Raw genomic sequence first — 288,358 nt, forward strand, 5'->3', positions numbered from 1 at the left:
ATGTTTAGTTTTGCCCAACCTAGATTGAGGCACATACTGTCTCAATGGGGATAGCTGAGCTGACTACACTGACTGTGCTAGTGGCAGGCTGGCTAACTGCCTGCTGCCTGGCCTGCACCCTATCTCATTGTGGAGCTAGGGGAGTTAGAGCCCTGTCTCTGTCCGTAGATAAGATGGGAGCACCCCTCCAGCTAGGATGGAGTCCGTCACTCCTCAGCATGCCAGGCTTGGTCCTGTTTGTGGGTGAGTCCCAGAAAGAGGGCCAATTATCTACAAATTCTATCTTTTGGGAGGGGCAGAAAACAGTTTTCAACCAGCGATTGAGTTGTGAGACTCCGCTGTAGAGCTCATCACTCCCCCTAACTGGGAGGGGGCCAGAGACAATTACTCGATTTCGACACATCTTTCTAGCTGATTTACACACTGAAGCTTTGTTGCGCTTGGTGATCTATGACTGTTTCATCCTAACATCGTTGGTGCCGACGTGGATAACAATATCCCTGTACTCTCTACACTCGGCAGTTTTAGCCTTAGCCAGCACCATCTTCCGATTAGCCTTAACGTCAGTAGCCCTGCCCCCTGGTTTACCGTGTATGATCGCTGGATGATTTGTTTTAAGTCTAATACTGCGGGTAATGGAGTCGCCAATGACTAGGATTGAATCATGAGGTCCTCCTATTCAAACTATCCTCCCTTAATGTGTCCACTTGTCACGTCCTGACCAGCAGAGGGAGCAATTGTATTAGTTTTGGTCAGGACGTGGCAGAGATTTTGTGTTACGTGTGAGTTGGTTGTTGGACTCCCAATTGAAGGCAGGTGTGTTGAGTTGCCTTTGATTGGGAGTCCTATATAGTAGTGTATTTTTTTCCTTGTGGTTGTGGGTAGTTGTTTTTGCACTGCGTTTTGTGTGCCTGCAAAACTGTTCCTGTCGTGTTTATAGTTTTTTTTCCTGTGGATGCTTTACTCGTGTTTATTAAAAATATGAGTATCCACATTCCCGCTGCGCCTTGGTCCATTCCTGACGACAGACCTTACACCACTGAAGCCATTAGTTGCATGTATTCCTATCTGACAAACAAGGAGTCAAAGGGTTCATCTGTGGGACACTCAGTCGGACTCACTTTACTATAATATTGGGATCCCACAGGGTCAATATTAGGCCCCTTCTGTTTACCATCTATATAAATGATCTCCCACTTGCTTGCCCACAAGTTAACATGATGTATGCAGATGATACAGTCCTGTATGTACACTCAACATATAGACAACAAGTTGTAAACAGCTTCAGTTAACTTATGGTAGACGTTTCTAAATGGATGACTGATTCTTGCCTGCGTTTAAATATCGCCAAGACTGTTTGTGTGTACTTCTCTAAGAAATCCATTGATTATTCCCAACGAGCTGTTCTTGTTAATGGAGAGAATCTGAAAGTTGTGTCAAACCTCAGGTATCTCGGTGTCATTTTGGACTCCAACTTGACATCTAAGAAACAAGTGAAGAAGGTGGCTAACACAGTCAAGTTTGGATTGTCCAACTTTAGGTTTATAAGACCTTCCTCTGGAGGCCGCCAAACTATATAGGCTATGATCTGCTCACATCTGAGATATTGCCTCACATGCTGGTCACAAGCAGGAGCTACTATTCTGAAACCAATTGAATCACTCTACAAACAAACACTTAAGATTTTTGATAACAAACCAAACTGTTACCACCATTGACACTTCCTTCACAAACATACTTTATTCAGTCTGGATTGTTTTAAGCACTATGTAGATGAAAGCCTTGTCTTTAAGATCCTGCATGGTCTTGCCCCTCCACCCCATATCATGCTCAAGGAAAGCACCTCCAGGAAAACAAGGGCAGTAACTAGAGAGGATTGCGCTGTCCCTTTTTAACACAGTAAATTCGGTCAATCAGCCTTCTCTGTTAGAGCTACAATATACTGGAGTGCAATACAAAAGTATGTGGACACCCCTTCAAATTAGTGGATTCGGCTATTTCAGCCACACTCGTTGCTGACAGGTGTATAAAATTGAACACACATAAATGCAATCTCCATAGACAAACATTGGCAGTATAATGGCCTTACTGAAGAGCTCAGTGACTTTCAACGTGGCACCGTCATAGGATTCCACCTTTCCAACAAGTCCGTTTGTCAAATTTCTGCCCTGCTAGAGCTGCCCCGGTCAACTGTAAGTGCTGTTATTGTGTGAAGTGGAAACATCTAGCAGCAACAACGGCTCAGCCACACAAGCTCACAGAATGTGACCGACCATAGAAGTGCATAGTGCGTAAAAATCGTCTGTCCTCGGTGGCAACACTCACTACTGAGTTCCAAACTGTCTTCGGAAGCAACGTCAATACAATAAGTGTTCGTCGGGAGCTTCATGAAATGGGTTTCTATGGCCAAGCAGCCGCACACAAGCCTAAGATCATGCGCAATGCCAAGCGTCGGCTGGAGTAGTGTAAAGCTCGCCACAATTGGACTCTGGAGCAGTGGAAATGCGTTTTCTGGAGTAATGAATCACGCTTCACCATCTGGCAGTCTGATGGACTAATCTGGGTTTGGCGGATGCAAGGAGAACGCTACCTGCCCCAATGCATAATGTCAACTGTAAAGTTTGGTAGAGGAGGAATAAGGATCTGGGGGTGTTTTTCATGGTTCGGGCTAGGCACCTTAGTTGCAGTGAAGGGAAATCTTAACGCTACAGCATACAATGACATTCTAGATGGTTCTGTGCTTCCAACTTTGTGGCATCAGTTTGGGGAAGGCCCTTTCCTGTTTCAGCATGACAATGCCTCCGTGCACAAAGTGAGGTCCATAAAGAAATGGTTTGTCAAGATTACGTGGAAGAACTTGACTTACCTTTGGGATGAATTGGAATGCCGATTGCGAGCCAGGCCTAATTGCTAAAAATCTCTGCCCGACCTCACTAATACTCTTGTCCCTGCAGCAATGTTCCAAGATCTAGTCCCTCTTCACGACTGTGCGGGTGTATGTGGACTGTTAAGTCCTTAGTGATGTGGACGCTACTGGTGCATGGGTCAGCTGTTTGTTCACCTGCCCGCCATTGCTAATAACCAATACACAACTGCCAGACTATATGTGATAAAGTGAAAATCTGATGCCCACACCTGACCCTAATCCTCTAATATAGAAAATGTGCTGTACAGTCAGAGATGGCGGAACAATTTCCTGACAGGCCATTTTAGATAGGCTAATCATTTCTGACATTTTGGTAGGCTATTTGTTAGTAAACTTGTCTATAATTAGATGCAGCTTCACTTCTGTCATTACTTGTTGTCCTAGAAGACAAAAAAAACCTTGCTTACCAGAATAATCAATAGTATGAATGCTTCAACCTAGTTGACATTGGCAAAGTTTGTAGCATGTCTCAACAGATGATAGCATGTCTCACTAGAGGATAACATGTCTCACTAGAGTATAACATGTCTCACTAGAGGATAACATGTCTCACTAGAGGATAACATGTCTCACTAGAGGATAACATGTCTCACTAGAGGATAACATGTCTCACTAGAGGATAACATGTCTCACTAGAGGATAACATGTCTCACTAGAGGATAACATGTCTCACTAGAGGATAACATGTCTCACTAGAGGATAACATGTCACAACAGAGGATAACATGTCTCACTAGAGGATAACATGTCTCAACAGAGGATAACATGTCTCAACAGAGGAAAACATGTCTCACCAGTGGACTTTGATTTATAATGTTATATAGGGAGCCTGTGTATGTGCAGATATGAAAGGAGAGAGTACTATTAATGAATGTGCTGTATGAATAGAACACTAGTGTAAATATTTAATTTTGTTGGAACCTCTCCAGCTTATTAATATAATATTGACTTCAGGCGTCCCTGGTGGTCATTTCCACGACATGACTGTCGAATTTGTATAGCACCTCACAATCATCACACAACATAGCCCTGCTATAATCCTTCTTTTACCACTCTTTCCAAAACATTAGAATACTGTTCTGGCCCTCCCTTCTATTTATTTTCAACTCTCCATTTCGCAAATGTTCTCCTATTGAATTAAACTCCGACATTGTCCTTTTTGCCTTAGTGGACCAACGTTAACTTTTTCTGCCGAAGTTCTCAAAAGCGTTTGTCAATTTTAGGTCTGCTTGGCACACTACATTTAGGCCCTAAAGCTTAGGCTACGCACTACCAGCACATAAAGTGCATTCCCGAAGTATTCATAACCCCTGACTATTTCCACATTTTGTTACTTTACAGCCTTATTCTAAAATGTATTAAATAATTTTTTCCCCTCATCAATCTACACACAATACCCCCAAAACGGAGCTGTAGTCCAAACCGTTCAGACACTACAGATGTTTTCCTGAGAAGACCGATTTTCAGGATGTCCCATGGTCTGACAAACACCGCTCTAGCTCTGCCACCTTTCACCACAGATGCGGAAGGGCGATATCGGCGGGTGCGGTGGATTGAGACACAACCCATGCAAAAAAAAAAAAAAACAACAGATGGATTTTGTTGGGGATTTTTAAAATTACGTTAATTACATTTCCACGGGGGCGCGACCATTGTAAGCCAAGGTTAAAAATCCTTCTTTAATCTGTCTCCACCCCTTCATCTAAACTGATTGAAGTGGATATAACAGGTGACATCAATAAGGGATCATAGCTTTCACCTGGTTAGTCTGTCATGAAAAGAGAAGGTGTTCCTAATGTTTTGTACACAGTGTAGATATGATACATTAATGGATTTTTAATGCATTGTTTTGTCTTTATTCCCCTCCTCTCTCTCTAAGGTTCAAGAGCACTGTTGATTTTCAAGGGCTGGTTCTACGCCTGGGCTGGTTCTACGCCAGGATACAATATCTTCCTGAATGTATTTACCTCTGCAGCTGTGGAGCTGTCCACTGGTCTCATCTTCAACTGCTGGTGGACAGGGTGGGACGGAGACCCGTCATGGCTGTCTCTAACTTCATATGAGGAGTCGCCTCCCTCATAGTCCGCTTTGTTTCAGTAGGTGAGTAGGTGTAAGTCTTTTACTTGTTTAATTGGAGAATCCTTTTTCCGTATATTTATATTTTATTTAGAACAGCTCATAATGTAAATGTATGGGTACAGTAGCAGAAAGGAGAAAGTGGCTGGGGTTCCACTTTGCTCTTGGTGGCGGCAATTCAAACTGAATAGTGAGGTTAACCAATTTAACTCAGTTACCCATTTCCAATGATAACTGACACGGGAAAGCTGATAAGAAGGGATTCATTTTGAAATGAGAGCTGCTTTTTCCCCTTTTATGGATGATCATTTTTCACTCTTTCTTTTTGATCTTTTACTTTAATTTTGAGATTGCCTGTTGTAGTCCCATCATAAAAATGCTGGGATGACCATTCTGCTTCATTTGGCCGTTAAAAATATATTACGTAGTTTATTAATCAATTCAACCATTTCTTTTCGTTTTGCTACAGACTATGTGTGGCTGAAGAAAACCATAGCGATCATTGGGAGGCTATCTGTTGCCATTGGAATCGAGACTGAACTTTGCCAACTCTAAGCTGTATCCAACACCTCTCAGGTAATAATAAAATGAAACTCATTAATGCTGCTTAATTCTGTTTTCACAACCTGGATTACATACCGGTAGTAATACACGCAGTAACATACAATAATAAGGTATTATACTGCATACATTGTGTAAACAAATGTTCAAAAAAGGATATTGGATATGATGTAGTGTACTCTATATCGAGACTCATATTCAGTAACGTTTTCTAATTATTGATATTTCATGGCAATTTTACTGTGATATCTCATGGCAGTTTACACTGAGTATACCAGACATTAGGAACACCTTCCTAATTTTGAGTTGCATGAACACTAAAAGGTGTTGAAAGCGCATTCACCTGGTCAGTCTATGTCATGGAAAGAGCAGGTGTTCTTAATGTTTTGTATACTCAGTGTATATACAGCTCATATTTCTGCATCTCAGAACTGTCGGCTACACTGCTTGATAATACTGTACCATGTATATCTGTAGGTGTCATGTCTGTGCTGTACAATGGACTGGTCATGATATTACCAGAGATAAGAGGCATCAATATGCCTGAGACCATAGAAGACGTGGAAAACTTAAATGCTTGTGTTTGTTTAGGTTTATGCCATAGTCGCTTAATATGCCCATTTTGCGTTACCAGGAGGAGATGCAAACAAAACACAAAAGGAAAAGACTTGAAAGGAAAAGACTCCAACAGAAAGGACTACATCATGTAAACTATTTAATATATTTGTGTAAATTTCACACAGTTTTACACTAATTTATAGACTTACATATTGCTATCTGTTACTCAGTGAGGCTTGGGAGGAAGAAAAGTGACATGTAGAGTAGGAGGAAGAGAAGAGCAAAGAAGAAACACTTGTCTTTCAAATACTGTTTATAACATCATGAAATATTTGTTTCAAACCATAAGAATTGTTTGTTTAATGCACATTATTTTATGATGACAATAAACATATTGAAAGTAATTTTGTACTGTAAAACCTTCGGAAAAATACTACTGATGGAATCATGGAATACAATAGTATTTTCAACATCCAGACGACAATAGCATTTTTCTTTTTAAAGAACATTTAATTGGTTGTTCATGTATATTAGGGTCTTTGTTCCATTGTGAGTTGTCCTGTAAGCGTCAAGAGCTGTAACAAAAGCTGCCCTACATTAATGATCTGGTTGAATGGGCTGGATTGATGACCTGTAAACATAGATTCTAGTGGAAATCACAGATATGCATGAGAAGTGGAATCCACTCAAGCGTGATCACTTCCTGGACCTCAATAAAGGAGGGTGGAATGCACTCATACGTACTGTAGCAAGCATGCAACTATCTTCATGATCAATCTCAATGATTTAACTCTGCACACTCCACCAGATGTCAGCCGTTTGAGTACAGTATCTGCACCACACACTGCACTGGCTGAAGATTGTGGCCAAAAACAAGGATCATTTTGAAGATATAAGACTGTTACTTTAGTATTTACTCGGTTGACTGGACATGGCGGGGAAGGAAGAGTGGCAGAGATTAGCTGACATCATCCAACATTGGAACAACACCCGACTGGACCTGTTTGAGATCAGTCTGCCATGCAAGGTGAGTGGACTTCAGAAATGTAATCAATCAAATCTACAGTGGGGTAGGAAATTATTGACTACCTTGATAAAGATGAGAAAAAAATTACTAAATAATTAAAATACTGAGCTGTATTATACCCTTCAAAAAAATTGGAAATTATATTATTTTATACTAATACAATTGATCAGATAAAGAGATTTAGTTTATGAAGTAATATTTTTTCCTCTCAAAAAGGTAGCGGTCAAAATTATTGACACCCATGTTTTCAATACGTTTCAAAACCTCACCTTGAGAGGTTAACAGCACCGAGCCTTGTTCTAAAATGTTTTATGAGTTGGAGAACACATTGGGAGGGATCTTAGACATTCCTCCATACAGAATCTTTCCAGATCCCTTGATATCCTTCATCTGCCCTTATGGACTGCCCTCTTCAATTCAAACCACAGGTTTTTAATGGCGTCCGGAGACTGAGATGGCCATTGCAACATGTGGATTTTGTGTTCAATTAACAATTTCTGTGTGGTGTGCTTGGTGTCAGTGTGTTTCTGGAAGATCCACAAGATGCCAAATTTCAGCCTCCTGGCAGAGGCAACCAGATTTTTAGCTAAAATGTTCATGATGCTGCTGATCTTAACAAGGGCACCAGGACCAGTGGAAGCAAAACAACCCCAAAACATCATATATTCAAGCACCATATTTTTCAGTAGGTATGAGGTTCTTTCCTCACATGCATCCTTATTTCGACGCAAAACCCAACTCTGGTGTGCGTGGCCAAAGACCTCTATTTCCGTCTCATACGATCATAGTACCTGGTTTCAATCCAAGTGCCAATGTCGTTTAGCAAACTCCAGGTTTTTACATTGGTTGCTCTCAATAAAGTTTTTTTCCTGGCAACCCTTCCAAAGAGCCTATTGGCATTCGTCTAAAGAGCCTAACTGCCAATATGTCCAGCCTGAGACTTACACCTAACCATTGTTACAGCCCCCCTCTGTTTATTGTAAGTCTCAACTTTTCAAAACAGTACTGCATTTAAAACTGTATGGATTAGTTCACATGTATAAACTAACCTGTCTCTGGCATGCCACCGTAGCTTTTTCCAATATTAACGGGAAACTTCACCCCTAGACACTATTACGGGTGTTTTTCTAGTCTCCCTACATAATGATGAGTGATAGGTATTTCAGACATTATTATGGACTATAGTGGCCTTTTTTATTTATTTTCGCATCGCGGGAGAGTTCAACAAATAATGTCATCGGTTGATTGAGTCATGTTTTGTTAAAACATTGTGCTTTGTGTTTCACCGAGTAGATATGGTTTACCTTGTTCAATAGAGCCAATGGACTTATTTCAACAATGTTTTTATCTGCCAGGACATTGCAGGATATCTAGGCTGACTCATTTTCCCTTGCTTTGTAAAGACTACAGCCTGATGGGAGCCCTACTTCCTTGTCCATTTATGTTCCCACCCTTGAAAGCGAGCTTTTCAAAATGGGGGCGGTACACAGGAGCTATTTTACCGGGCACTGTCTATCTATGGCTGCTTCTGATAATTCCTCTTTCCAAGAAGAGTTGCACAACAAAACATTGTTTTGATGTTATTTTACCTAGGGACATACAGCCTTATTAATTTGAGCCGGAATACACTAAAGAGACATTGAGCCAGCAAGAACAAGAATTGTGAGACTAAACAAGAATTGACATTTGCCCTCCTGGTCTATCTGGTCTAGTCAGCTGCCTCCGTTGCTCCTGATCCTGGGGTAACACAGTCAGATTTCAACTGGTGGTGCCTATGTAGGTGCTGTCCAGCCATGTCGACAGAAGAGGAATGTCTGTGCTGCAAAAATTTGATCCTGGACAGTTCTTAGTGGAGAGGGTCATTGCAGACACCATGGGTCCTGTGTGTGTGTGTGTGTGTGTGTGTGTGTGTGTGTGTGTGTGGTGTGTGTGTGTGTGTGTGTGTGTGTGTGTGTGTGTGTGTGTGTGTGTGTGTGTGTGTGTGTGTGTGTGTGTGTGTGTGTGTGTGTGTGTGACAGACCAAAGTTTCAACGCACATATAGATAGAGGGGTGCTGGAAATGTTCTTCGGAACCTCCAACATTAACTGGCGGCAGCAGCCTAGTCCAGATGGACCAGGAGGGCAAATTACAAACGAGTAAGGGGTTTTGCGGTCGGTAGCTAGCTAGCAATATAAGCTCTCTTTTTACATGAGGTAGTGTTGTTCAGTACAGTACAATTTCGTGATCGACTCGGGGACTTGCTAGTACCACTACAAGCCAAGCTAGTCAGGTTTATCTAGTTAGCTTTGTTTACTATCCCCAAAATGTACTGTAGCCTAACAAATCAAATTTGATTTGTCACATGCACCGAATACAACTGGTGAAGACTTTACCATGAAATTCTTGCTTACAAGCCTTTCCCAACAATGCAGTTAAAATTTAAAACATATATTTTTTTAAATGGTAACAAGGAATAGTGCATCTCATTAGCAGCAAAACTGGATAAATGTTTTAATGATGACGACAAAGAGTAAAGAAATGAATTTGGCTTTATGACTCATATTACTAATAGTCTTCCTCTCAAGCTCTGTCAAGTTGGATGGGCAACGACACTGCACGGCTATTTTCAGGTCTCTCTAGAGGTTCAATCGGGTTCAAGTCCTGGCTCTGGCTGGGCCACTCAAAACATTCAGAGACTTGTCCCAAAGCCAGTCCTGCATTGTCTTGGCTGTGTGCTTTGGGTCGTCCTGTTGGAAGGTGAACCTTCCACCTGAGCGCTCTGGAGCAGATTTTCATCAAGGATCGATCTGTACCTTGCTCCGTTGATCTTTCCCTTGATCCTGTCTCCCAGTCCCTGCCGCTGAAGAACATCCCCACAGCATGATGCTGCCACCACCATGCTTCACCATAGGGAATGATGCCAGGTTTCCTCCAGATTTGACGCTTGGCATTCAGGCCAAAGAGTTCAATCTTGGTTTCATAAGACCAGAGAATCTTGTTTCTCATGGTCTGAGAGTCTTTAGGTACCTTTTGGCAAACTCCAAGCGGGCTGGCCACTCTACCATAAAGGCCTGATTGGTGGAGTGCTGCAGAAATGGCTGTCCTTCTGGAAGGTTCTTCCATGTCCACAGAGGAACTCTGGATCTCTGTGAGAGTGACAATCGGTTCTTGGTCACCTCCCTGACCAAGGCCCTTCTTGCCTAATTGCTCACTTTGGGCGTGTAACGATTGTCGTGTGTGGAGGACCAAGACGCAACAGGGAAGTGTATACTCATCTTCTCTTTTTAATATAAGATAATATAAGAAGAAGAAACAAAATAAACACGTATACAATTAACAGAAACGACACTAACAGTTCTGTCAGGTGACAAGCACAAAACAGAATACAACTACCCACAATCCACAATACAAACAAACCCCTAATTATAGGACCTTCAATCAGAAGCAACGAGGAGCCGCTGCTTCCAATTGAAGGTCTAGAACAAAACTGCACATAGAAACAGAGTGACTAGAATAAACATAGAAAATGCCCTAACATAGAACATATACCAAAACTCTAGACCACTCTAATCAAACACCCCTTGTCTATACACAGACTAACAATCCCCGAAACATATCAACAAAATACCCCCTGCCACGTCCTGACCATACTAAACACTAACAAATAACACCTTTACAGGTCAGAATGTGACAGTACCCCCCCCCCCCCCCCCAAAGGTGCAAACCCCGGATGCACCTAACAAAAAGAAAATACAAAAATCCAGCTTATATGGGAGGGAAGGGAGGGCGGCCACCATCACCGACGATGCCTCTCCAACGCTCCCCCCTTCCCGCATACTCGTCCCTACGGAGGTGGCTCTGGAGCGGGACGTATCCCTCGCTCCGCCACTTGCTCACCCCTCTTCTTGGCAGACTCTGGGGCGAGGTCCCTCTTTGTCGACCTCGGACTTGGGATCCTCGCTACGGGCGACTCTGGTTGCACTGGACTGTCATGTGACTCTGGTCGTGGACTGTGGGCCACTTCTCTCTCGGGCATAGGTGCTGGACACTCGGGCTGAGGCACTGTCATCGGGCACTCTGACTGAGACGCTGTTGTCTGCCACTCTGGGTTAGGCGCTGTCGCTGGGCACTCTGGGCGAGACGCTGTCGCTGTGCCATCTGGGCGAGGCGCGTGCACTGAAGGCCTGGTACGTGGGGCTGGCGTAGGGGACGCCGGACTAGGCCCACGTACCTCAGGGCTAGTGCTAGGGGCAAGAGTAGGACGAGTTGGGCTGGGCTGCCGCACTGGGAGCCTGGTGCGTGGTGCTAGCTTCGGGGGAGTCAGACTAGAGACACGCACCTGTAGGATGGTGCGTGGTGCAGGAATAGGTCGAGCTGGACTGAGCTGCCGTTCGGGAAGCCTGGTGCGCGGTGCTGGCTTCGGAGGAGCCAGACTGGAGACACGCACCTGTAGGCTTGTGCGGGGAGCCGGAATAGGTCGAGCTGGACTGGGCTGCTGTCCTGGAAGCCTGGTGCGCGGTGCTGGCTTCGGAGGAGCCAGACTGGATACACGCACCTGAGGGCTTCTACGAGGAGCAGGAGTGGGATACACCGGGCCTTGGGTGAGTACTGGAAGTCTCGAGCTCACCTCCTGCACAACCCGTCCTGGCTGGATGGCAGTAGTAGCCCTGTACGTTCGGGGTGCTGGTACAGGGCGGACTGGGCTATGCAGGGGCCTGATGGTCGCCGTGCGTAGAGGAGGTGTCCTGTAGCCTGGACATCGGAGGCGTACCGATATATATATATATAGACATATTGGGCTGGCATCCTCCTTCCAGGCTGGATGCCCACTCTAGCACGGCCTTTGCTTGGGGCTGAGATCACACGCACCGGATGTGCGTGCGCATGGGCGAGATCTTGCGTACTTCTTCGTACTTCGGCGCTCTCCACTCCATGTGCTCCCCATAATAAGCACGAGGTGTTGGCTTAAGGGGCATCCTTTGACTAGCCACCAACCCCGTGTGCCCCCCCCCAAAAAATTATTGGGGCTGCCTCTCAGGCTTCCTTGCTAGCTGTGTCCCAACGTACTTCTCCCGGTCCTCACCGTTCCTTCGCCACGGACCTTCTCCCGCCAGGATTTCCTCCCATGACCACAATTCCCTGTAATCCTCCTGCTTCCTTGGCTGCTCCCTCTTCTGTTGCTTGGTCCAGGTCTGGTGGGTAGTTCTGTAACGCGTGTCGTGTGTGGAGGACCAAGACGCAACAGGGAAGTGTATACTCATCTTTTTAATATTGAAGAAGGAGAAACAAATGAAACACGTATACAATTAACGGAAATGACACTAACAGTTCTGTCAGGTGACAAGCACAAAACAGAATACAACTACCCACAATCCACAATACAAACAAACCCCTAATTATAGGACCTTCAATCAGAAGCAACGAGGAGCCGCTGCTTCCAATTGAAGGTCAAGAACAAAACTGCACATAGAAACAGAGTAACTAGAATAAACATAGAAAATGCCCTAACATAGAACATATACCAAAACTCTAGACCACTCTAATCAAACACCCCTTGTCTATACACAGACTAACAATCCCCGAAACATATAAACAAAATACCCCCTGCCACGTCCTGACCATACTAAACACTAACAAATAGCACCTTTACAGGTCAGAACGTGACAGGGCGGGACACCAGCTCTAGGAAGAGTCTTGGTGGTTCCAAACTTCTTCCATTTAAAAATAGAGGCCACTATGTTCTTGGACCTTCAATGCTGCAAAAATGTTTTGGTGTCCTTCTCCAGATCTGTGCCTTGACATAATATTTTTGTAAAGGTATTTCTGTTATTATTTTTAATACATTTGCAGAAATTTATAAAAAACTGTTTTCGCTTTGTCATTATGGGGTATTGTGTGTAGATTGAGGAGGAACACAACTTATTGCATCCGTTTTAGAATAAGGCTGTAACGTAACAAAATGTGGGAAAAGTCTGAATATCAAATCAAATCAAATGTATTTATATAGCCCTTCTTACATCAGCTGATGCCACAAAGTGCTGTACAGAAACCCAGCCTAAAACCCCAAACAGCAAGCAATGCAGGTGTAGAAGCACGGTGGCTAGGAAAAACTCCATAGAAAGGCCAAAAACCTAGGAAGAAACCTAGAGAGGAACCAGGCTATGAGGGGTGGCCAGTCCTCTTCTGGCTGTGCAGGGTGGATATTATAACAGAACATGGTCAAGATGTTAAAATGTTAAAATGTTCATAAATGACCAGCATGGTCAAATAATAATAATCATAGTAGTTGTCGAGGGTGCAACAAGCACGTCCGGTGAACAGGTCAGGGTTTCAACCCACTCAGTGATTCAACCCACTCAAGTGACACACCTCTCCCAGGGACGGCATGGAAGAGCACCAGTAAGCCAGTGACTCAGCCCCTGTAATAGGGTTTGAGGCAGAGAATCCCAGTGGAGAGAGGGGAACCGGCCAGGCAGAGACAGCAAGGGCGGTTCGTTGCTCCAGTGCCTTTCCGTTCACCTTCACACTCCTGGGCCAGACTACACTCAATCATAGGACCTACTGAAGAGATGAGTCTTCAATAAAGACTTAAAGGTTGAGACCGAGTCTGCGTCTCTCACATGGGTAGGCAGACCATTCCATAAAAATTGATCTCTATTAGAATGGCCGGTATTTTTTTTAAATAATTTTCCTTTTTCTTTTTCTTATACCTTTATTTAACTTGGCAAGTCAGTTAAGAACACATTCTTATTTTCAATGACGGCCTAGGAATGGTGTGTTAACTGCCTTGTTCAATGGCAGATGACAAATGTTTACCTTGTCAGCTCGGGGATTCAATCTTGCAACCTTACGGTTAACTAGTCCAACGCTCTAACCACCTGCTTTACATTGCACTCCACAAGGAGCCTGCCTGTTACGCGAATGCAGTAAGAAGCCAAGGTAAGTTGCTAGCTAGCATTAAACTTATCTTATAAAAAACAATCAATCAATCATAATCACTAGTTAACTACACATGGTTGATGATATTACTAGTTTATCTAGCCTGTCCTGCGTTGCATATAATCGCTTAGGTACTGTCACGTTCTGACCCTAGTAAGATGTCATTTTCTATAGTAGAGTAGGTCAGGGCATGACAGGGGGTGTTTTGGGTTTTCTATGTTTTCTATTTCTATAATTAATTTCTAGTTTTTCTATTTCTATGTTGGGATTGTTTGGATTAATCTCCAATTGGAGGCAGCTGATCCTCGTTGCCTCTGATTGGAGATCGTATTTAAGTACTACCTGTGTGCCCGGGTAGTTTGGCTGGGCCAGGACTGGGACCTGAGCCAACTCCCCATGCTTTTTGTGGTGAGCATGTGCCTGCCTCTCGCACTCTCTCTCCAGTGCGCCTCCATAGCACAGTACGTCCTGTGCCTGCTCCTCACGCTTTCCCTCCAGTGCGCCTCCATCATCCAGTACGTCCTGTGCCTGCTCCTCGCACTCTCCCTCCAGTGCGCATCCATAACCCAGTAAGGCCGGTGCCTGCTTTGAGCATTCGGTCCTCAGTGCGTCTCCTCAGTCCGGTGAGACCGGTTCCTGCTCCACGTACAAAGCCTCCAGTGATAATCGATGGTCCGACGCCTGTAGAGATGATCCATGGCACTAAGCCTCTAGTGGTGATCCATGGCCCGGAGCCTGTAGGGATATTCCATGGCACGAAGCCTGAAGAGGTAATCCATGGCCCGGAACCTGAAGAAATAATCCTTGGCAAAAAACCTGGAGGGATTATAAATGGTCCGGAGCCTGTAGGGATAAACCATGGCACGAAGCCTGTAAGAATAATCCATGGCCCGGCACCTGTAGAGATAATCCATGGTATAAGAAGCCTCCAGTGATAATCCTTGGCGCGGAACCTGTAGAGATGATCCATGGCATGGAGACAGCAGCAACGGTCACTCGTCCGGAACCTATTATGACGCCTCCCAGTCCGGAGCTTCCAGCGACGCTCCCTAGTCCGGAGCCTCCAGCGACGTTCCCCAGTCCGGAGCCTCCAGCGACGCTCCCCAGTATGGAGCCTCCAGCTACGCTCCCCAGTCCGGAGCCTCCAGCGACAGTCTGCAGCCCAGAGTCTTCAACGGCGGTCTGCAGCCCAGAACCTCCAGCGACGGCCCGTAGCCCAGAACCTCCAGCAATAATCTACAGTCCGGTTCCTTTGACGACGATCCACGGTCAGGTGGTAATAAAGCAGAAGGATCAGCGGGTGGAGCGGGGAGTACACCCGGAACCGGAGCCGCCTCCTATGCTGGAGGTTAAGGTTATGTGGACTGCATTTGAGCCGTCATAGTCAAGTATCACCCTCCCTACCCTCCCTTTTGTTTTGTGGTTTCTTTTGTTTTTGTTGCATTCGGGGTCTGCACCTTTGGGGGGGGTACTGTCACGTCCTGACCCTAGTAAGATGTCATTTTCTATAGTAGAGTAGGTCAGGGCGTGACAGGGGGTGTTTTGGGTTTTCTATGTTTTCTATGTTTAAGTTCTAGTTTTTCTATTTCTATGTTGGGGTTGTTTGGGTTAATCTCCAATTGGAGGCAGCTGATCCTCGTTGCCTCTGATTGGAGATCGTATTTAAGTAGGGGTTTTTCTTCCTGGGTTTTTTGTGGGTAGTTGTTTTCTGTTTAGTGTATGTCACCTGACGGAACTGTTATCGGTCGTTTTGTTGTTTTTTGTTAAAGTGTATTCATTAAAAGTAAATATGAGCACTATACACGCTGCGCCTTGGTCCCCTTTATACAACCCGCGTTACAGGTACACGTTGCTCCAATGTGTAAATAACCATAAACATCAATGCCTTTCTTAAAATCAATACACAAGTATATATTTTTAAACCTGCATATTTAGTTAACCTTTATGGGCTACTCAACAGCCAGTGTAATCCCGTGGCGCGTTATTCAAATTCCTCAAAAATGCAAAAACTTCAATTTTTCAAACCATTGACTATTTTACACCATTTTAAAGATAAGACTCTCGTTAATCTAACCACACTGTCCGATTTCAAAAAGGCTTTACAACATTTACATTACATTTACATTTACATTTAAGTCATTTAGCAGACGCTCTTATCCAGAGCGACTTACAAATTGGTGCATTCACCTTATAATATCCAGTGGAACAACCACTTTACAAAAGGGCATCTAAATCTTTTAAGGGGGGGGGGTTAGAAGGATTACTTTATCCTATCCCAGGTATTCCTTGAAGAGGTGGGGTTTCAGGTGTCTCCGGAAGGTGGTGATTGACTCCGCTGTCCTGGCGTAGTGAGGGAGCTTGTTCCACCATTGGGGTGCCAGAGCAGCGAACAGTTTTGACTGGGCTGAGCGGGAACTGTGCTTCCTCAGAGGTAGGGAGGCGAGCAGGCCAGAGGTGGATGAACGGAGTGCCCTTGTTTGGGTGTAGGGCCTGATCAGAGCCTGAAGGTACGGGGGTGCCGTTCCCCTCACAGCTCCGTAGGCAAGCACCATGGTCTTGTAGCGGATGCGAGCTTCGACTGGAAGCCAGTGGAGAGAGCGGAGGAGCGGGGTGACGTGAGAGAACTTGGGAAGGTTGAACACCAGACGGGCTGCGGCGTTCTGGATGAGTTGTAGGGGTTTAATGGCACAGGCAGGGAGCCCAGCCAACAGCGAGTTGCAATAATCCAGACGGGAGATGACAAGTGCCTGGATTAGGACCTGCGCCGCTTCCTGTGTGAGGCAGGGTCGTACTCTGCGAATGTTGTAGAGCATGAACCTACAGGATCGGGTCACCGCCTTGATGTTGGTGGAGAACGACAGGGTGTTGTCCAGGGTCACGCCAAGGCTCTTAGCACTCTGGGAGGAGGACACAAGGGAGTTGTCAACCGTGATGGCGAGATCATGGAACGGGCAGTCCTTCCCCGGGAGGAAGAGCAGCTCCGTCTTGCCGAGGTTCAGCTTGAGGTGGTGATCCGTCATCCACACTGATATGTCTGCCAGACATGCAGAGATGCGATTCGCCACCTGGTTGTCAGAAGGGGAAAAGGAGAAGATTAATTGTGTGTCATCTGCATAGCAATGATATGAGAGACCATGTGAGGATATGACAGAGCCAAGTGACTTGGTGTATAGCGAGAATAGGAGTGGGCCAAGAACAGAGCCCTGGGGGACACCAGTGGTGAGAGCACGTGGTGCGGAGACAGATTCTCGCCACGCCACCTGGTAGGAGCGACCTGTCAGGTAGGACGCAATCCAAGCGTGGGCGGCGCCGGAGATGCCCAGCTCGGAGAGGGTGGAGAGGAGGATCTGATGGTTCACGGTATCAAAGGCAGCAGATAGGTCTAGAAGGATGAGAGCAGAGGAGAGAGAGTTAGCTTTAGCAGTGCGGAGAGCCTCCGTGACACAGAGAAGAGCAGTCTCAGTTGAATGCCCAGTCTTGAAACCTGACTGATTAGGATCAAGAAGGTCATTCTGAGAGAGATAGCAAGACATTAGATTATGTCAACAGAGTACCCAGCCAGAAATAATCAGACACCCATTTTTCAAGCTAGCATATAATGTCACATAAACCCAAACCACAGCTAAATGTAGCACTAACCTTTGATGATCTTCATCAGATGACAACCCTAGGACATTATGTTATACAATACATGCATGTTCTGTTCAATCAAGTTCATATTTATATCAAAAACCAGCTTTTTACATTAGCATGTGACGTTCAGAACTAGCATACCCCCCGCAAACCTCCGGTGAATTTACTAAATTACTCACGATAAACGTTCACAAAAAACATAACAATTATTTTAAGAATTATAGATACAGAACTCCTTTGTGCAATCGAGGTGTCCGATTTTAAAATAGCTTTTCGGTGAAAGCACATTTTGCAATATTCTGAGTAGATAGCCCAGCCATCACGGCTAGCTATTTAGACACCCACCAAGTTTAGCCCTGACCAAACTCCGATTTACTATTAGAAAAGTTTGATTACCTTTGGTGTTCTTCGTCAGAATGCACTCCCAGGACTGCTACTTCAATAACAAATGTTGGTTTGGTTCAAAATAATCCATTGTTATATCCAAATAGCGGCGTTTTGTTCGTGCGTTCAAGACACTATCCGAAGTGTAAATAAGGGTCACGAGCATGACGCATTTCGTGACAAAAAAAATCTAAATATTCCATTACCGTACTTCGAAGCATGTCAACCGCTGTTTAAAATCAATTTTTATGCCATTTTTCTCATAAAAAAGCGATAATATTCCGACCGGGAATCTGCGTTTAGGTAAACAGATGAAAGAAAATAAAGCATTCGGTCGACTCGGGCACGCGCCTAAGCCCATAGTACTCTGATCGGCCACTTGCCAAAAGCGATAAAGTGTTTCAGCCAGAGCCTGCCTCGATATCGTTCAGCTTTTTCCCGGGCTCTGAGAGCCTATGGGAGCCGTAGGAAGTGTCATGTTATTGCAAAGATCCTCAGTCTTCAATAAAAAGAGCCAAGATGAAACACAATTTGTCAGACAGGCCACTTCCTGCATGGAATCTTCTCAGGTTTTTGGCCTGCCATATGAGTTCTGTTATACTCACAGACACCATTCAAACAGTTTTAGAAACTTTAGGGTGTTTTCTATCCAAAGCCAATAATTATATGCATATTCTAGTTACTGGGCAGGAGTAGTAACCAGATTAAATCGGGTACGTTTTTTATCCGGCTGTGTCAATACTGCCCCCTAGCCCTAACAGGTTAATATTGCCTGCTAACATTCATTTCTTTTAACTAGGGAAAATGTGTCAATTCTCTTGCAACAGAGTCAGGGTATATGCAGCAGTTTAGGCCGCCTGGCTCGTTGCGAACTGTGATGACTATTTCTTCCTAACAAAGACAGCCGACTTCGCCAAATGGGGGATGATTTAACTTCTATGGGCTAGGTGGGACATTTGCGTCCCACCCTAGTCAACAGCCAGTGGAATCGCGTGGCGCGAAATACAAATACCTCAAAAATGCTATAACTTCAATTTCTCAAACATATGACTATTTTACACCATTTTAAAGACAAGACTCTCGTTAATCTAACCACATTGTCCGATTTCAAAAAGGCTTTACAGCGAAAGCAAAACATTAGATTATGTCAGGAGAGTACCCTGCCAAAAATAATCACACAGCCATTTTCAAAGCAAGCATATATGTCACAAAAACCAAAACCACAGCTAAATGCAGTACTAACCTTTGATGATCTTCATCAGATGACATCTCAGTCTCACTGTCCCCAGGCTGACCACTTACAAATTCTGCTGCTGTACTTTGCCCAGAGACAGCAGACACCCCATTCCACTTTCTGGCGGCTTTAGAGAGCCAATGGAAGCCTTAGAAAGTGTCACGTTACAGCACAGATGCTGTATTTTCGATAGAGATGCAACAGAAGGACAAGAATTTGTCAGACAGTGCACTTCCTGTATGGAATCTTCTCAGGTTTTGGCCTGCCATATGAGTTCTGTTATACTCACAGACACCAATCATACAGTTTTAGAAACTTTAGAGTCTTTTCTATCCAAATCTACTTATTATATGCATATTCTCGTTTCTGGGCAAGAGTAGTAACCAGTTTAAATCGGGTACGTATTTTATCTGGCCGTGAAAATACTGCCCCCTAGCCCCAACTGGTTTTAACAAAAGCGCATTTGCGAAAAAAGTACAATCTTTGCACGACTGTACCTAACTATAAACATCAATGCCTTTCTTAAAATCAATACACAGAAGTATATATTTTTAAACCTGCATATTTAGCTAAAAGAAATCCAGGTTAGCAGGCAATATTAACCAGGTGAAATTGTGTCACTTCTCTTGCGTTCATTGCACGCAGAGTCAGGGTATATGCAACAGTTGCGAACTAATTTGCCTGAATTTTACGTAATTATGACATAACATTGAAGGTTGTGCAATGTAACAGGAACATTTAGACTTAGGGATGCCACCCATTAGATAAAATACAGAACGGTTCTGTATTTCACTGAAAGGAAAAACGTTTTGTTTTCGAGATGATAGTTTCCGGATTCGACCATATTAATGACCTAAGGCTCATATTTCTGTGTGTTTATTACATTATAATTAAGTCTAAGATTTGATAGAGCAGTCTGACTGAGCGGTGGTAGGCAGCAGCAGGCTCGTAAGCATTCATTCAAACAGCACTTTCGTGCGTTTTGCCAGCAGCTCTTTGCTGTGCTTCAAGAACTGCACTGTTTATGACTTCAAGCCTATCAACTCCCAAGATTAGGCTGGTGTAACCCATGTGAAATGGCTAGCTAGTTAGGGTGCGCGCTAATAGCGTTTCAAACGTCACTCGTTCTGAGACTGGGAGTAGTTGTTCCCCTTGCTCTGCATGGGTAACGCTGCTTCGAGGGTGGCTGTTGTCGATGTGTTCCTGGTTCGAGCCCAGGTAGGAGCGAGGAGAGGGACGGAAGCTATGCTGTTACACTGGCAATACTAAAGTGCCTATAAGAACATCCAATAGTCAAAGGTGTATGAAATACAAATCGTATAGAGAGAAATAGTCCTATAATTCCTATAATAACTACAACCTAAAATGTCTTACCTGGGAATATTGAGGACTCGTGTTAAAAGGAACCACCAGCTTTCATATGTTCTCATGTTCTGAGCAAGGAACTTAAACGTTAGCTTTCTTACATGGCACATATTGCACTTTTACTTTCTTCTCCAAAACTATGTTTTTGCATTATTTAAACCAAATTGAACATGTTTCATTATTTATTTCAGGCTAAATTGATTTTATTGATGTATTATATTAAGTTAAAATAAGTGTTCATTCAGTATTGTTGTAATTGTCATTATTACAAATAAATAAATAAAAATCGGCCGAGTAATCGGTATCGGCCTTTTTTGGTCCTCCAATAATCGGTATCGGCGTTGAAAAATCATAATCAGTCAACCTCTAATCCCTATAGGAGAAAGCCCTGCCTCCAGCTGTTTGCTTAGAAATTCTAGGGACAGTTAGGATGCCTGCGTCTTGTGACCGTAGCGAACGTGTAGGTATGTACGGCAGGACCAAATTGGAAAGATAGGTAGGAGCAAGCCCATGTAATGCTTTGTAGGTTAGCAGTAAAACCTTGAAATCAGCCCTTGCCTTAACAGGAAGCCAGTGTAGGGAGGCTAGCACTGGAGTAATATGATACATTTTTGGGGGTTCTAGTCAGGATTCTAGCAGCCGTATTTAGCAATAACAGAAGTGTATTTAGTGCTTTATCCGGGTAGCCGGAAAGTAGAGCATTGCAGTAGTCTAACCTAGAAGTGACAAAAGCATGGATTATTTTTCTGCATAATTTCCCCAAGAGGTAAAATATATAGTGAAAACAATAGTGGTCCTAAAACGGAACCTTGAGGAACACCAAAATGTACAGTTGATTTGTCAAAGGACAAGCCATCCACAGAGACAAACTGATATCTTTCCGAAAGATAAGATCTAAACCAGGCCAGAACTTATCCGTGTAGACCAATTTGGGTTTCGATATAGGCCGATAGTTTATATATTTTCTGGGTCAAGGTTTGGCTTTTTCAAGAGAGGCTTTATTAATGCCACTTTTAATGAGTTTGGTACACATCCCGTGGATAGAGAGCCGTTTATTATGTTCAACATAGGAGGGCCAAGCACAGGAAGCAGCTCTTTCAGTAGTTAAGTTGGAATAGGGTCCAGTATGCAGCTTGAAGGTTTAGAGGCCATGATTAATTTCATCATTGTGTCAAGAGATATAATATTAAAACACTTGAGTGTCTCCCTTGATCCTAGTCCTGGCAGAGTTGTGCAGACTCAGGACAACTGATTTGAAGAGGAGTCCGTAATTTGCTTTCTAATGATCATGATCTTTTCCTCAATGAAGTTCATGAATTTATTACTGCTGAAGTGAAAGCCATCCTCTCTTGGGGAATGCTGCTTTTTAGTTAGCTTTGCGACAGTATCAAAAACACATTTTGGATTGTTCTTATTTTCCTCTAAGTTGTAAAAATAGGATGATCGAGCAGCAGTGAGGGCTCTTTGATACTGCACGGTACTGTCTTTCCAAGCTAGTCAGAAGACTTCCAGTTTGGTGTGGCGCCATTTCTGTTCCAATTTTCTGGAAGCTTGCTTCAGAGCTCGGGTATTTTCTGTATACCAGGGAGCTAGTTTCTTATGACAAATCTTTTGCGTTTTTAGGGGTGCGACTGCATCTAGGGTATTGCGCAAGGTTAAATTGAGTTCCTCAGTTAGGTGGCTAACTGATTTTTGTCCTCTGACGTCCTTGGGTTGGCAGAGGGAGTCTGGAAGGGCATCAAGGAGTCTTTGGGTTGTCTGAGAATTTATAGCATGACTTTTGATGATCCTTGGCTGGGGTCTGAGCAGATTATTTGTTGCGATTGCAAACGTAATAAAATGGTGGTCCGATAGTCCAGGATTATGAGGAAAAACTTTAAGATCCATAACATTTATTCCATGGGACAAAACTAGGTCCAGAATATGACTGTGGCAGTGAGTAGGTTCGGAGACATGTTGGACAAAACCCACTGAGTCGATGATGGCTCTGAAAGCTTTTTTGGAGTGGGTCTGTGGACTTTTCCATGTGAATATTAAAGTCACCAAAATGTTTAATATTATCTGCTATGACTACAACGTCCGATAGGAATTCAGGGAACTCAGTGAGGAATGCTGTATATGCCAAGGAGGCCTGTAAAGAGTAGCTATAAAAAGTGATTGAGTAGGCTACATAGATTTCATGACTAGAAGCTCAAAAGACGAAAACGGCGTTTTTTTTTGTAAATTGAAATTTGCTATCGTAAATGTTAGCAACACCTCCGCCTTTGCGGGATGCACGGGGGATATGGTCACTAGTGTAACCAGGAGGTGAGGCCTCATTTAACACAGTAAATTCATCAGGCTTAAGCCATGTTTCAGTCAGGCCAATCACATCAAGATTATGATCAGTGATTAGTTAATTGACTATAACTGCTTTTGAAGTGAGGGATCTAACATTAAGTAGCTCTATTTTGAGTTGTGAGATATCACAATCTCTTTCAATAATGGCAGGAATGGAGGAGGTCTTTATTCTAGTGAGATTGCTAAGGCGAACACCGCCATGTTTAGTTTTTCCCAACCTAGGTCGAGGCACAGACACGGTCTCAATGGGGATAGCTGAGCTGACTACACTGACTGTGCTAGTGGCAGACTCCACTAAGCTGGCAGGCTGGCTAACATCCTGCTGCCTGGCCTGCACCCTATCTTATTGTGGAGCTAGGGGAGTTAGAGCCCTGTCTATGTTCGTAGATAAGATGAGAGCACCCCTCCAGCTAGGATGTAGTCCATCACTCCTCAACAGGCCAGGCTTGGTCCTGTTTGTGGGTGAGTCCCAGAAAGAGGGCCAATTATCTACAAATTCTATATTTTGGGAGGGGCAGAAAACAGTTTTCAACCAGTGATTGAGTTGTGAGACTCTGCTGTAGAGCTCATCACTCCCCCTAACTGGGAGGGGGCCAGAGATGCCGACACATTTTTCTAGCTGATTTACACGCTGAAGCTATGTTGCGCTTGGTGACCCCTGACTGTTTCATCCTAAAATCGTTGGTGCCGACGTGGATAACAATATTCCTATACTCTCTACACTCGCCAGTTTTAGCTTTAGCCAGCACCATCTTCAGATTAGCCTTAATGTCGGTAGCCCTGCCACTGGTAAACAGTGTATGATCACTGGATGATTCGTTTTATGGCTAATACTGCGGGTAATGGAGTCGCTAGTGACTAGGCTTTTCAATTTGTCAGATCTAATGGTGGGAGGCTTCGGCGTCACAGACTCCGTAACGGGAGGAGTAGAGTCCAGAGAAGGCTCGGCTTCTGACTCCGACTCGCTGCTTAATGGGGAGAACCGGTTGAAAGTTTCTGTCGGCTGAATGAGCGACAACGGTTGAGCATTCCTCCAGCATTTCCCTCCAGAAGCCATGAGAAAGTTGTCCGGCTGCGGGGACCGTGCAAGGGGATTTATACTACTATCTGTACTCACTGGTGGCACAGACGCTGTTTCATCGTTTCCTACACTGAAATTACCCCTTCCTAACGATTGTGTCTGAAGCTGAGCTTGCAGCACAGCTATCCTCGCCGCAAGGCGATCGTTCTCCTGTATATTATGAGTACAGCGACTGCAATTAGAAGGCATCATGTTAATGTTACTACTTAGCTTCGGCTGGTGGAGGTCCTGACGAACCACGTCCAGGTTAAGCGTCCGGAGTGAAAAAGTTGAATGAAAAAAAGTTGAGTGAGGGAAAAACTAAAAATATAAACGTAATTAAAAGTAAAAACCGTAAAGTTGTCAGGTAGCAAAGTAAGGTTAGCAACAAAACGCACAGCCGCAAGTAAACAAGTCTGCAAGTTGTAACCGGAAATCCGGTAAGTCCGGTAACTCTCCGAATGCACTGTATGTTGCATACAAAGAAGTTGTTGACTCCCAAGAGATGTGAAAGTTACAATAAAAACAATCTCCCCTTGTATCAAAGTGATTCCGAACACCTGTCACCATACTGTCACGCCTGCCCTGTGTTGCGCACTCCTGCCACCATCATTTACACACACCTGCCTTCCGTAGTCACGCGCTTCAGTGATACCTGGACACACACACAATCACCTGTTTATTACCTCCTCTATATTTGTCAATTCCCCAGCTCTGTTCCACGTTGCTGCACTGATTGTAATATGTCCGTGTTACCTGTGTGCAGATGCTGTTTCTGCCTTGTTCTATATCTGTTCCCTATTAAATGTTTGACTCCCGTACCTGCTTCTCAACTCCTGTCCGGCGTCGGTCCTTACAGAATGCAGCAGCCATCACACAATGCATTGGGGAGTACTGGCGTTCCGGTTGGTGGTGACGTCGGTCCTGGGTCGCTGCCGATGGAACCGGGGATGCCTAGCCAACTCTTTGGGCTTCCACGCCCTAGCTGGCTCGAGAGGTTTCCTTTCCTCGGTTGGCTCGGAAGGCGCCCATCCCACGTCGGGCCTCAGCCGGATCGTCAGGTCTTGTTCGCCCAGCCGGCCCATGAGTTTTCTTGTTTTGTTGGTGACGTCGGGCTTGGATTCCGCCGACGATGGAACCGGGGGTGCCTAAGCCAGCTCGTCGGGTTTCCACGTCCTAGCTGGCTCGAAAGGTTTCCTTGCCTCGGTTGGCTCGGCAGGTTCCCATCCCACGTCATGCTCCGCCGGATCATCGCGCTTCCATGCCGCAGCGCGATCGACAGGCGTTCATGGCTCAGCCGGATCGTCAGGCTCCTATGCTTCAGCCGGCTCGCCAGGCTCCCACGCCCCTGCTTGTTCGTGGGGAGTTTACCTCCAGCCGGCTTGCCCAGTGCCCATGTCTCGGCCGGCTAGCCCAGGTGGGAATGTTAGAGGGGGGGGAATGTTACGCCTAGAGGGGGGGGAATGTTACGCCTGCTCCCGCTCTTCCCCCCTGGTGCTCGAGGGCCCCAGGCTGCCCTGCATTGGGCAGTCCTGCCACCATCACTTACGCACACCTGCCTTCCCTAGTCACGCGCTTCAGCGATATTGGACTCACCTGGACTCACTCAATCACCTGTTTATTACCTCCCCTATATTTGTCAGTTCTACAGCTCTGTTCCCCGCTGCTGCATTGATTTTAATATGTCCGTATTACCTACATTTACATTTACATTTACGTCATTTAGCAGACGCTCTTATCCAGAGCGACTTACAAATTGGTGCATTCACCTTATGATATCCAGTGGAACAACCACTTTACAATAGTACATCTATATCTTTTTTTGGGGGGGAGGGTGGGGGGGGGGTAGAAGGATTACTTAATCCTATCCCAGGTATTCCTTAAAGAGGTGGGGTTTCAGGTGTCTCCGGAAGGTGGTGATTGACTCCGCTGTCCTGGCATCGTGAGGGAGCTTGTTCCACCATTGGGGTGCCAGAGCAGCGAACAGTTTTGACTGGGCTGAGCGGGAACTGTGCTTCCGCAGAGGTAGGGAGGCGAGCAGGCCAGAGGTGGATGAACGCAGTGCCCTTCTTTGGGTGTAGGGACTGATCAGAGCCTGAAGGTACAGAGGTGCCGTTCCCTCCGTACCTTCATTACTTAATCCTATCCCAGGTATTCCTTAAAGAGGTGGGGTTTCAGGTGTCTCCGGGAAGGTGGTGATTGACTCCGCTGTCCTGGCATCGTGAGGGAGCTTGTTCCACCATTGGGGTGCCAGAGCAGCGAACAGTTTTTACTTAATCCTATCCCAGGTATTCCTTAAAGAGGTGGGGTTTCAGGTGTCTCCGGAAGGTGGTGATTGACTCCGCTGTCCTGGCATCGTGAGGGAGCTTGTTCCACCATTGGGGTGCCAGAACAGCGAACAGTTTTGACTGGGCTGAGCGGGAACTGTGCTTCCGCAGAGGTAGGGAGGCGAGCAGGCCAGAGGTGGATGAACGCAGTGCCCTTCTTTGGGTGTAGGGACTGATCAGAGCCTGAAGGTACGGAGGTGCCGTTCCCCTCACAGCTCCATAGGCAAGCACCATGGTCTTGTAGCAGATGCGAGCTTCAACTGGAAGCCAGTGGAGTGTGCGGAGGAGCGGGGTGATGTGAGAAAACTTGGGAAGGTTGAACACCAGACGGGCTGCGGCGTTCTGGATGAGTTGTTGGGGTTTGATGGCACAGGCAGGGAGCCCCACCAACAGCGATTTGCAGTAATCCAGGCGGGAGATGACAAGTGCCTCGATTAGGAACTGCGCCGCTTCCTGTGTGAGGCAGGGTCGTACTCTGCGAATGTTGTAGAGCATGAACCTACAGGATCGGGTCACCGCCTTGATGTTAGCGGAGAACGACAGGGTGTTGTTCAGGGTCACGCCAAGGCTCTTAGCACTCTGGGAGGAGGGCACAATGGAGTTGTCAACCGTAATGGCGAGGTCATGGAACGGGCAGTCCTTCCCCGGGAGGAAGAGCAGCTCCGTCTTGCCGAGGTTCAGCTTGAGGTGGTGATCCGTCATCCACACTGATATGTCTGCCAGACATGCAGAGATGCGATTCGCCACCTGGTTATCAGAAGGGGGAAAGGAGAAGATTAATTGTGTGTCGTCTGCGTAGCAATGATAGGAGAGACCATGTGAGGATATGACAGAGGTGTGCTGATGCTGTTTCTGTCTTGTTCTATGTCTGTTCCCTATTAAATGTTTGACTCCCCGTACCTGCTTCTCCTGCGTCGGTTCTTACATATACATAATGTAGAGATTTAAGGGGGTATTCCCAACTGGGACTCAAACCCAGGCCCAGCAACTGTCAAGCCAACACCTTAACCCTTACCCCAAGATGTCCAAGCCTCTTGATGAGGTTGCTAGGTATTGGGTTTAGGTCACTACATTACCCCCTTCCTTAAGAGTGAGTCCCCACGCCTTTCTATACCAAGTACTTAATGGACACACGCCTCCCCGATGGCCACCCTTGCTCCATCCAGCAACTGTCAAGCCAACACTTTAACCGGTGTAGGACATCATTGTAAATAAGAATTTGTTCTTAACTGACTTGCCTAAAAAAACTTTTACCGTTACGCCAAGAGATCTCAACCTTTTGACAAGGTCGCTAGGTGTTGGGTTAAAGTACTGTTTGTACTGCAAGTCTCCTGGAAATACATGAAGACTGATCATGAGGATGTGTAAGACTTCACTGTATGCCTGAGATTGCCAGCTGTCATAAGGAGCCATGTAAGGAAGAGATTCAGTTTTTACCACAATCAAGGAGTTTAACCTGTTATGGCTAGGGGGCAGTATTTTCACGGCCGGATAAAAAACGTACCCGATTTAATCTGATTATTACTCCTGCCCAGAAACTAGAATATGCATATAATTATTAGCTTTGGATTGAAAACACTCCAAAGTTTCTAAAACTGTTTGAATGGTGTCTGTGAGTATAACAGAACTCATTTGGCAGGCCAAAACCTGAGAAGATTCCTTACAGGAAGTGCCCTGTCTGACCATTTCTTGCCCTTCTTGATTATCTCTATCCAATACAGGGGATCTCTGCTGTTACGTGACACTTCCTACGGCTCCCATGGGCTCTCAGAAGGTGGCAAACAGCTGAATCGTGGCTTTGCAGGCTCTGGCTGAAAAAAAGTAGCGCGTTTGGATAGTGGCCGGTCACAGTACTATGAAACTCAGGCTCGTGCACGAGGGGATCCCATGCTTTTATTTTCTCTCTCTTTGTACGTATACACGCTTTCCCGGTCGGAATATTATCACTTTTTTATGAGAAAAATGGCATAAAAATTGATTTTAAACAGCGGTTGACATGCTTCGAAGTACGGTAATGGAATATTTAGATTTTTTTTGTCACGAAATGCGTCATGCTCGTGACCCTTATTTACACTTCGGATAGTGTCTTGAACGCACGAACAAAACGCCGCTATTTGGATATAACAATGGATTATTTTGAACCAAACCAACATTTGTTATTGAAGTAGCAGTCCTGGGAGTGCATTCTGACGAAGAACACCAAAGGTAATCAAACTTTTCTAATAGTAAATCGGAGTTTGGTCAGGGCTAAACTTGGTGGGTGTCTAAATAGCTAGCCGTGATGGCTGGGCTATCTACTCAGAATATTGCAAAATGTGCTTTCACCGAAAAGCTATTTTAAAATCGGACACCTCGATTGCACAAAGGAGTTCTGTATCTATAATTCTTAAAATAATTGTTATGTTTTTTGTGAACGTTTATCGTGAGTAATTTAGTAAATTCACCGGAGGTTTGCGGGGGGTATGCTAGTTCTGAACGTCACATGCTAATGTAAAAAGCTGTTTTTTGATATAAATAAGAACTTGATTGAACAAAACATGCATGTATTGTATAACATAATGTCCTAGGTGTGTCATCTGACGAAGATCATCAAAGGTTAGTGCTGCATTTAGCTGTGGTTTTGTTTTTTGTGACATTATATGCTAGCTTGAAAAATGGGTGTCTGATTATTTCTGGCTGGGTACTCTGCTGACATAATCTAATGTTTTGCTTTCGCTGTAAAGCCTTTTTGAAATCGGACAGTGTGGTTAGATAAAGGAGAGTCTTGTCTTTAAAATGCTGTAAAATAGTCATATGTTTGAAAAATTGAAGTTTTTGTATTTTTGAGGAATTTGTAATTCGCGCCACGCCTATCATTGGATATTGGAGCAGGTGTTCCGCTAGCGGAACATGTAGATGTAAGAGTTAACCATACAAGAACCACGTTCATCTGTAAATAGAAAAGGGTACAGTAGACTGGTATGCGTTTTGTTATGCTCAGAGTAAATCATGGGGCATTGAGTTCGACTGTCATAAAAGGTGTGAAAAGTTTGTAAATAGTCTAGTCGTGTATTGTTGTGTATAAGCACCTACAGTTGTGCTGTTGAGAAGACAAGCACTGCCAACTACACACTGAATAGGCTCAAAGAGTGTACTAACAGCCCCTGTCCCCCATGACAAAGAACTGACTGCAATGGTGTGAAAAGTATGAGGAGCACTTGGCTTGTGGATTGGTGATGTTGTTTTCTCAAGAGGGGGTTTTGCTTTCATAAATACCTTTGGCTGTCCTGGCTTTTTTGCATCCCACATTCTCATTATGCTCCAGGATAGCATGATGTGTCTGCAGCAGGATTAGTCTTTAGGACACACACTAGACAGTGATTAGCTAACATTTTACTACTTTGTCCCAAACAAGGTACTATATCCACCCATCCCCCTCATGTCAATAGATCATGCATACTAACAACCTTCACACACAATACCCACCACCAACAGACACCAATTAGTCACCCACATTACTAATACCTCTGCTTTTCTCCAATTTACACTTCAAGTTACAAATCTCATCGCCAGATAGCAGCTGGCTAATTACATTGATTTGCTTTGGAATTTCTAGCCAGCGAATTATGAAAGCTAGCTATGTAGATTTTGGTTTAGATAAACAAATGAAGATTGCTAGCTAGTTAGCTAAGTTAGCTACGTTACCTCTGCTCGACTTTGTTCATCCACTCTTTCCCCTCTAGAACTTAGAGTTCCATGGAGTGATGCGGTTCCTCTTTGAGGACCATGTTGCAGGAAATGTTGCCACCAAGTGCCTGCGTATCAACAGCACCACCACCACTGGAGAGGTTATTGAAACACTGTCAGAGAAGTTCAGACCGGACATGAAGATGTTGAATACTCCCTATTTCCTGTTTGAGGTCCATGCTAACAAGGGTAAGATGGATGAATGGATGGACAGACAGACACAGACAGACAGACGGATGGATGGATGGATGGATGGATACATGAATTAAAGAGTTCACTTGGGGGCAGGGCATTTGTGAACAATTCTATATTTTGAATAGATTGAGTGTATTTTCTGGTAAATTTGTTCATGTTACTCTCCCACTCTCCGCCCTGTTAACCATGGCAGAAGAACGGCAGCTGGACCTGAGTGAAAAGCCTCTGGTTGTGCAGCTGAACTGGAACACAGACAACAGGGAGGGCCGCTTCGTACTCAAGAAGGATAAGGACATTATTGTACATGGGACTGACTGCTTACTGCATTTATAATTGAGCAGAATTTGCTCAGTTAGAAATTACTTTTCATGCCCGACCTAGCTTGAATGTCAAGGCAAGGAAAGCAATTTAGCTGGCAAGAGTTTATGCTTTGATTTCCACTGTAGTGTTGTGTCTCTCTGTGTGATTATGTGGCCTTTATCCATACAGGACAACAGCCCAGAGAAAAAGAAGGGAGGCATGATCCAGAACTTCAAGAGGACACTGTCGAGGAAAGAGAAGAAGAAGGAGAAGAAGAAGACAGGAGAGGATGCTGTTAACCACTCGGCAAAGCCTAATGGGTCCACTATGAGGAAAGAGAATGGGTAGGTCTTCCCTTAACACCAATTAATTCATTAGCAAACAGAGAAGCATGACAATAAAAACTGCTTTTTCTTACTCCAAGCACCCCCACTCTGGTTCACAAAAGTTCATGTTCAGTGTTAAGTCTGTCTCCTGTAAAAGTTCCCTGCCTGTAGCTGATTCTCAAGTTATAGGTATAGTCTTCTCTCCACTGCAGGCAGATATCAGCTTCTGTACCCGTGGAGAAGTCCTCGACCAACAAGGATATTGTTTCTAACGCTGACACAATGGAATGCAAGAGAAGTTCCACGTGGGGAGGCGTTATAAAGCCTATGGTCCGGAAGCATAACCAGCAACAAGACTATGGAACAAGGAATGAAAGGTAAACATGACCCCAAGTAATGTAAACATTTACATTTATTGACATGAACTTGTCTTCTGTGTGTGACAAAAATTCTCACGTTTCTGGCATCTCTTGAAGCTTAATAAAATGGCTACTGTGGCTGTTGTTTTTTCATGATTCCGGTTTTGAGATATTGTTGAAGTGACTATAGGCTGGACAACTGACATTTTTACATCTTGTCTTAACAGAGATCAGGACAACATGGACCAACTTGCACTTCCTGTTGGTATTCAATTCAGGGAAAATTGTAAGTAATTCAATTTGACCAATGTAGTAGCACATTGTAATAGCACATAGTAATAACATAGCAATAACACAATCAGTTTGTTGTCAGTCTCATTATTATCCTCTATTAATCTGCTGTCCTCTACTGGTGTCCCTCTGTCATAACAGCTGAGGACCCCTTCCTCTCTGCAGTCATCAACTACACCAACAGTTCCACTGTTCACTTCAAGCTCTCCCCTGCCTACGTCCTGTACATGGCCGGACGCTTCGCCCTTCACCGCCGGTCCAGTCACAGTCAGGAGACACCACAGAGTCATCGCCCCTCAGAGCACGCACACAGAGTCACCACTACTGTCAACAAGATGGTAGCCATGACTGAGGTGGTCATCCAGGCAAGTGAGACCATGCATGCACCATCACACGTTTGATTCTGTGAATTATACAGCACAACTGGAAAGAGCATGCCTCTACTGCTTCATGGGTTAATTATGGTTTTGGTAACAATTTAGCCTGAAGGTATACTTAAGCAATAAGGTCTGAGTGGGTGTGGTATATGCCAATATACTGTACCATGGCTATGGGCTGTTTTTATGCACAACGAAACGTGGAGTGCCTGGACACAGCCCTTAGCCTTGGTATATTTGCCATGTATCACAAACCCCATACACAGTCAAATAGTATCTCACAAGCTACAATAATGAACTAAATGGGTTCACAAGCATAAGTCATCACCTCCCAGTCTTAACAACAACATGACAAATAAAACGCTTCTAGAATTGTTGTTTCTACCAGTGATCCTAGCAAGCATTTGTTCATAAGATGCTACTTCTAAAATTGATTCTATCCATTGTTTCAGAGTAGGAGTGGCATGACCCTTCCAAATTCTAAGGATTACTCTAGCTGCTGTAACCATACCAACAGTGATCAGTGCAAATTCCTCATTTGTTACATTAGGTAACTCTGTTCTATTGCCCAAGAGACATATTTTCGGTGAAACTGGAATTGTTAACCCCAACCATTCCTCCAGATATTTCCAGTGGTATAAAGTACATACATTTTGCCTGACACCCAAAAGTACTCATTACATTTTGAATTCTTAGCAGTACAGGAAAACGGTCAAATTCACACACTTATCAAGGGAACATCCCTGGTCATCCCTACTGCCTCTGATCTGGTGGACTCACTAAACACAATGCTTCGTTTGTAAATTATGTCTGGGTGTTGGAGTGTACCCCTGGCTATCCATAGGTTTTAAAACAAGAAAATTATGCCATCTGGCTTGCTTGATATACGGAAGTTGAAATGATTTTTGATATTGATATTTTAGCAATTACATTTACTTTTGATACTTAAATATATTTCAAACAAAATACTAATAGACTTTTATTCAAGTAGTATTTTACTAGGTGACTTTCACTTTTACTTGAGTCATTTTCTACTAAGGTATCTTTACTTTTACTTAAGTATGACAATTGGGTACTTTTTCCACCACTGGATATTTCAAAACATCCTTCCAGAAAGGTAGCACTAATGTACACTCCCTTATGGACTACCGAAGTGGCGCAGCGGTCTAATGCACTACATTTCAGTGCAAGAGGTGTCCCTGGTTTGAATCCAGGCTGCATCACATCCTGCCGTGATTGGGAGTCCCATAGGGCGGTGCACAGTTGTCCGGGTTTGGCTGTGGTAGGCTGTCATTGTGAATAAGAATTTGTTCTTAACTGACTTGCCTAGTTAAATAAAGGTAAAATAAAAATTGTGTGTAAGAATTTCACAGTGTCTTTTTGGTATTTCCAACACAGAGAATTGTTGGTCAGCCCCATCTTATGAAGCCTAGTTGGGGTCTGATAAAATCTATGTAGTATCTTAAACTGACTAAGTATCCCCCTGGCTTCCCTTATGTTCCTCCTTGGCTGGACAAGATCTTCAACCAGGTATCATCCTCAATTTCACACTTAAGGTCAATTTGACATATTGTTCTGAGGTTTTTACAGTCTTTACCCTGCAGATGACTAAATATTGAGTAAAAAATGGCTGCTTTATGTTTGGGTAATTCCAGTTACTCAGCTATTGGGTTCTTTCCTGGATTTAGTTGATAGCTGGTTGTGGACCACAACCATTTTAATCACGTTGATCTTTCCACATAAAGAAAGTTTGATCTTTTCCCATTTTTCTAAATTTGTCTTCATCTTGACTACTAGTGGCTCAAAATGTAGTCTTAATACCCAAATCTTTCATCCCAGTAGGAACCCATTTGATATTACATGTGGTAACGGTTCCAGAGTAACATATGGCATTAATTGACATTGCTTCCAATTTATTCCAATTTATTTTGTAGCCTGACAACTAGAATATTATTCAATACAAGTAAGTAATCGTGGTACAGACTGAAGAGGATCAGAGACCAGCAGTATAATATTGTTTGCATACATAAGCAGCTTGTGTTCTTTTCCCCCTCCATGTACGCCCCTAATTTCTGATTCTGTTCTCATCATTGTTGCAAGAGGCTCTAAAACTATGGTAAATGGGAGAGGGGAGAGCGAGCAACCCTGCCTTCTTCCTCTAGAAAGACAAAAAAAAGCAGACATTCTATTCGTAAGTACTGTTGCTTTATAATTCGAATCGAGGACCCCTATCCATTTACAAAATTCAGCCTACTCTACCCTATCAAATGCCTTCTCAGAATCTAAGGAGACAGCAGTAGTAGGAACTATATTTGAGTGGTTTAACCACATGAGATACTGTGGAAATCTTTTCAGTTGAGCCTATGTTGATCTCAAAAAAGGATCTAAGATCATCTGCTAGTGATTGGCTAAATAGCTCATATTGTAATAGCATTGTGTTTAGTCTAAATCTACCCTTTATATAAACATGTTTAAAAAAAATGTTATTTCACCTTTATTTAACCTGTTAGGGACAGACGTTCGGCTAGCGGAACGCCTCACCATATCCAATGGTAGAGCGTGGCGCGAAATGCAAATACCTCAAGAATGCTATAACTTCAATTTCTCAAACATAGGACTATTTTACACCATTTTAAAGACAAGACTCTCGTTAATCTAACCACATTGTCCGATTTCAAAAAGGCTTTACAGCGAAAGCAAAACATTAGATTATGTCAGGAGAGTACCCTGCCAAAAATAATCACACAGCCATTTTCAAAGCAAGCATATATGTCACAAAAACCAAAACCACAGCTAAATGCAGCACTAACCTTTGATGATCTTCATCAGATGACACTCCTAGGACATTATGTTATACAATACATGCATGTTTTGTTCAATCAAGTTCATATTTATATCAAAAACCAGCTTTTTACATTAGCATGTGACGTTCAGAACTAGTATACCCACCGCAAACTTCCGGTGAATTTACTAAATTACTCATGATAAACGTTGACAAAAAACATAACAATTATTTAAAGAATTATAGATACAGAACTCCTTTATGCAATCGCGGTGTCAGATTTTAAAATAGCTTTTCGGCGAAAGCACATTTTGCAATATTCTGAGTACATAGCCCGGCCATCATGGCTAGCTAATTTGACACCCACCAAGTTTGGCCCTCACCAAACTCAGATTTACTATAAGAAAGATTGGATTACCTTTGCTGTTCTTCGTCAGAATGCACTCCCAGGACTTCTACTTCAACAACAAATGTTGTTTTGGTTCCAAATAATCCATAGTTATATTCAAATAGCTCCGTTTTGTTCATGCGTTCAGGTCACAATCCGAAGGGTGACGCGCGAGCGCATTTCGTGACAAAAAAAAATCAAAATATTCCATTACTGTACTTAGAAGCATGTCAAACGCTGTTTAAAATCAATGTTTATGCTATTTTTCTTGTAAAATAGCCATAATATTCCAACCGGGCGACGTTGTATTCATTCAAAGGCTGAAAGAAAAAAATGGAGTAGTCTCGTGACGAGCATCTCCAGTGTCACTGTTCCCAGCCTGACCACACACAAATACTCCTGCTGTTTTTCGCCCAGAGACTGCAGACACCCCATTCCACTTTCTGGCGCCTTCTGAGAGCCAATGGAAGCCTTAGAAAATGTCACGTTACAGCACAGATGCTGTATTTTCGATAGATATGCTACAGAAGGACGACAAATTGTCAGACAGGGCACTTCCTGTATGGAATCTTCTCAGGTTTTGGCCTGCCATATGAGTTCTGTTATACTCACAGACACCATTCAAACAGTTTTAGAAACTTTAGAGTGTTTTCTATCCAAATCTACTAATTATATGCATATTCTAGTTTCTGGGCAGGAGTAGTAACCAGATTAAATTGGGTATGTTTTTTATCCGGCCGTGAAAATACTGCCCCCTATCCCAAACAGGGTTAACCAGGTAGGCAAGTTGAGAACAAGTTGGCCAAGATAAAGCAAAGCAGTTTGACACATACAACAACACAGAGTTACAGATGGAGTAAAACAAACACACAGTCAATAATACAGTCGAAAAATAAGTCTATGTAACTTTAGTATAGCATGATCTGTGAGGGCAATGGGCCCAATCTTGCAATTAATCCCATTATTAACCATGAAATTAGATATCAACAAGAAATCTATTCTGGAGTGTGCCTTATGACAGTGGGAGAAAAAAGTATATTCTCTATCATTAGGATGGACTAATCTCCATACGTCTGTAAGGTCCATATCTTCTATGATGAAACTGGCTCTCATGAGGACCACCATTGGAAACAAAGACCCAGAGTTACCTCTGCTGCAGAGGATAAGTTTATTAGAGTTACCAGCCTCAGATATTGCAGCCAAAATAAATGCTTCACAGAGTTCAAGTAACAGACACATCTCAACATGAACTGTTTTCAGAAGAGACTGCATGAATCAGGCCTTCATGGTTGAATTGGTGCAAAGAAACCACTACTAAAGGACACCAATAATAAGAAGAGACTTGCTTGGGCCAAGAAACACGAGCATTATACGTTAGACCAGTGGAAATCTGTCCTTTGGTCTGATGAATCCAAATTTGAGTTTTATGGCTCCAACCGCCGTGTCTTTGTGAGACGCAGAATAGGATGATCTCTGCATGTGTGGTTCCCACCGTGAACCACACATGCGTGAACCACACATGCGTGAACCACACATGCGTGAACCACACATGAACCACACTGGTGACACTGTCTGCTATTTATTTAGAATTCATGGCACACTTAACCAGCATGGCTACCACAGCAATATGCAGCGATACTATGCATGCCAGTCTCTCTTATCTAAGAGTTGTGTCACTTCTTGTTTTTCTAAGAAACATTATTGTATTGGAAATTCCAAATTGTTTGCTAGTCAACTTACACACAGCACTGACACACACACCTACCCCACCAGATATGCCACCAGGAGTCTTTTCACAGTCCCCAGGTCCAGAACAAATTAAAGAAAACATACAGTATTATACAGAGCCATGATTGCATGGAACTCCCTTCCATCTTTTATAGGGCAAGTGAACAACAAACCTGCTTTTCAAAAAACAAATAAATCAACACCTCTCAGGACAACACCTCTCCCCATGTGACCTACTTGTTGTGTGTATGTACTGACATGTATGTGTAACTGATAGATTCACACACACACACACACTACATGTTCATTTTTTTAAATGTATGTAAATTGTAAAGTCTTTTGTCTGTAATTTTTTTTCATTATGTGTCAGACCCCAGTAAGACTAGCTGTCGCTATTGTCATCGGCTAATGGGGATCCTAATAAATAAAATAAATATACCACGGCTGTTAGCTAATCAGCATTCAGGGCTCGAACCACCCAGTTTATAATGCTTCATAACTTGTTACAAGCGTGCATGAGACTTTATAATGTCTCATAATAAGGCTTATAAAATGTCCATATTTATTCCATCTTGGTCTTTCTCTCCCTTCCAGAAGCAGAAGTCCATAGCTGGTGCTGTAGCCTTCTGGATGGCCAATGCCTCAGAGCTCCTGAACTTCCTAAAGCAGGACAGAGATCTAAGCCCCATCACACTGCAGGCTCAGGAGGACTTAGCACACCTGGTGCACAAAGCTTTCAAGTAAGACATTACATATAGCACTTCTTATCTCTTCTAATCTGGGTAATTTACTCTGACTTCAGTAAATAAGGATTGTAGCTGCTGTTCTACTGTGAAGACATTGAAATGAGCACATAAGTGATCTTCCCTCATCTGTCCTGATGTTGTACAGTATTGATAAAGTCCCCTGCCCTCTGTCTGTCTGTCTTTCTGTCTTTTGTTCCTCAAGGTGTTTGACTCGGTGTCTGCTGGATGATCTGAGCAGACACTTGCCAGGATTCCTGATTTATCCTGAGGGGAGTCAATCACCTGCAGGAATAGGTACACCATGAATGTTAACCACAACACAATCTAGTTATAACCTCTTCTTTATTTTAACCCGCAGCTTCCATATGTTAGTTTTGATCCAGTAGATATAGAACCATCATATTAGCATGAAAATCAACACCAGTATGCTTATTTTCAATGTTTATTAAAAGTTTGTTTTAAAACTTTTTGTCACTCTATCCTCCCTCCACCAGAGGGTGTACTGCAAACCTTGATGGGTGCCATGTCTCTGCTGCGTCGCTGTCGAATCAACGCTGCCCTCACCATCCAGATTTTCTCCCAACTCTTCCACTCCATCAGCGCCTGGCTCTTCAATAGGTGAGAGAGGCAGACATACAGTAGTTGAGGCTTTTAAATCAAGTTTTGAAAACCCACCCTTTTAGCCTGGCCTTTATTCACCATTATTTTACACATCTTTTGTGTTTCATGTTCTTTTATTAACCTCTTGTATTGCCTTCTCTTGTTTTAATCTCATTGTTTTTATGATTTTACTGTAAAGTGTGTCATTTTAAATGCACTTCAAATAACGTTTGATTTGATTCAACAGGCTGCTAAGCCCCAGCCCCCAGGGAGAGGCCTGCTCCCTGGGCCTTAGGTCCCACTACTGGGGGGCCACCCTCCGCCAGAGGCTTAGCCTGGTGGAGGACTGGGCAGAGAGGCAAGGTCTGGAGCTGGCCGCAGACTGCCACCTCAGCCGCATCATACAGGTGGGTGACTTTATTTTAGTTTATTTTACCAGGTTAGTCAAATGTGTCTAAATTCCTCAAGGTGGGCATTTTAAAGCTAGTTCCTACGTCACAGTAGGGCTGTTTAAAAGTCCAATGCAGCTGTTTTTATCTCAATATCAAATCATTTCTGGGTAACAATTAAGTACTGTTTGTTTTAAATTAAAATGGTGAGGAGCTTTCACCAAGCGCACTGGACTGTAGCTGCGCACTGGCGATACCGTGCGTATCTCCGCATAACATGGTGCTTGCTTGATCCGTCGCTCCCCATGATAAGCACGGGGAGTTGGCTCAGGGTTAACCCTTGGCCCAGCCAAATCACCCGTGTGCCCCCCCAATTTTTTTTTGAGGGCTGCCTTTCAGGCTTCCTTGCCAGCCTTGTTCCCTCATACCTTCGTCGTTGGTCCTTTTCTCCTGCTGCCTCCGCTCTTCTGAGCGCCTCCACCTGTTCCCATGGGAGGCGATCCCTTCCGGCCAGGATCTCTTCCCACGTGTAGGATCCCTTGCCGTCCAGGATGTCCTCCCATGTCCAGTCCTCTTTACCATGCTGCTCCTTCCTCCGCTGCTTGGTCCTTCGTTGGTGGGTGGTTCTGTAACGGTTGTCGTATGGAGTGGACCAAACTGCAGCGGGTACATTGTCTTCTTATATTATCTTCTTTTATTCGAAGAAAAAAACAAAACACTTGAACAAAACAAACGACGAAGCAGTCCCATCAGGTACACAGACTAAACAGGAAACAACCACCCATAATCACAAGAGAAAATTAACCCACTTAAACATGGCCTCCAATTACATTTACATTACATTTACGTCATTTAGCAGACGCTCTTATCCAGAGCGACTTACAAATTGGTGCATTCACCTTATGATATCCAGTGGAACAACCACTTTACAATAGTACATCTATATCTTTTTTGGGGGGGGGGGGGGAGAGAGGGTGGGGGGGTTAGAAGGATTACTTTATCCTATCCCAGGTATTCCTTAAAGAGGTGGGGTTTCAGGTGTCTTCGGAAGGTGGTGATTGACTCCGCTGTCCTGGCGTCGTGAGGGAGCTGTTCCACCATTGGGGTGCCAGAGCAGCGAACAGTTTTGACTTGCCTGAGCGGGAACTGTGCTTCCGCAGAGGTAGGGAGGCGAGCAGGCCAGAGGTGGATGAACGCAGTGCCCTTCTTTGGGTGTAGGGACTGATCAGAGCCTGAAGGTACGGAGGTGCCGTTCCCCTCACAGCTCCGTAGGCAAGCACCATGGTCTTGTAGCAGATGCGAGCTTCAACTGGAAGCCAGTGGAGTGTGCGGAGGAGCGGGGTGACGTGAGAGAACTTGGGAAGGTTGAACACCAGACGGGCTGCGGCGTTCTGGATGAGTTGTAGGGGTTTAATGGCACAGGCAGGGAGCCCCGCCAACAGCGAGTTGCAGTTATCCAGATGGGAGATGACAAGTGCCTGGATTAGGACCTGCGCCGCTTCCTGTGTGAGGCAGGGTCGTACTCTGCGAATGTTGTAGAGCATGAACCTACAGGATCGGGTCACTGCCTTGATGTTAGCGGAGAATGACAGGGTGTTGTCCAGGGTCACGCCAAGGCTCTTAGCACTCTGGGAGGAGGACACAATGGAGTTGTCAACCGTAATGGCGAGGTCATGGAACGGGCAGTCCTTCCCCGGGAGGAAGAGCAGCTCCGTCTTGCCGAGGTTCAGCTTGAGGTGGTGATCCATCATCCACACTGATGTGTCTGCCAGACATGCAGAGATGCGATTCGCCACCTGGTTATCAGAAGGGGAAAAGGAGAAGATTAATTGTGTGTCGTTTGCGTAGCAATGATAGGAGAGACCATGTGAGGATATGACAGAGCCAAGTGACTTGGTGTATAGCGAGAATAGGAGAGGGCCTAGAACTGAGCCCTGGGGGACACCAGTGGTGAGAGCACGTGGTGCAGAGACGGATTCTCGCCACGCCACCTGTTAGGAGCGACCTGTCAGGTAGGACGCAATCCAAGAGTGAGCCGCGCCGGAGATGCCCAACTCGGAGAGGGTGGAGAGGAGGATCTGATGGTTCACAGTATCAAAGGCAGCAGATAGGTCTAGAAGGATGAGAGCAGAGGAGAGCGAGTTAGCTTTAGCAGTGCGGAGAGCCTCCGTGACACAGAGAAGAGCAGTCTCAGTTGAATGATCTGTCTTGAAACCTGACTGATTTGGATCAAGAAGGTAATTCTGAGAGAGATAGCAAGAGAGCTGGCCAAGGACGGCACGCTCAAGAGTTTTGGAGAGGAAAGAAAGAAGGGATACTGGTCTGTAGTTGTTGACATCGGAGGGATTGAGTGTAGGTTTTTTGAGAAGGGGTGCAACTCTCGAAGATGGAAGGGACGTAGCCAGCGGTCAAGGATGAGTTGATGAGCGAGGTGAGGTAAGGGAGAAGGTCTCCGGAAATGGTCTGGAGAAGAGAGGAGGGGATAGGGTCAAGCGGGCAGGTTGTTGGGCAGCCGGCCGTCACAAGTCGCAAGATTTCATCTGGAGAGAGAGGGGAGAAAGAGGTCAAAGCATAGGGTAGGGCAATGTGAGCAGGACCAGCGGTGTCGTTTGACTTAACAAACGAGGATCGGATGTCGTCAACCTTCTTTTCAAAATGGTTGACAAAGTCATCCGCAGAGAGGGAGGAGGGGGGGAGGGGGAGGAGGATTCAGGAGGGAGGAGAAGGTGGCAAAGAGCTTCCTAGGGTTAGATGCAGATGCTTGGAATTTAGAGTGGTAGAAAGTGGCTTTAGCAGCAGAAACAGAGGAAGAAAATGTGGAGAGGAGGGAGTGAAAAGATGCCAGGTCCACAGGGAGGCTAGTTTTCCTCCATTTCCGCTCGGCTGCCCGGAGCCCTGTTCTGTGAGCTCGCAATGAGTCGTCAAGAGAGAGTCAAAGGATGCAGAAAGGGAGGAGAGGAGGGATGAGGAGGCAGAATCAGGAGATTGGTTGGAGAAGGATTGAGCAGAGGGAAGAGATGATAGGATGGTTTAGGAGAGAGTAGCAGGAGAGAAGGTTGCGACGGCGCAATACCATCTGAGTAGGGGCAGAGTGAGTAGTGTTGCAGGAGAGCGAGAGGGAAAAGGATACAAGGTAGTGGTCGGAGACTTGGAGGGAAGTTGCAGTGAGATTAGTAGAAGAACAGCATCTAGTAAAGATGAGGTCAAGCGTATTGCCTGCCTTGTGAGTAGGTGGGGACGGTGAGAGGGTGAGGCCAAAAGAGGAGAGGAGTGGAAAGAAGGAGGCAGAGAGAAATGAGTCAAAGGTAGACGTAGGGAGGTTAAAGTCACCCAGAATTGTGAGGGGTGAGCCATCTTCAGGAAAGGAACTTATCAAGGCGTCAAGCTCATTGATGAACTCTCCAAGGGAACCTGGAGGGCGATAAATGATAAGGATGTTAACCTGTTGGGGGTAGGGGGCAGTATTGACACGGCCGGATAAAAAACGTACCCGATTTAATCTGGTTACTACTCCTGCCCAGTAACTAGAATATGCATATAATTATTGGCTTTGGATGGAAAACACCCTAAAGTTTCTAAAACTGTTTGAATGGTGTCTGTGAGTATAACAGAACTCATATGGCAGGCAAAAACCTGAGAAGATTCCTTACAGGAAGTGCCCTCTCTGACAAGATCTTGTTCTTCTTGTCTCTGTTTATTAAAGACTGAGGATCTTTGCTGTAACGTGACACTTCCTACGGCTCCCATAGGCTCTCAGAGCCCGGGAAAAAGCTGAATGATATCGAGGCAGCCCCAGGCTGAAACACATTTGCGCTTTTGGCAAGTGGCTGTTCAGAGGACAATGGGCTTAGGCGCATGCACGAGTCGACCCCATGGTTTATTTTCTTTCGTCTTTTTACCTAAACGCAGATTCCCTGTCGGAATATTATCGCTTTTTTACGAGAAAAATGGCATAAAAATGGATTTTAAACAGCGGTTGACATGCTTCGAAGTACGGTAATGGAATATTTAGAATTTTTTTGTCACGAAATGCGTCGTGCTCGTCACCCTTCTTTACCCTTTCGGATAGTGTCTTGAACGCACGAACAAAACGCCGCTGTTTGGATATAACTATGGATTATTTGGGACCAAACCAACATTTGTTATTGAAGTAGAAGTCCTGGGAGTGCATTCTGACGATGAACACCAAAGGTAATAACATTTTTCTTATAGTAAATCTGACTTTGGTGAGTGCTAAACTTGCTGGGTGTCTAAATAGCTAGCCCTGTGATGCCGGGCTATCTACTTAGAATATTGCTAAATGTGCTTTCACCGAAAAGCTATTTTAAAATCGGACATATCGAGTGGATAGAGGAGTTCTGTATCTATAATTCTTAAAATAATTGTTATGCTTTTTGTGAACGTTTATCGTGAGTAATTTAGTAAATGTTTTGTAAATTCACCGGAAGTTCTGAACGTCACATGCTAATGTAAAAAGCTGGTTTTTGATATAAATATGAACTTGATTGAACAAAACATGCATGTATTATATAACATAATGTCCTAGGTGTGTCATCTGATGAAGATCATCAAAGGTTAGTGCTGCATTTAGCTGTCTTCTGGGTTTTTGTGACATTATATGCTAGCTTGAAAAATGGGTGTCTGATTATTTCTGGCAGGGTACTCTGCTGACATAATCTAATGTTTTGCTTTCGTTGTAAAGCCTTTTTGAAATCGGACAGTGTGGTTAGATTAACGAGTCTTTAAAATGGTGTAAAATAGTCATATGTTTGAGAAATTGAAGTAATAGCATTTCTAAGGTATCTGAATAACGCGCCACAGGATTCCACTGGCTGTTACGTAGGTGGGACGATTTCGTCCCGCCGACCCTAGAGAGGTTAAGCTTGAATGGGCTAGAGACTGTGACAGCATGGAATTCAAAGGAGGAGATAGACAGATGGGTCAGGGGAGAAAGAGAGAATGTCCACTTGGGAGAGATGAGGATTCCAGTCCCACCACCCCGCTGACCAGATGCTCTCGGGGTATCCGAGAACACGTGGTCAGACAAGGAGAGAGCAGTAGGAGTAGCAGTGTTTTCTGTGGTTATCCATGTTTCCGTCAGCGCCAAGAAGTCGAGGGACTAGAGGGTAGCATAGGCAATTAGAAGCAACGACAACCAGCTGCCTCTAATTGGAGGTCGTTCTAAAACCCCAACATAGAAATAGAAAAACCAGAACACATATAAATAAAAATATAGAACATACACCAAAAACCCCGAAACACACAAAACAAACACCCCCTGCCACGCCCTGACCAAACTACAATAACAAACAACCCCTTTTACTGGTCAGGACGTGACAACCCAGAGGTCTCTTTACAGTCCCCAGGTCCTGAACAGAGAATGGGAAACGCACAGTATTAAATAAAGCCATGACTACATGGAACTCTCTGCTACCCCAGGTAACTCAAGCAAGCAATAAAACCAGTTTAAAAAAACATTTATTTAACATTTATATACAGTTGAAGACGGAAGTTTACATACACTTAGGTTGGAGTCATTAAAACTCATTTTTCAACCACTCCACAAATTTCTTGTTAACAAACTATAGTTTTGGCAATTCGGTTAGGACATCTACTTTGTGCATGACACAAGTCATTTTTGCAACAATTGTTTACAGACAGATTATTTCACTTATAATTCACTGTATCACAATTCCAGTGGGTCAGAAGTTTACATACACTAAGTTGACTGTGCCTTTTAAACAAATTAGACAATTCCAGAAAATCATGTCATGGCTTTAGAAGCTTCTGATAGGCTAATTGACATAATTTGAGTGTGGATGTATTTCAAGGCCTACCTTCAAACTCAGTGCCTCTTTGCTTGACATCAAGGGAAAATCAAAAGAAATCAGCCAAGACATCAGAAAAAAATTGTAGACCTCCACAAGTCTGGTTCATCCTTGGGAGCAATTTCCAAACGCCTGAAGGTACCACGTTCATCTGTAAAAACAATAGTACGCAAGTATAAACACCATGGGACCACGCAGCCGTCATACCGCTCAGGAAGGAGAAGCATTCTGTCACCTAGAGATGAACGTACTTTGGTGTGAAAAGTGCAAATCAATCCCAGAACAACAGCAAAAGACCCTGTGAAGATGCTGGAGGAAACAGGTACAAAAGTATCTATATCCACAGTAAAACGAGTCCTATATTGACATAAGCTGAAAGGCCGTTCAGCAAGGAAGAAGCCACTGATCCAAAACCGCCATAAAAAGGCCAGACTACAGTTTGCAACTGAAAGATCATACTTTTTGGAGAAATGTCCTCTGGTCTGATGAAACAAAAATAAACTGTTTTGCCATAATGACCATCGTTATGTTTGGAGGAAAAAGGGGGGATGCTTACAAGCCAAAGAACACCATCACAACCGTGAAGCACGGGGGTAGCAGCATCATGTTGTGGGGGTGCTTTGCTGCAGGAGGGACTGGTGCACTTCACAAAATAGATGGCATCATGAGGATGGAAAATTATGTGGATATATTGAAGCAACATCTCAAGCCATCAGTCAGGAAGTTAAAGCTTGGTCGCAAATGGGTCTTCCAAATGGACAATGACCCCAAGCATACTTCCAAAGTTGTGGCAAAATGGCTTAAGGACAACAAAGTTGAGGTATTGGATTGGCCATCACAAAGCCTTGACTTCAAACCTATAGAAAATTTGTGGGCAGAACTGAAAAAGTGTGTGCGAGCAAGGAGGCCTGCAAACCTGACTCAGTTGCACCAGCTCTGTCAGGAGGAATGGGCCAAAATTCACCCAACTTATTGTGGGAAATTTGTGGAAGGCTATCCGAAATGTTTGACCCAAGTTAAACAATGTAAAGGCAATGCTACCAAATACTAATTGAGTGTATGTTAACTTCTGACCCACTGGGAATGTGATGAAAGAAATAAAAGCTAAAATAAATCCTTCTCTCTACTCTCATTCTGACATTTCACATTCTTAAAATAAAGTGGTGATCCTAACTGACCTAAGACAGGGGAATCTTTACTAGAATTAAATGTCAGGAATTGTGAAAAACTGAGTTTAAATGTATTTGCCAAAGTGTATGTAAACTTAAATCTTCAACTGTATCTTGTCTTGCAATTTGCACTGTATTGTGTGTATGTACATATTATTATTATTTTTTAATTTAACCTTTATTTAACTAGGCAAGTCAGTTAAGAACAAATTCTTATTTATAATGACAACAAGAGAACAGTGGGTTAACTGCCTTGTTCAGGGGCAGAACGACAGATTTTTACCTTGTCAGCTCAGGGATTTAATCCAGCAACATTTCGGTTACTGGCCCAACGCTCTAACCACTAGGCTACCTGCTGCCCCTGTATGCTATGTGTGACTTTTTAAATGTACTGTATGTATTTCAGTCCTTGACTAATAATGTTCTGTACTAGGTGTTATGTCATGTTTCATGTGGACCCCAGGAAGAGTAGTTGATGCTTTTGCAGCGGCTAAAGGGGATCCTAATAAATACCAAATATCAAGATGAGTCCTAATTGGTCTGTCATATCACAGGCTTCTGTCTATAACAGAATGGGGTCCTCCCTGGTCAGTACATTGTACATCATTTTTGCTACCGCAGATTTTTGGAAAGATATATCTATGGAAAATTGCTACGGTGTTGCTACAACTCTCAACAACATTGCTGTCCAGAATTCAGCTGGTACTATCAACAAAGCTCAGTGGGAGAAGAAAGACTAATTTCTGGAGGACAATACCAAGCTGACTCACATGTGCTTACTTGTGAATTCTTAAAGAGATGTGAACAATGCTGAATGGGTGTAAACAAAGAAGAGCTCTCTAGCAAGTGTGAAAATCTCTTTCTAATCTTTCAAGGGCATTTTCTCCTACTTGTGTGTTTACAAGTTTATCAACTTTCAAAGCAGCATAACTTTCCCATGTTTCCCTGGTCAACTAGAGTGTATGATTTACCATAAAGCCAACATTAGAGATGTGCCATCACAAATGAAACTGCTGAAGCAAGCACACACATTTTCCTCAGGAAATGTACCTTTTCTAGTTGAGACAGCAGGGTAGGCAGGGTAGCCTAGTGGTTAGAGCGTTGGACTAGTAACCGAAAGGTTGCAAGTTTAAATCCACGAGCTGACAAGGTACAAATCTGTCGTTTGGCAACTGAACAAGGCAGTTAACCCTAGGCTGTCATTGAAAATAAGAATTTGTTCTTAACTGACTTGCCTAGTTAAAAAAAAAAAAAATATGGAATCTACTTTTCAAGACCTGTGTTTACCCAACCACTTAACCCATGCCATTTATAAAAATGTGTATCTTATCAGGTTCAAGGTAGTAAAGCAGTGATTTAATTGATGGATATTTTCTAGATAACAATGCTGTTGACCATGAACAAGTATTCCATGCAAGATTCGGAGAACATCCAGAATACCTGCTTCAAGTTAAACTCCTTGCAGCTTCGAACACTGATGACAAGCTACCTCTACGATACCAATGAGCCCCGCATTCCCCCTGTGAGTACTAGCCTTAAAGTCCTTCAATTTGTAATTAATTGTTTGTAAACATTTCTAAACATTTATGGGCATTTATAAACATTATATGCATTGTAATTCATACTGTGGGTATATGTATTGTTATATGTAGATGTATTTTATATGTATTTTTCTAAAATAAATTCAATCAACATCAAATAAATGATAAAGCATTTATAATGCTTATAAAGTCTAACCAAAAACACAGGTTTTTCAAATATCCTTCATGTCTTCTTCCTCTGCCTTTTCAGGGTTTGATTGACAGGGTGGTGGCGGCTGCAGAGGCCAGTGCTGATGAGTTGTTGCGTAGTGAAGGGCAGGACCTCCAGCTGGAGGAGGGGCCAGACCTCCACCTGCCCTTCCTGCTCCCTGAGGAAGGCTACTCCTGTGACACGGTCAATGGAATCCCACAGGGCTTCAGAGAGTTCCTGGAACCTATCTGCCGCAAAGGTACTGTAGCTACATGCTTTTTAAAAAGAGGTTTGCTGAACTGACTAATTAGTTTCAGTATAAAACAGAGAATGACTTTTTTCTAAACTGGTATACAACATCTGCCTTGTAGCGGCATTATCCGGGATGGTAAAAGGCTATATTGGAAGTAAAATGCATGATACACATGACACAAAACAATGCACTCACTGTACAACATGCGTTGTGTGTTGTCTGTGAATAGTTATCTAAATAGGCTGTGCTCTCTCTTCCTATAGGCCTCTGCACTCTGATCTCTCACCCCCACTCTGGTGGCACCTGGACCATCTTCTTCAACAGAGCAAACAGTTTCTCTGCACAGGACGCAAACCCGGTACACTTTTTTAAAAACATATCCATATTTTTAACCATACTCTTTTCATATACCTCTCTAATACCTCTTTCTTATTGAGATCTCTTCTCTGTTTCTTTCATTTAGCCACTGCATAGAGAACCTGAGGTTGTGACTATTACACTGACGAAACCCTTGAACAGTGGAATGGGGGTCAGCATCGTGGCGGCCAAGGTACAAATTCATCCATCCATCCATTTATTCATACATTTTCCATCCATCCATCCATCCATCCATCCATCCATCCATTCATTCATTCATTCATTCATTCATTCATTCATTCATTCATTCATTCACCCAACAATCAATGACAATAATCCATCTTTTGCCCCATCTACAGGGAGCAGGACAAGACAACCTTGGGATTTACGTCAAGTCTATCGTCAAAGGAGGACCAGCAGAAATGGTTAGAAAACTATAGTACAATTCAAATAATGCCTGTTGACAGGATGCAGTACTCAATAACATTTCGAATCATTTGAATGAACAGCACTGGTATCTCATTAAAAATCTTATGTTCCACATGTGTTTCTATGCTGTTGTGTTGGACAGGATTGCAGGTTAACTGCAGGGGACCAGTTGCTGTGTGTGGATGGACACAGTCTCGTGGGCCTCTCACAAGAAAGGTAGATAACATTCTAACTTTTTACGTTCAGATCAGAGTTGAGCAGTTGGAAATCCCGCTCATGATTTCCTTTCCGCTAAAACTGCTCGTTGCTCATAGGAAAAAAAACTGCTGCTCCAAATTCGCTCCATTCATTAAAATCACAATTTAACCAAACCATATGGATTTGAATGAAAAGTATTTTAATAAACATGAAAAGGTGAATGTAATCATTATAGTCTATAAATTGCACATGTAGGCTGCTACTTATAATTAAATACAAATTAAATTTAAAAAAATGATTTATTAGTGCATTTTAATATATTTTTTGAATACATTTTTAGAAACATGAGTTTGGTCAGTCTGTGGTTTCAGGCTCTTGCGATGGTGGCTGGACAGCAGGCCAGCAGTGAGAATATCCTCTCTACACTTGCAGAGCCACTGGGATTGCTAAACACCCTTTTGGTCACTCTTGCAAGACTGGAAAGAGATGCAGAGTTGTTTTTTTAGGTAGGCCTAAAGGTTTATAGGCAAAATAACCCAATGAAAATGGAAAGGTCCTTGAATGAGGGGAATAGGCCAGGCCTATTGGGCCAAAATGGCCCATTGTATAGATAATAGAACAAAAATGAACGAAAAGTTTAAGAGATCAGATTTTTAGCTTAGAAATACTTTGCTACAATGACAAATCATGTGCACATAGTAAGTACACCATCATGCTTTCGGGATAGGTGTCTTTTCAGAATGATTCTTTAGTTGTGGACACTACATTACCGCACTCCCTCTCTTGCTCTTGGTCCTCCTTTTTATAATTCACCTTAATTTAGCACCTGTGTTTTATCAGTTTCTTTATGAAAATATTTAGTGAACTCCATGACAGTAGCTAAAGCAAGGGGTTATAGCAGCACACAAGTAGACTACAAATGCATGCTGGGCCAGGCTGGCCCTGAGCTCGTAAAGTAAGCGCTACTGGAGTGAAATTGGAGGGTGAGAAGGCCGACACTCCAGCTTTTGGGAATCTCACTCCACGCTCCAGTCAAATTGGAGCGCTCCGTGCTGCGCTCCATGACGCGCTCCGCTCCAGCAACGCTCCACTCACATACTCTACTGAGTTCAGATAGTCTTGCTAACACCAGCCTTCCTACATCCTTGACTTGAGAGTCTGAAACGGGTGCTTTGATGTGTCAGCACAAAGCGACAATACTGAAGGGGCTGTGCCCTCAGACTTCAAGGTGGCACCCTACGCTGGTTGGATATCCCCGTTTCAAATTGAACAAATCATGATTTTTGCTTTACATAGGACCGCTCCAGCCCTTCCGTTTCCAGCCAGCCCTTCCGGGATAAACAAACACACACAGTAGCTAGCTAGTAGTGATGGGCATTCCGGCTCTTTTCAGTGAGCCGACTTTTTGGGCTCAGCTCACCAAAAAGAACCGTCTCTTTTGGCTCCCAAACGGCTCTTTGAAAAAAACATGTTTTGTATTTTTTCAAGTCCAACAGTTTGTGATAGTTTGACTATGATTGGTGTTAAAACAATTCTAATTAAATTATTAAATTAAATCATACTCTACCTTAACCACAATGTATTTAAAAATGTATTGGTTTGTTATGAAAAAGAATGCTATTAAACATTTACATTTAAAGTATAACTTTTTAATGTATATTAACAAAGTGCATATAAATCTAACCATTCCAAATGAATGCAATCTGAACAGCATAATAGAATATTGCACCATATCAATGAAAAATAAATAACAATTTGCAAAACTGCAGCATCCCACTTAAAACATTAAACTGGTCCCTCTTTTCTCTCTCTTCTTTATTGCCATGTTATAACCAGCAGCACACAGCAATACTGACCATATTTAGCTTGTATGAGTAATTTGCATTCAGAAATGGAAGCTGCCTTACTTTCGAGGGGCTGATGTGGTTTCTTCTCTCAGTAATTATTTGTCCCGTTTTTGAGAAGACCCTCTTAGAGGGAACGGATGTGGCCACTATGCAAAGTCTCCCTGTCATGACTTTAGTAAGCCATGGGTAGACAGAGGCCTTATTCTTCCGCCAGCTCAGAGAATCTGCAGATCTTTGGAGGAGGGGCTCCTCTAAATAGGATTGGACCTCCATTATGGCATCTGCTGATGAGGGATTCCTTCGTGCTGCATCCCCAGTTGCTCTCTCGTCAAACAGCATCCAAACAGCAGACGTTTGTGGTACTGCTGGTGCTTCTGCTCCATCTGATCCCTCTTCTTCCTGTTGCCCTGGTGCCTGAGCCAGCTGACTGCTGGGGCTGTCCCTCCCTGCTGCTGAGGTTATTCTTTGAAGAGCCTCATCAATCGTTCTGGCATCACTGAAGGCTAACTTCTTAAACCTGGGGTCAAGTGCAGCGGTTTCTGATAGCATGTGATTATATTCCATTCTGTGGAACTTTCTGTCCATTGATGAACATAGGGTGTCACATGTCCTGTGGTTACCTCCCATTCCTCATGGGTGAGAGCATTAACAGGTGCATTGACAATGGCCAGGGTAGAGATGATGGCATCCTTTAACTCAAGAAACAGCTTCAACATATAAAATGTTGAATTCCACCATGTAGTGTAGTCTTGTTTAGGCCTCAGCCATCTGGCATTGTGTGGACTTTAGTTTTTCAGCACATACTGTGCTCCTGTGGAAGTATTCCACAGCTGCTTTCACTTTGTCCACAGTGGGCTTCATCACCTTCAGAGCATCTCTTATGATCAGGTTGATAGTGTGGGCAAGACATGGATAATGGGTCCATTTAAAAATTTTCATGACTTTGGTTATGTTAGCTGCATTGTTGCTAACACAACAGACCACTTTTCCATCTACTTGCCATTCTCTGGCCACTCTCAACAGTTCCTCTGCCAAGTTCTCTGGGGTGTGTTTGTCGCTGAACTCAAAGCAGTCCAGAAGACAGCTAGACATCAACAAATCTTCAATGAAGTGACATGTAACCGACATGTAAGAAGTGGTTACCCTTGATGTCCAGCAGTCAGTGGTAAGGCAAACTGCAGTAGCATTTTGGACTCTTTCCCACACTGAAGCCTGTGTGCTCTCGTACAGTTGTGGAATAAGTGATTTTGAAAGGGTTTTCCTGCTTATAATTGTGTACATTGGATTTAGACTATTGCTATAATTTCTAAAACCTCTGTCCTCCACGGTGGAAAATGGCTGGAAATCGGTGGCAATCATTTTAGCCAATGCAATATCAATTTGGCCATGTTTTGCTACAGACATAGACTTTGGCATAAACTTGTCCATAGAAGACTGCGTTGCTGTGGGTCACGGAGTAGGCCTACTTGACTGAGAGGATACATCTCCACGTGTGGAGGTGCTGGCTCCACCACTATCACTAGCAGGCCCGCTAGTTTCTCCAAGCTCCGCTACAGCTAGCTTCACAGTTGGGTGCACAGTTCCCATATGCCAGGTGTAGGTTGTGTGTAGAACCGGCTTAATATGAGATTTTGTTTTGGCAAATTCTACACTGTGCTCTACATTATTCAAATGCATCCAAATGCTACTGTGCTTCCGACTCATTTTCTAGCTGTTATTTTCACAGCTGTCCTTCCTCTCTCTCCTCGGCTGCTAAGTGTGTGACTGAGTGAGTTGGCCTCGGCCCTCCCTCACGCAGCTTTGGTTCATTGGTTGACACTGCGTGTCTGATTGACAGGAACAACAGGTGAGGCTGTTAGTCTGAGCAGACAGTCAGAACGAACGTGTGTGCACTTGAGCATTTAGGCATATATTATTTTATTTATTTTTTCATTCTTTGAATTAGTTAGTTCTATGCATTTAAATCTTTTGATTATTCATATCTTGATTTTTTTAATTTTTCATAAATAGAATTGGTATCATCTGATATGCGAGCCGGCTCCCAACGTTCACCTACCTACAAGAGTGAACACCTCGTTCGTGAACAACCCATCACTACTAGCTAGCACAAACCTCATCACACACATTTTCAAAACGTTATAACAACCCTTCTACACTAAAACAAGTGACATATTAGACAACTGAAACCTGTTAAATGTTATGATCTTGTGGCTAGCAAGTAGCAACTAACATTAGCTAGCATAGCTAATGTTAGCTATCATCGTTCAGCCCAAGCCAGCCAGCGTATAACTTTAGCTTTCTTGCTATCAACTCGAAATCAGCTAGCTAATCAAATGCATGTTTTAGTTATAAATGAACTAGTTAGCTAATTATAGGCTGAACATTAATTATTTATTTTCCTTATTGGATGTCTTCTGTTTACATAGTAGGGCGGAAGGTAGCCTAGTGGTTAGAGCGTTGGGCCAGTAACCGAAAGGTTGCTAGTTTGAGTCCCCGAGCTGACATGGTAAACATCTGTTGTTCTGCCCCTGAACAAGGCAGTTAACCCACTGTTCCTAGGCTTTCATTGTAAATAAGAATTTATTCTTAACTGAGCTGCCTGCTACATTTAGTTTTTTACAAATATTATGTGAGTCCTCCATGCATTCTAGCTAGCTACTACTGTATTACCCATGTTCACTTCTGGCAAGCTTCCTCCCTGGCCCCGGATTTTGGCAATGCATGAACATGAAGTACCCTTAAAATGAATAGATCCTGGTCACGCCCAAAAATATCCGACTACAGCAAGTATGACCAACAAAACCAAAAGAGATTCATCATCTTTTATCAAGTCAACTTAAAATGTCTCTAATGCAATATTAACTAATGTAATGATAAAGAAAACAGAAAGAATGTACAAAGTTAACTTTATTTTACAGGATGATATAATGCATGAAGCAAACATGGAATGACTATGTGAAGGTGTGGACTCAGTGAAGATGTCAATTGAAGGTGTATTTCATCCCTCTGTATCCTGGTGCAGTGGAACAATTCTTGTTCAGACTTATAGTAGCATGATTCTGGTTCTGATTCTGGGCTATGAGTTTTTCCAACTTGAGACCCTAAGGAGGATGAATGACCTACAGCAGGTGTGCACCTGTAACTAAAACGTTTTCACACAGTATATGTCATCACTATGTTGATAGATTAATTTCAGTCAATCATTTGGAATGCAAAGGTCTACTGTAGGTAGCCTAGCTAGCCAGTGCATTTGTGGCAAACCTTGTATGCCAGTGGTGGACGGCTTGCTTGGGTCTCTGAGCTTTTCTGTTGTCTTTTGTCATCACAACACCCTCTTCTCTGCGTCCTACAGCAGGAAAGGGGGGAGAAGAGAGCGAGCGGGGAAAAAAGAGGGAGGGCTGTTCAAATTTACAGGCCGTGCAGGGGGTTGTGATGCCTGTGCTGAAGGGCAAGTGGGCAGGCATCGCCACAGACACCTACATGGGCTTCTGTTGTTAAGTTAAACCACCTCAGCTACTTGCAGTACTTGAGGAATACCTACTTGAGGAACGCCTGGTTTCCATTCCGTAGACATTCCCACTGCTCCCTCTCTGTGTCACTAGGTCATGCAGTATCATTAGTTTGCATTGGGAAATTACGCAAAATGAACACATTAAAATACCTAGAGCTTTTGTTTTACGTTATGGCCCCTAGTAAAGTAAACAGTCGACATGGGCCATAATCTAGTAAGTGATACCTTCTCAACATGGCTCCTCATGTTTAATTCTCTCTCTGTCACTTAAATAATGTAGCCTAATACCACTTTTGAACATTATGTGCTCATATAGTGATCTCATCTTCTTTCACAAAAGAATGCAATTCTCCAAGTTTGCTGAAACTCTCCCGAAAGGCAGGTTTTCATTTTGAGTCCTGACCCCTACAGACAGATAGTTGTTACACTGCTGACTGTGATAAAAAAAAGTATCCTATAGATTCTTAATTCCCATCCTTATTCAGAGTAAATGTATATAGTCGGTAACAATATAAAGATATGGAAGCACATTTGATTACTATGCTAGTAGTTTTTGCATAAGAAAATGTTGTGTGGGATCCCCTAGTTGAATCCAGTAAAATACTTTCTATAGTGCCTGTCACCCAGTCACTTTATTAAGGCTACTCAATGTCTTATAGGCCTATCATGCAAACAAACACTTCTTACTCATTACGTTTGTACAAATACAAAGCTTTCAATCAATCATTCGCTAGTGTATCCATCACTATAATTTCCATTCCCGACGTTACATGTATCCATCACAGTCATTCTATACCATCGAAGTACAGTTTTAGGCATAGCTGTGGAAGTAGGGGTGCTGAGGGTGCTGCAGCACCCCCTGAGAAATCAGATTTTGAAAAATGATATATGTAAAAATAAATAATAATAATCACAAAAGTAGTGCACTGGGCCTTTACTAGTCCTGTGTTAGCGGACTGATATAGTGGTCTGTAGCACATGATTTTTTTTGGTCTTCTGTCCACCAAAACCTTTAGCGGGGACACAACTGTCAGAATTGGAGGCTGTTTTCCTTGCTTCCTGAAGACTAGAACTACCTAACTAGCTGGTAAATTAGGTTTTCCCCAAAGCATGTTGGCAAGACCGCTAATACATCCTCACCTCACATAAAGACTCAAAATGCTTCAAGTTGCTCCTATTTTAATTCAATACCTAAATTGTCTGTTACTATGTGGCAGTGTCGTCTCTCTATCTTCTTTTCAGAAGGCTCCATCACTGAGTTTTTCTCCCCCCACTTTTAGTTAGCTGGGCTAGCTAGCCAGCTAGTCTAACTTTAGAGGATTATGCCTTGAAAACATGATGAATTGACAGTGATTGATGTGGTCTTGTCTTGACTGTAGGGCAGCAGGCATAATGATGCACACTGGGCCAGTTGTGACTTTACAGGTTGCCAAGCAGGGGGCAACATGCCATGGTCTGGCTGCCCTGCTAGATGAACCACCTTCAGTATCAACTACAGGTACGAGCAGAACAAAGGCAATATTCTCTCTGCATTGTTATCATTTCCCCCTGAACAGTCCCTCAACAGAGGTCTAATGATCTAAGACCAAAACCAAATTCAGATAATTTCATTTCATGGCTTCCTGTTAGTAGTTGTTTTCCAAAATGAATGGTAAGAATAGTCTTTCTCAATTAATAGTAGACCTACACCTAGATGTTCTAGATCTAACCAACCTTTTTATGATTCTCCCAGCTTTGGATGGTAGTGGCCCCACCAGCAGCAGCCATGCTAAGCCGAACGGCAAGGCCCTGATCCTGTATGATGGCATGGAGCAGAGCCCTGGGCCCTCAGGACTATGGGGTAATAACCCCCATGGAGGGAACAGGAGACAGAGAGAACAGACCCTGCTGAAGAACAGACAGCTATACCGCTCCAACCCCAACATGATCAGTGAGTCTAACAATAGTGTTCTTTTTGAAAAGTTGACTAACACCCTTTTCACACTATTGCGTCGATCCAAGCCAGTCAAACTGTGCTGGCTCTGATATTTTCGTTTCACATGGTATTTCTCAGCAGAATCCCAGCAACCATGGTAGGTATAATCAAGCCAGCTCAGTACAGCTTGATTTGGCTTGGCTCAGTTCGGCTAGTATTTTGCAACCCTAGATGCAAGTCACATTATGCTGACTTGCAAAGTGATGTGTAATTTATATTGGAATCCAACTCAACATACTGCTGCCATTATATAAGCCGTTGTCCTGCAGTGGCATTTACCCCTGCTATAGCACACACAAATGTTGAGAACCTGCAGTGGTCAATTGAGTTCCAGACAGCCCTCTGGTGGCTGAAATGTGTTAGGACACTTTGAGCCTGGCTCTATAAGCACAGGGCCTCCTTTGAGTAATTAAAAGCAGGGTTGTCAAACTCATTCCACGAAGGGCCGAGTGTCTGTGGGTTTTTGGATTTTCCTTTCAATTAAGACCTAGACAACCAGGGGAGTGGAGTTCCTTACTAAATAGTGACTTTAATTCATCCATCAAGTACAAGGTGGAGTGAAAACCCACATTTTATTTTACCTTTATTTAACTAGGCAAGTCAGTTAACTCTTACATCTAGACGTCCCGCTAGCGGAACACCTGCTCCAATATCCAATGATAGGCGTGGCGCGAATTACAAATGACAAATTCCTAAAAAATACAAAAACTTAAATTTTTCAAACATATGACTATTTTACAGCATTTTAAAGACAAGACTCTCCTTTATCTAACCACACTGTCCGATTTCAAAAAGGCTTTACAGCGAAAGCAAAACATTAGATTATGTCAGCAGAGTACCCAGCCAGAAATAATCAGACACCCATTTTTCAAGCTAGCATTAAAATGTCACAAAAAACAAAACCACAGCACTAACCTTTGATGATCTTCATCAGATGACACGCCTAGGACATTATGTTATACAATACATGCATGGTTCATATTTATATCAAAAACCAGCTTTTTACATTAGCATGTGACGTTCAGAACTAGCATTCCCACCGAACACTTCCGGTGAATTTACTAAATTACTCACGATAAACGTTCACAAAAAACATAACAATTATTTTAAGAATTATAGATACAGAACTCCTTTGTGCAATCGAGGTGTCCGATTTTAAAATAGCTTTTCGGTGAAAGCACATTTTGCAATATTCTGAGTAGATAGCCCTATTTTGACACCCACCAAGTTTAGCCCTGACCAAACTCCGATTTACTATTAGAAAAGTTGGATTACCTTTGGTGTTCTTCGTCAGAATGCACTCCCAGGACTTCTACTTCAATAACAAATGTTGGTTTGGTTCAAAATAATCCATAGTTATATCCAAATAGCGGCGTTTTGTTCGTGCGTTCAAGACACTATCCAAGGGTGACGAAGGGTTACGCGCCCGACGCGTTTCGTGACAAAAAATGTCTAAATATTCCATTACCGTACTTCGAAGCATGTCAACCGCTGTTTAAAATCAATTTTTATGCCATTTTTCTCGTAAAAAAGCGATAATATTCCAACCGGGAGTGGTGGTTTTCGTTCAAAGACGAAAGAATAAAAACATGGAGTCGACTCGTGCACGAGCCTCAGTCTCATAGTACTCTGACCGGCCACTATCCAAACGCGCTAATGTTTTTCAGCCAGGGCCTGCAAAGCCACGATTCAGCTTTTTGCCGCCTTCTGAGAGCCCATGGGAGCCGTAGGAAGTGTCACGTAACAGCAGAGATCCCCTGTTTTGGATAGAGATAATCAAGAAGGCCAAGAAATGGTCAGACTGGGTACTTCCTGTACAGAATCTTCTCAGGTTTTGGCCAGCCAAATGAGTTCTGTTATACTCACAGACACCATTCAAACAGTTTTAGAAACTTTGGAGTGTTTTCTATCCAAAGCTAATAATTATATGCATATTCTAGTTTCTGGGCAGGAGTAATAATCAGATTAAATCGGGTATATTTTTTATCCGGCCCTAGACATAACAGGTTAAAAACAAATTCTTATTTTCAATGACGGCCTAGGAACAGTGGTTTAATTGCCTTGTTCAGGGGCAGAAAGACAGATTATTTCCTTGTCAGCTCGAGGATTTGATCTTGCAACATTTAGGTTCCTATTCCAACGCTCTGACCGCTAGGCTACCTGCCATGCTTTAGAAAAATGCATCCTTCCTTCCTTGTTTCCTGGAGGTAAGCACAGATCTATAGGTGGATAGGTTTAAGCAAAGTTCACCAATCCAACCAATTCAGATCTGTGATTACTTTGAGGAAAGTAAGAAGGGAGGAAGCATTTCTGAAGAATTCAAACAGGGCCAGAGTCTTGTTTGAATATTTTTCGTCTCAAGGTTAAAATACTTCTAAAATGCACTCTTCCTCCATCCCTTCCGCTCAGTCAAATAATCACTGATCTGGCTAGATTGGATAGGTGAAAATAAGGGTTCCACCACATCGCTTCCACCAATCCACTTCATTACTTCAAGGAATAGAGAAGGAAAGGATGCATTTTGAAAGTATTCAAACAGGGCACTTATTTGCATCCTTTCTAACTTCCATCCATCCTTGAGGTAATCACTGATCTTTAAAGACTAGATAGGTGCAGGCAAGGGTTCCATCCCACAGCTTTCACCTTTCCTGTCATGTCTGATCAGTGATCCCAAAGCCACTCCTGTGTTGTCTTGGCTGTGTGCTTAGGGTCGTTGTCCTGTTGGAAGGTGAACCTTCACCCCAGTTTGAGGTCCTGAGCGCTCTGGAGCAGCTTTTCATCAAGGATCTCTCTGTACTTTGCTCCGTTCATCTTTCCCTCAATCCTAGTTTCCCAGTCCCTGCCACTGAAAAACATCCCCACAGCATAATGCTGCCACCACCATGCTTCACCATAGGTGTGGTACGAGGTTTCCTCCAGACGTGACACTTGGCCTTCAGGTCAAAGAGGTCAATCTTGGTTTCATCAGACCAAACAATCTTGTTTAGGTACCTTTTGGCAAACTCCAAGCGGGCTGTCATGCCTTTTACTGAGGAGTGGCCTCTGTCTGGCCACTCTACCATAAAGGCCTGATTGGTGGAGTGCTGCAGAGATGGTTGTCCTTCTGGAAGGTTCTCCCATCTCCACAGAGGAACTCTAGAGCTCTGTCAGATTGACCATCGGGTTCTTGGTCACCTCCCTGACCAAGCCCTTTGCCCCCGATTGCTCTAGGAAGACTCTTGGCGGTTCCAAACTTTTAAGAACGATGGAGGCCACTGTGTTCTTGGGGACCTTCAATGCTGCAGACATTTTTTGGTACCCTTCCACAAATCTGTGCCTCAGGGGCTCTACAGACAATTCCATCGACCACGTGGCTTGGTTTTTGTCTCTGACATGCTGTGGACCTTTATATAGACAGGTGTGTGCCTTTCCAAATCATGTCCAATGAATTGAATTTACCACAGGTGGACTCTAATCAAGTTGTAGAAACATCTCAAGGATGATCAATGGAAACAGGATGCACCTGAGCTCAATTTCGAGTCTCATAGCGAAGGGTCTGAATGCTTATGTAAATAAGGTATTTCTGTTTATTTTTAATAATTTAGCTAACATTTCTAAAAGCCTGTTTTTGCTTTGTCATTATGGGGTATTGATGAGGATTTTTTATTTTTTTTAATCAATTTTTCATTGTAATGTAACAAAATATGGAAAAAGTCAAGGGGTCTGAATTCTTTCCGAATGCACTGTAGCTCCTAATTTTGTGTTTGTGCTTGGCTTACTTTTCAATCGATTGTTTTTTTTTGTATGATATGCCTTTCTGATTTATATATTTTCCTGTAATATAAAACAGCACGGCCACAAACAACGCAATGATTATAAAATAAAAAACAGGTACCAATAAAATATGAAATGTATTCTAATAATTTTCTAAAACGTTTTCTCTCTTGCTTCAGTGAATGTGCTTTGATTATGTTGCCCTTGTGCTTTTAATGTGGCATTCTATTTTGAATATTCACAAATACAGTAAGTTAACTTTTTTCCCACAATGCAATGTATTTACGATAATCTACTGTATTCAGTTTATACAGTATGTTACTGTTGAGTAAAAAAGTAATTTACTGTGACAATTACAGGATATTTTTTTACAGTGTACTGTAGAATACTATAGTAAATACTACAGTATTATCAGCAAAAAAAAAACACTGTAGTAAATACTGCAGTAATGTCTACAAAAACACTATAGTCCGCAAAACACAACAGTTTTTTAACTATAGTAAATGCTGAAGTATTTCATTTTACATTTACCCTGCCCATTTCCCTCCCTCATATTCCAATTTGTGCCATCCATAAGTGAGAAACCTACATGCCAAGTATAGATCATATAATTTGTTTGCTAAAGGGTATAGAAAATAGTAGAAGCTCTGGACTTTCTGTTCAGAACCCAGTCCTACCTACAGGTTATGGAAAATGCTATTTTAGTATTTCTCCAGTAGGTTTCCTTAAGGAAAAAGACTCCATTTCTATGTCAAAGATAATAAAACAAAAACAGTATAGTAAATATTACAGTAATGTCTGCAAAAACAATACAGTAAATACTACAATATACTACAGTCTGAAAAAACACTACATTAATTACTATAGTATATAGTTTATACTATAGTTAACTGTAAATACTACAGTATACTACAGTACATACTACGGTGTTCACTGCAGTGCTTGTGCAGACTTTATGAGTGTATAGTATGTATACCATAATACGCTATAGTATTTTTTCGTGTGGGAGTAGTGTGAAAAGCCCTTCTTAGAGATGTTTCATGGCAGTTCTGTCATTATCTTTCTTTCCTCGCTTGTTCTAGTCCCAGAAGGAGAACCAGTTGATCCAGTCATCCCAACAGACGGTAAAATCACTGCAGTCTCCACCAGCAACCTTCTGTGCTCTGATGTAAGTAACTTAATAATAATACATGGGTTTTATATAGCGCTTTCAAGGACCCAAAGATGCTTAAACAGTGGGTCAATACTTGTAATCCATGGCTTAGTGGGTTTGTCTACATTGAATCTGTAATGGTATAAAAACACACAGTCACCTTAATGTTCCCCCATCAGATGTACCACAGGGAATACTTGACTCTACCAGCCCCTAGGTCTCAGGACAAGAAGACAGTAGCCTTTGAACTCCCACCTCAGGGGCCCAGAGTCTCGTTTAATCTAGACGGACAGATCTCCAACAAGAGGACCTTGATGGTATGAGTAGCTACGTCTTATCCTTTATAAAGCAGTACAACCCCCAATATCTTCAACCAACTATTTCAAGTATGGACCATTTCATATATGCAATTTTTACACTTACACTTAATCAACTTAAATGCCAAATGAAAAATAATTGGATATTTCCTTCCATAACGGCAGGCCCTTTCACAGGAGAACCTGTGCATGGAGAATGATTGCCCCCTAGTGGACAATATACATAATGCATGGAACCAGAACCAGCAGGAGAGCTACTACTCCTCTTTTCCTATGAAGCCGAGCATCTCTACCCACGACATACATTACAATCATACTGTCAGCCTCTCCACTAAGACCCAACCAAGCCGCCACAACACAGGGTATGGCTACTGGAGAACTCCTACGTCACACAACCCTTCGTCTGCCGTCCAGCCAATACACATAGACATCCCTGCTACACGGCTTTCCAACACCCAGCCACGCACTCCAATGACTACCTTCCAACAAACTCCAACTTTACTGCCCGTGAAGTTGAACCAGAACCCTGAGGGTAAAGGCCAGGGGCAAGCCCTCCTCAGCAATCAAAAACAAGGGTCTCATTATCAATTGCCAGCCCAGCATCGCCAAGCTGCATGTCCTCCTCCATCCTCTGTGTCCCTGAGGCAACCTCTGCCCTCACTCTCATCCTCACAGAAGATCCAACAACAACAAGCCTTGAGGAGGGTGCAACCAGCGATGTCCAAACTGTTCCCAACCCAGTCAAAAGACACATCCCTCCAGAGATCTCCAGCTAAACCACAACCAGGGACCACCCCAGGACATCAGGTACTGTACATTATTTTGTTGTAGTCAAAATTCAACTGTCTAATACACATGACAGTGAAAACTCAAATGCATGTATGAATAAGGAATATACAAATAAATAGTATACACTTCCAGTATAAAATACACAATTAATGCCGAATGTCGAAATCAGGACCAATACTTCAGCATGAATAAAGAGCCACCATCAGAAGGCAACAAAGGTCTGTCTCCAGACCCATGGAAGAGGGATGCACGGGAGAAGCAGCAGAAGCAGCAGAGACTACAGGTAACATAATAATAATTAACATCTTTATTTGAAGTGTGTCTACTATATTATACTGTACAGTGTTGTATTGTATTGATTGAGTGTATTTTGTGTTTTTGATGTGGTGCTGACCTCACAAAATGAACTTCCATGCAAATAGAGAATAACGTAACGTATTTTCCATCAAAATCGAAATTTGCTTGTTGCTGGCTGTTCTTACATGGAAATGTGTATTTTTTGCCGTCTGTTCCTTGATCTAGGTGGTCGACCTGTTGGAACAGGAGGTCCAGGATCTGCAGGCTAAAGCCCAGCTCACACCAGAGGAGACCGACAGGCTCCGTAGGCTCAACCTGGAGTGGCAATTTCAACAGAGACTGCAGGAGTTCCAACAGAATGGAAACGATGATGATGATGATGATGAAGATGAAGAAGAAGAAGATAGGGACACGTCAACAGGAGAACATGTTCAAGAGTCGAATGAACTCAACGAGAACTTTGATGAGAAGTGCTCGAAAGAGTAAGTTTCAACTTCATTTGAATGTACATTTGTATCCCACAAAAACATTTTTTCCCCCAACAATGTCCCTGGATAAACCAAAAGTTAAATTACATAATTTGTTCTGAAAGTAATGGATCATGATGTATAACAGACCATGATATACAGTATAGTTAACCTGTAGGTATTGATCTTCTCAATTACATCCATATGTGCTGGTTATTGATTGGTTATTGATTGGTTGCAGAGGCCAGGAAGAGAACAACTTCAAAGGTGATGCAACACCTGAGAATCTCACATTTAAGGAGCGCCAACGTCTCTTCTCCCTCGGATCAAACGCCTCCATCAAGGTCAAAGCCTTGTAAGATGAGGATCCTGAGAAGATGGCCTCAACATTCGGTCAAGGCTCATCGATCAAGGCTCAACCTTTTATAAGCTACAGTAGAAACCAATCAGAAGATATCAGAATTGATATTATAATCTATATTCTGGAGAAAAATGTGGACTATCTTTGTGATTTCTCAGCATATTTACTTCTCTTTTCTCCTAATTGATCTTTACATTTAGACTGTCGAATGCACATTTTCATGTTTTCTCTTATGTTTACTTGCAATGAAAACGTAGGTAGGTAGATGCTTTTTTACATACATGGATATTTTCTTTTATAAATTAAGATTTTATTCATCTTTTAGGAAAATGAATAACAGCAGTCATGGTATACATTACGGAAGTACTGTACATCACATGAGGCTGCTGAGGGGAGGACAGCTCATAATAATGATTGTAATTGAGAGAATGGAATGCCATCAAACACATGGAAACAACGTGTTTTATGTGTTTGATACCGTTCCACTTATTCAGCTTCAGCCTTTACCACGAGTATGTCCTCCCCAATTGAGGTGCCACCAACCTCCTGTGCCGTACCCCTCCTTTACAACTCAGGACACCCTACTTGTATTAATAGTTCACTATTTTTAGGGGTGACTCCTCAAGAGTGCACGTGTACAGTAATCTGAGCCCTTCTGATCTCATTGATGACATCGATGCCTGAGATTTTCCTGGTCTTTGCCAGCATGGTTCTTGTCCTGCCATGGCCATGCATACAGTAGACAGCTACCCCCTACAGCAGAGAGAAATACATATGGTTGAGTACATAAGTAAACATACAGAAGGCTATGCGTTTATATCATTGTTTGAGAATAATTAGCCTGTGTTCACTGTCCAGACCTGTCACATTCAAATCAGTGGTTAATGTTAATTTAGCGGCATGTGTCAGAAATAAGGGGTTACTGAATACTTTAACTGAATCCTTATCGCCTTTTGCATTTATTCCTCCACAATGGACAGAAAACTCAGAATTTTCTCTGGAGTTGGTGGAGTGAGGTTTAGGAGCTTTTCTCACACAAGCACACCAGGTGTCGTATGCAATTGTCCAGTAGGTACAGGTAATGGGAAGTAATTAGAGGGAGTGCCAATCTGGCCAATTTGTTAGGTTCGACCCAGGAAAAATTGTGGGGTGGACTACAGTCAATCTGAAAATAGTGTGAAATGTAGATATTGTTTTACCAATAGTGTATTATATTCACAGCTATAGTGCCTTCAGAAAGTATTCATACCCCTTGACTTTTTCCAAATGTTGTTGTGTTACAGCCTGATTTTAAAATGGATTAAATTGAAATTTTGTGTCACTGGCCTACCAGAATACCCTATAATGTCAAAGGAATTCCGTTTTTCGAAATGTTTACAAAATCATTAAAAGTGAAAAGCTGAAATGTCTTAAGTCAATAAGTATTCAACCCCTTTGTTATGGCAATCATAAATCAGGTCAGGAGTAAACATATGCTTAACAAGTCACATAATAAGTCACTCTGTGTGCAATAATAGTGTTTAACATGATTTTTGAATGACTTCCTAATCTCAGTACCGCACAAATACAATTATCTGTAATGTCCCTCTGTTGAGCAGTGAATTTCAAACACAGATTCAACAACAAAGACGAGGGAGGTTTTCCAATGCCTTGCAACGAAGGGCACCTATTGGTAGACACTGAATATCCCTTTGATCATGGTGAAGTTATTAATTACACTTTGGATGGTGTATCAATACACCCAGTCACTACAAAGATACAAGCATCCTTCAAAACTCAGTTGCCAAAGAAGAAGGAAACTCTCAGGGATTTCACTATGAGGCCGATGACTTTAAAACAGTTACAGAGTTTAATGGCTGTAATAGGAGAAAACTGAGGATGGATCAACAACATTGTAGTTACTGCATCATGTTTGAAATAAAGCACTAAAGTAAAACTACAAAAAATATGGCAAAGAAATTAACTTTATATCCTGAATACAACGCGTTATGTTTTGGGAAAATCCAACACAACACATCACTGAGTACTACTCTTACACTTTTTAAGCATTGTGGTGGCTGCATCATGTTATGGGTATGCTTGTCATGATCAAGGACTGGGGAGTCTGTCTTTCATTTTCAAATAAATGTGCAACATTTTCTAAAACGTGTTTTCACTTTGTCATTTGAGTACGGTTACATGATTATTGAGTCAGATGAATTGAATAATGTGATTAAAATGTTTTAATGCTTTGCAAGTTGAACGACACATCTGAAATCATGCTACTTGATGGCACTCTGATAAATGCAGAAATCGCTAATCAACATAAATGCTCCACCATATAATTTTTGGAAAGCATAATCTGCCATAATCTGTTAATTATAGAAATATTAGTGTGCATGTTAACATACTAGGAGTGCACTCCTTGAAGGCTGAGTATGGCATTAGTAATGTAAACACCTTACTCTGCTTATTTTAATTGGCATAAGGTCATAATCTAATCATACGGCGATTATAAAATCTTGTTTTCTGAACAATCTTTCGAATTATTAGGACATGTAAACAGCTTAATCGGCGTTCCAGTGGTGTATTTCATCTGCGCATGTGCCAGCACCGGGTAGCACAATTGAGTTCTGAATGTCTGCATCTTATCCGAAATCTGAATCAAATAGTCTTCGCAAAAATAACATGGTCACTGTGGTAGAACGTTTATTTGGATTGGCAATCCGATCGTCGTCGTAGATCAGTCAGTCAGTCAATCACAATATACCCATGATACAGTACATTGTGTTTTTGACCCTTTTGAACACCACCCATTTATTAAATTTAAATGTATTAAATGTATCTTCTTAAAATCTGATTTTAAAGCTAACCCTAGTTAATCATAACCTTACCCACACTGCTGACTTTATGCATAACCCGGACCTTAAATAAAGACCAAAAGGCAATTTTTTTTACACAATTTTGACTATGTGTCTGTGGAATCTAGTGTAAACCCTGGGCACGTTCAAGCGGATCACGTTTGTCAAGTCGTCGCCGCCTTTTCAAAGTTTATTGCATTATGGGGATAAAAATGGTCAGACTTGCCCTTACATGTCAACTGCATGAACTTTACAGAAATCATGTGATCAGAGGTCATGAAGTTTTGACTGCAGTTGACTGCAAGTTTTTGCAGTTGTGCTTCACTTCATCCTGCAGCTATCATCTGCATTGTGGGAGGCTCTATTGTCAACCAATCATTACACTGTTTTTGTTTGACCCATGCGAACGTGACCAAAGACATGACTGAAATAGGAACCAATTTTCTGCCATTCATGTGCACAGTAAACATATACACATAAATGTGATATCTGAGGCTCTCTCTCACTAATTGATTGTATAATGTACACATATGATATGGGAAAGGGGGATACCTAGTCAGTTGTCCAACTGAATGTATTCAACTGAAAAATGTGTCTTCCGCATTTAACCCAACCCCTTTGAATCAGAGAAGTGCAGGGGGCTGCCTTAATCGACATCCACGTCTTCGGCACCCGGGGAACAGTGAGTTTACTGCCTTGCTCAGGGGCAGAACGACAGATTTGTACCTTGTCAGCTCGGGGATTCGATCCAGCAACCTTTCGGTTACTTACCCCACGCTCTTGTATATTAGACTTGTATATTTCAACACTATAAACAATGGCAACATGATCACATGATTTTTTATAAAGTTCATGCAGTCAACATGTAGGCGCATGTCTGACAATGTTTTGCCCCAGAATGCAACACACTTTGAAAGGCGGTGACCAACGATGGTCCACGACTTTACAAAAGTGAACCGCTCAAACGCGCCCAATCATTAGAGTGTTTTTGTTTGACCCATGCATGACCAAAGACAGGTGTGTCTGAATATGGTCGCCATCATCGAGCACAGGGAAGGAAGATGGCGGAAGAAGATGTTCTGTTTGAAACTTATGGTGCATCGAGTAGATATGAGTGAGAAGGAATGGATTACTGTGGAAAACAAAAAAGGAAATAGGAGAACTAAAGTGGTCATAGTAAATCCAAAACTTAGCTCTGACTGTTTTTTGGTTGGAGTGAGGGTTTTGGACCGATGGCGTTATCTGGGAGATCTGTTTGACGTCTTGAAAATCATATATGCGTTGGATGAGTTTGTGTTTGTGAGGATAACAAGAAATGGGCTTATTTTGTTTTTTGGTGTGTCCGAGGAGCAGAAGGAGCGTGCTTTGCACCTGGAAAATATATTGGATTGGAATGTGTTGTGTGTGGATCTACGAAGCCATGTGCCTATCAAGGGGGTTCTCTCTGAAGTGACGCTAGAAGTGAGTGCAAGGGATGTAACTGAAGAAGTAAAGGCAGTGGTTGGTGCACGCTGACTGACCCAATTGATTGATTATTTGTTCTCTGAAGAGTCTCTCCATTCGCACGTATATTTGGGTTATGTGAGATACCCTGTAAGAGCCTTTGTGCCAAAACCAGTGTGATAAATGTTAACTATTTCGACATGTGTCAAGTGTGTGTAGATGGGAGGAGTATCGTATGCCAGTTGAGGCGAAATGATGCAAATCAAATCAAATGTTATTTGTCACATGCGCTGAATACAACAGGTGTAGACGTTACCGTGAAATGCTTGCTTACAAGCCCTTAACCAACAATGCAGTTTTAAGAAAATAAGAGTTAAGAAAATGCTTACTAAATAAACTAAAGTTTAATAAACAAAATAACAATAACGAGGCTATATACAGGGGGTACCGGTACCGAGTCAATGTGCAGGGCTACAGGTTAGTCGAGGTAATTGAGGTAATACACTGCTCAAAAAAATAAAGGGAACACTTAAACAACACAATGTAACTCCAAGTCAATCACACTTCTGTGAAATCAAACTGTCCACTTAGGAAGCAACACTGATTGACAATACATTTCACATGCTGTTGTGCAAATGGAATAGACAACAGGTGGAAATTATAGGCAATAAGCAAGGCACCCCCAATAAAGGAGTGGTTCTGCAGGTGGAGACCACAGACCACTTCTCAGTTCTTATGCTTCCTGGCTGATGTTTTGGTCACTTTTGAATGTTGGCGGTGCTTTCACTCTAGTGGTAGCATGAGACGGAGTCTACAACACACACAAGTGGCTCAGGTAGTGCAGCTCATCCAGGATGGCACATCAATGCGAGCTGTGGCAAGAAGGTTTGCTGTGTCTGTCAGCGTAGTGTCCAGAGCATGAAGGCGCTACCAGGAGACAGGCCAGTACATCAGGAGACATGGAGGAGGCCGTAGGAGGGCAACAACCCATCAGCAGGACCGCTACCTCCACCTTTGTGCAAGAAGGAGCAGGAGGAGCACTGCCAGAGCCCTGCAAAATGACCCCCAGCAGGCCACAAATGTGCATGTGTCTGCTCAAACGGTCAGAAACAGACTCCATGAGGGTGGTATGAGGGCCCGACGTCCACAGGTGGGGGTTGTGCTTACAGCCCAACACTGTGTAGGACGTTTGGCATTTGCCAGAGAACACCAAGATTGGCAAATTCGCCACTGGCGCCATGTGCTCTTCACAGATGAAAGCAGGTTCACACTGAGCACGTGACAGAGTCTGGAGACGCCGTGGAGAACGTTCTGCTGCCTGCAACATCCTCCAGCATGACCGGTTTGGCGGTGGGTCAGTCATGGTGTGGGGTGGCATTTCTTTGGGGGGCCGCACAGCCCTCCATGTGCTCTCCAGAGGTAGCCTGACTGCCATTAGGTACCGAGATGAGAGATCCTCAGACCCCTTGTGAGACCATATGCTGGTGCGGTTGGCCCTGGGTTCCTCCTAATGCAAGACAATGCTAGACCTCATGTGGCTGGAGTGTGTCAGCAGTTCCTGCAAGAGGAAGGCATTGATGCTATGGACTGGCCCGCCCGTTCCCCAGACCTGAATCCAATTGAGCACATCTGGGACATCATGTCTTGCTCCATCCACCAACGCCACGTTGCACCACAGCCTGTCCAGGAGTTGGCGGATGCTTTAGTCCAGGTCTGGGAGGAGATCCCTCAGGAGACAATCCACCACCTCATCAGGAGCATGCCCAGGCGTTGTAGGGAGGTCATACAGGCACGTGGAGGCCACACACACTACTGAGCCTCATTTTGACTTGTTCTAAGGACATTACATCAAAGTTGGATCAGCCTGTAGTGTGGTTTTCCACTTTAATTTTGAGTGTGACTCCAAATCCAGACCTCCATGGGTTGATAAATTGGATTTCCATTGATTATTTTTGTGTGATTTTGTTGTCAGCACATAACCCTAACTATGTAAAGAAAAAAGTATTTAATAAGATTATTTCTTTCATTCAGTTCTAGGATGTGTTGTTTAAGTGTTCCCTTTATTTTTTTGGAGCAGTGTATGTACATGTAGGTAGGGGTAAAGTGACTATACATACTGTAGATAATAAACAGCGAGTAGCAGCAGTATAAAAATGGGGAGGGGTCAATGCAAATAGTCCGGGTAGCCATTTTATAAATTTTTCAGCAGTCGTATGGCTTGGGGGGTAGAAGCTGTTAAGGAGCCTTTGGGACCTAGAATTAGCACTCTGGTACCGCCTGCCATGCAATTGTTTGGGCCTTCCTCTGACACACCTAGTATAGAGGTCCTGGGTGGCAGGAAGCTTGGCCCCAGTGATGTACTGAGTCGTACGCACTACCCTCGTAGTGCCTTACAGTCGGATGCCGAGCAGTTGCCATACCAGGCGGTGATGAAACTGGTCAGGATGCTCTCGATGGTGCAGCTGTATAACTTTTTGGGGTAATTATCTTTTTATTAGAACGTTATTTTCTTTTGACAGAGGTTACATAGACAACCAAACAAAGTGCACCACTTAGACTAGGTACAATAAAAGGAATAAGGATACAGCAAAACATTATTCAATAAGACAGACATCACAATTATAACATGGGGCAGTTATGTGAGGTTTTCTACATAGGACCACAATGGAGACCAGATTTTCCTAAATGTATCAGACTGGTGTAAGTCAAAGGTAGGTTTCTCTAAGGGTAGAATAGCAGAAGCTTGAGAAAGCCACATTCTCGCAGTAGGTACTTCAGTTGTGGACCATTATAACAATAAGCATTTTTTGGCTAAGTAAACAAGGGTATTGAACAGATGTTCAGAGTCAGGGTCAAACACAACGTTACAATCAAAGTAGAGCAAATATAATCTGTATTAAGGGAAATTGGTGACCAAAGTGATATATGGTCTGGAATTGTGTTTTATGTACTGTCAAATTGTCAGATAAGGCCTGGATCTTTTCAAAGCTATTAATAAATGGTAAGGAAGCTAATGCTCTTGGATGACATGCTATTGATTCCATCCCAACCCAAAGTGAGTGGCATCTGTCGAGGAACCAACTAATCATGTGCTTGATCTGAGCAGACCAGTAATATTAGTTGCAGATTTGGCAAAGAGACCCCTCCTAAATCCTTAGACTTAATTAGTTTGGAATAGATAATTGAGTCAAGGAAGGATATTCATCCTGACGACATTAATCCTGCCAAAAAGAGAGTTTGGTAGGGTAGACCAGTTAATCAGGTCCTGTTTAATCTTTGTGAGCAAAGGCATATCATTTGAAGTGAACAGGTCTTTAAGATTTGGAGTATCATATATGCCGAAGTATTTTATTCCTGTTTCAGTCAATTGGAATAGAGATATCGTTTCTAAGTTGATTGTAGAGGGGATATTCAAAGGTTAAGCAATGGATTTATCCATGTTAATTTTGTACCCTGACAGGTTACCATATTCAGATATGATGTCCATTCCTGCAGTGACAGAGGTCTCTGGTTTAGATGTATAAAAGCAAATAATGACATTCTATGCTCTTCTTCACCCACAGAGATGCTCTTGATGTTATTACTAGACCTTATTGCCTTGGCCAGTGGTTATATGACTAACGAGAACAGAGCGGGAGATAAAAGACAGCCTTGACGACAGCCCCTACCGACAGGAAATCTTTCTGATAATTTACCATTTGTGTTAACTGCTGCTGATGGGTCAGAATAAAGTGATTTTAAATTAATAAAATGATCACCCAGATTAACTTTTTCAAATACAGCAAACAAGAATGTGATGCCTTTTTGGCATCGAGAGAGACAATGAGTGTAGGGTCTTTCATTCTGCCAAGGTGGTTTGTGATATTCAAAGCACGTCTCACAGTGTCTGTTCCAAATCTGGATTTGACAAAGCCAGTCTTATCAGGTTTAATGAGGTCTGGAAGTAGGCCTTTGGGCCTTTGCCGTTTTTTAGGATCAGGCTAATGGATGCAGTTTTCCAGGACTCTGGTATGATGTCTCTTTCGAACGTATCGTTTAAAGCAGGCATGAAGATAGGGCATATCTCAGGCAAGAACTTCTTGTAGAACTCCCTGTAGAACTTTTTGAGGATCTGGGGACCCATGCCAAATCTTTTCAGTCTCCTGAGGGGGAATAGGTGGTGTCGTGCCCTCTTCACAACTGTCTTGGTGTGTTTGGACCATGATAGTATTTTGGTGATGTGGACACCAAGGAACTTGAAGCTCTTGACCCACTCCACTACAGGCCCTCCTTTTCCTGTAGTCCACGATCAGCTCCTTTGTCTTGCTCACGTTGAGGGAGAGGTTGTTGTCCTGGCGCTACACTGCCAGGTCTCTGATCTCCTCCCTGTAGGCTGTCTCATCGTTGTCGTTGATCAGGCCTACCACCGTTGTGTCGTCAGTAAACTTAATGATGCAGTTGGAGTCATGCTTGGCCATGCAGTCATGGGTGAACAAGGAATACAGGAGGGTACTAAGCACGCACCCCTGAAGGGCCCCCATGTTGAGGATCAGCATGGCAGATGTGTTGTTGCCTACCCTTACCACCTGGGGGCGGCCCGTCAAGAGGTCCAGGATCCAGTTGCAGACGGAGGTCTTTAGTTCCAGGGTGCTTAGTGATGAGCTTTGTGGGCACTATGGTGTTGAACGCTGAGCTGTACTCAATAAACAGCATTCTCACATAGGTGTTCCTTTTGTCCAGGTGGATATGTTGATCACTGAAAACTGTGTTGTATTTCTTTCGCAAGTGTTCCAGTGTTTGGTCTGTGCCTTTCTCTTTGGACTTGAACGTGTGGAGCATTTTCAAGTCACACCAGTTCAGCTTTATTTTTGAAAGCCATTCCCTGCCAAATAATGGGGGGCCAGTTCCAGGCACCACATACAGATGTAACTGCTGTGTTTGCTCCCCATAACTCACTCTGACCTGCAATGCCCCCATTGGGCTCAATCTCTCTCCTGAGTAGGTCTTCAGCAACACATTTGTGTTCTTCAGCTTGATAGCCTTGAAGTGCTCATTGTACAGCCATGACCAGCCTTTTTAAGCACTTCATGGCTACAGACGTGAGTGCTACAGGGCGATAGTTATTTAGGCAGGTTACCTTGGCATTCTTGGGCACAGGGACTATGGTGGTCTGCTTGAAACATGTAGATATTACAGACTTGGTCATGGAGAGGTTGAAAATGTCAGTGAAGACACTTGCCAGTTCGTCCGCACATGTGGCCTTGTGAATGTTGACCTGTTTCAAGATCTTACTCACATCGGCTATGGAGAGCATGATCACTCAGTCTGGTGCTCTCATACATGCTTCAGTGTTGCTTGCCTCGAAGCGAGCATAAAAGGCATTTAGCCCATCTGGTACGCTCGCGTCACTGGGCAGTTCACAGCTGGGTTTACCTTTGTAGTCCGTAATAGTTCGCAAGCTCTGCAACATCCAACGAGCGTCAGAGCCGGTGTAGTAGGATTTAATCTTAGTCCTGTTGACGCTTTGCCTGTTTGATGGTTTATCTGAAGGCATAGCAGGATTTCTTTTAAGCGTCCAGATTAGTGTCCCACTCCTTGAAAGCGGCAGCTCTAGCCTTTAGCTCGGTGCAGATGTTGCCTGTAATCCATGGCTTCAGGTTGGGATATGTATGTACGGTCACTGTTATGACGACATCCTCAATGTACTTATTGATGAAGCCAGTGACTGAGGTGGTATACTCCTCAATGCCATCGGATGAATCCCGGAACATATTCCAGTCTGTGCTAGGAAAACAATCCTGTAGCTTGGCATCCCCGTCATCTGACCACTTCCGTATTGAGCGAGTCACTGGTACTTCCTGTTTTAGTTGTGGTGGCAAGCATGAAGTTCCCTGTTAGGGTGAAGGAGACCGAGGTGGCAAGAGTGAGGGCTGTCCAGCATGTCTCCTATCCGGGGGCGATGAGAAGAGTGGAAGTAGGGAGTAACGTTGAAGATAACATTGTAGGTGGATTAGAGAGACTAGTAAATGTTACTCGCCAACAGGATTCTGACACGTTGCATGTTAAAAAGGTGGACTTTGTATCGTTTATTGCATTGTCTATAACCTGCACACCGCAAACAAAGAGGAAATCTGAGAAAAAAGGCATTGTTTTGAGTGTGTCTGGACGTTTTTTGGGACTCAGGGATTTTACAGCAGAGGCATTACAAGGAATCCTGTCGACAAATGTCTTCACAGGCGCCTGAGCCAGTGTCGGGATGTGATTTGGACTATGACTGAAGGAGTGGGAGTTTTTTTTTTAGATGTATTTTATTTTTGTATTGCTTATGATGGGTTTTTTTCTCCCTTTTTATCGCAACCCGTACAGTAGGTGGCAGCATGCACCTTTAACTTTTGTTTGCTGATCGCCATAATACCAGAGAAGAAGTGACCAACAACATGACTGATAAACAGGAACCAACTTTGCCGCGATTATATATACAGTGGATATGTACAAATTAATGTGATATTAGGGTCTCTTTCAGTGTTTCACTCTCTCAATTGATTGTAGGTTACAATGTACACACGTGATTTCAGTTCGTGTGTGTCTGGTATGGGAGTTGGAGACATGTTTATTTCGACATTATAAAGAAACACTTTTACAAACAATGCCAACTCAGCCATATTGGTCTGAGTGTGGCTGTTGAAAAACCCATTTTAGTGTCCGACTTTCGGCTGTTGCAGATGCGCCTCCCCAGACTTTCGTCTAACGTTACAGTAGGTTGCTTTGGCCTTACCACTCAAACGAGCCCCTTAGCTACGCCACAGCCACATATAGAACAATGAGCTAGGTAGCTATAAACAAACAATGGGTTAATTATAAAATCTCTGCCACAGCTGCTGGAGCTTTCTCCCGTTTTCTTTTGCTCGTTGCCAAAAGTCATCGGTTTTGAATTGGTCTGTTGCGGCAGAGAGATTGGAGTAAAGTGAAAAAGCGTTAGCACCTGGTGTGATAAAAATCTAGCAGTTTCGAAATCATGTCAGTTTAATGAAACAAAACCACATAAGGTTTACATTATATGAATTTAAAATCACACGGTTGTTTTTGATCTTTAAATATGCATATATACGGTTAAATACAGTATGTCAGGATGGCCGAGCGGTCTAAGGCGCTGCGTTCAGGTCGCAGTCTCCCCTGGAGGCGTGGGTTCGAATCCCACTTCTGACAGTAGCTTTTTTGTGACTGAATCAGTTTTAGATAAGAAACGCGACTATGTTAATGACCTTGGCTACAAGTAAGTTATTTTAAATTTGCATTTAATGCAATACTAAATAATTAGGTATACAATTATGTTGGAACTGTATTCCACGTGAGGGCACTAAAGTGCAACAAATGGTAACTTTTCACATTTTAGGGGTGAAATTGCCCTAGGTACGGATCTAGGATCAGCTTTCCCTTCCCCCAATCCTCATTTTAACCATCAATGGGGGACATGCAAAACTGATCTAGAGGCAACTTCATCCTACTACTGCTTTAAGATGCATCTATCCCGTTCAATGTATTGAACTTGCTCTGTACTTATGCCTAGTCTTCATAGACTAGGCCTACTGAGTAGTTTTTTATGGTTGAATAACTCAAGATAGAAAATGTACCTGACATTTGTCGAGACACTCTTTTCACTGCACTTCGATAAAAAGCGATTTTCGTTGCAGGTTAGGAGAGCATTTTCGCTAACCCTAACCCTTTCCCTAACCTGAACTTCAGTCTCCTGACCTGCTACGTTACTTCATCCGAACCTGCTACGTTACTTCTCAGAACCTGCTGCGTAAGTTCTCCGAACCTGCTGCGTAAGTTCTCCGAACCTGTTACGAAAATGTAACTTCGCTATCGAAGTGCTGTGAAAAGAGTTTCCCTACATTTGTCTTGTCTCCTGCCATTTAGGCTGCACAATTAGTGAGACAAAATATAATTGTTCTGCCTGTCTGAATGCAGCCTAAACAGAGCCTTCGAGGGACTACTAGTGTAACAGGGTAGAGGTGCATTTTCCAGTCACACCTTATTAGAGTAACTACAGTAGTAAATGTGTATGATTTGCTATTGGTCAGTTTGAATTAATTGTTTGTGTGCTCTGATTTGTTGCTGGTGTGACTCTGGAGAATGCACATCCGTTCTTTCACACAATAGTTATAACATCCGCAATAACATCTGCTAAATATGTGTATGTGACCAAAACATTTTGATTGGATTTGATTAGTTCCACTGGTTGAACTAGACAAATGTGAACGATTGTGTTAGAATTCATGGACCGCCATCTCCACTCCAAGACGATCATCATTCTCCTTTTCTACCGTTCTGTTTGAGTATTTAGTAACACACAACACGTTTCTGCAATACTGCAGTGAATTTAAAAAAAAGAATCACTTCTTATGTGCAACTTCCTTCATTTATTTAGGCATGTGGACAATTGCCAAGATTATAAATATGAATGGACCTCATAATATGTGTAGGCCTACCTCTTGTTTTGTGATGAAGGGAACAGGTACTCAACCAAAACGATGGTACAGCAATTATCAGTCACCTATTATAGATTCTGCACAGTCTGGGATATCTACTGGATTCCTCCTTTCAACTCGAATGGGTGATCGATACATTTGATATAGTTTTATGAATAACCCTCATGATCTGGGGCATGTGAATGTAAATGGTCATCGCTGTCTAATACTTCAACTAGTAGCTTAATGTTCAAAGTGCTGTACATATCCACCCCCTAAAACACTAACCCTGACCCAAACCCCAAAATACTAAACTTAAGGGACTTTTCTGACCAGCATCCCATTAACAGCCCAGCTAGTCAAAACCTAAAACTGACCCTATTCTAAACTCAAAAATGTAATCTAACCCTAACTTTACCCCTAAGCCTAACATTAACCGTAACCTTAATCTAATGTTAACCAATTGTGAAATTCCTCATCGGCTTGCAGCTCAGTTACGTCACTTCAGTTTTTCCCATGACAGAGATGTCTTTATGGAGTCTATGTTGAATCATTACTATAATTTTAATACAGTTGGCACTACCAGACGGAGGCTGCCTTGTTCATACAATCTCCACATTAAAACAAAAGAAAAAATTGTTGTTTGATAATTTCATGCAATTATTAGTGATATCAACACAAACATTCAGAACGCACAGCACAACACAGTTTACTTGCTAGCATTTTTATACAAAGAGTAAAAAGAGAGCTTGTATCTGAAAGGAAACAAATACCGTATCACATTGCCAGATATATGTTTAGATACTGAAGAAAAAACTATTCTCAGAAGTTTAAAGAAACATGTCTGTAAAGAATATCACTGAATTGAATGTTCAAACTTCCCATTAAAAAGCTTTCACCAACTCCGATGTAAAAAAATAAAAGTTTAAACAGCCGTTTCAGTAATCACATACAGTACCAGTCAAAAGGTTGGACACACATACTCACTCCAGTTTTTCTTTACTTTTACTATTTTCTACATTGTAAAATAATAGTGAAGACATCTAAACTATGAAATAACACATATGGAATCATGTGGTAACATAAAAGGGTTAAACAAATCAAAATATATTTTATATTTGAGATTCTTCAAAGTAGCCACACTTTGCCTTGATGACAGCTTTGCACACTCTTGGCATTCTCTCAACCAACTTCATGAGGTAGTCACCTGGAATGCATTTCAATTGACAGGTGTGCCTTGTTAAAAGTTAATTTGTGGAATTTCTTTCCTTTTTAAAGCGATTGAGCCAATCAGTTGTGATATGACAAGGTAGGGGGGTAGCCCTATTTGGTAAATGACCAAGTCCATATTATGGCAAGAACAGCTCGAATAAGCAATAAGAAACGACAGTCCATCATTACTTTAAGACATGAAGGTCAATCAATCCGGAACATTTTAAGAACTTTGAAAGTTTCTTCAAGTGCAGTCGCAAAAACCATCAAGCGCTATGATGAAACTGGCTCTCATGAGGACCGCCACAGGAAAGGAAGACCCAGAGTTACCTCTGCTGCAGAGGATAAGTTCATTTGAGTTACCAGCCTCAGAAATTGGAGCCCTAATACATGCTTCACAGAGTTCAAGTAACAGATACATCTCAACATCAACTGTTCAGAGGAGACTACGTGAATCAGGCCTTCATGGTCGAATTGCTGCAAAGAAACCACTACTAAAGAACACCAATAATAAGAAGAGACTTGCTTTGGGGAAGGAAAAGCAGCCAACAAGTGCTCAGCATATTTGGGAACTCCTTCAAGACTGTTTGAAAAGCATTCCAGGTGAAGCTGGTTGAGAGAATGCCAAGAGTGTGCAAAGCTGTCATCAAGGCAAAGGGTGGCTACTTTGAAGAATCTCAAATATAAAATATATTTTGATTTGTTTAACACTTTTTGGTTACTACATGATTCCATTTGTGTTATTTCATAGTTTTGATGTCTTCACTATTATTCTACAATGTAGAAAATATTTAAAATAAATAAAAACCCTTGAATGAGTAGGTGTGTCCAAACTTTTGACTAGTACTGTACAATAATACAAAGATATCTAAGTGATATAGCCAAACCAATGAACCTAAACCAATGAATCAAAATCAACATGAGATAAACAACAAAAATCAAAACATTCAGATAAACAGGTGGTAATATCTCGTGGTAAGCAGCTCAGTTAGCCAGCACACCTACCCTACCCAACCCACCACAAACCATTGAACATAACACTTGGATTTCAAGTTCCAAAAGAACCACACAATATTTTGTTGTTGTTTTATCCTTCATTTTAAAAAACCCAACACAACCTGAAGACTTGGTTGATTGGTTGTCCATCATGTTTTTTGGGTGGATAACCATACTTATCTTCTGTTGTAATCTGACTACACAGATGGATCCATCAAACATGCTGCACACCCCTTAACCGCTGTAAATGGTTACGTGTTACTCTGTGGTTTTTAATTGCACTCTTTAGGTGCCATTGTAGAGAAAGGGGCACTAGTACTTCACCAAGCCCTCCTGTTAGAAGATGTCTACCTATTGAACGTCCTCGTTCATGTCCCAAGATGAGCAGACCAAATAAACCACATCCTGTTTACAGGATGACACAGAAGAACTTCTTCTCCCTAAAAGGGTTTTCGGATGCGGGCACTGGCGACAGGAGGGGGTCCTCTTTGGCATGGGCTTCGCAGTATGACATTAAGTCTGCTGCTGCTTTGGACACCTGTAATGAAAGAGAGCAGGAAGCACGCCCACACACACACACACACACACACACACACACACACACACACACACACACACACACACACACACACACACAGTTTGAGTTAGATTCCACACAATAGATTGGTCGGTACTTTTACATTAACTCACAGACTAAAGTGCTAATAAAATAGTAACTATAACCTATTGTTACCATACTATCACAATGTTACACTGTCTTCCATGCTGTAATGTAAAGGGAAACTGATGCCTCCTATATCGGTAAGGTTGCTATATCTTTTTGGGCAGGGATGCTACAGATTTCTCCTATATCTGTTACGTCGTTTATCCTCTTAGCCAGTGATGTAGGCCTAATTTCTCACCTTTATCCTGTCGATGTTGGCCTCCATCTTCAGCTGCTCTACCAGTTTCCTGGCCTGGGCGATGCATGCTGTGTTGTTGGACGCCATGATAGGGCTTCTGAGCTAGGCCTTGTGTAGTCTGTCTGTCTGTCTGTGGTGGGGAGAGAGAAGAGAGTTTTGGTTCTTAATGAATCCAAATACATACAAGCACTAGAGATAAAATCCTATTCAAGGGAGAAGATCTTAGTTGGCATGCTGACAATACAAAAGAGTATACTGAAGGAGAGATTCATCCACACACACACACACCACAGACACACACAGACATATTATTTATGGTGGCAGTTGCTAGGCAGCACATGACAGTGAGGGGGTGGGAGAAAAATATAGTGTGAAGAGAGAGAGAGACCGAAGGGACATTGCTTTGTCCATTGTTAGGTTTGCAGCCAGTACTAATGTTATTTGGTATGTACTTCAAAGAACTGCAATTATGTGCTGACCATAGGGATGGCGTGTGTGTCATAGGGTCATAAAACAGGTTTACCCTCCAGTCTGCTTGGTGGTGCATGTGAGAGAATTCAGTAACAGCCATCCCTGCTCATTGTGTTGGTCATATCATAAATCAATGTACTGTCTCTGGTGTATGGTGTGTGTAGGATACACAAGTTGTCCTCTCAGTCAGCATTGCTACACAATAAATTAGTACTACTCCCCTGCTGTAGTAGTTTCAGGAAGCAGTCTGATTCCCTCTATCAGGCTGTGTCCCAAATGGCACGCTATTACCTACATAGCGCACTACTTTTGACCAGAGCCCATAGGGCTTTGGTAAAGAGTAATGCGCTATATAGGGAATAGGGTGCCATTTGGGACGCAGCGTCAGTGTTTAGGCGTCCATGCAGGTTTTGGAGCTGAACTTATGAAACATGAACAGGCTGCATTATTGCCACCATTGAACATCAATAGGAATCTGATGACAAAGACACAGTTTGATCATCTCTATTTACAATATTCACAGTGATGATCATCCGACTCATCAGTTGACACAGTGCTGATCCCCTGACAGTGACCTTATTACACCAAAGGTTACATCCAGGATACTTTGAAGGTCATATTCAAAAAGTGCCCCAATTACATGTTGCTGTGTGTGTATGGTGTGTGTGTGTGTCACTAACTGGCCTTCCCTAGTGCTTAATCCCATCAGGGTCTCCTACCACTCTGCCCCATGACGCAGCAGGGTAGGGCTCACCGTGGGATCAGATGAGTCAGTGTGTTGTTAAAGACTTATCTCAGATCTCTGCGTGGTGTTGGAACATCAATATTGATGTCCCACAGTGGCACACCACAGCGCCACACCTGTCCATCTCACTGTGGCACACCTGTCCATGTGGATGCCTTAGGGACAGCCCTGTAGGGGGGCCAGTTTCCACTGCTGACGCAGCATGGCCGCACCCTGTCCCTGATCTGCCTCAACCACAGGGTCCAGCCCAAACCAATTACCACAGACTGTAGTGTTTTTGCTGACATTGCTGTAGTATTTCCTTGTGTTTTTTTTCAGATAATACTGTAGTATTTACAAAAGAATGATCAAGTATAATAGAACATTCTATAGTAAGCACTACACATGATCGAGGGATACTAAAGTGTGTAGTATTGAATTCTACAGTATACTACAGTTTACTACAGAATTACATAGTAATACTGTAGCATTCTACAGTAAACTGTAGTATTTTTTTCATGTGGGTTGAAGGATATCGCCGCTGAGTGTAATTCTTCAGACCCTGTCGAGAAGTTGAGTACTAACCGGATAGTTTTTGCTTTTGAGTAGAAATTCCCATTTCTTCTTCTGTCTCTGTTAGTAGCCAGTGTCACTGCTAGCTATTGAGACTCGGTTAGCCGATGCTGCAAGGCTACGGCTAACTTGGCTAGCTTGCTGAGATGCCTCACTAGAATACCTTACCTACAACATAGAAGCATTGCTAGCTCCCTAGTCTCGTTCACCTGTTGTGTTAGCTAGACAAACCCTCTCTGCCTTCACGGTACCGCCGGTCACGGGAGCACTCTTTCGGAAGGCTAACTCGGTCACTCGGTTTCCTTCAGCCAGCACTGAGCTAGCCACGGCACACCTTCACCATGGCCCTTAAAAAAAGATTGCCGTTTGGAAACTGTAGTAAAAGTGCAGTAACTGCAATCGACTGGTATTTTGGATGTATTATTTTGGACGTATTTTGGATGCAGTAATTGCAGAATAACTGTAGTTAGACTGCACTTTAACTGCATTTATACTGCATTGTACTACAGTTAAACTGCACTCTGACTGCAATCTTTTTTCGTAAGGGGAAGCAGCTGCTAGAATACGCCCCACAAACCTCGCGGCTATTGCGTTATACGGTGCTCGATATTGCTAGCTGTTAGCCACAAGGCTCTTAACTTGCTAGCTTGGTACGCGGTTTACATTAATCAAATCAAATAAACAATCTAATAACATTTTATTTGTCACATGTGCGGAATACAACAGGTATTCCCCTTAACCAAAAATGCAGTTTTAAGAAACATAAGAGTAAATATTTATTAAATAAACTAAGGTAAAAAAAGTTACATCATAAAATAACAATAACGAGGCTATATACAGGGGGTACCGGTACCGAGTCAATGTGCGGGGGTACAGGTTAATTGTGGTGACTATGCATAGATAATAAACAGCAAGTAGCAGCAGCGTAAAAAAAAGGTGGGGTCAATGCAAGTAGTCCGGCTAGCCATTTGACTAGATGTTCAGCAGTCTTATGGCTTGGGGATAGAAAATGATAAGGAGCCTTTTGGACCAGAGTTGGCACTCCGGTACCACTTGCCATGCGGTAGCAGGGAGAACAGTCTATGACTAGGGTGTCTGGAGTCTTTGGACATTTTTAGGGCCTTCCTCTGACACTGCCTGGTATAGAGGTCCTGGATGACAATTTTCTGTTCTGCTAAGCATTCAAAATGTAACAAGTGCTTTTGGGTGTCAGGGAAAATGCATGGAGTAAAAAGTACATTATTTTCTTTAGGAATATAAATATAAATAGGAAAGTAATGTACAGATACTGTCACGTCCTGACCATGGTAAGCGTTATTTTCTATGGTAGAGTGGTCAGGGTGTGACATTTTTTTTTTTTAATGTTGTGTATTTCTATGTTTAGGTTCTAGTTTTCTATTTCAATGTTTTTTTTTGGGGGGGGGGGGGGGGGTGATCTCCAATTAGAGGCAGCTGGTCCTCGTTGTCTCTAATTGGAGATCATACTTAAGTAGTTTTTTTTTTTTTTCCCACCTGGGTTTGTGGGAGCTTGTTTTTGCATAGCTTAGTAGCCTGCAGAACGTGACGTTAGTTTTGCCGTTGTTTGTTTGGTTTGTATAGTGTTCTGAGTTAAAATAAAGTATTCATCATGAGCACTCGACACGCTGCACCTTGGTCTACTCCTTATGACGAACGGCACAGATACCCCCAAAAACTACTTAATTAGTAGTTTAAAGTATTTTTACTTAAGTACTTTACACCACGGGATTATTTATTCACTTATGTGGTTATAAGTATTGAGGCATGTCATGTGAAAGGGCTCCTGTGAAATCATTTTCAAAAGGATGTGGGTCTAGATTATTTATGGATTGATCATATATAAATATCAAAACATTATTTCTACAACTCCAAAGCAATTGCATGTGGCGCAGGAACCACTGACCACTTTTTCTATTATCAGGACACCTGCTGGTAACTCTTAACTGGTTAGGATACCTCATGAGGAGTTCTAAATATCTGTTGACTAGGTGGGACTCTTGTGACTAAAGAGGCTTCATGCATAGCTTTCATTTTTACCCATTTTTACCCATTTTGTGGATACTGCTCCAGGTCAGAAGAGGAAACTGAAACGTGCATCTATCTCGATAGCCCTTCTTGCCTCCAAGCCAACAGCGACAGCTGAGGCTCAGCTCTCAGTAAACGAGCCCAGTTAGGGCAAGGTCATGGATAGACTTGACTAGTGTCAGTGGAAGGCGAGCTAGGGGATGAAGAGGATGACAATGGAATTAATCTCATGGAGTTCCTCGAGATAGTCCACAACTCCTGCGCTGACGACCCCATTCTCCCGCCCTCTCAGGCCCACACACCTGATGGCCAGAGAGCAGTGGAGCTGCCCCTCCTCCAGTGGAGTTTGGGCTCCTTCATGTCTGCAAGTGGATTGCTGCGTGACTCAACATCAAGTGGCCGTCTTCTGTAGGGGATCAGGTCTTTAAGTGACCTGAACGATGGGAAGCGACTCCAGTCCCATACAGCCCGATAAAGAAACTGCTTCCCATAGTACCAGCTTGCATCAGGGAAAATAAGAGCTTGTGGAATAAACCGCTCACTCGCAGGATTCTTGCTAAGCGTACCCCGGAGCTGGACATGCACAATATAAAGGAATCTGGGTTTGGCAACACTCCCATGGTGGAGCTGTCACTGGCTTGACACCTCAGCCCCTTTCGTTGTGTTACTAACAACACCAGCGCTTCACTCCCTAGCGGAGCACTTTACTGCCTCCGTTTTTCAGAAAACGTACATAACCCTCAACATGACCTCTTTATTGTTGGCTTATTACTGAGTTACTGGAGGAGGTGGGGAAGCAACTGATCTAGGAGACCCTAGACCCAGATGCTTTGGAAGAGATCTGTACGATTACAGACCTGAGCCTCCGTTCCTCCTGTAGTGCCATCCAAGGCTGTGGTTGTACCATGAGCCGAGCGGTGGTGGGAGAAAGGGCACTTTAACTGAGGTTATCCAACTTAACAGACAAAGAGAAAATTGACCTCCTGGATGCCCCAGTTGTTTGGACCCACTGTCGCTTCTATGTGGCAGAAGTGTGATGTGCAAAAAGGATGTTGAAGCCTTCGATTTCTGCTTGCCCCGCAGACTCGGGCACCGTGGCAGCCCATTGGCTTCTGCAGCTCGCCCCAGCCTCACAGCTGGGAGGGGGCAACAAGCTGGCCTTGGGGGACTGAGGTCCCTGGCGACGCAGCAGTCTGCCAAGACTCAGGCCACTGAACCAGGCCAAACCTATAGGGAAGCAGTCTTACGCTGCAGCCACAGCAAGGATCTGCCCCTCTATCCCTCCTACGGGATGTATGAAGTGCAGCTCTCTGCTCTCTCTCTCTCTTCGGGATTCTGAGGGGCGTTTTCTTTTCTCCACTTGGCGAAGACGACTTAGCTCTGTTATGGAGAACATTCTCCATTGAGCTAGAAATCAGTCAGTATAGTTATTCCTTACTTTAGTTTCTGGGTCTCAGGGAAAAGACGGGGGGACCGCATCCTCACAGGCGTCAGAGCCCCAGACAGCTATCTGGTACTCCCGAGCCCACAAAAGCTTTGGCTTTTCCTCGTCATGTTTTTACAGTGATTGGTTCAAGCAACTGGGCCGCTGCCTGCTCTACCTCCCCATCGCGCAGGTGGCTGAGTAACTATCTTTGCTCATGACAACCCTCCTCCATGGAACAGGGCCAAGATATACCAGTTATATAACTGTCCTTCAGATATATTGCCTGACGTCTTACATCATGGCGCTGGTTGCTCTGTCCCGAGAAAGCCTGCTTCCCGTATCTTTCCAGATTGACTTACTGCAGCCTGGTAGAAGCGACGATCCAATAGCGGAGACCCCATCCCATAAGGTGACCACATGCTTTCCTTGCTCCTCTTCGAGCCCTCGATGACCAGTGATTTCCCCGTCAGCAGTTACAACCCTGCTTACGATCAGTCCTGGCAGCTATTGTCATGCAGGGTTTATATCCTAGAGAGAAAAAGCAATTCTCCATCCTCACCCAGATTCTTTAGCCTTCGGGGCATTGGCGGTAAAAAAAAAATTAAAGACAGGCCTGCGACTCTTGGAAAAGAGTGCCAGCTACTTATGCACACTCTGGTTTTACAGTTGGTGCATTTTTGTCGTGGAGATGTTGTGTGACTATACAGATTGTTCCTCCCTACACTCAGTTTTCCACGGTCCTGTGCCCTTTTGGACGGAGAGAAGGTTAATCTTGTTAAGGTCCTTTTGCCACTTTCTCGGCCTGCCAAGGCCCCGACAGTGATACAGATTATCCATAACTGTGGTGCAGTCTCTAAGTGGGGCATGTCGCTTACGCCCAGTCTCTAAGCTTTAGCTCATCCTGGGGTGTGACTATTGTGCTTACAATCTTTTCACAGCAGCTATTAGCCACTGAAAAGCTTGGAAATGTCATATTCCTCCTTCTTTTGCTTTACTACTGCCATAAGCATATGGGTGGACTGTGTTCTACCAGCCACTGTTCGCACAGTCTGCCCAGGGGTTTTTCAGGTTAATGTACCTAACCCCATCTTTGGCTCGGGACGACTTTTATCCATTGTCACACCTTGGAGCCTATGGCTTTTCGCCTGTCGCCTAATCGTTGTCCAGTACGTGCGGTTCACATCTACTTAAATTGTAAGAGAGCTAGGGCAGCGTGTCATGCTCTTTGCTCATTGGGCAACCACCCTCAGAAGAGCCTTTTCGACTGTATCCTACCTGATCCTGGGGACCATTATATTGATTAATAATAGCAAGGAAAGAGCCGTCTCCTACAGAGGAGTTGACCTCTTGGGCAGTGTTTTTGGGACATGTCTCATTATACTGAGATTTATTAGGCTTTCCCTCACTTTGTTATATGGTTTTTCCCAATGGGCTTTCTGCACCTTCTTGGTGTATACTCCCTTAGTTTCAGGACCTCTGAGGGTTGCTGATGTTGGGACTTCCCGGGCTTCAGAGAGCATGTTTCTTGTGATATGGGAGTTGGCCATATCCCCACATGGGATACATCAAAACGATTATTTGAAAGAGAACTCTCTGATATTATGAGTGAGATGTATCACTGAATTCACCTGTTCGCAAGAGTGTGAGGAAGAGAAGCATGCTTGAGAATAACCAGATGGCAGAAGAGTGACTCATTTTATTAAGCTAACATAGCAGGCGTAAAAAGACTCCTAAGCGGAGCACAAACATCTGCTTTTCAGGGGTAACGGTAGGTTGAAAATACTGTATCCATCCACTTTCTTTTATGGAAGTGAGGGTCTCACCTCATTCACCACTCTACCTGTCTGTCTCCAACAGACACATTTGATTAGTACTTGACACATCTCACTCATGTGAGGGAAGTAACCTTAGGTTTATCTGTGCCTTTTAAAGGGTGGCTGAACTTCCTGATTTGGCTTCGTTTTGGAATGTGGAGCTATTGGAATTAGAAAATATGATCCCATGTACATTGTGTAATTTACTGATGGTCCCTAACTAGCCCCATAGGGATATCTAAAGACAACCCAAATGTACCATAGGCCTTATGATCGGGTCCTGTACAGCTGCACTCTGAATTGATGATTACTTGTGTGCTGCCAGCAGTGGGTAGGTGGGCATGATTGAAACAACCCCAATCTTCAGTCACGACCACACGTCTCACAAAACTCCGTTTTGAATAGGACTGACTTTATGACCAAAGTTATGAATTGTACACTTTGTAGTCAATTTTGACAGTAGAGAAAATGTTTCTGACTCATACCGATGCCGCATAGGCTGTTTGAAAAGTCTTTTTTTTAGGGGAAGTTGATCATTAAAGATCATTGTCCTAAATCTGAGACAAACTGCAGAGCAGGGATTCACTTTTAATAATTCAGATATCCCTCAATTATTTTAGCTACATATACAGTTGAAGTCGGAGTTTTACATACACCTTAGCCAAATACATTTAAGCTCAGTTTTTCATAATTCCTGGCATTTAATCCTAGTAAAAGTTTCCTGTCTTAGGTCAGTTAGGATCACCACTTATTTTAAGAATGTGAAATGTCAGAATAATAGTAGAGAGAATGATTAATTTCAGCTTTTATTTCTTTCATCACATTCCCAGTGGGTCAGAAGTTTACATACACTCAATTAGTATTTGGTAGCATTGCCTTTAAATTGTTTAACTTGGGTCCAACGTTTCGGATAGCCTTCCACAAGCTTCCCACAATAAGTTGGGTGAATTTGGCCCATTCCTCCTCACAGAGCTGGTGTAACTGAGTCAGGTTTGTAGGCCTCCTTGCTTGCACACGCGTTTTCAGTTCTGCTCACAAATGTTCTATAGGATTGAGGTCAGGGCTTTGTGATGGCCACTCCAATACCTTGACTTTGTTGTCCTTAAGCCATTTTGCCACAACTTTGGAAGTATGCTTGAGGTCATTGTCCATTTGGAAGACCCATTTGCGACCAAGCTTTAACTTCCTGACTGATGTCTTGAGATGTTCCTTCAATATATCCACATAATTTTCCATCCTCATGATGCCATCTATTTTGTGAAGTGCACCAGTCCCTCCTGCAGCAAAGCACCCCCACAACATGATGCTGCCACCCCCGTGCTTCACGTTTGGGATGGTGTTCTTCGGCTTGCAAGCCTCCCCCTTTTTCCTCCAAACATAACGGTGGTCATTATGGCCAAACAGTTCTATTTTTGTTTCATCAGACCAGAGGACATTTCTCCAAAAAGTGGCTTCTTCCTTGCTGAGCGGCCTTTCAGGTTATGTCGATATAGGACTCGTTTCACTGTGGATATAGATACTTTTGTACCTGTTTCCTCCAGCATCTTCACAAGGTCCTTTGCTGTTCTTCTGGGATTGATTTGCACTTTTCACACCAAAGTGCGTTCATCTCTAGGAGACAGAATGCGTCTCCTTCCTGAGCGGTATGATAGCTGCGTGGTGTTTATACTTGCGTACTATTGTTTGTACAGATGAATGATGTACCTTCAGGCGTGTGGAAATTGCTCCCAAGGATGACCCAGACTTGTGGAAGTCTACAAATGTTTTTCTGAGGTCTTGGCTGATTTATTTAGATTTTCCCATGATGTCAAGCAAAGAGGCACTGAGTTTGAAGGTAGGCCTTGAAAGACATCCACAGGTACACCTCCAATTGACTCAAATTATGTCAATTAGCCTATCAGAAGCTTCTAAAGCCATGACATCATTTTCTGGAATTTCCCAAGCTGTTTAAAGGCACAGTCAACTTAGTGTATGTACACTTCTGACTCACTGGAATTGTGATCCAGTGAATTATCAGTGAAATAATCTGTCTGTAAACAATTTTTGGAAAAATGATTTGTGTCATGCACAAAGTAGATGTCCTAACCGACTTGCCAACACAATAGTTTGTTAACAAGAAATTTGTGGAGTGGTTGAAAAACAAGTTTAAATGACTCCAACCTAAGTGTATGTAAACTTCCGACTTCAACTGTACCTACACAAGTAAGAATAGAGGTTATCAATATTTTTTTGAGTACTTGAAAGTATTCACAATTACTGCCACATCAAGGGAAATACTGGATGTACTGGATGTAAAGTAGTCTATAGTTTAAGCAGGGGCTGTAACATTCTTTTTTTTATTGTATTTGTAACAGAGTCTATGTACCCCAAATGGCACCACACAAGGTTCTGGTCAAAAATAGTGCACTATAAAGGGAATAAGGTGCCATTTGGGAGGCAACCCATGCACTGAAGTATGTCTGTGACAGGGACAGGGACCGGACTTCAGTATGTCTGCTGAGTAAGCTTCTGCCACAGCATGCGGAGGTGGTGCTGTGCGGGTCAGCTGGTCAGCTACCTCCCTATCATGCTTTATTCAGTCTGGTTCTACAACCGAGCACAGTGTACCTGAGGTAACATATACAAATATATGTAATTTAGCAGATGCTTTTATCCAAGGTGAATTACAGTTATGCATGCTGCATGCATTTAATGTATGGGTGGTCCCAGGTGACCATTTTCTAAGCCCCACCCCCCTTGGTTATTGTTGCAATCTTGAACATTTTCTAGAGAAGCCCAATTCCCCATTCAACCACTGCCGAAATTCCCTCCCAATGATCTCAAACTGTTTTTCCAATACACAATGAAATTAAACACAGACTACCCCTTGCTAAATATGAAACTCATGGGTATGTTGCAAGAGCATAGGCATTGGAGGAGCCAGGCCCACCCAATCAGATTGAGCAAAAACATTTTTTTTTTTACTATTAAATGTTTTTTTATGCTCTTTACTTGTCAGTGTTCCAAACGGGACATTATTTATATTTTTATCTAAACATGGAAATATCATCAGAAATATCACAGGACAGATGAACTGGAATGACATCCATTCTCACGGGATGGGTTGCCAAAAATAACTAACTGGAAGCCACAACCCCAATAATCCATGAATATGACTGTATTGAGGCATATGTCACTGTGCTTCTATGGCTAAATGCGCCATGGCACTGCCTATTTCATTTGTTCATTTAGCTTACAAGACAGCTCATAATCCAATGCCTTTATCACAGTCAACAAACCTATATTTTAGCTTTCATTTGCATTAAAAATGCTACCTTTTCTCTCAGCCTCATGGCAAAACGTGTAGAATAGCAAGAGATTAGCTATGAAAATGTACATTTTCCTCTCTGCCCCATGACAAAATGTGTAGAATTGCAGGAAATTAGCTTTAAAACAGCACATTTTCTCTCAGCCTCATGGCAAAACGTGTAGAATAGCAAGAGATTAGCTATGAAAATGTACATTTTCCTATCTGCCCCATGACAAAATGTGTAGAATTGCAGGAAATTAGCTTTAAAACAGCAACATTTTCTCTTAGCCTCATGGCAAAATGTGTAGAATAGCATGAGATAAGCTATAAAGCTGCAAATGTTTCTATTTGCCCCATAGCAAAATGTGTAAAATTGCAGGAAGTTAGATGCCCTCACTGGCTTTCATGTGTTTGAAACAGAGCTTGTCCGAGGTGTCGGACTCGACAACAGTTGCTATCCATTGGAGCGCTGCGATTGGTTTCTCAAAATTATGGGTGGGGCTGAGCGAAGGGTCAATGGCGAAGGTGCATAAAGATGTCAGAATTGACCCTTCACTAAGCCCCGCCCAATAATTTTGGGCAACCAATTGCAGCACTCCAATGCATATCAACTATTGTTGAGTCCGGCACCTCTGACAAGCTAACTTTTAAATCGCATGAATGTATGTGTTTCAATTTCATTGTGTATTAAAAAACATCGTTTGAGATCATTGTGAGGGGATTTCGCCAGTGGTTGAATGGAGAATTGGGCTTCCGGGGAAAATGTTGTCTGAGGTTGCAACAGTAACCACAGGGGGCGGGGTTTAGCGAAGGGTAAATTGGAAATCAAATATGACATCATGATTTTGCCTCTATCCATGGAGTTTTTAAAGTACATTTACATTTAAGTCATTTAGCAGACGCTCTTATCCAGAGCGACTTACAAATTGGTGCATTTACCTTATGATATCCAGTGGAACAACCACTTTACAATAGTGCATCTAAATCTTTTAAGGGGGGGGGGGGGGGGGGGTTAGAAGGATTACTTTATCCTATCCTAGGTATTCCTTAAAGAGGTGGGGTTTCAGGTGTCTCCGGAAGGTGGTGATTGACTCCGCTGTCCTGGCGTCGTGAGGGAGCTTGTTCCACCATTGGGGTGCCAGAGCAGCGAACAGTTTTGACTGGGCTGAGCGGGAAACTGTGCTTCCTCAGAGGTAGGGGGGCCAGCAGGCCAGAGGTGGATGAACGCAGTGCCCTTGTTTGGGTGTAAGTACGACATGTTCAATGCGCCAATAAACAGCACTATCTACTTTTTTGTTTTTTCAAATTGCCTGCGTCTTGTAGCTAGAATTGGGATTAGGATTGGGATTATGTATAATGTGCGAATGATGATACAAAAAAGAGTAACAGAGAACAATGTACAATACGGCGAACTTTGTAAACAAGGCATTTGTGGTAAGTACATGGAGGCCACCATCTTTATGCACTTCCGCTACTGAACCCACTATCCTGACATTGCAAGAGCATTGCTCTACCAACTGAGCTACCCGAGTTCTCTTCACATTTTAGGAGACTCAATCCTTATCTTTCGACACACCGCCTCACATTAAAACCTGGGTGGGCAGGTGGTTATTGCCGCTGCCTACAGCAAACTATACCAGGCAACAACGACATGTGTTCAAATCTGGCCCTACTGTCTATGTGACGCATAGACAGTAGAGCAATAAAAAAAAAACTGCATTGGAGAAAGTGAGGCAAAGGAACAGATATTATAAAGAGGATTTATAGTAAACAGGCTAAGTTGTATCAATAGCATAATGTATACTATAGTGTTTCACTGCCTGTAAGGCTCTCAGGACATGGAGTGACGTCCGAAATGGCAGCCTGTTCCCTATTGTGTGTGTGTGAGGAGTGTGAGAACAACCAGAGCAACCATGGCTGCGTCTGACCAGAGCCCGGTCAAAAGTAATGCATTACATAGAAAATAAGGTGACATTTCAGATGCAGCCGTGGTTGCTCTGGTTGTTCTCATACTCCTGACACACACACACACACACACACACACACACACACACACACACACACACACACACACACACACACACACACACACACACACACACACACACAGCAGGACAGTGTGAGAGGAAGGAGACTCAGAATGGCGATGGGAACCCACTCATAGAGTAGACTAGAGCGTGCCAAGCTATGATACAGTACACCTCAGTGGTGCCAACAGAAGGAGGGCGGGGCAACAACCACTGCAGCAGGGGTCACATTGATTGATTGGATGGGCCGTTCTACCGTGAAACTGTGTCCCTTGAATAGTGTGATGGAAATTTTAATGTTTGTGTTTTTCTTATAACTCATTTCTGTGTTCTATTCATGTGCTGTTCTATAAACCAATTTCTGTGTTCATGCAAGTGGCTGACTGAATGAATCTTCACTATCAGTAGCTGCAATTTGGCAGTACGCCCAGACCTTGTTTTGAGAAACGAAAAAGATATCTCAGTTTCAAGGTCTCAGCTTAGAGAGAAGAAGCCTCGTGAGGTATTGGTCTGTCACATGTTATGAACCAGTATTGGTCGGTTACATGAATGAAACAAAATGGTAATGATGAATTAATTATGCAAATATAACTTGTCTGTGTATAGCCGTATATAAGATAACTGCTGGGACTGCCCAGGGAAAGCTTCTGATTAACACGTGTACTATGGTGCATTGAGTTGGATGGAACCTCATTTAAGATTGACTTTGTGTGTCCCTGTGTGAGAATTTCCATGACAATAGTAAATGCTACAATACTAGAACAAGCGAATATATGAATTGAATACTACAATGGGATATTGAATACGGAATACTAGAATACTTAAAGCGGCAATCAGCAGTTGAAACCATGACAAAGCGTTCACCCCGCAACTGTCTCTGTAGAAAGCTGAGGGATGGGGCTGTAGAGATGTAACCACTGTCAAATTCATAGACAGATCTATGGATTTAAGGAGTGACCATCCATGACATCATGTTTTGAGGCTATACAGTATTTGTTTGCGTTTACTTTGTTTACAAACATTGGAGTAAAACAAACTTATGGGTGCTGATGGGGTACGACAGTTGATCTAAGATCATGAGGCATTTCTAAGTTATATTCTTCAAGAATCAATGGGTCCATATCATTCATTTTTAAGTCCAAAATGGATGTACTATAGAGCAACTGCTGATTGCCTCCTTTAAACTGCTCCTATTTCATGATTTTAAGAACGGTAACCGATCTCACTATTTATCTTACGTGTATATTTTTTGGATGGTTGTCACTGTTTTTAATTAATGTTGTTTTATTACATGGGCTTGCTCCTACCTATCTTTCCGATTTGGTCCTGCCGTACATACCTACACGTACGCTACGGTCACAAGACGCAGGCCTCCTAATTGTCCCTAGAATTTCTAAGCAAACGGCTGGAGGTAGGGCTTTCTCCTATAGAGCTCCATTTTTATGGAATGGTCTGCCTACCAATGTGAGAGACGCAGACTCAGTCTCAACCTTTAAGTCTTTACTGAAGACTTATCTCTTCAGTAGGTCCTATGATTAAGTTTAGTCTGGCCCAGGAGTGTGAAGGTGAACGGAAAGGCTGGAGCAACGAACCGCCCTTGCTGTCTCTGCCTTGCCGGTTCCCCTCTTTCCACTGGGATTCTCTGCCTCTAACCCTTTTACAGGGGCTGAGTCACTGGCCTACTGGTGTTCTTCCATGCCGTCCATGGGAGGGGTGCGTCACTTGAGTGGGTTGAGTCACTGACGTGGTCTTCCTGTCTGGGTTGGCGCCCCCCCCTTGGGTTGTGCCATGGCGGAGATCGTTGTGGGCTATACTCGGCCTTGTCTTAGGACGGTAAGTTGGTGGTTGGAGACATCCCTCTAGTGGTGTGGGGGCTGTGCTTTGGCAAAGTGGGTGGGGTTATATCCTGCCTGTTTGGCCCTGTCCAGGGGTATCATCGGATGGGGCCACAGTGTCTTCTGATCCCTCCTGTCTCAGCCTCCAGTATTTATGCTGCAGTAGTTTATGTGTCGGGGGGCTAGGGTCAGTCTGTTACATCTGGAGTATTTCTCTTGTCTTATCCGGTGTCCTGTGTGTATTTAAATATGCTCTCTCTAATTCTCTCTTTCTCTCTTTCTGTCTTTCTCTCGGAGGACCTGAGCCCTAGGACCATGCCTCAGGACTACCTGGTATGATGACTCCTTGCTGTCCCCAGTCCACCTGGCCGTGCTGCTGCTCCAGTTTCAACTGTTCTGCCTGCGGCTATGGAACCCTGACCTGTTCACCGGACGTGCTTGTTGCACCCTCGACAACTACTATGATTTTTATTATTTGACCATGCTGGTCATTTATGAACATTTTAACATTTTAACATCTTGACCATGTTCTGTTATAATATCCACCCTGCACAGCCAGAAGAGGACTGGCCACCCCTCATAGCCTGGTTCCTCTCTAGGTTTCTTCCTAGGTTTTTGGCCTTTCTAGGGAGTTTTTCCTAGGGAGTTTTTCCTAGCCACCGTGCTTCTTTCACATGCTTTGCTTGCTGTTTGGGGTTTTAGGCTGGGTTTCTGTACAGCACTTTGAGAATATCAGCTGATGTACGAAGGGCTATATAAAAATAAGATTTGATTTGATTTGATTGTTGTAACCCTGACTGCACTACACATTTCCCAATTAGGACAATAAAGATATTGATTGATTGAATACTGAATATATTAATTTAATACCCAGGTGGTAAGGGTAGGCAACAAAACATCTGCCACGCTGATCCTCAACACGGGTGTCCATCAGGGGTGAGCGCTTAGTCTCCTCCGGTACTCCCCGTTCACCCACGACTGGGGAGGGAGTTTTTCCTAGCCACCGTGCTTCTTCACCTTCATTGCTTGCTGTTTGGGGTTTTAGAATGGGTTTCTGTGCAGCACTTTGTGATATCAGCTGATGTAAGAAGGGCTTCATAAATACATTTCATTGATTGATTGATTGACTGCGTGGCTATCATTTCATTTTCTGATGACATGACGTTGGTAGGCCTGATCACCGACAATGTTGAGACAGCCTACAGGGAGGAGGTCAGAGACCTGGCAGTGTGGTGCCAGGACAACAACCTCTCCCTCAATGTGAGCAAGACAAAAGAGCTGATCGTGGACTACAGGAAAAGGGGGGCTGAGCACGCCCCCATTCACATCAACGGGGCTGTAGTGGAGTGGGTCGTGAGCTTTCTTGGCATCCACATCACTAACAAACTATCATGGTCTAAACACACCAGGACAGTTGTGAAGAGGGCATGACAACACCTATTCCCCACCAGGAGACTGACAAGATTTGGCATGAATCCCCAGATCCTCAAAAAGTTATACAACTGCAACAACTGCTCGCCATCCAACCACAAGGCGCTACAGAGGGTAGGGCATATGGCCCAGTACATCACTGGGGCCAAGCTTCCTGCCATCCATGACCTCTATATCAGGTGGTGCCAAAAAATTGTCAAAGACTCCAGCCACCCTAGTCATAGACTGTTCTCTCTGCTACCGCATGGCAAGCGGTACTGGAGCTCTAAGTGTAGGTTTAAAAGGCTCCTTAACAGCTTCTACTCCCAAGCCATTAGACTGCTGAACAGTTAATCAAATGGCTACCCGGACTATTTGCATTGATCCCCTTTTTACGCTGCTGCTACTCACTGTTTATTATCTATGCATAGTCACTTTACCCCTACCTACATGTACATATTACCTCAAATACTTCGACTAACCTGTACCCCTGCACATTGACACGATACCAGTACCCCCTGTACATAGCCTCATTATTGTTATTTTATTGTGTTACTTTTTTTCTTGCAATCAGCATTGTTGGTTAAGGGCTTGTAAGTAAGCATTTCACGGTAAAGGTGAAATGTTCTATTTGGTCCATGTGACAAATACAATTTGATTTGATTTTAATGTAGTATTGAATAGTGAATAGTAGAATACTGAAACTAGAACACTGAATATATTAATTGAATACTGGAATTGGATATTATTCAATACTCCGACTCGTGTTCACATCATAAGAAGGGATTCCCCTTGACCACGCCCATAAATTGGGGGAAACACACATTCTTTCCCATTGACTCCCATTTTTAAACAGCCAACTTCTTCAACAAACATGCCGGAAAGCTTCTGTGTTGTTCAATGTATATGTAACCAGGTCCAAAATCCCGACCTACGGTTCGCAATGCTCCCACATAGGGAAATAGAGCCTGGAAGAAGAGGCCAGTGGTTTCAGGCTACTCGGCATGGGAGAGTGGGAAATGTGTCCAAGTAGGCTACACGTAGCTATGTGTGTGAAAAACATTTAATCACAGGTAAGACATTTAACTTGTTTAGTATAGTCCGTTTGTTTGTGTTGCTGGTCTTGGCTAGCTTAATATGCTGGTCTTGGCTAGCTTAATGTTCCGGTGTGTACAGTAGCTAGCTAGCACTCACTCACATGGCTGCTAGCACTTTCATAAAAAGGGGCATGAGGGCAGCACTACAATATTAAGTAGTGAGAATGCTCGGGAGCATGCAATGTTGAAAAGTAATCTTTGGACATGTTGTACTTTTCTTAAATGTAGTTTGTAATTGACGAAAACAAGCAGACAAGAAGAAAATTGCATTTGAAAAAGGTTAAGCTTTTACTGTGACCTACTGTAGGTATCCACAGGTTGTTTTCCCCACAGGCGGGCGGGGCTGCAGCGTTTTTTCTAATATCGACTGGGATTATACTATACTAAAATGCTAGAATTAGTGAATACTACAATGATAATTATTTCAGAGAGGTAACACAGAGTAAGGTCCATTGTATGTATTCATATTTGTGAGCAGGGTGTTATAATCTGTAATCTGGCTGAAACACTATATAATAATAATCTGTTCTCATCTGGGTCCCCTCTGTGGAGGCCATATGCCTGCCCTTCTCCATGTTGGCCCCTGATGGGTGTCAGGAAGACCAGCACTGTGAGGGTGAGGTCCCCAGGGGCCACGTCATATGTTGGACCAACAGAAGGGTACTGATTAAGGGCTCTATTCAACACGTATTGCGAAAGTTCTGAGTTACAGCATGATGGAAATTGAATGGCAAATGTTAGTGGAGACTGCAGTCATGGTAAACTCTGCATTTGTCGGCTCAATTGGAAATTACCAATTGAGCCGACAAATGCTACTATCGCGTAACGCTTCAGCAATACAGATTAAAAAAAGCCCTCCAAGGTTTGTTTTAGAGAAGCGCGTCGCTCTTGACTTTTAAATGTAATTTACGCTTCAGCCAACATTTGGAACGTTTACTATGAATGTGATCTTCGTGAACATCGGGAATAATGCCTTTAAAAGGTGCATTTAAGACAGCCCAATGCGCTTCCCTACAACTCGCCTTGGATTGAATCCCGGCCTTAGTCTTCCAAATGAACATGGGAATGTAATTTAAGTTACCCCACTCATTGAAATAGGGCAGAAACTACATGACAAGGGCTTCATTGACAAAACTCTGAACAACTCTCAAATAATGCTATTAATGGGGCCACAATATCATAATGTTCAATGCTCATGGGAGATGTCAAAACAGGCCATAATATCATCATCAGATAGATACCCGAGTCACTTGTTGAAGGTTTCTGCAGTGCATCAGGGAATGTAGGTCATATGGAAACAATTCAATTAGGAATGGCTGAACACTACACTATAGTTTAGTGTACAGTGCATTCGGGAAAGTATTCAGACCCCTTGACATTTTACACATTTTGTTACGTTACAGCCTTGTTCAAAAATGTATTAAATAAAAACAAATCTTCATCAATCTACACACAATAACCCATACTGACAAAGTGAAAACACGTTTTTAGAAATTTGGGCAAATTTATGAAATATAAAAACAGATACCTTATTTACATAAGTATTCTGACCCTTTGCTATGATAATCGAAATTGAGCTCAGGTGCATCCTGTTTCCATTGATCATACTTGAGATGTTTCTACAACTTGATTGGAGTCCACCTATGGTAAATTCAATTGATTGGACATGATTTGGAAAAACACACACTGTCTATATAAGGTCCCACAGTTGACAGTGCATGTCAGAGCAAAAACCAAGCCATGAGGTTGAAGGAATTGTCCGTAGAGCTCCGAGACAGGATTGCGTTAAAGCACAGATCTGGGGAATGGTACAAAAACAATTCTGCAGTATTGAAGGTCCCCAAGAACACAGTGGCATCCATCATTCCATCAAGTTTGGAACCACCAAGACCCTTCCTAGAGCTGGCCGCCCAGCCAAACTGAGCAATCAGGGGAGAAGGGCCTTGGTCAGGGAGGTGACCAAGAACCTAATGGTCACTCTGACAGAGCTCCAGAGTTCCTCTGTGGAGATAGGAGAATCTTCCAGAAGGACAACCATCTCTGCATCACTCCACCAATCAGGCCTTTATGGTAAAGTGGCCAGACAGAAGCCACTCCTCAGTAAAAGGCACATGACAGCCTGCTTGGAGTTTGCCAAAAGGCACCTAAAGACTCTTAGACCATGAGAAACAAGATTCTCTGGTCTGATGAAACCAAGATTGAACTCTTTGGCCTGAATGCCAAGCGTCACGTCTGGAAGAAACCTGGTACCATCCTTACGGTGAAGCATGGTGTTGGCAGCATCATGCTGTGCGGATGTTTTTCAGTGGCAAGGATTGAGAGACTAATCAGGATCGAGGGAAAGATGAATGGCGCAAAGTACAGAGAGATCCTTGATGAAAACCTGTTGCTGAGCGCTCAGGACCTCGGACTGGGGCGAAGGTTTACTTTCCAACAGGACAATGACCCTAAGCACACAGCCAAGACAACGTTGGAGTGGCTTCGGGATGAGTCTCTGAATGTCCTTGAGTGGCCCAGCCAGAGCCCGGACTTGAACCCAATCGAACATCTCTGGAGAGATTTGAAAATAGCAGTGCAGCGACGCTGACAGAGCTTGAGAGGATCTGCAGAGAAGAATGGGAGAAACTCCCCAAGTACAGGTGTGCCAATATTATAGCGTCATACCCAGGAAGACCCGAGACTGTAATCGCTTCCAAAGGTGCTTCAACAAAGTACTGATGTCACGACTTCCGCCGTAGTCGGACCCTCTCCTTGTTCGGGCGGCGTTCGGCGGTCGACGTCACCGGCTTTCTAGTCACCACCGATCCATGTTTCCCTTTTCGCTTTGTTTTGTCTTGATTACACACACCTGGATCCAATTCCCTTATTATGTTCCTTATTTAACCCTCTGGCTTACCTTTCTGTTTTGTCCGTGATTGTTCTTTGTCAGTGGTTGTGGATCGGTTTTCAAAGTCCTGCCGTCTCCTTCCTTTGCCCGGTCTCCCTACGGCTCTACAAACTGCAGAGGCCCTGTTCACCCATGTATTCCGGCACTACGGGGTGCCTGATGACATAGTGTCTGATCGGGGTCCCCAATTTACGTCTAGAGTCTGGAGGGCGTTTATGGAACGCCTGGGGGTCTCGGTTAGCCTTACCTCAGGTTTCCACCCCGAGAGCAACCGGCAGGTGGAGAGAGTCAACCAAGCGGTTGGTAGGTTTCTGCGGTCCTATTGCCAGGACCGGCCGGGTGAGTGGGCGGCGTTTATCCCCTGGGCGGAGATGGCCCAAAACTCCCTCCGCCACTCTTCTACTAATCTAACCCCTTTTCAGTGTGTGCTGGGTTATCAGCCGGTCCTGGCACCATGGCATCAGAGCCAGATCGAGGCTCCTGCGGTGGATGAATGGTTTCGGCACTCGGAGGAGACATGGAACGCTTCCCATGTACGACTACAACGGGCCATCAGGCAGCAAAAGGCGAATGCCGACAGCCACCGCAGTGAGGCCCCGGTTTATACACCGGGGGATCAGGTCTGTTTCTCGACCCGAAACCTACCCCTTCACCTGCCCTGCCGGAAGCTGGGTCCGCGGTTTGTGGGGCCATTTAAAGTCCTGAGGAGACTGAACGAGGTTTGTTATAGGTTACAACTCCCCCCTGATTATCATATTAACCCCTCGTTCCATGTGTCTCTCCTCAGGCCGGTGGTGGCTGGTCCGCTCCAGCAGTCTGAGGTGCGGGAGGTTCCTCCGCCCCCTCTGGACATTGAGGGGGCCCCGGCGTACACACTACGAGCCATTATGGACTCTAGACATCGGGCGAGGGGCCTTCAGTACCTCGTGGAGTGGGAGGGGTACGGCCCGGAGGAGCGATGCTGGGTACCGGCGGAGGACATTCTGGACCCGTCGTTACTCCAGGAGTTTCACCGTTTCCGCCCGGATCGCCCTGCGCCCCGTCCCCCGGGTCGTCCCCGAGGCCGGTGTCGGCGCGCTGCTGGAGCCGCGCGTCAAGGGGGGGGGGTACTGTCACGACTTCCGCCGAAGTCGGCCCCTCTCCTTGTTCGGGCAGCGTTCGGCGGTCGACGTCACCGGCTTTCTAGTCACCACCAATCCATGTTTCCCTTTTCGTTTTGTTTTGTCTTGATTACACACACCTGGTTCCAATTCCCTTATTATGTTCCTTATTTAACCCTCTGGCTTACCTTTCTGTTTTGTCCGTGATTGTTCGTTGTCAGTGGTTGTTGGAGGTGTTTCTCCTCACACTGTTGTTTTGCTGTTGGAGCTTTTGCTTGTGTTTTTTGAGTAATCTAGACTGTTTTCACTCAAACCTGTGTCCTGCGCCTGACTCCGCTACGTCTCCAAACCAAAAGCGTTACAACTGAGTAGAGGGTCTGAATACTTATGTAAATGTGTTATTTCAGATTTGTATTTTTTTATAAATGTGCACATTTTTCTAAAAACCTATTTTTGCTTCGTCATTATGGGGTATTGTGTGTAGATTCATGAGGGAAAACATGATTTTATCAATTTTAGAATAAGGCTGTAGCGTAACAAAGTTTTGAAAAAGTCAAGGGGCTGAATACTTTCCGAATGCACTGTATAGCCTACTTAGTATTGAATTGTTTGAATAGAAAACTGCCAGATTCTGAAATAATAATTTGTACCAGAGGACTCATGATCTTGTGTCATATGTATCAAGAGTCTTAGAGTAGGAGTATTGAACTAGGATCAGGTACCCCCTGTTCATGTAATCGTATCCATTGTGATCTAAAGGGCCAAACTCATCCTAAATCAGCATTCCTACTCTGAGAAGCTTGATACATATGTCCCTGAACCTAATCTTTTCATAGGACTAAATGGAGGATGAATGGATGGAGTCTTGGCTATCAGTGTCTAGACTGTTAACACTCTTGAACCCTGTCCTATCTGCTACCCAAAATGCCACTCTGAAATGTTACACATGGTGTCAACATGCTGATAACGATGACATTCTATTATACAGTGATAACGTGCGACTTTCTAAATGGACAAAGACCTTAAGTGCGTCCCAAATTGTGTATAGTGCACTATTTTTGACTAAACCCTCCTACACCTTGGGTGTGCCCAAATGGCACCATATGGCAAATGGCACCCTATTCCCTATAATGCTCCCTATAGGGCAGCACTACTGCCTTAAGGGCCCTGGTCAAAAGTTGTACACAATATGGGGAATAGGGTGCCATTTGCGACGCAGACCTTATCTCTTGCCGCTGACCACTTTGTGAACAGCTGTCAAGTACTTATCATTGGCACAACTTTCTAAAACGTTCAAAGTTGAGAACACAGTAAATATAAGCACAGTACAAAGTATTAGTACAGTACAGTACGTGTAAGATGGGATCTCCCTCAGTTTCGCACTGTAACATTACAAGACTCACAGACACATTCATTCTTCACGCACACATTCTAATATCCCGGGCTCGCCCATTTCTCAATGTGCATTATGGCACAGACACTCTCAGGCAGGCAGGCTATACGGCACGCTCTTTTCTGTGTTCTCCGTCTTACCTTGTCTGCTCACTCCGCCGCACACTGTCCTGGTGTCCTTCTGGCCTGCAGTTCTGTCAGAACTCTGGTTCAGCCCTACTCTGTAGAGAGAGTGAGAGAGAGCAGAGTACAGCCATTCAGAACAGCACAGCATAGAGAAAGTACAGAGATAGTAAAGTACAGACACTGACTGCATGCTTCTTCCTTCCATCGGAGGCCTGCTGTATTCCAGTTAAATTATATGGGGGCCTGTGTAGCCTCTCTTGTCTGGTTACCGTGCGTCAGAATGTCACAGCTCTCTTACACCATATACAGTATTGAAGGGCTCTCTCTCTCTCCCCCTCTCTCTTGGTCTCCCTCTCTCTTTCTCCCCCCTCTCTCTCTCGCTCTCTCTCTCTCCCTCCCTCCCTCCCCCCAGTGGATCCATTCTTCTTCATGCATCTGTGAGTTGGTTTTCTGCTGCCTCTGTTAAATGGGCCAATTACTCTACAAGAACAGATTTGCAGCGGAAGGGAATCCCAACACCGCAAATCATCTCCTCACACAATGTTAAAGCAACTACACCTTGTTTGTACCTTCCACTAACATGCATCCTTTGTCCTGATCTTGTCCACGTTCTGATTCTGACCACATTTTCAGAAATGTTTACACATGGTATTAAAGTGTGTCTCATATTCGTCCACTGTGTCCGCATTGTGACCACATGTAAGATATCCAGACACAATGCGTGCCTGACTACCTCCGGATGTGGTCAGAAAAGATCAGATCACAATGTGTCTTTTAATCGTTTACACCTGTCTAAAAATGTGGGCACAATCAGAAGATCAGGACAAAGGACACATGTTAGAACCAGGCTTATGTGGTCTGTATTTCCCCGAATGTTGCAACATGTGTCCATGTCACTTCCTTCCAGTGTGGTTAAACTCCACTCATAACAAATGGGCTGGAAGATGCTGTCATCCACCATCCATTTCTATCACTGTCTATTTTGTCTCTGTCTTCACTCTCTCAGTTACTTTCTTCTTTCCTCTCATGTCTCCCAGTCTCTTCTAATAAAATGACTTATTTAAGAACTACTGAACACACCGATTGGCACGTGTGTTTATCTGTTGCTTGTTAGAAAAATGACATTTCAGTCTTGGAGGTATGTTTCCTAACCGATTCTGCGTTTGGTTAATGATGTTTGTCCCCCATGAGACACTGTAGATGTGGAAGCCTATTTAACTTCCCAGAAGTCAAAATCTCCAGAATGAGCCAGAATAAGCCAAAAAATCTGTAATTAATTTTGAAGTTTTTGCTGAGGATGTTTTTGTTGTGCAATTTTTCACCTATAAAAGTGTTTGGTGCAGTATTTCTCAAGTAAAATAAATGTGCGACGTGTTGTCTTATATTAACAAAGTCGGAGCTGCAAGGCAGGTCTGTCTCACTACGCTATTGGATTGAGAGCAATCACCGCAGCTGTTCACCCCATGTTAGTGGGCAAATGGACATCGTCAAATCAAAGCCCAACCTTCGAGACGCACAGCTGTTCCAAACTTCGTTTTAGACGACACTGACATTATGACCATAAATTATCCTATTTACACTTTGTAGACAATGTTCAAATCAAATCAAACGGTATTTGTCACATGCGCCGAATACAACTTATAGTGAAATGCTTACTTCCAAGCCCTTAACCAACAATGCAGTTTTAAGAAAAATGTTGACACTAGAATTACTGTTTCTGAATTATATCGATGCCACATACGCCGTTTTCAAAGGGATTAGTTCCTTTTTTAAAAGCAGTCGCTCTTTAAATCTGTGTTTCAATAAAGCTCCCCTGCCTGATTTCACACCCTGGGCTTCGCAGCATGGGGAAGAGGTGAGGAACTGTGTGTGTGTGTGTGTGTGTGTGTGTGTGTGTGTGTGTGTTCGTGACGAGGCCCTCCACTGATTGTGATTATGTCTCTGACTTACAGGGTGATTAAACACCCCAGGACTAGATCCTACAGAGGAAAACGGAAAGAGATGAAGAGAGAGGCAGATGAGTGAATGATTGATAAGATAGTGCTGTAGGAGGGATGAAGCAGGATGACACGTGCTGGGTGCTTTTTGAATCATCCCTAAACACCAGTCTGTGTTGGAGGAAGCGAAAGGCCTGGGACATTAGAAGGGATAGGAGGGTGAAAAAAGAAGGCTGGGACACAGGGGAGCAGAGGAGGGAACTGGATCACTAGTTATGATGCCCCTTGTACATCCTTCTCAGTCCAGATCCTACTACTCTGCTCCGCCCGGGAGCATGACTCAACCATGATGACGACATGCACAAACAGTAACAAGAAAAATAGTGTGCTTGCTTCAGAATAATTACTATAAGTGAGAAGTATGTGGAATATTCAGAGTGGTCTTGCTCACCAAGCACAATAATAACAACAATATGATCAATTCTATTACCTCCACTAGTGCTGTATACAGTTTGTAGTGCTTGTGCTGTACAGTATTAGTCCCAGACATCACATTTCTGATTTCTCCGGTCGTGTACACTCATGGGACAGGGTTGTGATGATGTTGAAATGGGTGTGTTCCAATGACTCCCTATTCCCTATATAGTGCATGGCCAAAACCCTATGGGCGCTGTTCAAAAGTACTGCGCTACATAGGGAATACGGTTCCATTTGAGACGCCATTTTAGTCTCTGTGATGCTCCAGCTGAACATTAGTGCATAAATAGATCCTGTCCTATAGTGTCTCCATCAAAGTCAGACTACCACCCCCCACCACCATTAGATTATCCCAGACATCTGTCCCCTCCCCTGGCCTCAGCAGGCACTGCCCAGCCTGACTCTGCTCTGCCTGCCTGAAGGGGAGGAGGACGTAGAACCGGGGCTCCAAGGTTTAGGGGGGAGGGGAGAGGGCAGTGACCCAGGAAATGATGCCTTCCCTGGGATCCGAGGAGACAGCAGGCAGGGCCCTGCCTCCAGGGCATGGAGATACTGTGGTTATTTTAGGTTATTATTATCAACTGGTCTGGGGCCTGCCTCACGAATAGGATTGTAATGGTGGAGGGACAGAGAGACAGAGGACTAATTCTAGATCAGGTGCTAGAGAAAGCGTGAGTGACCAAGGAGGGTAGAGATGCAGATAGCTGTGAGTAGGTGCACATTTTGATTATAATCTTTATTATAGATTCTATACTAATAGATTGAGTGTATTTTTAAAGTATTTTTAAATTCATTAGTGTGGTGTAGTGTGTAGATGCGTTCCTTTGTCTCTGGATGGCATTGACTGATGGACTTCACATGAATGGTAAAATAGTTTATGTTAATGCTTACCCTATTCCCTACGTAGTGCACTACTTTTTGACAACCATCCTATGGGGTATAGGCTGCTATGGGCACTGGTGCTATGGGTAGTGCACCAAAAGTAGTGCACTAAGTAGGGATTAGAGTGCCATTTGGGACACAACCCTGGTACAGGGTTCTACAGAGGCCATGTGCCTTCTATTAGGGAGTAGTGTTGGGGATGATGTAAATCGCAAAATTATCAGGGCTCAGAGAGATTTGAGAGAGGATTTCCCCTGTTCCCTACATACTGCACTACATTTGACCAGGGCCCATATGGCTCTGGTCAAAATTAGTGCACTATATAGGGAATATGGTCATTTTAGACGTAGTCTATGTGTTGGATCAGTGCTCTCTTTTGGAAGTTTGATGATACAGCCTGTTAATATGGTGTTGTTTTCCCCTTTCCTCTATAAAGATCATATACCTTTATCCAAATGAATCCAGCCCTGCGTGTTGCTGACAGCTAGTTTCAAATTTAATTACCTGCAAGCCTCTGTTTCAGTAGTTTAAATCTGTCATGGCCAATATTGCCATCGAATGCGCATAACCACTGGCGTACCACACACCCCCGCGGCCCCTGCAAGGCTGGGGGGCCTAAAGGCTTTTTTTGTGTGTTGGTTGTCCCCCTGGTAGTCACCCCCCCCCCCCCCCCCCCCAGATAGCATATGAACAGGTCATAAGCCAACAATGTGTAGAAGTACAGGAAATTAGCTGTAAAACTGCAACATTTTCTCTCAGCCTCATGGCAAAATATGTACACTAGTGAGTGGAATGTAGTGCTATGTTACGTTGCTCTGGTTGAGGAGGAATAAACATAGTTTCCTCTGGCATCAATCAGCCAGCCAACAATAACACTGTCTGACTCACTCCGCTAGACTGTTAACAATAATGTCTCAGTCCCAAATGGCACCATATTCCCTATACAGCACACTACTTATGGGCCTGGGTCAAAAGTAGTGCACTAAATAGGGAATAGGGTCCCATTTGGGACACAGGCAATTTTACAAACGTTCAGGCTTGTTTAGAGTGTGCAGGACTGGAGTATGCTCTTAATGTTTCAGTACATAAACTAACCATGCTGCCTAGATAGATATGGAGGCACTACACAGAGGGAATCATAAAACTGGTACTAAAGCTTGTTAAAACTACGAGGCCTGACAAAAAGACTGCAAGGCACATACATACCATTGACTGTTTGATAACTTGGAGAAAAAAGAAGGAAGGGAAGCGCTGCTAGGATACAATATAGATCTTTGTAGATAGTAGGTGCTCTTTGGTAAGTGTCATAAAAAAAACAGCAGGAGTAAGGCACTCTCCATATAACTGAAATGCCTTCCTTGTTATGGCATGTTCAATAGAAGAAAAAATTGAAAAAATGGAAGTGTTTTGGCATGGCCTTCCTTTTCAAACTATAAAAGTGCAATATACTGTACAATTTCACTTGTGCAATGGTAAGTATGAGGTCAAATGTGTCCTTTAAAGGTTATAAAAGGGCTGTCCGTATACATTCCCGGTAACAGTTTGCTCACTATTTATTTATCATTACTCCTACATTTGTACATTTTTGAAAGCTAGTTAATCACAAATGTATATTTATTTCCTTAAATATACTGTGTTGTGTGATTATTCTTTTACCAGGTACTGTTGGAATGTCCATCTTTTTGTGAGAAATTACACTGGTCACTCAAAACATTTATGAAGTATTTATAAAGCATAAATAGTGCTCACTTTAGATTAGGGGCTGCAAAAATACTTTACTAATGATTAGTATCTAACTTCCCGGACAGGGAGTCTGATTGACTGCAGACCTCCAACCCTAACCCATAGGTACAGTGTGCGTGGCTACAGTTCTTATTCTTTTTTTTAACCTTTATTTAACCAGGAAAAGCCCATTGAGACACAGAGTCTCTTTTGCAACGGAGACCTGGCCAAGAAGGCTGCAGTTGGCAATACATTACAAAATGAAGTAATAACGCACGAGGGGGAGTTGAATATGGCCAATATACCATGGCTAAGGACTGTTCTTAAGCACGACGCAACGTGGAGTCCCTGGATACAGCCCTTAGCCGTGGTATATTGGCCATATACCACAAACCCCCGAGGTGCCTTATTGCTTATTTATAAACTGGTTTCCAACGTAATTAGAGCAGTAAAAATACATGTTTTGTCATACCCGTGGTATAAAGTCTAATATACCATGACTGTCAGCCAATCAGCATTCAGAGTTCGAATCACCCAGTTTATAATGTAAACATACAATATAATCATCCACACAATCCAGCCTATTGGGAACATTTCCAATCAAATTAAATCAAATCTAATTTTATTGGTCACGTACACATGGTTAGCAGATGTTAATGTGAGTGTAGCGTAATGCTTGTGCTTCTAGTTCCGACAGTGCAGCAATATCTGACAAGTAATCTCACAATTCCCCAACAACTACCTAATACACACAAATCTAAAGGAGTGAATGAGAATATGTACATATAAATATATGGCTGAGCGATGGCCGAGCGGCACAGCCAAGGTGCAATAGATGGTATAAAATACAGTATATACATATATGAGTAATGTAAGATGTGTAAAGTGGCATTATGTAAAGTGACTAGTGATCCATTTATTAAAGTGGCCAGTGATTGGGTCTCAGTGTAGGCAGCAGCCTCTCTGAGTTAATGATTGCTATTTAGCAGTCTGATGGCCTTGAGATAGAATCTGTTTTTCAGTCTCTCTGTCCCAGCTTTGATACACCTGTACTGACCTCGCCTTCTGGGTGGTAGCGGTGTGAACAGGCAGTGGCTTGGGTGGTTGTTGTCCTTGATGATCTTTTTGGACTTCCTGTGACATCGGGTGCTGTAGGTGTCATGGAGGGCAGGTAGTCTGCCCCGGTGATGCGTTGTGCAGACCCCACCACCCTCTGGAGAGCCTTGTGGTTGAGGGCATTGCAGTTGCCGTACCAGGCTGTGATACAGCCCGACAGGATGTTCTCAATTGTGCATCTGTAAAAGTTTGTCAGGGTTTTGGGTGACAAGCCAAATCTCTTCAGCCTCCTGAGGTTGAAGAGGCACTGTTGCGCCTTCTTCACCACACTGTCTGTGTGGGTGGACCATTTCAGTTAGATGTATATGAACTTAAAACGTTCCACCTTCTCCACTGCTGTCCCTTCGATGTGGATAGGGGGGTGCTCCCTCTGTTGTTTCCTGAAGTCCACAATCATCTCCTTTGTTTTGTTGATGTTGAGTGAGAGGTTGTTTTCCTGACACCACACTCCGAGTGCCCTCACCTCCTCCCTGTAGACTGTCTCGTCGTTGTTGGTAATCAAGCCACCTACTTTTGTGCCGTCTGCAAACTTGATGATTGAGTTGGAGGCGTGCATGGCTATGCAGTCATGGTTGAACAGGGAGTACAGGAGGGGGCTGAACATGCACCCTTGTGGGGCCCCAGTGTTGAGGGTCAGCGAAGTGGAGATGTTGTTTCCTACCTTCACCATCTGGGGGCAGCCCGTCAGAAAGTCCAGGACCCAATTGCACAGGGCGGGGTTGAGACCCAGGGCCTCCAGCTTGATGATGAGCATGGAGGGTACTATGGTGTTGAATGCTGAGCTGTAGTCAATTAACAGCATTCTGTAGGTATTCCTCTTGTCCAGATGGGATAGGGCAGTGTGCAGTGTGATGGAAATTGCATCATCTGTGGACCTGTTGGGGTGGTATGCAAACTGAAGTGGGTCTAGGGTGGCCGGTAAGGTTGAGGTGATATGATCGTTGACTAGTCTCTCAAAGCACTTCATAATGACAGAAGTGAGTGGTACGGGGCGGTAGTCATTTAGTTCAGTTACCTTTGCCTTCTTGGATACAGGTACAATGGTGGCCATCTTGAAGCCTGTGGGGACAGCAGACTGGTATAGGGAGCGATTGATATGTCTGTAAACACACCAGCCAGCTGGTCTGCGCATGCTCTGAGGACGTGGCTAGGGATGCCGTCTGGGCCAGCAGGGTTAACACGTTTAAATGTTTTACTCACATCGGCCATGGAGAAGGGGGGGGGGGGGGGGGCAGTCCTTGTTAGCGGGCCGCAACGGTGGCACTGTATTATCCTCAAAGCGGGCAAAGATGGTGTTTAGTTTCTCTGGAAGCGTGAAGTCGGTGTCCGTGATGTGGCTGGTTTTCTTTTTATAGTTCGTGATTTCCTGTAGACTCTGCCACATACGTCTCGTGTCTGAGCCATTGAATTGCGATTTCACTTTGTCCCTGTACCGGCATTTCGCTGGTTTGATTGCCTTGCAGAGGGAATAACTACACTGTTTATATTCAGCCATATTCCCAGACCATGGTTAAAAGCGGTGGTTCGCACTTTCAGTTTTGAGTGAATGCCGCCATCCATCCACGGTTTCTGGTTAGGGTAGGTTTTAATAGTCACAGTGGGTACAACATTTCCAATGCACTTCCTAACAAACTCACTCATTGAGTCAGCGTATAGATCGATGTTGTTCTCTGAGGCTGACCAAAACATATCCCAGTCTGGGTGGTCAAAACAATGTTGAAGCGTGGATTTCGATTGGTCAGACCAACGTTGAATGGTTCTAGTCACTGGTACATCCTGTTTGAGTTTCTGCCTATAAGACGTGAGGAGCAAGATGGCATCGTGGTCGGATTTGCCAAAGGGAGGGCGGGGGAGGGCTTTGTATGCATCGCGGAAGTTAGAGTAGCAGTGATCGAGTGTATTACCCCCACGAGTACTACAATCAATATGCTGATAGAATTTAGGTAGCCTTGTTCTCAAATTTTCTTTGTTAAAATCCCCAGCTACAATAAACGGAGCCTCAGGATATATGGTTTCCAGTTTACATAGAGTACAGTGATGTTCCTTGAGGGCCGTCGTGGTGTCTGCTTGAGGGGGAATGTACACCGCTGTGACGATAACTGACGAGAATTCTCTTGGGAGGTAATATGGCCAGCATTTGATTGTAAGGAATTCTAGGTCAGGTGAGCAGAAGGACTTGAGTTGCTCTATGTTGTTATGATTACACCATGAGTCGTTAATCATTTACACTCCTCCTGAAGAGTGTTTTGTACCAGAGTTTTAATCTAGGTGAGCAATACTTAGTAGACTAGACAATTCCTCTGCTGCACAATAACCCTATGGGACACAGACAAAACAATAAGTGTACAGTAATATAAAGCGTGACACTCAGTCTTGGCCTCTACACTGTATCATCTCCACTTGTTACTGTAGCCAGAACTAGGCCACTGACTCAGTAGTCTTTTAGACGGAGCCACTGGGAATGGAAGGCAACAATGAGTATTTCATGAAAAGAGAGAAAAAGTAACAAACTGGGAAATGATTAGTCTTTTGTCAAAGTCAAGGCCTTTTGTCTCCCTACATTTGTATTCTTTCACTCTGTCTCTCTATCATGCACACAGAGTGTGAATTATGGGGGGCCCAGGTGGGTCTCAGGCCCCCTGAATGAGACATGAGCACCACTAAATGCATCAAAGTCCAACTTTGGAGGGTCTCTAAATTATGGTAATTTGTTGTTTATAAAAGTTTATTCCAAATAAAATGAACACTCCCACCTCTGTGTCATGGTTTAAACCATTTTTCCCCATGTGGCTGCATGGTCATTGGGCTGCACTTATCATTCTGGGAAAGCCCCACACCCTTTTCAAGTGGCCCAACTTTTCTTTCTACAACAACGTCCTTTTGTCAGCAAGATACATCAATTACTTAATTCTACAAGAGTCTCGACCCAATGACAAAAATCGAATGTCATTACACTTTTTGGTGTTTTGTAACAGATGTCTCTTTCCATTTATCGAATGGTGTGAGTGCACAGTGCACGGTCTGGATGCTGGAATTATTTTGGAGTGAATGAACATGCTCAGGTAGCCTACTTTTTGAAGTGATTTGTACGACAATAAGATTAAAACATCACGACTGGTTGTGTTCATGCCAAATGAAAAGGTAACACACTATTATTAAATGACAGGTCTTTACTATTAGGGCTATAGGCGGCCGCCTGAAAAATATTGAGACCCCCCAAACATCACTGTGTAATTTGCACTCTGCGTATACGCACTTACACACACACAGTCCATTGTTGTCGTTTCTCATAGTGGGTAGCTATGGAGTCTGTTGACATTTAGTGTGCCATTGTTTCAGTCTCAACATGAATGTGTATCAAACAATATGTGGCCTTGCAGCCGGTCCAGCACTGTAAAACATGCCAGCTCGGCGCTCCCTCTCCACACACACACACACACACACACACACACACACACACACACACACACACACACACACACACACACACACACACACACACACACACACACACACACGCGCGCGCACACACACACACACACGCGCGCGCACACACACGCACACGTCCTTTCTCCAACATGTCGGTTCTGTCCTGGTTCACAACAAGAGCTGGGCACCCCGGGAATGGAGTGGTAGCATAATTCTGGCCCTCCACTTATAGTGTGCCTCTATATTACGAGGACTGAAAACACTAATCTGATCTTAGCGGTGGCGGTGAGACCATTTCACTGTAACGTAAGCAGGGCTGGTGGCTGACAAAATAACAACAGGAGGAAAATGCTAATGCTCACCACACAGGGGCTAGCAGATACAGAGATACAGATGTATTAAGTGAGAGGCTTATAATGCAAGCACACTTAACATGGCTGACTGGGGATGTGAGAGTGTGAACGTGCACTGTGTGTGTGTTTTTTTTTGTGTGTGTGTGGGCGCGTGCGTGTGCATCTATACATCTGAATGTGCGTGAATGTCTGTTTGTATCTGCATCTGTAGCTCATCAGTGTGCTGATATCTCCCAATAGTACTGAATGGCCACTGCCTTCTGAATAGAAATGACCAGAGAACCCACGGGAGGGTTGAGGGATTCCTCTCCCATTCTCAGCTGCCGCCATCCCCGTCACCCTCTCTCTCTCTCTCTCTCTCTCTCGCAGCATCTCTTCTCCAGTCCTCTCCCTTCCCCCCAACCTCCTCTCTCTCACCCCACACTCATGCTAATTTCCCCCTAACCAGATGCTCCTAATTTCTCTCCCTCATACAACAGACCTGTCCAATGTGACAGGAAAAGGAGGAATAGGAAAAGAGGAAAGAATTCCATTCTCTCATTCCCTCACTCTCTCACATACACACAGGGATCAGAAATCCAAAGAGAGCAAATTAAAAACACACCCCAGAGAGAGAGAAAGAGATATAGAGGCTTTAGCCTCCCTAATCTAGAAGGAGGAAGAGGAGGGGATTCCATGATGTAGAGACCAGGGAACAGAACACAGGCATCTTTCTCTCCCCTACAGCACTGACACAAACACTGACTGTAAATCAACACACGCACACAAACAGTCTCCTCTAAAGCACACTCTCCCTAATAAGCCATTGTCTTACAACCAAACAAAGGGAAAGACAACAAGAAATGGTTAGAAAATGGTGGAAATGTGTGTCTTACCTCTGTAATGTGCGTGCTGCTCCCCTAGTGACGCCAGAGACATGCAGGCTGGTGGAGTAGTATCCACACGCTTACTGACTCTCCCTCTCACACACACACTCACACAGTCAGGCAGGCTAGCAGGAAGGCAGGCAGGCGCGCTCATACACACACACTCTCTCACTGTGCTGTGCTGTGGCTCCCTCTCTCCTGCTCTGCTCTGGCTGCTCTCTCTTGCTGATCCAGCTGACATACGCCCTCCCCGCTGCTGCTCAGTCTCCACCCTTCAGCCAGCACCAACCCTACACTACACACTGCCTACAAGAAGCTACCAGGAGCCCTCCTCCCTCCCCCTCCCCCCCTCTCTTTCTCTCTCTGGTCGGCTATCAGACACAGTGCTTCTCTTAGGCCACAGGAAAAGGCTTGCCTGTCTTTTGTAAACACGGACTGTAAACAAACACATACCGTAGGTGCAGCTGACAGTGACACCCATGGCTTTTTCGCCTTTACATGTAGATTGTTAATGTATTATGGAACATATTAATCTTCCTTCTTCTTCTTCCCTACTCTGACACTGTGCTGTTACCTGTCTGACACACGCACACACACACACACACACACACACACACACACACACACACACACACACACACACACACACACACACACACACACACACACACACACACACACACACACACACACACACACACACACACACACACACACGACCAGTGTGGGCTGAGCTCCTGTAATCAAAAGGCTTTCATCTTTAGACAACTGGAATATTAAATCCACAGAAGATTGAAGCAAAAAGAAATTATAGCCAGCATCCCAGAGCAGAATCATCCTAACAAATACATGTGGACAAACAGACACATGCACTAACAAACAAATACACACACAGTTTATGCAAAGGCTGTGTGTGTGTGTGTGTGTGTGTGTGTGTGTGTGTGTGTGTGTGTGTGTGTGTGTGTGTGTGTGTGTGTGTGTGTGTGTGTGTGTGTGTGTGTGTGTGTGTGTGTGTGTGTGTGTGTGTGTGTGTGTGTGTATGTGTGTGTGTGTGCTCAAACCCCTAGAGATATTATCTTACACACTGTTATCATTTTTAAAATAAAATATGCGCCGTTCTGGCTCGGACAAGGCTTACTTACTTAGTTATTCTTCATTCCCCAGACCTTATGTATCCCACATTTTCTGTGAATCACCATTTCCTCAGCTCCATTCATGCTGATGTTATCCTGTGTGGAGAGTTGCACATAGCACACACAGAGAGAGAAAGGGAGAGTTTTTTTATTAAAGCGTAGGCTATTCTTATTATATGTTTATAGGCTTAATTTAATTTAGCCTAGATGTGTGCATTTCTATTACATATTTGTATATCTATTATTCAAATATTGTTAAATTGTAATACATTTTTAAAGCACTGTAGGTAATTTGAGCCATTCATTTATATTACAACATTAAGTGGACGGTGTTGTTTTCGTTCTCATTGATGCACATGTGTAGCAGGTCAGGGTTCCATAGCCGCAGGCAGAGCAGTTGAAACTGGAGCAGCAGCATGACTAGGTGAACTGGGGACAGCCCGGAGTTATCAGGCCAGGTAGTTCTGAGGCATGATCCTAGGGATCAGGTCCTCCAGGAGGGGAGGAATAGAGGGAGATAGAAATAGAGGGAGCATGCTTAAATTCACACAGGTCACCAGATAAGACAGGAGAATTACACCAGATATAACAGACTGACATTTACATTTTAGTCATTTAGCAGACGCTCTTATCCAGAGCGACTTACAGTAGTGAATGCATACATTTCATTTCATTTTTTTTTTTACACATTCTTTTTCTGTGCTGGCCCCCCGTGGGAATCGAACCCACAACCCTGGCGTTGCAAACACCATGCTCTACCAACTGAGCTACAGGGAAGACCCTAGCCCCCTGGCAGCATAGATACTGGAGATTGAGACAGCCCGACGATACCCCCAGACAGGGCCAACCAGGCAGGATATAACCCCACCCGCTTTGCCAAAGCACAGCCCCCACACCACTTGAGGGATATTAACAGACCACCAACTTACTACCCTGAGACAAGGCTGAGTATAGCCAATGAAGATCTACTCCACCACACGAGCATACTACTCAATAAAAAAAACAATACACAAACGTAACCCACCTATAAAAATATAGCTACAAATGTTTTACTCCATAATCCAACCAATCCTCCTTTATGGCAGTGAAATATGGGGCGCATATTACAGTCAAAATACACATCATGGGGCAAAACACCCACAGAAAAACTGCAAAATACATGGGCCAAAACCATCCTACATGTAAACAGAAATTCAACCAACCACGCATGCAGAGCAGAACTAGGAAGACTTCCTCTTTTACTGCCCACTGAAAAAGGGGCATGCGAATGATGGGTGCACCTAGCCCAATCTGACGAATGGTCATACAAGCACAGAGCATTAATGGACAAGCGACTGCCCAGAGAGTGACCCCTTAACAAAACTAGCCCCAAAACACAAGATTAAAATTAACACAAGTGATCTGACCCCAAGGACAAAATTTACAGCTGGAGGTGAACAATATGAACGCATAGATCAACTATTGGCTGCGTGAAGTTGAAGGTCAGAGAATGATGGAATACTACCAAACATTGGAAAGAGACTTCACTTTAGCTGAATACTTAACCCGTTTAAAAGATCCCCAAAAAATAAAAACCTTGACCAAATGCAGAACTAGTGATCATAGCCTGGCAATTGAAACCGGACGGCATCAAAAAACATGGTTGGCCAGTGAGGATGACCTCACTGTGGGCTAGGAGAAATAGAAAGCGAAGGTAACTGCCAAATTAAAGGAAACACTAACATAAAGTGTCTTTATCCTCTTGAGGATACCCTAGGATAGGGGGCGCCACAGCGCATTTTGAAAGAAATGTGTTCCCATTTTCAACGGCCTACTAATCAAACTCAGAAGCTAGGACGTGCATATACTTATTATATATGGATAGAAAACACCCTAAAGTTTCTAAAACTGTTTGAATGGTGTCTGTGAGTATAACAGAACTCATATGGCAGTCAAAACCCCGAGACCGATTGAAACAGGAAGTGGAATTCTGAATTGTGGACTCGACTTCTCATCTTTCCCTATTAATCACACCGTTAACAATGGTTCAATGAGCACTTCCTATTGCTTCCACTAGATGTCGCCAGTCTTTTCACAGTGGTTTGAGCCTTATACAGTCGAAACTCAGTGAATGAGACGCATTGGAAATTGGTCACAGGGGATGGGCCATCACCATTATGACGCCGGCGGCGCTGTCTACCCCCACCTTTGGAAATGTTTCAAAACACTCTGCAACCGTCCCCGTCGAATCTTATTGGCTCTCTAGGTGTTACAGGCCCTGAAGATTAATGTTTTACAACGTTTGACATGTTTGAACGAACCTAAATGGGAAAAAAATGTTTTATTTCGAAACGGCTGTGCCGCGCCCGGCAGAGTATTTGGATACAGCATTCAGACGCGCTAACAACAGAAAGCTAATGGAACATAAATGATGGACTTTTTCGACCGAAAATACATCTGTTGTGGACCTGGGATTCCTGGAAGTGCTTTCTGATGAAGACAACTAAAGGTAGGCGATTATTGACAATATTATACAAGATGAGATGTGACATGCGATTCTTCCAAGATGGCGCCGAGCTCGGTATATTAGCTCATTTTCTGAGTATCGCATCTCCTTTTATCGCAAAGTGTGATTACCCAGTAAAGTTCATTTAAAATCTGGTATGACAGGTGTTCTCAAGAGATATTCATCTATAAATGTTAGATTGACAATATAAATTTAAAAAATCGTTTTCGAATAGTAATTTAGGGAATTGTAGCATTGTTTCCCGGGACGCATTTGAGGGGAAAATAGTTAGTCAACATCAGACGCCGATGTAAAATGCTGTTTTTATATATAAATATGACCTTTATTGAACAAAAGAATGCATGCATTGTGTAACATGATGTCCTAGGTGTGTCATCTGATGAAGTTTGTAAAAGGTTAGTGCTGCATTTAGCTGTTTTTTGGTTATTTGTGATGCAAGTGGTTGGTCGGAAAATGGCTATGTTGCTGCTTTTTACGATGGACTCATCTAACATAATCTAATGATTTGCTTTTCCTGTAAAACCTTTTTGAAATCGGACGACGTGGGTCGATTCAGGAGAGGTGTATCTATAAAACAAACAAAAATAATATTAATAAAAAAATATATATATATTAATTTTTTTAATGCTAATTGGCGATATGATTTTTCGCTGGATTTTGATCCCGCTAACGGGATCAGACGCTGAAGAGGTTTTAAAGGGCGTTGAGCCACCACGAGCCAGAACAGCTTCAATGCACCTTGACATAGATTCTACAAGTGTCTAGAACTCTATTGGAGGGATACGACACCAGTCTTCCACAAGAAATTCCATAATTTTGTGTTTTGTTTGATGGTTGTTGAACACGCTGTCTCAGGCACTGCTCCAGAATCTCCCATCAGTGTCCAATTGGGTTCAAATCTGGTGACTGAGACAACCATGGCATATGGATTACATCGTTTTCATGTGGATGAGGGCATTGTCATCCTGGGTCCATAGCATGGTAGCCAAAATAATGTCCAAAATAATGGCCTGCCCAGATTCTTTACAGTACATGACCCTAAGGATGATGGGATGTTAATTGCCTAATTAACTCAGGAACCACACCTGTGTGGAAGCACCTGCTTTCAATAGTCTTTGTATCCCTCAATAACTCAAGTGTTTCCATTATTTTGGCAGTTACTTGTATATATACAGTGCCTTCAGAAATTATTCACACCCCTTGACTTTTTACACATTCTGTTGTTTTACAGCCTGAATTTATAATTGATTAAATTTACCTTTTTTAATTTTAATTTTAATATTATTAAAAATGAAAAGCTGAAATGTCTTGAGTCAATAAGCATTCAAAATGAAATGTTGGGCAAAAAGGTAAACTCCGCTCCATCATTCATTGAATCAGATGGGTCATTCATCACAAAAGTCACTGATATTGCCAACTACTTTAATGATTTTGTTCATTGGCAAGATTAGCAAACTTAAAGCATGACATGCCAGCAACAAACGCTGTATATCTGTATATCTGACCAAATGATGAAAGACAAGCATTGTAATTTTGAATTCCGTAAAGTAAGTGTGGAAGAGGCGAAAAAAAATATTATTGTCTATCAACAATGACAAGCCACTGGGGTCTGCCAACTTGGATGGAAAATTACTGAGGATAATAGCAGACGATATTGCCACTCCTTTTATATATTGTGGATAAAGAGTTACCTGTCTAACAGAACACAGAATCAAAGAATCAGGAATTCCCCAGGGCAACTGTCTAGGCCCCTTACTTTTTCCAATCTTTCTAACGATATGCCACTGGCTTTGAGTAAAGCACTATACACATCAGCTACCACAGCGACTGAAATGACAGCAACACTTAACAAAGAGCTGAAGTTAGTTTCAGATTGGGTGGCAAGGAATAAGTTAGTCCTAAATATTTCAAAAACTAAAAGCATTTTATTTGGGACCAATCATTCTCTAAACCCCAAACCTCAACTAAATCTTGTAATGAATAATGTGGAAATTGAGCAAGTTGAGGAGACTAAACTACTTGGAGAAACCCTGGATTGTAAAACTGTCATGATCAAAACATATTGTTACAACATTAGCTGGGATAGGGTGAAGTCTGTCTATAATGAAGTGCTGATCTGCATTCTTAACAGCACTATCAACAAGGCAGGTCCTAAAGTCCCTAGTTTTGTCGCACCTGTACTACTGTTCAGTCGTGTGGTCAGGTGCCACTTAGGAAAATTGCAATTGGCTCAGAACAGGGCAGCACGGCTGGCCCTTGGATGTGCACAGAGAGATAACGTTAATAATATGCATGTCAATCTTTCCTGGCTCAAGCTGGAGGAGAGGTTGACTACTACATCACTACTTGTATTTGTGAGAGGTATTGACATGTTGAATGCACCGAGCTGTCTGTTTGAACTACTGGCACACAGCTCGGACACCCATGCATACCCCACAAGACATGCCAACAGAGGTCTCTTCACAGTCCCCAAGTCCAGAACAGACTATGGGAGGCGCACAGTACTACATAGAGCCATGACTACATGGAACTCTATTCCACATCAAGTAACTCAAGTAACTCATGCCAGCAGTAAAATTAGATTTAAAAAACAGATCAAAATACAGAGGTAGATGTGGTAGTAGAGTAGAGGCCTGAAGGCACACACTTAATATGTTGTTAAATCTGTTATGAATGTATTGTAATGTTTTTAAAATGTATAACTGCCTTAATTTTGCCTTGGCAGCAGCTAATGGGCATCCATAATATATAAAACACAAACCTTTTGTTATTGCAAACCTAAATAAGTTCACAATTAAAAATTTTCTTAACAAGTCACATAATAAGTTGCAGGGACTCTGTATGCAATAATGGTGTTTAACATTATTTTTTTAATGACTACCTCATCTCTGTACCCCACACATATGGTGTAACTCAGTCTTCCCTGTGGCTCAATTGGTAGAGCATGGTGTTTGCAACGCCAGGGTTGTGGGTTTGATTCCCACGGGGGGCCAGTACAAAAAAATATATATATTAAATGTATGCATTGACTACTGTAAGTCGCTCTGGATAAGAGTGTCTGCTAAATTACTAAAATGTAAATATAATTATCTGTAAGGTCCCTCAGTCGAGCAGTGCAATTCAACCACAAAGACCAGAGAGGTTTTCCAATTTCTCCCATAGAAGGGCACCAATTGGTAAAAATAAAGGAGACATGACATATCTCTTTGAGCATTAATTACACTTTGGATGGTGTAACTCACTACAAAGATACAGCTGTCCTTCCTAACTCAGTCGCCGGAGAGGAAGGAAACCGCTCAGGGATTTCACCTTGGGGCCAAATTAAAACAGAGTTTAATGGCTGTGATAGGATAAAACTGATATTGGATCAACAACATTTTTGTTAATCCGCATTCCTAACCTAATTGACAGAATGAAAAGAAGGAAGCCTGTACAGAAGAAAAAATAATCCAAAACATGCATCCTGTTTGCAACAAGGCACTAAAATAATTACACAAAAAAAATGTGGCAAAACAATTAACACTTTGTATTCAGGACAAAAAGTTATGTTCTGAGCAAATTCAATACAACCACTCTCCATTTTTTCAAGTATAGTGGTGGCTGCATGATGTTATGGAGATGCTTGTAATCGTTAAGGACTGGGGAGTTTTTCAGGATAAAAAATAAATGAAATGGAGCTAAGCACAAGCAAAATCCTAGAGGAAACTCTGTTTCAGTCTGCTTTACACCAGACACTGGGAGATGAATTCACCTTTCAGCAGGACAATAACCTAAAACACAAGGCCAAATCTACACTGGAGTTGCTTACCAAGAAGACAGTGAATGCTCATGAGTGGCCGAGTTACAGTTTTGACTTAAATCTACATGAAAATCCATGGCAAGACCTGAAAATGGTTGTCAAGCAATGATTAGCAACCAATTTGACAGAGCTTGAAGACTTTTGAAAATAATAATTGGCAAATGTTGCACAATCCAGGTGTGGAAAGCTCTTAGAGACTTACCTATAAAGACAGCTGTAATCGCTGCCAAATGTGTTTCTAGAAAGTATTAACTTAGGGGTTTGAATACTTATGTAAATGTGATATTTCTATAATCCATTTGTTTTAATGACATGAATGCAGTGGCGTGTATTCATGGCTGCCAAGGGAAGCCAGGCTACTGTGTTTCATAATTTTCCTTCAATTCAAGAGGCTGAATGTATCTCACAAGAGAAAACATCTGAGCGAGCATAACAGCGCCCATCTGTCTCTCTACGTGTAGGCCATCTTTCTGACGCTGTCTGGTCCAAACAAGTATGACATTGTTGCTGCCGTAGCATTGAAGGCAAGGGAAGCCAGCGAACATCTGGCCTCCCTTGACAAAAAAAGTACAAAACATTTTACAATCAGCGTTGATCTAAACTGAGCGAACTCTACTGTGAATGGTCGTGGTTAAGGGAAGCAAGCTTGGATTTGGTGTCACTCCTATCAAATCCCATTGAGAGCATATGTCATTGACAGAAACACTTGAATTGTTTCATCTTGTTGTGTTGTTTTCCTCCACTGTCTAGCTAGCTAAAATTAGCCCTTCCCTAAATTAGCCATGGATGGAGATAGCGATTTGGACTTGTTGTTTTACTTAATTCTTCATTATGGCCAATGATTATAACGGCGATTCTGATCCAATCATTAATTTGTACATTGTTGTGCCCCTGGCCTGAGAGGATGGAAGTTCAATATGTAGCTAGATGTAGAAGGCTAATGTTAACTAGCTCACGTTGCCCATGATTGGAAGTTAGGCTAGCGAGCAAGCATTTTAGCCAGGTAGCCTAGGACAACAAAAAAAACAAGAGTATGACAGAGTGATAGACTGTTTCGTCAAGGAGGACGGCATTGGCGTTTCTCTACAAGTAGGGAGAGTCAGCATGTTTTTCTACTTGCGCACGCACACACGCACACACACACACACACACACACACACACACACACACACACACACACACACACACACACACACACACACACACACACACACACACACACACACACACACACACACACACACACACACACACACACACACACACACACACACACACACACACACAGAAATCAGAACCATGGACAGCCACATCATATTTTGCTTACGTTGATTGGACTAAATCGTTTTGGTGTATTTTAGTTGTCACTGTATTAGACTAAGCATAGGTGATTTGATAATGTTGAGATGTTAAAATTGAAATAATGCTGGAATAGAGGAGTCAGCTCCTGTTTTCTTTGCCACATGTGGCAGACCATTTTAAAATGCTTGCTATTTCCTAATATAGTATGATGTCATGAGGAGGATGAGCTGGCCAACCAGAGGTCTAGAGGAGGATGAGGAAAAACATTTTTTGAAAGGAAAAAATGTCAGTCATATTGGAAGTAATTATAGGTCATTTTTCATAGAACGTGAGTTGGCTTGATATAGGTTGAGTTCAATAACTACAGGCAGATGTAGTTGGGACTCCCGAGTGGTGCAGTGGTCTAAGCACTGCATCTCAGTGCCAGAGACATCACTACAGACCCTAGTTTGGGAGGCACCACTACTGAATGAATGACAAGGTCAATGTTGCCAAAGTGAAGTGATACAAATAAAATTACAAAAACAACAGCGACAACATAATCTTCATAATTGTTGTGTGTATCACTTCACTTTGGCATCATTGACTTTGTCATTCATGCCATTAAAACATATTGGATGGGGGGGACACAGAAAGAGAGAGAGAGAGATTTTTCTTAAAGTGTAGGCTATTATTTTTATATATTTATCGGACACATTTTATTTAGCCTAAATGTGTGTATTCTTATTACATATTTGCATATGCATTATTAAAATATTGCTGTTCCGGCAGCAGAAAAGACAGGAGTACTAGGGGAGACCAGAGAGTATTTTTGGTAGCTAGCAAGGTTGGAGTTGATTCCATTTTGATTCAGTCAATAAGCTGAATATTTTCCTCAATGCTTTTCAGTGACAGAAACTGGAATCAGAATCAGAATCAACTGAATTGAAATGGAACCGACCCCAGACCTGGCGAGGTGGTGTGTAATTCACTCAGTAGTGGTTGCTCTGGAAGAGGGATTGTTTAAAGCCAGGTTGCGTCCCAAATGGCATCCTATGCCTATTCTCCATGTTGTGCACTCCTTAAAAAAATGCCAAACGGAGAGAAATAGGGCGTCATATGAGACACAACCCCAGAGAGAGACATCAAAGTTATAGGCCACAACCTCCACCCGCCACGGAATACAACAAGATAAAGCGTGAGATTTGTTGATTTGTAATCTGATTATCATGTTTTATTATCGGCTCATGGGATCATCTCTGAACCTTATTTTCGGGTGTCACTGAGGCTGTTTTAGTTAATGAGCTAGTTTAATAAGCACTGGATTACTAATCCCTCGGATAGGGACACTCTCTCCCAGACATGGCTACTACAATTATACATTGGTATAGTGAGGGTAGGCTAGAGTTTGTGACAGAGGAGGGAGAGGGGAGAAGAGGAGCAGAAACAGTTCCTCCTTCCCAGATATACTACAGGCTTCTGTTTTATTTTCATAATTATTAGGATACTACAATTATAAGTTGGTATGGGGTGGTAGGCTAGTTTATGGCAGAGGAGTGAGAGGAGAGACAAGCAGCAGAAACAGACATCCCTGAAACATAAAAAAAACTAAAATAAGAAGAAGCTTTGACAGAAAAAAAACGCTATCTGAATTCTACGAGATAATAAGAGGATGTATGCTTGAATGGGTCTCCCGATGAAGAGTGTGAGTGTGTGGGCAACAAGCCATGGGGCGGGGTTGGTTTGGTTGGCATCAGAGAGGGGGTAGAGAGGGTGTTGGGGGATTTCAATTCTGCTTCGTGACCATCATCTGGCTCCAGCAGCAGCTGTTGTCTAGGGCACGGCCGGGGAGAACGGTCCTGCCCTGATGCCCCGTGGAATTAATGAGAGGTCAGTCAGCACGGTTGGACTGGAGACACTACTGTCACCTAAACACACAGACACACACGCGCACACACGCTCGTGTTCGTGCACGCACGCACACACGCACACGCACACACGCCACACACACACACACACACACACACACACACACACACACACACACACACACACACACACACACACACACACACACACGTCTCTAATGATCTGCCAGCAGCCCTTGTGCTGAATTTCGGAAGCATCCTGCTTCACGTAATAACATAAAAAATATATGCATGTTTAGTATGAATTACATATTATTTGGTGAGACAAAAGACTGAGAAAAGAAGAGAGGGAGAAAGTAATCGAGACAGGGGGAGAGAGCGAAAGAGAGCGAGAAAAGGAGAGAGGCTGATAAAAATTGATTTCCCCGTCTGTGTTGCCATGGCGACAGTGGTGGATGGTGGATGACTGATTTCCTGTACAGCTGTGTAGCTGGGGGGAAAGGGGGGAGCGAAGGATGAGGAGGGGTGAAGAGAGAGAGAGAGGGACCCTATTGACGTCATAGGCTGGGGGAGGAGCTTAGATGTCCATGTTTCCTGTAGATTTGAAACCACATCTGCTCTCTCCACTCCTCTGTGTTTTTCCATGGAAAGATTGGCTTCTTGAATTGACAGTTATTACAATTCACGACGGAATTTGTCGGATACAATAGTGAATATACAAAAGATTGGGAGATGAGGTTGAAGATGATGTTGAATGGAGGGTTATGATGTTCCAACCATCTTACTGAGAGAGGAGAGAGGTAGAGCGAGAGGGAGAGAGAGGGGGGGGTGTCCCTATTGTGTACAATGTTATTAATGTTCTCTTTAACCTATCCACCCACACACAGCATCTCTCTCCACGAGAAACTCTCATCCAAAGCACAACACAACTCTCCATCCCACTGAAGTACTGTAGTGTAGAGCAAAACTCAACAATTGGGAACAATTACTCATATATTCTTACGCAGAAAGTGTACTATACACAGTTCCCTCATATACACATGCTTATAGCTATAAGAAACCAATATAACTTTCTATCACACTCAAGTAAATAGTATACTGTACAGAAAAGCCAATCACTCTCGTACACTCACATATGTATACACAATTCCGTCATATACACATGCTATACTAAAGTCATAGAAGTAACAACTATGACTTATATCCTTGGACCCGGAGCACATAGGGAGGGGCTAGAGAGAGACAGGCATGTCACGTCTATGTGCAATGTGTGTGTGTGTGTGTGTGTGATGATGTTGCTTCATGATCCCTCATCTCCATTCGACCCTTCTACAGACCGCACCGCTCTGGCTTAGTGTTATAGGAACACAGCCAACATTGTCACCTGGTGGCTAACTAGGGTATGACGAGGTAAGATGTTCTCTGTGGGCAGCAGAGGGCAGCATGTCTTCATGTACAAAGCATCTTGGCTTTTCCCAGTGTTCTCAGAATGTCGATCGGAGCGCAGAGGACTCAGTTTGAATCCTTTAAAATACCCAACTTAAAGTAATTAACGATCTAACATTATTTGGACAGGTGACTCTACTACATAGCTTTGCTTTGATAAACCAACTGTTAGATCAGTGAATAATTTAAGGAAGGGTTAAAGTATTCACTGATCTAACAGTTGGTTTCCATTTTAGTCATTTAGCAGACACTCTTATCCAGAGCAACTTACAGTCATTGCATTCAACCAAGTTAATGAAGTAGGGGAAAACAACCCGGGAAAATCATAGTCATTGCAAGTAGGTCCATTGTTGAAATAGCTGCTATCAGAATGGGTATCAGGACGAAATTAAGTACAATGTCTAAAGTATTCAAACAGGGCCAGTGTGTTTGACTGTCTGATGTTTTTATTGCTCTGTCCGTTATATAATAATGGCTTCCACAAGATTCACCAAACATCAGAGAGGACAGGACAGCTTGATTTTGGCAAATAAATGTACCTTTTTATTGAATATTGTTATGGGTATTATTACCAAGGCGGCACGCACCAGACTTCATATTAACAAAACATTTTCACTACTACAGGGTTTGACCCCAAAAAATGTTTTTCCTGAAGGGAGATCCTTTCACAGAAAGGACTATGGATACTTAGTGCAGACATACAGACACTTACTCAGTGTCAGTATGGCCGTGTATATACAGTGCATATCATAAGCATTCCCCCCCCCCCCCCCTTGGATTTTTTTCACATTTTGTCGAGTTAACAAAGTGGGATTGAACTGGATATAATTGTGATGTGTTGGTACATTTTTATCACTACGCCACAAACACACACAATTATGTGTAAGGTCTCTCAGTCGAGTAGTGTATTTCAAGCACAGATTCAAACACAAAGACAAGGGGGCTTTTCCAATGACTCACAAAGAATGACACAGATTGGTAGATGGGTAAAAAGCAGACAGAGAATATCCCTTTGAGCATGGTAAAGTTATTAATTAAGCTTTAGATGGTGTATCAATACACCCAAGACACAGGTGTCCTTCCTAACGGAGTTGCCAGCAGAGGAAGGAAACCGCTCAGGGATTTCACCATGAGGTCATTTAAAAAAAGTAACAACGTTTAAAGGCTGTGATGGGAGAAAACTGAAGCTAGATCAACAACATTGTAGTTACTCCACAATACTACCCTAAATGAAAAGGCTCTAAACAATTCATACTACAAAAAATGTGCCAAAGGAATGAACTTTTTGTCCTGAATAAGTTTTATGTTTGGGGCAAATTCAACGCAACACATCGCCAAGTACTATGCTCCATATTTTCAAGCATGGTGGTGGCTGCATCATGTTATGGGAATGCTTGTCATCGGCAAGGATTAGGGAGTTTTTCCAGGATAAAAATAAACAGAATGGAGCTAACCACAGGCAAAATCCTAGAGGAGAACCTGGTTCAGTCTTCTTTCCACCAGACACTGGGAGACAAATTCATCTTTCAGCAGGACAATAACCTAAAACACAAGGCCAAATCTACACTGCAGTTACTTACCAAGGAGATGTTCCTGAGTGGCCTAGTTACAGTTTTGACTTAAACCTTCTTGAAAAGCTAATGACAAGACTTGAAAATGGCTGTCTAGCAATGATCAACAACCAACTTGACAGAGCTTGAAGAAGTTTGAAAGAATAATGGGAAAATATTGCACAATCCAGGTGTGCAAAGGTCTAAGAGACTTACCCAGAAAGTCTCACAGCTGCAATCGCTGCCAAAGGTGTTTCTAACAAGTATTGACTCGGGGGGGGTTACAGATTTATCTAATCAAGACACACTGACCAGTTGAAAGCTATGATCCCTTATTGACGTTGCTTGGTAAATCCACCTCAATCAGTGTAGATGAAGGAGAGGAGACAGGTTAAAGAATGATTTGAGACAACTGAGTCATGGATTGTGAATGTGAACAATTCAGAGGCTGAATGGGAAAGACAAAAGAGCCTTTGAATGGGGTATTGTAATAGGTGCCAGGCGCACTGGTTTGAATGTGTCATCATGAACTGCAACGCTGCTGAGTTTTTCACACAACAGTTCCCCATGTGTATCAAGAATGGTCCACCACCCAAAGGACATCCAGCCAACTTGACACAACTATGGGAAGCATTGGAGTCAACATGGTCCAGCATCCCTGTGGAACGCTTTTGACACCTTGTAGAGTCCATGCCAAACAAATTGAGGCTGTTCTGAAGTGGAAAAAAGAGGGTGAAACTCAATATTAGGAAGGTGTTTTGTACACTCAGCGTATATGTGTGTCCTATTTTCTGTTAATTAAAATGTACATGAGTATTTTGTGTAGATCATTGACAACAATAAATTGAGAAGAAATCCATGGGGGCTGAATACTTATGATATGCACTGTAGCCTAAGTCACCAAAGTAGAGAGTTTATCCGAATGCAAAAGTTTTCAGGTTGTGGTTCTGTTTTTATGGCTATGTACCTGGACACACACTGGGTTAATATATCACCAATAAGATTCATTTCAACATGTGTACAACATTCTTTTTGTTTCTCAGACATCCATTATTAATGAGTAGAAATAATAAGTAACATCTTGTTGGAAATAAACTGTTACAGCATTAATTTTTGCTTTGAAATCACACGATATCAAATTCATAAGTGTATTAATTATTACACATTTCTTGCTGCCTTGGCCCGATCTGTGTTTCTAGGCCAAGATGCTTAGCACTGTTGTTCTAGGCCAAGATGCCATGCTCAGTATTCTAGGCCAACGTGTCCAGCTGATGAGACCAGCTGTGAAGAGAAGTGAAAATGTCAGGTCTCTCCACTGTACCACAGCAGAGCTGCTTCTGAAACATTCTAAAGGTTCTAGGTTCTTTTAGAGGGCTCTAGAATGTTCTAGAATAAAGCTCTCTGGAGCAGCAACGGAAAAGCTCAGCTAGAATGTTGATCCACACTAACAAATTATTGCTTAACTGAGGCACACAGTAGTTTTGAATTCCAAGTACATAATGAAGTAGTAATTTGTTTTGTTCATTACTCTAGAGATATTAAACCATGTGAATGAGGTTTGGAATACAACTGTACATGCCTAATGTACTATTACTACACATAAAATGAGGTCACTGAAACGGTCTTCTCAATAAGGTTTACTGACTGGGGTAGAAATGCAAAAGTACTGAATGCAAGACAAATTTGGAAGACAAACGCTAGTTTCAATTTACATTGAGTAGGTACAGTTTGGAGAGTTAATAGTAAGAAACTTTATATTTGTGTAATGTTGGGTTTCACCACCTTGGCTCTTGGCCAATTAACTGAGCAAAGCAAAAAATGAATAGGTATCAACGTTCTTCAACTACTGTAAGTTGAAATTACGACTATTCCTGCGTAAAAAGGGGCCCAATATTGAATATAAGTGAATTTGGTGTCACAGGGTTGGAACACTGTCACATACACTCCTCAGACAGTTTATTAGGTACACCACTGTCAGCGGTGTACATCCAGTCAGCGGAAGTCCTGTGGGCGAAAACAGCTCGTTGATGACGGAGGTCAAAGGAGAATGGCAAGAATCGTGCAAGCTAACAGGCGGGCCACAAACAGATAAATAATGCCGCAGTACAACAGCGGTGTGCAGACCGGCATCTCGGAACGCACACTCGTCGATCCTTGTCACGGATGAGTTGGAACGGGCTGTTTGCAGCATAAATGTACCACCATCCAATCTGCAGCAATGGTGTGATGCCATTGCGAGGACCAACATCCCTGTGGAATGTTTCCGACACCCAAAGTATTTGGGCTGTTCTGGAGGCAAAGGGGGGGGGGGGGGGGGGGGGTCTGACCCGGTATTAGATGGGTGTACCTAATAAATTCTCCTGTGAGTGTACTTTTCTTATAATACTGACACACACCAACTGCACACAAAGAATACCTTTTCAACATATACAACAAATCTCACTGTTCTAAAACACTCCATACAAAAAATATTACACTTTCTACTTCCAATCAGCTAAAATTATAAAATGAAAAGAAACAAATGTAACAAGTTCCAATTTAAAATAATTATCGAGACAAAACAAACAAAAGACAGTTTTAAGGACTAACAAAGACAGCCAAGTGAGAAAAAAAAAAAAAAAAAAAAAACATATAGAAAGAACAAAGTCAATGTCAAATGTCAGTTTCATAGCTGGCCTAAAACCAACCCAGCTCCATTTTGTGTGTGTGTGTGTGTGTGTGTGTGTGTGTGTGTGTGTGTGTGTGTGTGTGTGTGTGTGTGTGTGTGTGGATTACATCTAAGCTTTCCTCGGCTCTGTACACAGACAGACAGGTGAGGGCATGTAGAAACTCATCCTGCCCCAAGCATCAGACCTGGCACAGCCAATGATGTAGTCAGGAAGTCTTGAACCAGCCCATGACGTCATCTGGGCTACATTTCACATGACAGGAACCGAACTACCGCAAATTTAAATGAGTCTGACACGTTTAACATAAAGCTAGGCTAGGGATGGTAGATGACATTAGGGTAATCCCCTTCATTGATTATTGGTTAATCTGCTAAAACAGTTTGAATAACGATGTTTAAACTCTGAAGTCAATGATTAAAGGTCCAATGCAGCCATTTTTTTTATCTCAATATCAAATCATTTCTAGGTAACAATTAAGTAGCTTACTGTTTTCAGTAAAAATGGTGAAAAAGAAACAAAAATAGCTTCTTAGCGAATAACAGTAACTTTGCTAAGACTGTCTGGGAGTGTTTTGAGTGGGGAGGGGAAAACTAACTGTTATTGGCAGAGGTTTGGAACTCTTTCTTATTGGTCTATTAACTCATTTACCTGGTGATGTCACCAGGCGGGCTAAAACTCCATCCCACCAAAACAGGCTAAAATATCAGGCATTCTTTTCAAACAGCTTACACTAAAAGGGCATTATCATAATTTTCACAGTATTGTTCAATCATCATAGTGTGGCAATGTATAGAAAAACACAGAAAAATCACGTTTTTTTGACTGCACTGGGCCTTTAAATACCAATGTACTGCTGACCAAGAATAAAGTTACAGATGACGAGCTTAAAATTGACCTTATGACTTAAAACTGATCTCTGTGACTCATATGGGCGTGTTGCGATGCTTAGCGGGAAGCTGTGATTGATTGTCAAGGCATGGTTGTGGTTCAGGACCTGCATAAGTGATGAAGGCACATTGGGTGTGTTCATTATATCAGTCTAGCCACTACACTAGGACACAACTACACAGGGGAACTGTTGACACATTGCACTTCCTTGTAAAGAGAGGAGCGGTGGCGCGTCACTTCTAATCTCGTGACAGACTAGCGCACGCTGGATTTGGTTCTGGGCTCCCAGATTATGTCACATCATAAATACTTCATACTAGAGACAGAGGGATGGAAGGGAGACACATGAGAACAAGGACGTCATTAGCGTTCCTTGTTCTAAAATATTCTGAGACCAATCCAAATTCCCTCCTCTGGATCAACCTCTAGATTCCTGTCATGGATTCAGGAGGCTGTATCATTTCATTGGTTGGTTGGTTGCACACTAAAATAATTATAATATGGACATGAGGACTTGGAGCCATGTGGCTTTTCTTTTCGTGTTTAGTGTAACTTGTCTTTGGTTCACAGCACATCTAGCTTGACTATCAATGAGAGTTCCCTTCTTTCTGTAGGGAAAGGAGAGTGAGATCTAGTCTCCATGGCAGAATATTTTTGATATGTCGGCTGTGTGTGTTTTTGTTTGTTTGCACTGCATTAGTAAAGTCGAAGTAAGCACACGCTGGTGTGTTAACATCAGAACGTTTGTTTTTGTTTTCTGTGAGACTGAAGTATTATTTCTCTTTGCAAGCACAAGATTCAGATCCAGAAAACATCTGGAGAGAGTACATGCTCTGGAAATGCAGACAGTCAGAGGTTGTTTGAATAAAAAAGTGATGGTGAGATATTTCGACATTCCCTTACTTTTCCTTTTACACTCCATTCCCAACCAGCATCGGTCCAATTAAAAGTTGCAGACAGGTTTTCTTGAAACCCAGCAAAGGTTGATCCTTTTTTTTTTTTTATTGCCGTTTTGGCAACAAAAAAAATACCTCAAAGGGCTTTCACTGTCAGTTATTTGTCTCTGTAGTGTTTTATGTATGTCGTCGCAGGTGGTTACATGGTTATGTTGACTGGCGGATGTAGTGCTTTTACAGTCCATCTGACTCTTCCCAAGTCTGGTGCTGACAGGTGATAGCTGACAGGTTATGGCTGACACAGGTTATGACTGACACAGGTTAGGGCAACAGATAGACAACCTCTCCAAACCGCCAACCCTCTTCTCTCGTCCCATTCAGTTTCCTGAGGCACCTCAAATTCTGAGATGTGGAGGCAGGGGAGCAGGGGTCTGGAGGTCACCCTTTCTGCCTCATCCATTCCTCCTCATCCCCGTCTCCCCCGTTCGGCCATCACACCACGAACTCTGGGACCTCTTCGCTGGTCAGGTCCAGGGAAAAGTACTTGCTGGTCCTCTTGATGGGGAAGCAGTCAAGCTGGTCACAGCGGATACCAGCGCACTGCTCGGCCAGGTTGCCCTGGTAACCGCTGCTGTCGCTCAGCTCCTGGGCGCAGCCGAAGGTGTAGCTGTGGGCGGTGTCCTGGCATAGCTCCGCCCAATGGAGACAGCCCTTCTGGTAGAGACGCACGTCATCAAGGGATTGGCTGTGGCGGTCAGTTGACGTCTGAGGCTTCCTGCACACGGAGGTCTGGGGAATGGAACAGAAGCAGAACAATCAGTAAATGTATTAACTTAAACAAATTACGTAAAAACTGCGGTTCTGTTCTGCAGTACCTTTTCCTTTATTCCTTCTAGCAATGATTTTGCAGAGAGCAAGTACAGTTGAAGTCGGAAGTTTACATACACCTTAGCCAAATACATTTAAACTCAGTTTTCCACAATTCCTGACATTTAATCCTAGAAAAAATTCCCTGTTTTAGGTCAGTTAGGATCACCACTTTATTTTAAGAATGTGAAATGTCAGAATAAGAGTAGAGAGAATGATTTATTTCAGCTTTTATTTCTTTCATCACATTCCCAGTGGGTCAGAAGTTTGCATACACTCAATTAGTATTTAGTAGCATTGCCTTTAAATTGTTTAACTTGGGTCAAACGTTTCGGGTAGCCTTCCACAAGCTTCCCACAATAAGTTGGGTGAATTTTGGCCCATTCCTCCTGACAGAGCTGGTGTAACTAAGTCAGGTTTGTAGGCTTCCTTGCTCGCACACACGTTTTCAGTTCTGCCCACAAGTTTTCTATAGGATTGAGGTCAGGGCTTTGTGATGGCCACTCCAATACCTTGACTTAGTTGTCCTTAAGCCATTTTGCCACAACTTTGGAAGTATGCTTGGGGTCATTGTCCATTTGGAAGACCCATTTGTGACCAAGCTTTAACTTCCTGACAGATGTCTTGAGATGTTGCTTCAATATATCCACATAATTTTCCATCCTCATGATGCCATCTATTTTGTGAAGTGCACCAGTCCCTCCTGCAGCAAAGCACCCCCACAATATGATGCTGACACCCCCGTGCTTCACGGTTGGGATGGGGTTCTTCGGCTTGCAAGCCTCCCCCTTTTTCCACCAAACACAATGGTCATTATGGCCAAACAGTTCTATTTTTGTTTCATCAGACCAGAGGATATTTCTCCCAAAAGTATGATCTTTGACCCCATGTGCAGTTGCAAACTGTAGTCTGTTTTTTTTATAGCGGTTTAGGAGCAGTGGCTTCTTCCTTGCTGAGCGGCCTTTCAGGTTTTGTCAATATAGGACTCGTTTTACTGTGGATATAGATACTTTTGTACCGTTTCCTCCAGCATCTTCACAAGCTGTTGTTCTGGGATTGATTTGCACTTTACGCACCAATGTACATTAATCTCTAGGAGACAGAACGCGTCTCCTTCCTGAGCAGTATGACAGCTGCGTGGTCCCATGGTGTTTATACTTCCGTACTATTGTCTGTACAGATGAACGTGGTACCTTCAGGCGTTTGGAAATTGCTCCCAAGGATGAACCAGACTTGTGGAGGTCTACAATTCTTTTCTGAGGTCTTGGCTGATTTCTTTTGATTTTCCCATGATGACAAGCAAAGAGGCACTGAGTTTGAAGGTAGGCCTTGAAATACATCCACAGGTATACCTCTAATTGACTCATATGATGTCAATTAGCCTATCAGAAGCTTCTAAAGCCATGACATCATTTTCTGGAATTTTCCAAGCTGTTTAAAGGCACAGTCAACTTAGTGTATGTAAACTTCTGACCCACTGGAATTGTGATCCAGTGAACTTTCAGTGAAATAATCTGTCTGTAAACAATTGTTGGAAAAATTATTTGTGTCATGCACAAAGTAGATGTCCTAACCAACTTGCCAACACTATAGTTTGTTAACAAAAAATTTGTGGAGTGGTTGAAAAACGAGTATTAATGACTCCAACCTAAGTGTATGTAAACTTCCGACTTCAACTGTATGTTTTCAGGTTTTACTTGATTGTGTAAAGGAATCAGTGATCATGATTGTTTTATCTACTTTAGTTGAATGCACTCATTGTAAGTCGTTCTGGATAAGAGTGTCTGCTAAATAACTAAAACGTAAGTACCAAACAGGAGATGCTGTCATTGTCACTGACCTGAGGGAGAGACACAATGCTCTGGCCTCTCATCTTGACCACGGTCTCAGAGGAACTGGAAGTCGATGAGCTGACGTCCTTCACTATGAGCCCTACGGTACAGACAGAGAGGATGACATTTATTATTACTACTTCTTACTACTATTTCTTACTACTACTACTACTACTACTACTACTACTACTAGTACTACTACTACTACTACTACTACTTCTTACTACTACTTCTTACTACTACTACTACTACTTCCTATTACTTCTTACTACTACTACTACTTCTTACTACTACTTCCTACTACTTCTTACTACTACTACTTCTTACTACTACTACTTCTTACTACTACTACTTCTTACTACTACTACTACTACTACTACTTCTTACTACTACTACTACTTCTTACTACTACTACTACTACTTACTACTACTACTTCTTACTACTACTACTTCTTACTACTACTACTACTTCTTACTACTACTACTACTACTACTACTACTACTTCTTACTACTACTACTACTTCTTACTACTACTACTACTACTTCTACTACTACTTCTTACTACTACTACTTCTTACTACTACTACTTCTTACTACTACTACTTCTTACTACTACTACTTATTTCTACAACTACTACTTCTTACTACTACTACTACTTCTTACTACAACTACTACTTCTTACTACTACTACTACTTCTTACTACAACTACTACTTCTTACTACAACTACTACTTCTTACTACTACTACTACTTCTTACTACAACTACTTCTTACTACAACTACTACTTCTTACTACTACTACTACTTCTTACTACTACTTCTTACTACAACTACTACTTCTTACTACAACTACTACTTCTTACTACAACTACTACTTCTTACTACAACTACTACTTCTTACTACAACTACTACTTCTTACTACAACTTCTTCTTACTACTACTTCTTCTTACTACTACTTCTACTTCATCCAATGACCGCACAGCCAAATTACAGTTCAACCAGTCTCAACGCACTGAGATAGGAGGCTATCCTAAGACAGGGGGAATGAATACAGTGAGGAAGTGATTGTATACCTGAGTATCCATTGGTCTGGTCAGGGGTCATGGTCAGCATGTCCTCAGTGATGTGGATGCACAGGTCCTGGTTCAACTCTAGGGCCAGCTCATGGAGCTCCTCATAGTCTTTAGGGTCATCCACTAACATCTCAATCTCTGGAGAGACAGACAGACAGATAGACACTACTATTATTCTCTGGAGGGATAGACACCTAGAGGGTCAGTGATGATTACTAGTTGAGCAGGCATGACAAACAGGACAATGCCTTGCCACATTGCACAAGAGCAGAATATACTTTTCTAAGGGGGAGGTAGATTCAGTCTTGCTCTCAGTGTGTGTCTGCATGTGTGTGTGTTCCATATGTAATTGTGAAATAGTTTGCCTTACCATCATCATCCAGCATGCGCTCCTTGCCCCCACTCTCCACCCCCGAGGTGTGTGAGCTCCCATGGCTAGTCGTTGAGGAGCTGCAGGTCCTTAGGGCTCGGTGTGGGGCCCCTCCGGGTGCCCGGAAACTGTCTGTCTCGATGCCCGAGGTGTGTGAGCTACCGTGGCTGACGGTAGAGTGGCGAGACAGGTGTTTGAGGTGAGACACAGTGCTGCCAGCACTGCTACCGCTGGCCCGGGAGCGCTTGTCCAGCCCGTCCATATCCAGCTCCAACGCATCGCTGATGTACGACTCACGGTACTGCTTCTTCTCTGGAGAGGAGGGATAGACACACACAGAGGGTTAGATACAGCAGTACCAAAGCTGTTGTTGGTCAGAGAGGCTCAAACATAACACATACACCATTACAATTGGCTAAGTTGAGGTATGCTGAAAGACACAGAGAAGCAGAGAAACAGGATATAAGAGCCAGTCTTCTCTAGTATGGAAGCATGGCCATGTAGGTAGCCAGAATGCTCCAGTATGAAGGATGGCCAGGTAGGTAGGTACAGGTTATGACCAGGTATGACGAGGCAGGTGAGTACCAGGTGTGTCCAGGTAGTTTACCTTCATTTTCCTCCAGCCTGCGGACCTGTTTGAGGACAGGCTGCAGGTTCATGTAGAGGCGATGGCTGTTACTGAGCAGCTGCAGGAGGTGGCGGGAACGCAGGGGACAACCGGTGTAGTAGATCAGCTTACGGGCCGACGGAAGACCATCAGGCAGGATCTCAAACTTCTTCCCCTGAAACAGACAGACAGAGACAGAGAGAAGACTTAGAATCATTATAGGATATCTTGATGCTATATGTCATCCAGATGACGGTTTAACTCTGCAACTGATTGATTGCTTTATTTATTGAAATCAATGATTGATTGATGTTTAACTTTATGATTATAGAATCTTTTTTTAGCCTGAGAAACAACCCTGTCTGATTCCAGTGTGAGTGCTGCATATTTGTTCATTTTCATAGTCTTTGTTCATTTTCTGAATCTTTGTTCATTTGCAGAGGGGATGCATGAGAACATTCAGACACTTTGCCAGAGTGCCAGATACATAGCCCACACGCAAACCACACAATAGGAGGGAGAGCAATGAGAGAATGGTCTATTCTTGAAAATGACTTCTGTTGCACTTCTTTACAACCTAAACACGCTCTGGAGAAGTATTTATAATATAGATAAGAGCGTAGTCTACTGATTGAGGGACACAAACAAAACTGCATTAACATTTCAACATTTTCTTATTTATAACCAGAGAGCAAATTCCAAAGGCTATGTCCCAATGGCACCGTATTCCCTACATAGTGCACTACTACATAGAGCCCTATGGGCCATGGTCAAAAGTAGTGCACTATATAGGGGAACAGGGTGCCCTTTTGGCAAAACCAAAGAGTCAAAGCTTTGAGAAACCCTGACTAAAACAGTGGCCAAATAATTTCTCTAAGGACCTTGGCAGAAGTTTAACACAATAACAGCAGTCTGTAGTGTCAGCAACAGTTGTATTTTCTATACCAACATATAAAATATTTCTGCTGGGGTTTGTACTTTGAAAATACAAGAGGTGGTTTGAAGCAGTGTATGAATGCACAAGAGTTGCATAATTTTTCACTCTAGAATTGAATTTTCCATCTACACTGAGTGTACAAAACATTAGGAACACCTGCTATTTTCATGACATAGACTGACTAGGTGAAAGCTACAATATGGTCCCTTTTTGATGTCACCTATTAAATCTACTTTAATCAATGTAGATGAAGGGGAGAAGGCAGGTTAAATAAGTATTTTTAAGTCTTGAGACAATTGAGACATGGATTGTGTATGTGTGCCATTCAGAGAGTGAATGGGCAAGACAAATATTTTAAGTGCCTTTGAACGAGGTATGGGTGTGCTTTGAGTGTGTCAAAAACTGCCACGCTGCTGGGTTTCTCATGCTCAACAGTTTCCCGTGTGTATCAACAATGGTCCACCACCCAAAGGACATCCAGCCAACAGCAGACCAGTGGTCGAATACGGGTCATTGATGAAAGAGGATAAAGGAGGCTGACACAATTTGTGCAGAGCAACAAACGGGCTACAGTCAGTCAACTGACAGTCCAGTACAACATTGGTGCCCAAAGACCAATAAAAGAATACACAACTCATCGTACCTTGACTCGAATGGGGTTTGGCAGCCGACAACCTTACAGAGTTCCACTTCTTTCAGCATAAAAACAAGAAACTGCGGTTGCAGTGGGCTAAGGAACGAAAACACTGGACACTGGAGAATGTGAAAAACATTGCCTGGTCTGATGAATCCTGGTTCCTGCTGTTTCACACTGTTAGGACGACTAGGGTATGGAGAAAACCACATGAGTACAAGCATCCATCATGCCTCATCTCAACATTACAGGCTGGTGGTGATGGTGTGGGGTGTGTTTTCATTCCATACATCGGGCCCCTTGATAAAAGTGGAGCAACGTTTGCCACAGGATATCTGAACATCATTAACAATCAGGTGCATCCCTTCATGGCAGCAGTGTACCCATCTGCGAATTTAGTTTTTCAGTTGGATAATGCCCCATGCCACAAGGCTAGGATTGTCCAGGAATGGTTCCATGAACATAACAGTGAATTCAGCTTACTGCAGTGGCCTGCCCAGCCACCAGATCTCAATCTAATTGAGTATCTGTGGGATGAGACGGAACAAGCTATTTGGAGATCCACTACCAGCCAACTTGACACAACTGTGGGAAGCATTGGAGTCAACATGGGCCAGCATCCCTGTTGAATGCTTTTGACACCTTGTAGAGTCCATGCCCTGACGAACTGAGGCTGTTCTGAGGGCAACAGGGGGCGCAACTCAATATTAGGAAGGTGTTCCTAATGTTTTGTACACTCAGTGCATGGTGTTCTAGCTACCCATAGAGGAAAAGAAAAAGCACAGTGGTTGCATAATCAAGCATGGAAAAGCTAAATTAGCTCCTACTGGATAGTAAACGGATGATGACAATCCCACATGAATACACTCTGGGGCTGTACAGTTGAAGTCGGAAGTTTACATACACCTTAGCCAAATACATTTAAACTCAGTTTTCCACAATTCCTGACATTTAATACTAGTAAAAATTCCCTGTCTTAGGTCAGTTAGGATCACCACTTCATTTTAAGAATGTGAAATGTCAGAATAATAGTAGAGAGAATTTTTTCTTCCAGCTTTTATTTCTTTCATCACATTCCCAGTGGGTCAGAAGTTTACATACACTCAATTAGTATTTGGTAGCATTGTCTTTAAATTGTTTAACTTGGGTCAAAGGTTTTGGGGAGCCTTCCACAAGCTTCCCACAATAAGTTGGGTGAATTTTGGCCCATTCCTCCTGACATAGCTGGCGTAACTGAGTCAGGTTTGTAGGCCTCCTTGCTCGCAAACGCTTTTTCAGTTCTGCCAACAAATTTGCTATAGGGTTGAGGTCAGGGCTTTGTGATGGCCACTCCAATACCTTGACTTTGTTGTCCTTAAGCCACTTTGCCAGAACTTTGGAAGTATGCTTGGGGTCATTGTCCATTTGGAAGACCCATTTGCGGCCAAGCTTTAACTTCCTGACTGATGTCTTGAGATGTTGCTTCAATATATCCACATAATTTTCCTGCCTCATGATGCCTTCTATTTTGTGAAGTGCACCAGTCCCTCCTGCAGCAAAGTACCCCCACAACATGACGCTGCCACCCCCGTGGTTCACGGTTGGGATGGTGTCCTTCGGCTTGCAAGCCTCCCTCTTTTTCCACCCAACATAACGGTGGTCATTATGGCCAAACAGTTCTATTTTTGTTTCATCAGACCAGAGGACATTTCTTCAAAAAGTAAGATCTTTGTCCCCATGTGCAGTTGCAAACCATAGTCTGGCTTTATGGCGGTTTTGGAGCAGTGGCTTCTTCCTTGCTGAGTGGCCTTTCAGGTTATGTCAATATAGGACTCGTTTTACTGTGGATATAGATACTTTTGTACCTGTTTCCTCCAGCATCTTCACAAGGTCCTTTGCTGTTGTTCTGGGATTGATTCACACTTTTCGCTCCAACGTACGTTCATCTCTAGGAGACAGAACACGTCTCCTTCCTGAGCGGTATGACGGCTGCGTGGTCCCATGGTGTTTATACTTGCGTACTATTGTTTGTACAGATGAACGTGGAACCTTCAGGCGTTTGGAAATTGCTCCCAAGGATGAACCAGACTTGTGGAGGTCTACAATATTTTTTCTGAGGTATTGGCTGATTTATTTTGATTTTCCCATGATGTCATGCAAAGAGGCACTGAGTTTGAAGGTAGGCCTTGAAATACATCCACAGGTACAACTCCAATTGACTCAAATGATGTCAAGTAGCCTATCAGAAGCTTCTAAAGCCATGACATCATTTTCTGGAATATTCCAAGCTGTTTAAAGGCACAGTCAACTTAGTGTATGTTAACTTCTGACCCACTGGAATTGTGATTCAGTGAATTATAAGTGAAATAATCTGTCTTTAAACAATTGTTGGAAAAATGACTTGTGTCATTCACAAAGTAGATGTCCTAACCGACTTGCCAAAACTATAGTTTGTTAACAAGACATTTGTGGAGTGGTTGAAAAATAAGTTTTAATGACTCCAACCTAAGTGTATATAAACTTCCGACTTCAACTGTAGGTAGTTGGATGGGCTATTTACAGATGGGCTATGTACAGCTGCAGCGATCGGTAAGCTGTTCAGATAGCTGATGCATAAAGTTAGTGAGGGAGATATATAAGTCTCCAAATTCAGCGATTTTTGCAATTTGTTCCAGTCATTGGCAGCAGAGAACTGGAAGAAAAGGCGGCCAAAGGAGGTGTTGGCTTTGGGGATGACCAGTGTGATATACCTGCTGGAGCGTGTGCTACGAGTGGGTGTTGTTATGGTGACCAGTGAGCTGAGATAAGGCGGAGCTTTACCTAGCAAAGACTTATAGATGACCTGGAGCCAGTGGGTCTGGCGACGAATATGTAGCGAGGGCCAGCCAACGAGAGCATACAGGTCGCAGTGGTGGGTTGTATATGGGGCTTTGGTGGCAAAACGGATAGCACTGTGATAGACTGCGTCCAGTTTGCTGAGTAGAGTGTTGGAGGCTATTTTGTAAATGACATCGCCGAAGTCGAACATTGGTAGGATAGTCAGTTTTACGAGGGTATGTTTGGCAGCATGAGTGAAGGAGGCTTTGTTGCGAAATAGGAAGCCGATTCTAGATTTAATATTGGATTGGAGATGCTTAATATGAGTCTGTAAGGAGAGTTTACAGTCTAGCCAGACACCTAGGTGTTTGTAGTTGTCCACATATTCTAAGTCAGAACCGTCCAGAATAGTGATGCTAGTCGGGCGAGCGGGTGCGGGCAGCGATCGGTTGAAAAGCATGCATTTAGTTTTACTAGCATTTAAGAGCAGTTGGAGGCCACGGAAGGAGTGTTGTATGGCACTGAAGCTTGTTTGGAGGTTTGATAACACAGTGTCCAAAGAAGGGCCAGATGTTTACAGAATGGTGTCGTCTGCGTAGAGGTGGATCAAGGAATCACTCGCAGCAAGAGCGACATCATTGATATATACAGAGAAAAGAGTCGGCCCGAGAATTGAACCCTGTGGTACCCCCATTGATCTATCATTCTGACCAGCTCATTTGAGATAAATAACTATAATAGATCCCTGGTCCAAACCAAAGCCACACAAATAGTGGAGCAGTGTCAGATATCAGTTTATTAAAAGGTTAGCCTGGCACTCCTTAAGTGTCTCTCTCTCATTCTGTCCATCTGCACGATCAGGACCATTTGACCTCTCAAGAGTGTGACAGTTGTTAGAAGAAATGTCTTCCTCTCCCCTTTCTGGACCTCCCAGTCTGAGCCCACACACAGTGGAGTAGGCGATACCCTGCTAATGACTGTAGAGCCATACCGCCGAGGCTCTGCCCTAGCCTGCACCCAACCCTGGGGTCTCCAGAGATCAGACCTGGGGCCAGGCCCAGAAACCTCCTCTGTCCATCAGATTCACACCCCCAACATTAGTGGATGTCCAGGAGGAGCCAAATTCCCCCCTGCCAATGGAACAAGCCTTGGCCCCCCTTAACCATCAAAACTCAGACCTTGCCAATAAAACAAAGCTTATCCACCCGCTAACCATGACAACATCTGGTGGTATTTATTGACACGTCCCTCCATCCATCCATCCATCCCTCCCGCCCTCCCTCCCTCCCTCCCTCCCTCCCTCCCGCCCACAGCAGCGCCGGGCCGGAATGACGTGCTCAGGGTGGAGCAGCAGTGGAGTGAGAGAGAGAGTCTGTTATTCAGAAGAAGGGTGTGACTGACGGTCCCCGCTGTAAGAGGCCCCTCTAGTCCCTATACAAACCACATCCACCACTACTCCATGCTTTCGTCAGTCTTACTATATGAATAGAAAGGCTATACAGGGAGATAGACAGAACAAAACAGGATCTCTTATCGGAAGTGGCAAAGCATTGCGGTGGCATTGATGACTGTACCACTAGATGAAATGATAGGGTATACTTCGCCATTACACAAAGCTATACTAGAGGAACCAATTCACTGAGACATCCTGACATTTACGGTGTGATAGTTGTAAGAAGGGAGCTGTTACATTTTGGACACACCGCATCAACGAACAGTTCAAATATTTTTTTTTAAATGCATGAAATGTATGCATTCACTACTGTAAGTCGCTCTGGATAAGAGCGCCTGCAAAATGACTAAAATGTAAATGTAATAACAATTTGGTGGGTGGGTATATTTGTCTTATTTCACACATGTACAAGTGTGTATTGGGAATGTGTTTTTTTGCATATCCCAATTCCCCCTGAGACACCCTCAGTGGCTGCGGTCAAGGCCAGGGTCTGCCATTATCAACGGCGATCCTGGAGTAATTAGGGTTAGGTGCCTTGCTCAAGTGCACTTTAACAAACTTTTCACCTTGTCGGCTGGGGGATTCAAACTAGCAACCTTTCAATAACCGGCCCAACGCTCTAACCGCTATGCTACTTGTCGCCCCGGTAAAAGCAGCGGCTTGGTGTCAATGAGCGGTGGCTGTTTGCGCCGATTCAACATGTAGAATAGCTGAAACATGTTGGCCAATATTCTGATCAGAGGCACTCTGTTGCACTCGGCCAGTTCCTCATTGTGGTGTGTGTTCTGCTTAAGACTGAAAAATGGAGACATGGTAAGCTGCTCTCTCTGATAACAGAGACCCTAGGGTAAGAAGACTAACCAGCTTTCGTCAAGGAAAAATACACACACATAAATCTGGTCTGTTAAGAATTAAATGGAGAAAAGAGAGAAGACTAAACGAGACAGAAAAAGGAATTGAGATAATGCTACTGATTTTGTGTGTGTGTGTTTCCTGGCCAAGGGGAGAGTCTTCCTAAAGCCCTGATTAGTTCCAGGGGGCCATGGTAGCATGCCGAATGGCACCATATACCCTTTGTAGTGCACTACTTTTGACCAGGGCCCATAGGGGACGCATTCCTAGCTGTAGCTGTAGCAGGGGTAAGAAGACCCAACAGTAATACGGACAAGAGGAGATCTGCGTCACTATTTCCACAATTGTAGTCTGCGTAAGAGCTGAACTAACCACCGCCATAAGCCAGGACTGGCTCCAAGCTCCAAAGACGTCACCAGAGGGATTCCCCTGAGCCTTCTAAGTGCCAAAGGACATCCAACTTCTGACATTTCTGAACAAGGGAAACAGGGAATGAGAAGATGTTCTACTCATAGAAAAATGATTAAAACACTATGTATCAGTGTTGTAGGACTTGAACTCGAATCTGACTCAAGTCACAATTTTCATGACTCATATATTCAGTATGTATTGTCTCTATGGCTCTACTCACCACAAATACCAGTTTGCCCACGTTGCTCCAGGGAAAATCATACAGGAGCTGTCTCACTGTCCCCATGTTCTAAAAGAAACACAGAAACATAGAGTACGTGATAATAATCATCATCTAAACCATATACATGAACTGTGTATTCCAAGACACAAGCCATCACAACCACTTCCTTCTTACTCTCGTACCTGGAATATTTGGATTCCACGCAGGGTCAGTCCTAAGGTAAGAGAAGCCTCCACTTCCTTTTTGTCCTGTGGAAGAGATAGATGTTTCTTGGTAAGTTTATTGTGTTTGTGTGTGTGTGTGTGTGTGTGTGTGTGTGTGTGTCCAGGTTGACTGCTGACCTTATAGAGTCTGTAGTAGTGGACTGTGACATCATCCAGAAGGGAACACTCCTTGATGTATTTGAGATAAGCCTCGGAGGCGGTGAGGGCAAACTGGTCTTTGTGCATGTTGGGGATGTGTCTCAGGATGTAGTCCCGGCCTCGCTTGGCTATCACCTGGAAGAGAGTGACAGAGACAAAGGCTGAAAATAAATTCTCTCTTAAAAGCATCTCGGTGGAGTGTGATTACTGGCTAATGGCTCTAATTTCAGCTCAATGACAGAAGGCAGGAAGGAAGGCTTGCCAGTGGGGTTAATGGAGGTAGATGAAGCCACCCGCCCAGGGGAGGACAGATGTCTCACATACTGAGATGGCATCCCAAAAGGGATCATCCAGCTGGGCACTAAAGGCATCGTCCACCCTATTCCCTATATAGTGCACCACTTTTGACCCAAGCCCCATCGTCAAAATTGTGCACTATATAAGGAATGGGGTGCAATTAGGGAGGGGCCCCCAATCCCACTGGAATCTAGAAAACGGTCAGTGTCAGGTCTGGATTTGGGGTGCTTCTCCTGAACCAGTCACTCACTCAGAACCAGTTAGAGAACATCCTAAGGGGAGGTATTTATGTAGCATTCGTGATCGTACAACCATTTCCGTCCCTGTGGCTTCAAAATGGAGATTGGATGGCAACAGGCTAATCACAGGACGTGGTTGGTAAACAGAGGGGTGGACAACCGTTGTGTATGGGAGGGGGGTCAAGTCGAGTAGGGGAGTAGCCGGATCGCATTCAGGTCCTTTCTCAAAAGAGTCAATCGTGCTGCGTGCCACTTCCAGGGACCAAAATAAAACTAGTGTTCTAGATCCAGCTATCCCAGCATGCTCCAATGAGGGAGCGTCTCAAAGTGTTGGAGCACAGTGATTAATAAAACAGGCTATAGACCTACATTTGGGCTGTGTGTTAGACTGCACTCAGTTGGTCCCAATGCGTGCTGTACCCCTTCCTCTTGGCCCTAACCCTTCCATGTTTGCAGATCTGTAGCAATATGTTGGATACTTCACCACTACTCTGATTATACCTATCCAGCCAAGGGAAGGGGAAGGGGAAGGGGGAGAGAGTGAATTGGGATGGGCTGAATACTGCCTGGGAAACCACCTGGTACCAGTTAGGTTAGAACATTGGTACTCAAACTTTTTCAGCGGGGGCCCCATTGTTTCCCGTATAATTTATTGCGACCCCACCGCACCCCAAATCTAATGACACAACCTTAAATTCGGCACATTTCGATTTTTACATCAACAAATAACCTTCAATTCTTTGCATTTTCATCTCATCAAAATAAAAATAAACCAATAAACACATTTGATCAATAAAATTGAATTGTTCTAATTATCTTTCATTTTATTTTGCTGACAACACTGCAGTTCCCTCAGGGTCGTGACCCCGACTATGAATACCACTGGGTTAAAAGGTTAGATCTACTCACCCATGGGGGGAAGTAGGCCTCAGGTTCAAAGTACTTCCCAAAGTGCTTGTTGCGTTTGAAGTTGCCCATATCGGCTTGGAGGGCGAAGGCTGCCAGCAGAAAGTAAGCCTCCTCTCTCTGGATACACTGAGACAGCAACACCTGTTTCCTCAGGTGCCAGTAGTAGTAGTATCTGGCCGAGCGGTCACTATGGAGGAGAGAGGAGAATAACCTTTAGACACATATAGCTATGTAGTAGTAGATCTACATATAGTAGTAGTACGAGGTGCCAGTAGTAGTACCTGGTAAACCTGGGACGATAAACCGAACATTATCGACACCGACTATACCGATCACTTATCACAGGCATTTTGCTGATATACTAGAGAAAGGTAAAGTTTGAAACAAGATAAATGAGCTAATATGGATGAAGGGACAATTGATGGCTACAACCATCTAACTAGTAGTAGTAGTAGTAGTAGTTTAAAGGATCATAAAATTTAAATAAAGTAAAACTGTGGTGCACATTCATGTTATAAACGTATTGTTCTATTTATTGTTATTGCATCAACTCAGGCAATTTATTGCAATGTGGATTTTCATCCATATTGCCCAGCTCTAGTACCTAGCAGAGGCTCTAGTACCTCGCAGAGGCTCTAGTACCTCGCAGAGGCTCTAGTACCTCGCAGAGGCTCTAGTACCTCGCAGAGGCTCTAGTACCTAGCAGAGGCTCTAGTTCCTCGCAGAGGCTCTAGTACCTCGCAGAGGCTCTAGTACCTCGCAGAGGCTCTAGTACCTAGCAGAGGCACTAGTACCTCGCAGAGGCTCTAGTACCTCGCAGAGGCTCTAGTACCTCGCAGAGGCTCTAGTACCTAGCAGAGGCCTAGCAGAGCAGAGCAGAGCAGAGCAGACACTAAAGGGGAGGAGAGAGAATATTATGTTACTGATCTTTGTACTGTATTAAAGTAGTAGTAATACCTGGCTGTACAGTCACTGTGGGGTGCAACATAATGACATTATATTAGTACTACTATTTATATACTACAGTAGTGGAGGTACTCTGTGCCAGTAGTAGTAGTACCTACCTGAATGGTCACTGATAACAACCTTTAGAGACACAGCCCAGCACACTAGGGCTGAGATTCAATCCGTAGAGAGCTGTTTAAATGAGATGGCATTCACGGTGAACGCTGCAGATGACGGCTCAATCGGAAATGACCTTTAAATGACAAGCCTGCTACAACAGTCTTGGATTGAATCCCGGCCTAGGTCTCCATTCTATTCGTGCTGTAGTCTCAGCATCTATCAGAATCAAATAGTACATTACTATTGCTAATAGTATTTTCTAGGATCTCTGTGAGATTACTTGCCTTATTAATCTCCCATTCTCAACGTAATACTGAGCCCTGAAGTGGATAATCATGGGAGGCCCAAACTGGTCGATGCCCTGAAAACAACAAGATACCAACAAACATTGTTTGGTTATTTTCAAGCAAATCAAACCATCAAGACAGTGTATTCATTCTATCAATATAATATCAAACTACCACCCTGACAGCGAAATCAAAAGCAGTTGCTGACATCGAATTTAAGTGTACTATGTCTGTTGCGGTAATCTTGCAAACCTTGAAACCCTGATGAAGCTTACCTGTCGAAATGTTGGTTAAATCAATTACATCAAATCATTAAATCATTACATCGGAGCCCTTAGTGTGCGGCTTTTGCTTTTCTTTTCTAAAGGGCTAATCTTGCAAGCCATATTCCACGTCTCTAGAGATATTACTGTTGTCTTGTACTGTAGACCGGTGGTTCACAACCTTTTTGGTTACTGTACCACAAACTGATTTTTGCTCTGCCCGGAGTACCCCTGAAGTGTGCATTCTCAAGTACCCACTGTGGATAGGCCAAGTATCCCCAGGGGTCCTAGTATCCCCAGGGGTCCTAGTACCCCCAGGGGTCCTAGTATCCCCAGGGGTCCTAGTATCCCTGGTTGGGAACCACTGCTGTAGATTGGCTCACCTTGCTGGCCTCTCTCTTCCACTCCTTGGGACAGTACTTGGACAGCTTCTGGCCCAGCTCCATGTAGATATGCTCATTGTCTGGAGGGAAAACAAACAAACCAGAGTTACATACAGAAAGCGGCTGTGTTAGACAGCATTAAATATGTGATGCATTGTGGGTAAATTGCGACTGACTAATCTATAAAAACAACGAGTAGTGCGTATGATGCAAGGTCATTTGTAGATCAGTCAGTTGGCAGTTGACTGTAATGTCTAACAATGGGTGCGTTCCTCTGCCCAGGTGTTGCTGACCCTTGCCAGATCTTACAACACCTGGATAGATATTTTACGTATCGGCAAAACACATGTGGATCAAGCCCATGGGCGCGTTCGACATTTACTGATCTACAAATCACTTTGCATCATGAATAACTACTCAATATTATTTGTAGATTAGTCAGTCACAATCGACCCATAATACATCACGGTTTTGATGCTTCGATCATGGCCCAGGATTCATCTAAGTTGCTTTTGATGACACAGAGAAGGGTTAGATGGAGATGTCACAGAGATAGATAAATAATATTTTCTTTATCTATATGTCCCATTAAGGTGTATGTGAGTGCACAGGCAGCGCCACTGAGACAATCTCCATTTTGAAGTAGTCCATTTTCTTCTACTACTTTTATGAGTTGGAAAACAAACTGAAAGGGTGCATACTGCCACCTAGTGTTTGCTCACAAATATAATTCATTGGCTGATCCCTCCTGATGATCCGGATGGAATCACGTGATCCTTCTTTAACCCATAGGATGTCCCACCGAGTTGACTACTTTAAAATGTTGGAAGCCCTCAATGGCAATGTCCATGCCAAAATGGGTTTACTCCATCTAGAGTCCTCTATATAACTCTATGGGGTTAACCTAAGTCGCTTTATGATGACAGAGTGGTTATATGCATGGAATGAATGATGCCCTGTTCAAAACAACTGTGACCTCGGAACTGGGAAAACTGACTTCCGAGCGTTCAAGACAACTGGGAACTCGGGGAAGAAAAAAAAAACTAGCTCAAACTGGGAAAATTATTTTTGAACGGTCATCCAAGTCGGAATTCCAAGTCAGGAAATTTTGACCTGATGATCACTTGACGTCATGATACGACCTTGTTTTTTATCCAAGTTCCTAGTTGTCTTGAAAGCACCATGAGTCACACATTGACTCCTGTGTAGCAGACATACAGGTTGACAGACAGACAGCAGGTGACAATTGTACTGTAAAAAAGTGGGAGGGCACCGTTGTTCATCTGAAGTGTTTTCTGATCGGTATGATCCAAAATTACACTTTGATTTGTTCAACCTATTCTATTCAATTGGTCTGAAATAAAATAACGAATTTGACAGATCAATGCGATTTTTTTTATTGAATGAAAGCTTCTAAATTGCTTTACATATCTCATGCCATTCACATTGCATAGCGGTGGGTGCAATGGCAGGTTGACGTTTATTGTCACGAGTCTTGTCCTGGAGGCAGCACTGAGCAATTTCCCTTTAGATAACCCAGCTACAAAGTCAAAATTGCCTATATTGTAAAAATGCATACTTTTTAGTCTTAATTTAAGGTTAAGTTTAGGCATTAGGGTGAGCAGTGTGGTTAATTAGGGTTAAGGTTAGGTTTAAAAATTGATTTTATGACTTTGTGGCAGTGGTAGCTAATGACCTCTGCAGAGCTGCCTCCAGAACAGGGCTCTCCAACCCTGTTATTGGAGATCTACCGTCCAGCAGGTTTTTGCTCTAACCCTAGGCGTAGCCTATTTGGGGCGTGGCTTTCCATTTGTTATTTTTGGCCACCTGAGAGAGTGAATGTCCTTTCAGATAATGTGTTCAGTTTTTTTTGTGATTACATGCTCACTGCCAGCACAGAATCTTAAATGATATATGTGTAAGTACTGTGATACTAAACAGGCTGGAAATGTTTTCATTGATGAGATGGTCACCATTTAGTTACAATATTGTAACCAGTTAATGTGAAAGTCTTATGTAAAGAAAGTGTTTGGAGTCATTATTTCATGTTATGGAACAAACTTAATATCTTGATTAACAGGAAATGTATTTAACTGCTTTTAACCCAATTGAACAAATGGGTTGTGTATATATACACTGCTCAAAAAAATAAAGGGAACACTTAAACAACACAATGTAACTCCAAGTCAATCACACTTCTGTGAAATCAAACTGTCCACTTAGGAAGCAACACTGATTGACAATACATTTCACATGCTGTTGTGCAAATGGAATAGACAACAGGTGGAAATTATAGGCAATTAGCAAGACACCCCCAATAAAGGAGTGGTTCTGCAGGTGGTAACCACAGACCACTTCTCAGTTCCTATGCTTCCTGGCTGATGTTTTGGTCACTTTTGAATGCTGGTGGTGCTTTCACTCTAGTGGTAGCATGAGACGGAGTCTACAACCCACACAAGTGGCTCAGGTAGTGCAGCTCATCCAGGATGGCACATCAATGCGAGCTGTGGCAAGAAGGTTTGCTGTGTCTGTCAGCGTAGTGTCCAGAGCATGGAGGCGCTACCAGGAGACAGGCCAGTACATCAGGAGACGTGGAGGAGGCCGTAGGAGGGCAACAACCCAGCAGCAGGACCGCTACCTCCGCCTTTGTGCAAGGAGGAGCAGGAGAAGCACTGCCAGAGCCCTGCAAAATGACCTCCAGCAGGCCACAAATGTGCATGTGTCTGCTCAAATGGTCAGAAACAGACTCCATGAGGGTGGTATGAGGGCCCGACGTCCACAGGTGGGGGTTGTGCTTACAGCCCAACACCGTGCAGGACGTTTGGAATTTGCCAGAGAACACCAAGATTGGCAAATTCACCACTGGAGCCCTGTGCTCTTCACAGATGAAAGCAGGTTCACACTGAGCACATGTGACAGACGTGAAAGAGTCTGGAGACGCCGTGGAGAACGTTCTGCTGCCTGCAACATCCTCCAGCATGACCGGTTTGGCGGTGGGTCAGTCATGGTGTGGGGTGGCATTTCTTTGGGGGGCCGTACAGCCCTCCATGTGCTCGCCAGAGGTAGCCTGACTGCCAATAGGTACCGAGATGAGATCTTCAGACCCCTTGTGAGACCATATGCTGGTGCGGTTGGCCCTGGGTTCCTCCTAATGCAAGACAATGCTAGACCTCATGTGGCTGGAGTGTGTCAGCAGTTCCTGCAAGAGGAAGGCATTGATGCTATGGACTGGCCCGCCGTTCCCCAGACCTGAATCCAATTGAGCACATCTGGGACATCATGTCTCGCTCCATCCACCAACGTCACATTACACCACAGACTGTCCAGGAGTTGGAGGATGCTTCAGTCCAGGTCTGGGAGGAGATCCCTCAGGAGACCATCCGCCACCTCATCAGGAGCATGCCCAGGCGTTGTAGGGAGGTAATACAGGCACGTGGAGGCCACACACACTACTGAGCCTCATTTTGACTTGTTTTAAGGACATTACATCAAAGCTGGATCAGCCTGTAGTGTGGTTTTCCACTTTAATTTTGAGTGTGACTCCAAATCCAGACCTCCATGGGTTGATAAATTGGATTTCCATTGATTATTTTTGTGTGAATTTGTTGTCAGCACATTCAACTATGTAAAGAGAAAAGTATTTAATCAAATTATTTATTTCATTCAGATCTAGGATGTGTTGTTTAAGTGTTCCCTTTATTTTTTTGAGCAGTATATTTATTTGTTTGTATTTATGTTATTTATTAGGTTTAATCAAAGGGGAAAAGTAAGTTGACTGTTGAAAGAAGTTGGTTGCAACTTGAAATATAGGGTTGTTAATAATTATCAAATATAGCAGTTGGCGTTGAATCATGTATTTGTTTTCAAAAAAAAATAAAAAATTCAATTAAGAAAACATAACTTATTTACTTGTAACCATGCAATTTTTTTAGGTTGATCCAAAGAGTAATATTTTTATAGTGTGGAAACAACTACAAAGGAAAGCACATCGCAGCAGTGCCAGTCAGACAGATGGCCACCAGATGAGATGAGCCACCAGATGAGATGAGCCAATGTTAAGTCTACAGGACAGGTCTCCGAGCCAATGGCATGCCTGCAGGTCTTCAGTATGAGCCAATCACATGCCCTGCAGGACAAGTCTATTGACCAGGAGCCAGTGGGGCTGATTTAGGGACATTCCTGAGCTGCTTGTCTGAACAGCATGAAATCACAAGGCAAACAGTGACTAACCACCCTCACTCTAACCCATACCTCGACCCCCAGCCCTACCAACCACCCCGACCCCCAGCCCTACCAACAACCCACAGCCCTACCAAACACCCCCAGCCCCAGCTCCAACATCTGTGTCCCTCGCACTGACCAATCATCACTCCGTCCCCATGCCTCTGTCATCCCACTCCACCTCTCTCCTGCACAACTAGGGAGCAGACCAGTCAGTTAGCTAAGCTCTGATTTACCAGTCATCATCACTCCTTTTTCTCTCTCCCTCTCTCTCTCTAGTCAGTCTGCCTGGTGAAATGTGTACTTGATCATCTGTCATCTGTACTGCAGGGCTTAGAGTCAGTAGAGTCTCTATACTGGCATACTCGCCTGTCAGACCTTTTCCTCCTTTCTTTTCTGATCCTTGACTTTTCCACTCCAAGGGCTTTTAAAGAAGAGCCAAACCTGTTGGTTCAGCAGGGAAACTCTCAGCTCATAACACGTATGACTAACAGAGAAGATTAAGATGACAGAGAGACAGAGAGAGAGAGAGTGATAAAGAGAAAAAGAAAGAGACAGAGAGAGCGCGCACCAGAGGGACTGGTTCAGCCCAGTCAGTAGAATGCCTGACATAATGATTGCTCAAAGGCTGCCTAAGAGAGTCTAATTCTCTGTTCTAATTATCCCTCCTTCTGTCCCAAGTGTGCACTTGTTCACTTCCCTTAATTGATTTATAAGGAAAGGACTGGTATGAGACATATGGAAACCACAGGAGGCTGGCCTTCCCTGTAGCTCAGTTGGTAGAGCATGGTGTTTGCAACACCAGGGTTGTGGGCTCGATTCCCACGGGGGGCCAGTACAGAAAAAATAAATAAAAAATGTATGAACTGAAATGTATGCATTCACTACTGTAAGTTGCTCTGGATAAGAGCGTCTGCTAAATGACTAAAATGTCAATGTAAAAAATGTTGAGGGGAGGATGGCTCATAATAATGGCTGGAATGGAGAGAATGGCATCAAACACCTGGAAACTGTGTGTTTGATGTGTTCGATTCCATTTATTCTGCTCCAGCTATTACTAAAAGCCTGTCTTCCTCAATTAAGGTGCCACCGGTGCCTGTGGTGGAAACTCCCTCTAGCCCATGTATACACACCAATCCAATGCTTTTAAATGTGCGGGGTGAAGTACACAATTGCATACCTCCGGAGAATTGAGGTGTAGCTCATTGGGACCTTTCAGTACAGAGGAAGGCTCATGCCTTTGATATGACACATGGTAAGCTGTGCGGCTACTTTAACCACATAGACAAATGGGCCCCAGTCAGTCAGGCTGAGATAGGGACTGAGATGGTAGACAGAGACGTTACAGTGAGGCGAGATATGTCACATAGCCATGGACGATGGACACGTGCAAACACACACACACACACAGCGACAACGGTAAACCATTCTTACTCTGAATGACACTGAGTCCAAACAGGTGACAGTCCTTCAGTCGGAGCAGGTCACACACCTGGATGAGCAGCTCCTGGCACAAAGTCTTCACCTGAGCAGAGAGAGAGAACACACAGCAAGAGGTCAAATGTCAGGATGTACAGGAGGAGATCGGAGGTATTTAGACTAGGTCTGACCCCAATTATTCGACTGGTCAATTGTTTGGTCGTTAGGCTGTTGGCCGACCTAAATGGTTTTAGTTGAGCAGTAACACACATACACTACCTTCAAAAGTTTGGGGTCACTTAGAAATGTCCTTGTTTTTGAAAGAAAAGCAACATTTCTGTCCATTAAAATAACATCAAAGTGATCAGTGAAGAGGCGACTCCGGGATGCCGGCCTTCTAGGCAGAGTTACTCTGTCCAGTGTCTGTGTTCTTTTGCCCATCTTAATCTTTTCTTTTTATTGGTCAGTCTGAGATATAGCTTTTTCTTTGCAACTCTGCTTAGAAGGCCATCATCCAGGAGTCGCCTCTTCACTGTTGACGTTGAGACTGGTGTTTGCGGGTACTATTTAATGAAGCTGCCAGTTGAGGATTTGTGAGGTGTCCGTTTCTCAAACCAGACATTCTAATGTACTTGTCCTCTTGCTCAGTTGTGCACCGGGGCCTCCCACTCCCCTTTATATTCTGGTTAGAGCCAGTTTGCGCTGTTCTGTGAAGAGAGTAGTACACAGCGCTGTATGAGATCTTCAGTTTCTTGGCAATTTTTTGCATGGAATAGCCTTCCTTTCTCAGAACAAGAATAAACTGACGAGTTTCAGAAGAATGTTCTTTGTTTCTGGCCATTTTGAGCCTGTAATCGAACCCACAAATGCTGATGCTCCAGATACTCAATTAGTCTAAAGAAGGACAGTTTTATTGCTTCTTTAATCAGAACAACAGTTTTCAGCTGTGCTAACATAATTGCAAAAGGATTTTCTAATGATCAATTAGCCTTTTAAAATGATAAACTTGGATTAGCTAACACAACGTGCCATTGGAACACAAGAGTGATGGTTGCTGATAATGGGCCTCTGTACGCCTATGTAGATATTCCATAAAAAATCTCCCATTTCCAGCTAGAATAGTCATTTACAACATTAACAATGTCTACACTGTATTTCTGATCAATTTGATGTTATTTTAATGGACAAAAAAAGTGCTTTTCTTCCAAAAACAAGGGCATTTCTAAGTGACCCCAAACTTTTGAACGGTAGTGTGTGTGTGCATACATACATATACATATATACATATATATATACATACATACATACATACATACATACATACATACATACATACATATACACACATGTGGTAGGAGGCTCCATATGGAGGGTGTGCCTCCAGAGGCCAAATCAAGCTCTGTACCGCAACGCCATGCGCCTCCCAAATGTTTTAACAATGCGGAGGGCTCTGTATAGCTCCGCATTGACATGATCGTTGACGGTAGTTGGGGGCAGTACATCCTGTATAAACACAAATTCACTTCCTTGACAACAGCTCTACACTGCTCTGTGAAGTATGAATGCCCTGACTTCTGAGGGCATAACCATAAATACTGCATGGCCAATGCAGCTGTCGGATTGACCATTCACCCAGATGCACAATGCACTCTCTCTCGCCAATTCGTGCACATTCATTGTTTCTTAACTTCATTGAGTGAATTGTTTGCGTTTGATTGTTAGTGTATGTCAACCCCAATTACATATATCACCAGTACTACATTTACCGTTAATTCCTATAATATCTCATCTACAATGTTTGTTGCTTTGGTTACGGTTATTATTTGAATGCATTCAATATTATTATTCCAGTCGTTCCATTCTCATTGTCTGAGTGGACACATTGTTTGCAGAGTGCACAACCTATGCTACACGTGTGACAAACACATTTTGGTTTATTTCATTCCTTTTATGAGTTGTAAATGTAGTCATTGTGTTTTGTTTGGAGCGCTCCAGTCAATGTTGAGTAAGGATACACACACACTGAAGTAGGCCTATAGGCTACCTGAAAAATCTATCCATCTCTCTCCCTTTCTATAACCACTCAGTGTAAAAGCAAACAATGTCATGCTCTGATCCAGTGGAAACGTCATGAAATAGGCCTACCTGATTACTGCTTATTAGTGCTGACTTGGACGGAAATAGGTACCAGAACACATTTTTGGGTGTTGTTTATATTTAGGTGCAGGAGCGCCACAATACTTTTGAGCTAATATTCTATAAGAGGAATAGGAACTCAAGCAGTAGAACATTTTAGGTGCCGGTACTTCGCTTCAGTGAGCTCCTGCCCAAGTCATACAGTGCTTATTTTTCCTTTGTCTTCCCTGTGGCTCAGTTGGTAGAGCATGGTGTTTGCAACGCCAGCATGGTGTGCGCAACGCCAGGGTTGTGGGTTCGATTCCCACGGGGGGGCCCAGTACAAAAACAAACAAAAAAATGCATGAAATGTAATGTATGTATTCACTACTGTAAGTCGCTCTGGATAAGAGCGTCTACTAAAATGTAAACTGTAAAAATGTAAATAGCCTACAGCTGTGTCTGTCCCGAGCTCACTGGCTAAACTCTGAGGGCCCAGAATATTTTTGATAGCACTAACTTCGGGGCTGGACCCAACTTAATAGTTGATACAATGTTTTACATTTGTTGCGGACAGGCTGTGTAGCAATGGGATTTTTATACGGATATTTTCTACCTGCAGGCTGCAATGTTTTTACCTGTTAGCTTTATGTAGGATATTTGTACATAGTTGGCAATGGCAATAGAAGTTCATTTTTAGGTTTGTATCATTTTCATTTGGATGGAATTTTGATTAACCACAGGACAATGATTTTGAGATACGAAGACATAATTATAAATGAAATGAAACTGTTTCACGAAAATGTGCAAACGAAACCCATAACTGGCACGCAGATCGGTATAAATGTTAAGATAAATTGACATTCAACATGAGAAAGGTTGCCGACTCCTCGTACAGCCTATTACCAGCAACTTCAGGAGAGTAACAGCAGAATCTGCGAAAGCCAGGTGGAGCAGGAGGAGGATGGCCGGGTCAAGTTAAGTTATTTTTCTTCTGGTTATCTTGATCTCTGGCGCTCTCGTGAGGCATTTGTCTTATTTCATCAAAGATTTAAGCATCAGACAAGCTCAATGCATACAGTTTATTTTATTAAAACACATAGGGTGTGTCTATATATGGAAAAATACACGCTTAACATTTTCGAGCAATCGATTGGTCGAAAGAACAGATGACTTTCGGTCAGGGATAGCCCTAAATTAGACACACTGTGATACAAGGATGAATGGAATTGCCAGTTTGAAAGTAAAATAAAACAATTACTGCAATTCCTGACCCTTGCTTTTGGATAATACACTTTGTCTTAATCACAAATATAATCCCAACATAGTGAGAACAGTTCCACTAGTCTTGATACCAGTGGTCTTACTTTATATACACCTGAATACTACTGAGATCCTATATACATGTATATTTGTATTATACTCATTCATCAGATGCTCTTATCCAGAGCAACTTACAGTTAGAGCATTCATTTTAAGGTAGCTAGGTGAGGCACAGTACTCACATTAACGATGACGTTAAGTGTGTCGTCGTTGGGGAGAAAGACACAAACACAGCGGCGGTCCTGCATAGCTTTGTTATTGTGGAAGCCGGTCAGTTTGTTCATCTTCGTGTGGCTGGGAGGTCGACAGGGCTCCTCCAGGCCCCTGGGTTGGGACACCCACCACCAGTACAAGTGGTGGTATCAGTACCAGCAGCAGTAGTACCAGCAGCAGCCCTGGTTCAGCTATTGCCCAGGCCCAGTGAGGAGACACGAGGCTTAGCAGGCCAGGACATGGGAGGCACCAGAACACAGTGCAGGGCAACACACTGTAGAAGACAGACAGAGGAAGGGACATCACATTAGCACTGTTGCATGGACACACTGTAGAGGACAGATAGAGGGGACATAATATTAGCTCTGCTGCATGGAAATACTGTAGACGACAGCCTGGCGTGATCTTCGTGGGTTATACTCAGCCTCGTCTCAGGGTAGTAAATTGGTGGTCTGTTAATATCCCTGTAGTGGTGTGGGGGCTGTGCTTTGGCAAAGTGGGTGGGGTTATATCCTGCCTGTTTGGCCGAGTCCGGGGATATCGTCGGACGGGGCCACAGTGTCCCCCCCATCTCAGTCTTCAGTATCTATGCTGCAATAGTCTATGTGCCTGGGGGCTAGAGTCAGTTTGTACTATCTGGTGTAATACTCCTGTCTTCTCTGGTGTCCTGTGTGGTTCCCCCCCGCTCCTCCCACTGGTCTGCCTGTGGCTATGGAACCCTGACCTGTTCACTGGATGTCCTACCTTTTCCCATATCTGCTGTTTGACCTGCCCTCTCTCTCACTCTCATCCGCACCTGCTGTCTTGACCTCTGAATGCTCAGCTATAAAAAGACAACTGACATTTACTCCTGAGGTACCTGTTGCACCCTCTACAACCACTGCGATTATTATTTGATCCTGCTGGTCATCTATGAATGTTTGAACATCTTGAAGAACGATCTGGCCTTAATGGCCATGTACTCTCCACCCGGCACAGCCAGAAGAGGACTGGCTACCCCTCAGAGCCTGGTTCCTCTCCACCCGGCACAGCCAGAAGAGGACTAGCCAGCCCTCAGAGCCTGGTTCCTCTCTAGGTTTCTTCCTAGGTTCCTGCCTTTCTAGGGAGTTTTTAGGCTGGGTTTCTGTATAAGCACTTTGTGACATCTTCTGATGTAAAAAGGGCTTTATAAATACATTTGATTGATTGAACTGAAGGCAACTGAAGACAGACTTAAAAATATGTGATCTCACGTCAGGAGAATGTCATCATGTTGCCATAGTAGTCCCTGGCTGATTTCTGGGTAACATCTGAACATCTGTTTGCCTGTTTCTGTCTGGAGAGCTACTGAAGGAATGTGGTGGTGATGATTGTGTGACTGGGAGGGAGCGAGTTGGGGATGGGCGTGTAACTAACTAACTGATTCCCCTTCTCAGCGCAACGATGCAGCGATAACACAACTGTGCTTGGGGATATATTACATGCGCACGCACGCACACCTAACACCACACACACCTAACAGCTCTCTGCTGTATCAGGCTCTCATCACAACAAGACGGGAAAGCAAGATTAGTATCACACAAAACAAAGTTGGATGATTGATACCATTTTACAATGAGGGGGGAAACTCCTGAGAGCGAGTGCGTGAGAGAGAGTGAATAACAACAGTGGTAAAACATAACATTGATTATCCATCATGTCTTTCCTCTTCTCTTCCTACTCTTATGATTAAGATTATGCCTCTCTAGCACAGCATAATTAAGTTAACTAAAATCAATGACTTATGTAATCAAATATTTTTCTTTGAGCCCAACTGTGTATATAAATGTATCATTACAAATTATCTTAGGTCTTAAGATGTTTCTCTGTTTGGTCCTCTATTGAAATCATATCCTATTATACTTTCAGTCAGGAATATAATCCTCACTCCCAAATTAGTAATAACACTGCTCAGCACAGTTGAGCTAAATGGTGAAAGAGGATGCCTGTGTTGGGCGGGGTGAGGAGGGATAGGGGAGAGAGGGACAAGGTGAGCCGTTTTTTGCATTCAGCATCACTGTGCCAAGGGAAATATAGTATTCTTTCTAACAAAGACATTTACATATATTTCAGGATGTTGTGTATCCCTGGAAATAATCAGAACTCATGTAAAAATGACAGTTTTGAAAACATAGCTTGTCCCCCAAAACAGTGGCATCTTGGCACAACTTACCCCGGGTATGGGATAAGTTAAGCTGCCTACAAATTTCTGTACTGAATTAAATATCACTACCTTTTTAAAACCATATCTATCTTTATTTTCCGAACACAATTCAACACAATCACAATCATTTTGTCTTTTAATAATTTTAAGCAGAGGCTTAACACTGTAGCCTAGAGGTTAAGTGTTGGGCCCGTAACCAAAAGTTCGCTGGTTCGAATCCCCAAGCCCCATGGCCATCGGCTCAACTTACCCAAAGGCAAACATGTTGACTATATTAGCCCACACAGCTACAAGGATGCACTTTCATGCTAGGTTTAGGACTTAATTTTAAAGCTTAAAGAGACCCCAACTGATGGCTATACTTGTCTAAATCTTAAAATGGTTTACTTTGGTTTAAATACAAGCATCACGAAAACTCTAACACAAATTCATTTGACTTGGTGAAAATCTTTTTAATTTTTTTTTTACTGAACTTCCTTACCTAATTTTCCATGTGGTTTCTTCCTTCACAGACTCCATGAAATAATGACCTCTTCCTAAATATTTGGTCAAAGGATTCATTTGGTGTATGGTGGCTCAAACTACTCCTTTGGTTCAACTTACCCCACCTCTCCCCTACTGTAATTTAGCAGTCAGACTGAGTGAGAGAGTAGTCATCAGATCACTAATGGTTTAGACCCTATAGTGTCATGTCTAGTAAGACATCATGACTACCATATGAGACATCAATAGACTATGCTAGCTCTTGACAGATAGATAGCCCCCTCTTATTCCATCTAGCCTGGGATCCACAGTGATATGCTCCTTTTTTCCATGGCTTCAACTTGGCTTCCAGGCTGGGGATCTTCCATCCCCGGTATGAAGGCTTTGTGTGAGGGAGAGGGCTGGATAATAACATTACTGCTGCCTTCCATCCCCTATTCATCCACAGCCCAGTAGAATAGTGATGCAACACCAAAGCTGTGTCCACAGCAGTCCAGCCGCCAGACAGAGATAGACCCACTTCCTGCCTTCAGCCCAGGATAGCGGCAGGAACGGAGAAATTCTGTCAACGTGGCAAGCTAGCCTCAGAGGCAGGCATTCTCATGACACAGAAAACCCACCCGAAATACAAACAGAAAGACAGAAAGTGAGAGAGCGAATTAGAGAATGCCTCTGAGTCTGTATGACTCTGTCTCTCCCTCCCAACTAATGTAACATCACAGGGGTGGGGTGCTCCTATGTGAACCTTTCCAGAACTAAAGACAGAGGCTGCGCCAGACCAAAATCTCCCCTGGAACACGTAGAGAGAGAGACTGGAACCAGGGGGAGGTTGAGAGATGGGGGGTGGGAAAGACATTACGGGAGAGTGGGGTAAGTTGAGCCCCCCTTGTTTCTAGAACACCATACACTAAATTAATCATTTGACAAAATATTTACACTGTCATTTCATGGAGTCCATGAAGGACTGACCACATGGAAAAAGTGGTAAACAAGTTACGTCCCAAAAACTGATTTCCACCAAGTCAAAATAATTTAATGTGTTAGAGGTTTCATGATGCTTGTATCTATACCAAAGTATATCATTTAAATGTTGTTCTATACATCAGTTGGGGTCTCTATAAGCTTCAATATGAGGTCCTAAACCTAGCATGAAAGTGCATCCGTGTAGTTGTGATGGCTAATATAAACTCAGCAAAAAAAGAAACGTCCCTTTTTCAGGACCTTGTCTTTCAAAGATAATTTGTAAAAATCCAAATAACTTCACAGATCTTCATTGTAAACGGTTTTAACCTCTCTAGGGGGTGTGGGATGTTACCGTCCCACCTGGCCAACATCCAGTGAAATTGCAGAGCGCCAAATTCAAAAACAGAAATACTCATTATAAAAATTCATGAAACATACAAGTGTTATACATCGGTTTAAAGATTAACTTCTTGTTAATCCAACCACGGCGTCAGATTAAAAAAATACTTTATGGCGAGAGCAAACCATGCGATTATCAGCGCCCAGCAGACAAATCATTACAAACAGTAACCAGCCAAGTAGACGAGTAAACGTTTTGTTCAGTAATCCACTGTCTCAAACAACATTCTGTGAAATTGCAGCGTGTGAAATTCAACAAAACAGAAATTCTCATAATAAACATACATAAAAAGATACAAATGTTATACACCAGCTTAAAGATAAACTTCTTGTTAATCCAACCGCTGTGTCAGATTTCAAAAAGGCTTTAAGGCGAAAGCAAACCATTCGATTATCTGAGAACAGCGCCCAGCAAACAAATCATTACAAACAGTTAGCAGCCAAGAAGAGGAGTAACAAAAGTCAGAAATAGCGATAAAATATATCACTTACCTTTGATGATCTTCATATGGTTGCACTCCCAAGACTCCATGTTACACAATAAATGTTTGTTTTGTTCAATAAAGTCCCTCTTTATATTCAAAAACCTCAGTTTTGTTGGTGCGTTTTGTTCAGCAATCCATTAGAACAATGCGCGGTCACAACAGACAGACGAAAAATCTAAAAAGTACCATAAAAGTTTGCAGAAACATGTCAAACAATGTTTATAATCAATCCTCAGGTTGTTTTTGTCATAAATAATCGATCATATTTCAACCGGACAATAGCTTCGTCAATAGAAAAGGAAAAACAAGAAAGGCACGCTCCCGGTCATGCGCAGAACTCATGTCTGGAAATTTCCACTGTCCTCTCATTGAAAGTGGTGTTTCTCCCTAATTTTTCAGAGTAAAAGCCTGAAACAATGCCTAAAGACTGGCCACATGTAGTGGAAGCCATAGGGATCGTGAACTAGGTCATAAGTCTTTGTATGGTGGATAGGCTTTCAATCAAAAAACAGGCATTTCAAAATAATAGCACTTCCTGGATGGATTTTCCTCAGGTTTTCGCCTGCCATATCAGTTCTGTTATACTCACAGAAATTATTTTAACAGTTTTGGAAACTGTAGAGTGTTTTCTATCCAAATCGATATGCATATCCTAGCTTCTGGACCTGAGTAGCAGGCAGTCTACTTTGGGCATGCTTTTCATCCAAAATTCTGAATGCTGCCCCCTACCCTAGTAAGGTTTAAACACAGTTTCCCATGCTTGTTCAATGAACCATAAACAATTAATGAACATGCGGAACGGTCGTTAAGACATTAACAGCTTACAGATGGTAAGCAATTAAGGTCACAGTTATGAAAACTTAGGACACTAAAGAGGCCTTTCTACTGACTCTAAAAAACACTAAAAGAAAGATACCCAGGGTCCCTGCTCATCTGCGTGAACGTGCCTTCGGCATGCTGCAAGGAGGCCTGAGGACTGCAGATGTGGCCAGGGCAATAAATTGCAATGGCCGTACTGTGAAAAGCCTAAGACAGCTGATCGTCCTCGCAGAGGCAGACCACATGTAACATTTGAGACATGCGTTTTTCTGGATTATTTTGTTGTTATTCTGTCTCTCTGTTCAAATAAACCTACCATTAAAATTATAGACTGATCATTTCTTTGTCAGTGGGCAAACTTACAAAATCAGCAGGGGATCAAATACTTTTTTTCCCTCACTGTATTTAGGGATACACAACATTCTGAAATATATGTAGATATGTTTGTTAGAAATAATACTATATTTCCTTTGACGGAGTGATGCTGAATGTAAGAAATGGCCCCATTCAACCCCAATCTCCCCTAAAATATTAGAGAGAGGAAAAGAGAATGACTCACAACAGGCCTGACTGGAGAAATAGAAACATAAAAACATTTCAGATTAAATACATGTATAGAATGAGAATGAGATGGAGAATGACAGAGAGAGCGAGAGAGCAAGAAAGCGAGGGAGCACTCAAAGCACAGCCGTGAAAAAAACTGCTGCAGTCAGGAGAATTCCACACTAACATCTGCTTCTCATTCCAACAATGGAGGCCTTTGATTCCTGGCTCTCTCTCTCACACACACACACGGTTGGAGAGAAACGGACTACCACAAAAAAAAATTAGTTTAATATGTTACGTTATCAGCAAAAAAATATTTCAATCAGATTACAGATACGTTTGAAGAACTAGATTACTTTTAAATACAGAAAGGATGTTCGTGAAAAAAAAAATAGGACACCTTTCTGTTTCTCAATGACATTCAGTAATGTCATTGAGGCGCAAGTTTAAGTTTGTTCTGCCTGAGCGAATCTGACCACAAGTCAGAGACCACTATGATGACACACTATGATGGCAGGAAAAGAGCAGGAATAGACTTTTGTAGGCTACAGTCCAAGCTATGTCTTCCAATGGTGTGACTAATGTCGGCATCCAAAGATTACCTAACTTGAATAAATGCTTGTTACAATTACCGTAAAAAGATTACAGTGATAGTATTGGTATTGTAAAACTGATTACAGTAACATCCTGTATAAGCTTACTGTAAATGTACAGCATGATACTGACAGCGGTTGCCAGCACATTACTGTCATTATATAATACAGCTGTATTGGTGTAATGATTACAGTAGGCTCATTTACAGTATAATGCCTTATTGCATAATACTGCATAGTTTTTCTTACTGTGAACACTTTCAATAATGTTGTTGAAAGCCTGGGCAGAAGCTACAGTAACTGCAGTTTCAGCATGGAACAGGTTACTTTTGAAAAACTTAATGATTACTTTGAGGATTACTTTAAATTCAGAACGGATGTTAGCTTTTCAGATTACAGATACTTTTGAAGAACTAGATGATTACCTCTAGGATTACTTTTAAATTCAGAAAGGATGTTTGTGAAAAAAATATTTGACACCATTCTGTTTCTCAATGATATTGAAATCAGCATTGACAAAAAGCGCAAGTTCAAGTTTGTTCTGCCTGAGCGAGTCTGACCAAGTCAGAGACCACTATGACGACACACCAAATGCGTTTGATGGATCGCGGGAAGAAAAGCAGGAATATGCTTTTGCAGGCTACAGTCCAAGCTATGTCTTCCAATGGTGCGACTGCTGATTATCCAACATGAATAAACGCTTTGAGGTAAGGACGATCGCAGTGGTGTAGCCTACGAGCGATCCGGAAATAACTTATTATTGATATCTACATAGCGCATTGAAGTGAATCACACTGCTGCTCTTTCATTTAGCTATTTGCGCCTTACGGATTGTGGTTGTTGTGGATGGCTGTTCACAAATGTATATGTGTATTTTTATCAAATAATGCTTGAATTTAAGTTTAAGCTTCCTAGCAATCATTGTTTATGCGACCAGTGGATAGCCAATAAAAAAATGCACTCTTCCAACAGCTGCATAGTAGTGTGGATCCCAGCCTATGGAATAAAAGTTATAGATTCCTCTCTGGTATTGTGCTCCACACTGTCAAAAACAAGTTTATTTTTTACGAGTTTATTTCTCAATCTAATTTGTACTGCTTAAAAAATATATATATATCCACAGGGCTAACAGACACATGCTCAAACTCGCCCACTTTTGATAGACTTACTGTAAACAGCTGCAAATCATCGAGATATCAGTTATCAGTGTCACCAACAAAAATTTCAACAATGGGCCTATAAGAAATGCAGCGTATGGCATACATGTTTCACATGCAAATAGCACTTTTCGGTAGTTCTCCAAAGCATGCCATTGCATTTATGTTTCAACCATGTTTTGAAGCAATGAGCCCAATCAGTCACCCATGACAACTAAATCATCATTCATGAATTCATAAACAGAGTGGGCTAATAAATCCTTAGTTTTGGGGTCATGCTCAGGTAAAACAATTTGGCTAATCTATATTTCCATATTTCCGAGTCATATTCTTGCAGATCAAGGGGTATTAAATGAATTGGAATGACTGAATCTGACAGACTTTTGGTTTTTAATTCAAAGATATAGCCTAATCATGTCATTATCTGTAGTAGAAAGCAATGGGTTAGAATAAGCCTACATAACCAACCCATAAAGTAAAATGCAACATCCATTTATGGCCAGCTATGTAAACTCTAACATTGATTTATCTTGCAATAGATGTCGTTCAATTCTTAATATTCATTTTTGTCTTCTTCTAATGCCTCTTAAGGGGAAAGTACCCATAAAAGTAACTGAAAGTAATCAGATTACATTACTGAGTTTGGGTAATCCCAAAATTATGTATTGATTACAATTTTGGACAGGTAACCTACCCAACCCTACGCACGCACGCCCACATACACATATATCTCCATACCTCCAACTCCAGCACACAAAGGCTACTTGCTAGAATTCCTTACAGCTCCATGCGATAGAGAATGGTATATTAGGACTCAACAGCAATGTTAGCTGATCTAAAGCCACACAAACATTGGGGGGAGCTAGCTAGCGGGAAAGGAAGACCAGAATGTGTCCAATGATGGATGCACATCATGTTTCTACTATCCCTCATCAGTGCATTCAGAAAATATTCCATATTTTGTTACATTGAAGCCTTATTCTAAAATTGATTAAATTGTTTTTTCCCCCTCATCAATCTACACACAATACCCCATATACTGACAAAGTAAAACAGGTTTTTAGAACATTTTGCTAATTTATAAAAATTAAATAACTTAAATATCCCATTTATATAAGTATTTAGAACCTTTACTCAGTACTTTGTTGAAGAATTTTGGCAGCGATTACAGCCTCTAGTTTTCTTGGGTATGACGCTGAAAGCTTGGCACATCTTAAAATTTGGGGAGTTTCTCCCATTTTTCTCTGCAGATCCTCTTAAGCTCTGTCAGGTTAGATGGGGAGCGTCGCTGCACAGCTATTTTCAGATCTCTCCAGAGATGTTTGATCGGGTTCAAGTCTGGGCTCTGGCTGGGCCACTCAAGGACATTCAGAGACATGTCCCGAAGCCACTCCTGCGTTGTCTTGGCTGTGTGCTTACGTTCGTTGTCCTGTTGGAAGGTGAACCGTCATCCCAGTCTGAGGTCCTGACCTCTCTGGAGGTGGTTTTCATCAAGGAGCTCTCTGTAGTTTGCTCCGTTCATCTTTCCCTCGATCCTGATTAGTCTCCCAATCCCTGCCACTGAAATAAATCCCCACAGCATGATGCTGCCACCACCATGCTTCCCCATAGGGATGGTGCCAGGTTTCCTCCAGAAGTGACGTTTGGCTTGAAGCCAAAGGGTTCAATCTTGGTTTCATCAGACCAGAGAATCTTGTTTCTCATGGTCTGAGAGTCTTTAGGTGCAACTCCAAGTGGGCTGTCATGTGCCTTTTACTGAGGAATGGCTTCCGTTTGGCCACTCTATCATAAAGGCCTCCACAGAGGAACTCTGGAGCTCGGTCAGAGTAACCATCGTGTTCTTGGTAACCTCCCTGACCAAGGCCCTTCTCCCCCGATTGCTCAGTTTGGGCAGGCAGGCCAGCTCTAGGAAGAGTCTTGGTTGTTCCAAACTTTTTCCATTTAAGAATGATGGAGGCCACTGTGCTCTTGGAACCTTCAATGCTGTAGACATTTTTTGGTACCCTTCCCAGATCTGTGCCTCGACACAATCCAGTCTCGGGTTTCTCTACGGACAATTTCTTCAACCTCATGGCTTGGTTTTTGCTCTGACATCAAATCAAATTTTGTTGGTCACATACACATGGTTAGCAGATGTTATTGCGAGTGTAGTGAAATTCTTGTGATTCTAGTTCGGACAGGACAGCAATATCTAACAAGTAATCTAACAATTCCACAACAACTACCTAATACACACAAATCTAAGTAAAGGAATGGAATAAGAATATATACAGATAAATATATGGATGAGCAATGACAGAGTGGCATAGGCAAGATGCAATAGATGGTATAAAATACAGTATATACATATGAGATGAGTAATGCAACATATGTAAACATGATTAAAGTGGCATTATTAAAGTGACTAGTGATCCATTTACTAAAGTGGGCTATGATTTCAAGTCTGTATGTAGGTAGCAGCCTCTGCGTTAGTGATGGCTGTTTCACAGTCTGATGGCCTTGAGATAGAAAGTGTTTTTCAGTCTCTCGGTCCCAGCTTTGATGCACCTGTACTGACCTCGCCTTCTGGATGGTACCGGACTGAACAGGCTCGGGTGGTTGTCCTTGATTATCTTTTTGGCCTTCCTGTGACATCGGGTGCTGTAGGTGTCCTGGAGGGCAGGTAGTTTGCCCCCGGTGATGCGTTGTGCAGACCGCACCACCCTCTGGAGAGCCCTGCAGCTGTGGGCGGTGTAGTTGCCGTACCAGGTGGTGATACAGCCCGACAGGATGCTCTCAATTATGCATCTGTAAAAGTTTGTCAGGGATTTAGGTGACAAGTCAAATTTCTTCAGCCTCCTGAGATTGAAGAAGGCGCTGTTGCGCCTTCTTCACCACACTGTGTGTGGGTGGGCCATTTCAGTTTGTCCATGATGTTTCCACCTTCTCCATACACTGTCAACTGTGGGACCTTATATTGACATGTGTGTGCCTTTCCAAACCATGACCAATACATTGATTTTACCACAGGTGGACTCCAATCAAGTTGTAGAAACATCTCAAGGATGATCAACGGAAACAGGATGCACCTGAGCTCAATTTCGTGTCTCTTAGCAAAGGGTCTGAATACTTATGTAAATAAGGTATCTGTTTTTTATTTTTAATACATTTGCAACAACAAAAAAATCTACAAACCTGTTTTCGCCTAGTCATTATGGGGTATTGTGTGTAGATTAAAATTCAACAATACATTTTAGATTAAGGCTGTAACGTACCAAAATGTGGAGTCTGAATACTTTCTGAATGCACCGTATACTGTAGGTCAATGGTAACAGAGGTTTATAGAAATTCAGTACATAATGCTAATTCACAGACATCTCTGACAGTAAAAGTACAGCTGGACAGAAATCTCTAGCCTGGTCCCAGATCTGTTTAGCTTTTGCCAACTCCATTGCTGTCATCAATAGATGTTTGCCACAAACAGATTGGCACTCAGGTTAGAAATCTCTTCTGGACCCCCAAAACCACTTCCTACTCCTTCCTAGTTTCTATCTAAAAATGTTTTAATTTGTTTTTAAAAAGAAATAAAAAAAATGGCAGAAGTGGAAATTATCTTTGTGTCCCAAATAGCACCTTATTCCCTACATAGTGCCCTATGGACCCTGGTCAAAAAACAGTGCATTACATAGGGCAGGGTTACCCAACTGGCAGCCTGTAGACCCGCTGGTGGTTTTATTTGGCACCCCATGTTTTCTGAAGAAAAATAATAATAATTAACACATTTGGGGGAATTTTCATTGTTAGACATAAAAAAAGCTAAAAACACCATGAAATCAGCTCCAAGTGATTTTAATTTGGGAAATCTGTTCCCAAGTATTTCCACGCATAATACAGAGACCTGTGATCATATACAAATATAAGCAAGGTTTTAAATTGTTACATTTTAGTCAAATATTATATCTGTTTGGGCTTCTTGCGGTCCATTTTCAGTCTACAAATGATTTGCAATTATGACATTTGGAAAATACTTTATGACTACGCTATTTATTTACTGCTGTCTTCTAGCCCACTCTGGTTAATCAGCTGAATACAGTCTGCAGTAGGTCTGGTTGGCTGGCAGCGCTCCACTGAAACAGGGGGAGAAGGAGAGCGAGAGTGTACTTGAGAATGAGAGACAAATAGATATAACAATGCAGATCACAGATCTGCATCAGTCTATATTAGTTACTATGCTGTTAGTTCATTTGAGTTGCTCCTTCATTAATTATCCTAAAAAATACGATTTTCAGCCCTGGCCTAATATTCTAAGAGTTGATTTAGGTTGGGCCGGCACGGGTTTATGGTTTGCGCAACATTGTAACCTATGTTTGAGAACAACCCGTGGCCGTGGCTGTGTAAGAAGAGCGCCAGTATCTCACATAACTATGAGATTCACTTTCTAGGATCTCTCTCCCTCTCCACTCTGATAGACATAAGCCTGCAACTCTCATCTCTCCAGCATTGCACTTAATTTATTTCCTTATAGAATCATAGGGTTCTGAAGGAAATGCAGCACCCCTGATACATTTGCTAAAGTTCTAGAATTACTGCTGTCTGTTCAGAAACAAATGAAATCATTCAGAATAGCCTACTACAACATGAGAGGGCACTTAATTTAGTCACAGGGGATCAATAGCTTCTTTTAGAAGTGGATTGTAGCACAATAACAAGAAATATCCTACAGTCGGGAACGTGCGGCAAATCTGTCAGTGAAAAAAACTGCATGCAGACAAAACAGGCCTTTCGCAATATTTCAAATACAAATCGAGGTGAAACACAGGATGGAAAGCAAATGGCTCCTACTGAAAAGAGAAGACTACGCTGTAGACTACCAAAATATTTGATCAACTACCAAATATTGTTTTACAAAAGAGAGAGAGAGAGAGGCTTTTGGTACGAGCGCATCGGCCATCACCAGCTGGTGAGTTGTGCATCATTGGGTGAGTCAGTGAAACTGGAGAGGATTTTTAGGACCATAATTTCCTCCTCATATTGTAGCCTACAATACAGTGAGGGAAAAAGTATTTGATACCCTGCTGATTTTGTACGTTTGCCCATTGACAAAGAAATGATCAGTCTATAATTTTAATGGTAGGTTTATTTGAACAGTAAGAGACAGAATAACAACAAAATAATCCAGAAAAACGCATGTCAAAATATTTTGAAATTGATTAGCATTTTAATGAGGGAAATAAGTATGACCCCCTCTCAATCAGAAAGATTTCTGGCTCGCAGGTGTCTTTTATATAGGTAACGAGCTGAGATTAGGAGCACACTCTTAACCTGTTGGGGATAGGGGGCAGTATTTGCACGGCCGGATAAAAAAACGTACCCGATTTAATCTGGTTATTACTCCTGCCCAGTAACTAGAATATGCATATAATTATTGGCTTTGGATAGAAAACACCCTAAAGTTTCTAAAACTGTTTGAATGGTGTCTGTGAGTATAACAGAACTCATATGGCAGGCAAAAACCTGAGAAGATTCCTTACAGGAAGTGGCCTGTCTGACCATTCCTTGAGCTTCTTGACTCTGTTTATTGAAGACTGAGGATCTTTGCTGTAACGTGACACTTCCTACGGCTCCCATAGGCTCTCAGAAGGCGGGAAAAAGCTGAATGATGTAATTCCAGCCCCAGGCTGAAACACATTAGAGCTTCTGGCAAGTGCTCTATCAGAGGACAATGGTCTCAGGCGCGTGCACAAGTCGACCCCATGTTTTTATTTTCTATCGTCTTTGAACCTAAACACAGATTCCCGGTCGGAATATTATCGCTTTTTTTACGAGAAAAATGGCATAAAAATTTATTTTAAACAGCGGTTGACATGCTTCGAAGTACGGTAATGGAATATTTCGACATTTTTTGTCACGAAATGCGTCGTGCGCGTAACCCTTATTTACCCTTTCGGATAGTGTCTTGAACGCACAAACAAAACGCCGCTATTTGGATATAACTATGGATTATTTGGGACCAAACCAACATTTGTTATTGAAGTAGAAGTCCTGGGAGTGCATTCTGATGAAGAACACCAAAGGTAATAACATTTTTCTTATAGTAAATCTGACTTTGGTGAGTGCTAAACTTGCTGGGTGTCTAAATAGCTAGCCCTGTGATGCCGGGCTATCTACTTAGAATATTGCAAAATGTGCTTTCACCGAAAAGCTATTTTAAAATCGGACATATCGAGTGCATAGAGGAGTTCTGTATCTATAATTCTTAAAATAATTGTTATGCTTTTTGTGAACGTTTATCGTGAGTAATTTAGTAACTGTTTAGTAAATTCACCGGAAGTTTGCGGGGGGTATGCTAGTTCTGAACGTCACATGCTAATGTAAAAAGCTGTTTTTTGATATAAATATGAACTTGATTGAACAAAACATGCATGTATTGTATAACATAATGTCCTAGGTGTGTCATCTGATGAAGATCATCAAAGGTTAGTGCTGCATTTAGCTGTGGTTTGGGTTTATGTGACATTATATGCTAGCTTGAAAAATGGGTGTCTGATTATTTCTGGCTGGGTACTCTGCTGACATAATCTAATGTTTTGCTTTCGTTGTAAAGCCTTTTTGAAATCGGACAGTGTGGTTAGATTAACGAGAGTCTTGTCTTTAAAATGGTGTAAAATAGTCATATGTTTGAGAAATTGAAGTAATAGCATTTCTAAGGTATTTGAATAAGCGCCACAGGATTCCACTGGCTGTTACGTAGGTGGGACAATTTCGTCCCGCCAACCCTAGAGAGGTTAAAGGGAGTGCTCCTAATCTCAGTTTGTTACCTGTATAAAAGACACTTGTCCACAGAAGCAATCAATCAATCAGATTCAAAAACTCTCCACCATGGCCAAGACCAAAGAGCTCTCCAAGGATGTCAGGGACAGGATTGTGGACCTACACAAGGCTGGAATGGGCTACAAGACCATCGCCAAGCAGCTTGGTGAGAAGGTGACAACAGTTGGTGCGAGTATTTGCAAATGGAAGAAACACAAAATAACTGTCAATCTCCCTCGGCCTGGGGTTCCATGCAAGATCTCACCTCGTGGAGTTGCAATGATCATGAGAACAGTGAGGAATCAGCCCAGAACTACACTGGAGGATCTTGTCAATGATTTCAAGGCAGCTGGGACCATAGTCACCAAGAAAACAATTGGTAACACACTACGCCGTGAAGGACTGAAATCCTGCAGCGCCCGCAAGGTCCCCCTGCTCAAGAAAGCACATATACATGCCCGTCTGAAGTTTGCCAATGAACATCTGAATGATTCAGAGGACAACTGGGTGAAAGTGTTGTGGTCAGATGAGACCAAAATGGAGCTCTTTGGCATCAACTCAACTCGCCGTGTTTGGAGGAGGAGGAATGCTGCCTATAACCCCAAGAACACCATCCCCACCATCAAACATGGAGGTGGAAACATTATGCTTTGGGGGTGTTTTTCTGCTAAGGGGACAGGACAACTTCACCGCATCAAAGGGACGATGGACGGGGCCATGTACCATCAGATCTTGGGTGAGAACCTCCTTCCCTCAGCCAGGGCATTGAAAATGGGTCGTGGATGGGTATTCCAGCATGACAATGACCCAAAACACACAGCCAAGGCAACAAAGGAGTGGCTCAAGAAGAAGCACATTAAGGTCCTGGAGTGGCCTAGCCAGTCTCCAGACCTTAATCCCACAGAAAATCTGTGGAGGGAGCTGAAGGTTCGAGTTGCCAAACGTCAGCCTCGAAACCTTAATGACTTGGAGAAGATCTGCAAAGAGGAGTGGGACAAAATCCCTCCTGAGATGTGTGCAAACCTGGTGGCCAACTACAAGAAACGTCTGACCTCTGTGATTGCCAACAAAGGTTTTGCCACCAAATATTAAGTCATGTTTTGCAGAGGGGTCAAATACTTATTTCCCCCATTAAAATGTAAATAATTTTATAACATTTTTGACATGTGTTTTTCTGGATTTTTTTGTTGTTATTCTGTCTCTCACTGTTCAAATAAACCTACCATTAAAATGGATCATTTCCTTGTCAGTGGGCAAATGTACAAAATCAGCAGGGGATCAAATACTTTTTCCCCTCACTGTATGTGTCTCCACACACCTAGGCCTAGGATATTGATGGACTCAAGACAAGGTCGTTTTTATTGATCTCTGATTCTCAGTTTGTCAGTGTCAAGGTAGCCTGCCATTATTAAAAAATATTCTGCCAAAAGTAGAATTGCATGAAATGCATTTATAAAAAGGCCACATTTTTCCCAGACCCTAGGCTACTAAAAATGTGCAACTTCTGTAAGTGCCTCTACTCTTTTGCTTTATGCCACTACGCAAATGTGATGATATGAATGCAATGCTTTATTATAAAAGTGATTTTCAGAACTCTATTTTTCTCAATTTCCGCCTGACTGATGTGCCCAAAGTAAACTGCCTGTTACTCAGGCCCAGAAGCCAGGATATGCATATAATTGGTAGCATTGGATAGAAAACACTTTGAAGTGTGTAGAAATGTTAAAATAAAACACAATTGATATGGCAGGCGAATATCCAAAGACAAACCAACATATTATTTTTTTGTTTGAGCTCCCTGGCTCTTATAATGGAAAGCTATGGGTTCTATGTAATTCCAGCTCCCAGATTGCAATTCCTATGGCTTGCACTAGATGTCAACAGTCTTTGTTCATTGTTTTAGGCTTGTTTCTTCAAAAACGAGCAAGAATTTTGAGTTTTTGTACAAAACCAGTCTGTTGGCACGCGAGGACGCTCGCTTACTAATTTTACTTTTCTATTGAACATACTTCTTTCCATATAAAATATTATAGTTTATTTACATTTTAGGATACATGAGGATTAAATAGAAATGTAGTTTGACTTGTTTGAACAAAGTTTAGCGGTAGCTTTTTGGACTCCTTTGTCTGCATGTCGAACGAGTCGATTACTGAAATTGATGGCGCCAACTAAACGGACTTTTTGGGATATAAAGAAGGATTTTATCTAACAAAACGACCATTCCTGTTGTAGCTGTGGATCCTTGGGATTGCAAACAGAGGAAGATCTTCAAAAGCAAGTGATTTATTTAATTGCTATTTGTGATTTTATGATGCATGTGCTGGTTGAAAAATATGTTGATGTGGGGCGCTGTCCTCAAACAATCGCATGGTATGCTTTCGCTGTAAAGCCTATAAATCGGACAATGCAGTTAGATTAACACGAATTTAAGCTTTTAAACGATGTATGTTCATAAATGTTTAATATTACGATTATTTATTTGAATTGTGCGCCCTCCAATTTCACCGGATGTTGTCGACAGGTGTCCTGCTAGCGGGACGCCTAGCCTTAAGAAGTAGATTTAAAAGGAATAGTGCCGAGACTGGTGTAAAAAATATGGTAGAAGGAAACTTTCTCGCCCATGTTTAAATCAATTCAATGCTTTTTAACTTTAGTAGTACATGTAAGGTATTCCAGCAGATACTGATCACATACAGAGATGATAATCATGTCTTTCGCTAACTAAGTACCAATAACTGCAATTACCCTATGCATGCTGTAATGAATTCCAATAGAAAACCCAGCCTCATTTGAATGCTCATTGTGGTCTATTGCCCACCTAAATCAAATTCTTGCTTTTTGAGTGACCTTGCAGAACTACTCACTCAGCTAAGCTCTGTATCTACTTATATTCTTCTCATGGGGGATTTTAACATTAACATACGCATTGATTACTCCCATAACAAAATTGCAGAATACTTTTGTCTGTACTGGACTGTTGTGATTTTCCAACATTATCGGGGCACATTATGGATCTAGTATGCTGTTCTGGAGTGAGAACTGGGCATCAGGATCCGACCTCAGTGGACAAGGGCTTATCTGACCGCAAGGCCCTTCTCACGACTGCCTCCATCTCAATACCAGCACTTTGTAAAAACAGACTGATAACCTTCCGGAATCTGAAATCTTTCACCCCCAGAAACATTATCCGATGTGCAATTACTCAATCTCACTTAAAATGGAAGTTGAACAATATAAAACCGGGGACTATGCCCAGTTAACAATATTGCCCCTTTAAAAACTTGGGAGATCTCCTTCAAACACTCTTCACCATGGTTTAACAAGTACAGTATGTACGTTCTATGAAAGCTGCTGGGCACAAACTGGAGAGAAGATGGAGGAAAACAAACCTAATGGTGCATGCCCAGGCCCTGGCATATCCTCAGACTGCTTACAAAGAGGCACTGAACACGGCACGTAACGAACCCAGAATGCTATTTTCTGTTGTATAGAAATTTGTTCAACCCCCAGATAAATCCTCCTTTACCCCCTCTGTTGAACAATTTAACAGTTTTCTTGAATTTTTCCAATCCACAATCAAGGGCATCTACTGCACTATACAATCTAGACCTTGCTTTGGACCTGCCCCTCTGCTTCATACAGAGCCTCCCAGCTGCAGTTTCACCAAATTCTAAATTGACAACCTCAACATCTGTCAACTACCTGCCCCTTGGACTCTATTCCCTCAGGACTCATAAAATCCAGCCTCATTCTCAGGCCAACTATAACCAAGATCATAAATTACTCTCTTAATTCAGGCACTGTGCCTTGTTCCCTGAAAACTGCCTCCATTACACCAACCTTGAGAAAACCTGGACTGGACTCCAACGCCCTAAGCAATTACAGACCAATTTCCAACCTGCCCTTTCTATCAAAGGTCCTTGAACGTGTGGACTCAACACAGCCACAGAACTGATTTGATCTACCCCTCAAACAACAATCTGCATGAACCCTTCCACTAAGGCTGGGCGATATGACGATATATATCGTGTGACGATAGAAAAACGTCTATCGTTTCATATTATGCTCTATCGTTTATTTAGTTGTGTCGCAAATCACACTCTTTACGGAAATATTTTATGTCAATTGGACGACACTTTGCGTTCTTCCAGTGCCGTGTAGAAGGACATTTGCAACACAAACATGGAGGAGAGTGAACGTGACACAGAGCACGGAGAAACGGAGCTCGTACCTAAAAAAGGGGCTACTTCGGTCGCATGGACATGGTTTGGGTATGAAAAGTCTGACACGTACCAGAAAACCGCCGCAAGCCGGTCAGGCTCAAACACCACTAATCTCTTTTACCACCTACGCAAGAATCATGTGAAACAGTATGGAGAGAGTCTACGGATGAGACCCAAAAAAGTACAGTCGAGTGCTCAAAACAAACCCGACTCAGATGTTGCAAGAGGCTTTTGCCCGTGGCACACCATATGGCAAAGAATCTTGAAGATGGAAGGAGATAACAGCTGCCGTCACAACTTACATCTGCAAAGACATGGCCCCAATTTACACGGTCGAGAAACGAGGGTTTCGTGAGTTGGTGCTAACACTTGACCCAAGGTACCAAATGCAAATTGATATGTGACACACATTAATGACAAAATAACATGCAAAACAGGCAAGCCCCCTAGTGCTGCTCTGCACACACAAGCTTGTTAGTTAGCTTGTTTGCTCTGGTCCAACGTTAAACCAACTCGGAAGTTCAAAGATTCACTGTTCCTCCATAGAAGCCGCTTCTCTGTTGGTATAAATCAGATAAAGCATGTCATAAGATGCCCAGAGCTTCAAGGCAAGCTTCCTCCATTCTCTCTCACGCTCTCCTCAACCGCAAAATTTCATTTGCATCTCACGCCCTACACTGTGACTGGCAGAACAGTGTGTGTATTTGTCTTTCATTATGATTAAACCATGCTGTTACGGCAAAATACAATTTGCTCTTAACGACTTTCCTATGCAGATTAAATGGCTTACCCGCTCCATAGCAAGCTGCTCTACCCGCACTGATTGGTGAGGTAATTTAATGTTGAGCTAAATGTTTTAAAAAATGTGGTTTCAGAGGTTTAAAAACAAACAGTAAGGAACAATATAAACCACTACTTTTTTAGGTTCGAACCGGTTCAGAACTTTATTTTGCTGATAGGAACAGTGGAAGGAAACCCCCAAAAATGGTTCTGTTCAGAACAAACGATTGGAAAATAATTTTGTTTCCAACCCCTAGTTAAAACACTCGTAAGCCTAAGTTCCATGGCTATTCGGGAAACCAGGCCCAGGTAAGAGTAACAAATTACTTGTTGGTGGCAGCAGATGAAGGTGACACCAGCATCCTTTTACTATTAGACATGTTAGCAGCGTTTGGCACAGTGAATCATGAGATTCTCATCAGCAGACTGAAGAACTTGCTTGGATTCTCTGGCAAAGTACTCTAGTGGTTTTGCTCCTTTCTGACTGACAGGCAAGAATTTGTGAAACTTGGCAATTACAAATCCAACCCTGCCACAGTCACTCAAGGGTTGCCACAGGGCTGTTTTTCTGGGACCACTCCTGTTTTCTATATACATGCTGCCACTTGGTATACTACTCTGAAGATTTGGACTGAACTTTCATTTTTATACTGAGCTTGTGCTTAGATGAACACTTTCTCCCTTTCTTTGGATGATGACACCATCAAAGCTTCCCCCACAGCCAATAACCTTGGTGTCCTTTTTTACTCTAGACTCTCATTTGAAGCACACATCCGCAACATCAAGAAAGTGCAATTTTTCCACCTGCGTAACGTTGCTCGAATCGAGTCGTTCTTGTCCACTGGATGCTGAGAAGCTTGTGAATGCCCTGGTAACATCTCGACAAACCATCAAACAGGCAAAGCGTCAATACTGGACTGAAACAAGTATGAGAGCATGAGCTGTTCTGGACGACTGTGTGATCACGCTCTCCGTAGCTGATGCGAGTAAGACCTTTAAACAGGTCAACAATCACAAGGCCGCAGGGCCAGACAGATTAGAAGGATGTGTACTCCGAGCATGCGCTGACCAACTGGCAAGTGTCTTCACTGACATTTTCAACCTCCCTCTGTCAGTCTGTAATACCAACACGTTTCAAGCAGACCACCATAGTCCCTGTGCCCAAGAACACTAAGGTAACCTGCCTAAAAGACTACTGACCCGTAGCACTCACGTCTGTAGCCATGAAGTGCTTTGAAAGGCGGGTATTGGCTCACATCAACACAATTATCCCAGAAACCCTAGACCCACTCAAATTTGTATACCACCCCAACCGATCCACAGATGATGCGATCTCTATTGCACTCCACACTGCCTTTTCACACCTGGACAAAAGGAACACCTATGTGAGAATGCTGTTCATTGACCACAGCTCAGCGTTCAACACCATACTGCCCTCAAAGCTCATCATTAAGCTAAGGACACTGGGACTAAACACCTCCCTCTGCAACTGGATCCTGGACTTCCTGACGGGCCGCCCCCAGGTGGCAAGTGTAGATAACACATCCGCCATGCTGATCCTCAACAAGGGGCCCCTCAGGGGTGCGTGCTCAGTCCCCTCCTGTACTCCCTGTTCACTCATGACTGCATGGCCAGGCACGACTCCAACAACATCATCAAGATGGCCGATGACACAACAGTGGTAGGCCTGATCACCGACAACGACAAGACAGCCTATAGGGAGGTCAGAGACCTGGCCGTGTGGTGCCAGGACAACAAACTCTCCCTCAACGTGATCAAGGCAAAGGAGATAATTGTGGACTACAGGAAAAGGAGGACCGAGCACATCTCCATTCTCATCGATGACTGGTTGCGTCACTGCCTGGTATGGCAACTGCTCGGCCTCCGACCGCAAGACACTACAGAGGGTAGTGCGTACGGCCTAGTCCATCACTGAGACTATATATATATTCCTAGTTCTAAATTTTTTGAGTGGAGCATGCTTATTTAAGCTGGTGAGGAAGGCACTTTTAACCTGTCTGGGCTAGGGGGCAGTATTTTCACGGCCGGATGAAAAATGTACCCAATTTAACTTGTTATGGATAGGGGGCAGTATTTTCACGGCCGGATAAAAACCGTACCCGATTTAATCGGGTTATTACTCCTGCCCAGAAACTAGAATAAGCATATAATTATTAGCTTATCTTCTCAGGTTTTTGCCTGCCATATGAGTTCTGTTATACTCACAGACATCATTCAAACAGTTTTAGAAACTTTGGAGTGTTTTCTATCCAAAGCTAATAATTATATGCATATTCTAGTTACTGGGCAGGAGTAGTAACCAGATTAAAGAGGGTACGTTTTTTTATTTGTTGCACCCGTGAATGAGAGTGCTGTACCAATTCAACTGGTATGTGGTAATAGTGCCCCAAGCCTTTGTTTAGGCCTCTATATACTGTCACGTCCTAACCAGTATAATGGTTATTTGTTATTGTAGTTTGGTCAGGACGTGGCAGAGGGTATTTTGTTTATGTGGTTCGGGTTGGTGATTTATGTAGAAGGGTGTTTGATTTATTATTTCCGGGTTTTGGTCTATGTTCTGTGTTTTGTATTTCTATGTTGTTTCTGGTTTGTTGTATTTCTATGTTTAGGTTGATGGGGAGTTGGACTCTCAATTGGAGGCAGGTGCTGTCTTGTTGCCTCTGATTGAGAGTCCTATATATGGGTAATTGTTTGGTGTAGTGTTGTGGGAGATTGTTTCTTGTTTTGCCTGTGTGAGCATGACAAGACTTTTTTGTTGTTTGTGCTTTCTTCATTTTGTTATTTTGGTGTTCACTTTATTTTAAAATAAATATAAGATGAGCATCCACATTCCTGCTGCGTTTTGGTCCTCTATTCCCGACGACAACCGTTACAGAATCTCCCACCACAAAATGACCAAGCAGCAGAGAAAGGAGCCAAGGGAATTCGGTCTGGACTATAGGAAGCAGCGCGCTCGGGAGGAGATGGCATCCTGGTCGCTGGAGGTGTTGGAGTCACGGATTGACTGGACATGGGAACAATTACTGGACCACTGTGACAACCTGCCTGGGAGGAAGGTAGAGCACGAGAGGCACCCCCAATAATTTTTTGGGGGGGGGGCACACGGGTAGTTTGGCTGGGCCAAGGGTGAGCCCTAAGCCAGCTACCCGTGTTTATATGGAGAAGCGTATGGAGTGGAGGGCGCCGTGTTTTGCTGAAGTGCGCACAATCTCACCCATACGCACGCACAGTCCGGTGCGAGGTATTCCAGCCCCTCGCAGATGCCGTGCTAGAGTGGGCATCCAGCCTGGTAGGAGGATGCCTGCACAGCGCGTCTGGTCGCCGGTACGCCTCCTAGGACCAGGCTACCCCAGTCCCGCTCTACGCACGGCAACCATCAGGCTCCTGCACAGCCCAGTTCGCCCTGTACCAGCACTCCGCTCGTACAGGGCTACTAGTTCCATCCAGCCAGGACGGGTTGTGCAGGTGGTGAGATCAAGACCGCCTGTGCGCCTCCATGGCCCGGTGTTTCCAGTTCCTGTCTCTCGTGCTGACCCGGAAGTGCGAAACCCCAGTCTGGCACGTCCAGTACCAGCACCACGCATCAAGCTTCCAATGAGTCAGCCCAGTCCAGTACAGCCTGTTCCTGCTCCTCGCACGAGCGCTGGGGTGCGTGTTCCCAGGCTGATACCTCCAGTACCAGCACCACGCATCAGGCTTCCAGTGCGTCAACCCAGTCCGACTCGGCCTGTTCCCGCTCCCCGCACTAGCCCTGAGGTGCATGTCCCCAGACTGGCACATCCAGTACCAGTACCACGCGTCAGGCTTCCAGTGCGTCAGCCCAGCCTCGAGAGTTCGGCAATAGTGTGCAGTCCAGAGTATCCGGCACCAGTGTGCAGTCCAGAGTATCCGGCACCAGTGTGCAGTCCAGAGTATCCGGCACCAGTGTGCAGTCCAGAGTATCCGGCAACAGTGTCTAGTCCGGAACCGAGGGAGACTGCCTGCGACCCGGAACCGAGGGAGTCTGCCTGCGACCCGGAACCGAGGGAGTCTGCCTGCGACCCGGAACCGAGGGAGACTGCCTGCGACCCGGAACCGAGGGAGTCTGCCTGCGACCCGGAACCGAGGGAGTCTGCCTGCGACCCGGAACCGAGGGAGTCGGCCTGCGACCCGGAACCGAGGGGGGGGGGGGTCGGCCTGCGACCCGGGACCGAGGGGGGGGGTCGGCCTACGACCCGGAACCGAGGGGGGGGGTCGGCCTGCGACCCGGGACCGAGGGGGGGGGGTCGGCCTATGACCCGGGACCGAGGGGGGTCAGCCTGCGACCCGGAACCGGGTGAGTCTGCCTATGACCCGGAACCAAGGGAGTCTATCAGCAACCCGGAACTAAGTAAGTCTGTTGACGATCCGGAACTAAATATGATTAACTGTGTATCAAATGAGTCTGCCTACAGTGTGGAACGGAAGAGGTCTGCCTACGATCCGGAACGATGGGAATCTGCCTACGGCCCGAAACTGAGCAAGTCTGTCTGCATTCTGGAGGACAGTAGGCCGGAGCCAGAACCACCTCCTGTATAGGTGGGTTGGGGAGGGTGGGTGTAGCACAAGTGCCGTCGGTGACGGCAGCCACCCTCCCTTCCCTCCCTTTAGTTTAGGGGGATTTTTTTTTGTTAAAAAAAAAAAAAATGTATGAGGTGCATCCGGGGTCTGCACCTTTTAGGGGGGGGTACTGTCACGTCCTGACCAGTATAATGGTTATTTGTTATTGTAGTTTGGTCAGGACGTGGCAGAGGGTATTTTGTTTATGTGGTTCGGGGTGGTGATTTATGTAGTAGGGTGTTTGATTTATTATTTCCGGGTTTTGGTCTATGTTCTATGTTTTGTATTTCTGTTGTTTCTGGTTTGTTCTATTTCTATGTTTAGGTTAGGGGGGGGTTGGACTCTCAATTGGAGGCAGGTGCTGTCTCCGTTGCCTCTGATTGAGAGTCCTATATATGGGTAATTGTTTGGTGTAGTGTTGTAGGAGATTGTTTCTTGTTTTGCCTGTGTGAGCATGACAAGACTGTATTGTTGTTCGTGCTTTCTTTTTGTTATGTTGGTGTTCACTTTATTTAAAAATAAATATAAGATGAGCATCCACATTCCTGCTCCGTTTTGGTCCTCTATTCCCGGTGACAACCGTTACATATACAAATACATACTATATATACAGTATATACACACACACACACACACACACACACACACACACACACACGGCAAGCTCTAATCCCATGCAATTACAGTACAATACAAACCCTGCCTCCCCTTAATACATGTAATTTATTTATTACAATTACTGTAAAAAGATTAGTACAGTAAAAGTATTAGTACCATAAAACTGATTACGTTAACATGCTGTAGGCCTACAGTAAATTTACATCATTATACTAGCAGCAGAGATGTCAGCAAATTCCTGTAATTATATAATACTCCGAGTGGGTCAGCGGTCTAAGGCACTGCATCTCAGTGGTAGAGGCGTCACTACAGACCTTAGCTCAATTCCAGGCTGTATCACAACCGGCCGTGATTGGGAGTCCCAATCGCACAATTAGCCCAGCGTCAACTGGGTTAGGGTTTGGCTGTAACTGTAAATAAGAATTTGTTCTTAACTGACTTGCCTAGTTAAAAGGTTAAATAAATAGAATACAGCTGTAATGATTACAGTAGGCTTATTTAGAGTATAATACTGTATTGCAGTGGTTCCCAAACTTTTTATAGTCCCGTACCCCTTCAAACATTCAACCTCCAGCTGCTTACCCCCTCTAGCACCAGGGTCAGCACACTCTCAAATTTAGTTTTTTGCCATCATTGTAAGCCTGCCACACACTATACAATACATTTATTAAACATAAGAATGAGTGCGAGTTGCCACAACCCGGCTTGTGGGAAGTGATAAAGAGCTCTAATCAAAAATGTTGCTTTTTATTTAGACATCTTACATATAAAACCTTATTTGTTCATCGAAAATTGTGAATAACTCACCACAGGTTAATGAGAAGGGTGTGCTTGAAAGGATGCACATAACTCTGCAATGTTGTATTGGAAAGAGTCTCAGTCTTAAATCATTTTCCACACACAGTCTGTGCCTGTATTTATTTTTCATGCTAGTGAGGGCCGAGAATCCACTCTCATATAGGTACGTGGTTGCAAAGGGCACCAGTGTCTTAACAGCGAGATTTGCTAAGGCAGGATACTCTGAGCGCAGCCCAATCCAGAAATCGGGCAGTGGCTTCTGATTAAAATACATTTCCCCAGAACCGCTTGTTGCAATTTCTATGAGGCTCTCGTTCAGATATCGGTAAGTGGACTGGAGGCAGGGCATGAAAGGGATAACGAATCCAGCTGTTTGTGTCATCCGTTTCGGGAAAGTACCTGCGTAATTGCGCACCCAACTCACTCAGGTGCTTCACTATATTTGACATTGTCCGTATTCTTGAGTTCATTTGCACCCCAAAAAAATCATACCATGATGTGTTGTCCTTCTTAATGCAGACAGAGAAGAGCTCCAACTTTTAATCATAGCCTCAATTTTGTCCCGCACATTGAATTTAGTTGCGGAGAGTCCCTGTAATCCTAGATTCTGATTATTCAGGCGAGAAAAAACATCACTTACTTTTCAAATTGGCATGTTTTGTTTCTAAATGTCTGCGCAAGAGTGAAGGTTTCATCGAGTTGTGAGATAGTACTTTCACACATATAACACACTGTGGCGGCTGAAGAAAGGCACTACTCCCAATATAAGTGAACCCCAAATCAATGTAGTTCTCATCATATTTGTGCCTCTTCGATGGTCCAACGTCCCTGTCTGTTGTTCGGTGCTTCCCGGGTAAGGGGGCAGTAGCTCTTTGGCTGTATCAGATTCACAACTGTCAGTGTCCATGCTAGCTGGGCTAACAACAAATGTAGAATTACTGATGCTAGCATTGGATGTGCTCGTGGAAGCAGAACAACTTGTGTCATCGATAGGTGCTGGTAGTAGCAGTACCACCAGTAGGACGCGGGCCTTACTTTGTTTTACCATTTATCAATTTTCAAGCAAATGGAATGAGCAGCAGCTACGTTTGGCTTCATACGGACCGTTAATGGAATTTGCACGAGAGAGTAACGGTTAATGTGATTGGATGTTAATTATTTGACTAGGCTACCTGTATTTGACATTGTGTTGTTATTTCGCTGAACACTACATGGTTTAATTTTATTTTTGCCAGTGCAACGAGGCTACTCAGACGAGAAAAAAGCCTCACCCAAATGTAAAGTCCGGTTGGAAAATATAAATGGACTGTTTGAAAATGTGAGGAATTAAAATGAATATTTCTTAAGATGTATATGTATATATTTTTTTTTTTTATAAAAAAATTATGTGAATCACATTTCTATTTGGCGTACCCCCGACGGCATTGCGCGTAACCCCAGTACCCCAGTTTGGGAATACCTGCAGTATTGTATAATACCGCACAGTTTTTCTTACTGTAAAACCTCTTACAGCATCCCTGCCGTAAAGCAAATTTTTTTATTTAGCTCTGAAACCCTGCTGCCAGTATAATGCTGTAAATGCACAGGGGAAAGTTTTTGCATGCATCATATGATCCAATGTGATGCCACACTTTGTAACAAGGGAACTAGGGTGGGACAATTTCAACCTTTGTCCTATCGTGATTATGTATCCATAAAACATTGTGATATATGACGTTATCAGTCCCTATTGGCCAACCCAAATAAGGGGCTATGGCGCGAAATGGAATGCTATAACTGGACGAATTATGATGAAAGATAATGTTGTTGAAAGCCTGGGAGGAGGTTAAGTGCAGGCAAATCCTTTCTAACATTCATTTCTGGTGGAAGAGCTTTAGCATGGAACAGGTTTGTGTGTGTGTGTCGCGCTCATGATGGAGCAGTGACAGAGTTAAGTTATACAGCATGGTCTGGATTGAAGCATTCTACCATCTTGACAACTGGATAATAATTACTTCATTTGCGACATAAAATAATAGTAAATAAATCATATTGTTTGTTACTTCTCTAATACAGTTGTGATTGAGAATAGCTTAGGCTATAGCTTAGGATATAGACGTCCATTCTTATTTTTGATAGTGGCAACTTTAGGACAACCCCTTCTTAGGCTAGAATTTTTGGGAAATAAGCTACTGCTCATAACTTTATCTTGTCTTAAAGCTTTTATGATAGGCTTGTACGGTGATAGGTTATTGACCATTTGGCTTTCAACTTTGCATGGAGGGATTTTCCAGGCCCGCAAGGATAATTTTTCTTAATAAGCTTAAACTTGATTAAACTTCTCATTTGATTTTTCTATAGGCTATTTTGTTCTTGTTTGTTCTCTTATTATTAGTCCTCTGGCTACTTTTTAGGCTATTCAAACAACTTTTTGAGATGGAACTCAGTTACATTCATTGTTTGATCAGGAGAAAGCCATGCATAAAACAATGAAAGGGTAGCCTATAGCCCAAAATCATATTCATTGCCTATTGAATGGAGAGAAATGTGCATTCCTCTCTTGCTATAGCAAATAGGAATAGGCAAATTACTCAGAATGTCACTTGTGTGCCGTCCTGCTGTGCGCTGCGAGACTCCGTTCTTTACTGCGCGGGGCCAGTCAAGTTCAAATAAGCTAAACCATCGTCTGTCACATCACAATGTCATCACCATTGACGATGGATGTCAATCATTGTCGATAAGACTACGCTATTGTAATCTCACCCAACCCTAAAGGGAACACTACATCACTCATTCCCAATACCAGCCTGCAGGCATGGTCATGAGAGTATGCACTTCAGGTTGTCCTCTCCTCGTCTTACTGTTATTGATCTTCTACACCTCAGACAATCAAGATAGACACTGTATCTTATAAGCCTCAGACAAATAATTGTAGGGCTCCCGAGTGGTGCAGCGGTCTAAGGTACTGCATCGCCGTGCTAGAGGCGTTGCTACAGACCTGGGTTCATTCCCGGGCTGTGCCACAACCAGCCGTGGCCAGGAGTCCCATAGGACAGCGCACAATTGGCTCAGCGTTGTCCGGGGTAGGGGAGGGTTTGGCTGGTGGGGCTTTACTTGGCTCTAGCGACTTCTTGTGGCGGGCCAGGTGCCTGCAGGCTGACACCGGTCGCCAGTTGAACGGTGTTTCCTCCTACACATTGGTGCGGCTGGCTTCCGGGTAAAGCTGGCGGGTGTTAAGGAGCGCGGTTAGGCGGGTCATGTTCTGGAGGAAGCATGACTCCACCTTCGCCTCTCCAGAGCCCGTTGGGGAGTTGCAGCGATGAGACAAGATCAGAAATGTGAGAAAACGGAGGTAAAATACAACAACAAAAAATACAAGAAAATAAAAAGAGTTGTTATAAATGTTGATAGAAAGTGTTTCCTTGGTAATCAAATATGGCTGACCCCAATTAGTCGACTGGTCGATAGGCTGTCGGTTGACCAAGATTTTATTTTAGTTAGGCAGTAGCAAATTTAAAAAAAGATATATATATTACACACACACACATATATATATATATATATATATATTACACACACACACACACACATATATATATATATATATATATATATATATATATATATATATATATATATATATATACACACATACACACGAGACACCTGTCTGATCCATTGCGGAGGCCGAGACTAATCCATTGCGGAGGCCGAGACTAATCCATTGCGGAGGCCGCAGGGATGGCACAGTCCAAGAAGAACGGGAGTGTGGATAAGATGCACATCTCTCTCCAGAATACGCTCTCTCCCAACAATCTGTGCACATTCATTGTTTCATAACTGCATTGTGTGAATTGTTTCCATTTGATTGTTAGTGTATATCAATTCCCCAGTATATACATCACCAGTAATACATTTACCATTAATTCCTATAATTTCTAATCTACAATGTTTGTGTGGTTATAGTCATTTCTGTTAATGCAGTCAATATATTAGTATTACAGTCTTACAGTTGTCATTGTCGGAGTGGACAAGTTGTTTGCAGAGCGCACAACCTATGCTACACTTGTGAGAAGAGGTTTGTTCATTTTATTCCATTTACGAGTTGTCAATTTAGTCATTTTGTTTGGAGCGCTCCTATCAATGTTTAGTAAGGACGTGCACCTGATTACACCTAGAAGTAGGCTAGGCCTATAGGCTATCTGGCCCGTGCACAAATGTAGGCATGTAAATGTGCTCATTTGGGGATCTGATAGTATTTCTGATTGGCTTAGAACACCACCACTAATGAGCTGAGGAGCTTCTCAAAGTAATGTTTTCTTCACCTCAAACTGCAAGCAAATGAAGTCTGTTTTTCATCCATTGGGAATGACAATGGTTCCTCAATGTATTTGAAAAATCTTTCAAACTCGATAACCACTCAGCGTAAAAGGGAAAAATGCCGTGCTCTGATCCAGTGGAAACATCATAAAATAGGCCTACCTGGTGAGCTCTTATCCCTTGTGCAAAATAGCCTACAGCTGTGTCTGTCCCGAGTTCACTGGTACTGGAAACTCTGAAGGCCCAGAATATTTTATACAATGTTGCAAGTTGCTAGCTCGAGAGCAAGCTTCTGGCCAGACTCAAGATGATAATTGATAAAATGATTCAAGTTCATTGCGACAGGCCATGCGTAGCAAATGTGATTTCTAGGATATTTATTTTTAGCAGGATATTTTCTACCTGCAGGCTGCAATGTTCTTATTTGTTGGCTTTATGTGGGCAATTTTTTTACATAGTTGGCAATGGCAATGAATTGTTTACCAGTTGCTAAGCAGTTGCTAGGGACTCTTTTGGAAGAAGCTAGCTAGCTAACTGTAACGGCTGTCTTCTGTAGAAATGGACCAAGGCGCAGCAGGTATGTGAATACTCATCTTTAATTAAAATAAAGGAGTAGAGCATCCACTTAACAATTCAAACAATATATAAGACAGGAACAGTTTTGCAGGCACACAACACGCAGTGCAAAAACAACTACCCACAAAACCAAGTGACAAACATACTCCTACATATATGACTCCCAATCAGGAACAACGATCCCCAGCTGTTCCTGATCAGGAGTCACAAGACCAACACAGAACAATCACACACACAAGACTGCCACGTCCTGACCCCAAAACTACAACAACAGCTCCATCTGCTGGTCAGGACGTGACAGTACCCCCCCCTCAAGGTGCAGACCCCGGAATGCACCTAACAACGAAAAAACACCAACAAACAAAATCCCCAACAAAACCCCTAAACAATAACCCCTAAACAATAAGGGAGGGAAGGGAGGGTGGCTGCCGTCAACGACGGCACTGTGCTACACCCTCCCTCCCCAACCCACCTATCCTGGAGGTGGCTCCGGTGCAGGACGTGGACCCTGCTCCACCCTCGGCGTCGCCCACTTCGGTGGAGCCGATAGCTGCGCCAGGGAGACGGACCCCTCGAGCCGGGCCGGAGGACAGGAGGGCCCCTCGGGCCGGGCCGGGGGACAGGAGGGCCCCTCGGGCCGGGCCGGGGGGCAGGAGGGCCCCTCGGGCCGGGCCGGGGGGCAGGAGGGCCCCTCGGGCCGGGCCGGGGGGCAGGAGGGCCCCTCGGGCCGGGCCGGGGGGCAGGAGGGCCCCTCGGGCCGGGCCGGGGAGCAGGAGGGCCCCTCGGGCCGGGCCGGGGAGCAGGAGGGCCCCTCGGGCCGGGCCGGAGAGCAGGAGGGCCCCTCGGGCCGGGCCGGAGAGCATGCGGGCCACTCGGGCTGGGCCGGAAGGCATGCGGGCCACTCGGGCTGGGCCGGAAGGCATGCGGGCCACTCGGGCTGGGCCGGAAGGCATGCGGGCCACTCGGGCTGGGCCGGAAGGGAAGGCATGCGGGCCACTCGGGCTGGGCCGGAGGGCAGGAGGACCACTCGGGCTGGACCGGAGGGCAGGAGGACCACTCGGGCTGGACCGGAGGGCAGGAGGACCACTCGGGCTGGACCGGAGGGCAGGAGGACCACTCGGGCTGGACCGGAGGGCAGGAGGACCACTCGGGCTGGACCGGAGGGCAGGAGGACCACTCGGGCTGATCCTGACAGGCCGGGCACCCTGGCAGATCAGGGCAGGCGGGCACCTCTGGCAGAACCGGGCAGTCTGGCCACTCTGGCAGAACAGGGCAGTCCGGCCACTCCGGCAGTTCAGGGCAGTCCGGCCACTCCGGCAGTTCAGGGCAGTCCGGCCACTCCGGCAGTTCAGGGCAGTCCGGCCACTCCGGCAGTTCAGGGCAGTCCGGCCACTCCGGCAGTTCAGGGCAGTCCGGCCACTCCGGCAGTTCAGGGCAGTCCGGCCACTCCGGCAGTTCAGGGCAGTCCGGCCACTCCGGCAGTTCAGGGCAGTCCGGCCACTCCGGCAGTTCAGGGCAGTCCGGCCACTCCGGCAGTTCAGGGCAGTCCGGCCACTCCGGCAGTTCAGGGCAGTCCGGCCACTCCGGCAGTTCAGGGCAGTCCGGCCACTCCGGCAGTTCAGGGCAGTCCGGCAGTTCAGCGCAGTCCGGCCACTCCGGCAGTTCAGCGCAGTCCGGCCACTCCGGCAGTTCAGCGCAGTCCGGCCACTCCGGCAGTTCAGCGCAGTCCGGCCACTCCGGCGACTGTTGACTGGCGGGCAGCTCCGACGACTGTTGACTGGCGGGCAGCTCCGACGACTGTTGACTGGCGGGCAGCTCCGACGACTGTTGACTGGCGGGCAGCTCCGACGACTGTTGACTGGCGGGCAGCTCCGACGACTGTTGACTGGCGGGCAGCTCTGACGACTGTTGACTGGCGGGCAACTCTGGTGACTGTTGACTGGCGGGCAGCTCTGGTGACTGTTGACTGGCGGGCAGCTCTGATGACGACTGTTGACTCCTGATGCGTGGGGCAGGTATTGGACGTACCAGCCTGGAGACACGCACCTCCATGCTAGTGTGTCTAGCGGGAAACACCGGACCGAAAGGGCGCACTGGCGGTCTTGAGTGCAGGGTTGGCATCACCCGTTCCGGCTCGATGCCTACTTCGCCCTGGCACATGCGGGGCGCTGGTACCTTGCCTACCGGCCCGAAAATCCCAGGCCTCACCACAGCCCCAACCCCAAAGCACGGGACCTGTCCAGTCTGCCCTACAAGGGTACGGGGAGCTGGCCTGGGGCTGTAATCTCGCCCCGCCAAATAGCCCTTGTGCCCCCCCCTACAAAATTCTTGGGGCTGCCTCCAACATTCCTCCCTCACTTGCCTCTGTCCTCTTCTCCGCTGCTTGGTCCTTTGGTGGTGGGTAGTTCTGTAACGGCTGTCTTCTGTAGAAATGGACCAAGGCGCAGCAGGTATGTGAATACTCATCTTTAATTAAAATAAAGGAGTAGAGCATCCACTTAACAATTCAAACAATATATAAGACAGGAACAGTTTTGCAGGCACACAACACGCAGTGCAAAAACAACTACCCACAAAACCAAGTGACAAACATACTCCTACATATATGACTCCCAATCAGGAACAACGATCCCCAGCTGTTCCTGATCAGGAGTCACAAGACCAACACAGAACAATCACACACACAAGACTGCCACGTCCTGACCCCAAAACTACAACAACAGCTCCATCTGCTGGTCAGGACGTGACACTAACGAAGAACAACAAAGAATACTTTTTAGGTTTGTATCGTTTAAAAAAAAAAGCTAAAGAAAACTGCAAGACTGAAGAGGAGAAAAAACAAGCAACAAACAAAGAAGATAGGCTTTTGAAAAATAACTATTTTTCATAAAATTGTAGTTATCTTAGCTAGCTGAATTGTTTACCAGTTGCTAAGCAGTTGCTACGGACTCTTTTGGAAGAAGCTAGCTAGCTAACGAAGAACAACAAAGAATATCTAGTTAACAGAAGAAAAGAAAGAGAAAATCAGGACAGAAGAAAAAGGATATCAAAGTGAAACAGTTCTCTAAAGACACAAGAGACAATAATACAAGAAACAACACTTCTGTAGCTTGTCAACTATGTGTCTGTCTATCCCTGTTCTCTCCCCTCTGCACAGGCCATACAAACGCTTCACACCGCGTGGCCGCTGCCACTCTAACCTGGTGGTCCCAGCGCGCACGACCCACGTGGAGTTCCAGGTCTCCGGGAGCCTCTGGAACTGCCGGTCTGCAGCCAACAAGGCTGAGTTCATCTCAGCCTATGCTACCCTCCAGTCCCTAGACTTCCTGGCGCTGACGGAAACATGGATTACCACAGATAACACTGCTACTCCTACTGCTCTCTCTTCGTCTGCCCCTCTGTTCTCGCATACCCCTAGAGCATCGAGCCAGCGGGGTGGTGGCACTGGAATCCTCATCTCTCCCAAGTGGACATTCTCTCTTTCTCCCCTGACCCATCTGTCTATCTCCTCATTTGAATTCCATGCTGTCACAGTTACCAGCCCTTTCAAGCTTAACATCCTTATCATTTATCGCCCTCCAGGTTCCCTTGGAGAGTTCATCAATGAGCTTGACGCCTTGATAAGTTCCTTTCCTGAAGATGGCTCACCTCTCACAGTTCTGGGTGACTTTAACCTCCCCACGTCTACCTTTGACTCATTCCTCTCTACCTCCTTCTTTCCACTCCTCTCCTCTTTTGACCTCACCCTCTCACCTTCCCCCCTACTCACAAGGCAGGCAATACGCTTGACCTCATCTTTACTAGATGCTGTTCTTCCACTAATCTCATTGCAACTCCCCTCCAAATCTCCGACCACTACCTTGTATCCTTTTCCCTCTTGCTCTCATCCAACACTTCTCACTCTGCCCCTACTCGGATGGTATTGCGCCGTCCCAACCTTCGCTCTCTCTCTCCCGCTACTCTCTCCTCTTCCATCCTATCATCTCTTCCCTCTGCTCAAACCTTCTCCAACCTATCTCCTGATTCTGCCTCCTCAACCCTCCTCTCCTCCCTTTCTGCATCCTTTGATTTTCTCTGTCCCCCATCCTCCAGGCCGGCTCGGTCCTCCCCTCCTGCTCCGTGGCTCGACGACTCACTACGAGCTCACAGAACAGGGCTCCGGGCAGCCGAGCGGAAATGGAGGAAAACTCGCCTCCCTGCGGACCTGGCATCCTTTCACTCCCTCCTCTCTACATTCTCCTCTTCTGTCTCTGCTGCTAAAGCCACTTTCTACCACTCTAAATTCCAAGCATCTGCCTCTAACCCTAGGAAGCTCTTTGCTACCTTCTCCTCCCTCCTGAATCCTCCTCCCCCTCCCCCCCCCCTCCTCCCTCTCTGCGGATGACTTCGTCAACCATTTTGAAAAGAAGGTTGACGATATCCGATCCTCGTTTGCTAAGTCAAACGACACCGCTGGTCCTGCTCTCACTGCCCTACCCTGTGCTTTGACCTCTTTCTCCCCTCTCTCTCCAGATGAAATCTCGCGTCTTGTGACGGCCGGCCGCCCACCAACCTGCCCACTTGACCCTATCCCCTCCTCTCTTCTCCAGACCATTTCCGGAGACCTTCTCCCCTACCTCACCTCGCTCATCAACTCATCCTTGACCGCTGGCTACGTCCCTTCCGTCTTCAAGAGAGCGAGAGTTGCACCCCTTCTGAAAAAACCTACACTCGATCCCTCCGATGTCAACAACTACAAACCAGTATCCCTTCTTTCTTTTCTCTCCAAAACTCTTGAACGTGCCGTCCTTGGCCAGCTCTCCTGCTATCTCTCTCAGAATGACCTTCTTGATCCTAATCAGTCAGGTTTCAAGACTGGGCATTCAACTGAGACTGCTCTTCTCTGTGTCACGGAGGCTCTCCGCACTGCTAAAGCTAACTCTCTCTCCTCTGCTCTCATCCTTCTAGACCTATCTGCTGCCTTTGATACTGTGAACCATCAGATCCTCCTCTCCACCCTCTCCGAGTTGGGCATCTCCGGCGCAGCCCACGCTTGGATTGCGTCCTACCTGACAGGTCGCTCCTACCAGGTGGCGTGGCGAGAATCTGTCTCCGCACCATGTGCTCTCACCACTGGTGTCCCCCAGGGCTCTGTTCTAGGCCCTCTCCTATTCTCGCTATACACCAAGTCACTTGGCTCTGTCATATCCTCACATGGTCTCTCCTATCATTGCTATGCAGACGACACACAATTAATCTTCTCCTTTCCCCCTTCTGATAACCAGGCGGCGAATCGCATCTCTGCATGTCTGTCAGACATATCAGTGTGGATGACGGATCACCACCTCAAGCTGAACCTCGGCAAGACGGAGCTGCTCTTCCTCCCGGGGAAGGACTGCCCGTTCCATGATCTCGCCATCACGGTTGACAACTCCCTTGTGTCCTCCTCCCAGAGTGCTAAGAACCTTGGCGTGATCCTGGACAACACCCTGTCGTTCTCCACTAACATCAAGGCGGTGACCCGATCCTGTAGGTTCATGCTCTACAACATTCGCAGAGTACGACCCTGCCTCACACAGGAAGCGGCGCAGGTCCTAATCCAGGCACTTGTCATCTCCCGTCTGGATTACTGCAACTCGCTGTTGGCTGGGCTCCCTGCCTGTGCCATTAAACCCCTACAACTCATCCAGAACGCCGCAGCCCGTCTGGTGTTCAACCTTCCCAAGTTCTCTCACGTCACCCCGCTCCTCCGCTCTCTCCACTGGCTTCCAGTTGAAGCTCGCATCCGCTACAAGACCATGGTGATTGCCTACGGAGCTGTGAAGGGAACGGCACCTCCATACCTTCAGGCTCTGATCAGGCCCTACACCCAAACAAGGGCACTGCGTTCATCCACCTCTGGCCTGCTGGCCCCCCTACCTCTGAGGAAGCACAGTTCCCGCTCAGCCCAGTCAAAACTGTTCGCTGCTCTGGCACCCCAATGGTGGAACAAGCTCCCTCACGACGCCAGGACAGCGGAGTCAATCACCACCTTCCGGAGACACCTGAAACCCCACCTCTTTAAGGAATACCTAGGATAGGATAAAGTAATCCTTCTAACCCCCCCCCCCCCTTAAAAGATTTAGATGCACTATTGTAAAGTGGTTGTTCCACTGGATATCATAAGGTGAATGCACCAATTTGTAAGTCGCTCTGGATAAGAGCGTCTGCTAAATGACTTAAATGTAATGTAATGTAAATGTTTAGATCTGGATAGAATTTTGATTAACCAGAGGACAATGATTTTGAGATACGAAGATTAGAAATGAAATGAAACTGTTCCACAAAAATGTACAAATAAATTGGCATTTAACATGAGAAAGGTTGCCGACTCCTCGTATTACCAGCAACTTCAGGAGAGTAACGGCAGAATCTGCGAAAGCCAGCAGGAGGATAGCCGGGTCAGGTTAAGTTTTTCTTCTGGTTATCTTGATCTCTGGTCATTTGTGTATTATTTCATCAAGCAGTGCACTTAAAGCATCAGACTGCATATAGCTGATTTATTAAAACACATAGGGTGTATCTATATATTGAAATATACACATTTTAACCAATCAATTGGTCGAAAGAACAGACGACTTTCGGTCGGCCAAGATTATTTTTATTTGGGGGACAGCCCTATAATCAAATATCATTATCTCCAGCACCTAACAATCTTGCTCATTCTGCCATGATTCAGAGTGGAGGTGGAGGGGCATCTCTGCCTTTGCAAAGCATGTTTTGAATGTTGTTCAATATAAAACTTTAACTGTACTATTACCATGTTATTACCACTTTATGCTGTGCTGTAATATAAAGTGCTAGCCTGATGGTATAAAGACATTCAGGTCTTTATACCACTCCATTTTACTAGGCAAGTCAGTTAAGAACAAATTCTTACTTCCAATGATGGCAGTGGGTTAACTGCCTTGTTCAGGGGCGGAACAACAGGTTTGTACCTTGTCAGCTCGGGGATTCGAACTTTCAACCTTTCAGTTACTAGTCCAATGCTCTAACCACTAGGCTACGCTGCCGCCCCCCCATCAGATCAGCCTCCAGAAATCTCCATGTTGACTGTTACATATCCTCCTCCACTTAAACTATGCTTAGACAGGAGAGAGTCAACAGTCTGATCTGCACTGAATCAGTCTGACTGGAAAATAAAAGCCTCAGGCTGTGTCCCAAATGGTATATTCCCTATAATAGCCAAGTTGCAGTCTGTTTTGGAATGGGTGGCCAATAATAAACTGGTCCTGAACATCTTTAAAACAAAGAGCATTTTATTTGGTACAAATACTCATCTCATATGTATATACTGTACTCCATACCATCTACTACATCTTGCCTATGCCGTTCGGCCATCACTCATTTATATATTTTTATGTACATATTCGTATTCATTCCTTTACACTTGTGTGTACAAGGTAGTTGTTGTGGAATTGGTAGATTACTTGTTAGATATTACTGCATGGTCGGAACTAGAAGCACAAGCATTTTGCTACACTTGCATTAACACCTGCTAACCATGTGTATGTGACAAATACATTTGATTTGATCATTCCCTAAGTTCTAGACCTCAGCTGAGTCTGGTAATGAATGGTGTGGCTGTTGAACAAGTTGAGGAGACTAAATTACTTGGTGCTACCTTAGATTGTAAACTGTTATGGTCAAAACATATAGATATAATGGTTGTAAAGATGGGGAGAGTTCTGTCTGTAATAAAGAGATGCTCTGCTTTTTAGACACCAAATTCCAAAAAGCAAGTCCTGCAGGCTCTAGTTTTGTCTTATCTTGATTCTTGTCCAGTCGTGTGGTCCAGTGCTGCAAGGAAATACCTAGTTAAACTGCAGCTGGCCCAGAACAGAGCGGCACGTTTTGCTCTTCATTGTAATCAGAGGGCTGATATAAATACTATGCATGCCAGTCTCTCTTGGCTAAGAGTTGATCACTTCTTTTTATAAGAAACATTAAATGTGATGAAAATCCCAAATTGTTTGCATAGTCAATTTACACACAGCTCTGACACACACACTTACCCCACCAGATATGCCACCAGGGGTCTTTTCACAGTCCCCAAATACAGAACAATTTCAATAAAGTGTACAGTATTATATAGAGCCCTTATTGCATGGAACTCCGTTGCTAAAACCTAAAGCAAAGCTCTGTGGTTCAGTCCCTATGAACGTTCCCTCTAAGCTGCGCACTTCCTCCAGGACTGCCACGCAGAAGAAATACCATGTCAGAGACGCAAGAGATTGAACTTCACGGAGTTCGCCCCATTAGTTTGCAGTATATAGATCAACATTTTTTCTGTGATCGAATCAACATTATATCAGCCCCTTTCCAATGCAACAAACCAAAACAAATCTAACTTTGCAAGATTGAATCTGTGATTTTGTTGTAAGCAGAGCCAGAGCGCAATGGAGTAGAATTCTATTGGCGGTGTAGCCCAGGTGGGGTCTTTCAATAACCCGCAAGTGAATATGCTTTTCAGATCTGACGATCAGAGTGCAGAGCCGCACGCGTGTGCACATTTGTTGATATTATTTGCTAGTTATTAGCCCAGTTATAGATAAGAATAGGTCATCAATGTGAAGTTACTGCTTCCTACAACAGCACAAAATGTGTAGGATACATTTCAAGCTGTCTTTGAAAAGCCAGTCAGGTAAAAAGCTTATGTCTTAATTAAAGAGGCATTTTGTATTTTGAGACAGGCTTGAATATGCAAATAAGCCAATAGGCAGAGGGGTAGCCTAAATTATCTAATTCTCTGTATGGTAATAATAATTAATTTTATGTTGTAAAGTGGTTTCTTGCATCATACAACTCAATACAATGCAATTTACAGTCATCTATCTGGCCCATGGTGTTACAGACCAAGTAAAAAATCATTAATTAATGTAAAGCCCTTCATAATGTAAAAACTTCTTTTTTTTAAGTCTCATGTAATGTAGGCCTGCATTGAACACCACATATAGGCTACCGTAAGATATATCATATAAATCAAAATGTTAAGGGATTCGGTCCAATGGTTTTGTTGGTAGGCCTACATTATGCTCAAATAGCTACAATACCCTATTGGCTACTGTCTAAAACTGTAACGTTACAGCTTCCGTGTTTACTGTAAACATTCGCACAATGTTCAAGTGTCTGCTTACAAGACCAGTGCCCCCAAAAATGTGAGGGAACATTGGTCCCTATGCAGCATTAGCGACAGTGCGGCTCAGACAAAGCAGCTTTGTCTCCACAATACTGATCTGAGAAGATTGAAAGCGTAAACGCTTAGCTAAGAGTCTTATTGGATCAAATGTCATGTCCATTATCATAGCTCAAGTCTGTACACAACAAAGCCACAACATCATTGCTGTAGTACGATCACATCTGCGACAACATGCACATCTGCGATAAGCAGTTGGCGGAATGGTTAAAAACAACAACTAACACTTATATTAAATGATAGGTCTATAGTACCTAAACTAATCCAGTGTAGCTTTAGCCTATAGGCAACACAAAGTGTCTGACAACATAAGCCAACAGGTATTTTAATCTCATCTGGATATTCATGGTGGTGTCACTATGCTTGATAATGATGTGTGTTATTCAAATACATAGCCTGTTAAACAGGTTAAGGAAACCGGCCAGGGAATCGACAGTCAAACGTCTGTGGCAGCAGTCAGTACACCTGGGCTGTGTCCCATATGACACCCTATCCCCTATATACATGCACAACAAAGTTTACTTTCAGATTTTTTTTTTAAGTACTGACTAGCGCACACACACACACCTCAAAGTACTTTACACACACACCTCAAAAAACTACACACACACACACACACACACACACACACACACCTCAAAAAACTATACACACACACACCTCAAACCGCCAGAGTTGCCAGACATGTTTGAACCGTCAGCAGCAGTCTCTCCCTCTCTCCCCTTCCCCCTCTCTCCTCCCTTACTCCAGGCCCATGGAGCTCAGCCCTGTGACATGCATGAGTAACCTGCTAAACTATCACTAGTAGCCCTGAGAAAACCCCCCACTACCACCCTGACCATTTTATATATATATATATATATATATATATATATATATATATATATATATATATATATATGCTCAAAACAGAAGAGGATGTGGCTGCAAAGAAAATGGTTGGGAAAAACAGACTAGTGTTATTCATACACACCCAATGCCTGACGTTTTAAATGAGGCTAATCCTGTTAAAAACAACTCAGCAGATGAAAGATATTTTAGAACACAACAGAATATGCAGAGACATATCAATAGCAACACTAAACTGGGATACTCCCCTGGTTATAAAGATCATGTTCACAGCTACAGTGAGTTGCACGTGACGTGAGACACACTGTCCGCGTCCCAAATTGCACCCTCTACCCTCTGGGGTACTGTGCTAAATACGGAATAGGAAGGATGGAGTTTGTGATTTTCCTTCTCCTTCTGTAGTCCCGGTGGTAGATTTTTCACAAATGAGGATAAGTCTAACCACAGTGTTGGATAAAGAATAGACTAGTTACTGTTACTGTTGGTGAAATGGGAGCCAGCCAGCAGCCTTTTTCTGCAATACAACTTTACAGTGAGAGGGAGGTTGGAGCGTGTGGGTGAGCGTGTGTTGGAACCCAACACAGACAGGCAGAAGGGGAAAGATAGTATTTCTCCATGTCAATAACAGTAACCCCTTCCTTTCTCATGGTTGCTGTGCAATATTGTCCTCAGACACTAATATGATTCCCTCAGACACTTTATACTCCAATAACACAGTTCACTGATATGATTTGTATATAAAGGGTAAAGTAGAGTCATGGGTTGTGTTCCAAATGATACCCTATATAGTGCAGGGGGCCCTGATAAAAATTAGTGCACTACATAGGGAATGTACTGGCATTTCGGGATGCAACTATGGTCAGGGAACAGGTCCCAGATCAGAATACCTTTACATACAGTTGAAGTCGGAAGTTTACATACACTTAGGTTGGAGTCATTTTTCAACCACTCCACAGATTTCTTGTTAACAAACTATAGTTTTGTTAACAGGGGGAGGCTTGCAAGCCGAAGGGGGAGGCTTGCAAGCCGAATAACACCATCCCAACCGTGAAGCACGGGGGGTGGCAGCATCATGTTGTGGGGGTGCTTTGCTGCAGGCAGTGCACTTCACAAAATAGATGGCATCATGAGGCAGGAAAATTATGTGGATATATTGAAGCAACATCTCAAGACATCAGTCAGGAAGTTAAAGCTTGGTCGCAAATGGGTCTTCCAAATGGACAATGACCCCAAGCAAACTTCCAAAGTCGGGGCCCTGACCTCAATCCTATAGAAAATGTGTGGGCAGAACTGAAAAGTGTGTGCGAGCAAGGAGGCCTACAAACCTGACTCAGTTACACCAGCTCTGTCAGGAGGAATGGGCCAAAATTCACCCAACTTATTGTGGGAAGCTTGTGGAAAGCTACCCGAAACGTTTGACCCAAGTTAAACAATTTAAAGGCAATGCTACCAAATACTAATTGAGTGTATGTAAACCTCTGACCCACTGGGAATGTGATGAAAGAAATAAAAGCTGACATAAATAATTCTCTCTACTATTATTCGGACATTTCACATTCCTAAAATAAAGTGGTGATCCTAACTGACCTAAAACAGGGAATATTTACTAGGATTAAATGTCAAGAATTGTGAAAACCTGAGTTTAAATGCATTTGGCTAAGGTGTATGTAAACTTCCGACTTAAACTGTAAATATGAGATGGCAGTAATTGATAATAACAGACAGTCCTGGGCCTATCTGTTGTCAAATTGTGCATCATTCAAAACCAGATGATGCTTCGAGTCAGTCTAAATTATGACATTATTTTATCTGAGATTACATAATTAATAAACCATTTAAAAACAGGTTATTCCTCAAGGGGGGAACACTACATGTCATTGTATAAACAAAGTGTATGCAAATGCAGTGAGTCTCTCTCCACATCTGTGCACTGTCTGTGTCACATGGATGGAACTAAAGATAACAGAGTTAGAGAGATGAGGGAGAGGTACAAAAAAAAAAGACTTGAGGGGGAGATCGAGAGAGCGAGTGAAATAGAGAGAGGGGGACAGTGAGAAAGGAGAGAGAATAAAGAAGAGATAAGAAAAGACAGAATGACATATTGAGAAAGAGGAGAGAAAGAGAGAGGGGACAGAGGTGTGAGGGAGAGAGAGACACTCCATAACACATTGCAAGAGTCTGTCGGTCAGGCAGCTTAGCTAGCTACAGAAGCAGCATACAGAACTATTTGTCTACGGTAATCACTGCAGAATGGATTATGACAACAGTAGTGGAAGAGAGAGGGCCCTGAGGCTATGGTCTTTGGGTGAGGCAGTAGTGGTGAGGAGGGGATCAGTGAATCAGTCAGGTTTTACACACAAAACCAAACAAGAGTAAGTCTGGACTGAAGATCCTCAAGAGGACATTAGAGAGAAAGCCAGAGACAAGACTTAGGAGAAGAACAAATATAATAAAATCACAAGGCAGGTAGGTTGCTTCCTCCCACAGATCGTCACCAAACTAGGTGGGATGACATGGGCAAAAACAAATTGGTTCTCAAGCAAAACAGCACAAACAGCTGCTCAGAGGAAAAAAAGGTCTGTCCCAGAAAGACCTACTTAATCTCTTTACCAGCTTGACTGACGGTGATGTTTTTGTTTTGTTTCCTGCTCAGGCAGGGGACACTTCCTTCCTATCCAGAGACAGCACCTGCACCATTTACTTTTCTCTGTGTTTCCTGTGTGTCTGAGTTTCTACACACTGTGTCTACTCCCCACACTAACTCTACTGTGTCTCTATGTGTCTACTTTCTTTACTCTTAGAAAAAAGGGTTCCAAAGGGTTCTTCAGCTGTCCACATAGGGGAACCCTTTTTAGTTCCATGTAGAACTCTGTGGAAATGGTTCTACCTGGAACCAAAAAGGGTTCTCCAAAGGGTCCTCCTATGGGGACAACCAAAGAACCCTTTTAGGTTCGAGATGGCACCTTTTTTCTAAGAGAGTGTGTCTCTACGGTGTCTCTCGTCTTACCAGAGGACATCAGTTTGGAGCACGGGAGCTGCTCTATTTCCTCAAATCAACTGGACAAATAAGCACAAAAACAGCCATTGTTTTTCTTCCGCTTTCTTCCAACAGCTGGAGAAGCTAGAGAGGAAAATAAGCATGTACAGTGGCTTGGAAAGTATTCACCCCCCTTGGCATTTTTCCTATTTTGTTACCTTTTGCGGGGTTTGTATCATTTGATTTACACAACATGGCTACCACTTTGAAGATGCAAAATATTTTTTATTGTGAAGAAAACAAGAAATAAGACAAAAAAACAGAACTTGAGCGTGCATAACTATTCACCCCGCCCCAAAGTCAATACTTTGTAGAGCCACCTTTTGCAGCAATTACATACCCCAAGTCTATATAAACTTGGCACATCTAGCCACTGGGATTTTTTCCCATTCTTCAAGGCAAAACTGCTCCTTCAAGTTGGATGGGTTCCGCTGGTGTACAGCAATTTTTAAGTCATAACACAGATTCTCAATTGGATTGAGGTCTGGGCTTTGACTAGGCCATTCTAAGACATTTAAATGTTTACCCTTAAACCACCCGAGTGTTGCTTTAGCAGTATGCTTAGGGTCATTGTCTTGCTGGAAGGTGAACCTCCGTCCCAGTCTCAAATCTCTGAAAGACTGAAACAGGTTTCCCTCAAGAATTTCCCTGTATTTAGTGCCATCCATCATTCCTTCAGTTCTGACCAGTTTCCCAGTCCCTGCTGATGAAAAACATCCCGACAGCATAATGCTGCCACCATGCTTCACTGTGGGATGGTATTCTCGGGGTGATGTGAGGTGTTGGGTTTGCGCCAGACACAGCGTTTTCGTTGATGGCCAAAAAGCTCAATTTTAGTCTCATCTGACCAGAGTACCTTCTTCCATATGTTTGGGGAGTCTCCTACATGCGTTTTGGCGAACACCAAACACTTTTTTCTGGCCACTCTTCCATTAAGCCCAGCTCTGTGGAGTGTACGGCTTAAAGTGGTCCTATGGACAGATACTCCAATCTCCGCTGTGGAGCTTTGCAGCTCCTTCAGGGTAATCTTTGGTCTCTTTGTTTCCTCTCTGATTAATGCCCTCCTTGCCTGGTCCGTGAGTTTTTGTTGGTGGTCCCCCTGGTGCCATATTCTTTCCATTTTTTAACAATGGATTTAATGGTGCTCTGTGGGATGTTCAAAGTTTCTGATATTTTTTTATAACCCAACCATGTTCTGTATTTCTCCACGACTTTGTCCCTGACCTGTTTGGAGAGCTCCTTGGTCTTCATGGTGCCGCTTGCTTGGTGGTGCCCCTTGCTTAGTGGTGTTACAGACGCTGAGGCCTTTCAGAACAGATGTATATATATGCTGAGATCATGTGACACTTAGATTGCACACAGGTGGACTTTATTTAATGAATTATGTGACTTCTGAAGGTAATTGGTTGCACCAGATCTTATTTAGGGGCTTCATAGCAAAGGGAGTGAATACATATGCACGCACCACTTTTCCGTTTGTAATTTTTTTGAATTTTTTTTAACATGTTATTGTTTTCATTTCACTTCACCAATCTGGACTATTTTGTGTATGTCCATTACATGAAATCCAAATAAAAATCAATTTAAATTACAGGTTGTAATGCAACAAAATAAGAAACACGCCAAGGGGGATGAATAGTTTTGCAAGGCACTGTAATGTATTAGCAGAGGTATCTGATTGGACTGCCATGAATTAGGAGGGAGCCTGCCTAACCACCAAGCTGCCAGATCCTTGTTATTCTGCAGCATTGCTGTTAAACAACCATAGGTATGGTTAACTGATCACAAACCAGGTAGAGCAACCAATGCAAAATCTGTAGTACTCACATTCTAGTCATTTAGCAGACGCTCTTATCCAGAGCGACTTACAGTAGTGAATGCATACTTTTCATACACATTTTTTTCCGTACTGGTCCCCCGTGGGAATCAAACCCACAACCCTGGCGTTGCAAACACAATGCTCTACCAACTGAGCCACACGGGACCAATCTGTTAGGAATAATTGTGTGGAGAAAAACAAACATTCTGTTATTGGATTAGCCTACAAGGGAAAACTTATTTCCCATGTAATTCAATGACACAGTTATTATACAGCAAGTAAGAAATATGGAAATTAGTTATGTTACATTGAGTTATATCACTTAATGACAATAATACCAGTAATTGCTGGGTGCTCTGCCATATATGAAAATTACTTGAAATGAAATCCCACGTTCAAGAACATTGGGAAACGGTAGCACTCCAGAATGTGTATTTTTTTTTTAATTAATATTTTAAGACGTCACCTCATTTCATCTTTTTATTTTCAGCCGGGCAGGCTAACGCGTTTCAGCAATTATGTCTTCATCAGAGCATCAGATGTGCTAAAGCCGTTGTTTTTTATTCAAGTGCTTAGGTGCACAGGGCAGTGCATAGTGGTATTCAAAATATTAGTCAACCAACAATTGTTACAATATACAGTACCTGTCAAAAGTTTTAGAACACCTACTCATTCAAGGGTTTTTCCTTATTTTTACTATTTTCTACATTGTTGAATAAAAATAAAGACATCAAAACTATGAATTAACACATATGGAATCATGTAGTAACCAAAAAAAGTGTTAAACATCAAAATATACCCTCTGCCTTGATGACAGCTTTGCACACTCTTGGCATTCTCTCAACCAGCTTCATGAGGTAGTCACCTCAAATGCATTTCAATTAACAGGTGCGCCTTGTTAAAAGTTCATTCGTGGAATTTCTTTCCGTCTTAATGTGTTTGAGCCAATCAGTTGTGTTGTGACGAGGTAGGGGCGGTACACCCGTTCTGCCAGTCACATTCTGTTAAAGTTCCCCAAAGCACACACGTCCCTGGGTTGCTCGTTTTTTCAGTTCGCTGCAGCTAGTGACTGGAACGAGCTGCCAACACCAACTGGAAAGTTTTATCTCAATCTCTTCATTCAAAGACTCAATCATGGACACTCTTACTGACAGTTGTGGCTGCTTTGTGTGATGTATTGTTGTCTCTACCTTCTTGCCCCTTGTGCTGTTGTCTGTGCCCAATAATGTTTGTACCCTGTTTGTACCCTGCTGCTGCCATGTTGGGTTGCTACCATGTTGCTGTCGTCATGTGTTGCTACCATGTTGCTGTCGTCATGTGTTGCTGCCATGCTGTTGTTGTCTTAGGTATCTCTTTATGTAGTGTTGTGTTCTCTCTTGTCGTGATGTGTGTTTTGTCCTATATTTTTATTTCATTTTTTAGTTTTTTTAATTATTATTAAAAAAATGTAATCCCCCTGTCCCCGCAGGAGGCCTTTTGCCTTTTGGTAGGCTGTCATTGTAAATAGGAATTTGTTCTTAACTGACTTGCCTAGTTAAACAAAGGTTAAATTAAATAAATACAGAAGATAGCCCTATTTGGTAAAATACCAAGTCCATATTATGGGAAGAACAGCTCAAATATGCAGAGAAATGACAGACCATCATTACTTTAAGACATGAAGGTCAGTCAATGCGGAAAATTAAGAACTAAGAAAGTTTCTTCAAGTGCAGTCGCAAAAAAACATCAAGCGCTATGATTAAACTGGCTCTTATGAGGACCGCCACAGGAAAGGAAGACCCAGAAATACCTCTGCTGTAGAATTGCAGCCCAAATAAATGCTTTACAGAGTTCAAGTAACAGACATCTTAACATCAAAGAAACCTCTACTAAAGGACACCAATAATAAGAAGAGACTTGCTTGGACCAAGAAACACAAGCGATGAACATAAGACTGGTGGAAATCTGTCCTTTGGTCTGATGAGTCCAAATTTGAGATTTTTGGTTCCAGCCACTGTGTCTTTGTGAGACGCAGGGTAGGTGAACGGATGATCTCTGCATGTGTGGTTCCCACTGTGAAGCATGGAGGAGGAGGTGTGATGGTGTGGGGCTGCTTTGCTAGTGACACTGTCAGTGATTTATTTAGAATTCAAGGCACACTTAACCAGCCTGGCAACCGCAGCAATCTGCAGCGATATGCCATCCCACCTGGTTTGCGCTTAGTGGGACTATCATTTGTTTTTCAACAGGACAATGACCCAAAACACACCTCCAGGCTGTGTAAGGGCTATTTGATCAAGAAGGAGAGTGATGGAGTGCTGCATCAGATGACCTGGCCTCCACAGTCACCTGACCTCAACCCAATTGAGATGGTTTAGGATGAGTTGGACCGAAGAGTGAAAGAAAAGCAGCCAACAAGTGCTCAGTACATGTGGGAACTCCTTCAAGACTGTTGGAAAAGCATTCCAGGTGAAGCTGGTTGAGAGAATGTCAAGAGTGTGCAAAGCTGTCATCAAGGCAAAGGGTGGCTACTTTGAAGAATCTCAAATATATTTTGATTGGTTTAACACTTTTTTTATTTAATAGTTCTGATGTCTTCACTATTATTCTACAATGTAGAAAATAGTAAAAAAAAAAAATAAGAAAAACCCTTGAATGAGTAGGTGTGTCCAAACATTTGACTGGGACTGTATATGTGACCGACCGCCTTGATTCAGTCTTATGTATCAACATTTTAAATTGTGTTTTTTACATTGGATAAAACCAGAGACACAGAGCTACAAAATGGTATATCATAAACTGCATTTGAGGAACAATAGGATTCTGCTTTGAAATTTGAACAACTTGTAACCTCACTTTTGAGAAAATGGCCTGCTGGAGAGCTCTTCTTTGTCTACACCCATTCAGCATCATTCACACCCTCTTAAGCTTTAGCCCCACCCAAACTCTGACCATTTTACCCGCCCTAGCAGAGCTGGTTTGGCGGTTTTCATGTTATCCAGAGCGTTGGTGACTACCTGTGCTGCTGGCAACAATTTAATTATGCTTTTTTGCCGACGTTTACTGACACCGGCCATATTCAATAAGTGTTGAGCGTTCGTAAATTCATCAGTTATTCTGCGCTCTGGCACACTCAGACGAGAGTGCTCTGAAATCGGAGTAGATGGCCAGACTGAATTTACGAATGCACCCGAAATGGTTACTTGTAGTCTTTTGTTAAGAAATATAGCTAATTATCTAAACAATGAACCATAATCCCAATTCATGACGTTACTACCCTGCATGAATCTGCAGGTAGCTAACCAACCAGGTTCAATGTTAGCTAGCCAAGCAAATGGTTCTGAGATACGAATAATAAGACCATACACGTAATGTTAGCTAGCGATCGAGCCAGCTAATGTTAGCTAGCGAGCTAACAGTACTAGCTAACTAGCTAACATTAATCTATAACTTGCCAAGCAAAAGGCTCTGAGATACGAATAATGAGATCATACATGCAACGTTAGCTAAAGTTAGCTGGCTGGTTCACTATCTAACAGTACACTTTAACTTGAAATAAAACCACTTTCAGGCAAAATTTGAAACATGTAATATCTGAAAATGTAGCTAAATAGACTATCTTACCCATATACATGATGGATGGATGTGTCTCCTGTCACAGATGCCATGGTTGCCCTGAGTTTGAAGATGTCATCTGGAGATAGGCGTTTTCTCCATCTCCTTAGCTATCATACTTGAAATCCACTGATTTCAAAATTCGGTCCTCCAGAAAGTGGAGAGCAACACTTATGCAGTTTTACTATGCAATATATATTTTTTAAAGCTGCGTTAGACATGATTACCTACACATACTGACCAGCTCAAATAGATAGAAGCGTGATATATGGCACACTAATCCAAACACATCTCTCGGCATGTCCAACCCACTCATTATCTCAGCCAATCATGGCTAGCAGGAAGGTTGCTGACTTTTTCTGTGGCTAAACCAACTAGGCTCGTAATTTAACAATTGTATTCGTATTTACAGATGGCATTGAAGTTTGTTATTAAGACACGTGAAAGTTCACATGTTCCAGAAGGCATTTCTGACAAAAAACAGATTTAGATTAAAAAAAAAAGTTTACGTTTCAACGGCTCTCCTGTAAAGTAGTGACCCGCGACATACGCCTAGTTTCCTGAAACGGGTCACATATACAAATACTCAGATCAGCAGAATAATCTCAAATAACATTAAGGTATACATTTTTTGCTATTTTGGCGCAGATTAGTTACAAAAATATATGTTTTTGGGTATGAAAAATGTACATCTGGTAGAAAGATTGTGATTCAATGTAGGAAAATATACATAAGCATACAAATGAAAGTGCAGCCATATAATCATTCGAACCATACAAAAATGGCCTGAAATCATAATTTACACCTCGAGGATGCATGGTATTTAATCTATCAATCCAAAGCATCTCTCGTTGTGAGAGCATTTTAGAGGTTGCCACATCTGATGGATGTGACCTGTTCCAGAAAGGGATTTTCCGCCAGAGGCTGGAGCATCAGTTCTGTTTGTAGAATTGACCAGTGTTTTAGGATTGTTTGAACAATGATTGTTACAAAGCACAGCCATGACGTGCTGTCCTTTTGTGGCTTCTGAGCTAGGAGGTAGGAGCGCTGAATGACAGGACTATAATATCCTCTGTTAGCAAACGTGTGTGTCATTTCCTTTGCCAGAGCGTCAAACTCTTTCAGTGTAGAGCAGTTGCGACTCAGGTGTAGAAACCGGCCAATCGGGATAATGGTTTTGAGATGTCTCGGATGATAACAGTTGAAGTGGAGGACAGTACTCCTCTGTTGGTTTCCAATAGATCGTAGTTTGGATTTTGTTAGCATCATCCTTGAATATTTTGAGATCTAGGAAGTTGATACTGTTGGGACCACTTTCAACAGTGAATTGAAGGAAAGTCGTTGTGTTGTTCAGATAACGGACAAAGTCATTAAGATTCTCTTTAGATGAACCCCAAAATAAAATTGTAGTCAATGTAGCGCTTCCAAAACTTAATATGGGGAAGAAAAGGTTTAGTCTTTATTTTTAACATAAACTGCCTCCCAATCTCAAGAGCTCCAACAGAAAGTAATCAGGGGGATTTACAGAGTTGTCACGTGACTTTAGGAATTTGGCAATCGATTGTAGGCCTTCAGCATGGGCAATAAAGGTGTACAGACTGGCCACATCTAATGTAACAAGTAGTACATCGGAATCAATTTGACCGTCATTTAAGCAGTTGAGGAGATCTTTTGTGTCTTTTAAAAAGGATGGCAACTTTAAAACCATAACTTCCAGAAAAAAAAATCTTTGAATTTCGAAAGGGGCTCTGTGACTGATCCTGTCGCTGATCATAGGTATGCGTGAAGGCTGAGTCAGGTTCTTATGTACTTTCAGAAGTGAATAGATAACTGGGGTGACTGGATAGGTGACATTTAGGAACTCGTACTCACGCTTGGTGATCCAGTTTTGGTGAGACGCATGTTGTAACATGCTATCAATTTCTGATTTTAAAGAAGCAATAGGGCCACTATGCAAGGGTTGATAGGAACAAGACATTTTCAGGTGCTTTCCATTTTCAGAATTATAATAGCTCATGTCCATAACAACTATTGCGCCACCTTTGTCCTTAGGTTTTATGACCATGTCCTTATTCTCCTGGAGATCTTTTAGTGCTTGTCTTTCAGCTGGAGGAAGATTGTGATATTGGGGTCCCTGGTCATTTTTTTTATATACAGTTTCCCATTCATTTTCAACCAGTCTGCCAAACAAGGTGACAAGTGGGCTTATATGGGTATGGAGTACAAATGATGAGGGCTTGGAGAAAGAACGAGGAGTAGGGGAGGGACCGCTGTGTTGGGGTTCCCCTTTCTTTGTAGGGTCTTTCGATATGTAGCTTGTACTGGATCTGTTCAGAGGGGAAAATAAACATTTCAGGTGCAGTTGTTGCATGAATTTGTAGGTATCCACATTCAATTTGAAGGCTTTCATGTTTTGATTGGTGGTTAAAGACCGTCCCTTACTTAGCATAGACTCCTGCATCAGTGTCAAGGATGTTTTGTAGAGGTTCAGGACAGGAACTTGCCTGTCCTGGGTGACCACCTTAGTGGACCCCATGCCCCATCTGCACCTCCTGGTCTTCTTCTTCTTGGTGGTTGGTGTCTGGCTGGGTGGGTGGATAGCTCGGTCTTCCGCAAAAGGGGTGCATGGTCTCATTGTCTGTGTCACTTGGAGTGCTCATCTGGTCATCGGTTGAGAAGAGATTGCCACCTGCCTATCTGCAGGTGTATCTTGTGTTTGTTCCCTGGTGGTTGTTGTTATTCCAGTCATAGACTTTGTTGTCTTTGTAGCCCTTTAAGTCTCTCATTTTATCCCCCAATACTGCTGTAATTGTTTTTTTAGCATCTCAATGGAGGTGGTAATTTCTCAAGCAAATTCAGCTGCATCATCTGATTTAGGGAGTTCTTTGATTTTGCTCTATACCATTTGTATAGCTCTTGAAAACTTTATGCGGCATTGTGCCTTCTACATACAGTTTTCAGGCATTAGTTTTCAGCCATGAACTACAATCGCGACGCTGGGTTTTAACCTTTAGAAACTTAAATAATCGTTGCTTGCGATGCACCTTATCTTTGATCAGCGAGGAAGAATCCTTAAAATAAAAAAGATGCACTTACTGTAGCAGTTTTGCATAGATCCATATAGCTATGGGTGCCTCCGTCCGACAAAACTACACTTCCCAAGTTACGCTTTCACACCGGTGTTAAGAGCATGCAAGATACACTACATGACCAAAAGTATGTGGACACCTGCTCGTCGAACATTTAATTCCAAATTCATGCGCACCAATATGGAGTTGGTCGCCCCTTTGCTGCTATAACAGCCTCCACTCTTCTGGGAAGGCTTGCCAATACAACATTGCTGCAGGGACTTGCTTCTGTTCAGCTACAAAAACATTTGTGAGGTCAACCACTATTGTTAGGCGATTAGACATGGCTCGCAGTCGGCGTTCCAATTCATCCCAAAGGTGTTCGATGGAGTTGAGGTCAGGGCTCTGTGCAGGCCAGTCAAGTTCTTCTACACCAATCTCGACAAACCATTTCTGTATGGACCTCGCATTGTCATGCTGAAACAGGAAAGGGCCTTCCCTAAACTGTTGCCAGAAAGTTGGATGTACAGAATCATCTAGTATGTCATTGTATGCTGCAGCGTTAAGATTTCCCTTCACTGGAACTAAGGGGCCTAACCCGAACCATGAAAAACAGCCCCAGCCTTATTCCTTCTTCACCAAACTTTACAGTTGGCACTATGCAGTTGGGCAGGTAGCGTTCTCCTGGCATCCGCCAAACCGAGATTTGTCCATCGGACTGCCAGATGATGAAGCGTGACTCATCACTCCAGAAAACGCATTTCCACTGCTCCAGAGTCCAATGGCTTTACACCACTCCAGCTGATGCTTGGCATTGCGCATGGTGATCTTAGACTTTTGTGTGGCTGCTTGGCCAAGGAAACTCATTTCAAGAATCTCCCGACAAACAGTTATTGTGCTGACGTTGCTTCCAGAGGCAGTTTGGAACTCGGTAGTGAGTGTTGCAACCGAGGATATATGTTTTTTTTTTTTTACGCACTACGTGCTACAGCCCTCACCTGTCCCGTTCTGTGAGCTTGCGTGGCCTACCATCTCGTGGCTGACACGTTGCTGGCCCTAGACATTTCCACTTCACAATAACAGTACTTACAGTTGACCAGGGCAGCTCTAGCAGGGTAGACATTTTACGAACGGAATTATTGGAAAGGTGGCATCCTATGACCGTGGCACCTTGAAAGTCACTGAGCTCTTCAGTAAGGCCATTCCACTGCCAATGTTTGTCTATGGAGATTGCACGGCGGTGTGCTCGATTTTATACACCTGTCACCAACGGGTTTGGCTGGAATAGCCGAATCCACTAATTTGAAAGGGTGTCCACATACTTTTGTATATATAGTGTAGCTAATTAGAACAGGTGGACGCCTCGTCCTCCCTCTGTTTTCTTTAAACAAGCACTGTAACATGGAGATAAGGCTGTGTGGGAACACTAACCCTAACAAAGTGTGTATCAATTTAACCTTCTGTTTTTTGAAAATGATTTCTTGTTGATATGAAAGATAAGGTCCTTATGCTTCCAAAACAGTACCGCAAGTGACGGGTGTTGATGTTCAGATTGAGCGTCGGGGCTCTTAACAAACACCCCCCCCCCCCCCCGTACAGAAGAAGCCTTCGTCCAATGACTCTTATGTGTAATTGGTTTAATTAATAATGAGAACCTCAGGGTTAAAAGAGCACTTGTTTAGTATCTGCTCCCATCTGGTATGCCAATAATACCATCAGCATATGTTCAATGTCATCTTATGTTTCTATAGTTCAGAATAAAACGTGCACCGATTTCACCTCTCTCTTGTCCATGACAGAATGCTGGCCAGTCTAATAGCCCAAAACACTTTTTAAAGCATTTTTACTATCTGTTCTTCACTTTACATTTTTTTTGACGACTTTTACTCCACTACATTTCTAAAGAAAATAATGTATTTTTTAACTCCATACATTTTCCTGACACCCAAAAGTACATTATGAATACTTAGAATGTCAGGAAATTGTCAAATTCACACACTTATCAAGAGAACATCCCTGGTGATCCCTACTGCCTCTGACCTGGAGGACTGACTAAACACACATGCTTCATTTGTAAATGATGTCTGAGTTTTGGAGTGTGCCCCTGGCTATCTGTAAATGTAAAACAAAAACAAGAAAATGGTGCCATCTGGTTTGCTTAACATAAAGAACTTGAAATTATTTTGATACTTAAGTATATTAAAAACGAAATACTTTTACTCAAGTAGTATTTTAATGGGTCATTTTCTATTGAGGCATCTTTACTTTTTCTCAAGTATGACAATTGGTTACTTTTTCCACCACTGACCACAGGGAGGAAATTGTTGGCATTCCTCAATACTGAAGCAAACATTGCAGTTTGTCCATAGTGGCACAAGAGGGGGGAAAGTCCCCAACAAGCAAACACATATTCCCACACCCACACACACACACACACACACACACACGATTCACGGGATAGCCTCTTCTACCGCCTAGTTATACTATGCTACTCTATCTCTCTATATTACTTCTATACGGTCTACCATCCAATAACCTACATGTCTCTCCGTGCAGAGTCGTTTCATTACAGAGCAGTAATAATAGTATGCCAGATTCCATCCAATAGGAGAAGAAGTCTAAAATAATTAGTCCAAAATAAAGGACTGTGTGACCCGTTTCAAAATGGAACAGCGATAATGTTATAGGGAAGACATTTAGTAATGCGCAACTTAATCCATAGTTTTGCATGCTGGCTGATGTTCTTACGTTGATTTACATGACATCCACATACTAGCCTACTTCCAGATGCCATTTGATTTGACACGACCATACTATACCACAGGCAGGCAAAGTGACAACATCCTACAGGACACTTGGGGCCAGTCTTTTTTTTATGAAGAGAGAACGACTATAGCCAACTATAACAACAACAATATCATAGGTACTAGAAGGCGTATGCCAACGCTTAGAATCAAACTGGAAGGGGAGAGAGGTAAAACACAAACCATACGTCGATTTAATAGATGAGCATTAAATAACGATGAACATATGGTTAAAGGGGTGGTCACAAAGTGCAGAATAAACATCACCCATAGTGAGAAAGGAAGATCGATACATTGTTGCAATAAAATGCATCCCGTCTCAAGTATCAGATCCATAACGTAGCCTAAAGGATAGCAGCAACATTCTGACAGCATCGCTACATTGTAGACACAATACTTATTCGGGTCCGGGTTGTTATGAACAGCCAACCGTTGACCAAACATTTAAATGTTTCAATAACTGTTTGAAAACATATTATAACCGTGGAACAAGTGAATACATGTTATAACACTCATGTAAAATACTTGACTAATGAAAAATAACTTCGTACATACGCGCAGAGGAGGTGGATCAGTTAAAGGACTTAGCAGCGAGGGAAATTACAAAGACAGAGATGTAAAATGTACACTTTTTTAATATAACGTACCTTTGATGTGAAAAACAAATCGTAATTCCTTTTCAAAAACAACGAATCCGATCAAGTTGTATCAAAACGCTATAGTACATCCAATTTGTCGTCCGCAAATGCAGACTAACGTTTTAAATATAAACAGGGATTACACGCGTGTGTCGAGCGCCAGACTTCTATCCCTTTGGAACAGTAATAAGTAGGAATACATGTGGAAGGTGGAAGGGTGGCTTCAAACCATGGATAGGGGGGGGGGGGGGTTAGTACAGATTTTATATACTTTAGTAGTTGTTTTAATACCGACTGTTCTTCAGTGAAAATATCCGTAAATGCATGTCTATTTCAATAGTCCAAGTATTCTCCTAGAGATATTTCGTTGCTCTTTTGATATCTATAAAGACTATATAGATCGTAAACTACTGCTCCCCCCTTAACGACTACCAGTTGGTATCGCCCACGGCTGCCTGTCATTCCATTCCTCCGGTCCCATGATTCCACACTGTAGCAGTGCAGTTGTATTTTGGAAGCCTGGTGGCACGGAGGGGGTAATACTGTATTTAGTAGTCTATTCCTGAAGGGAATATCCACTCAAAACTATATTTTTGTATTTTTTTCATTAGTCCAGTGTTGATAGTCCCTAAATGTTTTGTATGTCAGCAGTCAAGTTTTCAAGATGTTTGACTTTCAAGAAGCAAAGTGTCAGGGGCCACATCATCACGATGATGCAAAATTACATTTATAGGTATAGAGTTTGAAACAGTTAACGTGTTTGCTTGATTTTAGATGTATAAATCATAGGCTACTGGAATCATAATATGGATAGGGAGAAGATAATAAATGCACCACATTTTTTAAGTAGGGATCATCCAAGAGTGTCATCAGAATTTAGACTACTACAGTAGACTATATGATAGTAGATTATAGGCTGCACATGTCTGAGCATTGCAGAACTGGTTCGGTTTTAGAGAGAAGCTGCTTGTCTGTATTTTCCTATTGTGAAGAAATTACATGTGGTGTGGCCCTATAAATCTCCTGTTACAATGGACTCTGGAGGACCATAAGACTTTATCCTGCTAGTCCAGAGCACCTCCCCTTACAGCAGGTCAGGAAATACTATGGAAAAGAGACAGTCTGCGTCCTTAATGGAACCCTATTCCCTTTATAGCTAGTCAACTATTCTTGACCAGAGCCCTATGGGCCCTAGTTACCCTATGGGCCCAGGTTAAAGGTAGTGCAGTAAATAGGGAATATTGGGTGCCATTTGGGACACAGACAGAGTTTAGGAAACGTATAGTGAGGACAACAAGGACCTAGTTTGAGAAAAGTTCTCCAAAATCCTGCTAGTGCACACAGTATATGCTGTAAATGGGACAGCATTTTTATGTGTCCTAGACTAAGTTTAGTCTTGCGGACCAGACTTTCACCCCAAACTCTATGCAACAGCCTCTGGACGGGGTTAGACTGAATTTGAGGAAAAGGAACCCTCAAAGAATACATTCACTTTATTAGGTACACCACCCCATTCACGAAAATGGTTCGCTCCTCCAGACAGTGGGTCACGTGGCCGTAGCTTTCTATATGAAGCAGGCAGACAGGCATCGAGGCATTCAGTTGCTGTTCAATTTAATGTTAGAATGGGCAAAATGAGTGACCTAAGCGACTTTGAGCGTTGTATCATCGTCAGTGCCAGGTGTACCGGTTCCAGTATCTCAGAAACCGCCGGCCTCCTGGGCTTTTCACGCACGACAGTGCCTAGGGTTCACCAAGAATGATGTGACAAACAAAAAACATTGTCAGTGGCAGTCCTGTGTGCGAAAACAGCTCATTGATGAGAGGTCGAAGGAGAATGGCAAGAATCTTGCAAGCTAACAGACGGGCCACAAACAGGCAAATAACGAAGCAGTACAACAGCGGTGAGCAGAACGGCATCTCAGAACGCACAACTTGTCGGTCCTTGTCACAGATGGGCTATTGCAGCAGATGACCACACACGGGTTCCACTCCTGTCAGCTAAAAACAAGAAGACGCAGCTCCAGTGGGCACGACATCAACACTGGGCAATTGAGTAGTGGAAAAACATCGCCTGGTCTGACGAATCCCAGGTCCTGTTGCGATATGCTGATGACAGAGTCAGGATTCGGCGTAAGCAGTATGAGTCCATGACCCCCATCCTGCCTGGTGTCAACAGTACAGGCTGGTGGCGGTGGTGTAATGGTGTGGGGAATGTTTTCCTGGCACACATTAGGTCCCTTGATACCAATTGAGCAACATTTGCATGCCCCAAGGAATTCAGGCTGTTCTGGAGGGGGTCTGACCCGGCACTAGATGTGTGTACTTAATAAATTGGCCCTGAGTGTATGTCAATGTATGTTTAATACTTCCATCAAAATCATTTTAATAATTCTATGAATCATCTCACAGCCCTGCAACTAGGGCTGCTGCGGTGACCATGAGGAGTCATGAGTCATGACCGCAGTAAAATTCCACCTGACTCTGGGCATGTGTTGGTAGAACCCAACTCGCTAAATACCTGAGCTAATGGCCTGGTGCTTAGTGCTCTGTTGTCCCTCTAACAACTTTGACATCAATGCAAATCCAATCAAAAATCACATCATCAAAACAGCATCATGCTTTTAAAACTCACCTCACTGTGGTGATCAATTTGAAGAGATGCTAAACACGTGAGACTGGCAGTTTTGACCAGAGACAGAATGTCTAGTTTACAACCCTCAACCAATCACAAGGCTGGAATACTTTCCTTGGAAGTTTCCTTCCTCGTCTTGCCTTTTCCTGTATGATGTCATCGTCAGTAGTGGCAACATGGTCAACTTGGAGTAGGATGCATCCCAAATGGCACCCTATTCCCTATATAGTGCACTACTTTTGACTAGGGTCCATAGTGCAGTAAATAGTGCACTACGGGGGAAAGGGTGCCATTTCGAATGTACAGGTGATCTCTGATCTGCCCCTCTTTGTTGCTCTGTTGACATGTAATTAGAGCAACCATAGAAACAATTGCTAGAAAAGAAAAAGCCCCTCAGACAACAATGAATTTATACTTCTAGTAAAAATTACTAGAATTGTATTTCTATGGACCCAACCCAGTGCAGACTGCCTGCCTGTCAGTGTAGAGAAATGGAGTGGCCAACATGAAAAGGGGCATGGTCGGAAGTGTGCCTACTCAGGCCATGCTAAACCCCCTTGGCCCTGCTCCTAGTGCTTTGATGTGACTGTAGAAAAGCTGGGTCCTGTGAACTACAAAGCCACCGAGACCATTCACCCCGGGACCCATAGACCACAAATCCCCATTCCCTGTCCTGTCTGTCTCCACCGCAGAGCTACTCAGGTTACCAGGCCTACTCTGAGACATAGAAGTAGGGATCGTAGCAATCGAAGAAACACAAGCTAATTCATTAGGATATGATCCAGTGGAAAGCTGAGTCACCTGTCATTACTGTTGTTTATACCATATTCAGACTATTACAACAGGTAGCTTGGCTTACTGTACATCACAGGTGTTGACCCCACTAATGTGATAGTCCTAATGTGCTACAGTCATCACACATCTCCCCCTCACCACCCTACTCCAACCCACCCCTCCTGTCCGCCTCCCCCACCCTCCTGCCCGTGTCTGAAAGATTTGTCTTGATTTGATTAGTTGTGTGTGGAGGGAGATGAGAGAGAGGTGGGCTTTTTGTTGTGGCATAATCACACTAATTGAAATGACTCCCCCCTGCGTCTCTCTCCGGTCCCTTCCCCTTGCCCCCCCCCCCCCCCATCCCCACCCGCCTGCTTTCCCCTTCTCCCCTTTTCCTCCCGCTTTACTCCTTTGTCTCTCCCAGTCGCAGGTGAGGTTGAGTAGACCAGAGGTTCTGTCATTATGGAAAGCCCTTGAAGAGAGCTCTGCCTTTCGCCTTAATGAGCAACATGCTGCTTCACATTGAAATGTGTCCCTAGCCAGTAATGAAACGTCTGTACACATGTATCATTTAGTATTTTGGAAATGATGCGGCATAGGTGTGTGATTGTCTGTTGTGTGAGAGAGAGAGCGCTCATGGTTGGGTGATATGATCTGAATAATTTCACTTGTGGTGAGGCGTTGGTCATCTATCTTTTATTATCTTCCCTTATTTTAGCTCTTCTCCAAAGATCTAAATACAAGTGCTGTCCATCGCAACACATTCAAAATTCTCAGTACCACAGTTATGTGTTCAATATCACACCCTATTCAGTCTTTCCTTTAGAATAACACCATTGTCACCAAGCTACCTGCTTGAAGTCATTCTGCTTTACGTAACACTTTGTGTCATTACCTTGAGTGGAATGCTTTGGAGAATGCTTCTTTTCTACTCCGACAACAACAGGCATCTGTTTTTCTAAACCCTTGGAGCCTACTTTGAAATCAGAGAAGGCAAGCAGTATAAAAATGAAAGCCGAGCAGATGTTCTCTAATTGCTGGTCTTTGGGGCTGAGTCTTATGTAAGAATGATGTGGATGTTACCATAATTATGGATAATCCAACATAAATGAATGGTAAATAATGTTTTGTGTCATATTGGATTCACTTTTATTGTAAATAACAATAAAATATGTTTCTAAACACATATACATGCTACCATGATTACGGATCATTCTGAAAGAATTGTGAATAATGATGAGTGAGAAAGTTACAGAGGGTCAAAGTTCTTAACCCCAAGACATGTTAACCTCTCACCGTTACAATAACAGGGGAGGTTAGCATGTCTTGGGGGTATGATATTATTCATCGTAGCATCCACATTAATGTAGAAGTGTTTAGAAACATATTTTATTCCTCTTCCTAATATTGAGTTGCACCCCCTTTTGCCCTCGAAACAGCCTCAATTCATCGGGGAATGGACTCCACAAGGTTCGAAAGCGTTCCACAGGGATGCTGGCCCATGTTGACTCCAATGCTTCCCACAGTTGTGTCAAGTTGGCTGGATGTCCTTTAGGTGGTGGACCATTCTTGATACACACTGGAAACTGCTGAGAGTGAAAAACCCAGCAGCGTTGCAGTTCTTGACACATTCAAACTGGTGCACCTGGCACCTACTACCATACCGTGTTCAAAGGCACTTAAATCTTTCGTCTTGACCATTCACCATCTGATTGGCACACATACACAATCCAATAAAGTCTCAATTGTCGTAAGGCTTCAAAATCCTTCTTTGACCTGTCTCCTCCCCTTCATCTACACTGATTTGAAGTGGATTTAACAGGTGACATCAATAAGGTATTATAGCTTTCACCTGGACTCACCTGGTCAGTCTGTCTGTCACGATCTTGGAAATGAGCGGACCAAGGCGCAGCGTGAGTATAGTTCCACATATTTATTTAAGTGAAACTAACAAAAACAAAATAACTAAACTTACAAAGACCGTGAGGACGTAGTGCCCAAACACACTAACAAACAATCAATATCCCACAAAAAACAGGTGGGGAAATAGCTACCTAAATATGATCCCCAATCAGAGGCAACGATAAACAGCTGCCTCTAATTGGGAACCATATTAGCACCAACATAGAAATAGATATACTAGATCACCCCCTAGTCACGCCCTGACCTACTACACCATAGAGAACCAAGGGCTCTCTATGGTCAGGGCGTGACACTGTCATGGAAGGAGCAGGTGTTCCTAACATTTTGTACACTCAGTATACATTTTACATACATTTATATATACGTTTTAAATACATTCTGTAATATATGTTGGAATGTATTTAAAATATATAAAATATAAATATTTTTAAATGCATTATTTTGCCAATCCTAAAATGTTTTAGCAAAAAATATATTTTACATAGATTTTTTTCCATATGGGTACCACCAGAACGTTTATGGGCCTCTTGATCTAGATCTTAAAGTAGTCTCTGAGCTCTCTGAGCCCAATAAAAATTGTCCTTGTTTTGGTTGGGGTTTGCTAATAGATTTGAAAGCAAATTTTTTTCTGTGTGTTCCACAACAAGGTCCCCCTGTACTCCAGCCTGCTTTCAAATGGAATGGTTTCATTTCACTTCACAATATTGTGAAGAGAAACAGAACAATTATGTCTCAAATCTAAGATACTTGTACTCACCAAGTAAGTAACAGTCCAACCACTCCAAGTATTTTCTAAAATGGCATCACTGCATGACCCCAATATAGGATATAATATTTTTTGTCCCATCTATTGTGGCAGCAGTACCCATCTCTACTCATCTCATCAGGCAAACAAGGGGGCAGATGGTCAGTCAGCTGAGAATTTAATCTACCCCATCATTTTACCCCTCTGGGGAGTGACAGGAAGGTTAGAGGGGGAGATGGGGGAGAGGAGAGAAGAGAGAGGAGAGAGGGTGGAGGCAGAGAGAATGGAGGAAGGTAGGAGAGGTAAGAGGGGGAGGCAGGTAAGAGGGTTGAGGGGGAGGCAAGGAGGGTAGGGGGAGGTGGGGAGGTTAGGCAGGAGAAAGGGAGGAGGGGGAGGTTAAAGAAGGAAGAGAGGGAGGCAGCAAACTAAGGAGGAGTGAGGGGAGGATAGAAGGAGAGGATAAACAGTGTCCAGGGGTGAAAAAGGGTCATTGAGCTGATTGAATACAACTCCACACTAACTGATCTGCTGTTATTGGGTTTCTTACATGATTATGACATGGTAATGGATTTAGCCATCTGACTGAAATGATCAAAAATGTGTCTAACTGACTGGTGGCCATAAGGTGCTTAGAGAGATATGCACTCATGGAGAAGCAGTGTCACTAAGTGATCGAAAGGAGTAGTAGGAGCAACGTAGAGATTTCAAATCTACTCACAATAGTATCTCGTTAAGTTAGCCTTAGTTGTGTATAAAAATCCTCATCTGATGGAGATAAGAAAAGATGGTGATGATATATGGGTGTGCAGAGGCCCCGGCACATTGTACAGTCTGTCTTACAGACACACAGAAGTGGATCCGTGCAGAAAGAAGAAGAAGAAAGAAAGAAAGAAAGAAAGAAAGAAAGAAAGAAAGAAAGAAAGAAAGAAAGAAAGAAAGAAAGAAAGAAAGAAAGAAAGAAAGAAAGAAAGAAAGGAGGGATGAGGAGACATTGATTTTAGTCATTGTGCCAAAGCCTTTTTCCTTCCACTGCTGTCGGCAGAATCCATTTGTCATTAGGCTTCCTCCACAGCACTGATGCCATAATAATGCTGTAAGTCATCAGGCATACGTTATCTAGCCTCATGATATCTAGCCTCACAAATAGAGCCTGTTTTTACTGTGGCTATATTAAATGTATATACCGGTATTTATATTATTATTTGTAAATGTATGTGCTATTAATATTATGTATATAATACTACACTCTTTTTTGAGTAAGCCCTTTGCCTTAAAAACTGCATCATCACTGGTACAGAGTACTGAGTACAGTACTGTACAGTGCCAGGGACATTGGGCAGAAAAACCCTTACATTACTTAAGTGTAGAGTAAAACATTTCAACTGAAAGACGATTGTTCACCAATAAAAGACTAATTCAGAAAAAAACTATAACTACCTTGATGGTGTTATTGTTAGGTTCAGACAATTCCCTCTGTATCGCCAAGACAAAGAGGTCAGGCATCGCTAGTGGAAGCCATGCCCCCACACACACACACACACACACACACACACACACACACACACACACACACACACACACACACACACACACACAGACTGTCTTCAACATCATTCTATCTCTCCTCTCTGGAGAATGGCACCACAAAGAGCCAGAAAGCCCAGCACCAGACGGTACAGCAACACTGAAGAAAGAATGGACAATGGGCACCTCTGAACCAGTCCTTTCACCACCATCAGTGCCCATGTACGAAGGCCTGAGGTTGTATCCCAAATGGCACCATATGCCCTATAGTGTACTGCTTTTGACCAGGACCCATAGGGCACTATATAGGGGTATAGGGTGCCATTTGGAATGCACACTGAGTCAGCCCAGACCCTCTACAGTACAGAATGTAGCGTTTTATTGCATCATGATCCAGTCCTTTCTCTTTTCATCAAGCCTATGATGCCACTGTCTTGTCCTTCTTTATGTCATCCTTGCCTGTGACCTTGCACGAATAGGCCTGAGTCAGCCCAGACCCACTAATAAAGAATGTAGTGTTAGGCTCCTTTTCATTGTACTATAATCTGTGGCGGGAACGTCATCCCTTTCATCACTGGGTTAATTAGTAAAACAAAACATTTAGTTTATCTGTGTGTGTGAGACAGAGCGACAGGACCAGGAAGGCGACCTTAAGGATAGGAACAGTCATGAATCAGACGAATTCCAGCTAGAATAAAATATGACATAATCACAATCTGGAAATCCCAACTTCCTTTCTCCTTGAATCGTTGATATATACTTTCTAAGGCTGTCAGAGTTATGATGTAAAACACATTCTCCAAAGATTTGTAATCTACACGGAACAATAATATGAATACAACATGTAAAGTGTTGGTCCCATGTTTCATGAGCTCAAACTAAAGATCCCAGAAACTTTCCATACTCACAAACATCTTATTTCTCTCAAATTTTGTGCACAAATTTCTTTACATCCCTGTTAGTGAGCATTTCTCTTTTGCCAAGATAATACATCCACTAGACAGGTGTGGCATATCAAGAAGCTGATTAAACAGCATTATCATTATGTAACCGATGTGAAATGGCTAGTTAGTTAGCGGTGGTGCGCGCTAATAGCGTTTCAATCGGGTGACGTCACTCGCTCTGAGACCTGAAGTAGTTGTTCCCCTTGCTCTGCAAGGGCCGCGGCTTTTGTGGTGCGATGGGTAACGATGCTTCGTGGCTGTCAGTTGTTGATGTGTGCAGAGGGTCCCTGGTTCAAGCCCAGGTTGGGGCGAGGAGAGGGACAGAAACTAAACTGTTGCGATTACACAGGTGCACCTTGTGCTGGGGACAATAAAAGGCCACTCTAAAATGTGCCGTTTTGTCACACAACACAATGCCACAGATGTCTCAAGTTTTGAAGGAGCGTGCAATTGGCATGTTGACTGCAATAATGTCCACCAAAGCTGTTGCCAGAGAATTGAATGTTCATTATTCTACCATAAGCCACCTACAACATCATTTTAGAGAATTTGGCAGTACATCCAACAGACCACGTGTATGGTGTTGTATGGGCGAGTGGCTTGCTGATGTCAACGTTGTGAACAGAGTGCCTCATGGTGGTGGTGGGGTTATGGTATGGGCAGGCATAAGCTACGGACAACGAACACAATTGCATATCATCGATGGCAATTTGAATGCACAGAAGTACTGTGACGAGATCCTGAGGCCCAGTCATGTGAAATCCACAGATTAGGGCCTAATTCATTTATTTCAATTGACTGATTTCCTCATGTGAAATTATATTTGTGTTCAGTATATATAAAGGAATGGAGTGATTGAAACAGAGTCACACACTTGAAGACCTGAGTGAATAGGTCATCAAATACTGTAAGTCCTCCACATGAAGGTGTTCTAATGCTACTAGTCTAAAATGTGTATTTTATCAGTATTTATGTTGACTTTTTGTTCTAAAACTGGATAAGGAATCAAGTGTCAAATATGCCCCTCAAGACTCGGTTCTAGGACCTTGATTGTTCTCAACATTTGATGTTACCTTGTGTATAAAAACCCCTACAACCCTTATCCTCCAACTCTACTAGTATTACCCTCATGTTTATCATGCTCCCTTCCCCGCCCCGTCTTCTTCCTCTCCCAGGCACAAGTCCTATCTCAACCTGTGGAGACACAACACAAGTGGTGAGGCCGCAGGGGGGAAGCTGGGAAACACAGGGGGGTGAAGACAGTGGGAGGAACGTGAGCTTGTTTCTCTCTATGATGACACTGAGAAGACAGGAGAGATTTCCCAGCCATCCCAGCCATTGTCACACGTGCCAACGTGACTATTAAGCCTAAGCACAGAGAGACAGAAAGAGGGGAGAAATGGAGAGAGGGAGGGAAGGAGAGAAACAGAGAGCCAGAGATGGAGCGAAAGAGTGAGAGAGAGAGCATCCTATCTGTCATCATCTTATTCCATCAGTAGAGATGACATCACACCTGCAGGAATCCAGGTCACAACCACACCTGCAAGAACACTTTTGTCTTGGGAATACTGACCTTGACACACACACACGTGCATGCACACATGCGCACAAGCACAGACGCATAAATTCACAATCACGTGTGTGCGCAGCCACTCAAACACAAACACACACGTGAAGTCACGCAGGGAGTGAAATACAGTGCATGTTTTCATTTGTGGTCACTGACATCGTCTATGAAATGTCTGATATAGGGAAGCCAGGCAGTTTGGTGGCAGGACAACAAACTCTCCCTCAAGCTGATTGTGGACTACAGTAAAAGGAGTGCAGAACAGGCCCCCATTAACATCGACAGGGCTGTAGTGGAGCGGGTTGAGAGTTTCAAGTTCCTTGGTGTCCACATCACCAACAAACTATCATGGTCCAAACATAATAAGACAGTCATGAAGAGGGCACAACAAAAGCTTTTCCCCCTCAGGAGACTGAAAAGATTTGGCATGGGTCCCCAGATCCTCAAAAGGTTCTACAGCTGCACCATCGAGAGCATCCTGACCGGTTGCATCACCACCTGGTATGGCAACTGCTCGGCATCCGACCGTAAGGCACTACAGAGGGTAGTGCGTACGGCATAGTCCATCACTGTGGCCAAGCTTCCTGCCATCCAGGACCTACAAACTAGGCATTGTCAGAGGAAGGCCCAAAAAATTGTCAAATACTCCAGTCACCCAAGTCATAGACTGTTCTCTCTGCTACCGTACAGCAAGCAGTACCGGAGCGCCAAGTCTAGGTCCAAAAGGCTCCTTAACAGCTTCTACCCCATGCCATAAAACTGCTGAGGAATTCATGAAATGGCCACCCAGACTACTTACATTGACCCCCCCCACCCCTTTGTTTTTACACTGCTGCTTATTGTCTATGCATAGTCGTTTTACCCCTACCTACATGTACAAACTACCTCAACTAACCTGTAGCCCCGCACATTGACTTTGTACCGGTACCCCCTGTATATAGCCTCGTTATTGTTGTAACGGCTGTCGTAGAGAGGGGACTAAGGCGCAGCGTGTTGAGTGCTCATAGTGAATATTTATTTTAACTCAGAATACTAAAGACAAAATAACAACCAGCCAACAGTTCTGTCAGGTATCAGATAACTAAACAGAAAATAACTACGCACAAACACAGGTGGAAAAAAACCCTACTTAAGTATGATCTCCAATTAGAGACAACGAGGACCAGCTGCCTCTAATTGGAGATCATCTCAAAAAATCCCAACATAGATATAGAAAACATAGAAAAACACAAAACACTCCCTGTCACGCCCTGACCTACTCTACCATAGAAAATAACATCTTACTATGGTCAGGACGTGACAATTGTATTGTTTTTATTATATTTTTTACTTTAGTTTATTTAGTAAATATTTTCTTAACTCTATTTCTTGAACTGCATTGTTGGTTAAGGGCTTGTAAGTAAGCATTTCAAGGTAAGGTCTACACCTGTTGTATTCGGCTCGTGTAACAAATACAATTTGATTTGATTTTATATACCTTAGACGAGATCAGAGAAGTCTTCGACCAGTTTCAAACCTACTCTTTTCATTCTCATGAGTCCCGTTTGGGCTTCATCGAACTTTGGACTACAGATGCAGCCGAAACCCAAACACTTGTACAGCAAAAAGGCAAATATTTACATGAACCTTCTTTTCTATTTCCTTTCTCTACATATAACAGTCACCTCTATAGCCTAAATCTATTTCAGATATAACCTTCCCTTCTCCCTGTATCCTCTCCCCTCTACTGTTAAGGTCATGTATGTGAATTGTGTTGGTTATGGTTTTAGATTTAGTTGACAGAATCAGTGCAGTAAGCCTGTGTGTGTGTGTGTGTGTGTGTGTGTGTGTGTGTGTGTGTGTGTGTGTGTGTGTGTGTGTGTGTGTGTGTGTGTGTGTGTGTGTGTTTGGTTATAATATCCTTGTGGCGACCAGAAGGCCCCACAAGGATAGTTAAACAAGAAAAATTGGGACAAATAAGGACATTTCTCCGGTCCTCACAAGGAAAAGGGCTATTGTAGGCTTAGGGGTTAGGTTTGAGTTAAGGTTAGGGTTAGGGAAAATAGGACATTGTTTGGGAATACATTTTTTGGCCCCGACAAAGATGGTAAAACAAACATGTGTGTTAGTGTGTGTGTGTGTGTGTGTGTGTGTATTACTATCCTTGTGGGTACCGGAAATCCCCATTTACATGTAGTCCCCACATGGGTAGTAAAACAAGGAACGTTTTCCCTTGTGGCGTCATGTCCAAGGTCCCCAAAAGGACAAAGATTATTTTAGGGTTACATTAAGGGTTACAATTAGGGTTAGGGGTTAGGGTTAAGGGTTAGGGTCAGGGGTTAGGGGTTAGGGTTAGGAAACTCTTACATCTAGACGTTCCGCTAGCGGAACACCTGCTCCAATATCCAATGATAGGCGTGGCGCGAATTACAAATTCCTCAAAAATACAAAAACTTCAATTTTTAAAACATATGACTATTTCACAGCATTTTAAAGACAAGACTCTCCTTTATCTAACCACACTGTCCGATTTCAAAAAGGCTTTACAGCGAAAGCAAAACATTAGATTATGTCAGCAGAGTACCCAGCCAGAAATAATCAGACACCCATTTTTCAAGCTAGCATATAATGTCACAAAAAACAAAACCACAGCTAAATGCAGCACTAACCTTTGATGATCTTCATCAGATGACACACCTAGGACATTATGTTATACAATACATGCATGTTTTGTTCAATCAAGTTCATATTTATATCAAAAACCAGCTTTTTACATTAGCATGTGACGTTCAGAACTAGCATACCCCCCGCAAACCTGCGGTGAATTTACTAAATTACTCACGATAAACGTTCACAAAAAACATAACAATTATTTTAAGAATTATAGATACAGAACTCCTTTGTGCAATCGAGGTGTCCGATTTAAAAATAGCTTTTCGGTGAAAGCACATTTTGCAATATTCTGAGTAAATAGCCCAGCCATCACGGCTAGCTATTTAGACACCCACCAAGTTTAGCCCTGACCAAACTCCGATTTACTATTACAAAAATGTGATTACCTTTGGTGTTCTTCGTCAGAATGCACTCCCAGGACTGCTACTTCAATAACAAATGTTGGTTTGGTTCAAAATAATCCATCGTTATATCCAAACAGCGGCGTTTTGTTCGTGCGTTCAAGACACTATCCGAAGTGTAAATAAGGGTCACGAGCATGGCGCATTTCGTGACAAAAGATTTCTAAATATTCTATTACCGTACTTCGAAGCATGTCAACCGCTGTTTAAAATCAATTTTTATGCCATTTTTCTCGTAAAAAAGCGATAATATTCCGACCGGGAATCTGCGTTTAGGTAAACAGACGAAAGAAAACAAAGCATGGGGTCGACTCGGGCACGCGCCTGAGTCTCACAGTACTGTGACCAGCCACTATCCAAACGCGCTACTTTTTTTCAGCCAGAGCCTGCAAAGCCACGATTCAGCTTTTTGCCGCCTTCTGAGAGCCCATGGGAGCCGTAGGAAGTGTCACGTAACAGCAGAGATCCCCTGTAATGGATAGAGATAATCAAGAAGGGCAAGAAATTGTCAGACAGGGCACTTTCTGCATGGAATCTTTTCAGGTTTTGGCCTGCCAAATGAGTTCTGTTATACTCACAGACATCATTCAAACAGTTTTAGAAACTTTGGAGTGTTTTCTATCCAAAGCTAATAATTATATGCATATTCTAGTTTCTGGGCAGGAGTAATAATCAGATTAAATCGGGTACGTTTTTTATCCGGCTGTGAAAATACTGCCCCCTAGCCATAACAGGTTAAAGGGTTAAGGTTAGAGTTAGAGTTACAGAAGGGTTAGGGGAAGGGTTCGCTAAAATGCTAAGTAGTTGCAAAGTATCTAAAAAGTAGTAAGTAGTTATCCTCCCACCCATCCATTTCAACCAACTACCCTCCTTGGTTGGTTGAGTAACGTTCTGTCTTATGTAACCACACCAATCACAACATATCATACTGATTTGAGTGTCCCGGATTTTCGTTTACTATGTTACATCTAGTCTATAAGAGCAGGCTGGAGTGTGTGTGTCCGTGTGTCTGTCTGTGTGTGTCTAACAGTGTGTGTGTGTGTGCCTTGTGCTGCACAGTACGTTCCCTGAGTGAAGCCCTTTCATAGTGATCACACAGCAGGACCAATGGTGCCCCTCTCTTTCAACCTTGAAGGGCTGAAAACTTTTCATCCATGCTGCTATATTTGGCATTTCCTTTGTTAGTGTGAAACGCATTAGAGGAATGCATAAGATGATGAGATTCAGGCTCTCTTTGTATAGAGACCTAATGGGCTTTACAGAGCAAGCGGAACAGAACAGAACAGGACATCCCCGGTATTACCCACAATACCCTGCAGTGACCAGAGTTCTGACCTCCACTAATACACCAAAAGTTGCTTTCATCCATTTGAAGCAAAGACTTACAGTACAGTGAGCGTATACGTTTTTAGTATGTGTATGTGATCCCTGTGGGAATTGAACCCATGACCTTAGAGTTGCAATCCCACACTAATAATTGAGCAACTAAGCAGCACACAAAAAGTCCAACTAGTACCAGTCCCCCGTGCCCTACCATAGGGAACCGAAAACTCACACTGTCTGTGTGTAGTGTACAGTGAAATATGCCATGTGAGACTTCATTCCTTCACATCCACAGAAACCATAAGCTGTGTGTATGTGAAGTGTACAACAGAGAGTAGAGTGTTTGTGTGCGTGTGTGTGTGTTTCATGGAAATTGAAAGGAAGTGTAAATGAACCATCTGATTTGGCAACAGACAGTTGAGATGTGTTGTTTTGATAACATGTTAGCGTACAGGCTAATGTAACAACCTGGGGTCACACCATGCCGGTCTGGTGACAGCCTGACTCAGAAATGGACTGGACGATTCTGTCCATGTGTGTGTGTGTGTGTGTGTGTGTGTGTGTGTGTGTGTGTGTGTGTGTGTGTGTGTGTGTGTGTGTGTGTGTGTGTGTGTGTGTATCATACCAAGTGAGATTACACCAGATTGACTTCAGTATTCAACGTTTGTCCAAGTCCCCAGGCTGTCCGGAGATGCCTTCAGTACTTTCCACTAGAGGCAACGTAAGCACATATTGAATGGAGTTAGAAGATGAGTTTAAACCGTACGCTTTGGCTCTGGGAATTGTGGGTTCAGTCCCAGTGTTTTAACCTTATCCCAAACCTTAACCAGTCGGAGTTAATGCCTAAACTTAACCATCAAGTTTTACCTGTTTTAACAACCTTAACTTCACCATAGACATGTATCCCCCCTGGACAAAGGTTGAACACTGAAGTGAGACCATGAGGTCATACTGTACCTGGCCTTGTACCCATTCCTCAGATGTAATATTAGTAATAATTTGGTGGGTTCTTATATTTGTCCTTCACATACAGTACCAGCCAAAGGTTTGGACACACCTACTCATTCCAGGGTTTTTCATTATTTTTACTATTTTCTACAATGTAGAATAATAGTGAAGACATTAAAACTATGAAATAGCACATATGGAATGATGTAGTAACTGAAAAAGTGTTCAACGAATCAAAATATATTTTCTATTTGAGATTCTTGAAAGTAGCCACCCTTTTCCTTGATGATAGCTTTGCACTCTCTTGGCATTCTCTCAACCAGCTTCATGAGGTAGTCACCTGGAATGCACTTCAATTGACAGGTGTGCCTTGTTAAAAGTTAATTTGTGGAATTTATTTCCTTCTTAATGTGTTTGAGCCAATCAGTTGTGTTGTGACAAGGTAGTGGTGGTATACAGAAGATAGCCCTATATGGTAAAATACCAAATAGGGCTTGCTTGGGCCAAGAAACTTGAGCAATGGACATTAGACCGGTGGAAATCTGTCCTTTGGTCTGATGAGTCCAAATTTGAGATGTTTGGTTCCAACCTCTGTATCTTTGTGAGACGCAGAGTAGGTGAACGGATGATCTCTGCATGTATGGTTCCCCCCGTGAAGCATGGAGGAGGAGGTGGGATGTATGGGGTGCTTTGTTGGTGACACTGACAGTGATTTATTTAGAATTCAAGGAACACTTAACCTACCACGGCATTCTAATGCGATATGCCATCTCATTTAGTTTGCGCTTAGTGGGACTATCATTTGATTTCAAATGGACAAAACACACCTCCAGGCTGTGTAAGGGCTATTTGACCAAGAAGGAGAGTGATGGAGTGCTGAATCAGATGACCTGGCCTCCACAATCACTCGACCTCAACCCAATTGAGATGATGTGGGTTGAGTTGGACCGCAGAGTGAAGGAAAAGCAGCCAACAAGTGCTCAGCATATGTGGGAACTCCTTCAAGACTGTTGGAAAATGATTCCTCATGAAGCTGGTTGAGAGAATGCCAAGAGTGTGCAAAGCTGTCATCAAGGCAAAGGGTGGCTACTTTGAGGAATATCAAATATAAAATACAATTTTTTGGTTACTACATGATTCCATATATGTTATTTCATAGTTTTGATGTATGCACTATTATTCTACAATGTAGAAAATAGTAAAAATAAAGAAAAACTTAACTCTAAAACTTTTGACCGGTAGTGTAACTTTGCTCAGCGCTTCTACAAGCATGCACTTCATAGCCTATAGACTATGGGTCATTTGATTGAGACCACACTAAATAGTCTGTAGGAGGATTTGATATTGCGTGCCCAGCGGAGAATCAGAGATGAGAGGTGGCATCGGGCACACACTGATATATAACCTAAAAAGCAACTACTTCTAAAACATTGAGAAATATTGAAATTTCATCAATTACATGACCCTCCCCTGGATTAGATTAAGAAATAAACTCAGCAAAAAAAGAAGGACCCTGTCTTTCAAAGATAATTTGTAAAAATCCAAATAACTTCACAGATCTTCACTGTAAAGGGTTTAAACACTGTTTCCAATGCTTGCTCAATGAACCATAAACAATTAATGAACATGCACCTGTGACACTAACAGCTTACAGATGGCAGGCAATTAAGGTCACAGTTATGAAAACTTAGGACACTAAAGAGGCCTTTCTACTGACTCTGAAAAACACCAAAAGAAAGATGCCCAGGGTCCCTGCTCATCTGCATGAACGTGCCTTAGGCATGCTGCAAGGAGGCATGAGGACTGCAGATGTGGCCAGGGCAATAAATTGCAATGTCCATACTGTGAGACGCCTAAGACAGCGCTACAGGGAGACAGGACGGACAGCTGATCGTCCTCGCAGTGGCAGACCACATGTAACAACACCTGCACAGGATCGGTACATCCGAACATCGTACCTGCGGGACAGGTTCAGGATGGCAACAACTGCCCGAGTTACACCAGGAACGCACAATCTCTCCATCAGTGCTCAGACTGTCCACAATATGCTGAGAGAGGCTGGACTGAGGGCTTGTAGGCCTGTTGTAAGGCAGGTCCTCACCAGACATCACCGGCAACAATGTCGCCTATGAGCACAAACCCACCGTTGCTGGACCAGACAGGACTGGCAAAAAGTGCTCTTCACTGACGAGTCGCGGTTTTGTCTCACCAGGGGTGATGGTCAGATTCGCGTTTATCGTCGAAGGAATGAGTGTTACAACGAGGCCTGTACTCTGGAGCGGGATCGATTTGGAGGTGGAGGGTCCGTCATGGTCTTGGGCGGTGTATCACAGCATCATCGGTCTGAGCTTGTTGTCATTGCAGGCAATCTCAACGCTGTGCGTTACAGGGAAGACATCCCCCTCCCTTCCTGCAGGCTCATCCTGACATGACCCTCCAGCATGACAATGCCACCAGCCATGCTGCTCGTTCTGTGAGTGATTTCCTGTAAGACAGGAATATCAGTGTTCTGCATTGGCCAGCGAAGAGCCTGGATCTCAGACCTATTGAGCACGTCTGGGACCTGTTGGATCGAAGGGTGAAGGCTAGGGCCATTCCCCCCAGAAATGTCTGGGAGCTTGCAGGTGCCTTGGTGGAAGAGTGGGGTAACATCTCACAGCAAGAACTGGCAAATCTGGTGCAGTCCATGAGGAGGAGATGCACTGCAGTACTTAATGCAGCTGGTGGCCACACCAGATACTGACTGTTACTTTTGATTTTGACCTCCCCTTTGTTCAGGGACACATTATTCCATGTCTGTTAGTCACATGTCTGTGGAACTTGTTCAGTTTATGTCTCAGTTGTTGAATCTTGTTATGTTCATACAAATATTTACACATGTTAAGTGTGCTGAAAATAAATGCAGTTGACAGTGAGAGGACGTTTCTTTTTTTGCTGAGTTTACTAAGCCATCCCCTTGACTGAAATTGAAAAACCATTCTGTAAAATGTCAATCCATCCCTTATAGTGAGTGTCTTGTCTACCCATATGAGCTGGGCACTTAATAAATGAAATAAAACAATCAATCAAATGTAACCACCAAACAACCCAAACCTGGTTCACTGGGGTGGTGCCAGCAGCATGAGTCAGAGCCAGGGTTTAAAAGGTCACACAGAGGTCAGATTGATCCTGGCAGCTGCCTGGTGCCTGCCCTACTGTGCCTGTGGGCAGCATGGCTGATGAGAGGGAACGGATGACAGTACAGTAGCCTGGTTAACCATTAAACGCTACATTTAATGACTATTCTCAATGGCTCCAGGCTAGGATAACAGAACAGGCGTCCTTGTACCAAATTCAACCCACAACCTCACAACCCCATTATCCAATATATCACCTGCTATATTCACTACTAGATAACAGTATGTCCTTTCTCTGATGAATGCACATACATTATAAGAGAGATTGAAAACACATAGAGGCATGTATTGATATCAGTATAACATTTCTTTGCCAAGAAGAACAGGAAGTCCTACCTCAGGTATCCTGAAGTTAACCTCCCTGTCCACTAGTAATGGTCTCATTATGGGTAATGCACCTCCCTCTGAATGGCCAGGGTTGAAGGGTTGATTGTCACCCACTTCCCAGTAGCAGGTTCAGGAGCACCACAACATTCGTAAGTAAGTCCATCAGCAGGACTAAAGTTAATGGGTTTACTCTGGGTGAGATCTATATAGCACAACTCAGTCACTAGGTTATTGTGTGTGTCCTGATAACATGTCACCGCTAGTACAACACAGTTACTAGGTTATTGTATGTCATGATACAGGTCACTGCTAGTTTCTCACTGAGTCATAAATGAAGAGCATTATTGAACCGTCAAAAGGAACTGTTGATGCACAAGCTCTTTGTAACTTTCATAGGAAACTGAAAACAATGTCAATGTAGCTAGATGCCATGAAGAGAAACGCTACAGGCTGTCTGCCTTAGAACAACAAACACAAACACCCCCGTACATTTCCTCCAGTCCCCAAACACGCACATGCACATGCATACACACACATATACACACACGCACACGCAAGCATACATTTCCTCCAGCCCCCACCCGCAACCATGGAATGTGCTTGTTTGTTTCTTCTAGCCTGCATTGTTAGCCATCAGCATGTGTCCATGGCTGCCTGTCCCCTGCCACCAATACCACAAAGACCAATATGCTTCTGCAAGGCTACAAACTCTCTCAAACTCACTCCTGTACATGCATCTTTATATACTCTGAATAGTAGCTCAGTATACTGTATTCATGGAACACTGAGAAGTGAATACTGAGTAATTTGGTAGAGAAGAGGTAGAGCAGGAAGGTAGAGAAGTGGGTCTACCATTGCTCCCTCCCCCATCCCTCCTGCAGTAAAAACATTCCCAGCAGTAATGTAAGGGGGGTGGAGGGAGGAAAGGAGAAAGGGATTTTAAAGAAGGCAAATCCTGATGGATAGAAGTAGGTTTCAGAGTAAATTCTAGCTTTACTTTGTCAGTAAATGGCTCAGTGTATTTTCTCTCTGCAGTGAAAAGTAAGGTAGTATTATATATCAATTCCCCGGTTTGATCACCAGAATCCCACCCCATATGTGAACTTTCCAACCTCCTGGGAGAATGTGTGGTGATGACACACCCATTTTAGGTAATAACCTACTTTATATCATGTATTATACTCTATATCATGAGTTACAGAGAAGTGTATCTCAATTTCAGAACATACTTGCTTGCATAAGTTGTGCTCAAGGTTATTCTAGTTTTGTGTTTTATATTAAGTCTGCTTATGTCACGCCCTGACCTTAGAGGGCCGTGTTTTTTCTCTATTTGGTTAGGTCAGGGTGTGGGGTGGGCATTCTATGCATTCTATTTCTTTGTTTTGGCCAAGTATGGTTTCCAATCAGAGGCAGCTGTCTATCGTTGTCTCTGATTGGGAATCATACTTAGGCAGCCTTTTTCCCACCTGTGTTTGTGGGTAGTTGTTTTGTTTTTGTATCTGACGGACCTGTTGGCTTTTCGTTTTGTTATTTATTTATGAGTGTTTCTTTGTTTAATAACTCTTGAGCACTTACCACGCTGCGCTTCGGTCCACTCCTTCCGATGAACGCCGTTACAGCTTAGTTTCAGTTAGTGTTCAGATCGGATTTACTATTTTTTATTTAGTTTAAGTTTTAGATAAAAAAAATATATATATTATTTAGTTCAGTGGAGGCTCCTCAGAGGAGGAAGGGGACAACCATCCTCCTCAGTGAATTGAATAAAAAAATAAAAACAGACAAACATACAAAAAGTTATCATTTTTAGATTAAACTATACTAAATATATTCACGTCACCAAATAATTGATTAAAACACATTATTTTGCAATGAATGTCTACAGTAGCATCCAAAGCACTCTTTAGGGTAGCACCATAGTGTTGCCGGAAGACAGCTAGCTACCATCCTCCTCTGGGTACATTGACTTCAATACAAAACCTTGGAGCATGATTCTCAACCCCTTCCTTAGACTTACACAGTAATTATGACAAGTTCCGGAGGACGTCCTCCAACCTATCAGAGCTCTTGCAGCATGAACTGACATGCTGTCCACTGAATCAAAGGATCAGAGAATGAATCTAGTACTGAAAGTATAAGCTACAGTTAGCTAGCACAGCAGTTTATCCGTTTATCACCCCCCCCCCCCAATGAAATTACGTTGAACCAAAGTGGAATAGACGTTGATTTGATGTCTTTGCCCAGTGGGACATGTTGCCTACTCACAAGCCATTGCAACAATTACACCTATTTCTTATTTATTTCACGATTTACTGTTTCAAATATTTACTGGGAGTGCTAGACTAGACCTTCCATAGTGTCTCTCTCTCGCTCTCTCTCTAATACAATTCAACACAATCACAATCGCTATTTTGTCCATAATAATTTTAAGCATATTTTAACACAGGCTTTACACATAACAAACACTTTTTTGATAAATTAACATAGGCCAGGCCATGTTGTTAACTCCTATCCCAGCAATAATGCCTTGCATTACGCCTGGGAAAAAAACACTTCAATTTGCTTAACTTGCCATTGGCTCAACCATTGGCTCAACTTACCAAAAGGCAAACATTTTGAAAAGACTAGCCCACACAGCTGGCAAGTATGCACTTTCATGCTAGGTTTAGGACATGTTAAAGCTTATAGAGACCCCAACTGATGTAAAGCACAATCTTAACATTATTATTGTGTTAGAGGTTTCAAGCATCATGAGACATCATGAAACCTGTAACAATAAATTAATTTGCCTTGGGGAGAAAGTCAATTTTTTGGGGACCTACTCTAACTTGCTTACCACTTTTTCCATGTGGTTTCTTCCTTCACAGACTCCATGAAATGATTACCCCATCCTAAATATTGCTAGATTTTTGGTGGCATAGCTGGCTGAGGTGTTGCCAAATGTGCTGTCACGCGTGTTGGCAAAACAGAGGAGGTGAGATCAAGCCCAAGATATAGGGGAGAGTGGGATTGTTTTTAGGAAACCATACACAAAATTAATCATTTGAACAGTTCAAATGATTCATTTTGTGTATGGTTTCCTAGAAACAATCCCGCTCTCCCCTATATCTTGGGAATGATCTCACTTCCTCTGTTTTGCAAACAGAGGAGGTGGTGATTGAAAAAACAATTATTTGTGATTTGTGTCATCATCTGGCTGTCTCTGGTAATTACAGCTAATGGCAGTTTAAAATAATTGCATGTGTCCCAAATGGCACGCTATTTACTATATTTTGCACTACTTTCAACTAGAGCCCTGTCGGCCCTGATAAAAGGTAGTGCAGTAAATGGCGAATAGTGTGCCATTTCAGTCATGCGGGAGCGACACTGCATTCAACTGAACATTTCAGACTTTTATGGTCAAAATACTTAAAGCAGTGTCAAAGTAAAAAATCGGAACTTTCTTAATGACTTAGTGTTTCGTTCACTTAAGTGTTTATTTCACTAAAGTGTTTATTCTCTTTGTTTGCTTGTTTGTTTTAATCCCAAAAAAGGATTGGACTAACTTGAATGATCAAACACACTGTATATTGTTAAAAACTCTTCTTAATGGTCATTCGAGACAGATAATGGTCCTTGTACCTCGAATCTATGATTTTTGATTAACCATGTGCATGAATAGAATCATCATCTTTTTTCAATGGAGCCTTTGGCGAGTCTTCTAACATCACCAGGAACTGCTCATAATTATTCAGATTGTCATGCATTGTCGTGTTGCCAGGAAGAGTATGTGGGTAGGATTTTCCAATATTTTGGAAAATACCAAGTTACAAATTCCAGACGTCTGGATGGAACACCTTCCAAACACATGAATTAACAACATTCTGATTGACTAGGAGGGTGAAATAGTTTCAGACTTGAATGTGCTTGTAAGGCATTTATTAGTCAGCTGGATTTCTAGGCAAACACACACACACACACACACACACACACACACACACACACACACACACACACACACACACACACACACACACGCACACACGCACACACACGCACACACAGCCTACAGTATGTGCCAGTCAGACATCCTAAAGGAGCATCACTCTGTTTGACCTCTCTAAACAGGACAGGACATGACACGATAGGGAGAGAAAACATTCTCTGTCATCCTGTAATTTCCCCAGAATAATGTGTGTGATTTAGAAATGAAGTTATGATTTTCTTTCTGTAAATCTTGCCCTTGAATCGGTTTCACCTGTACTATTTGGATGGTATTTTGAATCTTCTGGAAAGTACAATACAACTAACGTTACAGTACAGTACAAAAATGTGTGTTATTCCTACTGGTCTCTCAAATCCCAACACACCATATCATAAACCTAGACTCGGGTTACAATATTTTTGTTTATGGTACCCTGTGCCATAGTTGACAGATTTCATAATTTCTGCATAAGATATTAATTACATGTCACCAGCTGATAAGCATTCACATCATTTAAAACATTTCCAAAAGTATAACTTCACTTTAACCGTTCACAATCAGTGACAAGGCATAATTAGGGGCATGGTTACTGTTTACCGTTTTTATTTTTTACAGAGCTACTCCTCTCATTGCCACTTTATGGCACCTGGCTGGGTAGTCAATGGTGGAGGGAAAGAGCAACAAAGGAAGTTTTGTGGGCTATGAATCTCCTAGAGGTTGGACTGCTCCTGTCATCTCTTTATAATGGGCTAATTAAGGAGAACAGTAGCCTGTGGGAACACCACCCACCTTGTGCTGCTTAAAGGCCCACTCCCTAATTTGTAAAATAACAAAATAGCAACCCCGCCCCTTAGTTTGCTATAAAGCTGAAGGATGGGACTGGAGAAGAAACCCGTAGGAACACCACCCATCTTGTACTCCGTAGTGTTGTAAAATAAGACAAGAAACAGATACAATTCTTCTCTACCAAACTTCACAGCACACTCCGTTCATGACACTGAACTAGGGAAAGGAATCATGACACTGCATTCACCAATGAAGACACACTGGGTTAGTTGAATATCACAAAAGTAGTATTACAAAATGTTTCGGGATGATGACACATTTTAGATTTTTGGGTCATTCGTTATCTTCTTATTTTTGGAAACGTCAAAACGAAACCTAAGACCTGTTGTAGTTACTCCTGTTAAAGAACATTGGGGAATGATTAACCAGAGTAGCCTATAACTGGCTCCTCTCTGTGAATAACTAGACCCTCAGCTCTGCATTGTCTGGTCTCCCACTGTGCTACTCTGCCCAGACCCCAGCCAGCTTAATTCCAAATTGACCCCTAGCCCTACAGGCACTCCTGTTGACTAAAATTCCCCAGCCCCCAGCCCCCAGCCCCTGGCCTCTGTCCCAAACCCTAGCCCCAGCCAAATTCTATCCCCAACCCCATCCAGCCAGTCAGACCTCAGCCCCAACCTTATCCAGCTCCCATCCCCAGCCAGTCAGACCCTAGCCCCAGCCAGCTCAAGCCCCCATCCCCAGCCAGCCCCCAGCCCCATTCAGTTAGCACCGGGACTAATCAGGAAGTCTGCTTTAAAGTACCTGTGGCACAACTACCTTCCCTGCTCAGTCCTCACGTCCATGCTACAGTAGGTGCGCTCTCTTCCTTTCAAAACACTTAACCTTTGTGGTTGCCATATTTGTTCCAGCATGCTGATGATGTTCATCTGTTAATGATATCCTTTGATGTTGAATGAAACACACTATGGTGCAGAGCCACCTGGGGTTTGAGGCTAGACTAGCTACTGTACCTAGAGGGCTAAGTGCAAACACACCTCCTTGAAATGAAAATCTGGGAGGTGTTCCTCTTTTTTTCCCCACAACAATAGGACAGAGAGTGCTTAACATTTAGTCTGATGAAATACATACTTTGCTGTTGATGACAGGTATAAGAAACTACAGCCATAATCTGTAACTTCTAAGTACTGAAATAATGTATCATATGAGCCGTACTGTATGTTTGGTTTACTGTCACAAAGTTTATGCTTCAATTAGAGTCTCCACTTTCACTTTTCAGTTTCAGATGGAGATTAACATGGCAAGTCTGAATTTAGTTGCTTGCTGTAGGTACCGCAGTATACTTACATGCAAATGCTCATAATCTGACATAAAAAGGTTTTGAATTTCTTCTTTCTACCTAAGAATGTGATGGATAAAGTTGAGCTCTGATAATCTAACTGTCAGTGTGAATCGGACTCCTACTCACAGAACTGAATTCAAATCAACATATCAGCTAAAGGACTGCACCTTGGTGCCAGTACACTAAAATATTATAAAGATTATATTTGTTCTGGGTGAAGGTTTAACACTATTCCTGACAGTGATGTAACTGCCATTTATCTTGTGTTTACCAAGGCTTAGCCTCAATTCCTGTCTATGACTTTCCCATTCAGTATGGGAAGTGGAGCATTGTTTTTCCTTCTGTTATTTTTACTTTGCATTGAAGACCACTAGTCTGGGTGCCAGTGCGTCTCTGCGTCAACTAACTTATCAAACTAATACAGAACCAGACAAGCTCCCAGGCCAGATGACCTAAGACTTCCACAAACAATCATTTCAGTCTGTGCAGCTAAAGATATCTGATATGTTTACATGCTTTTCCTGTAAAACATGGGTGATTGTGTCCCTGCAGCTCCTGATACCACAAACAGCAGGTCACAGTGTCTGGTAAACAACATGAGGTCAGGGGCCAGGGACCCACAGCATGCCAATGCTGGCTGAAGACACTTCCTACTACTGATAGTCAGGAGGATTTGGTGAGAAAATCCTGATAAAAGAGGATCAGGAACTGGGTGAGAGTGGACTCCACTGGAGCTGATGCTGGTACTGAAGCTAGGGCTTGGTCCAGGGTTGATGCTGGGGCTGGTGTTGGAGCTTAGGTTGGGCTATGGAAGGTAAGTCAGAATTTACCTCAGGACAATGTGGTGAGCAACAGAGAGTAGAAGCATGTGCCTTCCCACTTTCTAATTCAGAAGTCAACCTGTGTAATTTCCCCCCACATAAAACAAATGCCTGTGTTTAAATGACTGTGGATGCTCGTAGCCTGTGCCAATCTGTTTCTGTTCTCTTGCCAACCCCTTATGGAATTGTCATGCAATGTTTGGCTTGCCAATGACAATAGAGTAGGCAAAAGCAGACCTGGAACCAGGCTAGTATGCTTGGGTGAAAGCAACAGATTTCTGTAAATACAGTCAGAGTTGTTTTCAAGGCAAATCAGGGACCCAAGACAATGAGACATTGGAGGATTTGAGCAGAAAGATCCAGTTTTATGGTTAAGGATAAGAAACACTAGAGCAGTTTTTTTTATAATTCAGAGGATGGACTCCTGGCTCTGTGTTAATAAAAAACTATCATAGCAGGAGTGCTGATCTAGGATCATTTCTGCCTTTTAGATCCTAATGAATAACATAACATTGACAGGGTGGACCTGATCCTAGATCAGCACTCCTTCTTTGAGAAGCTTTTTGAGTACAGCCCCTGGCCTGTATTTCTCTTGTCTCTGCAGAGGCAAGGGGAACCAAACGTATTATAGCTAGTCCCTGGAACAGAGTGGAATAAACACACTGGGACTAACTAGAACCACATGTTCCTCAAACTCCAGCCATGAACTGGGCTTCGTCCCGAATGACACCCTATTCCTTATATAGTGCAAATTCAAAAGTAGTGCACTATATAGGGAATAGAATAGGGTACCATTTTTGGACACAAACCTTGGAGTGCTGAGTGCACTGTGATCCGTCCCTCTCAGGGTTGGGCTGGCTGATCACCATGAACCGTCTCCAAGGCCTACAACAACCCCTGCTTTAAGGCCTTGGCTAAACAACAGTCTTCCTGACTGTGCCTCTTTCTCTGTGGTGTGGTGTTACAACGCCCTCCAGTTCACTGTGTATTCATACAGCTACATTTCTTTCGTAAGGAACTTTAATATATAAAATGATCCAAACTGAAATGATCAATATGCTGAGCAGTTTACTCTGATGTTGTTCTGGAGTAGTATAATGAGGCCTGTTTCCTGGAGGAAGGGTTCTTAGTAGTGTAATTCAGTCTGATTCAACCCCTCATGGGGTGTACTCATCCAGGGTGTGAACTCAGTCCGTGTGGCAACGCTAGGGTTGTGGGTCGATTCCCATGGTCATTTCTGCCTTTTAGATCATAAGGAATAACATAACATGGACAGGGTGGACCTGATCCTAGATGAGCACTCCTACTTTGAGAAGCTTTTTGAGTACAGTTGTTCTGGGGTGGTATAATGAGGCTTGTTTCCTGGAGGGACCAGTATGAAAATGTCACTACTCACTACTGTAAGTCACTCTTTTTATAAGTGATGTAAATGTAAACTCTCCATTCAGAGAGTTGGACTCGCTGACACACACACACACACACACACATATTCTAACCGCTGTCCAGAGAGAGTGGGGTAACCATAGAAACAGAAAACCAAAACAGAAAGGTGGAGACAGCAGTGTTTTCTCTCTCATTGTATAGGTGGGACAGCCCCCCTCACTTACCTTGGTTGGTTTTAATTGAAAGTGTTGGTGCCAGAGGATGTGGATGTTGCTCTTGGGCATAAGCTCCCAGCCTGGAAAAGAATCTAGTGGAAACACTGGAAGACAATAGATACAATAGGTGAGAGTCAGACAGGAAGAGATTAAGAAAGAGAAAGGGATAGATTAGTTTAGTTTATTAGGATCCCCATTAGCTACTGCACATGCAGCAGCTAATCTTCCTGGGGTCCACATAAAATGTACACATACATGACAAAGTACAGTACAATGATAGACAAGAACAACAAGACATTACATTAAATTTTACATTTTAAATAAAATAAGAGTTATATATTGGAAAGACACCAAGAGACAACAAAAATACTATTTACACATTATTCAAATATTCATATTCATATATACAGTACAGTTAAATTATATCTTTAGAAAGAGGAAAGGTGCTGTGATACAGTATGTTTTTTATAATCCGTTTTTTAAGGGTACACTTGCTTTTTGCCTGAGTAACCTCTGGTGGCAGAGCATTCCATGATGACATTGCTCTATACAAAACTGAGCAATGCATTAAATCTGTTTTGGTTTGGGTACAGTGAAGAAACCCATAGTGGCGTGTCTGGTGGGGCATGTATATCTGTTTTGAAGTGTATGCAAATAAATTATACAAGTGGTTAGACATTTTCAACACACAACTGTTTCTTAAAAAGACTAGAACAGAAGTAGTCAATTTCTCCTCAACCCTCAACCTTGAAAGATGATCATGCATGTTGTTGTTAGTTCTGTATGTGCAGTTAAGAGAAAGATGTGCTGCTTTGTTTTTAGCCAGCTGCAGCTTTACTAGGTCTTCCTTCGCTACACCTGACTATATTACCGAACAGTAATCAAGATGGGACAAGACCAGAGCCTGAACAACTAGTACAGTTGATCTTTGTGTCAAAAACACAGAACACCTTTTTATAACAGACATACCTCTCCCCATCTTCACAACAACTTTGTCAATATGACTTGACCATGATAACTGAATCCAATGTTATTCCTAGGATTTCAACTTCTTTAACTTGTTTAATGGTCACGCTTTATGCACAAGTTGCAGAACTCCAGTTAAGGTTTTGGTATAAAAGAATGCTTTGAACAAAATACAATGCTTTTGGTTTTAGATTTATTTAAGACCAGTGTATTGTTAATTACCCATTTTGACACTGACTGTAACTCCTTGCTAAGAGTCTCAGTGAGATCACTGGCTGTAGGTGCTAATGTGTAAGAGTGTGCAATCATCAGCATACATAGTAATTTTAACTTCTTGTAAGACAAGTGGCAAATCATTTGTAAAAATAGAGAAGAGTAACTGCCTTGAGGGATACCGCACTGAACATATCTGATGTTAGAGAAGCTTCCACTGATGAACATTCTCTGAGTTCTATTGTATAAGTTACTCTCCAACCATGTAATGGCAGGTGATATAAAGCCACAACAAGTGAGTTTTTTTCAATAACAAATTATGATCAATGACATCAAAGGCTGCACTGAAATCGAACAATACAGTTCTAACTATTATCTTATTATCCATTTATTTTAGCCAATTTTCATTCATCTGAGTCAGTGCAGTACAAGTTGAGTGCCCTTCCCTATATATGTGCCGAAAGTCAGTTGTGATCTTGTTCTCTGACAAACACAACTTTCTCTATCAGTTTACTAAGAACAGGAAGCAAACTGATTGGTTGGCTGTTAGAGCCAGCAAAGCGTTACTATTTTTAGGTAGTGGAATTACTTTAGCTTCCTTCCACGCCTGTGGACACACAAACTCCTTTAGGCTTTGGTTATAGACATGGCAAATAGGGGTGGCAATAGTCTGCTACCATTCTCAATAGTTTCCCATCTAGGTTGTCTATACCTGGTGGCTCATCATTGTTGATGCATAACAATCGTTTTCCACTTCTTCCACACAAACTTGGACCAAATTCAAAACAGCAATTCTTCTCTATTATTACTAGATCTTCAATACACAAATATGATGGTTCACTGTTCAATGTTGTCATTTCACTTTTCAGTTTGTTGACTTTACCAGTGAGATAGTTATTGAAATGATTGGCTATATCAAAAGGTTATGTTATAAATGACCCATCAACTTCAACGAACGATGGAGATGAAATGGGTTTTCTGCCCAGAATATCATTTCCAAAGTCTTTCACCGTTGTTTTTTTATGTAATTTATACTTCTTTTGGTAATATAATTCCTCATTGTTTTGTTAAGTTTAGTCACAAAATGTCTCAATTGACAGTACATCAACTAATCCCGTGTGGCTCAGTTGGTAGAGCATGGTGTTTGCAATGCCAGGGTTGTGGGTTCGATTCCCACGGGGGACCAGTACAGAGAAGAAAAAAAATATATATATATATATGAAATGTATGCATTCACTACTGTAAGTTGCTCTGGATAAGAGCGTCTGCTAAATGACGTAAATGTAATCAGCTGAGCAGCCTGACTTGTTTGCCGTCTTTTTTTGCATCATTTATTTGAACCATACAATATTTCAATTCATCGATCCAGGGGGCTCTAACAATTCTCACTTTCTTAACATGTGCATGTTTTACAATAATTGTACCAATACTCCAAGTACTGCATCTGGTTTCTCCTTCTTATAAATATCAGACCAACATAAATGTTTTACATCTTCAACAAAAGAGTCCTGAGAAAGCATTTTTTTATGATCTCTTATTGTCACACCCTGATCTGTTTCAACTGTCTTTGTGCTTGTCTCGACACCTTTCCAAGTGTCACGCATCTTCCCCATTATCCCCAGTGTATTTATACCTGTGTACTCTGTTTGTCTGTTGCCAGTTCATTTTGTTTTGTCAAGCCTACTAGCATTTTTCCCGTGCTCCTGTCTTTCTCTAGTTCTTGTTTTCTAGTTTTCCTGGTTGTGACCATTCTGCCTGCCCTGACCCTGAGCCTGCTTGCCGTTCTGTACCTTGTCACACTACTCTGGATTACTGACCTCTGCCTGCCCTGACCCTGAGCCTGCCTGCCATTCTGTACCTTTCAGACTCTGCTCTGGATTACTGACCTCTGCCTGCCCTTGACCTGTCATTTACCTGCCCCCCTATTTTTGTAATAAACTTTTGTTACTTCGAAACTGTCTGCATCTGGGTCGTCTCCTGAGCCTTGACACTTATAAATCACTTGGTACTTTGGCTTTCCTTGTTATTGCCACAATGGTATGATCACTACAGGCAATGGGAATGTATATTTCTTTGGAGCAAGTTCTGCAGCATTAGTGAAGATATGATTTCACAAATCAAACACTAGTGGTATACACTCTACTTGGTTGATAACTTGGGTCATGTTACAGGCATTAGTCACAGTATGAAGCTTCCTCTCGAGAAGACAACTATACTGAACAAAAATATAAACGCAACATGCAACAATTTCTAAGTTACAGTTAATTTAAGGAAATCAGTCAATTGAAGTTGAATTAGGCCCTAATCTATGGATTTCACATGACTGGGCAGGGGCGCTGCCCACTGGGGATCCAGGCCCAGCCATTCAGAATTAGTTTGTCCCCACAAAAGTGCTTTATTACAGACAGAAATTCTCTTCAACACACCCCTCCCCCTCAGATGATCCCGCAGGTGAAGAAGCCAGATGTTGAGGTCCTGGGCTGGCGTGGTTACACGTGGTCTGCAGTTGTAAGGCCAGTCGGATGTACTGCCAAATTTTCTAAAACGATGTTGGACACGGCTTATGGTAGAGAAATTAACATTCAATTCTCTGACAACAGCTCTGTTGGATATTCCTGCAGTCAGCATGCCATTGCACGCTCCCTCAAAGATTGGGACATCTGTCGCATTGTGCTGTATGACAAAACTGCACATTTTAGAGTGGCCTTATATTGTCCCAGCACAAGGGGCACTTGTGTAATGATCATACTGTTTAATCAGCTTCTTGATATGCCACACCTGTCTGGTGGATGGATTATCTTGACAAAGGAGAAATGCTCACTAACTGGGATGTAATCAAATTTGTGCACAAAATTTGAGAGAAATAATGGAAAATGTTTTGGATCTTTTATTTCAGCTCATGAAACATGGGACCAACACTTTACATGTTGCATTTATATTTTTATTCAGTATAGATGATAACAATGTTCAGTTCACCAATAAAATAATCTGTTAGCATCAGAGATCTTAACATCACACACATATTCTCCAGAAACTAAAAGAAGAGGTTGGTTGGCTGTGGAAACATACTTATGTTGTAACTGAACCTAGGCAGAAGTTTGGAGGAGCAGCAGTGCTGTGGGAGCAATCTCTATGGTCCGTGTGTATTTACACAGAAAAACAACATATTTAGTCTCCCTCCCAAATTGCACCATATTCGCTATATAGTGCATTACTTTTAACCAGAGGCCTACGGGCCCTGATCAAAAGTAGTGCACTAAATAGGGAATATGGAGTCATTTTGGACATTCTATTTCTCACATTCCGCTGCAGCACTTATTCATCTGACTAGCATTATGGTTAAAATGACTTGCATTGTTGGATGATGCAAACGGACGCCATGTCCCTCTCTCTCGTTGGGTGGAATGTGTTGTGTTCCTGTCGTGTGTGTGTGTTTTCCTGTGTGCGTGTGTGTGTGTGTGTGTGTGTGTGTGTGTCCCTCTGTGTGCGTGTGTCCCTCTGTGTGTGTGTGTGTGTGTGTGTGTGTGTGTGTGTGTGTGTGTGTGTGTGTGTGTGTGCCTGTGGTGTGTATGGAAATAAACAGAACATTCATATCATGAGGACTTGGACTCAACCCTTCCTCTCTCTCCTCAGAGGAACCACATCCATTTCATCCCAGCAGAGACTCTGGACCACAACTCTGGTCTGGCCTGGGCCAACAACGTTGTTGCATAACTCAGTGGGTTGGAGATGGAGCATTAGCTAGCCTGGATTTAAATGGTATTGTGAAGTGAAACGTAACAATTCAGTTTAGACCAAGGCTATTGTGATGCAGCCTTCTCCTGCTGCTGTACAGAGCACATTTAACCTGGTCCCAGATCTGTCAAGGAGTTGGCTATACAGCAAAACAGATCTGCTCCACAGCCACAGACAACCTATGACAGTCACTCTCTGGTCTCTAGGTCTGCGACCCAAATGGCACCCTATTCCCTACATAGCACTACTTTTGACCGGAGCCCTATGAGCCATGGTCAACAGTAGTGTGCTATATAGGGAATAGGGTGCTATTTGGGACACAGACTAGCATTCTTACAGCACAGGCGGGATGGTGCTGGGTGGTGCTTATTATAAAGGTGTGGGCACCGTGCTATGCTGGGCTGAACCACTCTGCCTTGTCATCATGTTGGCCCCAGTCACAGGGAATAGACTATATGTACTTTTCTGACACGCAAACCAATAAATAATTTCAGAATTTGTTAAAATTAGGTTAGGGTTACGGTTAATAGTCGGTTTGCAAGTCAGAAAAGCCTGTATAGCCCTTCCCCATTTACAGAGCCAGCCCTCTCACCTTAGAATTAAAGCGGCAATCTGGGATTCAAACAACAACAAAGAAGATACCCAACACTTGTTGGATGTACCAATCCCAGATTGCCCCTTTAAAACTTCTTATGGCTTGGGGGCAGTATTTCGACGTCTGGATGAGAAGCGTGCCCAAAGTAAACTGCCTGTTACTCAGGCCCAGAAGCTGGATATGCATATAATTGATAGATTTTGATAGAAAACACTCTACAGTTTCCAAAACTGTTAAAATAATGTCTGTGAGTATAACAGAACTGATATGGCAGGCGAAATCCTGAGGAAAATCCATCCAGGAAGTGGGATTTTTTTTGATGTGGGTAGTTTGGTAGCTCAGTTGGTAGAGCATGGTGTTTGCAACGCCAGGGTTGTGGGTTCAATTCCCACGGGGGGCCAGCAAAAAAAATGTATGAAATTTTATGAAATGTATGCATTTACTACTGTAAGTCGCTCTGGATAAGAGCGTCTGCTAAATGACTAAAATGTAGAAAATGTAGTTTTCAATTGAATGCCTGTTCAGTATCTAATGGGTTAGGACCCAGATTGCAGTTCCTATGGCTTCCACTAGATGTCAACAGTTTTTAGACATTGTTTCAGGCTTGTTTTCTGAAAAATGAAGAAGAATGAGACCTTTCTGTCAGTAGACTGTAGAATCATGCAGTGCTGATTTGCGCGTGTGACCGAGTGTGCGCCCTTTGTTGTTTTTCCTTTCTACTGAATATGCTATTGTCCGGTTGAAATATTATTGATTATTTAGACAATTGACAACCTGAGGATTAATTATAAACATAGTTTGACATGTTTCAACAAATTTTACCGGTACTATTAGCATGTATTCTTTTGCATGTTTTGACCGCCTTTGAGCCAGTGGATTACTGAACAAAACGTGCCAACAAAACAGAGTTTTTGGGATATAAAGAGGGACAAGCATTTATTGTGTAGCTGGGTCTCTTGTGACTGCAACCAGATTAAGATCTTCAAATGTAAGTGATTCATTTTATTGCTATTTCTGACTTTCGTGACTGCTCTACTTGGTTGGAAAATGTTTGTATGCTTTTGTAAGCGGGGGCGCTGTCCTCAGATAATCGCATGGTATGCTTTCGCCGTAAAGCCTTTTTGAAATCTGACAAAGCGGCTGGATGAACAAGAAGTTAATCTTTAAGCTGATGTATAACATTTTTATGAATGTTTATTATGACTATTTCATTATTTTGAATTTGGCGCTCTGCTGTCGAGGGGGGTCGCTTTGAAAAAGAAAAAAGGAGAGTGAGTAAGAGAGAGTTGGAGAGACATATTGAAGAAAGTTAGAAAAAGAGCGAGAGTGTGTTTTGTAGCATAAACATGAAAGGGAAAATGTCATCTGTGTAGGCCCAAAAAAAGATCTCCCTTACACTTCAGCCAATTGATGAGTGCCATGCTCTCTCTCTCTCACTTTCGCTCTCTCTCTGTCAAACACAACTGTGAAGTTAATGCCCAGTAATTAGGCCACATGTAGGCCTTTACAGCCCAGCATTTTACTCAATGCATTGTCAATTGGCATTCATCAAAAGTGCATTACAGTGGTTTGGAAATACATTTCTAAAGGAAGCAGATAATTAGTAGGAAAACCTTTTGTCATCATTGTGATGTTGTCCAACTGAATTTAGATGTAGTATAACGTTAGCTAGATTGATGGGAGACCACCAGATTTTAGCTAGCTAACGTTAGCATTGCTAAAAAAATGCACTTTTCTAGTTAATGACAACATTGCCATATGTCTAAAGTATATTTGATGGCAAAGTTGTTTCCTACAAAATCTTTGCCTATATTAGCAATGTGATCTTATTTCCAGGCAACTATAGTGTAATTTAGATGAAACAGTCATTATCCCCCTTTCAGAATGACTGGGCATTAGTCAACTTTTGGCCTGACTCGACAGAGTGACGGATGTGCAACCCATGAATAAAGCAAGCCAAAACCCCATGACTGGACTGGCAGACACACAAGCTTGGCCAAATGATACCCTATTCCCTTTATAGTGCACTACTTTATAGGGAATAGGGTGCCATTTGGGACGTACACTTCGACTAATACACTGTTTATCATTCCACAGTGTTGGCAAGTGCCACAACGCAACAAAAATAACAACAAAAACAATTAGGCTGAAACATCTCATGCATCGTTCCAAGCATGCTGTGACTTTAATAGCATTTGGACCTCACAGAGAAAACACACAATCCATTTGTTTAAATAGCTGGATGTAAAAGTATATGATCTGTTTAAAAGCCTTGTTTTTAAACTCTTTTGTGGATTGAAAAGTGGGACTTTCCCCAACTGTGTGGAACTAGGCAACATTGGAACAAACGGTAAGGATCAAACTAATGTAACGGAACACATAGTGAATATTAACCCCTCACAACACTGCTTAACCGATGCTCTGGGACGCATCAGACCCCTAGGCCACACTTTTTCAGGAGTTAATAGATCAGCAATTTAATCCAAAACAGATGACCTCATCGAGGCCCAGCAGCATGGAGTAAACACTTATTTTCTTATTTTGGTGTAGAGTTAGGATGTATGTATTTCTCATACATGCTGTATGTTGTACTGTAATTGATTGTTAAGTCTGTTTTATATCTTTTTTTATTATTGCTGAGCTCAGATGTGCAAGTCAAATTCCCTTCAGCCCAATAAAGGTTTCAACACACACACACACACACACACACACACACACACACACACACACACACACACACACACACACACACACACACACACACACACACACACACACACACACACACCACACTATTCCCTTTCCTTGAGCCCTAAACCCTTTTCTTTGTTTATTTTTGTTTCTGGTTGGTCTGGTATTGTTATTGTTTTTGTTTTATACAATCGTAAAGCGCTTTTGGGTCCTTGAAAAGTGCTTCATAATTCCATGTATTATTAATTCATTCAGGATTAAGGTACAGGGATTGACAAGACCATGGCAATGCAGTGCTGCTGAGTTCATCTCTCTCCACCCCTCTTCCTTCACTGTGTGCTGGCTCTGCATGTCTATACCTGCCCTGGACGCTTCCCAAAGACATAAACACCAAATGGTACTCTATTCCCTATATAATGCACTACTTTTGACCACATCCCATAGGTAGTGCACTAAATAGGAAATAGGGTGCCATTTGGGATGCAGACCATACCTCCTCTAGCTCCCTCCACGGACAGTTAGTTTAGCCACTTTCAAGTACATTCTTAAAAGTGAAAACAGGGAGAAAAAAGGAAATGGTTCCAGGATATCAGAATAAAGGACATCTTGTATACTGTACATGCTCAGCTGTGGCTTTTTGTGGAACAAACCAATGTTAAAGTGTGTCAAAGAAAAAAAGAAAAAATAATCGCTGCCTGGTTGGATTACAAGGGAGGGAGGAAGGGAGGGAGGGAGGGAGGGAAAAAGTGGGAGAGCAGGCTGAGACCTGTCCTCTCCTGTTGTAATCTGATGGGTAGGAATGTGGCCATATATAGAACATGAAATCTCTGCCTCATCTGCCTCATCAGAAACACTGTGCACTCAAAAAAGCATGGTCAATATTCATAGCAGAGTACATGTGTTGTACTGAAACATTTGTCATTTTCAATGTAATTTATGTTATCATAGCATATATCTTAAAAGGAAAAAACGATTTATTTTATTAATAAATGATCCTGTATCCAAGTTGCAATAGGCAGTCATCAATGGCTGGCTGTACAGTGCACAAGCCCTCTCATAGACCTCGCATAGCTCAGTCTACAGAGAAGTGCAAGGGCAAGGGGAGAAAAATGGTGGTATTCCTTAAGCCTTTGGACTGACCCAGCGTGACCCTGAGTGGCTGTGGTACATAACCTCTGACCTCTCTCTACCCTGTTGCCTTTTACTGCTCAGTTCTCTGGTCTGGTCTCTGGTCCGGAACTGGTCTGGTCCTGGGCTGCTCATATACTAAATAATCTGGTCGTCTGGGGTCCACGGGATCAAAAGTGGGTTTTTCAGAGCTGCCTGTCCTCCATTGCAGACGTAATCTCCTCCCCCTCCTCCTCCTCCACCTCCAGTGTCGCTCCTGAGTTGGTCCATACACGTGATCTACGGCCTGCCTCTTCTGCTGGTAACGTGCTGTGGTTGCCAGAAGATCAGCTCAGTAGCAGGGGTGTCCTTCTGCCTATAGACATGACCGGGTTTGGTGTGGAATTCATTGCAACATCAGAGGGGTGATCAGTGGGGTGAAAGTTGAGGGGTGAGCTCCTTTAGTCCCGGGACATGAATCTTCCATATGCGGCCGAGGAGGAATCTTAGAATCCCTGCAGCAGACACTCCGGAGTTCCATTCTGGGAGTTCTGGAATGCCAGAATCCCCTCTGATTTTCCTTTTGTTTTCAGTGGGAGCTGTAATCCTTGAACAGCACTGATACTGAGGTGCGTCGAAGGAAGAATGAAATTGGTGAAAATATTGTATGTTAACCACACTTGGGTTACAGGGTTCCAGTCATATATTCCTAAACACAATCCTCATTCCACACTGCCTGACTAACTGCTGTTGAGAGCAAAGCTTGATGTTTGTTGGCTTTGCGTCTATAGCCACATTGGTTTGTCCTTCATGCTCTGCCTGCTCGAAAGCAGGATGGATCTCATTTGGGATTGTAGGAGTTATGTGAATAAGATCTGTCTTCATAGACTGCAGAATTGAGTGTCTGCTTGGTGAGCCATGTTGCCACCACAAATAAGTAATGTTAGCACACATAAAGCTTTAGATTGAAGTTGGAATTCAGTGGTATGCACCTCTGAAACACTGAAAATAGTTTCATGCATTTAGATTAAGAGAATTGCATGTGTTCCATATGAGAGAAGATGAAAGGAGCAGAGCCCATAAAGCTGGTCCTGAATTGTAAAGCACACAGTGGATCTTCCCAGACATAACCCTCACCAGGGAGCGATAACACCGCTATTCTACCCCCTGAACACCAGGGTTGCGTCCAAAATGGCACCATATTCCCTTTATAGTGCACTACTTTTGACCAGGGCCCATTTGGGCTCTAGTCAAAAGTAGTACACAATATATTGTGAATAGGGTGCCATTTGGAACGCATACCAGGCTGTTACTGAAACCAGAGGCTGGGAACCCTTGGAGAGTCTGAGAACTACGGAGACAGAGAGAACTCCTGCTTTTGATATAGCGCACACAGACACACCAATGTCAACAGTCAGAGCCTGCAGCCCAGACTCTGCAGCATCAGGTTCACATGTAATTTTATATTCTTTCTGTAGGTTGAACCTTTGAATGAGCGGGAATGTGGTTTATGAATGTCAACATGGAAGAAAAGGTTGAGGTCATATCGGGGATGGAGACCAAAAGCCACTATGACGGTCAGTCTGGTGACAGTCAGTTCTACAGCATGACTGCATCATGACTACCGTTTCTTTACATTGAATGATGACTTTAAAAAGTCAAGGGCTGAAGCATGCATGTTTTTGACTAAATATTTCAGATTTTCTGGTTCACACCTTATTAATAGTGGAGATGTGATATTGAACCATTAGGTGACAGCATGTATGAGATAAGTGACATCTGTGTGACATTAGTGTGAAAGTGCCTATGTGACATAAGCAGAACAATTCTCAATTAAATTACAAATTCAATTCAAATTAGCTTTGATGGCATGAATGGGAGTACAGATTTTGCCAAAGCAATGAAATTATAGCAGTATAACAATTCAATGATTAAATTAGGTTCATACATTCAATTCCCTGTAACCCTGACTATCTATTTATCTCTCTATTCTGTACACACTGATTTGATGTATCAAGTTTGTGCTGCCTGCCAGTCACCTTATATGATCTATGCACTCGTTGCTCTCACATACATTTCCCTCTCTGCAGACTGAGGTGAAGTCAATGTGAATGCGTCCCAAATGGAACCCTATTCCTTACATAGTGCATTACGTTTAACAAGGGAATAGGGTGCCATTTGGGAGGTGCAAATGTGACTGCACAGGACAGGCCAAAAGGCATAACAACCTGTCACTACTGGTATCACACAACTGATACTTGTATGGAGAGAAATAATGAGCGTGTTAAAAGTAGTACAATGTATGCAGCATCTGATCATTTTCATATCACTCTGAATGATGTCAGATGCTGTGTTCCAAATAGCATCCTATTCCCCATGGTCCTGGTTTAAATGGGCCCTGGTCATAATAGTGCACTATATAGGGAATAGCATGCCATTTGAGATGCAAAGACACTGGAGGCAGCAGCAGGAGGGTGGGAGGCAGCCAGTGTTAATAGAAGTAATGGGATGAAGAGAGCATGATACATGAGCACAGTCTATCTGATGAGTCCATTACTGCAGTGAATTAACAGACTTGTCCTCTTCTGCAGTTTAATCAGCAGAGGCGTAAAATCTCTCTCCCCGGCGCCACCTTTTCCTCAGTACATTTGCACACTGCATATCTTCACATGGTTCATTTAATAATTTTCTCAAATTTGTTTGTTTTGTTCCACTGACGGTCTGGGAGACACATCCCCGACCGAATGCAACTGACAAGGATGTAGAGACAAAGAGGATACAGAAAAAGAATATCCCCTTGAGTCTATCCGTACTCCCATATTATTCTAAAGCTGTACCCCCAAAATACATGTTGATTAACGCCACAGACCTGCAATTAAAAGGACAGGCTCTGCCTGGGACACAGAGGAACACAGATAGATGCTGGTGACACAGAGGCAGTAAGTGTCCCCTAGTTATCTAAACCTTGTAATTAACCCTTGCTATAGTAATCATGGTATCTTCTTCCCGCTCAGATGTCAGGTTAGTACTGAAATAGGCCAACCTCTCTCTCTCCCTCCTTCCCCTCTCCCTGACAAGGCCCCAGAGACTATGCCCTGAGGGAGGGAGAGGGAGAGGGAGAGGGAGAGGGAGAGAGAGAGAGAGAGAGAGAGAGAGAGAGAGAGAGAGAGAGAGAGAGAGAGAGAGAGAGAGAGTACAACAGGAAGTGGGGACTGTGGCAGAACATTTTAAGATTGTGACAGGACATCTGTTTCAAATAGCAGGGAAGTATAGCGTTGGGATTCTACAATGTGTGTGGAGTTTGGCTTGTATCCAATACAACTTCCATATTCTATATTATTATTATAATACTTTATTAATAGTGGAGATGTGATATTGAACCATTAGGTGACAGCATGTATGAGATAAGTGACATCTGTGTGACATCTGTGTGAAAGTGCCTATGTGACATAAGCAGAACAAATCTCAATTAAATTACAAATTCCATTCAAATTAGCTTTGATGGCATGAATGGGAGTACAGATTTTGCCAAAGCAATGAAATTATAGTAGTATAACAATTCAATGACTAAATTAGGTTCATTCATACATTCAATTCTCTCTACCTCTGACTATCTATCTGTCTCTCTATTCTGTACACACTGATTTGATGTATCAAGTTTGTGCTGCCTGCCAGTCACCTTACATGATCTATGCTCTCATTGCTCTCACATACATTTCCCTCTCTGCAGACTGAGGTGCAGTCAATGTGAATACGTCCCAAATGGCACCCTATTCCTTACATAGTGAACTACATTTAACAAGGGAATAGGGTGCCATTTGGGAGGTGCAATTGTGACTGCACAGGACAGGCCAAAAGGCATAACAACCTGTCACTACAGGTTATAGGGAGCACTTTGATGCCACATCTCACTGAGTGTGCGTCCCATTATTGGCACCCTAATACAGTATATTCCCTATATAGTGCACTACTTTTGACCAGAGCCCCCTATGGGCCCAAGTCAATTGTCGTGCGCTATAATTGGAATAGGGTGTCACCTGGGACGCAAATAGAGCACTAGGTTAACCATAATAACAGCAATAGAAATAACAACAGAGTGCTGCGAGGCATCTATCGTGTCACCAATGTTATCTGCTTACATAACATAACCACACAGCATCAACTGGAAACACACCTTACTGTCGCTGAAAGATGCACATGACATAAGTATAGTATACCATTTAGAGATTCATTTTTAAATTTTTACATTGTACGTATTCATTTGGACAGTGAAGCTAAAACTTGAAATTTGGCTCTATACTCCAGCATTTTGGATTTGAGATCAGAAATGAAAGCACTTTATGTATCTCGTCACCCCATTTGATGTTGTCATAAGTATTTGGACAAATTGATTTTGTCAAAAGTTTATTACTAGGTCCCATATTCCTAGCGCTCAATGACTACATCATGCTTGCATTTGCAGTTTGTTTTGGTTGTTTCCTATCATGTTGTGCAAATTGAAATTAATGGTAAATAATGTATTGAAATGAATGGTAAATAATGTATTGTGTCATTTTGGAATCACTTTTGTTGTGGATAAGAATAGAATACGTTTCTGAACACTACATTTATTTTGACGCTATCATGATTACGGATAATCATTAATTAATTATTAATAATGAGGATTGAGAGACGGAGGCATAAATACAGACGAAACACCTGTTGGAACATGCACTCGCCATTTCCATGGCATTAGGTAGATGCGGAAGGGGAATGAGTCGGCACATCTTGGAGAAATGGTCCACTACAACTAAAATAGTCGTGAAGCCCGAAGAGTCCAGCAGATCAGTGAGGAAATCCATGGCGATGTGGGACCATAGTCTGTGTGGTGTAGGTAAAGTCTCGAGCTTACCGGTAGGTAGTTGGCGAGGGCTCTTTGCCCAAGCACAGACGGGACAGGAAAGAACGTAATCTCGGACGTCGGCTTTTAGGGATGACCACCAGAACTTGCGCGTCAGTAGCTCCATGGTCCAGGTGATGGCCAGAACTCAGTGAGGTATGGCACCACTGCATTAGTTGGGGTCTGATGGACGCAGGAACGTAGTTCTTGCCTGCAGGGGTGTCGGGAGGTGCTGGGTCGTGGCGTAGGGCCTCTTGGACAGCTGATTGGATTTCCCACAGTATGGGTCCCACGACACAAGACAGAGGCAGGATGGACTCGGAAGCTGGGTTGGAGGAGGGCGCGTCAAATAGACAGGATAAGAAATCAGCCTTCACATTTGTCTTGCCGGGCAGATAGGTGACGGTGAAGTTGAAGTGTGTGAAGAAGAGTGCCCAGCGAGCGTGTCTGGGGTTGAGCCTCTTAGCACTTCTTATGTACTCCGAATTGCGGTGTTCAGTAAGGACAAGGAATGGGTGATGAGCTCCCTATAACCAATGGCACCACTCTTCGATTTAATGGCGAGGAGCTCTCGGTTCCCAGCATCATAGTTCCTCTCAGAGGATGACAGTTTCTTGGAAAAGAAGCCACATGGGTGTAATTTGGGAGGTGTCCCGACCAGCTGAGAGAGAACTGCTCCCAGGCCAAACTCGGATGCATCCAACTCCAGAACAAAAGGAAGGGTAGGATCTGGCTGCCTAAGGATGGGTGCAGAGGTGAAGAGGCATTTCAAGGTCTCAAATGCAGTAAGGGTGGTGTCGGTCCATTTGAGAGTATGGGTTTTTTGACTGGTGAGAACCGAGAGAGGAGCGGTTGTGCTGCTGCAGTTTCGGATGAACCCGGCGGTAGTAGTTGGAGAATCCTAGGAAACATTGTAGTTCCTTTACCGTGGTAGGTTTGGGCCAGTTAAGCACGGCCGTGACTTTGCCTTCGTCCATGTTGACCCGTCCTGGTGTCAGCACGAACCCTAGGAAGGTTACTGTAGTAACGTGAAAGGTGATCTTCTCAGCCTTGACATAAAGATGGTGATCCTGTAGCTGTTGGAGGACCTGTTGCACATGTGTACATGTTCTGCAAGGGAGTGAGAGTAAATCAAGATATCGTCAATGTACACGATGAGGAACTGGTTGATCATGTCCTGGAAAACTTAATGAAGGACTGGAAGACTGCATGAGCATTGGTGAGACCGTAGGGCATAACCAGGTATTCATAGTGACCCCTAGCGGTGATGAACAGCGTCTTCCACTCATCCCCACTTCGGATACGGACCAGGATGTAAGCACTACGCAGGTCCAGTTTGGAGTAGATGGTAGCCTGTCCAACTTGTTCTAGTGTGGCCGGAATCAGAGGAGAGGGAAGCGATTCTTGATGGTAAGGTCATTGAGAGGTCGGTAATCTATGCAGGGACAGAGACTACCATCCTTTTTCTTTTACAAAAAAGAAACTGGATGCAGCCGGAGACGTGGATGGATGGATGAATCCCATGTTGAGAGCCTCTTCTATATAAGTGTCCATAGCCTCATTCTCTGGGATGAACAAGGGGTAGATACGACCCTTAGGGGACGATGCCCCAGGAAGGAGGTCGATCGTACAGTCCTCTGGGCGATGAGGGGGCAGAATGGACGCCTTTTTCTTGCTGAAGACACTCAGGAACTGGGCATATACAGGTGGGATGTGGGTTGGAATGGCAGACTCCGATCCTTCTATACAGGTGGCTCGACAGGGTAGACTGAAGCAGTTCTTAAAACAGGCGGGAGAGCATGACAGCAGTTCCCCTTGCCACCAGGAGATGGCAGGGTTGTGAAGGCTTTGCCAGGGGTGACCGAGGATGAGGGGTTCTTTAGGTAAAGACAACACCACTTTCAGTCATGCGAGTCACAAGACCAGTTCCGAGAGGTTGTCTGTCCAGCGCATTAATCCTAAAGGGAGGATTAACAGGGATTAACTTGACCCTTAACTGTTGGGCCAATTGTTCGTCAATGAAATTCCATGCAGCCCCCGAGTCCACTAGTCCCTCCACAAACTGAGTGACCCCATTAGCAGAAAGAAGAGCCGGGATCCCAAACTGCCTTTTGGTAATGTTCAAAAATGTAGAGGTGCTTATCCGGGCGGAAGTGGAGGGGTTGTGGTCACCCCTTCGTGGGGGGCAAATCGGACAGCTATTGAGTAGGTGGTCACTCTCTCCACAATAGAGGCACAGGTTTTCACGTAACCTCCGGCGTCTCTCGGCAGCCGTGAGAGGGGCCCGGCCGATATGCATGGGTTCGGGGCTATTGAACCATGGTGGACGAGAGAAGGGCGTGGAAGACTCGCAGGCCATGGGCGACTGTATAGGTCTGCGGTCCACCAGTAGGTTGCCAATGGGTATGGACATCCGGATGTATTGGTTTAGGTCCGTTAAATCTCCGCTGCAGGCCAGTTCGGTCTGTAACTCCCGATTAAGACCCCTCTGGAAGACTGTAAGGAGAGCTGGTTCACTCCATCCACTGCTAGAAGGATTACTTTATCCTATCCCAGGTATTCCTTAAAGAGGTGTTTCAGGTGTCTCTGGAAGGTGGTGATTGACTCCGCTGTCCTGTAACGTAGTCCGGGAGATCAGGCAATAGGTAGATATCGGATTTCCTGTTAGGCTGAAGTACAGGCAGGGAATAGGCAAAAGGCGTCGTTAGTGAGGTAGGCAAAAACTATTATACATGGGTAGGGTTGCCAACTTTCTCACTACCAAATAAGGGACAAAAGGTGCACGGTGCCACGGCGGTGTGGGTATGGTGTTGTATGAATTAATATACAGTGTATATTCTTATTCAATTGGAAATGCAAAACATTTGTATATTCCATTTAGTCTATAGCTTTACTAAAACTGTCATTATCATTATGTAAACTTATGCGAATAAACCTCAAAATAAATGATCAAAGAAATCACAATTTGGACCTTTACTTTTGCTGCTCTTGACTGATTCAAGCAGTCCTTTCTCCTTTTGCATAGCCAGAGAGAAGTCATTACATCACAAGTCACAGTTCAAAGATAGATTTGAAGTTCATTTTTGATCAGCTCTGTGCTACATCTGTTTCTTGAGTCTGACCATTTAATGGTCATCTGACAGAAAATCCTCTCAAAGGCATTTGAGCCTGGCACACTGAGGACAAATGAGACAATCCTGAACATGTTGATCATGTTGGCTTTCCCTAGGTTTTGGAAAACTGCCACCCACTTCTCACTGGCGGATTTTGTGGTATCCTGTCTGGCTTTCTGTATTTCCTACCGGCTAGCACAAAACTCTTCATAGAGTTGGTCCATAATGACTGTCTCTGTCATTATGGGCAATCACTACCTGCTCCAGGTCAGTGAAGGAGAGCTCCTCATAGAGGCCGATCAGTTTCACCATTAAATTTTCTGGTGAGAAATCAAACCACTTGTTACATACATACATAACGAATGTAATGACAGTGTCGTAGAAGTTCAAAGTCCTGTTGCTGCTTGGACCTTTTGTGCTGACAATTGTTTGTCCATCAGCTGCTTGGTCTGGTATCCAAAAAAACGGTCCTATTTCCACTGAAGCATATTAATTTTGAACTTTTGCACTTCCTCGTAAACATCTGTGAAGCAGAGCTTTGTTCCCTCCAGCTTTTTTACGAGTTGGTCAAAAACACACCCAAAATACTCTTCAGTGCCACGGGACAGGTCTCCCCAAGGGACCTGAAGTATGAAGTAAGAGCTGGCCAGCTTTGCAGGAGATGATCGACAGCTGGATGAAGAGAGAGCCATTGTGTTCAAACATGTTGCAGAATTTCACGCCACTCAATGTCAACAAAGGCAAAAAATGCACACAGTTCCTCTCTTTGGGAAGTAGATACTGATAAGTGGCTGTAAATCTGTAAAACAATTGTCTCAATATCCACTGACAGCTGATTGCAGGTGTACTTGCAGGCATTATGAGCTATGTGAGCTGGGCAATTAGCTTTCAGAATGCGATTGTTGGCACTGCTCAACAACTGGTAAACGGAGTGGTGTTTTCCAATTTTGTCAGTTTCTGCAGTAGACGTCACGAAGAATGCACCAATATTGATAGCACCTTTAGCTAGCGTGGCCTTGTGCATTTCTGTGGATGCATGCTGAGATAAGTCATTCTCCCCTCCATAGCCAATTGAGAATTCCTGACGGCATAAAGTACAGAAAGCTTTCGTCGAGTCACCACTGACGGTCTTAATGAGAGTCTTATCTTTCAAATGGTGTAAAATAGTCATATGTTTGACAAATTGAAGTTATAGCATTTTTGAGGTATTTGTATTTCGCGCCACGCGATTCCACTGGCTGCTGAATAGAGTGGGACGCTAACGTCCCACCTAGCCCAAGAGAGGTTTTAACAAACTATAGTTTTGTCAAGTCGGTTAGGACATCTACTTTGTGCTTGACACAAGTAATCTTTCCAACAGTTGTTTACGACAGATTATTTCACTTATAAGTCACTGTATCACAATTCCAGTGGGTCAGACGTTTACATACACTAAGTTGACTGTGCCTTTAAACAGCTTGGAAAATGCCAGAAAATGATGTCATGGCTTTGGAAGTTTCTGATAGGCTAATTGACATCATTTGAGTCAATTGGAGGTGTACCTGTGGATGTATTTCAAGGCCTACCTTCTAACTCAGTGCCTCTTTGCTTGACATCATGGGAAAATCAAAAGAAATCAGCCAAGACCTCAAAAAGAATATTGTACACTTCCGCAAGTCTGGTTCATTCTTGGGAGCAATTTCCAAACGCCTGAAGGTACCACGTTCATCTGTATTAACAATAGTACGCAAGTATAAACACCATGGGACCACACAGCTGTCATTTCGCTGTCACGTCCTGACCAGTAAAAGGGGTGATTTGTTATTGTAGTTTGGTCAGGGTGTGGCAGGGGGTGTTTTTCTGTGTGTTTTGGGGTCTTGGGGTTACATTCTATGTCCTTTTTTCTATGTTTGGTATTTCTTTGTTTTGGCCTGGTATGGCTCTCAATCAGGGACAGCTGTACATCGTTGTCACTGATTGCGAGCCATACTTAGGTAGCCTGTTTTCCTTTGGGTTTTGTGGGTGGTTAATTTCTGTTTAGTTGTCTAACCTGACAGAACTGTGGGCTGTCGTTTTTGTTTCTTTGTTTAGAGTGTTCTCTGTTCAATAAATACAAGATGAGCACTAACCACGCTGCACCTTGGTCTACTCCCTTCAACAGCCATTACAATCGCTTAGGAAGGAGACACGTTCTGTCTCCTAGAGATGAACATACTTTGGTGCGAAAATTGCAAATCAATCCCAGAACGACAGCAAAGGACCTTGTGAAGATGCTGGAGGAAACCGGTACAAAAGTATCCATGTCCACAGTAAAACAAGTCCTATAATCGACATAACCTGAAAGGCCGCTCAGCAAGGAAGAAGCCACTACTCCAAAACCGCCATAAAAAAGCCAGACTACGGTTTGCAACTGCACATGGGGACAAAGATCGTACTTTCTGGAGAAATGTCCTCTGGTCTGATGAAACAAAAATAGAACTGTTTGGCCATAATGACCATCGTTATGTTTGGAGGAAAAAGGGGGGAACGCTTGCAAGCCGAAGAACACCATCCCAACTGTAAAGCATGGGGGTGGCAGCATCATGTTGTGGGGGTGCTTTGCTGCAGGAGGGACTGGTGCACTTCACAAAATAGATAGCGTCATGAGGAAGGACAATTATGTGGATATATTGAAGCAACATCTCAAGACATCAGTCAGGAAGTTAAAGCTTGGTCGCAAATGGGTCTTCCAAATGGACAATGACCCCAAGCATACTTCCAAAGTTGTGACAAAATGGCTTAAGGACACCAAAGTCAAGGTATTGGAGTGGCCATCACAAAGCCTTGACCTCAATCCTATAGAAAATTTGTGGGCAGAACTGAAAAAGTGTGTGCGAGCAAGGAGGCCTAGAAACCTGACTCAGTTACACCAGCTCTGTCAGGAGGAATGGGCCAAAATTAATCCAATTTATTGTGAGAAGCTTGTGGAAGGCTTCCCGAAACGTTTGACCCATGTTAAACAATTTAAAGGCAATGCTACCAAATACTAATTGAGTGTATGTAAATGTCTGACCCACTGGGAATGTGATGAAAGAAACAAAGGCTGAAATAAATCATTCTCTCTACTATTATTCTGACATTTCACATTCTTAAAATAAAGTGGTGATCCTAACTGGCCTAAAACAGGGAATTTTTACTAGGATTAAATGTCAGGAATTGTTTGGAAGGAATCAGTGGCTAACTGCAAGCATTGCAAATATTTTTTGGGGGTGCTTTCCTGTTTTGCATGTTATTTTGGCATTAATACGCATCACATATCAGTTTGCAAACAATGTAAAAAAATATGTATATCATTGAGTTAATAAAGCTGCATACAGACATGGTCTCTTTTTTGTTTCCTTGAGTAAGGTAGCTCCAAAATGCAGATGTTTCAGCTTAGCTCAGTGCTTTCTGTGGTGGCCAGAAGAAAATACAGAGCATTGTGCCGTGATTGACTCAGTCTTCTGTCACTCATGGGGACACTATGTCACCGCCAAGTCTAAGGGTAGAGCTAGAAAATTCAAGCACTTTGAGTGCTGCCATAGAGTTACGTTAGAATTGCCCATCCAAGAAGGCTCAAAGTCATTGGCCACAGATAAGATGAGGTCAAATCACATTATATCTACAGTAGCTTTGAATGGACTGATCATGTCAACATCATACTTCATCATCAAGAATCAAGTCGACAATCTACTGGCAAATCCTTTTTAATCATTGTCAGAGAAATAATGAAGAGAAATTAGAGATAAAACGTATTGGTGCTCATCAACCATTGGACATAAACATTACTCAACAAGATGGAAATCGCAAATTCAACAATGAATGGTTTGGAAGTAATCAGTGGCTAACTGCAAGCATTGCAAAGCAATAATTAGCCTGCTATTCAGTGGAGTAGCTGTGTGGTCCCAAGTCTAAGATTAATCTTTTCCAAGTTTAAAATGATAAACATTCAACATTGGCCATGCTGTCAATGAAGCATGATTTGTGCCGCGCTCAAAACAACTGTTAACTCGGAAATGCAAAATCTGACCTTAGTGAGTTCAAGACAACTGGGAATTCGTGAAAAACGAGCTCTGAATTGTAAATTCAGAAAACGGCCTCTTTCTAGAGCTACGACCTGAAGATCACTGACATCATCATGATTCAAACTTTTTTTTGTTCCAAGTCGTCTTGAAAGCACCATAAATCCAGAGAATGTCAGACTTTGATGACAAAGTTCGATGACAAATTTGCCCACAAGGACCGCCACGCCACCTTCCTGTTCAAGTGAGCACAACAAGGTGAGTCCAAAAATGTCTTGTATGCTGCTGCATAAATTACGTAATATGCCAGGGAGATATGTATACTGTAGCTGAGAAAGTAATACTAAGTGTATGTTGTGTACTAAGTTGTTAGTAGCCCATGTTCTTCACCCTAGTAATTTGGTCAATTTTCACCTCTTAATTTCGCCTACTGTTCTGACTTAGTGGTGCACATGTAGCCTATAACCTGTTTTTGAGTAATGTAATCATACAATATTGTAAGAGCTTTAACTTCTATGGGTTATGTGGGACGCTAGCGTCCCACCTGCGGGACACAGCCAGTGAAATATCATGGTGGCAAATTCAAAAACAACAAAATGTCATAATTCAACTTTCTCAAACATACAACTATTTTACACCATTTTAAAGATACACTTCTCCTTGATGTAACCACATTGTCCAATTTCAAAAAGGCTTTACAGCGAAAGCAAAACATTAGATTATGTTAGGAGAGTACAGACACAAATAATCACACAGCCATTTTCCAAGCAAGGACATGTGTCAATAAAACCCAAAACACAACTAAATGAAGCACTAACCTTTGACGATCTTCATCAGATGACACTCCTAGGACATTATGTCACACAATACATGTATGTTTTGTTCGATAAAGTTCATATTTATATCCAAAAACAGCATTTTACATTGGCGCGTGATGTTCAGAAAATGTATTCCCACCAAAACGTCTGGTAAATGTGCACATCAATTTACAAAAATACTCATCATAAATGTTGACAAAATATATAACAATTATTTTAAGAATTATAGATGGACTACTCCTGGATGCAACCGCTGTGTCAGATTTTAAAATAGCTTTACGGAGAAAGCACATTTTTCAATATTCTGAGTCCCCGCGACGCCATAGTTGCTTTTGTATCATGATAAGGTGTAGTACTGAAACTATCGAGGTTACCTAGCCAGCTACACGTTCAAACAAAGTCAACAACGCAGCCACTGCTAGCTAGCCTACTTCACCAGCCAGCAGTACTGTATCATCTTCGTCATTTTAGTCAATAACATTTTTGCATCGTAAGCTTAACTTTCTGAACATTCGAGAAGTGTAGTCCACTTGTCATTCCAATCTCCTTTGCATTAGCGTAGCCTCTTCTGTAGCCTGTCAACTATGTGTCTGTCTATCCCTGTTCTCTCCCCTCTGCACAGGCCACACAAACGCTTCACACCGCGTGGCCGCTGCCACTCTAACCTGGTGGTCCCAGCGCGCACGACCCACGTGGAGTTCCAGGTCTCCGGCAGCCTCTGGAACTGCCGGTCTGCGGCCAACAAGGCAGAGTTCATCTCAGCCTATGCTACCCTCCAGCATCTCGACTTCTTGGCACTGACGGAAACATGGATTACCACAGATAACACTGCTACTCCTACTGCTCTCTCCTCGTCTGCCCACGTGTTCTCGCATACCCCGAGAGCATCTGGCCAGCGGGGTGGTGGCACTGGAATCCTCATCTCTCCCAAGTGGACATTCTCTCTTTCTCCCCTGACCCATCTGTCTATCTCCTCATTTGAATTCCATGCTGTCACAGTTACCAGCCCTTTCAAGCTTAACATCCTTATCATTTATCGCACTCCAGGTTCCCTTGGAGAGTTCATCAATGAGCTTGACGTCTTGATAAGTTCCTTTCCTGAGGATGGCTCACCTCTCACAGTTCTGGGTGACTTTAACCTCCCCACGTCTACCTTTGACTCATTCCTCTCTGCCTCCTTCTTTCCACTCCTCTCCTCTTTTGACCTCACCCTCTCACCTTCCCCCCCTACTCACAAGGCAGGCAATACGCTTGACCTCATCTTTACTAGATGCTGTTCGTCCACTAATCTCATTGCAACTCCCCTCCAAGTCTCCGACCACTACCTTGTATCCTTTTCCCTCTCGCTCTCATCCAACACTTCTCACTCTGCCCCTACTCGGATGGTATTGCGCCGTCCCAACCTTCGCTCTCTCTCTCCCGCTACTCTCTCCTCTTCCATCCTATCATCTCTTCCCTCTGCTCAAACCTTCTCCAACCTATCCTCTGATTCTGCCTCCTCAACCCTCCTCTCCTCCCTTTCTGCATCCTTTGATTCTCTATGTCCCCTATCCTCCAGGCCGGCTCGGTCCTCCCCTCCTGCTCCGTGGCTCGACGACTCATTGCGAGCTCACAGAACAGGGCTCCGGGCAGCCGAGCGGAAATGGAGGAAAACTCGCCTCCCTGCGGACCTGGCATCCTTTCACTCCCTCTCTACATTTTCCTCTTCTGTCTCTGCTGCTAAAGCCACTTTCTACCACTCTAAATTCCAAGCATCTGCCTCTAACCCTAGGAAGCTCTTTGCCACCTTCTCCCTCCTGAATCCTCCTCCCCCTCCCCCCCCTCCCTCTCTGCGGATGACTTCGTCAACCATTTTGAAAAGAAGGTCGACGACATCCGAGCCTCGTTTGCTAAGTCAAACGACACCGCTGGTCCTGCTCACACTGCCCTACCCTGTGCTTTGACCTCTTTCTCCCCTCTCTCTCCAGATGAAATCTCGCGTCTTGTGACGGCCGGCCGCCCAACAACCTGTCCGCTTGACCCTATCCCCTCCTCGCTTCTCCAGACCATTTCCGGAGACCTTCTCCCTTACCTCACCTCGCTCATCAACTCATCCTTGACCGCTGGCTACGTCCCTCCCGTCTTCAAGAGAGCGAGAGTTGTACCCCTTCTGAAAACCTACACTCGATCCCTCCGATGTCAACAACTACAGACCAGTATCCCTTCTTTCTTTTCTCTCCAAAACTCTTGGCCAGCTCTCCTGCTATCTCTCTCAGAATGACCTTCTTGATCCAAATCAGTCAGGTTTCAAGACTGGTCATTCAACTGAGACTGCTCTTCTCTGTGTCACGGAGGCTCTCCGCACTGCTAAAGCTAACTCTCTCTCCTCTGCTCTCATCCTCCTAGACCTATCTGCTGCCTTTGATATGGTGAACCATCAGATCCTCCTCTCCACCCTCTCTGAGTTGGGCATCTCCGGCGCGGCCCACGCTTGGATTGCATCCTACCTGACACGTCGCTCCTACCAGGTGGCGTGGCGAGAATCTGTCTCCGCACCACGTGCTCTCACCACTGGTGTCCCCCAGGGCTCTGTTCTAGGCCCTCTCCTATTCTCGCTATACACCAAGTCACTTGGCTCTGTCATATCCTCACATGGTCTCTCCTACCATTGCTATGCAGACGACACACAATTAATCTTCTCCTTTCCCCCTTCTGATAACCAGGTGGTGAATCGCATCTCTGCATGTCTGGCAGACATATCAGTGTGGATGACGGATCACCACCTCAAGCTGAACCTCGGCAAGACGGAGCTGCTCTTCCTCCCGATGAAGGACTGCCCATTCCATGATCTCGCCATCACAGTTGACAACTCCATTGTGTCCTCCTCCCAGAGTGCTAAGAACCTTGGAGTGACCCTGGACAACACCCTGTCGTTCTCTACTAACATCAAGGCGGTGACCCGATCCTGTAGGTTCATGCTCTACAACATTCGCAGAGTACGACCCTGCCTCACACAGGAAGCGGCGCAGGTCCTAATCCAGGCACTTGTCATCTCCTGTCTGGATTACTGCAACTCGCTGTTGGCTGGGCTCCCTGCCTGTGCCATTAAACCCCTACAACTCATCCAGAACGCCGCAGCCCGTCTGGTGTTCAACCTTCCCAAGTTCTCTCACGTCACCCCGCTCCTCCGCTCTCTCCACTGGCTTCCTGTTGAAGCTCGCATCCGCTACAAGACCATGGTGCTTGCCTACGGAGCTGTGAAGGGAACGGCACCTCTGTACCTTCAGGCTCTGATCGGGCCCTACACCCAAACAAGGGCACTGCGTTCATCCACCTCTGGCCTGCTCGCCTCTTTACCTCTGAGGAAGCACAGTTCCCGCTCAGCCCAGTCAAAACTGTTCGCTGCTCTGGCACCCCAATGGTGGAACAAGCTCCCTCACGACGCCAGGACAGCGGAGTCAATCACCACCTTCCGGAGACACCTGAAACCCCACCTCTTAAGGAATAGCTAGGATAGGATAAAGTAATCCTTCTAACCCCCCCCCCCCCCCCCCCTATAGATTTAGATGCACTATTGTAAAGTGGTTGTTCCACTGGATATCATAAGGTGAATCCACCAATTTGTAAGTCGCTATGGATAAGAGCGTCTGCTAAATGACTTAAATGTCAATGTAAATGTACATAGCTCAGCCATCACGGCGAGCTATTCAGACACCCGCCAAGTTCGGGGCAACCTAAACTCAGAATTAGTATTAGAAATATTCTCTTACCTTTGCTGATCATCGTCAGAATGCACTCCCAGGACTGCGACTTCCACAAGAAATGTTGTTTTTGTTCGAAATAATCCATATTTATGTACAAATACCTCCGTTTTGTTCGTGCGTACAGAACACTTATCCAAAGGCATAAAGCGCGAGCGCGGAACCAGAGACAAAGTCTAAATGTTCCATTACCGTACTTAGAAGCATGTCAAACGCTGTTTAAAATCAATCTTTATGGTATTTTTAACGTAAAATTGCAATAATATTCCAACCGGACAATAGCATATTGTATAGCATAGAAATAGCATAGAAAAAGAAGGAATGGCGTTGCACAGTGACAGGAGAATGCTCAAACCACGTTCTGAAGGCTGTTGACAGCCAATGGAAGCCTCAGGAAGTGCAACGTCCCCCACAGACACTGTAGTTTTGACAGAGAATCAAAAGAAGAACTACAATTCTCAGACTTTCCACTTCCTGCTTGGATTTGTCTCAGGTTTGAGTTCTGTTATACTCACAGACACCATTCAAACAGTTTTAGAAACTTCAGAGTGGTTTCTATCCAAATCTACTAATAATATGCATATTCTAGTTTCTGGACCAGAGTAGTAATCTGTTTAAATTGGGTACGTTTTTCATCCAGCCGTGAAAATACTGCCCCCTAGCCCAGACAGGTTAATTGTCTGCTTATATGCCCCCTTTATTTATCCTACGGTTCTGACTTGGTGTACAGGGAGAACACTGTAAGAACGGCCCGTGTTCTGAATTATGTTGCTATACATTTCAAAAGTGCTGAACAAATAGTTATATTGACCACGTCTGTCCTAGCTCGCTCATTAATGTCTTAATCGAAATTACGGATTGCCTCTTATTTGCTTGTCGTCCCCTTATGCCATAGTTGGTACATCTCAATTGTCAGTAGAAACCACATTTGTTTAAGCAAGTCAGCCATATCAGCTATGTTTTTTTAAAGGCAGTAAATGAGGCTGAATTAACTGTTTCGCTGCTGGACAAGGCTCCGCTGATAGCCAGGTGAAGCAGTGGTAAGGTGTTGGGACTCTGCAGTTGGGACAGCTTTATATAGGCCCTTTTTGGGCACCGTTTGTCACCATTATAGAGACTCTGTTGCGCCCTCTTGACAAGAGTGGTGGTGTTGTTGGTCCATGACAAGTTCTCAGTGATGTGGACACAGAGGAACTTAAAACTTGTGATGCTCTCTACTACGGTCCCATTGATGTGGATTGGGGCATGTACCCTCCTCTGCTTCCTGAAGTCAACAATCAACTCCTTTGTCTTGCTGAGGTTGAGGGAGAGGTTGTTGTCATGACACCACAATGCCAGTTCACATACCTCCTACCTACAGGCTGACTCATGATTGTTGATTATCAGGCCTACAACCAAGTTGTCATCAGCAAACTGGATGATGGAGTTGGTGTCGTGCAAAGCAACACAGTCGTGGGTGAACAGCGAGTACAGCAGAGGACTGGGGACACCCCCTGGGTGGCCCCGGTGTTAAAACTTCTTCAAGATTGGTGGGTCCCCTGCGGGACGGTTGAGCTAACGTAGGCTAATGCGATTAGCATGAGGTTGTAAGTAACAAGAACATTTCCCAGGACATTGACATATCTGATATTGGCAGAAAGCTTAAATTCTTGTTAATCTAACTGCACTGTCCAATCTACAGTGGCCATTACAGTAAAAGAATACCATGCTATTGTTTGAGGAGAGTGCACAGTTTTGAACATGAAAAGTTAATAATAAACAAATTAGGCACATTTGGGCAGTCTTGATACAACATTTTGAATAGAAATGCAATGGATCATCAGTCTGAAACTTTGCACATACGCCAAAATCCAAATTGCACCTGGGCTGGAATAATACATCATGGCCTTTTGCTTGCATTTCAAAGATGATGGTCCAAAAAAAATACAAAAAAATTGTACTTCTTTTCTTTGTATTACCTTTACCAGATCTTATGTATTATATTCTCCTACATTACTTTCATGTTTCCACAAACTTCAGTGTTTCCTTTCAAATGGTACTAAGAATATGCATATCCTTGCTTCATGGCCTGAGCTAAAGGCAGTTAGATTTGGGTATGTCATTTTAGGCGAAAATTGAGAAAAAGGGGCCGATACCCATTTTAAGAGTCAGTGTGGAGGAGGTGTTGTTGCCATTCCTCACAGCCTGTGGTCTGCCTGTGAGGAAGTCCAGGATCCAGTTGCAGAAGGTGGTTCCCAGACCCAGGGCTCTGAGATTGATGTCGAGATTGGAGGGAACATTACTGTTGAATGCTGAACTGTAGTCAATGAACTGTAGTCTCACATAGGTGTTCCTCTTGTCCAGATGGGTTACGGCCATGTGAATAGTGATGAAAATGGCATCTTCCGTGGATCTGTTGGAGCGGTAGGCAAATTAGAGTGGGTCCAGTGTGCCTGGCATGCTGTAATTGATGTGGGACATGACCAGCCTCTCGAAGCACTTCATGATGACTGAGGTGAGAGCGACTGGGCGATAGTCATTTGGGAATTTCACCTTGTTTTTCTTGGGCACTAGGGTTTCCTTAAAGCAGCTGGGGACTATAGCCTGGGACATGGACAGGTTGAAGATGTCCGAGAAGACGCCTGCCAGCTGTTCAGCGCACACTCTGAGGACGCGGCCATGGATGCCATCTGGGCCGGCAGCTTTGTGAGTATTCACTCTTTTGAGAGTTTTCCTCATGTCACCCTGAGATCGAAAGCACCTGGTTGTCCAGAGCATCAAGAGTGTTCCTGGATGGCTCGGTATACTACCTCTCACAAAGACAAGCAGTGATGCAGTCAATCTCTCCTTTACCTTGAGCCAGGTGAGATTGACATGCAAGTTATTGATGTTAGCTCTCCGTGTACATTTAAGGGCCAGCCGTGCTACTCTGTTCTGGGCCAACTGTAATTCGCCTATGTCCCTCTTTGTGGCACTTGACCATATGACTGGGCAGTAGTCCAGGTGTGATAACACTAGGGCCTGTAGGACTTGTTTTGTTGATAGCCATGTCAAGAAAGCAGAGCAATGCTTTATTATGGACAGATCTCTCCAGCTGAGCTGCCACGCCTACTCCTACTCCATCCCTCCGGTGCTCGAGGTCGCATGTCTACTAACCACCGGTCCTGGCAACCCACATTGCACACACCTGGCAACCATCATTGCGCACACCTGCTCCCCATCGTTAAGCACACCTGGACTTCATCACCATCCTGATTACTCTCCCTTCATATAGCCCTCACCAACCTCAGTCATCAGGCAGTATTGGTTATGTTTTCATGTCCAGACGCATCGCTTGTTTCGTAACTCGCCATGTTCTTTATTATTAAACTCATCTGCACCTGCTTCCTGACTCCCTGCGTCTTCGTTACATTAGCTTCCATTTCATCAATATGTTTTGACCATGACAGTTTACAATCCAGGGTTACTCCAAGCAGTTTAGTCTCAACTTGCTCAATTCCCACATTATTCGGTTTAGTTTTTGAAATATTTAAGACTAGCTTATAACTTGTAAAGGTTGAAAAAAGTAAGGGGCTTAGACAGCTTCCCTGGAGTATGCCCGACTCCACCTAGATTATGTTAGAGAGGCTTCCATTAAAGAACACTCTCTGTGTTCTTTTAAACAGGTAACTCTCGGTCCACGATATAGCAGAGGATGTAAAGCCACATACGTTTTATCAGCAGCAGACTGATCGATAATTTCAAAAGCTGCACTGAAGTCTTATAATCAATTTCGTTCAGCCAATCATCAGTAATTTGTGTAAGTTGAGTGCCCCTCCCTATAAGTGTGCTAAATGTTCATTTGTTTACTGTGAAATACCATTGTATCTGGTGAAACACTCTTTTTTACAAAAGTTACTAAGGGTTGGTAGCAGGCGGATTAGACGACTGTTTGAACGAATAAAGGGTGCTTTGCTATTCTTGGGAAGCGGAATGAGTTTTGCTTCCCTCCAGGCCTGAGGGCACACACTTTCCCATAGGCTTTGTCATTGTTGACAGACAACAATAAAACAATTTAACTCTTCCACACTCACGTCACAGAATTCTAAATTACAATGCTTGTCTTTCATAATTTGGTCAGTTATGTATAGATGTGTAGGTTCAGGGTTTGTTGTTGGCATGTGATGTCATGCCTATGTTTGCTAATCTTGCCAATTAGTGGGTTTTGATGAATGAGCCATCTGATTCAATGAAGGAGCTGAGTTCACCTTTTGCCCAAAATGTTATGTAAGGTACACCAAAGTTTACTATCATCCTTTATATCATTTATCTTTGTTTCATAGTACAGTTTCTTCTTCTTTTTGTTAAGTTTAGCCACATGATTTCTCAATTTACAGTAAGTTTGCCAATCAGCTGTGCAGCCAGACATACTGTATTTGTCATTCCTTTTGCCTTGTCACTCTCAACCATACAATTTTTCAATTACTCATCAATCCGTGGAGATTTAACCATTTTTAGTAATTGTATTCATGGGTTCATGCTTATTAGTAATTAAAATAAGCAATTTCATGAATGATTCAAGTGCAGCGTCTGTTTGCTCCTCATTACACACCACAGACCAGCAAATATTCTTTACATCTTCAACATAGGGATCACTACAAAACCTCTTGTATGACCTCAGGTACACTATGTTGGTTTTCTTAGATATGGCTACTATGTATCTTATGATCACTACATCCAATAGATGTGGATACTGCTTTAGAGCAAAATTTCTGCAGCATTAGTAAAAATGTGATCAATACATGTGAATGATTTTGTATATACCCTGGTAGGTTGACTGATAACCTGAACCAGGTTGCAGGCACTAGTTACAGTTTGAAGCTTTTTCTTGAGTGTGACAGCTTGATGAAAGCCAATCAATGTTTTGGTCACACAGAAAATATACCTCTCTGTTGTATCACATACATTATCAAGCATTTCACACATATTATCCAGATACTGACTGTTAGCACTTGGTGGTCTATAGCGACTTCCCACAATAATAGGCTTTAGGTGAGATACATTGTACATTTGAATGCATTCAACTGAAATGTGTCTTCCACACTTAACCCCTCTGAATCAGAGAGGTGCGGAGGGATGCCTTGATCGACATCCACGGCCCCGGGTGAACAGCAGGTTAGCTGCCTTGCTCAGGGGCAGAACAACAGATTTTTACCTTGTCAGCTCAGGGATTCGATCCAGCAACCAACATTCACATACTGGCTATCTGTTACTAGCAAGTTATCGATTTCATGAACCTTATTTCTTCGGCTACGTAGGTTAATGTGGGATGCTTGATTGTTTTTATTGCTTTACTGGGAGGCTTTTCAGAGGTAGACATGACAGTGATATTTATATTTGATAGTGCTGATAGTGCAGGGTAAACTGCCCACAGTGGGGGAATATAGAGTGGCATTTGGGAAGCAGCGTTGTGCTTATTCTTACGGGAGCCCGTGCTGCTATTGTTGTCCAGTGTGTATACACAGAGAGACAGACACGTGGATGGAGACAGAGACAAAGGCATGGTTTTCTCCCTAAAAATTCTCTGGATTTTTACTGCCTACAACGATAGAGAGAAGACCTGTTAGCAGAGTCCCTTTCTCAACATATGGCAAGCACACACTCAGTAACAGTCATGGGTTTTGAGACATTTTATACTAAAGGCATAAGCTGAAAAACAGACACTGAAGGGAAACACCAGTCCAGACTCCAAGAACAAGTGATGCCTTGTTGCCCGTGGCGTGCACCGGCGCACACACACACAGGCAGATGTAAGAAGCATAAAATACACCCTACTGATGTCATTCAGCTCTTTAAAAACAGAGTAAGTGTAGCAGGAAAAAGGGAGGGGAGCTGTAATGGGGAACCATAGCTCCTATGGCCTGTACCACATGAAGCCTGGGGTTCTGTGTATGGTTTTCCTCCTCCCTCTATGGAACCCCCCTGAAAGCACAGTGTTATTACAGTACACAATGATCATGTTGCTGGATGAGGTTTAGGGCCAGGGGAAGGGGGTAGGTAGCAAATTGGGACTGGCCCATCTTGTTTCTAGATTAACTGCACTTCCCTATCCTGGGGTGTGGAGGAGGACCTTCCCTAAAACCACCCTGCATGGGTAGGGAGGGAGCGGAGTGCCCTAACCCTAACCTGAGTCACGGTTTCCACCTCAGTGGTGCTGGGTGCAATAGACCACTAAAGAAAACAGCTTTTCCCACACTGGGAAACGTTCCTTTCTGGGCTGCGTTTCAGAATTCAACACATGAACTTAATAAACCATTTCATTGTTTATTTCAGCAACTGTGTTTTTTTCTTTGCATGATCATTTCCTGTGAATCTGATTCTGTACTACCCAACAAGCATGGGATAACTAAGTTAATTTGAATTGTTTTACATCCATACAGCACAGCACACATCTATTTAAAGCTCCAGTGTAGTAACAATGTGATTTCCCTGTATTTATATATATTTCCACACTATAAGGTTGGAATACTGTGAAATTGTGCAAATTACGATAATGTGCTTTTAGTATAAGAGCTGTTTGAAAAGACTGCTTGACATTTCAGCCTGTTTTGATGGGATGGAGTTTTGTCAAATAGACAATAGACCAATAAGAAAGAGAGTTCTTGAACCTCTCTGCCAATAACAGCTAGTTTTCTAGTTTTCAGTTTTCCCCCTCCCAACTCAGACCACTCCCAGACAGTCCTAGCAAAATTATTGCTTGAGAAATTGCTCTTGCCAAGAAGCTATTTTTGTTTCTTTTTTGACCATTTTAATTGAAAACAATCACAGAAAGGTACTTAACTGTTACCCAGAAATGATTTGATATTGGCTGAATTGTGCCTTTCAGTAATTAGTGGGAAAGAGGGGTATTTTTGTGTTGAGGCCTGCATGTTTGAGTTGAAGCCCCTGGTCCAGAGACCAGAAGGGGTTTGCTGCCTCAAACCACAAACATCCAGCTGAAAAACAACCATATGACAAGCATTTCTCTACACCCGCAATAACTTCGGCTAAATATGTGACCAATAAAATTTGACTTGAAGTTATATGATCCTGCCTCTCTCACTGGTTGACTCGACCATAGAGAGGTGCAAAGATGGATGTTTATGTGTGTGTGGTGTGTGTGCCCTTCTGCCTGCTGTGTGATTAATGAGGAGAGTGAGTGTAGTGCTGTGTGATTAAGGAGTGACCCAACACAACACTGCAACTCAGCACTACACATCTATTGTGACATGACAGCACTAAACTCACTCACTCTCTTACAGCCAATAAGCGGGATGGACAGAGACACGTGCGTTTACAATATATATATACAGTGGGTGTGATACAGCGCGTGTATCACAATGGAATCCTCCAGAGCACATACCAGGAATCCTCCAGAGCTGAGCATACTCCCCAGTCATTGGCTTTTTCTCATTTGTGCAAAAGTCCATCCTCCTTCCTCTCTACTCCATGACCGGGAAATCGATAAGTGGTAGAGTGGACGAGGAGTGTGTCAATGCGTTAGTAGGCAAACGGAAGAAGGTCCACCCCTCCTCAATAGCCTCCTTTTGGCGAGGAAGTACAAGTGTATCCTACCGCAGAAGAGATTTGATATATGCCACCCCCTTTGAATCAGCTGTTGTATTGTAGGAGGAGAAAAGCATGCACACATTTAAAATTGATATGCTAGTTATCATTTTATCTGCACTGAACAAAAATAACTGCAACATGTAAAGTGTTGGTCCCAAGTTTCATGAGCAGAAATTTTCCATCTGTACAAAAAGCTTATTTCTCTCAAATGTTGTGCACAATGTGTTTATATCCATGTTAGTGAGCATTTCTCCTTTGCCATAATAATCCATCCACCTGACAGGCGTGGCATATCAAGAAGCTGACAGCATGATCATTACACAGGTGCACCTTGTTGGGGAAAATAAAAGGCCACTTTAAAATGTGCAGTTTTGTCACACAACACAACGCCACACGTGTCTCAAGTTTTGAGGGAGGCCCACCCATGGCCGCACCCCTACCCAGTCATGTGAAATCCATAGATTAGGGCCTAATGATTTATTTCAATTGACTGATTTCCTTATATGAACTGCAACTCTGTAAAATCTTTGAAATTGTTGCATGTTGCGTTTATATTTAAGTTCAGTATATAAAACATCTTGCACAACGAACTTAATTTGTTTTTTTATCACTTTTCACATTTATTTCTGGATCCACCCAGTAAACGTAACTTGCCTGATGATGAGTAAGTGAAGGAGCTTCTCATTGCATACAAGCGCATTTTCGTCCAGGTTCACTCTCCTCGATTACCTTTGACCTTTTTCCAAAGGAGGCGAGAGAAGATGGAGGAGAGAGAAAAATAAAATTGCTCCCATGATACCACAATTGATAATGTTGATTTTTCCGCAGAGGAAAATAAGTGATAGATCGCCACTCACTGGACAATATTGGTTTTACAAGCTCAAATCCTGTCACAAAAAAACTGTATGTACTAAAAGCTTGGGCTGTAAACGAGAGTAAATTCTATAAATGAAACTTCCAGACATCATTGTAAAACTTCACAGTATTTTACCGATTGGGAGTCAACTCATAAGTGTAGATTTCCGTCAAGGTACTGGAGTGACAAGAAAACTTGGATTCAAACATGAGTTGATTCTTTATTTAAAGAAAACAGTAAAAAAAAAAAGCACATGGAATCAGATATTTCAAGCCACATTTCAAAGCACCTTCCTAGTTGGTTTGAAGTCAGATACAAATCTGATTCCTGGCCATGTCGCCTAACTAGTGTCTGAATGGTCAAATCTGATTTATTTGTTTTTTGGTATATTTGTTATTTGGTATACACTACATATACAAATTGGTGGATTCGACAATTTCAGCCACACCCGTTGCTGACAGGTGTATAAACTTGAGCACACCGCCATGCAATCTCCATAGACAAACATTGGCAGTAGAATGACCTTACTGAAGAGCTCAGTGACTTTCAACATGGCACCGTCATAGAATGTCACCTTTCCAACAGTTCAGTTCGTCAAATTTCTGCCCTGCTAGAGCTGCTCCGGTCAACTGTAAGTGCTGTTATTGTGAAGTGGAAACATCTAGGAGCAACAACGGCTCAGCCATGAAGTGGTAGGCCACACAAGCCCACAGAACGGGACCGCTGAGTGCTGAAGCATGTAAAAAACATATGTCCTCGGTTGTAATACTCACCACCGAGTTCCAAACTGTCTCTGGAAGCAACGTTATGACAAGAACTGTTCGTCAGGAGCTTCATGAAATGGGTTTCCATGGCCGAGCAGCCGCACACAAGCCTAAAATCACCATGCGCAATGCCAAGCATCAGCCTGAATGGTGTAAAGCTCCCCGCCATTGGACTCTGGAGCAGTGGAAAAGGGTTCTCTGGAGTGATGAATCATGCTTCTCCATCAGGCAGTCCGACGGACAAATATAGGTTTGGCGGATGCCAGGCGAATGCTACCTCCCCGAATGCATAGTGCCAACTGTAGAGTTTGGAGGAGTAATAATGGTCTGGTGCCGTTTTTCATGGTTCGGGCTAGGCCCCTTAGTTCCAGTGAAGGGAAATCTTAACGCTAGAGCATACAATGACATTCTAGATGATTCTGTGCTTCCAACTTTGTGGCAACAGTTTGGGGAAGGCCTTTTCCTGTTTCAGCATGGCAATGCCCCCGTGCACAAAGCGAGGTCCAAACATAATTATTTATCAAGATCGGTGTGGAAGAACTTGACTGGCCTGCACAGAGCCCTGACCTCAACCCCATCGAACACCTTTGGGATGAATTGGAACACCGACTGCGAGCTAGGCCTAATCGCCCAACATCAGTGCCCGACCTCACCGATGCTTTTGTGGCTGAATGGAAGCAAGTCCCTGCAGCAATGTTCCAACATCAAGCGGAAAGCATTCCCAGAAGAGTGGAGACTGTTATAGCAGCAAAGGGGGGACCAATTCCATATTAATGCCCATGATTTTGGAATGAGATGTTAGATGAGCAGGTGTTCACATACTTTGATGGTGTATCTTGAATTGTTGCATGTTGCATTTATATTTTTGATCAGTGTATAATTTCGGTCACCTGCTAAAATAATCTATTATAGCTATCTAAAAATACAAAATGTGCCCTTGGTGGGATGAATATACAATGAAATCAATGTGTATTTTTCACCATGTAAGGTACAATTCAACATTAGAAAACAGCCTTCTTGGTCCATGTGCTGAGATATAAGGGAGAATTCTGTATTCTTACTTATCAGGATGACTACATATCTTACTTACTGACTTTATTGTCCCCATGGGGACATTTTGTTGCAGTATCATGTACACGTTTAAAATGACAATACAACATTCATAACAGTTACATACCAATAAAAAGAGACTAGCCTGCTGGCCTTACTGGGTCGATAGGAACATTAGCCCGAGCAGTTAAGGAGGGATATCACACCTGGCACAAATTATTCAATCAAATGTATTTATAAAGCCCTTTTTACATCAGCCGATGTCATAAAGTGCTATACAGAAACACAGCCTAAAACCCCAAACGGCAAGCAATGCAGATGTAGAAGCACGGTGACTAGGATCACCATGCGCAACGCTGTCTAGTTCTGTCTTTTCTGCCAGGGGGCACCCTATACCTGCACTACACCTCTGCTGTTACTACAGGGGCTGGCAGCATAGGCCTCTCCAAACAAGCTCCTCTTTAAATTAAATTGAACTCTTGCAATAAAACTTCAATCTCTTTAAGTGTTTGAGAACCATATGCTTTTTTTTCACCTCATGGAGTCCGTGCACATTCCATGTGATAAGTTGGATTTTGTTGGTCTTTACTTCCAAATTTCTATGGAGCTAAATAATACAAAACAGATTAAAAAGTCTCAATTGCTTTACTGACAATAATGCAATATTAAACAAAATCTGATGTTCAGATCTACAAATGTTTGACATATTACATGTTATCAAGGGTAGTTGTGATCCAGGAAAGTCCAGCATACTGTAGATGAGCAGCCGACATGTTGATGACACAATTTACTGTAAACGGTCAAAGGTAATGCAGTAGCACGGGAGTGTGCAGCGCTTCTCAAATGTAAAATGTATGCGTTTCCACACTCTCGTCCTAATAATGTCACATTCAAGAGAATGCCCTCAAAGACTGCACTAGGAGCATGGGAGTGAGGAGCACAGTAGTATGCATATTGAGAAACACCCCTAGTTTGTCCAAAATAGAAGAGCCAGAGTGACCATAGGAGTTGGCAAGACAGCACTGGAACCAGGCTATTAAAGAACTCCCTTAATAATTGTAGCTGTAACGACGGGCATGCATTGTGTCTGACGGCTGACTGACATGACAGCCCATTACCAATCAATAATAATAAACTGTTCTGATTTATACGGAAGAACATCACACACAGGTGAACACAACATAAGATACAAATCCAAAATACAGTCCACTGCCAGCTTTACAAAGGGGTGGATATTAGCTTTACAGTGGAGATTGACAAAACAAGGTTATTTACATTTTACAGCACAATATCTTTGTAACAGGTTGGTGTTGTGAACGCGCCCCAGTATGGCCCTGTTAGGAAAAATCCGCTTGAACACCTCTCCAACTGCTAATTACTAGTGGGAAACTCGTCTATCATCCCTGAGCTCCGACTTCTCCCACGTGCTGACCTCTGACGTCATCTACTAAGAATATGACCTCGATAACATACAATTTCAGCACTTAAATGCAAAAAAAACATTTATGTAAATAAATCAGTTTTTTGAACATTACAACTTGTTCACAAGCATGATAGCTGTACTTTTTGTTTATGGTTGACACCGCTTGTTGGCCATTAGCCAGTCAGCGTTTCTCAACGAGTTCAAAACACGTGAATGCATCCAACTGGTATTTACGACTTCACAACTGCTAATTACCACTTTCCCACTTGGTTATGAACTCAGTATTAAAGCAGAGCTGAACTTCCTGATTTCGCCTCAGTTTCAATTCTCATCATTTGGAAATGCAACTGAGAACATGATCTGGGTTATGGAGGCATGTTTTGATGTGGGTGTCTCTTGTGTTTGTACTTTCACTCTGACAAAAACAGTACACAGTTACTCACCCTTCGAGATAACTTGAAACCGTCAAACCAGATCTTGTATCTGGAAGTAGCCTAGACTAGCTAGCAAACTAGCTAGCAAACTTGCTAGCAAGCTTCAGCCGGCCCAAAATTGGTTTGACTTTGGATATTCTATCATTGGTGCTATTTTTCTTTTCAATTGTTTTAAATGTAACCTTTTTATTTAACTGGACAAGTCAGTTAAGAACAAATTCTTATTTACAATGACGGCCTACCCCGGCCAAACCTGGACGGCGCTGGGTGAGCCGCCGTATGGGATAGTGACCGACAATAAATTAGACAATATTTTCATATTGCACACCTTTAGTTGCCTCAAATATATATATATATATGAATTTCTACAATTTATAGTTGATTTAAAAATTAAGTAATGTAAATCTGGCAGTATTGACATTTTAAAATATTGTCCCATGTACCTTGTATAATTCTAACTAGCCCCATAAGGATATCGAATGTCAAACCAAATTGACCATGGCATTGTGCTCTGAACTGATGATTACTTGGGGGGGGGGGGGGGCAGGATTGAAATTAACCCTTCATTCCATGACACATTTTTTTCCTAATCATCTCACAAACCTGTTATGGACAAGACTTGACTTAAAGAGCAAAATGATCCCATTTACACTTTATAGTCAATTATGACACTAGAATAAATGTTTGACTCATACCGATGCCACACCAGCTGTTTTTAAAAGGATAAATTCCTTATTACGTTCAGTTGCTCTTTAATGATCCATACTGAACAACATTCACCAGGGAGGTTTAGCACCACAATCCTTCATACATCGGTGTGAAACTTTAAAAAAACAGGCAGGCAGCAGAGATTAAACCATCCAGTCTTGTAGAGCCAGAGCAGAGCATTGTAACTCAAGTCAACATCTTCGTGCGATTGCTGATTAAAGACCAAATGGAAACATGGAGAGTCCCTGCCCCAAAGAGTTTTGATCACAGGTTCCTGTGTAAAAGCTTGCCAACTGCACTCATGAGGGGGAAAGAGGATCCAGATGTACTTCTGCACAATATTTAACCATTCTAAACCATTATGAAGTATCATGGTGGGTGGATGCACGGTCTGTCAAGGAAGACTTGGATGAAAATAAATTATGGGATTTCTGAGATACAAAAAGGTGAAAAGGAGAAAAGCATAAGTACATATTAGACTACATGGAATATATCATACAACGAAATGCGCAAAGCAAGCTGTATATAATTTGTTAAACATGGATTAACGCACGGAGAGATTCAATAAAAACTAAAGAAATGTATAGCATAAAAGTGGCCCAAAAAAAGTTCAATTTCTACTGCACTCCATACCTAAACCACACCCAATTTAAAATCGGTTCATTAGGGCACGCAATGGAAAACATTAAAACATTTTGCAATGGAAAATGAAAATGAGCATTTTAGATTGGACAAATTTGGATAAACCCTGCCTGTTCCAGTCTGTTCTCTTCAAAAGATAGCTAATGAACACGACCCTAGTGTTGGGAGTGTACAGTAGCGGTAGCACCTCCAGTCCAAGAGAGTGCCTGTGGTGAAAGCAGAGCGGTCATCAGAATCCAGAGCACTCCCGGTGAAGCAGAGGGAGAATACAGGAAGTACGACGTCACCAGGGCTCTCTGTAAGCTGTAAACTCTACTGCTGCCAGGTCTAATATTCATAAAGCATGAAAGAGTAGGAGTGGTGATCTAGGATCAGTTACCCCTGCTCATGTAATCTTATTTATTATGATCTAGAAGGCAAAACTGATCCTAGATCAATACTCCTATTCTGAGGCGCTTTATAAATATGAGCTCAGGCCCCGAACCGGGCTGCTTTCCCATCCTCGCTGCGTCTCCCATGGGTGTTAGGCGGCATCTGCAGTTCCCCTCCAGGCCTCTAGGAGTCCTCATCCTCCTCACGGTTGCCAACCACCCTCTTTCGCAAGGCCTCCTCTGGGTAACCCGGCCCTCTGGCCTCGGGACGGCCCCCTGGAGACACTCTCCTCCAGACCTCCTCCTGTTCTCCATCTTCATCGTCCTCATCATCATCCTCCTCTCCATCGGCCTCCTGCTCTTCCTCCAGCTGCTGAATGAGCCTGGCTTGTTCCATCGTCTGTTTCTCTGGAACAGGAAAGTAACAAAGGCAATATGAATAACAGTACATGACAATAACAAATGTTTTACATACCGCACACTCCATGCCATTGCTCCTAAACTAAAACATGTATGCACACATGATTATGACACTGGGTCACAACTTAGGAAGAATACAAAAAAGACGAATGTCTGTTCTCGAAAGAAATGTTTATGATAAATGATTACATGTATTCTTCCTCTATAACTTCTCTAAGAGTACTTGCTTAATGTCAGCACATAAACAGTGCTACATAGTTCACAAAGTCATATTTGCATGAACATGGATTCTCTGTCATCTCATACTCACTCTGGTAGTAGTTTGGGGAGTTAAATCGTCGTGATGGGAAGACAAAATCGGCTATGAACACCAGTATCTGGGAAGAGAAGGCACAAGGGAGGCTGGTTAGGTTATCGAGGAGAGCAGACTTGATGTTACTGTAAGATATTGATCTCTTGCTCCCTTTGCCTCCAATAACATCCAAAGTCATACATTTTTCCTACATTGCTCCATTGTTTACATTTTTAGGTGGCCCACTATGGAGGGTATGCACATACTACTAAATAATACCTTATTTGACAGATTCCTTTCAGGAATCTGTACATTCAAATCAAAGTGCAAGTAAAATCCAATTCTCGTGCAATTAAAATCAAACAAAGACAGAACACATGGGATCGCAGGAGTATGACTAACGTACCAGTCCCAGGGCTAGGCCAGAGAAGAGAGTGGCCAGTCCAAAGATGATATACGAGCCCCACACTGGAATACCCAACTGCTCTGTCAGGTAGTTATGGCAACGCTGGAGGGAAAGGACAACAGGAACGCAATAAAAAGATAAGTTAAAGTAAGTCAAACCACCCTGACCATGTTTAAGAAGAACATTCTCTTAAAATTGTTCAAATCATGTGAAAATGTGTCAAATGGCAGCAATTCCCTATACGGGTGCCTTCAGAATGTATTCACACCCCTCAACTTTTTCCCCATTTAGTTGTTATAGCCAATATTTAAAATGCATAAAATGTAGATGTTTTAGTCACTGTCCTACTCAATACCCCATAATGTCAAAGTGGAATTTTCTAGAGTCTATACATGAAGGTGATGGAGAGAGAACCCGCAGGTTGTGGAAATTCAAAATACTGCATTTTAGACACGCAGGGAAAACAAAATACAGCCTAGAGCTCAAGTGTCAAACTCAATTCAAATGGATTAAATTCACAATACCCCTTAATGTCAAGGTGGAATTAGGTTTTTAGAAATTTGTATAAATTAAATAGAAATGAAAAGCTGAAATGTCTTTAGTCTATAAGTATTCAACCCCTTTGTTATGGCAAGACTAAATAAGTTCAGGAGTAAAAAAAAAAAAAAAAAAGGTGCTTAACAAGTCACATAATAAGTTGCATGGAATCACTGTGTGCAATAGTGTTTAACATGATTTTTGAATGACTACCTCGTCTCTGTACCCCACACAAAATTAAATATATGTAAGGTCCCTCGGTTGAGCATTGAATTTCAAACACCGATTCAACCACAAAGATCAGGGAGGTTTTCCAATGCCACGCAAAGAAGGGCACCTATTGGTAGAATGGTAAAAAATTTTATAGCAGACATTGAATATTTCTTTGAGCACGGTGAAGTTTTGAATTACACTTTGGATGGAGTATCAACACACCCCGTCACTACAAAGATTGTGCCGTCCTTAACTCAGTTGCCAGAGGAAGGAAACTGCTCAGGGACTTCGATGGGGCCAATGTGGTGACTTTAAAACAGTTAGAGTTTAATGGCTGTAATAGGAGAAAACTGAGGCTAGATCACAATATTGTAGCTACTCCAAAATACTAACCTAATTGACAGAGTGAAAATGAAACCTGTACAGAATACAAATATTCCAAAACATGCATCCTGTTTGCAACAAGGCCCTAAAAATAATACAGAAAAAAAAAATAAGAAGAAAGTGGCAAAGCCATTGACATTTTGGCATGAATACTAAGTGTTATGTTTGGGGCAAATCTAATACAACACATTATGGAGTACCACTCTCCATATTTTCAAGCATAGTGGTGGCTGCATCATGTTATGAGTATGCTTGTAATGTTAAAGGACTGGAGAGTTTTTACAGGAAAAAAATAAATAAACAGAATGGAGCTAAGCACAGGCAAAGTCCTAGAGGATAACCTGGTCTGCTTTCCACCAGACACTGGGTGATGAACTCACCTTCCAGCAGGACAACAACCTAAAAACACAAGACCAAATCTACACTGGAGTTGCTTACCAACATGACCGTGAATGTTCTTTAGTGGCCGAGTAACAGTTTTGAATTAATTCTGCTTGAAAATCTATGGCACGACTTTAATGGTTGCCTAGCAATGTTCAACAACCAAATTTAACAAATATTGTACAATCCAGGTGTGCAAAGCTCTTAGAGATTTAACTAGAAAGACAAAAGCTGTAGTCGCTGCCGAAGGTGATTCTAACATGTAAATGAGATATTTCTATATTTCATTTTCAATACATTTGTTAAAATTTCTAAATACATGTTTTCACTTTGTCATTATGGGGTAGTGTGTGTAGATTGGTGAGAATTAAATTTTGAATTCAGGCTGTAACACATCAAAACATGGAATAAGTCAAGGGTTATGAATACTTTCTGACCAGAACCCTAAAGGCCTTGTTCCAAAGTGTGGTGTGAATGGGGTCTAAAAGCACACAGGGAGAAGGCAACAGCAGGACTCACCCTAATGAACATTGACAACTTGAAGAGAGCTGACATTGTGTTCATCCTGCAGAGGAAGAAAAGGAATAAATACCTTTTAGACTTTTTAAATGAGAATCTAGTAATCAACAGCTAAAAACAAAGACTGTAACCAGGTTAAAGTGTCAGTGGCTGACAGAGGGAAAAATAAGCATGCTTGCATCCCAAATGGCACCCCATTTTCTACAGGGAAAATGAGGGGAAAAAGTATTTGATCCCCTGCTGATTTTGTACGCATGTCCACTGACAAAGAAATGATCAGACTATAATTTTAATGGTAGGTTTATTTGAACAGTGAGAGACAGAATAACAACCAAAAAAATCCAGAAAAACACGTCAAAAATGTTATAAAATGATTCGCATTTTAATGAGGGAAATAAGTATTTGACCCCTCTGCAAAACATGACTTAGTACTTGGTGGCAAAACCCTTGTTTGCAATCACAGAGGTCAGACGTTTCTTGTAGTTGGCCACCAGGTTTGCACACATCTCAGGATGGATTTTGTCCCACTCCTTTTTGCAGATCTTCTCCAAGCCCTTAAGGTTTCGAGGCTGACGTTTGTAACTCGGACCTTCAGCTCCCTCTATGGGATTAAGGTCTGGAGACTGGCTAGGCCACTCCAGGACCTTAATGTGCTTCTTCTTAAGCCACTCCTTTGTTGCCTTGGCCGTGTGTTTTGGGTCATTGTCATGCTGGAATACCCATCCACGACCCATTTTCAATGCCCTGGCTGAGGGAAGGAGGTTCTCACCCAAGATTTGACGGTACATGGCCCCGTCCATCGTCCCTTTGATGCGGTGAAGTTGTCCTGTTCCCTTAGCAGAAAAACACCCCCAAAGCATAATGTTTCCACCTCCATGTTTGACGGTGGGGATGGTGTTCTTAGGGTCATAGGAAGCATTCCTCCTCCAAACACGGCGAGTTGATGCCAAAGAGCTCCATTTTGGTCTCATCTGACCACAACACTTTCACCCAGTTGTCCTCTGAATCATTCAGATGTTCATTGGCAAACTTTAGATGGGCATGTATATGTGCTTTCTTGAGCAGGGGGACCTTGCGGGCACTGCAGGATTTCAGTCCTTCACGGCGTAGTGTGTTACCAATTGTTTTCTTGGTGACTATGGTCCCAGCTGCCTTGAGATCATTGACAAGATCATCCCGTGTAGTTCTGGGCTGATTCCTCACCATTCTCATGATCATTGCAACTCCACGAGGTGAGATCTTGCATGGAGCCCCAGGCCGATTGACAGTTCTTTTGTGTTTCTTCCATTTGCGAATAATCGCACCAACCGTTGTCACCTTCTCACCAAGCTGCTTGGCGATGGTCTTGTAGCCTTGTGTAGGTCTACAATCGTGTCCCTGACATCCTTGGAGAGTTCTTTGGTCTTGGCCATGGTGGAGAGTTTGGAATCTGATTGATTGCTTCTGTGGACAGGTGTCTTTTATACAGGTAACAAGCTGTGGTTAGGAGCACTCCCTTTAAGAGTGTGCTCCTAATCTCAGCTCGTTACCTGTATAAAAGACACCTGGGAGCCAGAAATCTTTCTGATTAAGAGGTGTCAAATACTTATTTCCCTCATTAAAATGCAAATCATTTTATAACATTTTTGACATGCGTTTTTCTGGATTTTTGTTGTTGTTAGTTATTCTGTCTCTCACTGTTCAAATAAACCTACCATTCAAATTATAGACTGATCATTTCTTTGTCAGTGGGCAAACGTACAAATCAGCAGGGGATCAAATACTTTTTCCCCCCCTCACTGAATATAGGGCTCTACTTTTGACCAGGGCTATGGTCAAAAGCAGTGCGCTATATAGGGAGTAGGGGGCCATTTGGGTCTGTTGGTTGTATGTCTAAACCTAAAACTAAGTGGCAAGTACTACCAGGAGAAGTTGGAGTGTAGTATTTGATATTTCCTGTGGTTCTGAAGTGTAGTGTGTGTCACTGATATGAAGAACAATTGTGGTTAAGAATGAGTAAAAATAAGATGCAGTCTTCATGAGATAACGACCACACATTTCCATGTAGAGTCATCTACCCCGATATCACATACTGGGTAGTCACTCATGTTATAGTTTTAAATATCTCAACAATCCTTTTAGATCGAAACTACAAATCTGTATGAAACATCCTTCCTCTAAAGCAGTCCCCAACCTCTGAGTCAAGATCCGTTTCGCAGTCAAAAAGCTATTATTTTTAAAACGTGGCTTAAAAGAAATATAAGCCTATGCACCATTAACGTAATAAAACCAGCTCAGTAGGAATGAGGTTGTTGTTCCTATGAGCAGAGAAAGTGAAATATTCCATGATATTACAAAAACGCAGGCCTATTGAGACACATGATCTCACTCATAAAAACAGCAGCTCTTTGCTGTATTCTTTGACAGTCTCTCTCTGGTTATGGTTTTAAAAGTTAAGTTAGTATCCACAGAAAAAGTTTGATACTGTAAGCACTGTGATTTGATCGGATTGGCCAGCGCAGTCGGTGCACTTGACTTAGCCACAGCTCTCGTGGTCTGCTGGGTAGACGGACAAATTAAATGGTTAAAATGGGAACACTTTTCCGAAGCCCTTCGCACATAGTAGGAATCAATTGCACCTACCGCCAACAGCGCAAGACGAATAAAACAAAAACACAGTACACTAAGATAGGCAGAAACTGCTTCTCCAATAGAAAACCCCAATCACACTTGCAGGTGATGTCATGGCGACATTGGATAGCTAAGCTCAGAAACACGTCCTCGGGTCTAACGGTCATCTCGCGCCGAACTGCACAGGCTGTCAAATCAAAGGCACTCCTTCGATATAAAGTTATTTTTTTTATTAAAATGTTAACGTGTCAGTTTGTCACTTTCACGAGTTTGGAGTAATAACACTCAACTATTTAAGACTGTGGCTTGAATCTAGGTTGTGCCTTCAGATTGAGAAAATTAACAACCAACCCCGGCCTGGTCTGCTTGGCCTGTTTTGCCACCGTTCCCGGAAGTCTCGTGATGTTGCGCCTCTGAGTTTAGAAACTGACAATTCTTTACCGTTGCCTTTTCTACAAAAATGTTTGCTGATCACTGCTCTAAATAGGGATGGGCATTTGACCTTTCGGAAGATTTTTTTCAGGTACTCGATTATTGGATTTATTTTTTAAAGTCCGGCACTGGAAAATACATTTCTAATTTATCTATATGCCAACAGTGAGCAACAATGCCAAATTTATAATAACATTTTAGTCATTTAGCAGACGCTCTTATCCAGAGCGACTTACAGTAGTGAATGCATACATTTCATACATTTTTTTCTCCGTACTGGTCCCCCGTGGGAACCACTACAGATAAATACTAATTGCCTCATATATACAAACAAAAATATGTGGACACCCCTTCAAATTAGTGGATTCGGCTATTTCAACCACACCCGTTGCTGACAGGTGTATTGTATTATAGCGTTGAACACAATCTTCAAAAAGGTAGTTACCTCAGCAGTGTGGCGCTTGCTTGTAGAAGCCTTTAGCTGTGCAATGGCATAGCCTTGTTTTGTTAATTTAGCAGACAAGACGTTGTTATATCCCGAGCCCTAGTCAAGACAATTATTTTATAGTAAAAAACATTATGTAATATAACATTAAAAATATATATATATTCTAAAGTGATTCGCATTTTACATTTGGAACAGGTTTGCTGAAATAAATTTCAGGTTTACAAACCAAAAATCTGTCTTCTTTTCAATATACAGATGTTCAATTGAGTTTATTATGCCTGTTCTGTGGAATTTTCTACATAGATTAACAGTGTTCACTGCATGGAGATGAATTATGGCCAAAATATGTTTGGTGAGTAGGCTTAATGATTATTGAAAATATGCATTGTCTTTATCAAACTAATATTTTTGCATATTTCCAGTGTGGAACCTGTCTATGTTTAGGGGGGGTAATAGCCTAGGCTAACCAATTCCAAAAGGCCACTATCAGTGCGTAGGGTCGCCACTAAAGTTAGTTATCACAGCCACAAAGTCATAAACCCTGCCTGTTTGTAAAATTTTGCGTCTTAAAATCTGATTTTATACCTAACCACACCGTTAACCTTATAACTAACCTTAAATTAAGACCAAAAATAACACGCTTGTTTTCATGAATTTTTACGATACAGCCAATTTGACTTCGTGGCTGTGGTAACTAGTCACAACCGGAATATAGCCTAAGCAGAAAATGGCGCAATTATTCCAAAACTGCAGCTCATTGTTGGAACACAAATCCCTACTTCCGTCAACCAGTCCATTTTGAATTTGTGATAAAAAAAACATATCTAACTGACGAGATACACAAGCTACTTGTGCATCTCGTCAGTTAGATATGTTTTTTTTAACTAGGCTCTTACTTCTGTAGGCGCAGAAGTAGAGGGAGGGCGTGAGACACGGAGGGAAAGGGAATTTAGGAAACAACTCTGATGCTTGGCTTATACATTTGTTGGTCCCTCAAATGCATATGTACAAATGGAACACTAGAGTCAAGCAAATTAACGTTGTCTTCAAGACAAACTTTCAACCAAATAGTTTTACAGTATTATACATTTTTTTTTTATCTCTGGTTAAAAGATTGAGTTGATGTCAGTTTGAGTACTCGAGTTCTTGATTACTCATGCCCATCCCCATCTCGAGTTGACCTTTTCATTACATTTCAGAAAGATCCAAAACGGATTTTGTTTAAGTTTCACACAGAACGACCCAGTTTGGAGAAGAGACTGACGCTAAAACAATCCACTCACATGAAGGAAGACGGTCCAAACCAGGAAGACACCGGTTCAATGCCCTGCCACTTCTTCTCATCAATAAAGCTTAGGAAGTCATCTTTGGTGCGAGCCCCCTGGTACCTCCTGAACACACCATCCTTACAGCTGATTCACACACACACACACACACACAGTTACCATAGAAATCTAGCACACAATTGAAGACAGGTTGACAAGCCAATAGTGGCATTAACCACAATAAGGACAGAAGTAGTTTATTTGCCTATTGCGCCACTAAGCTATAGGGTTATACATTTACAGTTTTACCATTGACAATCATTTACTTTTTTATAGCAACATAAGAAGCTAGTGTCTAAACTGGGCGTAGGATCACAGCAGTAGCAAAAAAGAAGAGACATGAGAAAGAAACACTAACATTGTCTTCCCAGACAAAGTCTGAAGCCATCTAACAGCCTCTCACATTCCAGTGAGGGCTATAAACTGAAATGATCACATTTACTGATGAGACTGAGTGCAGTCTACATATAGAGTGGTTGGTAGTTGAGGTTTGTTGGCATGCATCTGTGAGAAGAACAGGATATGAGACATACAGTAACTTCAAGTAAAGGAGAGAGAACTTACTGGTAGATGGTCGGAAGTGAAGTGATAATGAATCGTCCACTCAAACCTAAGGTGCGGGAAGGAGAGCAGAATGTTAGTGAATATGACTTAATATCTCTGAATGACACCAACATCCTCTTGTTCTTGACTAATATTACAGGAGGTCTACAAAAACCTGGTAATAATGGACTATAGCTAGATAAAAATGACATGCATTGTCTACACTACAAAACATAGTGGGTGTTGTGGGAAACAGCCAGGGCCTTAATACAAAGCTCTCGGACCCCTCCCTGCCTAATTTATCTGTGAAAGGAGTAGGGTGCAGTTGCCCATAGACAGTGATCTTGGGTCAGTTTAGCATTTTCCCTACTAATAGTTAAGGTTAGGATTGGGGGATGATCCCAGATCTGTACCTAGGGGAAACTTCATCCCGGAGCTCTGTGGAACGTGAAAAGGGGAGTAATTGACAAGCAGACGGTCAGGCAGGCAGCCAGGGAAGGAGGGTATACATACCAGGCTGTTCAGTAACATCCACTTTCGCTATGTTGACACCCATGTCCTCCCCCCAGTCGGCAAACTCATTCCACATGGGTTGGAGCTGCTGGCACGCCGGACACCAGGGGGCAAAGCTGCCGGGGAAGAGTGAGTTGGGGCCAAACATTGGCATAACAATAACATTAGCTAGACAGTTTTCAAACAAAATAAGCTGACACAACTACACAAGATTCAATGGTAGCAGTTGTCAACATATTATGAATGATCAACATTAGCCATAGCTATGACTGTAAAAATCAGAGTTGTTCATATGGACACTGAAGTATACCTTAGCTAGGTCAACACAACCTACCCCATTCATTGACGCTAACCACCCTTAGCTCCCATGGACGATAGTATCTTCTGGCAGGGGACTTTTGTTAAGAGCCCCAACGCTCATTATGAACGTTAAAATGCATCACTTGCAGTACGGTTTTGGAAACATACGAAACGCATCTTTCATATTAGCGAGAAATAATTACTTCATACACACCTTTATAGGGTTAGGGTTCCCACACGGCCACATCTCCATGTTACAGTGCTTGTTTACGAAAGTCAGAGGCGGCCACCTGTGCTAATTAGCTATCTAGCGGGCTCCAAACACCTGTGTGTAAGTAACTGGTGAAGAAGTGTAGTTCAGCAACTGGAGGCATACACAGCATATGGATCTGTGCAAAACTGCTACAGTAAGTATATCTTTTTAATTTGAAAGATTATTTTGGGCTGATATGAAAGCATACACTTTTGAACGGTAGTGGGTTCACTTAGAAATGTCCTTGTTTTTGAAAGAAAAGCACTTTTTGTCCATTAAAATAACATCAAATTAATCAGAAACAGTGTAGACATTGTTAATGTGCACCGGGGCCTCCCACTCTTTCTATTCTGGTTAGAGACAGTTTGCACTGTTCTGTGAAGGGAGTAGTACACAGCATTGTACGAGATCTTCAGTTTCTTGGCAATTTCTCGCATGGAATAGCCTTCATTTCTCAGAACAAGAATAGACTGACGAGTTTCAGAAGAAAGTTCTTTGTTTCTGTCCATTTTGAGACTGTAGTCAAACCCACAAATGCTGATGCTCCAGATACTCAACTAGTCTAAAGAAGGACAGTTTTATTGCTGCTTTAAAATCAGCACAACAGTTTTCAGCTGTGCTAACAATTGCAAAAGGGTTTTCTAAAGATCAATTAGCCTTTTAAATGACAAACTTGGATAGGCTAACACAACATGCCATTGGAACACAGGAGTGATGGTTGCTGATAATGTGCCTCTGTAGATATTCCATTCAAAATCAGCCGTTTCCAGCTACAATAGTCATTTACAACATGAACAATGTCTACACTGTACTTCTGATCAATTTGATGTTATTTTAATGGACAAAAAAGAAAAGAAAGTGATTTTCTTTCAAAAACAAGGACATTTCTAAGTGACCCCAAACCTTTGAACGGTAGTGTATGTTTTAAAAAAAAAAAGTTTTGCAAGCGATGATTATTATTGATGTTTCTAAACGTTAAAATACAGTGTCGGATTTGTAGATCACATGCTGCCAACCGTGGGAGAAACTAACAGCTGAAAACCCTACGGACAAGGCTTTTCGAGAGCTATACATATCCTATCTGGAGCTCAAATAACAACAGTCACCTTTTTCGGTAAACAGAACAGCTAAAAGCAAGCTATACAGTGTCTCTTTACAATTGTATTGTTTACAAACAATGAAGTAAAACAAGCTTATATTTTGGGTTTTAATGGGGTTAGACAGTTGAACTA

General features: G+C 43.1%; 4 protein-coding genes and 1 non-coding gene across 8 annotated transcripts in view; 2 read left to right on the top strand and 3 right to left on the bottom strand.

Moving 5' to 3' along the window:
- Positions 1–6,870: 6,870 nt before the first annotated feature.
- On the top strand, positions 6,871–65,184 carry LOC106603236 (afadin). Its single transcript, XM_014196616.3, has 25 exons — positions 6,871–7,147; positions 30,132–30,324; positions 30,524–30,630; positions 30,820–30,974; positions 31,169–31,333; positions 31,543–31,601; positions 31,748–31,971; positions 37,476–37,621; positions 37,830–37,921; positions 38,122–38,245; positions 38,475–38,634; positions 46,992–47,135; positions 47,405–47,603; positions 47,861–47,955; positions 48,061–48,147; positions 48,314–48,379; positions 48,526–48,599; positions 55,319–55,437; positions 55,672–55,869; positions 60,750–60,835; positions 61,000–61,137; positions 61,303–61,944; positions 62,096–62,209; positions 62,449–62,705; positions 62,932–65,184. Exons 1-25 carry the CDS (start codon positions 7,052–7,054, stop codon positions 63,047–63,049), a joined length of 3,858 nt encoding a protein of 1,285 aa, XP_014052091.3. The 5' UTR covers positions 6,871–7,051; the 3' UTR covers positions 63,050–65,184.
- A 9,252-nt stretch (positions 65,185–74,436) lies between these two features.
- Positions 74,437–74,519, top strand: trnal-cag (transfer RNA leucine (anticodon CAG)). The gene has a single exon. It is a non-coding gene; the product is annotated as a tRNA-Leu (tRNA).
- Positions 74,520–76,329: 1,810 nt separating this feature from the next.
- LOC106603227 (guanine nucleotide-binding protein G(I)/G(S)/G(O) subunit gamma-2) lies at positions 76,330–112,137 on the bottom strand. 3 transcript variants are annotated; one of them, XM_014196597.3, is made up of 4 exons: positions 111,900–112,137; positions 101,124–101,203; positions 78,895–79,024; positions 76,330–78,530 (listed from the first exon to the last, which is right to left on the bottom strand). In XM_014196597.3, exons 3-4 carry the CDS (start codon positions 78,979–78,981, stop codon positions 78,402–78,404), a joined length of 216 nt encoding a protein of 71 aa, XP_014052072.1. In that variant the 5' UTR covers positions 78,982–79,024; positions 101,124–101,203; positions 111,900–112,137; the 3' UTR covers positions 76,330–78,401. The 3 variants fall into 3 exon arrangements, with proteins under 3 accessions (XP_014052072.1, XP_014052084.1, XP_014052079.1); XM_014196609.3 differs by lacking the exons at positions 101,124–101,203; positions 111,900–112,137 and adding an exon at positions 80,872–81,207; XM_014196604.3 differs by lacking the exons at positions 101,124–101,203; positions 111,900–112,137 and adding an exon at positions 80,675–80,865.
- A 14,960-nt stretch (positions 112,138–127,097) lies between these two features.
- LOC106603225 (FERM domain-containing protein 6) lies at positions 127,098–210,583 on the bottom strand. Of its 2 annotated transcripts, XM_082974851.1 has the most exons (15): positions 210,423–210,583; positions 165,266–165,495; positions 155,051–155,355; positions 151,446–151,536; positions 145,791–145,870; positions 145,142–145,218; positions 143,793–143,979; positions 142,327–142,482; positions 142,168–142,233; positions 141,983–142,051; positions 134,680–134,854; positions 134,073–134,384; positions 133,703–133,840; positions 132,634–132,725; positions 127,098–130,715 (listed from the first exon to the last, which is right to left on the bottom strand). In XM_082974851.1, the coding sequence occupies exons 3-15, from the start codon at positions 155,150–155,152 to the stop codon at positions 130,419–130,421; spliced, it is 1,842 nt and encodes a 613-aa protein (XP_082830977.1). In that variant the 5' UTR covers positions 155,153–155,355; positions 165,266–165,495; positions 210,423–210,583; the 3' UTR covers positions 127,098–130,418. The 2 variants fall into 2 exon arrangements, with proteins under 2 accessions (XP_082830977.1, XP_014052060.1); XM_014196585.3 differs by lacking the exon at positions 165,266–165,495.
- A 65,958-nt stretch (positions 210,584–276,541) lies between these two features.
- Positions 276,542–288,358, bottom strand: part of tmx1 (thioredoxin-related transmembrane protein 1) — a 13,104-nt gene continuing 1,287 nt past the window's right edge. The window contains 7 exon segments of the mRNA NM_001165399.1: positions 276,542–277,958; positions 278,281–278,347; positions 278,669–278,770; positions 280,703–280,748; positions 285,476–285,604; positions 286,082–286,127; positions 286,574–286,689. Coding sequence (NP_001158871.1) covers positions 277,735–277,958; positions 278,281–278,347; positions 278,669–278,770; positions 280,703–280,748; positions 285,476–285,604; positions 286,082–286,127; positions 286,574–286,689 — 730 coding nt within the window. The 3' untranslated portion in view covers positions 276,542–277,734.

The sequence above is a fragment of the Salmo salar genome, chromosome 01 (genome assembly GCF_965601325.2).
Source record: "Salmo salar chromosome 01, fSalSal1, whole genome shotgun sequence".
Taxonomy (NCBI): domain Eukaryota; kingdom Metazoa; phylum Chordata; class Actinopteri; order Salmoniformes; family Salmonidae; genus Salmo; species Salmo salar.

Bases quoted from the DNA above. Each gene is read 5' to 3' on its own strand.
- LOC106603236 (XM_014196616.3), top strand. From the start codon at position 7,052: ATGGCGGGGAAGGAAGAGTGGCAGAGATTAGCTGACATCATCCAACAT. The intron at 31,334-31,542 runs GTAAACATGACC...TTGTCTTAACAG, and splicing joins TATGGAACAAGGAATGAAAG to AGATCAGGACAACATGGACC. The intron at 61,138-61,302 runs GTATGAGTAGCT...CCATAACGGCAG, and splicing joins CCAACAAGAGGACCTTGATG to GCCCTTTCACAGGAGAACCT.
- LOC106603227 (XM_014196597.3), bottom strand. From the start codon at position 78,981: ATGGCGTCCAACAACACAGCATGCATCGCCCAGGCCAGGAAACTGGTA. The intron at 78,531-78,894 runs GTGAGAAATTAG...CTTTCATTACAG, and splicing joins CCAACATCGACAGGATAAAG to GTGTCCAAAGCAGCAGCAGA.
- LOC106603225 (XM_014196585.3), bottom strand. From the start codon at position 155,152: ATGAACAAACTGACCGGCTTCCACAATAACAAAGCTATGCAGGACCGC. The intron at 145,871-151,445 runs GTAAGAATGGTT...TTTTCCCTCCAG, and splicing joins TGGACTCAGTGTCATTCAGA to ACAATGAGCATATCTACATG. The intron at 134,855-141,982 runs GTGAGTAGAGCC...TGTCTGTTTCAG, and splicing joins TGGGCAAACTGGTATTTGTG to GGGAAGAAGTTTGAGATCCT.